The 288,358-nt window shown below is 41.7% G+C and overlaps 1 protein-coding gene across 1 annotated transcript; it reads right to left on the minus strand.

Annotated features, from left to right (window-relative positions):
• Positions 1-35,837: 35,837 nt before the first annotated feature.
• On the minus strand, positions 35,838-172,198 carry LOC109407380 (uncharacterized). Its single transcript, XM_062844906.1, has 23 exons — positions 171,917-172,198; positions 162,546-162,613; positions 161,147-162,334; positions 160,874-161,086; positions 160,616-160,814; positions 160,101-160,549; positions 118,362-118,379; positions 96,383-96,536; positions 80,286-80,409; positions 78,949-80,215; positions 78,684-78,886; positions 75,456-76,242; positions 75,164-75,397; positions 64,448-64,563; positions 64,155-64,382; positions 49,945-50,649; positions 49,519-49,877; positions 49,074-49,411; positions 48,569-49,007; positions 47,379-47,830; positions 47,178-47,236; positions 36,428-36,528; positions 35,838-36,365 (listed from the first exon to the last, which is right to left on the minus strand). The coding sequence occupies exons 1-23, from the start codon at positions 172,054-172,056 to the stop codon at positions 35,966-35,968; spliced, it is 8,241 nt and encodes a 2,746-aa protein (XP_062700890.1). The 5' UTR covers positions 172,057-172,198; the 3' UTR covers positions 35,838-35,965.
• Positions 172,199-288,358: the final 116,160 nt, after the last annotated feature.

The raw sequence follows: 288,358 nt of genomic DNA on the forward strand, positions 1-288,358 counted from the left end.
TCCATTAATTGTAACACTGTAATTGAAAAATCTTGAAAAAGAAAAATACTGCTTCTCCCTAAAAATTGCAAGCAAAAATAAAATAAACCTATGAACCTATGATGATGAGCAAGTATTTGTAGTGGAAGGATTTTCTTTCGTGCGTACTATTAGCAGCTTAGTGAATCGAATTTAATCAAATCTTATTCTCCCGCTTATGCTTCCTTTGTCGCGTACTATCTTTACGGTTTTTTTTTCGTGTTGTTCTATTATGAAATGTTGTTTTGTTTTTTTTTTACCTCTTGTGGACTCTGGTTCTTTATGGCTTAGTTTAATTGACCTATTTTTACTACTAAATAATGAAACGAAAACAAATCAGTTGCGGATGTGTTCCAATCAAAATTTATAGAATTTTTTTTTCTGACTGAACCTTGAAGGTTCCACCGACCAGTTGGGATTGGGTTTTATATTAACAATCATTTTTAGAATAAACAAATTGAAACAATTCGGAACCGGATTGCGCGCGTGGTTATTGTTTGTGTTTGAGATCGAGAACGAGATCTTTTTTGATTTGCCTTATTATGTTTATTTAGTTGATAATACAAATTATAAAAAATATATAAGAAAGTTAGATGTAGCGTGAATATATTATACACACACAGTGATTGTGTTTTTTTCTTTGGTAGATGTAAGATGAGTGATGTTCCGATGCCAACTGCATTCGTTCGAGCACATGTTTGGAACCAATTGATGATTAACGAAAATGGGTGGGACATCTTTCAAAGACAAACCTAGCAAATGTATTCAAAGAATAAAAAAATAATTAAACACTATGTTTGAAGAATCAGGACACTAATTAACTCGTAATAATAGACACAAAAAGCTGTTGTGACATAAAATGAAAATGTCATGCTCCTTCAAACAATGATACAATTTAGCATAATGGAATGGTATGAAGTGAATAATCAATAAATAAGAAGAATAAAAATCGGTTGGCTAAAGAACAAATCAACGTCGTGTAAAACTAAGAAAAGTACATCTTAAACCGGAAACAATAAAGTACTATTGCAATCTACGGCAAATCCATTGAGTTGATATTTTGTGATGACAAACTCTGTGAAACGCTGCTGAACCATGATCATGCTTATTTGCCCACTATGTGAATCATGTGATTATGTAGGACCTTCCTAGGACCTGAACAATTCATTCCAGAGAACTTGTCAAAATTAAGAACTCCTAATGGTACCTCTGCAATGGAGGAGGCTGTGCAGCAGCTTGGCAAAATCATCGACTTAGCGTCCACGAAGTCCAACATAAACAAGGACCTTAAAAGTGACACTGTTGCGACTTCGGAAGTCGATGGACGATGCCATGCAAGATCACGAGAGACTCGTGAACACTGCAGCAGAGGCAGACGGAGGGCTTTGCTTTTGCAGGAAGCTCAAAAGTTGTGGCGGTTGCGACTGCTTTTGATAAGCACTCGCAGAAGCGGATGAGGCAGCCGTCAGGTGAGGAGTTGTCTGGCAGTGTCCGCAAGGCTAGGCAGATATTAACCCCAAAGGTTGGCAGTAATATCGGCCAGTCGGACTCCAGCCAGGAGTCCCGAAAAGCTGGGAAGGGAGAGCCTGAAAAGGCTGGCCCGTCCCGGATGGAATGGAACAGGGGGTTGCGATCGTTGTTCAGCCCTCAACAACCAAGGGGAGGACCTCCCTTGGACGACAGTTGAGCGAAAGAGGAAGAAGAAAAAACCGCTTGATGAGCAGGACCGTAGGGACACCAAAACCAGGAGACGTAGGAGAGTAGATGCCAAGCACTAGGAAAGTGACACGCTCGTCATCCAAACAGTACTCCGTCGACTTGAAGGTGGACTTCATCCAGGCATTTCTCCAGGGACCCCTCCAGGAATTCCACCAAGAATACCTCCAAGAATTTCTCCAGGAATTGATCCATGAATTCCTCTATAAATTTCTTCGGAAATTTCTACAGTAATTCCTCCAGGAGCTTCTCTTTGAAATCTTCCAGGAATTTCTTCAATAATTTTTTTAGTAATTCCTCCAGGAATTATTTCACAGATTCCTCCTGAAATTTACCAGAAATTGTTTCAGGGGTTCCTCTGAAAATTCTTTATGAGATGCCTCCAGGAATTGCTCCGATGATTTCCCCAGTAATTCATCCAGATATTCCTCCAACAATTCCTCTTGGAATACCTCCAGAAATTCCTCTGGGAATTCTTCTAGGAATATATTTTATTTTTTTCTTCAGGCCGATTTCTCTAGGAAATCCTCCCAGAATTCCTCTGGAGTTTTCTCCAGAATTTCATTCAGGGATTCCTTCAGGAATTCTTCCAGGGATAGTTCCTCAAAAGTACTTCAAAAATTGCTTTAGGGATTTCTTCAGGAAACACATACTATGCCAAATACATGTCTATTATAGATCTATGTTTGTCATTAAGACATCCAGTGGTATTCAGAGTTTTTCTTATTTCCATATACATATAAAGTCCTGAAAATTTTCTAGGTGGAGCCTGGCCCCCATGTCCCCCATCTAGCTACGCTAATGAGGTGCGGTCTTCAGACGACACGGAACTAGGCATGGCCTTTTATATGGAAATATAGTATATAGTTTGTATCCTATATTCAAGTTTCGTAGCGAAAACCGATGGCTAAAATAGCTATTTCGGAGATTTCATGATAATTGAGACCGAAAAAGTAAAGACAGACGGTCCAAGTACAGAAGCGGTAAACGCTCGGATATTCAGCAAGGCCACACTGAGGGGGACACAGGTTCGATTCTCGGTTGGCCCAGAAACTTTTCGTAATAGAAATCTTCCTGACTTCCTAGTGCATAGAGTAGTATCTTCGTGGTTGTCACACGAGGTCTCCTTTGAAGAGATCGGAGACGGTAAGAGGCTTCTGTGCACGTAGAACCGGCGTAAAAATCTCCAGTCATCATTGGCTTTACGTCCTCGAATACTAATATTAGCAAGGACCTCGAGAAGACCCTTATTAGACTTCGTAAGTCGATCGTGGCAACTGCGTCAGTGGCAGAGCCCGTGATGACAAAGGTTCAGAAGTCTTACCCAGACAGAGGCTTTCACTTTCGTGGGTAACCAAAAAAGCATTCACAGCATTCGCAGAAGCGTGTGAGGCAGCAGGCAGGTGAAGAACAGAGGCGCCCGCAAGTCTAGGCGGTTGTTAACCCCTAAAGTTGACAGTAATGCCGGTAAGGTGGACCCCAGCCAGGAGCCCCGGAAATCTAGGAAGGGTGGGACTGAAAAGGCTGGCCCGTCTCAGATCTATGGACCCATGCCTGGACCATTTGGAGTGGAAGAAGAGAAAAAATAAGGCAAAAGAAGGGCAGGAGCCAAGGGTCACGAAACCTAAAAAAACGTAGTAGGGTAGCTGCCTAGCGCGAGAAGGATGACGCGCTCGTTATAAAAAAAAAAAGACACTACACCGTCTTCAACCAGAGGTTGTACAGACTGAACAAGCACTAACATATGACAACGGACAACATACATAACACCCAGTGGCACAGTGGAGAATTTTTCGTTTGACGAAAAGTTTTCCCCGACTGGAGCGGGAATCGAACCCACACTCCGAGGCTTACGAAACGTCTAGATGACTGACGCCTCTAGCCGCACGGCCACGAAGCCCACAAATACAGTTATCAATACAGAAGAGTCTAAGTACTCGTTGTCTTGAAGGCGATGAAGAGTCACGCCAATCTAGTGGGTCTGGGAGCCAATGTGCGCAGTAACAGACGTACTTGTACAGCAGAAATGGCTCTCGATCTCAAGCGCGACGAAGAGCGTTAGAGCCTTCAAATGTTTGGTGTAAGAGGTTCTTGGTAAGGGTGTCGAGGTGAGGGCTCTTACAGCGGAGGTGATTCTGGAGGTAAAGAACCTAGATGATTATGCCAGTATCCCAGCTAACACACGATATGATGTTAGATAGGATGCAAAAGTGGAGGCGATATGCGTACACTTTACACACGGTTAAATGGAAGCATGTACGCATATGGCCTCCACTCTAGCATTCCAGAAGGAATGTCATAAGGAATTCCAGAATGGATTCCAAAACGAATTCCAGAAGGAATTCCAAAAGGAATTCCAGAAAGAATTCACAAGGAATTCCAGAAAGAATTCACAAGGAATTCCAGAAGAATTTCCAAGAGGAATTTCAAGAAGGAATTCCAAGAGGAATTCCAGAAGGAATTCCAAGAGGAATTCCAGAAGGAATTCCAAGTGCAATTCCAGAAGGAATTCCAAGAGGAATTCCAGAAGGAATTCCAAGAGGAATTCCAGAAGGAATTCCAAGAGGAATTCCAGAAGGAATTCCAAGAGGAATTCCAGAAGGAATTCCAAGAGGAATTCCAGAAGGAATTCCAAGAGGAATTCCAGAAGGAATTCCAAGAGGAATTCCAGAAGGAAATCCAAGAGGAATTCCAGAAGGAATTCCAAGAGGAATTCCAAGAAGAATTCCCGAAGGAATTCCAGGAGGAATTCTCGATGGAATTCCAGGAGGAATTCCAGGAGGAATTCCCGAAGGAATTCCAGGAGGAATTCCCGAAGGAATTCCAGGAGGAATTCCCGAAGGAATTCCAGGAGGAATTCCCGAAGGAATTCCAGGAGGAATTCCCGAAGGAATTCCAGGAGGAATTCCCGAAGGAATTCCCGAAGGAATTCCAGGAGGAATTCCCGAAGGAATTCCAGGAGGAATTCCCGAAGGAATTCCAGGAGGAATTCCCGAAGGAATTCCCGAAGGAATTCCAGGAGGAATTCCCGAAGGAATTCCAGGAGGAATTCCCGAAGGAATTCCAGGAGGAATTCCCGAAGGAATTCCAGGAGGAATTCCCGAAGGAATTCCAGGAGGAATTCCCGAAGGAATTCCAGGAGGAATTCCCGAAGGAATTCCAGGAGGAATTCCCGAAGGAATTCCAGGAGGAATTCCCGAAGGAATTCCAGGAGGAATTCCCGAAGGAATTCCAGGAGGAATTCCCGAAGGAATTCCAGGAGGAATTCCCGAAGGAATTCCAGGAGGAATTCCCGAAGGAATTCCAGGAGGAATTCCCGAAGGAATTCCAGGAGGAATTCCCGAAGGAATTCCAGGAGGAATTCCCGAAGGAATTCCAGGAGGAATTCCCGAAGGAGTTCCAGGAGGAATTCCCGAAGGAATTCCAGGAGGAATTCCCGAAGGAATTCCAGGAGGAATTCCCGAAGGAATTCCCGAAGGAATTCCAGGAGGAATTCCCGAAGGAATTCCAGGAGGAATTCCCGAAGGAATTCCAGGAGGAATTCCCGAAGGAATTCCAGGAGGAATTCCCGAAGGAATTCCAGGAGGAATTCCCGAAGGAATTCCAGGAGGAATTCCCGAAGGAATTCCAGGAGGAATTCCCGAAGGAATTTCAGGAGGAATTCCAGGAGGAATTCCCAAAGGAATTCCAGGAGGAATTCCCAAAGGAATTCCAGGAGGAATTCCCAAGGTATTCCAAGAGGAATTCCCGAAGAATTCCAAGAGGAATTCCCAAGGAATTCCAAAAAAATTCCCATGGAATTCCAAGATTAATTCCCAAGGAACTCCAAGAGGAATTCCAAGAGGAATTCCCAAGGAATTCCAGGAGGAATTCCCGAAGGAATTCTCGAAGGAATTCCAGGATGAATTTCCGAAGGAATTCCAGGAGGATTTCCCGAAGGAATTCCAGGAGAAATTCCCGAAGGAATTCCAGGAGAAATTCCCGAAGGAATTCCAGGAGAAATTCCCGAAGGAATTCCAGAAGAAATTCCCGAAAGAATTCCAGAAGAAATTCCCGAAGGAATTCCAAGAGGAATTCCCAAGGAATTCTAAGAGGAATTTCCAAGAAATTCCAAGAGGAATTCCTAAGGAATTCCAAGAGGAATTCCTAAGGAATTCCAAGAGGAATTCCCAAGGAATTCCAAGAGAAATTCCCAAGGAATTCCAAGAGGAATTCCCAAGGAATTCCAAAAGGAATTCCCAGAGAATTGCAAGAGGAATTCCCAAGGAATTCCAAGAGGAATTCTAAAAGGAATTCCCAAGGGATTCCAAGAGGAATTCACAATGGATTCCAAGAGGAATTCCCAAGGGATTCCAAGAGGAATTCCCACGGAATTCCAAGAGGAATTCCCACGGAATTCCAAGAGGAATTCCCACGGAATTCCAAGAGCAATTTCCAAGGAATGCCAAGAGGAATTTCCAAGGAATTCCAAAAGGAATTTCCAAGGAATTCCATGAGGAATTCAGAGAGAAATTTCTGAAGGATTTCCAAGAGGCATTTCCGAAGGAATTTCCCAAAGCATTCCAAGAGGAATTCCCTAGGAATTCCAAAAAGAATTCCAAGAGGAATTCCCAAAGGATTCTAAGAGGAATTCCCAAGGAATTCCAAGAGGAATTCCCAAGGAATTCCAAAAGGAATTCCCAAAGAATTCCAAGAGGAATTCCCAAGGAAGTCCAAGAGGAATTCCCAAGGAATTCCAAGAGGAATTCCCAAGGAATTCCAAGAGGAATTCCCAAGGAATTCCAAGAGGAATTCCAAGAGCAATTCCCAAGGAATTGCAAGAGCAATTCCCAAGGAATTCCAAGAGGAATTCCCAAGAAATTCCAAGAGGAATTCCCAAGGAATTCCAAGAGGAATTTTCAAGGAATTCAAAGAGGAATTCCCAAGGAATTCCAAGAGGAATTCCCAAAGAATTCCAAGAGGAATTCCCAAGGAATTCCAAGAGGAATTCCCAAGGAATTCCAAGAGGAATTCTCAAGGAAGTCCAAGAGGAATTCCAAGAGGAATTCCCAAGGAATTCCAAGAGGAATTCCCAAGAAATTCCAAGAGGAATTCCCAAGGAATTCCAAGAGGAATTCCCAAGGAATTCCAAGAGGAATTCCCAAGGAATTCCAAGAGGAATTCCCAAGGAATTCCAAGAGGAATTCCCAAGGAATTCCAAGAGGAATTCCCAAGGAATTCCAAGAGGAATTCCCAAGGAATTCCAAGAGGAATTCCCAAGGAATTCCAAGAGGAATTCCCAAGGAATTCCAAGAGGAATTCCCAAGGAATTCCAAGAGGAATTCCCAAGGAATTCCAAGAGGAATTCCCAAGGAATTCCAAGAGGAATTCCCAAGGAATACCAAGAGGAATTCCCAAGGAATTCCAAGAGGAATTCCCAAGGAATTCCAAGAGGAATTCCCAAGGAATTCCAAGAGGAATTCCCAAGGAATTCCAAGAGGAATTCCCAAGGAATTCCAAGAGGAATTCCCAAGGAATTCCAAGAGGAATTCCCAAGGAATTCCAAGAGGAATTCCCAAGGAATTCCAAGAGGAATTCCCAAGGAATTCCAAGAGGAATTCCCAAGGAATTCCAAGAGGAATTCCCAAGGAATTCCAAGAGGAATTCCCAAGGAATTCCAAGAGGAATTCCCAAGGAATTCCAAGAGGAATTCCCAAGGAATTCCAAGAGGAATTCCCAAGGAATTCCAAGAGGAATTCCCAAGGAATTCCAAGAGGAATTCCCAAGGAATTCCAAGAGGAATTCCCAAGGAATTCCAAGAGGAATTCCCAAGGAATTCCAAGAGGAATTCCCAAGGAATTCCAAGAGGAATTCCCAAGGAATTCCAAGAGGAATTCCCAAGGAATTCCAAGAGAAATTCCCAAGGAATTCCAAGAGGAATTCCCAAGGAATTCCAAGAGGAATTCCCAAGGAATTCCAAGAGGAATTCCCAAGGAATTCCAAGAGGAATTCCCAAGGAATTCCAAGAGGAATTTCCATGGAATTCCAAGAGGAATTCCCAAGGAATTCCAAGAGGAATTCCCAAGGAATTCCAAGAGGAATTCCCAAGGAATTCCAAGAGGAATTCCCAAGGAATTCCAAGAGGAATTCCCAAGGAATTCCAAGAGGAATTCCCAAGGAATTCCAAGAGGAATTCCCAAGGAATTCCAAGAGGAATTCCCAAGGAATTCCAAGAGGAATTCCCAAGGAATTCCAAGAGGAATTCCCAAGGAATTCCAAGAGGAATTCCCAAGGAATTCCAAGAGGAATTCCCAAGGAATTCCAAGAGGAATTCCCAAGGAATTCCAAGAGGAATTCCCAAGGAATTCCAAGAGGAATTCCCAAGGAATTCCAAGAGGAATTCCCAAGGAATTCCAAGAGGAATTCCCAAGGAATTCCAAGAGGAATTCTCAAGGAATTCCAAGAGGAATTCCCAAGGAGTTCCAAGAGGAATTCCCAAGGAATTCCAAGAGGAATTCCCAAGGAATTCCAAGAGGAATTCCCAAGGAATTCCAAGAGGAATTCCCAAGGAATTCCAAGAGGAATTCCCAAGGAATTCCAAGAGGAATTCCCAAGGAATTCCAAGAGGAATTCCCAAGGAATTCCAAGAGGAATTCCCAAGGAATTCCAAGAGGAATTCCCAAGGAATTCCAAGAGGAATTCCCAAGGAATTCCAAGAGGAATTCCCAAGGAATTCCAAGAGGAATTCCCAAGGAATTCCAAGAGGAATTCCCAAGGAATTCCAAGAGGAATTCCCAAGGAATTCCAAGAGGAATTCCCAAGGAATTCCAAGAGGAATTCCCAAGGAATTCCAAGAGGAATTCCCAAGGAATTCCAAGAGGAATTCCCAAGGAATTCCAAGAGGAATTCCCAAGGAATTCCAAGAGGAATTCCCAAGGAATTCCAAGAGGAATTCCCAAGGAATTCCAAGAGGAATTCCCAAGGAATTCCAAGAGGAATTCCCAAGGAATTCCAAGAGGAATTCCCAAGGAATTCCAAGAGGAATTCCCAAGGAATTCCAAGAGGAATTCCCAAGGAATTCCAAGAGGAATTCCCAAGGAATTCCAAGAGGAATTCCCAAGGAATTCCAAGAGGAATTCCCAAGGAATTCCAAGAGGAATTCCCAAGGAATTCCAAGAGGCATTTCCAAGGAATTCCAAGAGGAATTCCCAAGGAATTCCAAGAGAAATTCCCAAGGAATTCCAGGAGGAATTCCCGAAGGAATTCCCAAGGAATTTCAAGAGTTATTCTCAAGGTATTCCAAGAGGAATTCCCAAGTTATTCCAGGAGGAATTCCCGAAGGAATTCCAGGAGGAATTCTCGAAGGAATTCCATGAGGAATTCCCGAAGGAATTCCAGGAGGAATTCCCGAAGGAATTCCAGGAAGAATTCCCGAAGGAATTCCAGGAGGAATTCCCGAAGGAATTCCAGGAGGAATTCCCGAAGGAATTCCAGGAGGAATTCCCGAAGGAATTCCAGGAGGAATTCCCGAAGGAATTCCAGGAGGAATTCCCGAAGGAATTCCAGGAGGAATTCCCGAAGGAATTCCAGGAGGAATTCCCGAAGGAATTCCAGGAGGAATTCCCGAAGGAATTCCAGGAGGAATTCCCGAAGGAATTCCAGGAGGAATTCCCGAAGGAATTCCAGGAGGAATTCCCGAAGGAATTCCGGGAGGAATTCCCGAAGGAATTCCGGGAGGAATTCCCGAAGGAATTCCAGGAGGAATTCCCGAAGGAATTCCAGGAGGAATTCCCGAAGGAATTTCAGGAGGAATTCCAGGAGGAATTCCCAAAGGAATTCCAGGAGGAATTCCCAAAGGAATTCCAGGAGGAATTCCCAAGGTATTCCAAGAGGAATTCCCGAAGAATTCCAAGAGGAATTCCCAAGGAATTCCAAAAAAATTCCCATGGAATTCCAAGATTAATTCCCAAGGAATTCCAAGAAAATTCCCAAGAAATTCCAAGATTAATTCCCAAGGAACTCCAAGAGGAATTCCAAGAGGAATTCCCAAGGAATTCCAGGAGGAATTCCCGAAGGAATTCTCAAAGGAATTCCAGGATGAATTTCCGAAGGAATTCCAGGAGGATTTCCCGAAGGAATTCCAGGAGAAATTCCCGAAGGAATTCCAGGAGAAATTCCCGAAGGAATTCCAGGAAAAATTCCCGAAGGAATTCCAGGAGAAATTCCCGAAGGAATTCCAGAAGAAATTTCCGAAGGAATTCCAGAAGAAATTCCCGAAGGAATTCCAAGAGGAATTCCCAAGGAATTCTAAGAGGAATTTCCAAGAAATTCCAAGAGGAATTCCTAAGGAATTCCAAGAGGAATTCCTAAGGAATTCCAAGAGGAATTCCCAAGGAATTCCAAGAGAAATTCCCAAGGAATTCCAAGAGGAATTCCCAAGGAATTCCAAAAGGAATTCCCAGAGAATTGCAAGAGGAATTCCCAAAGAATTCCAAGAGGAATTCTAAAAGGAATTCCCAAGGGATTCCAAGAGGAATTCACAATGGATTCCAAGAGGAATTCCCAAGGGATTCCAAGAGGAATTCCCACGGAATTCCAAGAGGAATTCCCACGGAATTCCAAGAGCAATTTCCAAGGAATTCCAAGAGGAATTCCCAAGGAATTCCAGGAGGAATTCCCAAGGGATTCCAAGAGGAATTCCCAAGGAATTCCAAGAGGAATTTCCAAGGAATTCCAAAAGGAATTTCCAAGGAATTCCATGAGGAATTCAGAGAGAAATTTCTGAAGGATTTCCAAGAGGCATTTCCGAAGGAATTTCCCAAAGCATTCCAAGAGGAATTCCCTAGGAATTCCAAGAAGAATTCCAAGAGGAATTCCCAAAGGATTCTAAGAGGAATTCCCAAGGAATTCCAAGAGGAATTCCCAAGGAATTCCAAGAGGAATTCCCAAAGAATTCCAAGAGGAATTCCCAAAGAATTCCAAGAGGAATTCCCAAGGAAGTCCAAGAGGAATTCCCAAGGAATTCCAAGAGGAATTCCCAAGGAATTCCAAGAGGAATTCCCAAGGAATTCCAAGAGGAATTCCAAGAGCAATTCCCAAGGAATTGCAAGAGCAATTCCCAAGGAATTCCAAGAGGAATTCCCAAGAAATTCCAAGAGGAATTCCCAAGGAATTCCAAGAGGAATTTTCAAGGAATTCAAAGAGGAATTCCCAAGGAATTCCAAGAGGAATTCCCAAAGAATTCCAAGAAGAATTCCCAAGGAATTCCAAGAGGAATTCCCAAGAAATTCCAAGAGGAATTCCCAAAGAATTCCAAGAGGAATTCTCAAGAAATTCCAAGAGGAATTCCCAAGGAATTCCATCAGGAATTCCCAAGGAATTCCAAGAGGAATTCTCAAGGAAGTCCAAGAGGAATTCCAAGAGGAATTCCCAAGAAATTCCAAGAGGAATTCCCAAGAAATTCCAAGAGGAATTCCCAAGGAATTCCAAGAGGAATTCCCAAGGAATTCCAAGAGGAATTCCCAAGGAATTCCAAGAGGAATTCCCAAGGAATTCCAAGAGGAATTCCCAAGGAATTCCAAGAGGAATTCCCAAGGAATTCCAAGAGGAATTCCCAAGGAATTCCAAGAGGAATTCCCAAGGAATTCCAAGAGGAATTCCCAAGGAATTCCAAGAGGAATTCCCAAGGAATTCCAAGAGGAATTCCCAAGGAATTCCAAGAGGAATTCCCAAGGAATTCCAAGAGGAATTCCCAAGGAATTCCAAGAGGAATTCCCAAGGAATTCCAAGAGGAATTCCCAAGGAATTCCAAGAGGAATTCCCAAGGAATTCCAAGAGGAATTCCCAAGGAATTCCAAGAGGAATTCCCAAGGAATTCCAAGAGGAATTCCCAAGGAATTCCAAGAGGAATTCCCAAGGAATTACAAGAGGAATTCCCAAGGAATTCCAAGAGGAATTCCCAAGGAATTCCAAGAGGAATTCCCAAGGAATTCCAAGAGGAATTCCCAAGGAATTCCAAGAGGAATTCCCAAGGAATTCCAAGAGGAATTCTCAAGAAATTCCAACAGGAGTTCCCAAGAAATTCCAACAGGAGTTCCCAAGGAATTCCAAGAGGAATTCCCAAGGAATTCCAAGAGGAATTCCCAAGGAATTCCAAGAGGAATTCCCAAGGAATTCCAAGAGGAATTCCCAAGGAATTCCAAGAGGAATTCCCAAGGAATTCCAAGAGGAATTCCCAAGGAATTCCAAGAGGAATTCCCAAGGAATTCCAAGAGGAATTCCCAAGGAATTCCAAGAGGAATTCCCAAGGAATTCCAAGAGGAATTCCCAAGGAATTCCAAGAGGAATTCCCAAGGAATTCCAAGAGGAATTCCCAAGGAATTCCAAGAGGAATTCCCAAGGAATTCCAAGAGGAATTCCCAAGGAATTCCAAGAGGAATTCCCAAGGAGTTCCAAGAGGAATTCCCAAGGAATTCCAAGAGGAATTCTCAAGGAATTCCAAGAGGAATTCCCAAGGAGTTCCAAGAGGAATTCCCAAGGAATTCCAAGAGGAATTCCCAAGGAATTCCAAGAGGAATTCCCAAGGAATTCCAAGAGGAATTCCCAAGGAATTCCAAGAGGAATTCCCAAGGAATTCCAAGAGGAATTCCCAAGGAATTCCAAGAGGAATTCCCAAGGAATTCCAAGAGGAATTCCCAAGGAATTCCAAGAGGAATTCCCAAGGAATTCCAAGAGGAATTCCCAAGGAATTCCAAAAGGAATTCCCAAGGAATTCCAAGAGGAATTCCCAAGGAATTCCAAGAGGAATTCCCAAGGAATTCCAAGAGGAATTCCCAAGGAATTCCAAGAGGAATTCCCAAGGAATTCCAAGAGGAATTCCCAAGGAATTCCAAGAGGAATTCCCAAGGAATTCCAAGAGGAATTCCCAAGGAATTCCAAGAGGAATTCCCAAGGAATTCCAAGAGGAATTCCCAAGGAATTCCAAGAGGAATTCCCAAGGAATTCCAAGAGGAATTCCCAAGGAATTCCAAGAGGAATTCCCAAGGAATTCCAAGAGGAATTCCCAAGGAATTCCAAGAGGAATTCCCAAGGAATTCCAAGAGGAATTCCCAAGGAATTCCAAGAGGAATTCCCAAGGAATTCCAAGAGGAATTCCCAAGGAATTCCAAGAGGAATTCCCAAGGAATTCCAAGAGGAATTCCCAAGGAATTCCAAGAGGAATTCCCAAGGAATTCCAAGAGGAATTCCCAAGGAATTCCAAGAGGAATTCCCAAGGAATTCCAAAAGGAATTCCCAAGGAATTCCAAGATGAATTCCCAAGGAATTCCAAGAGGAATTCCCAAGGAATTCCAAGAGGCATTTCCAAGGAATTCCAAGAGGAATTCCCAAGGAATTCCAAGAGGAATTCCCAAGGAATTCCAGGAGGAATTCCCGAAGGAATTCCCAAGGAATTTCAAGAGTTATTCTCAAGGTATTCCAAGAGGAATTCCCAAGTTATTCCAAGAGGAATTCCCAAGGTATTCCAAGAGGAATTCTCAAGGAATTCCAGGAGGAATTCCCGAAGGAATTCCAGGAGGAATTCTCGAAGGAATTCCAGGAGGAATTCCCGAAGGAATTCCAGGAGGAATTCCCGAAGGAATTCCAGGAGGAATTCCCGAAGGAATTCCAGGAGGAATTCCCGAAGGAATTCCAGGAGGAATTCCCGAAGGAATTCCAGGAGGAATTCCCGAAGGAATTCCAGGAGGAATTCCCGAAGGAATTCCAGGAGGAATTCCCGAAGGAATTCCAGGAGGAAATCCCGAAGGAATTCCAGGAGGAATTCCCGAAGGAATTCCAGGAGGAATTCCCGAAGGAATTCCAGGAGGAATTCCCGAAGGAATTCCTGGAGGAATTCCCGAAGGAATTCCAGGAGGAATTCCCGAAGGAATTCCAGGAGGAATTCCCGAAGGAATTCCAGGAGGAATTCCCGAAGGAATTCCAGGAGGAATTCCCGAAGGAATTCCAGGAGGAATTCTCGAAGGAATTCCAGGAGGAATTCCCGAAGGAATTCCAGGAGGAATTCCCGAAGGAATTCCATGAGGAATTCCCGAATGAATTCCAGTGGGAATTCCCGAAGGAATTCCAAGTGGAATTCCCGAAGGAAATCCAGGAGGAATTCCCGAAGGAATTCCAGGAGGAATTCCCGAAGGAATTCCAGGAGGAATTCCCGAAGGAATTCCAGGAGGAATTCCCGAAGGAATTCCAGGAGGAATTCCCGAAGGAATTCCAGGAGGAATTCCCGAAGGAATTCCAGGAGGAATTCTCGAAGGAATTCCAGGAGGAATTCCCGAAGGAATTCCAGGAGGAATTCCCGAAGGAATTCCAGGAGGAATTCCCGAAGGAATTCCAGGAGGAATTCCCGAAGGAATTCCAGGAGGAATTCCCAAAGAAATTCCAGGAGGAATTCCCGAAGGAATTCCAGGAGGAATTCCCGAAGGAATTCCAGGAGGAATTCCCGAAGGAATTCCAGGAGGAATTCCCGAAGGAATTCCAGGAGGAATTCCCGAAGGAATTCCAGGAGGAATTCCCGAAGGAATTCCAGGAGGAATTCCCGAAGGAATTCCAGGAGGAATTCCCGAAGGAATTCCAGGAGGAATTCCCGAAGGAATTCCAGGAGGAATTCCCAAAGAAATTCCAGGAGGAATTCTCGAAGGAATTCCAGGAGGAATTCTCGAAGGAATTCCAGGAGGAATTCCCGAAGGAATTCCAGAAGGAATTCCCGAAGGAATTCCAGAAGGAATTCCCGAAGGAATTCCAGAAGGAATTCCCGAAGGAATTCTAGGAAGAATTCCAGAAGGAATTCCAGGAGGAATTCCAGAAGGAATTCCAGGAGGAATTCCCGAAGGAATTCCAGGAGGAATTCCCGAAGGAATTCCAGGAGGAATTCCCGAAGGAATTCCAGGAGGAATTCCCGAAGGAATTTCAGGAGGAATTCCCGAAGGAATTCCAGGAGGAATTCCCGAAGGAATTCCAGGAGGAATTCCCGAAGGAATTCCAGGAGGAATTCCCGAAGGAATTCCAGGAGGAATTCCCGAAGGAATTCCAGGAGGAATTCCCGAAGGAATTCCAGGAGGAATTCCCGAAGGAATTCCAGGAGGAATTCCCGAAGGAATTCCAGGAGGAATTCCCGAAGGAATTCCAGGAGGAATTCCCGAAGGAATTCCAGGAGGAATTCCCGAAGGAATTCCAGGAGGAATTCCCGAAGGAATTCCAGGAGGAATTCCCGAAGGAATTCCAGGAGGAATTCCCGAAGGAATTCCAGGAGGAATTCCCGAAGGAATTCCAGGAGGAATTCCCGAAGGAATTCCAGGAGGAATTCCCGAAGGAATTCCAGGAGGAATTCCCGAAGGAATTCCAGGAGGAATTCCCGAAGGAATTCCAGGAGGAATTCCCGAAGGAATCCCAGGAGGAATTCCAGGAGGAATTCCCGAAGGAATTCCAGGAGGAATTCCCGAAGAAATTCCAGGAGGAATTCCCGAAGGAATTCCAGGAGGAATTCCCGAAGGAATTCCAGGAGGAATTCCCGAAGGAATTCCAGGAGGAATTCCCGAAGGAATTCCAGGAGGAATTCCCGAAGGAATTCCAGGAGGAATTCCCGAAGGAATTCCAGGAGGAATTCCCGAAGGAATTCCAGGAGGAATTCCCGAAGGAATTCCAGGAGGAATTCCCGAAGGAATTCCAGGAGGAATTCCCGAAGGAATTCCAGGAGGAATTCCCGAAGGAATTACAGGAGGAATTCCCGAAGGAATTCCAGGAGGAATTCCCGAAGGAATTCCAGGAGGAATTCCCGAAGGAATTCCAGGAGGAATTCCCGAAGGAATTCCAGGAGGAATTCCCGAAGGAGTTCCAGGAGGAATTCCCGAAGGAGTTCCAGGAGGAATTCCCGAAGGAGTTCCAGGAGGAATTCCCGAAGGAATTCCAGGAGGAATTCCCGAAGGAATTCCAGGAGGAATTCCCGAAGGAATTCCAGGAGGAATTCCCGAAGGAATTCCAGGAGGAATTCCCAAAGGAATTCCAGGAGGAATTCCCGAAGGAATTCCAGGAGGAATTCCCGAAGGAATTCCAGGAGGAATTCCCGAAGGAATTCCAGGAGGAATTCCCGAAGGAATTCCAGGAGGAATTCCCGAAGGAATTCCCGAAGGAATTCCAGGAGGAATTCCCGAAGGAATTCCAGGAGGAATTCCCGAAGAAATTTCAGGAGGAATTCTCGAAGGAATTCCAGGAGGAATTCCCGAAGAAATTCCAGACGGAATTCCCGAAGGAATTCCAGACGGAATTCCCGAAGGAATTCCAGACGGAATTCCCGAAGGAATTCCAGGAGGAATTCCCGAAGGAATTGCAGGAGAAATTCCCGAAGGAATTGCAGGAGAAATTCCCGAAGGAATTGCAGGAGGAATTCCCGAAGGAATTGCAGGAGGAATTCCCGAAGGAATTGCAGGAGGAATTCCCGAAGGAATTGCAGGAGGAATTCTCGAAGGAATTGCAGGAGGAATTCCCGAAGGAATTGCAGGAGGAATTCCCGAAGGAATTCCAGGAGGAATTTCCGAAGGAATTCCAGGAGTAATTCCCGAAGGAATTCCAGGAGTAATTCCCGAAGGAATTCCAGGAGGAATTCCCGAAGGAATTCCAGGAGGAATTCCAAGGAATTCCAATAGGAATTCCCAATGAATTTCAAGAGGTATTCCCAAGGAATTCCAAGAGGAATTCCCAAGTAATTCCAAGAGGAATTCCCAAGTAATTCCGAAAGGAATTCCCAAGGAATAACAGAAGGAATTCCCAAGGAATTCCAAGAGGAATTTCCAAGGAATTCCCGAGGATTTCCAAGAGGAATTCCCAAGGAATTCCAAGAGGGATTCCCAAGGAATTCCAAGAGAAATTCCCAAGGAATTCCAAGAGGAATTCCCAAGGAATTCCAAGAGGAATTCCCAAGGAATTCCAAGAGGAATTCCCAAGGAATTCCAAGAGGAATTCCCAAAGCATTCCAAGGGGAATTCCCAAGGAATTCCAAGAGGAATTCCCAAGGAATTCCAAAAGAAATTCCCAAGGAATTTCCAAGGAATTCCAAGAGGAATTCCCAAGGAATTCAAAGAGGAATTCCCAAGGGATTCCAAGAGGAATTCCCAAGAAATTCCATGAAGAATTCCCAAGGAATTCCAAGAGGAATTCCCAAGGAATTCCAAGAGGAATTCCAGAAGGAATTCCAGAAAGAATTCCAGGAGATATTCCCGAAGGAAATTTCAGGAGGAATGCCTAAAGAAAATTTCAGGAGGAATTCTCGAAGGAAATTTTAGGAGAAATTCATGAAGGATGTTTCAGGAGTAATTCCAGGAGGAATTTCTAAAGGAATTCCAGGAGGAATTTCTGAAGGAATCCTCAAAGGATTAGCAGGAGGAATCTCTGAAGGATTCCCAGGAGGAATTTCAGGAGGAACCCTAGAAAGAATTCCAGAAGGGATTCTAGAAGAATTTCCAGGAGGAATCTTCGAAGAAATTCCAGGCAAAATTCCCAAAGGATTTCCCAAGGGAATTACCGACGAGTTTCCAAAAGGAATCCCCGGAAGATTTCCAAGAGGAACCCTCGAAAGAACTCCAGGAGGAATTCCCGAAGGATTTCCTGCAGGAATTTATGTGGGAGTAACAGGAGTAATGCTATTTAGGAAGGAACAGCTCTCCAAACAGAGGTTGAAGCAAAAAAGACATGAAAACTTCCAATCTTCCGCGTAAAAAAAATCGTATAAAAAAAGTTTTCAAAACTTTTTTTATCGGATCATCCTAAAATTTTGACAGGGTATCAAGGATGATAAGAAAGATCTCTGGTAGAAATTTGAGCCCCGTCGGAAGTAAATAGCGACCAGGAGAGAAGAATCTTTCCAAAAGCACATCGCCTAATTTCGAGAAAATCGTGTAAAAAAATCGTGTAAAATAAAACCGCGTAAAAAAAGATCGTGTAAAAAAAGAATTTAGTGTACCTGATTATATTCATAAAAAAACCTTTGAAAGAACTCCTAGAAGAATCCTTGATGGAACCCCTGTAGGAATCCCTGAAGGAAATTCTGGAGAAATCCTTGATGTAACTCCAGGAGGCATTCCAGAACCTTTCTGGAAAAATCTCCGAAATACTTCCAAGTGCAACTCCTGGAAGAATCTCTAAAGGATCTTCTGTAGCTATCCCTGAAAAATTTGAAAATCTCCTGGAGTTATCTTAGAAGGAACTCCATGGGCTAATCCCTGAAGGAGCTTCTGTAAGAATCCCAGTTACTCCTGGAGGCAGCCTTGAATTCTCATGGAAAAATCTGTGAAGGTTATCCTGGAGAAATCCCTGAAGGAACTCCTGGAAAGATCTTTGAAAAACCCCTGCAGGAATACATAGTTGAATTTTTAGATGAATCCCTGAAGGTACTTCTCTCGGAATACCTGAGGGAGCTTCTGAAGAATCTCTGATGAAACTCTTGATGAAATTGCATAAAGAATCCCAGAAGGAATTTCAAACAAAATTCTGAAAAAAATCCTGGAGGAATCCACGAAGGAACTCCTCTTGAAATTTTTAAGGTTATCCCTGAAGGCATTCTAGGAGAAATCCCTGAATGAATTCTAGGAGGGATTCCACGAGAGTTCTCAGAAGAATCTTCTGGAGGCATCCCTGAATGCTCCTGAAAGAATATCTGAAGGATCTTCTGGAGAGATCCCCGAAGGATCCTAGACTGATTCCTAAAGAAACACCAGGAGAAATCCCTGATTGGAATTCTAGAGGAAGCACTGATTGTACTACTTTGAGGACCTTTTGCATGAATCCCTGAAAGAACTTCATGGATTAGAAGAAACTACTGTTGAATGCTTGAACATCAGAAAACATTTCGGGATAAACACATAAACAAATCTCTGAAGGACCTCCCATACCTCCTGTAGGAACTTCTGGAGGAATCCTTGATGGATCTCCTGCAGTCATCCCTGAATCATCTTGAAATCTGAAGGAGCTTCTGGAGCAATCCTCGAGGAAATGCCAGTCGAAATAGCTGAGAGTTCTTCTGAAGGAATTCCTGATGAATATCCTAGAAACCAATATCCTTGAATCCTTGTGGGATAGCCTCTTGAGAAACTAGTGGAACTATCTCTGAAAGAACTCCTGAAGAGATATCTAAAGAAACTGCTAGAGAAATCCCTGAATGGAATTTTGAGAGAAATCTTAAAAGGATCTCCGAAGAAACTCATCCTGAAATATTAAAAAAAAAAAACTTGATGAAACCCCCTCAAGTATACAGAAAGCATCTACTGGATGATAGCAGATTAATAATATAATCAGAGAATCAGATTATACAAAGAATAGGAAAGAAACTGTTAAGAATATCCAAAAGAAAGTTTGGAAAAAAAATCTTGATGAAATATTTATAGTTTTTTTTAAATACTTTTTCAGAAATTCATGATTCAATCTTCAAAGAAGTCCCCTGAAGTCTTAACCAGAACATTTCTTCTTCTTCTTCTTCTTCTTCTTCTTCTTCTTCTTCTTCTTCTTCTTCTGCTTCTTCTTCTTCTTAATGGCTCTACGTCATTATTGACCTGCCTCGCTTCAACTAAGTGTTCTTTGAGCACTTCCGCAGTTATTAATTGAAAGGCATTCTTTGCCTGCCATTGCATGGATTTGTATATTGTGAGGCAAGTACAATAATACACTATGCCCAGGGCAGTCGAGAAAAGATCCGGACCGGAACGGGAATCGAACCCGCCGTCTCCAGATTGGAGATCCATAGCCTTAACCACTAGACTAACAGGAGACGCCAGTTAACTGACAGGCTATATGTTCACTCAAAAAACGAATTTTCGATAGAAGGCTCGAAGGGTCAAATCACATATACCTGGGATCGATGAATTGAGATGATGTGGGGCTGTTCATAAACCACGTAGACCAAAATTTGGCAATCGCAGACACACCCCCCCCCCCTCCCCCCTCGTAGACTTTGTCCATACAAAAATTTTGAAATTTGTATGAAGCGTAGACTTTGGCCAGACCCCACCTCCCCCAAAAATGTCTACGTGGTTTATGAACGGCCCCTGTCTGTGTGTATGTATGTGTGTGTGAGTGTGTCTGTGTATGTATGTCTATGTACAAAAAAGTTCACTCACTTTTAAGGCGCTTCCCATTGGCCGATTTCAGATTATAGCTCGAACCGAACCGGAATTTTACCGCATTGTTTGCTACTAAAAATGGTTCGGATCGGTCAAGGCGTTCCGGAGTTATGGCCATTGCAGTGATCCGGACCAGCACCGGTAGAAATAGCCGCATATAAAACTGAACCAAGCTCCATCATGCGACACATCAAACTGTGGGCGATTTAGTATGGTTGAAAAAAAAATGTTCGGAAATCAACACTGGAGAACAAAAATTCTACGATATCGGTCCAAAATTCAAGATGGCGGTCCAAAATCCAAGATGGCGGCTTCAAAATCAAGATGGCGGCTGTATAATGGAGTTTTAAGCCCTAAAACCATGCAATATGGGTATATCTTACATGGGATATGTCTGGAGTCTGAAGATGGCGACCTGAATATCCAAGATGGTGGCTCCAAATTAAGGATGGCGGCTATTGAATGAAGATGTATGCCCAAAACCATGCAATATGAGTATATTTGGCAGGAGAAAGATGTTAGCAGTCCAAAAATGGCAACCAAGATGGCGGTTTAAAATCCAAGATGGCGGCTCCAAATTTGAGATGACGGCTGTTTAATCATGTTTTAGGCCCTAAAACCATGAAATTTGAGAATACCTGGTATAAACAAGATGTCCGGAGTCCAAAAATGGCGACCATAATTTCCAAGATGGCGATCAAAAATCCAAGATAGCAGTTTAAAATCCTAGACTGCGGTTGTTTAAAGCAGTTTTAGACCGTAAATCCATGCAATATGGGTATATTTGGAATGGGGAAGATGTTTGGAGTCCAAAAATGGTGACCGCAATAGCCAAAATGGTGGCCCAAACGCCATGGCGACTCCAAATTCAACATGGTGGCTGTTTAATGGAGTTTTGGGCTCTAAAACCATGCAATATGGGTATATCTGGTATGGTGAAGAAGACTGGAATCCAAAAATGGCGACCAGAATATCCAAGATGGCAGACTTAAATCCAAAATTGCGGCTCAAAATTCAATATAGCAGCTTTTTTAAGAGTTGTTTGGGCCTCAAACTCTCAAAGCTAGATAAACGGTATGATATCTGGTGCCATGAAATAGATTTTTCAACGTATGAAAGTGCGATATTTCAATATGTCACTTGAGCTTTGTTGAAATGTGTTTTCGAAGGCGCGAGAAAGGTGCCATCACCGCTAGGCGGATTAAATAGGGGGTTTTTAGATAAACTATGGGATTTCACCCTGTTCAACAGCTTTCGATGTTGCATAAAACTTCTCCAGTGAGATTAAATTATCTGAAAGCTTTGCGTGCAAGTAATTGAGGGATCCGCTGAAAGCACATTATTTTCTCTGTGATAATCGTGCGAAAGCTTTCGCATGCATCAGGCTGCGTAGTGTTACCAAGGAATGTTCGAATCAATGAACGACATCGCTCGGGATGCTCACTTTGTCATAGAAGTTTCAGTTTTATTTAGCTACCGATCTTAGCCAAGGTCCTAAGAGTGTCTGTATATTTTTTAGTTTTTTTTTGTTTTTGGTTTTTGCTGTAATTTATCTAACTTTTACAACTGCGATTCGGTGTGTTTGTGTGTGATTACTGTCATCTAAAGTGTGTTTTTTACGTTCCATTCTTCTTGTGTATATTTTCACGGTGACGTTTTATTTTTTGCTTGAATTGTCCGATCTATTTCTGTGTGGTGATCACTAACATTTACTATTTTTCTCATTTTCTTTTTTGTTTGCTTTGGAATGAAAGTGCACATATCGGTATAGTTTTGTTTGTCTGTTTTTGTTTTTTTTTTGCAATTTTATGCTTGCTTTTTGCTTTGAACAGTTTCTATTATCCGGTTTTTGCTCCATTTGCGTAATGTTTTGCGTTAAAAGTGTTGTGTGTTTATTCTAGTATTGCAACAATTCTTCGATCGATGAACCAACAATGAAACGGTCAACATATAAGATTCGTGCGTGTTTTGTTTTTCTTGACGTTATGATTCGGTTGTTATGTGTGTGATTGAGATGATTTGAGTGCATCTTGTAGCATCAAGAATTGCTTTCGAGAGCTTCGTGAAAATGGAAACTAGAATGTTTGGGGAAATCGTAGATGATTTCCTCGGGGGAAAAGTACAATGGCTCGAAAAAGTCTGGCAACACTGTAGATTGCTATTCAAGTAAATATATATGCGTTATATACGTTTGTTTACTTCAACATTTGTATTTTAAAACACGTGATTCAAATTGGAATTAACGATGGCTTCGACGTTTGAATTATCTGATTTTGCTTGCCACGAGCAATAAAAATAAACAACACACACAAACTCTGTTCTCTTTTTGAGGGTTTTTTGAAATATATATTCAATCTTAAAAATATACTTACGGTTAAGTTATGAGATACACTTAAATGATTTAACTTTAGCTTTTCCTTCATTTGCATCAGCAATTAGTTTTATAATTCCATCATAAGTATTAAATTAACATTTTTGTTTTATTTTTATAAAAAGTTAGTTATCACAGAAGTCGTGTATTTTCATAAATGTTTTTTTTGTCGGTTTGTTCAGTTTCCTCCATGATCGAGAGAAGATACTCGTTTTTGTTTTGCTTTTAGTTTGGTGATTAGTACATCGTTTTGGTCCAATGTTAATCAACACATTTTGTTCGTTTTTGTAATCTGAATTTTAAACTTGACGGAGGAATTTGATGGTAGGTAACGATTGATAACAGACAAACATGTGTGTGTGTGAGCTCATCAGAAAATCCGAATGAATCATTTGAACTGGATCGTTCGAAACATTAGGAATTTCTTAGATCATTACATCCATTTGTCTGCAACCAACCTCCAAAGCAGTAAGCGAGCTTGATAAAACTGTTTAACATGGGCAATCAACGGTATGTATATATTTCAACAACTATTCAGCTTATATTTTCCGGTTCAAACGAGAAGAGAAAGACTCAGGTCAGGATGGAATTAGACAGTGACATTGTGCATACTCATAATGGTTTGGCACGGAAAAATAGTAAGGCCGCGAGCACTAAACGGTGTTTGCATTTGGAATGCGCGAATTAATATAAGTTTTACCTAACGAACGACAATAGATAGAAAGACCCGTATGAGTTTTTAAGGTATTAGTTTTTGCTCCAGATCGAGCGATAGCGATTAACTTCCGGATTGTTTTGGGTATTTGGATTGGAAAAGCCTGGCAGAACAATCGCATGGTTTAACGTATTGGGGGGAAAAAGCAAGCTCTTTTTGATTTCGTGTGGAATCGACATTGAGATCGTGCTTAGAATTAACAAAGAGTGAATTTATTTTTGACTGCGGTGGTGGATCGTTTGGTGGTTGGATTCTTAAATGCTTTTTCTTTGCAAGGTTGTTTTCTAAATCGCTACGATTTCTTTTGCCTCTTTGTAATGCAGGTATGATTTTTACTGTGAAGATTTTTTTTCTGATGCTGGCAGCACTGGTTGATGTTTGTGTCAAAATATTTGAAGGATTTTTAATCATATGCTCAGGAGCTTTCTCTGGAAATTCATTCGAAAATCCAAGAACTATTGTTTTTTCCAAAGATTCTTTTACTGTGGTTTTTGCCTTTCTCGTACACCAAAGTGTACTGAAAGGCTACATATATGTTCACTCAAAATCAAATTTTCGATAGAAGGCTCAGAAAGTCGAGTCACATATACCAATCAACTCAGTTCGACGAATGGAGATGATGTCTGTATGTGTGTATGTTTGTGTGTATGTATGTATGTCTGTGCGCAAAAAAAGTTCACTCACTTTTAAGGCACTTTCCATTGGCCGATTTTTCGGATTATGGCTCGAATCGAACCGGAATTTTGCCACGTTGTTTACTATTGAAAATGGTGCGGATCGGTCATGGCGTTCGGAAGTTCTGGCCATTTTAGTGATTTAGACCAGCACCGGTGCACCGGTCATATATAAAACTGGACCAAATTCTATCATGCGACACATCAAATTGAGCCAAAACTTTAGCATGGTTGCCGATTTTCATGCGGGAATCATCAATGGAAACCTAAAATCACTATGTCGGCCAAAAAATTCAAGATGGCGACCTAAAATCCAAGATGGCGTCCCACATTTAAAAGAGGCGGCGACTGCATTAAGGAGCTTAAGGCTCTGAAACCATGCAATATGGGTTTATTTGGTATAGAGAAGATGATGATGATGAACCTGGGCTTGTTAGTGTAGAAGATGTCTGGAGTCCAGAAATGGTGATCAGAATATCCAAGACGGTGGCCCAAAAATCCAAGATGGCGACTCACAATTCAAGATGACAGCTGTTTTAAGGAGTTTAAGGATCTAAAACCATGCAATATCGGTATAATTGGTATGGGTAAGATGTCCGGAGTTCGAAAATGGGAACCAGAATATTCAAGATGACGGTCAAAAATCCAAGATGGAGTTTAGGCTCCTAAGCCATGGAATATGGGTATATTTGGTATACAGATGTCGGGAGTCCAAAACTTGCGACTAGAATATAAAAGATGGTGGCCAAAAATCCAAGATGGTGACTCAAAGTTCAAGATGGCGATTGTTTTAAGGAGTTTTAGGCTCTTAAACCATACAATATGAGTATATTTGGTATAAAGAAGATGTCCGGAGTCCAAAAATTGCGTCCTTAACCATATGCAAGATTGCAGCCCAAAATCCAAGATGGTGGCCCAGTGTTCAATATGACAGCTGTTCAAGGGTGTATTAGGTTCTAAAACCATGCTAAATGCATTCTAAGGTTCTAAAACAATTCTTAAACTCGTGTCGAGAATCCTTTGGAGGTTTCTTCGTTTCATTCAGGGATATTTCACAGGATGCCTTCTGTGATTCTTATAGAGTTATTTAAGGGATTTGTTCCGAGATATGTTACCTGAGGAATATCCTTCCATGATACCTTCAGGAATTCCTCACCGGTTTTTTTCAGTAGCTTTTCTCGAGATAGCTTCAGGAGTTCCTCCCGGGATTCCCTTCAGGATTATTACAAGGGTTCATTGTAATTTCTTCAGGGATTTCCCTGGAATTACTCCCGGAATTCCTTAAGGCGTTCTTCCCGGGAAATGTTCAGAAAATAATACCGGGATTTCATATGAGATTCCTACTGCAATTTCGTCATGAGATTACTTAATAATTAAGAAATTCCTCCCATTATTCCTTCGAGCATCTCTCCAGGGATTCCTCCAGTGATTTCTCCAAAACAACATCAGAGATTCTTCTTGGGATTTTTTGAGAAATTCTTCGCGGAATTTGGCATGCATTCCTTCCGAGATAATTTCAAGGATTCCTTACGAGATTTCTTCGGAAATTCACTTCAGGATTGATATATCAATTCCTCCTAGTATTCCATGATGAATTTATTCCGGAAGTTCCGAAATTCCGGAAGATAATGATTCCTCAGGGGTTGCCTCCCAGTGTTCCTTCAGAAATTCCTCACAAGATTCGTATGGAAGATCTTGTTGGGGTTTCTTCACAAATTCCTTCCAGGAATTCATGCCCTAGTTTATTTCAGGGATTTCTCTTTGGAATTGTTTTGTAATTGATCAGAGTTTGTTTCCAGATTAACCTCGGAATTCCCCAAGCAATTCCTTCCGGGAATGTTTCCATGATTCCTTCAGTGATTTCTCACGGCATTCCTTGAGGGATTCTTAACCAGATTAGTCCGTGAAACTCATGTTGGTGTTCCTTCACAAATTCTTTTCAAGATTGCTATGATATATTCAGGAACTCCTCAGAGATTATTTTACGGGATGCTGTCAGAATCTCATCTAGGAATTTCTACAGAAACTCCTCCCAGGACTCCTTCAGGGGTTCCTTTGGGATTCCTCTCGTGATTCTTTCAGAAATTTTTCGTGAGCTTCCTCGAGAGATTTCCTCCCATGACTTTTCAGGGATTCCTCCCAAAATTCTATCAGGGATTCCGCTGGGGATTCCTCAAGAGCTTTTTTCGGAAACTCAAATCGGGATTCATCCAGAAATGCATTCCAGGGTTCCTTCAGAAACTCCTCTCGGAACTCCATCACGGATTTCACTGTGATTCCTCCTGGGATTTCTTTAGGGTTTCTTCACACGCACCCTTCGGAAGTAAATGACGGGCTTCACAAATTCCTCCCGGGTTTCATTCAGTGATTTCTTCCGGGATTCCTTGAGGAATTCTTAACCAGATTCGTTGGAAACTCGTGTTGGAGTTCCTTTACAAATTCTTCTCAAGATTCCTAGGATATGCTCAGGAAAAACTCAGGGATTCTTTCCGGGATGCTGTCAGAATCTCACCTTGGAATTTCTCCAGAAACTCCTCTCAGAACTCCTTCAGGGGTTTCTTTGGGATTCCACTCGGAATTGTTTTAGAAATTTCTCACGAGCTTCCTTCGGAAATTCAGTACAGAATTTCTCCCGGGATTTTTTCCGGGATTTCACCTAGGATATGCTCAGGATTCTTTCCGGGATGTCTTGAAGAACTCCTCCAGGAATTTCTTCAGGATTTCCTCCCATGATTCTTACAGGGATTCCTCCCAGTATTCCATCAGAGATTCCGCTGGGATTCCTTCCAAGTTTCCATCAGGGACTCTTCACGGATTTTCGTCGGAAACTTCTCTCGGAACTCCATCACGGATTTCACTGTGATTCTTCCCGGGATTTCTTTAGGGTTTCTTCACAAGCATCCTTCGGAAGCTAGTGTCGGGATTCCTTCACAACTTCCTCCTGGGTTCCATTCAGTGATTTCTTCCAAGATTCTTTGAGGAATTCTTAACCAGATTCTTCTGTGAAACTCATGTTGGTGTTCCTTCACAAATTCCTCCCAAGATTCCTAAGATATACTCAGGAAAAACTCAGGGATTCTTTCCGAGATGCTGTCAGAATCTCACCTTGGAATTTCTCCAGAAACGCCTCCCAGGACTCCTTCAGGGGTTCCATTGGGAGTCCTCTCAGAATTGTTTTAGAAATTTCTCACGAATTTCTTCACAAATTTCTCCCGGGATTTCTCCCGGGATTTCACCTGAGCCCGGAATATGTTCAGGATTCTTTCCGGGATGCCTTGAAGAACTCCTCCAAGGATTTCTTCAGGATTTCCTCCCATGATTCTTACAGGGATTGCTCCCAGAATTGCATCAGCTATTCCGCTGGGATTCCTTCCCAGTTTCCATCAGGGACTCTTCACGGGATTTCTTCAGAAACTTCTCTCGGAATTCTATCACGGACTTCACTGTGATTCCTCCCGGGATTTCTTTAGGGTTTCTTCACAAGCATCCTTCGGAAATAAGTGACGGGATTGCTTCATAAGTTCCTCCCGACATTCCTTCCAAGATTTCTCCCGGGATTGCACATATGCTTTCCTTTCAGGAATGTCAGGGATTGGGGGTTCTGCCGGAAAATGTGCAAGAATTCCTGAGGGATTCTTTCGGGATGCCTTCTGGGATTTCTTTAAGAATATGTTTAATTATTCTTCTCGAGGATTACTTCCGGAATTCCATCAGGGATTCCACTGGGATTCTTCCTGGAAATTTTTTAATCAAAACATCGTTCGCAAGAACTTCCCAGTAGAACTGCAAAAGAAATGCCCAGAAAACTTCCAGAGAAATCTCTGGTGGAGGAACACAGAAACACAGGAACTCCTAGTGTAATTTCTCGGAGAACCTCCTAGAGGAAATTGTTGAAGAAAGTTCAGTCAGAGTACCAGTGGAACTTTCAGAGGAATGCCCAGTAGAGCTCCCAGATAAATTCCCGGGGGAGCTCTTCGCGGAATCACCGGAGGAATTCTCAGTGGAATTCCCTCAGGGACTCAAAAAGGAATTCTCGGAATTCCTGGAGGGATGTGAGTCGGAACTCTCGGAAAAAAACCATGGCAAACCCTCTAGGCGAACTTTCAAAGTAACTCTTGAAGTTATTTCCGGAACTCCTAAAAAACTTCCCGGAGCAAATCCTTGACGAATTTCCAGAGTAACTCCCGGAAAAAAATCCAAAGGAACTCCTGGAGGGATTTCCGAAGGAATTCCCAGAGTAATTTTAGTATATAATACTATAGAAATTCCCGAAGGAAGTTGTAGAAAAATTCTCAGAAAAAAATCTTAGAAAAATTTCCACAGGAGGAAACTTTCGGAAACACTCCTGTAAAAATATCCTAAGCAAACGCTTGAAAAAATCCGGATGGACAATACCTGTAAGAATTTCCGGAGGAACTCCTGGAGGTATTCCCGGTTTAGTTTATGGAGCAATTCCCGGAAAAACTCCTGCAGCATTTCCCGAAGGAACTCCTGGAGGATCTTCTGGTGGCATTTCCTAAGGATCTCCTGGAGGATCTCCCGGGGAGACTGCTGAGGCATTTCTCGGGGTAGTTCCCAGAGGAGCTTCTGGGGGGATTCCTAAAAAAAACTCTTGGAGCTTCTTGAGAAATTTATGGTGTAACTCATTGCGGATTTTTTGGTGAACTCCTAGAACAATTTTTGGAAGAACTCCTAGAGCAATTCCCGAAGGATCTTCTGACAAACTCCCTATGGAGGTCCTGCAGCGATTCGTGGAGGAAATCATGGAGCATGCCCGGAGGAACTCCTGGAGCAATTCCCGGTTGGAATCCTGGAGCAATTCCTGCTAAAACTCCCGGAGGAATTTTCCTAGGATCTTCTGGTGGAATTCCCGGAGAAACTCTTGGAGCATTTCCCGAAGGATCTTCTGTAGGATATTTCTATGGAACTCCTGAAGGATTACCCGAGGAAACTGCTGGAGCGATTCCCGAAAGAATTCCCGGAGCATATCCTGGAGGAACCCCTAGAGAGCGATTCCGGAAGGAACTTGAGCGCAACAATTTTCAGAAGTACCTCTAGAGCAACTTATGATGGACCTCCTGACAGAGTGCCCGGAAAACTACTGGAACAATTTGCGGAAGAACTCCTGGAGCAATTCCCGGAGGAACTCCTGGACAAATTCTCCATGGAAGTCCTGGAGCATGCCCAGAGGTACTCCTGGAGAGTTTCACGGAGGAATTCCTGGAACAATTCTCGATGGAACTCCTGGAGGAATTTCACGAGCATTTCCTGGAGGAATTCCCCAAGGAACTCCTGTAGGAATTTTCTAACGGTCTTCTGGTTGAATACTTGGTGACCTCCTGGAACAATTTCCGGAAGAACTCCTGGAGCAATTCTCGAAAGAACTCCTTGACAAATTCTCTATGGAATTCTTGGAGCGATTCGTGGAGCAATTGATGGAGCATGACCAGAGGAACTCCTGGAGGAATTTTCTAATTCCATTTTTTGGAGCAGAACTTTTGGAGCAGTTCCCAGTAAGAACTCCTAGAGGATTTCCTGGAGAAATTCACATTGGAACTCTTGAAGCAATTCCTAGTGGAACGCCAGAAGGAATTCCCTGAGGAACAGCTATAGGTTTTGCCGGAGGAGTTTTTCGGGCAATTCCCGGAGGAACTCCTGAAGGATATCCCGAGAGAACTCCGGTGGAACTTCTGAAGGATTTCCTCAAAGTATTCCCAGAAGAACATTTTGAGCAATTTCCCGGAATTCCCGGAAGAACTCCTGGAGCAATTCCTGGTGAGCTCCTGGAACAATTGCCGGAAGAGCTTCTGGAGCAATCCCCGGAGGAACTCCTGGACAAATTCCCTACGGAAGTCCTGGAGCATGCCCGGAGGAACTCCTGGAGAATTTCACGGAGGAACTCCTGGAGAATTTCACGGAGGAACTCCTGAAGCAATTCTCGGTGGAACTTCTGGTGGAATTTCCGGAGAAACCCCTGAAGGAATACCCAAAGGAACTCCTGTAAGAATTATTCAAGGATCTTCTGGTGGAATTCCCGGAGGAACTCCTGGAGCAATTCCCGGTGAACTCCTGGAACAATTTCCGAAAGTGCTTCTGGAGCAATTCCCGGAGGAACTGCTGGACAAATTCCCTACGGAAGTCCTGGAGCATGCCCGGAGGAACACCTGGATAATTTCACGGAGGAACTCCTGGAGCAATTCTCGGTGGAACTCCTGGAGGAATTCCCCTAGGAACCCCTGGAGGAATTTTTCAAGGATCTTCTGGTGGAATTCTCGGTGGAACTCCTGGAGCAATTCCCAGAGGAACTCCTAGAGCAATTTCCAGAAGAACTTCTGGAGCAATTCCCGAAGGAACTCCAGTACAAATTCCCTATGGAAAGCCTGGAGCATGCCCGGAGGAACTCCTGGATAATTTCACGGTGGAACTCCTGGAGCAATTCTCGGTGGAACTTCTTGTGGAATTCCTGGAGAAACCCCTGGAGGAATTGCCCAAGGAACTCCTGTAGGAATTATTCAAGGATCTTCTGGTGGAATTCCCGGAGGAACTCCTGGAGCAATTCCTGGTGAACCCCTGGAACAATTTCCGGAAGAACTTCTGGAGCAATTCCCGGAGGAACTCCAGGACAAATTCCCTACGGAAGTGCTGGAGCATGCCCGGAGGAACTCCTGGATAATTTCACGGAGGAACTCCTGGAGCAATTCTCGGTGGAACTCCTGGTGGAATTCCCGAGGAACCCCTGGAGGAATTCTCCGAGGAACTACTGTAGGAATTCTTCAAGGACCTTCTAGTAGAATTCCTGGAGAACTCCTGGACAAATTTTCTATGGAAGTCCTGGAGCATGCCCGGAGGATCTGCTGGAGGAATTCCACGAGGAATCCCTGGAGGAATTCCACGAGGAATCCCTGGAGGAATTCCCCGAGGAACTCCTGTAGGAATTTTCCAAGGATCTTCTGATGGAATTCCAGGAGGAACTCCTGGAGCAATTTCCGGTGAACTCCTGGAACTATTTCCAGAAGAACTTCTGGAGCAATTCCCGGAGGAACTCCTGGAACAATTTCCGGAAGATTTTCTAGAGCAATTCCCGGAGAAAATCTTGGACAAATATTCTACGGAAGTGCTGGAGCATGCCCGGAGAAATTCCTGCATAATTTCACGGAAGAACTCCTGGAACAATTCTCGGTGGAACTCCTGGAGGAATTCCCCGGGGAAACCCTGGAGGAATTCCCCGAGGAACTCCTGTAGGAATTTTTCAAGGATCTTCTGGTGGAATTCCTGGAGGAACTCCTGGAGCAATTTCCGGTGAACTCCTGGAACAATTTCCAAAAGAACTTCTGGAGCAATTCCCGGACGAACTCCTGGACAAATTCCCTACGGAAGTCGTCCCCAGTAGCACACATGTTGTATATTAGTTGGTATGACTCCTATACGACCAAATCTCGTCATATAGGAGTCACATAAACTCGAGTAGAACAAATGTGCTACTAGGGGTGGAGCATGCCCGGAAGAACTTCTGGATAATTTCACGGAGGAACTCCTGGAGCAATTCTCGGTGGAGCTCCTGGAGGAATTCCCCGAGGAACCCCTGGAGGAATTCCCCAAGGAACCTCTGGAGGAATACCCCGAGGAACTCTTGTAGAAATTTTTCGAAGATCTTCTGGTGGAATTGCCGGAGGAACTGCTGGAGCAATTCCTCGTGAGCTCCTGGAACAATATCCGGAAGAACTCCTGGAGGAATTCCCGGAGAAACCCCTGGAGGAATTTCCTAAGGAATTGCTGTTGGAATTGATCAAGGATCTTCTGGTGGAATTCCCGGAGGAACTCCTGGAGCGATTCCCGGTGGACTCCTGGAACAATTTCCGGAAGAACTTCTGGAGCAATGCCCGGAGGAACTCCTGGACAAATTCCCTACGGAAGTCGTGGAGCATGCCCGGAGGGACTCCTAGAGAATTTCACGGAGGAACTCCTGGAACAATTCTCGGTGGAACTCCTGGTGGAATTCCCGGAGAAACCCCTGGAGGAATTCCCCGAGGAACTCCTGTAGGAATTATTCAAGAAAATTCTGGTGGAATTCCCGGAGGAGCTCCTGGAGCAATTCCCGGTGAACTCCTGGAACAATTTCCGGAAGAACTTCTTGAGCAATTCCCGGAGAAACTGCTGGACAAATTCCCTACGGAAGTCGTGGAACATGCCCGGAGGAACTCTTGGAGAATCTCACGGAGGAACTCCTGGAGCAATTCTCGGTGGAACTCCTGGAGGAATTCCTCAAGGAACCCCTGGAGGAATTCCCTGAGGAGCTCCTGTAGGATTTTTTTAAGGAACTTCTGGTGGAATTCCCGGAGGAACTCCTGGAGCAATTTCCGGTGAACTCCTGGAACGATTTCCAGAAGAACTTCTGTAACAATTCCTGGAAGAACTCCTGGACAAATTCCCTACGGAAGTCCTGGAGCATGCCCGGAGGAGCTCCTGGAGAATTTCACGGAGGAACTCCTGGAGCAACTCTCGGTGGAACTCCTGGTGGAATTCCCGGAGAAATCCCTGGAGGAATTCCCCGAGGAACTCCTGTAGGAATTTTACAAGGATCTTCTGGTGGAATTCCCGGAGGAACTCCTGGAGCAATTCCCGGTGAACTCCTGGAACAATTTCCAGAAGAACTTCTGGAGCAATACCCGGAGGAACTCCTGCACAAATTCCCTACGGAAGTCCTGGAGCATGCCCGAAGGAACTCCTGGATAATTTCACGGAAGAACTCCTGGGGCAATTCTCGGTGGAACTCCTGGAAGAAGTCCCCAAGGAACCCCTCGAGGAATACCCCGATGAACCCCTGTAGAAATCTTTCGAGGATCTTCTGGTGGAATTCCCGCAGGAAATCCTAGAGCAATTGCTGATGAGCTCCTGGAACAATTTCCGGAAGAACTTCTGGAGCAATACCAGGAGGAACTCCTGGACAAATGCCCTACGGAAGTCCTGGAACATGCCCGGAGGAACCCCTGGAGGAATTCACCAAGAAACTCCTGTAGGATTTTTTCAAGGATCTTCTGGTGGAATTCTCGGAGGAACTTTTGGAGCAATTCCCGGTGAACTCCTCGATCAATTTCTGGAAGAACTTCTGGAGCAATACCCGGAGGAACTCCTGGACAAATGCCCTACGGAAGTCCTGGAACATGCCCGGAGGAACCCCTGGAGGAATTCACCAAGAAACTTCTGTAGGATTTTTTCAAGGATCTTCTGTTGGAATTCTCGGAGGAACTTCTGGAGCAATTCCCGGTGAACTCTTCGAACAATTTCTGGAAGAACTTCTGGAGCATGCCCGGAGGAACTCCTGGAGAATTTCACGGAGGAACTCCTGGAGCAATTCTCGGTGGAACTCCTGGAGGAATTCCCCGAGGAACCCCTGCGGGAATTCCTCGAGGAACTCCTGTAGGAATTATTCAAGGAACTTCTGGTAGAATTCCCGGAGGAACTCCTGGAAAAATTTACATGGGAACGCTGAAGCCATTCTCGAACGCCTGGAGGAATACCCCGAGGAAATTCTGAAGCATATCCCGAAGGAACTCCCGGTGGAACGTCTATAAGATTTGTTGTAAGAATTCCCCGAAGAACATCTTGAGCAATTCTCCGAAGGACACCTGGAGGACACCTGGAGGAATTTCCTGAGAAACTCCCTGAATATTTCCCGCAGGAATTTCTGAAGCCATTCCTGGACAAAGGTTCCAGAGAAACACCTGGAGTAATTCCCGGAAGAACTCTTGAAGCAATTCTTGGAGAAATTTTTGGTGGAACTTCAGGAGGATCCTCTGATGGAATTCCTGGAGGGACTCCATCCAGAGTTTTTTCAGGTATTTCCTAATAAATGACCCTTTAAAGGGCAATACCATGGACTTCTTCAATTCAATGCAATTTATGCAAAGAGATAGGTAGGCAGGAGGACAGAACTTATGCCATCTTTGGACAGGTCCACCATAACCTTAAACGTTGTATAGAACTGCTAAATACACACTGGTTAGTGGTTAGGTATATTGATTTGACCATTAACTGACTTAGAACACCCATCAACCAGTACTGCAGCTCTTTACACATATATGTACCTTGCCAATAAACATTCTGTGTTGGTCAGATTGCAGATGAAGATGAGCAATTCTATCCGAATTCTAATCGATGAATAACCTACATTTCAAAACTGTGCTTTCTACAACGCAACTGATCAAAGCTCGTCTACAACAGCAATGTCTACTACATACTCGCTTTGCAAGGGCTTCCTCATGATGAGTATTTCCGGTGACTAGATTCGCTGATTTTTCAATTTGAGATTAATGCCCTTTTCGTGTTCTTAAAAAAAATCAGTCTCAATTCGGGTGATCTAGCAAATTTACAACGGTTTTTTGTTTTCTAGCGCTTGTTTTTACATGCGTTTGCTTCTTGCTTTTTTGTTCAACGTTTTTTTTTTTGGTCAAATTTCTCTTGTTTTCTGAACACTACTGCTTTCAGTTCTTTGCTGAATTGTACTTGCATTTCGCTTACTATTTACAACTTGTTCTAATTTTGTTTTGTTCGTTTCGTGTATTCGGAAAAGAATCCTTTTAACGATCCGTTAGATTTGTTCTGTTTAGGTGCAGCGCAGGGCTGGGATGATCCATTTGGACTGCGAAAACTGAACACATTCAAATGCAGCGAACGATTTCGCTTTCCGGAATGCTTTATCGTCTTTGATGTCGTCGTGAAATTGGACCGTACGAACGTCAGTGTTTTTTTTTGTGGTAGTGTGTAAAGAGAGTTACAAAAACATAGATGCGCTCAGCGATTGTTAGGGATGAGTTAATGCTTCACTTATGGATTGTTAGGATTTTTTGTTAAGATTTTTTTTAGAAAAAGTTGTCCTAAGTATTGCTGTAGAATTTGCTTGCTTTTAGGTTTTTCTTCTTTCTACTTGATTCCAGTATTGATTCGCGATGACTATTTTCTTCCACGTCAATCACGATTTATGAAGAAGGCTAGGCTTTTGCTTCTGTGTTTTAAAACAATGGTCTGTGGGTGCCAGATGGGAACTGTATTTACAATTTGCACATTTAAAACACATTTTATTAACTATGATCACCAATTAACACATACAATTTTGTGCAATACGTTTCGTAGAGTATTCTTCAAATCGGATGGGATGCTGTCAAGTGAATCGTTTTATTTACCGTAGTCGTTAAATATGTTGTAAACTTTTGTAATCGTCGAAATGGCAATGGCGAGAAGGAGAAGAAGCACATAGCACGGGCGATAATGCTGCAGCAAGGAACCCGGCAGAACGTGGAACGTTACAAACAGAATCGGAAACAGCAGACCCACATTTTTGGGGGGAAAAGCGCCGCCTGGAAGAAGCGGAGTGCGAAGAAATGGAACTGCTGTGCCGCTCCCATGAAACACCTGAATGACGTGGAAATCGTAAGCACGGGTGACCACGACAATGGAGGGAACGACTACGCCAATGCCGCAGAGGACGGAAATGAGCCAATTCCCACGCTGAGGGAAGTTAAGGATGCAATTCACCAGCTCAAAACCAACAAAGCAGCTGGAAAAGATGGGTTCCCAGCTGAACTCATCAAGTGGGCCCACAAAAGTTACCCACCTGTTTGACCGGTAGCCAGGATCTAGGAAACCGAACAGCTACCGGAGAAGTCGAAGGAAGGGGTAATCTGCCCCACACACAAGGCGACCATTTGAAATGTGAGAACCAGAGCGATCACCATTTTGAATGCTGCTTAAATGCTATCCCAGATCATCTTCCAACGTCTGTTACCTAAAACGAATGAGTTCGTGGGAAGTTATGGAGGCGGCTTTATCGACGGCCGCCCGACAACGGACCAGATCTTCACCGTACGGGAAATCCTCCAGAAATGCTGTGAATACCAGGTCCCAACGCATCACCTGTTCATTGACTTCAAAGCGTTATACGACAGTATCGACCGCACAGAGCTATGGAGAATCATGGACGTAAACAGTTTTCCTGGAAAGCTGATTGGGCTATTCAAAGCAATCAGCTAATCAAATCAGCTTACTTTTGTAAATCTTCCTAGTTATTGGAAGCAGGAGTCCTTAAAACCATGATCATAAAATGACACACTTGACTGCATTTATGCTTCAGTAGCGATTAGGGGCTGTCCATAAACCACGTGGCCGAACCCCCCCTCATGACCACGTGGTTTATGGACAGCCCCTTACAAAGTTTTGCCCATCGCTGGAAGAAGGATGACACCGCAGAACGCTCAACATAAACTCACCATCACGATATTTACATAAAGTTGCACGCACACGTGCCCACATTCTCACATACTCGCACTCACTCACCCACTTAATCGCTATTTACATCGCCACCGTCGATCATCTTCCGATCGCGCTCCTGCCACGTTTGGTCATTATAACCACCACCAGCCCCACCACGGCTCCCAGCCACCCGCTTTTGGCGTGACATTTTGAAGTTCTGCCGCGACTTGATCCCCACGGCACTGGAAGGCATCAACAGTTGGCCTGTCTGCGGCGGTTGCGGGTGCTGCTGCGCCTCGACGACAATCCGGCCTCCACCGATCATTGTCCCGGTCATCGTGGATGGGGCGCCGTTGTTGTCCTGTTTCTTCAGCAGGGGGGACGTGACCCGGGGTGAGTCCCGAGGCGACGAACCACCGCCGTCCTCGTCCGAAACGATTATTAGGCGGTCCTTTTGCCGGATCGATCGCTCCAGGCGACGGAGGAAGCTGCAAGAACAAGGATCGTAATTCAGTGTTGCCAGTTTTGGGATTCTGGGTTGAGAGCTTACCGAATCTGGTTGCCAATGGCGCGGAGGCGTCCGATCTTGCTCTGCGGTCGAGCACTGATGTCCTCCACCGTTACCTTGGGCAGTATTTGGCTAGACACATCCTGGATTGCGGGGGAACGATGTAGAGGAAAAGGGTTAATGACATGGTTGATCAACAGTAACAGGAGCCTATTTCAGTAGGTTGACATTCAAGAACTCTATTGGAGACGATAGCATGTAACTCTAAGTAACACTAGGGTTTTTGGTCAATCACAGGTTCGTATTTACACTAGCAGCATCAGCAGCAGCGATCATTTTCAATGTTAGCAGCAGCAGCAGCGGCGATATCGATAGCGGATGGACAGTGGGACTGATGGGGATCGGTGATTTTGGGAATCTTCAAGTGAGTGATGGTCAATGAGTCGTGAAATCTAATGTATGAATATGTGAAAATTGGCTATATGTTTTATTAATTCAATAACTAATCCACTATGTCGATTGTTGATTCAACCCAAGTGGTTAATGTGCTAGTAGCTACGGTGACCTGACAGTGTCAAGATTTGATTTCCGAACGATCCAGGATCTTTGTAGGGTATCACGTGATACACCAAAACCTCCATAAGTAACTGGTGCATGACTGGATTTCAAGACCTTAGAAAATGTGGAGTTTTAAACTTTCAGGACGCGCACCGTTGTAAACAGTGCAACACTACCCAAAAAAAAAACCCCGCTTGTCCATAGTGCGAGCGCAGTGCAGTTTAAGGATCAAACTGACGCACGCCCTGAAAGGTTAAAGGGACCTATACAGGATTTAGGATGGTTTAAAGAAGTTCTAGGTAAGAGAATTCTGTAGAATGTTAGCACGTTGAAATGTTAAGATTATAAGATTCGTCCCTACGTTTCGTTTGTATCAAGGACTGATAAGCCGAATTCCCAGCCTAGAGCATTGATCCAACAGTCGAACTCTCGCACATTCCTCTCATAATATGGCAAACCTATACGGTAGCAGGTTTCAACAAGTTCATCGAATTTCAGGGAATGTTTAAGGGTTTTAATGGAGTAACAAAGTGGTTCATGGAACTAGGATTTCAGCGAGTTTCAAAGGATTTCAGAGCGTTGCAGAAAGGCTACAGCGAAGTTTACAGGGGCTTCTATCTGTTCCAGAAGGGACTTTTTTGCACATTTATCTGCATGCGATAAGGGTTTCAGGGGGTCTAAAGGGCTTAAGGGACGTTCCAGGGGGTCACAAAAGCGATTCGACGGGCTTTTGAAGATTTCAGTGGGTACCAAGAGCTGTTAGGGGAGCTTCAAAGAGTCCTTAAGGGTATCATGAAAGTTCCAGGGGCATTTCAGGTAGCCCAGAGGGTTTCAGTGAGTATCAGGGGGTACTTTAATGATTCAGGCGCACTTCAGGGATCTCAGACGGTTCCAGGGTGTCACACGGCGCTTCACAGAGCTCCAGGTGGTGCTTCAGAGCTATGGCGCTTCATCCTATTGAAACGTTTCTGAAATCCCCGAAATCCCTTTGAAATGCCAATGAACGGCCAAACACTCCTAAAACGTCTTGAAGCCTCTTATGAATTGCCTTAAAACGCCCCTGCCCCTGAAACCTGCATAATCTCATTTCAACGACCATAAAATCCCCGTAGTCCATTTGAAATGCCCTTGTAACCCTTAAGAATGCACATACAAAAGTCTAAAAGGTACCTGAAAGGAATCAGAAAATCCCTTGCAGCGTTTTCGAAACGTATCAAAACGTCCCTGAAAGCTCCATTAGCCCAAACACCCTTTAGATCCCCGAAATCAATTCCCCTGAAGCCCCTTAGAACGCTATTGAAAGGCTCCAGTAACCCTCTGAAATACATCTGAAACCCTCTTGAAGCGCACCTGAAATGCCCCTAAAATTTCTCAGAATGCCCTCGAAACGTCCCTGAAATCCCCTTAAAACTATTGAAACGCAAACGAAACCTGTCGGAATATCTTACAAGACCCCTTACTTCCCTGAAACAATACCCTGGAATTCCATTGAAGCTTGGATTCCCATTATTTGGGTTCTTTGGGAACTTCCAGGCCGATCTCAAAAGGCTAGAAGACCTGTTCATGCGAATAAAGTTTTCTCATTAAAGCCCTGACTTTATTTCCTTTTTTTATGTCCTTTTAATTAATGCAACCCTCAATTAGGCTATCAATGAATTGTCAGCCTAAAATTCTGTGGATTAAAGGGTATTTGAGGTGAGTTCAGGTTGGAGGACATGAATATATTTTTGTATCCAGAAATCTGCTTGGCTATAGGGCATTGAATCTTCAAACTTAACTAGTGATCATTCGAAGCACTTCGAACAAAATTCATGCTCACCCAGCGTCACGCAATTTTGAACGGTCAAGTGATGAGTTAAATGATTGTTCGGGTCTACAAGATCTCCATTGAGTGTGGGTCGTCGAACCTAGAGGCATAACTGTTATAGGCTACGGGATGTTTTACGAATAACGTTTATACTCACTATGGCTTACACATACATTTGTCATCAATTTCTTCCTAAAACCCCTCTGAAACGCCCCGAAGTTCCATGAAGCTGCTATCAGCTATCAGCCCTTGAAACTCCCGGGAACCCATTGAAGTGCCTTGTAACCCTTCTAACCCCCTTCTGAAATCCCCTTGAAACTTCCATACACTCCTACCAAATTCCCACCCTGAAGTCTTCTGAAAGCTCATGATCCACATTAAAACCTCTCTTAAACACTCCTGGGACCTAAAGCTGCGGAAACTCCCGAAATATCTGGGAAACAATCCGCTGAAGTGCCTGAACATATATGAAATCTCCAAAGATCCTTGTAAGCATCTCCCAAATTAACCTTTGACCCCCTAAATCCCTCGGGTACCTAATGAAACCCCTTTAAGGCTCCCGTGAGACTCCTGAAACTTTTCTCAAACCTCTGGGAATTCTCCCGAAGTCATCTCGAATAACATTCCGCAAGGCTTTGTCATCTCAGTCTCGCTATTTCTCATTGTGATGAACTCAGAAACTTAACATCAAGTTGAACATTCCTCGAACCCTGCGTGGACGCTACTCAGAAACATCTCGTGGCACTTTGACTTTGGTAGCTTACCCTCCGTCCGGATCCGAATTGTGGAGCAGAGGTAGCACCACTGCGGCGCTATATATTCTAGAACCTCAGTACAATGAGATGTTAAGAATCTGCTCAGGCGCTTTTAAGACTTCCAGCGTACCTCGGGTCAGTGGCACGACCTTACATCGACCAACCTCCCCCTTCGTTAACCGCCAGGCCTTGCCGGGATGGGGATATCCTTAAGATCGTCTGACGCATGAGGGAGGCATACGGGACTGGTATTTACCCTGAAATGGTTCAGACTATCTTCAGAGGATTGCAGCTTCGTATGCAGATGTGCCACACTTTTTTTTATCGATGGCTCATCAGTACAAGAGGAAGTAGATCATGGAGTGTCTAGGGAGGTCATAAACCGGACTCTGTGGTATCTTCTCAGTTGAGTCCTATGCATTATTGCAAGCATGTAAAAATTTGCACTATAAATAGTAGAATTTGAAAATGTCATAACATTTTTTCCGTGACATTTCACAACCCTGATTCCCAGATTCCGCGAGTTGTCTGTTCATCGTAGAGCATAGGAAAGGTTGACACCTGTGGCTGATTGAGGATAAGAGTACACTAACATAACCTTTGTCTGGAGTGTCCAGGAGGTACTTTCGATTCCTTTTTGTGACGCAACCCGGTGGATTAGACTCTCAGGAATCTCCTTACTTACCTTACCGGTCAGACTAAGGCCTGAGTGTCCGCTGCTAGATTACCAAATGATCAGCAAAACAATATCGAACTTCAGCGGAAAATTACCGAAAGTTCGGTAAACTGTACTGAATCATCGGTAATGTTGACCGAACGTTCAGTAAAAATAAACTGAACTTCGGTAATCCAAACTTTTACCGAAAATAGAACAGCCGAACAAGTAAGTAACTCTGAAATAGGTGTATACGTAGGAGTCGTCTCAGGAATATCCTTGAAGCAACATGAAACCCTTTCTGAAAACCCTTGAAATATTTCTGAAACTCCTCTGACAGGCCTTATCAAACCCTGAGACTCCCAGAAACTTTTCGTAAGCTCCCGGGAACCTCATTGAAGCTTACCTTCGATCCTCTACTGACCCTTGAAGCCTCCTAAACTCCAAGGAAGCCCCCGAAAACCTCCTAAAACCCACTGAGCCCATCGGAAATGCATTGTTAATTCCCTGGCGGAGGATGTCTTTCAAATTTTTATTCAAGATTTTGGAAATATACGACTGGTATTTTGAATAGCTCTAGAGTTATTCGGCTTTCAGTCATGGGAAAAGCATTGATAACTTTACATCGTTGCCAACGTTTCGATCTCCGGGTTGAAACTTCTTTAGGGCTCGATACTTATAAATTGATTTCAAGGTGCCAAGAAATAAATGATCGAGGATGTGAAAAAGATGCTTGATTGCTAACGGAGCTTGAGGGGCACCTGGGCAGTTCTCACCGCAATTTATGCCTTGCCCATAGGCGCCAACTTAGGGGGGGCAAGCATCGTTTTGCCCCCCCAATATTTGACGATTTTTCGATTTTCCCATGCAAAAAATCAGAAAAAACAGGCTTTGCCCCCCCAATAATTTGGCCAAGTTGGCGCGTCTGGCCTTGCCGTATCCAAGGTCTGGTGTGGTGAACCTTTTTCCCGTGCTACACTTGGGATTCCAATATGAGCTTAATACAAATGGTTAGTAGCGGTATTGACGAGGTTGTTAGTTAGGTCTCCAGAAGACAGAAGGAGGTAGTCCAGCTAACACGCCGAATGATTATAGGTGGAGCATGGTTGATGAGGACCGTATATAAAAATAGTGATGGGCTTTCTGTCATAAAGGTCGTCCTGGAAGTCAAGTATCAGCATTCAGCAATGACCTCAAGCATGGTTTGCCGAGACTTCGTAAAGTGGATGATAATGGTAAAGCAGATCCATTATAAACTCATGGCAACTGCGGCAGCAGAAGAGCCCGTGAAGATAAAAGTGTTGATTTCTGCCTAGGCTGAGGCATTCACATTCACGAGGAACCTGAAAACTATGCTGCTAGACGTGGTCGCTCCATAACTAGCAATCGCAGAAGCGTGCGGAAATCTGGGAAAAGTGGGCCTGGAATGGCCGGCACTTTCCGGGTTGAATAGAGTTGGGGGTTGCGACCTTGCGTGAGTCTTCATTCTCCACAGATTAGGGCGGATCATAGGGCAGGGCGGCCTCTGAAACCTAGTGAACAGGCAGAAGAATTTGATTGATTTGTCTTTATTAGAGAGACTTTCAGCCCTTGGCTGGTTCGTCTCTTTCCTGAGAAACAGGCAGAAGAAGAAGAGGAAGAAAACGCTAAGTCAAGAAGAAGGACCAAGCGAAGCGAACGAGTCTACTACGAGTACTTAGAGGTCTGGAAGGTGATGAGAAAGCGAACCAAACTCACGAATCTTTTTTTTCTGTATTAACGAGATTTTTAGCCCTAGGCTAGTTCATCTCGGTACCCACATTTTACTTCCCTTCCGAAGGAACAACCCACATTTTATGAGTATGTCGGGAGTGGGATTCGATCCCAGGTCCTCGGCGCGATAGTCGAGTGTTCTTACCACCACACCAGATCCGCTCCACAATCACGGATCTTGGACCCGACGTACTCGTACCTGTGGAATGGTTTACGAGCTCAAGCGAGACAAAATCCGTAAGGGAGCTGCCTTCAAGTGTCTGGCGAAAGAGGTCCCTGGAGAGAGTGTCAAGGTGAGGGCTCTCATCACTGAAGTGACTCTAAAGGTCCAAGAACCTGGGTGAGATCATGGATTCAGATGAAGCAACAGGGACAGTAGTCCCGGGGCTTTACGAAACGGTCTCTTCTATGAGTAAGCCATGTAGTTGCCGACTAAGAATAGAACTGCAGATGACCTGCTCCGGTGGTAAGAGTTCAAACGGGGTAACCCCAAGTCAAGGTGTCAAGTGACCCGTACCGAGGATCTAGTGTTCAAGGGAGTGACAAAGTGGGATACCTGGGCACCCCCATAGTAATTTGTCCCTTACCGCGTTAAAGAAGGTCTCTAACAAAATGAAAGTAGTGTTAGTGGCAAGGTTAACTCCATCGCGAGAAGTGAACTAGCTAGATCTCCTCTAAGGAGAGCAGATGGAGGTGTAGGCAGCTGCATACGTATTGCCAGCGCAGCGTGGGAAACCCTAATTTCCTCCCCGGCTAGTGTGTCGGATGAGCTGATGGATGGGACGTGGTTGATGAGGGTCATCAACAAAATTAGAGATGGGCTCTCTACGATGGAGATGGATGCGCAGCAGTTAGACTCCGTCATTGAATTCTAGCAGCAAGGGACTCAATCAGGGCTCTGATGCGACATCGAAAATCAATGACAGTGGCCAAACAAGACTATGAGAAACTGAAGTTGAAGTTGAAGGTTTCGATTTCTACCCAAATGAAGACCTTCGCATTCGCGGGTTGCCCAAAAAGTGCGGCGGAATCGACTGCTTCTGACAAGCGCTCGCAGAAACGAGTGAGACACCGTCAGGTGAGGAGCTACATACCAGGCGGCTCCCACAAAGCTAGGTGTATGTTTACACTGAAAGTCGGCAGTAATGGGCCAGACTTCCCGGAAAACTGGAAATGGGGGGCCTGAAAAGGCTGGCCCGCCCTGGAACGAAGGGAACAAGGGGGTTGCGATCATTGATAGGCCCTCAGCAATAAAAAGTTAGGGCAGGTCGGGGGGAAGGACGCCCCTCGTCATCAATATTGATGAGTCTGAGTACTCGGAAATCTTGAAGGCTATGACGAGCAACGTCATATTCGTGTATCTGGGAGCCGACGTATGTAGTATTAGATGTACTCGTACAGGCTAAATGATCCCCGAGCTCAAGAGCGACGAGGAGCGCAAGGACGTCGCCTACATAAATCTGGCCAAAGAGGCCCTTGGTGAGGGTGTCGAGCTGAGGGCTCGAAGGTGAAAAACTCAAAAGAGATATCTGACGTGCAAGAGCTCGTCACGGCACTACGGCAACAGTGCGAGGTGGAGGTGGCCACTGCAGCTACGAAAGGCTACGGAAGGGCCCGGCAGGGACACAAATAGCCTTGCTACAGTTACCTGTGGCTGGCAGTAACAAGTCCATTCAATTAGGGATCCTTAAGCTTCCACCAAAGGCTTGCTTCAGGTGTCTGGAAGCAGGACACCAGTCATAGGACTGAAAAAGCCCTGACAGGAGAAAGCTGTGTAACAGTAAACACCCAACGGAAGACCCAAGGTGATCGGCCTTCAGAAGAGTCACAGCTGACAAGTCACAGGTCACCTAAACCATTGTGACGCAGTCCAGCAACTGCTGTATCAAGCAGTTGCCGAGCGGAGGATGGATACAATATCATTATGGTAGCGGTCCCATGCCGAGTACCCGTAGGATATACAAATAGAGTCGCAGATGGGTCCAGAGCGACGACTGCATGAATCACTCCCTGTGTTGGTGTCAACATCTTACGAGGGCTTCGTGATCTTCAAAGTGAACGGGATCTTTTTCTGTAGCTGTTATGCACCTCCAAAATGGTTGATCAAACAGTTCACACAGATTCTGGACTGTATGACGGCTGAGTTGACAGAATGAAGGCCGGTGGTAATAGGAGGGATTTGAATACCTGGGCCGTTGAATGGAAAAGCCGTAACACGTATTGGCAGAATCAGATCCTGCTAGAGGCACTGGACATGCTCGATGTCACACACGAGGTGTAATGGCTCCTACAGAACAGTCTCCAGATATGCTAAAGAAGATCGCCGAGGGGGATTTCCACGCGTCATGACCCGGTTATTTGGCCTTCTGGGAAGGGTCTTTAAAGAGGAACTTGTAAGGATTGCATAATACTTCAGTGTAGGTAAGCTCCCTGGTTCGGACAAAGATCCGAACCTGGCCTAAAAGTAGCCATTGCAGAGGTTCCCGGGATGTTTGGATCGGTAACGCAGGAATGTCTGGAAGAGGGAGTATTTCCAGAGGTTCGGAAGCGGAAGCGGCAGAGCCTAGAACAATAGCCAAATTCTTAGAAGATAAAAAAGAGAGGCCCGGTGAGCACGAAGCAGAAACTTGTAAGGCCTTGAGCAATTTTGGACGATATATCCAGGTTCATCATTTTGCAACTCATGTTTTCTCTGTCATGGAGTCCTAAAGTTTCTGATTTACTGTACTGTTATTTTTTGATTTTCGGATTGCAATGGTTTCGGCTTTTCAAAAAGACTGGACTCGAAAAAAATGAGACACAAAGAATAATGTATAACTTTTGATTGCGTGCAAAAAAGTATCAAAATAGCTGATTTTTGGACCAGGAATAGTGCATTATGTGTAGCTAATACCATAAAAATTTCATCAAATCGGTTAAGTGTTGGCGGAGATATCGTCGAAACAAGAGACTTACCATTTGAGAATCTTTGGCCAAAAAAACACTTTTAAAAATATTACATTTTTTACCTAAAACAGTAGAGCCAAAAATACTGAACCGATTTCAATAAAAAAAATTCTGTACAAAAATGTATGTAGATGTATTGTGTCAAAATTTCATTCAATTTGATTTGACCTTTAAAAAGCTATAGCCATATACACAGCACTATGCCACAATAAGCAGATGTTTTTTTTTTTTTTTTGTTTTTGTTTTTATTAATGTGTATTTTAACATGAAGCTAATTCTACACTTCGCCAAATAAGCAGATGTGGTTTTTGGTATAGTGACATTCAAACTGCTCTAACTTTTAAAATGTTCAATCAAAATGGCTGAAATTTTCACTGAGAACAGATTAACACAACGATTTTACACTGTCAAAGTTTCAAAAAAAAATCGGGACAGTGTTGCCAATACTACAGTCAAAATAATGCACACTGATTTTAAAATGCTAAAAAGTGCTCAAAATTTGAAAACCCCGTTTTTTGTTTGAATTGTTAAAAAAAAGTACTGAACCGATTATAATGAAATTTTCACCACTTATTATGACTTACTTGAAGAACTTACAGTCAAATTTTCAGACGTTTTGATGGGCTAACAGCTAAGTTATAGCCTAAACAATTTTTTAAATGGAAGCCCACAATATTGCTAAAATCACATTTTATTGTATCGACAATATTTGCGCCAATACTGAACCGATTTTGATGAAATTTTTAGAGCATAAACTACACATAACATGCTATTCCTGGATGAAAAATCAGCTATTTTTGTGAACGCAATCAAAAGTTATACATTATTTTGAGTGTCTCATTTTTTTCGAGTTCAGTCTTTACTCTGCAGTACAGGAACGCTTTGAGTAACTGGTGGAAAGTACTGAACAAATATCTCTTTTGCCCACGAATGCAAAGGCACCTATTTCCAACCAGTATACTTAACCCTAAAAGGGATACCTTCATGGCCTCAGTTTCGTCACCTCGCTGAGTGTGTTTCATCAAAGACGAGCTCTGAAAGGCGCCTGGGGTCCAATGGACCCCAGGTATCCCTTTTAGGGTTAAATTAGTGATCGTGACATGGCTTAGCTAGATTAATGATCAAAATAGTCACCCCTTTATGAGAATGAATATGACAACGATAGATTCGATGCAGATGATTTCCAAAGCCAATCTACTTACTACCGGTTGATGGATGAATGTAGGAGTGAATGTCATCTAGTTGTCATCTAGGTAGTTACTCAACTCAGTGAACAAAGCACATAAACACACATGTAAGGATGAACTCACACCCACAGCAGATGGCAGCACAAACGTATGTGCAAACAGCTCACTCTAGTAGAGAACAATAGAACTCGGTGGCCCTTCAAAGTGGGGAACCAATACAGGCATCGGCATTGTTTGAAACTGTTCACTACTACTACAAATGTCTACCAAACTGTTTCTACCAAAAAACTAAAACGCAAAAAACAGACGACTATCACTGTGGGATGCTAAACCAACAAAAAACTATCAGCAACTAAGTTGAGGGTGGTCTCTAACTCTCTCTCTTTTTGTTCTATTACTCGTCGCCATAATTTCGATATTCCAAATCGGTTTCTCTCTCTCGTTTTATACAAGTGTGCGGATTTTTTTTCTATAAGTGTTGGTAATAGAGTGAAACGAAGTTTTTGATCCAATCCAATATCAAGAGAGGCGGACAAACTTGTAGGTATGTGTGTTCGCGTTGGTGGAACTGTGTAGGTAGGTAGGTAATCGACGGGACACGGGACTGGACAAAAGCGAGCGAGTTCGACAGACTGTGGGTGGGTGTTTGAAACAGAACAGAAAACTCAAGTGGGAAAGAGAACAAAACCTTTTCGTAATAGTATTCATCATCTTCGTCGTCGTCGTAGTCGTAGTCGTCTTCATTATCGTCGTCATCGACGAAATCGTCGTCTTCGTTTTGCCCGATTCGGCTGTAGGTGTAGCTGTCGAAGGACGTGGACTGTTTGCTGGATTGTGACTGCTGAGCTGGCGTCGCTGAGTACGAGCGCAGTTTGTCCAGCTTGTAGTTTAACAAGCGTCGGAACAGATCGGAATCGGCAAGGTTGGCGAAGCGGGACGGTTTCTGGGACTCGTCCGGCGCTGGGTCGGATGATGTTGGTGGAAGGAGAGTGGAAGGCTGAACAGAGGGAATAGGATGGAGAATGATCGGTTGATTAGTAGAGCGAGGAGGAGTTGAAGAAGAAGGCGGGCTGTTGCTGTTGATGTTGCCAGTGTTGCCAGTTGATGATGGGAGAGTTGTTTGAGAACGTACCTCGCCGGTGTCATCTCCGGAGTCGCACAGATGGGTTTCCCTCGTGAAGGACGTGAATGCTGAATCGTAGAAGGCACGTTGGTTGTGGAAAGATACGGTTAAGTACATTTAGTGATGTTGAGAGCGTGCGGGTGGATAAAGAGGGAAAGATAAAATGGCGATGAAGCAAGGAGGCTAGATAAAGGTAAAGAAGCGCTTTACCTTTGCTGGATCTTTGTGCGTATTCGCGAGTGGAGGTCAACGATTCGGTTGACGATGAGCTGCTCGCTATGGGGTGTCGATACAGTGGACGCCTCTTGGGGCTTTTACGAGTTGGGGTATTGTTGCAAGAGAACTTCGATCCGATTGCGTTGTGGGAGTTTATCGACATATTATGGCCGCCCGTGCCATTGTTGTCCTTGTCCTTGGAGGTTCCGCTCGGGATCTCAAGCAGTATAGAGGTCGATTTAGATGGAGAGAGCGTCGCTCCGGAGCGTGAGCTTCGGCGTTCTCTCCTTCGACCGACGGTACTCTTCCGGTGGTGAATCGTTGAGCTGCCTTTACCGTCGGACGAGGGGAAGTCGTACAGTCCGTCCGAATCGGTAAACGGCAGCTGTTGATCTTTTTTGCCGTAGAAATGTGTTGAGAATCGCTCCATACTAACGGTTCTATCGCTGCAAGAGGGAATTGATATTGATGGGTGGAGAAATTGCAGACTGCGGTGTCTTCTAGGGATCAGGCAGGTGCTACTTAGGCGCACACCGTCTAATGGTTGTTTGCAGATATTGAAACAGCTGTATGTTTGAGGGAGTCTTCGCTAGTTGTGTTCTGCGTGTATGAGTGTAAGGCAAGATGGCTGAACTTCTCATTCGTATTGAGGGGTTTCGGCAGTTAAGAAGAATAAATGCTCCGCATGGGACTGGAATTTGGATGTCCGTGTCGAAAGTTTGAGGGAACAGGATCTGCGAGGTTTTGCACGGTCACCTTGCCAATCATGATAGAGGTTTTGAAGTATGGTGCTAAGGTCTAGAAAAAAAAATCCAATGGCATTCCTCAAATATGAAATCAAGAGTCTATTCGTGAGCGGGGAGTGCGTGTTTGAAATATCTGTGGGGTTTCTTGAATTTTGCCTGAGGCGTGCTTATAGGGAAGTGTTTAGAGATAAATGTACACCTGGAATGGGAGACAAAATATACATATTTACCGCTAAAGAGGCTCGTTTACAGTGCGTTCAATCTCTGGGGGGGGTTCTACCAATTAACACGAGAAGTTCAACCTTCGAGCACCCACCGTTCCTAGGACGAGGATCACGATTCGACATTGTACCAAGGGACGACGTCTGGTCGTGTTCTCGTGTGACTGAATACTGTCTCTCTTTCTCTCTCTTTCTCACTACACAGGCTCACAGTTACCTCAGGGGGCTCTCGGAGCGCGACGAAACTGGCGACAGCTTGTCAAACCCACTCTCCGACTGTATTACGATCGACGGCAGTTGCAGTTGCGACATGGAGGCCACTTCCGTTTGGTTCAGAATGTTCCGTCCATTCTCGATCAGCTCCTTGCCGATGTAGAGCTCCAGCTCTTTGGCACTTTTGATTTCTCCGTCTTCGATCTTCTCGTCCAAATGGTCTGTTCCAATGCCTTCATCGTTCGACTCGAGCAGCGGATCATCGGACAATGTTTCCGAGTCGGACCTCAGTCGGAAGGATTCGTGGCGGTCGGAACTACCGCCGGTTGCCGTTCCCCCGGCTCCTCCCGTAGCCTCGTTGTGTTTCTTTAGTATCGATGTGTGACGTCGCATGTTGGCACCCATCATGGAGCTCAACCCTGGGAAGCCCGTTCCTCCGGAACCTTGAGCAGCAATTGCGAAACACCTGGTTAGTTTCATCGCTGTGGAAACAAAAGATCGAGCCTCACCTGTACCGGGGTCTTCCATCTCGCTAGGACAGAGAGGATTGCTAGATCCGCACCTACTGGGACCGGGACTAGCCATACTAGAATAGCCGGACGAACTAAGGTTACTTTCGGACGGCGCACGATCACCACGGGTACACATCGAAAACGGACTGAGATAGCACATTCCTACGGAACTACCGGACACGCCTAGGGTGTTGGTACCGTTTGGTTTACCTGTGGCGGCCGGCGACATGCAGTCGGCATCCGACTCGAGCTCGCTCATGTTGGACGTGATTGTGATCATCGGCGGCTCGAAGGGCAGATCCAACGAGCCGGGTTTCTCCCACTGTTTCAGCAATCTGCAAGAGGTAGCACGGCAACTGGTTAGGCTAACAGACACACGACACACTACGCACAACATCAAGCACATCTAGGGTAATAGATACATTGAGAAAGCACACCGAACCTTTTCTGCTGCTGCTTGTTGGGGAAGTGGAAGCTAGTTTCTCCTATGCTGGCCCTCTGAGGAGGCGGCGAACCGGGGAACATCACCACCGCGGAGCGTTCCTTCGTAGGACTGGGCTGCTGGATGACCAGCTCCGGTATAACTAGATCACGAGGTCGCACAGCTCGTTCCCTTTCCGGAGTGGGGGGTTGGACATCAATCGAAATGGAGATCTTCGGAGGAGGTGGAGCCTTACGGCTGCGGCTGGAACCGTTCGAGCTGTTGGAGTCACTCTGGGAGGACAGATTGGTTGGGGTGGGTGAATCGGTGTCCGATTCGGGATGGTTGATTTCGATTGTGACTTGGTTGGGGTTTGTGTTCTGAAGTGGAGAGAAGAAAGTTAGACAACGGCAAGACCGAAACGAAAGGGACTGGGCGCAAACTTACGTTATATCCGGAATAGTCGCCACTGAACGTCACGGACATGGATTCCTCATGCATGTTTTGGGGAGATCGCATCCGCTGCGGTCGTGGCATGATCGGCGTCAACGCTGGCGACGGGATCGGCGTGGGCATTTCTCTGATTGGAGACAGGCACTTGTTATTGATACCGTTGCTGGGTATCTCCAGCAAAATGGTTGGCGGATGCAGCTGTGTAGTGGTGGTTGTGGCGGTCGAAGGCGTCGTTTTGTGAGCGCTAAGTGCATCGAGAACAGGTACTTCGATCGTACTCTGCCGGTAGAACACGGGCGAGTCGGGTGCCCCGCTAGAGAAGCTAACCGGCGTGTGGATGGACGAAGTTGACGAGTCGTCATCGCCGGCCACGTCATCCTGGGGGCTGGACGCCGTCGGAGTGGACGACGGCGATATCACGATCGACGACGGCAGGTTGATGCCGGCGCTCGATGTCGCAAAGTTTTTGAACATGGCCAGGATGGAGTCCGCGCTGGACACCTTGGGGCGGACCCGCCGGTGACCTCGCAAACCGAAATCATGCAAAGCTAGCTCGGAACTGGACAGCGAATCGCTTCCCTGGTTCGAGGAAGTGCTGTGCGGCGAACGAATTTCGTTTGTGCTTGGTGACGGTGGTACGGAATTTGCGCGTTGCGGTACTTCAGTCGGAAGACTTAAAGCGCTAGAATGTTTTGTTCCCTTTGTGATAAAAAAATATAGATAGGATTTTGGTTTTCGCTTTTTCTCTTTCCGTTTCCGCTTGTCAAGTTTTAATTGTTTTGGTTGTTGGTTTTATTGTTGAATTTGTGTTTTTTCCAGAGACTTTTGTTTGTTTTACAGAGACACAACCACACAGATACGCTTATAACTCAAACAGAAACGAAAAAGAATACGAAACGTACACCAATCTAGTCGGTAGAAGTGTTAAAAGAGCGTAAAATTTGCAGCAAGAGGCGAACTTATCAGAATTGCAGAACTTAAGAGTTTAACGGAACAATCGCATGGCAAGAACGGTTCACGTAAGTCAGAACATCATGAGTCGGTTGTTTGAACAGAAGGTAGCTTATCGAATGATTACATGATGTAGGTAGTTATGTTTTCTTGGATTCTCACTTTCATTTGGTGGAATTAAACGTACTTACTTGCACAACCATATTTATTCATCCTATAGTTTAGGAGTTTAACCGCTTAGACAGGTAAGCGTAAGTATATTGAGCGAGTAGTATTGGAGAGACAACTTTCGTGCCATCCCTATCAAGTGTACGACTTGCGTGCACACCCCTAAACGCGCATCAGCGGCGGCAACCCCACAGCAGCAGCAGCAGCAAGGCGTAACGCAAGAGGCGCCATTTTATCAAAACCAAAAGTGCTCTCGCTGTGCTAACATCGTTCATTTAGTATAGTTTCTTTATTTCGTTTACTTAATTAAATACTGCGCGAGTGAAAGTGAAGCTGGGAAACGGTTTCCATGTGCCGTCGCTCGCTGGCAATTTGCTTTTCGTGGGCAAGATTGCAGACCATGGACTCACTGTGTCGTTCGAAAAGTCCGGGTGCAAAGTGTTGAAGAGAAAGGAAGTTGTTCTGGTCGGTCAACGGAACGGTGGCCTGTACCATTTGAAGCGATTTCCGTCACACTTCTTCAAGAAAACTGTTGAATTCTTGGGGTTCGAGGTGTCGAAGAATGGAATCCTGCCAAACGCGGTGAAGACTCGTGCCGTTGAAGAGCTCCCGATGCCGGAAAGTGTGCTCAGATACAACAATTTCTGGGACTGGTGGGATTTTTCCGGAGATTCATCCCACAGTTCAGCATCGTAGCTACATATACATACATTTATTTGTTCAACATCATTAATATATAATCAACAATAGTACGCAACTATACTCAGTTTGTGGCTGCCGTTCTCCATCCTCAGTCGCGCCCAATGCTCGCCAAGTCACGCTCCACCTGGTCCGCCCATCGTGCTCTCTGCTATCCACGCCTTCTTGTGCCAACCGGATCAGTTGCAAACACCAGCTTCGCAGGGTTGTTGTCCGGCATTCTTGCAACATGCCCTGCCCACCGTATCCTTCCGGCTTTGGCCACCTTCTCCGCCACACACCGTTCTCCTGCACACCACCGAAGATCGTTCTTAGCACGCGTCGTTCGAAAACTCCGAGTGCTTGTAGGTCCTCCGCGAGCATGGTCCATGTCTCGTGCCCGTAGAGGACTACCGGCCTTATTAGCGTTTTGTACATGGTACATTTGGTGCGTGGGTGAATCTTTTTTGACCGCAGTTTCTTCTGGAGCCCGTAGTAGGCCCGACTTCCGCTGATGATGCGCCTCCGAATTTCACGGCTCACGTTGTTGTCAGCCGTCAGTAAGGATCCGAGGTAGACGAATTCCTCCACCACCTCGAAAGTATCCCCGTCTAACGTAACATTACTACCCAGACGGATCCGGTCGTGTTCGGTTCCGCCTACCAGCATGTACTTTGTTTTTGAGGCATTCACAACTAGTCCGACCTTTGCTGCTTCGCGTTTCAGGCGGGTGTACAGCTCTGCCACCGTTCCAAATATTCTAGCGATAATGTCCATGTCGTCCGCAAAGCACACAAATTGACCGGATTTTGTGAAAATCGTTCCCCGGCTGTTGAGCCCGGCTTGTCGCATCCCCAGACAACCAGTATTCGTATAAGATGTTGCATAAGAATATAAAGGGGAGGCCTTATGCGTACATGCCTCCATTTAGGCGCATTTAAAAGGTACGCATATCGCCTCCACTTTAACATCTTATTAAACATCTTATACGATCACTGGTTGACTGGGATCATACCTTCCAGAGCGATGTTGAAGAGTAGGCATGAGAGTCCATCACCTTGTCGCAATCCCCGGCGAGATTCGAATAAACTGGATAGTTCACCCGAAACCCTTACGCAGTTTTGCACACCGTCCATCGTTGCTTCAATCAGCCTAGTCAGCTTCCCCGGAAAGCCGTTTTCGTCCATGATTCTCCATAGCTCTGCGCGGCCGATACTGTCGTATGCCGCTTTGAAGTCGATGAACAGGTGATGCGTTGGGACCTGGTATTCACGGCATTTCTGGAGGATTTGCCGTACGGTAAAGATCTGGTCCGTTGTCGACCGGCCGTCGATGAAGCCAGCTTGATAACTTCCCACGAACTCATTCGTTTTAGGTGACAGACGACGGAAGATGATATGGGATAGCACTTTGTAGGCAGCATTCAAAATAGTGATCGCCCTGAAGTTCTCACATTCCAAATGGTCGCCTTTTCTTGTGAATGGGGCAGATTACCCCTTCCTTCCAGTCCTCCGGTAGCTGTTCGGTTTCCCAGATCCTGACTATCAGCCGATGCAGACAGGTAGCCAACTTTTCTGGGCCCATCTTGATGAGCTCTGCTGCGATACTATTCTTACCAGCTGCTTTGTTGGTTTTGAGCTGGTCAATGGCATCCTTAACTTCCCTCAGCGTGGGAGTTGGTTCATTTCCGTCCTCCACTGCCCAAGCAACACACATGTTATAATAGAGTTACGACAGCGCAAGTTTTGGTTGTATAGAAGTTTATTTTACGTAATTTTAACATTGCGTTTAAATAACGTAAAATAAACTTCTATACAACCAAAACTTGCGCTGCCGTAACTTTTATATAACATGTGTGTTGCTTGGGTGCACTGGCGTCGTTTCTTCCGTTGCCGCGGGCTCCCGTGCCTACGTTCTCCACGCCGTTCAGGTGCTGATCGAAGTGCTGCTTCCACCTTTCGATCACCTCACGTCCGTCCGTCAAGAGGCCTTCGTCTTTATCCCTGCATATTTCGGCTCGCGGCACGAAGCCGTTGCGGGATGCGTTGAGCTTCTGATAGAACTTCCATGTTTCTTGGGAACGGCACAGCAGTTCCATTTCTTCACACTCCGCTTCTTCCAGGCGGCGCTTTTTCTCCCGAAAGAGGCGGGTCTGCAGTTTCCGCTTCTGTTTGTAACGTTCCACGTGCTGTCGAGTCTCTTGCTGCAGCATTACCGCCCTCGCTGCGTTCTTCTCCTCCAAAACCGTTCTGCACTCTTCGTCGAACCATTCGTTCCGTCGATTCCGTTCCACGTACCCGATGGTGCTCTCGGCTGCGTCGTTGATGGTTGCTTCACTGTACTCCAGCAGTCCTCTAGAGGGGCCTCATCGAGCTCGCCCTCGTCTGGCAACGCGGCCTCGAGATTCTGCGTGTATGCTGAGGCGACATCCGGTTGCTTCAGTCGCTCTAGGTTGTACCGTGGCGGTCACCGGTGCCGTACATTGTTGATGACGGAGAGTTTTAGGCGCAGTTTGACCATCAGCAGATAGTGGTCGGAGTCGATGTTGGCGCCACGATAGGTCCTGACGTCGATAATGTCGGAGAAGTGCCGTCCGTCAATCAGAACGTGGTCGATATTAGATTCCGTCTGCTGTGGTGATCTCCAGGTGTAACGATAAGGGAGGCTGTGTTGGAAAAAGATGCTACGTATGGCCATATTTTTGGAGGCGGCGAAATCAATGAGTCGTAGGCCGTTTTCGTTCGTTTGCTGGTGGGTGCTGAACTTATCAATCGTCGGTCTGAATTCCTCCTCCTGGCCTACCTGAGCGTTTAAATCTCCTATGATGATCTTGACGTCGTGGCTTGGGCAGCGATCGTACTCGCGTTCGAGCTGCGCGTAAAATGCGTCCTTGTCATCATCAGTACTTCCGGAGTGTGGGCTGTGCACGTTTATTATGCTGAAGTTGAAGAATCGGACCTTGATCCTGAACCTGTACATTCTTTCGTCGATCGGCCACCAACCGATCACGCGCCTCTGCATATCACCCATCACGATGAAAGCTGTTCCCAGCTCGCGTGTGTTGCCGGCCGCAGCTCTGGTAGATGGTATGATTACCTCTAAACGTTCGCACCATGGATCCTTCCGGAGACTCGTTTTACGATTTGGCATGCTGTTCTCTTTCAAGATAGCGGCTCCGTTATGGTTCATTGCCGTGTGAGCCTTTAGTTTTAAGTTATTTTTATAATGTTATTTGAAAAGAAAAAGAGGTTTTGTGCTTCTTTGAGAAAGATTTCGTTTTTGAAATGCCGAAATCACTCAAAGGGGTTTTTCCCTCTTTCTAAATTTCAAGTTAAAATAAACAATAATAATAATAATAACCATGGATCCTGTCCAACACACCTCCTGCAGCGCTACGATGCCGAACCCGCGGTCCTTCAGTAGATCGGCGAGTATGCGGGTGCTCCCAATTTTTTTTTTCTTATCACCGATAGAGCAGTCACTACGTGCCGAAAATCCCGAGGAATGGCCACAAATAGTGTATTTAACTTGTCCGTATGCGATACAACTTCGAATGAAGTTGAGAGATCGGCAGTTCCACGTACCGAGTTTCCAATCGCAAGTCCTTTTTGTTCGCTGGAGTCGTTGCCGTTGGTCTCGGTTCGTATTATTCTGTTGCTGATTTTCCGCTATTTTACGGCTGGCTCGTAGGGCCTGACACCAACCCCTTACTTTCCGGAGGACCATAGTGCACAGTTGAGGTTAGAGTTCTTCCCTGGCTCTCGGACGTAGATCAGCCGCCCCTAACATGGGGATCAGACGCTGTTGTGAGCCGCTCCTCCTAGAGAACAGACGCTCAGGTTTGCCGAAGCATCGTAGCTGCGCCTCTCTTCTCTCTGCTGAAAAAAAAAAACTCGCTCCCTCGACCATCTGGTTTGTCTTGACCATATGCCCTTGATCGTGATAGTCTGCCATGAATGCTCGGTACTGCTCGTAGACGTTCGGGTTGTGTATCAATCGTCGCTCAACTTGTACAAATCTGCGCAGTGCCATCGTCTCGCTCTCGCCCAATTGATCGATGCTGTTCTTGAGTGGCAGTCCAACTTCGTATCGCCCATCTGGTAGTCTCCGACATGTCTCTTGGAAACTTCGTTCAGCAGCTAGTTCATCTTAGGTCAACTTTCGAGGCTCGGGAATGGCTTCCGTTCCCCAGAACCTGTTCATCTGTTCGCTCAACGCTTCGTTCGTCACGACTCCGCACATGTTCGAGGAAGATTGCTCTGCTCCCTGCTCGCTAACTGCACCACCAACTATCCATCCAAAAATGGTCTCTGGTGTAAACGTGTGATCATCTGTCAACGAAAACGATTGACCTGTGAATAGCTCATTGAACACTTGGATTCCTAGCAGCATATCGATTCGCCGCGATCGATTGAACGAAGGGTCTGCCAGTGCTACATCTGCTGGAATCTGATCGGAATCTATTTGGAACGACTTCATTAGCAGGTCGGTTGTGACCTTTTTCATGACCAAAAATTCCAAATTGAACGAGGCCTTGGTCAAGGTGGAGTGAATCGTTGCTCTAACCTTGTCTTTGATCAATTGAGGTGAGCCAGTGACACCAAGAATGTTGACATTCGCATTCGTTTTCGGTAGCTTCGAAACATTGACAAGTCGTGCTGTGATCAAATTATGCATCAAACCACAATCGAGTAAAAATCGACACTCAATTGAGTTCCCATGAGCACCTTCTACAAGCCCGACAGCTGTGTAGAGTACGTATTGGTGTGATCGTGTAGTCGACGGAGAGACAGGACTGATCGCCGAGTTGATCGACGAGGGGGTAGGAGCAGTTGAAGATCGTTGTATGGGGTGCGAATCTGTTCGCCAACCACCAACATCTCTTGCAGAAGATGATGAGTTCGAATCGGATTCATGCAGCAACGTGTGGTGTCGACGACCACATTTACGACACGAGCTACCCTTGCATTCGTGCACGTAGTGCTTATTGCTGAAGCAGTTCAAGCAAATACCTACAGTATCGGACAATAAAAACGCACCAAAGCCGTTTTCCCATACAAACTAGTCAACTTCAGATTACTATATCTCAGTTATTTCTCAACCGATTGTTTTCATTTTTCTGTGACGAACTACAAAACACTTCAATTTTTCAAAACTATTGAAAAAGTTCGAAGATAACTATTGATACAAAAGTTACAGATAGGTTGAATTTTGACAATAAAAATGCACCAAGTCAAAAAATGTTATAGCAAAAAAATCTAAAGGCAAATCATGTTGGTCTCTTCAGAAAATTTATTCGTCATCACACAAGAAGCAAATTTGCCGAAGACACCATGATGATATGACGTAACCATTTTTTGTTATAAAACTTTTTGTCTTGGTGCATTTTTATTGTCAAAATTCAACATATCTGTAACTTTTGTATCAATAGCTATCTCCGAACTTTTTCAATAGTTTTGGAAAATTGAAGTGTTTTGTAGTTCGTCACAGAAAAATGAAAACAATCGGTTGAGAAATAACTGAGATATGGTAATCTAAAGTTGACTAGTTTGTATGGGAAAACGGCTTTGGTGCATTTTTATTGTCCGATACTGTAGGTTCTTGATCTTGGCAAAGCGATCGTTTGGAGTTAGGTTCAGAAATTGGTCGCATCGATTCAAAAAGTGTGTACCTTTGCAAACGAAACAGGTGACGTTACCGAAGCTGGGTTTTTGGGTGTATGCATTTTCGGGAAAGGTTCTCACCACATGAGACCCAGAGCGTTCTGGTCGTAGACGCAAGGACTGATTGGGCGCAGTATCTTTTCCATCTTGTTCGATGTTCTCCAGACAGCGGCAGCGAGATTTTAGGAAGTCCAACAACTTATCCCAGGATGGCAGGGCGTTGTCGGTCAATTGCAGCTCAAAATCCTTCCGAGTGCGAGCATCAAGGCGAGTGCAGACCAAGTGGATCAGAAACTGCTCCGAAAGAGGTTCGAGTTTTAATTCGAGGTTGGCTAAGGCTCGAATGTTACGCGTGACGTCATTTAGCAAATTTCGCAAGGCTGAACCAGCATTGCGCAGAGAGAAGTCTTCCCATATGACATCCAACAACGCCTACGCTCTGAAAAGGTAATTCACCATAAAAGCAAATTAATCACCTATTCTGTATTCGTAGAGAAGTCCCGGTTCAGCGTTTTGCGAGTTGTTGGAAGAATCCGCCATGCTGCCATTCCCGCAGCGCAAAAGCATCCCATGGTCCTACCGTCTGGTCACCCGTTCACACTGGCCTTGATCAGAGCGTACCACGTCGAAATGCTCCACGCTCCTCAGCAAATGCTGCTAACAACGCTGCGACGACGATTTTGGGTCCTTCATGGGCGAAGCACTGTCCGACAAGTCATCCGAAAGTGCATCACGTGCTGAAGAGCGAAACCGATCTCCATGCAGCAACAAATGGGAGACCTACCGAAATCTCGTTTAGAGGGAGTGTACCCCTTCTTCAACACTGGAGTCGACTTTTGCGGGCCAATCTACATTCGTCAACATAATAAGCGATCAACAGTCACCTATAAGGCATATGTAGCGGTGTTTGTATGCTTCGCTACTCAAGCCATACACCTGGAGCTGGTAGGAGATTTGACCGCAGATGCCTTCATTGCGGCCCTACACCGTTTCGTCTCCCGAAGAGGTAAATGCGCTAAATTGTTTTCCGATAATGGCCTTAATTTCGTCGGTAGCAAGAACAAGCTGAGGGAAATGTACGACATGCTCCAGTCAACCAAGCTGGACGACTTTTGTGCCAAATCAGCAATCGAATGGCACCTGATCCCACCATCCGCCCCACATTTTGGAGGTTTGTGGGAGGCCGGCGTACGCTCTGCCAAATACCACTTGAAGCGCATCACTGGAACCGCCAACATGAACTTCGAGGAATACACCACCGTCCTCGCCCGCATAGAAGCCCTGCTGAATTCGCGGCCAATAACCGCACTATCTGAAGATCCCAGTGACATCAGCCCGCTAGCTCCTGGCCACTTCCTGGTGGGTCGTCCGTTGACCGACATTGCTGAACCCAACCTAACGGACCGCAAAGAGACTACGCTTTCCCGATGGCAACGACAGTCCCAAATGGTACAACATTTCTGGGCTTGATGGTCGAATGATTACATTACGACACTGCAGAACCGCAACAAATGGCACAAACCGTTCCCTGTGAAGCTTGGACAGTTGGTGATCATCCGAGAAGAAAACCAGCCACCGATGAACTGGAAACTGGGGAGGATCGAACAAGTGTTCCCTGGACTGGACGGACTGGTACGAGTGGCCGATGTACGATCTGGCGGCAAACTTGTCCGAAGGCCTATTGCGAAGCTGTGCCTACTGCCGGTGGACGACAACGTAGTGCAGCCTGACGACGACCTCCACGAAGACGAGAACGACAGCGAATAATGAGATTGAAAATTTCTAATTTCATTGGGGGCAGCATGTTGAGTGTAATAATTGTACAACTCAAATACATATCTAGTTAGGTAGAAATAGTGTTTTGTAGAGTCTCTCAATTTGTGCAATAGTTGTCCTTGTCTCTCCATGTATCTATGTATTGTATCAAATTACCGATATCACCCGAACCCGAAGACGATTAGGGCTAGCTAGGCGACAACCATTAAATAAACAGCTAATTGGTTTTTGACCACCGCACGATACGGTCGTTTTATTAAGTCCGTGTCTTTTTATACAGTGCCGTCCGAGTGTCCCGTTTTCCGTGGCCACAGTCCTCGTCGCGTGTGCAGCTATTTCGAAGAGTGAACATATACATTGAAGCGGCTCAAAGAGCATTATGCTCGGTAAAATCGACCCTTATAGATAATCGTATATTTTGTGGTAACATATATTCCTGTCATTTTTGTTATATAGGTATTCATAACTAAGATTCTGTTAGGAGTATATTTTTTTACGTAGGTAATAAAAATCGATTCTACATCTCTATGATCGGTAGTGTAGCATGTCCCTGTTCAAAAAAGTGAATTAGGTTTATGTTACACATGTTTTCTATCATACGGCAGAAAACCAAAATTCGACTTATTATAAACATACGAAACATACTATGTTTTGTCTAAACATGATTGAAAACAAGTCTTAAACAAGAAACTGCAAATGTTACTCTAATATGATATATAGAACATACTGAGCATGTATGGTAACAAACAAAGTGTACTTAAATAGAACATACCCAACATAATCGAAAACAACATGCAAGGTTTGTTTGAGAATACAAAATATATTCTTTAATCACGGTGTGTTGTGTAGAACAACTTTATAATAAAAAAATAAGTAAGTCTGAAATTTTGCCCAGTGATACTTTGGGCCATTCCCTTTAATTTGCTGGGTCGGTTGAAAACATCTATCGGGGGGTCTAGAACAAAAATTTTTTTTTAAGGTTTTTCATGCAAAAACAGTTAAAAGCGCATATTGTAAATTATTGCATCTCCTACAAATATTCACAACTTTTTTGTCTTTGAGGATAGAACCATAACATTTTCAGGCGTTTCGAAGTAGTATGCGTAGATGACTGTGTGAAAATTTCATTAAAATATGTTGAATGGTTTTCAAATAATAGCAAAACTATCAAACGCATTCTAAAACACTAAGCTTAGTAGCAAAAGTCCAACAAAATATAATAATAAATGAAACATTTTTAATTCTAAGAACCTTGAGTCATTATGATGGCGGTATGTACTGTGAAAACTTGTTTTTCAAATAATGAACAATTCCATAGTCAAATACATGAAAGGAAAACACACACATTGCCATTATGTAGCTTTTGACTAAAGTATTAATTATTTATCTCATGAACGCGGTTTTGCGTATACATGTTTATTTTTTCCATTTTTTTAAATGATTAAGGTCTTAACTAAGTATCAGATTGCAAGCGAAAGGCTTTAGGAGAGCGTGGCGCAATAATTTGGATTACAAAAAAAAACTGTTTGTATTTTTTTTTCGAAAGAAATAGATTTATGTTGAAAATATTCTACTAGTCAACGACGCCCTAACAATGATCACTCTTCCTCATGCTTGAAGGAAACCACAGAAAATATTTTTGAGACATCATATGCAAATCGATAAGATTATTTAAACCATTGTTATCAAATTGTTTTACCTTGGCTTTATGCTGAACAGCCTAATTTTCATGCCTAATTTAGAAACATTTTCAATAAGTACTCCGTTCTTTTAACTCTTCTTTCAGAACTTATTATCAGTTATTTGTTAATAAACGGTTGCATAAGTAATAAGCATCATATTGCTATTAAATTTAAAGACAAACCTAAGTTTAGGTCCAACAGCTATGTCAAATAGCGTGGAATAATCCGGAAACTATGTTTAGTACCGTAAAGTTGCCCTTGATCGATTATTGCCCAACTGAATTCTGTTTTGATTTCAGTTCTCGTTATTGTGTCCTGTCTTGGTTTAATGTGGACTCATACCCACAACTTCAATGTTATTATGAGGTCTTTAACAGAGTTAACTTGTTTTTATTCATTGACTAAGGTGAAATACTATTTAATTTTGAGCTTGTAAACATTAATTCCTAAATAATTTAGTTTCTATACTTTTTCTTCGAAACAGAGACGTTTCCCAATCCTCGAGTGCTTTTCTTGGCTTACCAAATAACATTCAAATATTTTCTTTAGGGAAGGCCGACATGCTCAGCAATCATGATAATTGTGTTTATTATAGGATCCGTAATAGAGGCATACTACTTGTACTTGTGAACATGTATAGGGGAGACTGAGGAGACTTGATCCCTGGGGAGACTTGTTCCCCCCGTATTTGCTCGGAATCAAAAACATTTTTCTTCTAGCATATTTTTTCCAAAACTATTCCTGGACAAACGACTATGTTTTGGCTACAAGTGATTTCGATTGTACATTGCATTATTTTTTAACGGCTGATGGTTTGTTTTCAGTTCTTCAGAAATCTTTTGGGCGATTCCGAAAAATCTCAATAACTTTGTGAAAATTAAACCAAATCGTATCAAAATTTCACAGCACATAGTTAAAATAGAATACTTTCAAATTTATTTATTCAAATAAGGCTGTTGTTAACATATTTTAATTAATTCAGCTTAGTATACACAACAGTGACAAGGGGAGACTTGATCCCTCGAGGATTACACACACATTATTCATGTGAAAAATAAAATTCTATTCGGAAGCCTCTATTTACTTGAAATTCTAGTCTATTCAACGATAAAATGTGTCAGATAATTATAACTTTAGTACAAACTAAGAAAAGGGGGATCAAGTCTCCCCATTTTGAAAATACGGCATATCCTTAAAAATTCAAGGAAATCTTACAATTTCAAACACTCCAAATTCATCGAAAATACAAGAAAACTCGAAAAGAAAATGAATAGGAAGACTCTGGAATTATTTTCCCTTTAAATAAACCATGTGCTCAAAGGGGGATCAAGTGTCACCCATTTTTGAAAAATACATCATAAGACATGCCTCCATAAAAACACAGTTTTGAAAACTTTAACAATAATTTAAAGGCCTTCTGTTGTGTATTAACTTGCAATAGATGTTTACCTGCCATTTTGTACGGAAATCGGATCTAGTTTTGGGGTTTTTTTTTATGTTTCAGGTAAATTAAGAAAAAGGGATCAAGTCTCCCCAGTCTCCCCTACGCAAAACCTCGTTCTTGAAATAAATAATTAATACTTTAGTAAAAAGCTACATAATGACAGTGTGAGTGTGTATTTTCCTTTCATGTATTTGACTATGTATCTGTTCATCATTTGAAAAACAAGTTTTCACAGTACTTCCATCATAATGACTCAAGGTGTTTAGAATAAAATATGTTTCATGTATTATTGTATAAAAAAATATAGATATTTTGTTGATCGTTTGCTACTAAGCTTAGTATTTTAGAATGCGTTTGATAGTTTTGCTATTACTTAAAAACCATTCAACATATTTCAATGAAATTTTCACACAGTCATCTACGCATACTACTTCGAAACGCCTGAAAATTGTATGGTTCTATCTTCAAAGACAAAAAAGTTGTGACTATTTGTAGGAGATGCAATAATTTACAATATGCGCTTTAACAGTTTTTGCATGAAAAACCTTCAAAAAAATTTTTTGTTCTAGACCCCCCGATAGATGTTTTCAACCGACCCAGCAAATTGAAGGGAATGGCCCAAAGTATCACTGGGCAAAATTTCAGACTTACTTATTTTTTTGTTTTAAAGTTGCTCTATAAACACACCGTGTTAATAAGACTTCTAGAAGATCACTGTGCATAAGTTTTAGGTATCATGAAAACGACATATCCATGACATAATATGTTTCGAGAAACTTCATAACAACTGCTGGAGGACAAAGTAAATATTTTGTTATTTCGGATTACTTGGGATGTTACAAGAATGCCGGACAACAACCCTGCAAAGCTGGTGTTTGCTACTGGCGTGGAGCGCAGAGAGCACGATGGGCGGACCAGGTGGAGCGTTATCTAACGAGCCGATGTTGGAGAGCTGCAGCTGCAAATCGAGTATTATGGCGGCAAATTGTTGATTCAGTGTTAGGTATCATGAATTTGATGTTGAACTTAATAAATGAAAATGAATCTCAGGATCCGAAGCAAATATAGACGTATCGTCTTCGGGGGAGTTTTCAGAAGGTCAAGATCAATCTAGTAGTGTATTCAAGTAAAACTTCAAACTTCTGTATTTCAAGATTTAGAGCAGAGTGTAACTGTTTTTGGAAACATTACCTTCTTAGAAAGCTGTGGATGATATTTTGTTCTTCTCACGTATTCTACAATTACAAATAGATGGGGAAATGTGTCTGCTTCCGATAGAGATGGTGGATTTCTCACAGTATTATCGTACTAGTATAGAGCTGCAACTATACCATGTTCAGTGGTTCATTTTCATTGTTCATTAAATACCAATACGCATTGGGTTGATGATCTACAGATTGTAAGATCCACTAACCCTTGCGTAGTTATAACTACGTAGTTATATACAGATGGAGTTGAACCGCTACAAAGGTTATCAGATTTTCAATTCAAGCTCTGTATATAAATGATTGCTTCGGTAAGCTACGTTCTGTTCAAAAAACCCGTCGATGTTTTTCTCTTGGTTCCACATAAATAAGTATAACGCACAAATAAAACACAATCTCTTCAAGAGTCCATCTGCCGAAGATAACGTAACGAAATTTACTGCAAAGCCAAGAAAACGTCAAAAACTCGAAACGGAGCGTCCGCAGAACGAATCAAACCCAAAAAAATGGTTCAATCATACTTCGAATAGTACACGGCCAAAAAATTCGATTACTGAGAGAGACGAATGGTAGGTATAGAAGGAAACTTCAACACAAAGCAAAAGCACAAACAAAATCGGCAACGCGGTCTACTTACATTGGCCAGGTCTTCGGACCCGCTGCTCATCTCGGCCGAAACCTTGCTGAGCAGCCGGGCAAAGGTGACCTTCTTCTCCAGCTTGGGGTCGGATATCTGGCGGACCATGGAGGACACCGAAAGTGAGTGCTCGGAGAAGGTCGTTTCTTTGAGGTCCGATTCCGACTCGGCGTGGTGCACCTTGAGGCGGTTTTCGGACAGCTGGATCAGTTCGCCCAGGCTGACTTGCTGCGGTTGGTGGGAGGGGGTCGTTAGAAGGGGCTTATTCGAGTTGAGTGATCTAGGGGCATTACCTTGGTGGCTGCGTTGGGTGCTGGCGATACCAGCTGCTGCAGTATCTGCTTCTTCTCGTTGACGTTCTTCTTGGTGGGCGTGGAGTTGTTTCGCTTCTTGCGGGGTGATGGCGTTCCTGAAAGTGGATCGTTTATTTGAGGATCGTTCCTTAACTCGTGTAACTGAATTTCGAAAAGGGTATGGGAACTAAATACTGAACTTATAAAGGCTCGTTGAAACTTTTAGAGAAGCTCACTAAAGCATGCCACTAGATGAAAGGTTTGGCAGTTGAACTACTGGATAGAACTAAGACATCGAAATATGCTTTCTAAGAGCTAATAGATGAGAGTGGCAGGTGTTTCGTCTTGCAGAAAATTCTACGACCTTTTTAGGTCAAGCTAAATCATATTTAAAATAAACCAATTGTGATTTATCGTTCAAACAAAAAAAAAACAATCAAAAACAACTATTGCTCGCTAAACGGCAAGTGGTGTCGTGTTTTGTTCAACGTGAAAACTGAGTGTGGGAGTTGATGTGAACGAACACGGAACTCAAATCAACGAACGAAAATGGTGAGACACATGTGCATTGTAATTGCCTACCAGCAGCCACGTTGGAATTTTGTAATTGTACAGACAAATTGTTTCGTTTTAGTTACTTAGTTGTCTCCTAAGCTCATGATGGGGTTAATACTGTTTCATTTATGTTATATTAAGGTGAGGAATGTTGCATGGCTGTATCACACTACTGCTGCAGGTGGGTTGGTTAAAGGTGAGATTCTGGACGGGGGAGGTGTATCTACCAGTTTGACAATAACGGCGGGATTATACACGAGGGATTGGTTTGAGACAGTTAATCGATTCTGGCTTAAATTTTGTAAAATGTGAAAATAAGTACTCTTGTACATTCAGAGTTTGGTAATGTTGTATCTTTCCTTAAAATCGCCCTTTTACGGAACGTAATAATTCGATTCGGATTAATACTCCCGAGAATTATTTTCAGAGGAGTTCCCTAAGAAAATTCAATATAAATCCCCGAGGAATTCCCAGAGGAATTTCCAGAGGAATTTCCAGAGGAATTTACAAAGAAATTTTCACAGGAATTTTCAGAGGAACTTCTAGAGAAATTCTCAGAGCAATTTCCAAAGCAATTCCTAGAGGGATTTCCAGAGAAACTCCTGAGTAATTTCCATGGGATTTCCCAGCAAAACTCCCAGGAAAATCTCCGAGAAATTACCAGATGAATTTTCAAAAAAAAAAAAAAATCCAGAGAAATTCCCAGAAGATTTTCCAGAGGAATTCTATTAGAAATTACTAAAGGAGTTCAAAAAAAAAAAAAATCCCAGGAGAATTCCAAACGTAATTCCCAGGAGAATTCCCAATAGAATTCCCAGAGAAGTTCAAAGAGAAAAATTAACAGAGAAATTTTCGAAGGAATTTGAAGAGGAACTTTCAACGGAATTACCAAAGCAATTTTCAGAGAAATTTCCGGACGGATTTGTCAGAGGAATTTCCAGAGTAATTACACAGCGTAACAAAAAATAACTTCTGGTCTGTCTCAAGAGCAAACTTATGTGTCTCTGGCAGGTTTTGGGCCGCTGAATCCGAATCCGGGCTCAGATTTGCTCCAACACGTCACAATGTTGAGCTATACCTCAATTTATAGGGCAAAATATGCGATTTTGGGCTTTTTTGACTGCATTGATGGCTTGCATGGAAATATTTATTTTAAGCAATCAAAAGGTTAATTATATATTACGATTGTTGATTATTGTCGGTGAAAACACACACTAAAACTCGATATCGAGTTTTAGTGTGTGTTTTCACCGAAAATAATCAACAATCGTAATATATAACATTCGACGGTGACATAAACTCCACATAATAAACAACAGGTTAATTGCTCAACTAACATCTAAATTAACGACTCATGCAAAATATTTCGTTTTACCAAATCGAATTTGATAGTTTTAAGCGATTAATGTTAGGTACGATATTTCCCATACAAGACACCCTCCAAAAGTTGCATGCAAGTTTTCATACTAACATAAATTGCATAAATCTTTCAAATTTTATTAGGTAAAACGAAATATTTTGCATAAGTCGTTAATGTAGATGGTAATTGACCAATTAACCTTTTGAATGCTTAAAAAAATATTTCCATGCTTAATGGCTTGCAGTCAAAAAAACCCAAAATCGCATATTTTGCCCTCTAAATTGAGGTACAGCTCAAAATTGTGACGTGTTAGAGCAAATCTGAGCCCGGACTCGGAATCAGCGGCCCAAAATCCTTCGGAGACACATAAGTTGGCTATTGAGATAAAAAAAATGTTGCGCTGTGTTATCAGAGGAAATCTCACAAGAATTTCCAGAGGAATTTCAAGGGAATTCTAAAGAGAAATTCACAGAGGTATTCCCAGAGGAATTTTCAGAGGAGTTTTCAGATAAATTTTTCACAAGCATTTTCACTGGAAATTCCAGAGGAATTTCAAGAAGAATTCCCAACGGAAATCCCAAAGAAATTATCAGATCGTCAGAGGAAATTCCTACAGGAATTTCCAGAGGAATTTTCACAGGAATTTATACAGGAATTTCTAGAGGAATTTCCAGCTGAAATTATAGAGGAATTTCTAGATAAATTCTCAAAGAAATTCTCAATGGAATTTAAAAAGAAATTCCCAACGAAATTCGCTGCAGAATCTCCAAAGGAATTTCCAGAGGGATTTTCCAGGGGAAATTACAGAGTGATTTTCACAGGAATTTCCTGAGGTTTTCCCAAAGTAATTCTAAGATAAATTCCCAGATTAATTTCCAGAGGCATTCCCAGAGATTTCCAGTGGAACACCAAAAGCAATTTCCAACTGAATTCCTAGAAGAATTAACAGAGTAATTTCCAGAGGAATTTCCGGAGGAATTTCCAGAGGAATTTCCACAGGAATTTCCAGAGGCATTTTCAGAGGATTTTTTAGAGGATTTTGAAGAGGAATTTCCAGAGGAATTTCCTGAGGAATTCTCAGAGGAATTCCCAAAGTTATTATTAGAGGAATTACCAGAGGACTTCCCAGGGGAATTCCTAGAGGAATTCCCAGAGGAAATGGCAGAGGAATTCCCAGAGGAATTCCAAGAGAAATTCCTAGAGGAATTCCCAGAGGAACTTCCAGAGGAATTCCAAGAGGAGTTTTCTGAGGAATTTCCGGAGGAATTTCAAGAGGAATTTTTACAGGATTTTCTAGAGGATTTTCCACAGGAATTCTCGGGAAATCCTGGGAGGAGTTCACAGAAAAATGTCCAGAGGAATTCCCAGTGGTATGTCCAGAGGAATTCCCAGAGAAATTTCTAAAAGAATTCCCAAAGGATTTCCCAGAGACATTCCCAGAGGAATTTCCTGAAAAATTCCCAAGAGAATTCCCAGAGATTCCCGGAGAAATTCCTAGAGGAATATATATAGGAATTTCCGGGGGAATTTCCAGCGGAATTTTTGACATATTTTTTCAGAAATTTCCAGAAGAATTTCCAGATGAATTTCCTGAGGAATTCCCAAAGTAATTCCCGGAGAAAAATCTAGACAAATTACAGGAGGAATTTTCAGAGCAATTATTAGAGGTAATTCTAGAGAAATTTTCAGCGGAATTCTTGGAATTCTTAGAAGAATTCCCAGATGGATTCCCAGAGTCATTCCCAGAGGAATTTCCAGGGGAATTCCCAAACGAATTCTCAGAGAAATTCTAAGGAGATTTCCCAAAGGAATTCCCAGAGGAGTTTCCAGAGGAATTCCCAGAAAAATTCCAAAAAGAATTTTCAGAGAAATTTCCTGAAGAATGCCCAGAGAAATTCTCATATGAATTTCCAAAGGAATTCCCAGAGATTCCCGAAGAAATTCCCAGAAGTATTTCCAGAAGAAATCCCACAGAAATTCCAAACGGAATTCTTAGCGGAATTATAATAGGAATTTCCAGAGGAATTTTCATAGGAATCCCCAGAGTAATACCTAGAGGTATTTCCAGATGAATTCCCACAATTTCCAGCGGAGCCCAGAAACATTTCCAGAGGAATTCCCAGGGGAATTCTCAGAGGCATTTGCAAAGAAAATTCCTAGAAAAATGCCTAGAGGAATTCACAGAGAAATTGTTAGAAGTATTCCTTAAGGAATTCCCAGATGAAATCCCAGATAAATTCCCAGAATAATTCCCAGAGTAAATCCCAAAGATATTTTGAGAGGATATTCCAAAGGAATTTCCAAAGGAATTCCAAGAGGAATTCCCAGAGGAATTCCCAGAGAAATTCCAAAAGAAATTCCCAGAGAAATTCCCAGAGGAATTCTCACAGGAATTCCCAGAGAAATCCCCAGAGTAATTCCCAGAGGAATTCCCAAAGGCATTTCCAGAGAAATTCTCAGATAAATTCCCAGAGAAATTCCCAGAGAAATTTCCAGAGAAATTCCAAGAGTAATTTCCAGAGGAATTCCCGAAGGAATTCCCAGAGGAATTTCCAAGGGAATTCCCAGAGAAATTCTCAGAGAAATTCCCAGAAAAATTCCTGGAGGAATTCCCAGAGAAATTCCCAGAAAAAGAAATTCCCAGAGAAATTCTCAGAAAAAGAAATTCCCAGAGGAATTCTCAGAGGAATTTCCAGGAATGCCCAGATGAAATTCCCCAGCAATTCCCAGAGGAATTCCCCCAGGAATTCCCAGATGAATTCCCAGAGAAATTTTTAGAGAAATTCCCAGAGTTATTCCCAGAGGAACTCTCAGAGGAATTCCCAGAGTTATTCGCAGAGAAATTCCCAGAGTAATTTCCACAGTAATTTCCAGATGAATTCTCTGAGTTATTCCCTGAGTAATTCTCAGAGAAATTTCCAGAGGAATTCTCAGAGGAATTTCCAGAATAAGTCCCAGAGGAATTCCCTGAGAAATTCCCCCAGGAATTCGCAGAAGAATTTCTCCAGGAATTTCCAGAGGAATTACCCCAGGAATTCCTAGAGGAATTTCCAAAGGAATTCCCAGAGATTCCCGGAGATTCCCAAAGAAATTCCCAGAGGTATTTCCAGAAGAAATCCCACATAAATTCCCAACGGAATTCTTAGCGGAATTATAATAGGAATTTACAGAGGAATTTTCACAGGAATCTCCAGAGTAATTCCTAGAGATATTTCCAGATGAATTCCCACAATTTCCAGTGGAGCCCAGAGAAATTTCCAGAGGAATTTCCAGGGGAATTCTCAGAAGCATTTCCAAAGAAAATTCCCAGAAAAATGCCTATAGGAATTCACAGAGAAATTGTTAGAGGTATTCCTAGAGGAATTCCCAGATGAATTCCCAGATAAATTCCCAGATAAATTGCCAGAAAAATCCCCGGAGGAATTCCCAGAAAATTCCCAGAATAATTCCCAGAGGAAATCCCAAAGGAAATTTCAGAGGAATTTCCAAAGGAATTCCCAAAGAAATTTCCAAAGGAATTCCCAAAGGAATTTCCAAAGGAATTCCCAGAGGAATTCTCAGAGAAATTCCCAGAGAAATCCCCAGGGAAATTCCAAAAGAAATTCCCAGAGAAAATCCCAGAGGAATTCTCACAGGAATTCCCAGAGTAGTTTCCAGAGGAATTCCAAGAGTAATTTTCAGAGGAATTTCTGGAGGAATTTCAAGAGGAATTTTTACATTGTTTTCTAGAGGATTTTTCACAGGAATTCCCGGGGAAATCCTGGGAGGAGTTCACAAAAAATGTCCAGAGGAATTCCCAGTGGTATTTCCGGAGGAATTCCCAGAGAAATTTCTAAAAGAATTCCCAAAGGAATTCCCAAAGGATTTCCCAGAGAAAATCCCAGAAATTCCTGAGAAATTTCCAAAAGAATTTCTAGAGATTCCCGGAGAAATTCCTAGAGGAAATTATAGATGAATTTCCGGAGGACTTTCCAGAGGAATTTTTGACATATTTTTTTTTCAGAAATTTTCAGAAGAATTTCCTGAGGGATTCCCAAAGAAATTCACTTAGATTCCCGGAGAAATTCCCAGAGAAAATTCTAGAGAAATTACAGGAGGAATTTCCAGAGCAATTATTACAGGTAATTCTAGAGAAATTCTCAGCGGAACTCTTGGATTAATTCTGGGAGAAATTCACAGAGGAATTCCCAGAGGAATTCCCAGAGGAATTTCCAGAGGAATTCCCAAAGGAATTCTCATAGGAATTCTAAGGAGATTTTCCAAAGAAATTCTTATAGGAATTTCCAAAGGAATTCCCAGAGCTTCCCGGAGATTCCCGGAGAAATTCCTAAAGGTATTTCCAGAAGAAATTCCACAGAAATTCCCAACGGAGTTCTTAGCGGAATTCTAATAGGAATTTCCAGAGGGATTTTCATAGGAATTCCCAGAGTAATTCCTAGAGATATTCCCAGATGAATTATCAGAATTTCCAGCGGATTCCAGAGAAATTCTCAGAGGGATTTCCAAAGAAAATTCCCAGAAAAATGCCTAGAGGAATTCTCAAAAGAATTCCCGGAGGAAATCACAGTGAAATTGTTGGAGCTATTCCTAGAGGAATTCCCAGATGAATTCCCAGAGAAATTGCCAGAGAAATCCCCAGAGGACTTCTCAGAAAATTCCCAGAGGAAATCCCCAGAGTGTTTCCCAGAGAAATTCCCTAAGGAATTTCCAGAGGAATTCTCAGATAAGTGCCCAGAGAAATTCCCAGAGGATTTCTCAGAGGAATTCCCAGAGGAAATCCCCAGAGTATTTCCCAGAGGAATTCCCTAAGGAATTTCCAGAGGAATTCACAGAGAAATTCCCAAAGGAAATCCCAGAAGAACTCCCAGAAGGATTATCAGAGGAATTACCAGAGGAACTCTCAGATGAATTCCAAGAGGAATTGCCAGAGGAATTCCCAGAGGAATTCCCGGAGGAATTCCTAGAGGAATTTCAGAGGAATTTCCGGAGGAATTTCAAGAGTAATTTTTACAGTATTTTCTAGAGGATTTCCCATAGGAGTACCCGGGGAAATCCTGGGAGGAATTCACAGAAGAATGTCTAGAGGAATTCCCAGTGGTATTTTCAGAGGAATTCCCAGAGAAATTTCTAAAAGAATAACCAAAGCAATTTCTACAGGAATTCTACAGGGAGGAATTCACAGAAGAATGTCTAGAGGAATTCCCAGTGGTATTTTCAGAGGAATTCCCGGAGAAATTTCTAAAAGAATTACCAAAGCAATTTCTACAGGATTTCCCAGAGAAAATCCCAGAAATTTCGCAGAAATTCCTGAGAAATTTCCAAAAGAATTTCCAGAGATTCCCGGAGAAATTTCTAGAGGAATTAATAGATGAATTTCCGGAGGAATTTCCAGAGGAATTTTCGACATATTTTTTTTCAAAAATTTCCCGAAGAATTTCCCGACGAATTCCCAAAGAAATTCCCATAGATTCCCGGAGAAATTCCCAGAGAAAATTCTAGAGAAATTACAGGAGGAATTTCCAGAGCAATTATTAGAGGTTATTCTAGAGAAATTCTCCGCGGAGCTCTTGGATTAGCTCTGGGAAAAATTCACAGAGGAATTCCCAGAGAAATTCCCAGAGGAATTCTCAGAGGAATTCTAAGGAGATTTTCCAAAGAAATTCTTATAGGAATTTCCAAAGGAATTCCCAGAGCTTCCCGGAGATTCCCGGAGAAATTCCTAGAGGTATTTCCAGAAGAAACCCCACAGAAATTCCCAACGGAGTTCTTAGCGGAATTCTAATAGGAATTTCCAGAGGGATTTTCATAGGAATTCCCAGAGTAATTCCTAGAGATATTCCCAGAGGAATTCCCAGAGAAATTCCAAAAGAAATTCCCAGAGTATTTCTCAGAGTAATTCCCAGAGTAATTCTCAGAGAAATTCCCAGTGGATTTTCAGATTAATTCCCAGAGAAATTTTCAGAGACATTCCCAGAGTAATTCCCAGAGGAATGACCATTGGAATTTTCAGAGGAATTCCCAGGAAAATTCCCAGACAAATTCCCAAAGGAATTCCCGGAGAAATTCCCAGAGGAATTCCCCGAGGAATTCTCAGAGGAATTCCCAGAGGAAATCCCCAGAGTATTTCCCAGAGGAATTCCCTAAGGAATTTCCAGAGGAATTCTCAGATAAATTCCCAGAAAAATTCCCAGAGAAATTCCCAGATGAATTCCCATAGAAATTTCCAGAGAAATTCCCAGAGGAATTCCCAGAGTAATTTCCAGAATAATTCCCAGAGTAATTTCCAGAGGAATTCCCACAGGAATTCTCAGAGAAATTCCCAGAAAAATTCCTAGAGGAATTCCCAAAGAAATTCCCAGAAAAAGAAATTCCCTGTGGAATTCTCAGAGGAATTTCCAGAATAATTCCCAGAGGAATTCTCAGAGTAATTCCCACAGTTATTTCCAAATAAATTCCCTGAGTAATTCCCAGAGTATTTCCCAGAATAATTCCCAGAGTAATTCTCAGAGAAATTCCCAGTGGATTTTTTAGATTAATTCCCAGAGAAATTTTCAGAGACATTCCCAGAGTAATTCCCAGAGGAATGACCATTGGAATTTTCAGAGGAATTCCCAGGAAAATTCCCAGACAAATTCCCAAAGGAATTTCCGGAGTAATTCCCAGAGGAATTCCCCGAGGAATTCTCAGAGGAATTCCCAGAGGAAATCCCCAGAGTATTTCCCAGAGGAATTCCCTAAGGAATTTCCAGAGGAATTCTCAGATAAATTCCCAGAAAAATTCCCAGAGAAATTCCCAGAGAAATTCCCAGAGAAATTCCCAGAGAAATTCCCAGAGTAATTTCCAGAATAATTCCCAGAGTAATTTCCAACGGAATTCCCACAGGAATTCTCAGAGAAATTCCCAGAAAAATTCCTAGAGGAATTCCCAAAGAAATTCCCAGAAAAAGAAATTCCCAAAGAAATTCCCAGATAAAGAAATTCCCTGTGGAATTCTCAGAGGAATTTCCAGAATAATTCCCAGAGGAATTCTCAGAGGAATTCCCCCAGGAATTTCCTGAGGAATTTCCCCAGGAATTCCCAGAGAATTTTTAAGAAAAATTCCCAGAGTAATTCCCAGAGGAGTTCTCAGAGGAATTCCCAGAGCTATTTCCAGAGCTATTCCCAGAGAAATTCCCAGAGTAATTCTCAGAGAAATTCCCAGTGGATTTTTCAGATTAATTCCCAGAGAAATTTTCAGAGACATTCCCAGAATAATTCCCAGAGGAATGACTATTGGAATTTTCAGAGGAATTCCCAGGAAAATTCCCAGACAAATTCCCAAAGGAATGCCCGGAGTAATTCCCAGAGGAATTCCCAGAGGAATTCTCAGAGGAATTCCCTGAGGAATTCCAAGAGGATTTTTTAAAGGAACTTTTACATGAATTTCTTAAGGAATTCCCAGAGAAATTCTCAGAGGAAATCCCAAAGCAGTTCCCAGAGGAAGTCCCAGAGGTGTTACCGAAGGATTTCCCACAAGAATGCCCAGAGGGATTCGCAGCGGAATTCCCATATGAATTTCCAACGGAATTCTCAGTGGAATTTCCCGAGGAATTCTCAGAGGAATTCCCAGAGAAATTCCCAGAGAAATTCCCAGAGAAATTCCCAAAGAAATGCCTGGAGGAATTCCCAGAGGCATTCCTGGAGAAACTCTTAGAGGAATTTACAGAGAATTTTCAAAGAAATTTCCAAAGAAATTTTCAAAAGAATTCCCAAAGGAGTTCTCGAAGGAATTTCCAAAGAAATTCCCAGAGAATGTTTCAAAAGAATTTCCAGGGGGATTTGAAGACGAATTCCAGAGAAACTCTCAGAGGAATAAAGAAAAGAGTTTCCGGAGGAATTTACAGTGGAATTTCCAGAGGAGTTGCCAAAGCAATTCCCAGAAGAATGCCCAGAGGAATTCACAGAGGAATTCCCAGAAAAATTCCAAGAGGAATATCTTAAGGATTTTCCGAAGGATCTTATTAGCTATCTTATTGGTATTTGAGTAGTCTCCAGACTAAGTACGACGTAGTATTAGGGATGTTAAGGGCATCAACGGTGCTAGAACTGGGCTTCGTCGATAGTGGTAGGAGTACGAGAACTTATTGCAGAGAAAACAGTAGTGTCATCAATCTATGGTCATAAGGTGCTTTGAAACTTCTACAATGGCTGTTTACAACATTTGCTTTTCTATTCTGGTGCCGGTGAAACATTTGGATAGGACATTCATATGGAACAAACAGCACACTGGTGTTGCTTCTCTCAGCGTTGTTGTGTCGGGAGAGGTTTAAGCCACATCTAAAACACACACTTAATACAGGATAGGTGGAATGCTTCGACGGAAGCAGGAAGAAATTCGGAAGCCAATATCCAGTAGTCGGATCACAACACTTTGTGCAGATATTCAATCGTTCTTCAGGTGGATAGGGTAGATATGAAGGAAGATTACTATCAACTACAAGTACGTGTTCAAAAGGGAAGAATGAAGGTTATCAGCGGAGAAATGGTAGATACAGCGCACTGAAGGATAGGAATGAAATGCGTTGAAAGCTGCAAAGACTTCAAGAAAAATGTTGTAGTTTTTGGCAGTCGTTTCAGATTTCAGTAAAACCAATTCAGAGGAGTGGGAAGAGGAAGGACTAGTAGAGATAGAGTAATACTGGTTAATGCTTGAGAGACTTGAGAGGTTAGTTTGAGGTTAAGTTGAACTGATTGCATGTCGAATCGGTTTTTGGTTTGATTTGCTTAGAAAGGTAAGATTAATCATATGTTTGTCTGTCTTACGTCGAGGAGGGGGCCGTAATAGATCATCTAATGAAAATGTTCTAGCGGTTGCCCCTCCAACTTGCTGAGGGCTGCTGAGGCTCAATATGGATGGTTTTCTAATACCCAAACGTCCGAAGATGGTCCGATGCGTCGCAGGGGTGGTGGCCGTTGACGATGGGACCGTTCCGACGGCCGTTGCCTGGAGCTGCTCCCGAAGGGCCGTATTCAGGTGATGTGGCGGGAAGTTCGTGGCTGTGGAATGAAGACGGATCATTAGTATTTCTAATAAACGCTTCAAATTGAATCCTACGTCTGTTTCGATGCGCCTCATCGGCCAGAAGCTTCTCGATCTTCTCCGGGAAGTGTCGCTTGGCGCACCAGACCAGTCCAATGACGGCCAGCACCACAAATACCGTGATCAGACCCAGCCAGAACGGTTCCTGTAGCATCCGTTCTGACAGCGGCTTGTACGGGATATGCATCATTCGTTTCTCGCAGCGGGGTCCTTCCCACCAGGCGTGACACCGGCAGAAGTACCCCCCGTTCTTCGGGTGACACTCGCCTCGGCCCTCGCAAGGGTTATCTTCGCAAGGTTTCGGCTTTTCATCGCACCGTTTGCCCATATAGCCGGGCTGGCAGTGGCACTTGAAGCTGGATTGTGTCAATTCGCATTTGCCGAAGTAGCACGGCTCTAGTTCGCACATCGTCAGCCCGCAGAAGCGACCCGTGAAGTGACCACGGCACTGGCAAACGCCACGATCGTCCTTCTGCATGAAGCATTTGCCACCGGATTGGCACGGGTTTGGCTTACAGCTTTCGACCCACTCGTCCTCGTTGGTGATCAGTTTCATCTTGTAGCCGATGTCGTTCTGAAGCCGGATGGTGGCGTTGAGCCGAATGCCCATACCCTGGACGTTCCGCTGACGGATGTGCAGGGTGTTCAGGTAGGACGTGATGTAGATCGGAGCCGGTTTGGCCAGGTTGTTCTCGATGAGTTTGTACTCGGCCGAATAGGCCTTGGAGGCGGATGCGTTCGGATGATTGAGTTCACACAGGTGCCACAGCGTTCCATTCTTGTCTGCGTAGTTGTCGAAGATCTGCAATAAACAAGAGACAATGAGAATTTAGATTGGATTTGGATTTGGATTGGATTTGGATTGGATTTGGATTGGATTTGGATTGGATTTGGATTGGATTTGGATTGGATTTGGATTGGATTTGGATTGGATTTGGGTTGGATTTGGATTGGATTTGGATTGGATTTGGATTGGATTTGGATTGGATTTGGATTGGATTTGGATTGGATTTGGATTGGATTTGGATTGGATTTGGATTGGATTTGGATTGGATTTGGATTGGATTTGGATTGGATTTGGATTGGATTTGGATTGGATTTGGATTGGATTTGGATTGGATTGGATTTGGATTGGATTTGGGTTGGATTTGGGTATGGATTTGGATTGGGATTGGATTGGATTTGGATTGGATATGGATTGGATTTGGATTGGATTTGGATTGGATTGGATTTGGATTGGATTTGGGTTGGATTTGGGTTTGGATTCTGATTGGGATTGGATTGGATTTGGATTGGATATGGATTGGATTTGGATTGGATATGGATTGGATTTGGATTGGATTTGGGTTGGATTTGGATTGGATTTGGATTGGATATGGATTGGATTTGGATTGGATTTGAATTGGATTTGGATTGGATTTGGATTGGATTTGGATTGGATTTGGATTGGATTTGGATTGGATTTGGATTGGATTTGGATTGGATTTGGATTGGATTTGGATTGGATTTGGATTGGATTTGGATTGGATTTGGATTGGATTTGGATTGGATTTGGATTGGATTTGGATTGGATTTGGATTGGATTTGGATTGGATTTGGATTGGATTGGATTTGGATTGGATTTGGATTGGATTTGGATTGGATTTGGATTGGATTTGGATTGGATTTGGATTGGATTTGGATTGGATTTGGATTGGATTTGGATTGGATTTGGATTGGATTTGGATTGGATTTGGATTGGATTTGGATTGGATTTGGATTGGATTTGGATTGGATTTGGATTGGATTTGGATTGGATTTGGATTGGATTTGGATTGGATTTGGATTGGATTTGGATTGGATTTGGATTGGATTTGGATTGGATTTGGATTGGATTTGGATTGGATTTGGATTGGATTTGGATTGGATTTGGATTGGATTTGGATTGGATTTGGATTGGATTTGGATTGGATTGGATTTGGATTGGATTTGGATTGGATTTGGATTGGATTTGGATTGGATTTGGATTGGATTTGGATTGGATTTGGATTGGATTTGGATTGGATTTGGATTGGATTTGGATTGGATTTGGATTGGATTTGGATTGGATTTGGATTGGATTTGGATTGGATTTGGATTGGATTTGGATTGGATTTGGATTGGATTTGGATTGGATTTGGATTGGATTTGAATTGGATTTGGATTGGATTTGGATTGGATTTGGATTGGATTTGGGTTGGATTTGGATTGGATTTGGATTGGATTTGGATTGGATTTGGATTGGATTTGGATTGGATTTGGATTGGATTTGGATTGGATTTGGATTGGATTTGGATTGGATTTGGATTGGATTTGGATTGGATTTGGATTGGATTTGGATTGGATTTGGATTGGATTTGGATTGGATTTGGATTGGATTTGGATTGGATTAGGATTGGATTTGGATTGGATTTGGATTGGATTTGGAATGGATTGGATTTGGATTGGATTTGGATTGGATTTGGATTGGATTTGGATTGGATTTGGATTGGATTTGGATTGGATTTGGATTGGATTTGGATTGGATTTGGATTGGATTTGGATTGGATTTGGATTGGATTTGGATTGGATTTGGATTGGATTTGGATTGGATTTGGATTGGATTTGGATTGGATTTGGATTTGGATTGGGTTTGGATTGGATTTGAATTGGATTTGAATTGGATTTGGATTGGATTTGGATTGGATTGGATTGAATTGGATCTTACATTGATTTTAAAATCGGTTTGACTGGGCTTAAACTTGCTCTGGATTGACCTTGGAGTGTTTAGGGAATAACTTTGTTAATGATATGGATTGCTTTCAGAGTGGCTTTGGATTGGCCCTAAATTGGTCATTGAATGGCTTTAAATAGTCTAGGTTTGCCTTTGTATAAGCTCTGACTTTGAGGTGGCTCCAAATCAATCTCAATTTGGTTTCAATTTTGCTGTGGCTTTGCAAGTGGGTAAGCTTTGAACTTATTCTTAAGTGGCTTTGGATTGGTTTTAAAAAGGCTTTAAATTGGTCTTGAATTGGCTGTAATATTACTTCGAAGAGGTTTTCGATGGATTTTTTGAAAAACAGTAGATTGATTTTATGAATGGTTTGGATTTTGATTTGGTTTTGGGTAGGTCATGGAGTGATTTTAAAATGGCCTTTGATTGGCCTAGTATTGGTATTAAAATGGCTGTGAATTGGCATTGCGATTCGCTGAAGTTCATGAAGATGTGAAAACAAGCAAACTTACCTCAATGAATCCACTTTTGTGGCATCCATGTTCGCTGAACCCCACTCCATGGAGTTCCAGCAGTATCACATCCCCCAGAGGTGCTATCAGGTGTTGGGTAAAGTCAATCTCGTACGGCATCGACTGCGGGTAGTTCAGGTAGAACATGTTACCGTTCGTCCTGTTTCCCAGATGGATGGACCTGTGCTCCGCCGCTGAACTCACTGGAAAGTCATTGAACAGTCACATTCATCGTTACAAAGACGTCAACCTAATCTCTACTTACTGGTCTTGAACGTCGCATGGAAGCCTTTCCCCCGAGGAAGCGTCCCTGTCTTCAGCCGCACCACCAGTCGTTCACCCTTGCTCAAGAACACCCCGTCGTTGATGTGACTCGCGTCCCGGAACGGCTCAAACGGTCCCTCCGAAATGTCCACGTACACGATGGCATCCACTGCGACGTCGAACGAGGTGAACTCCAGCCAGACCTTCTTCCCGTACGGAGCCTGAATGATGTACGTACAGTCCAGGTTGTTCAGCAAGAAGTGCGGATAGTTCGGACTGCTGATCGTCCCTTCCCTCGAGGTTATCGTTTGCACTGGACAGCCTGAAACGTCTACCGTGCTCCAGGTCGCCGTGTAACCTCCGCCGCCCACGGAGAAGTCCGAGTGAAACCGCAGAAACGCTTCATTCCGGCTCGAGATGAAGTTGAAGCGCGTCATGTTGGAGTCGTGCGTCCCACACCACCGCACGTACGGCAGGAACGACGGATCCGTTTCTTCGACGACCGGTTCCACTGCCGTATTGGACTCTAACGTGATACTCTGCGAGCTGTTCTTCACCGTTTTGTAGTTGTCCGAGCTGAGGAACCGCTTCTTACGGTCCTTGAGCTTCGAGTTAATCTTCTCCAGCAGTTTGATGTTGTCCTGCAGCTTCTGCTGGATGTCATCGTTTGCCAGAAGCGATCGCTTGCGGTAGAACTTCCGGTCCTTCGGTAGTGACGAGGTCTTCTGATCGTAGCTGTAGTCTCCGGTCAACAGCGGTCGAAAGGGCTGCTCGTTCTGGTAATCAGACGACAATAGGCTATCGTCGGTACGGCCATCCCAGAACATAGCCATCGGTTGCGGATTGGTCCCGGGGTTCAACGGCGCATTCGGCACAATTTGGAAGTTCTGAATACTCACGTAATCGTACAGACATTCTTCCTGGAATTCAATGTCCAGCTTCTGAAACTGGATGATAATTCGGGTACCCTCTGGAGCCACCAACCGAACCCAATAATCCGTGTGAGCTGGGTACGGACTGGGCGAATCCAGCCGCCCCTCCGTCCCACTAATAGTCTGATTCTTGACCATGTTCTCGTCGGCCGTGGGACGCGGCTTTTTGCACACGTAGCCACCCCTGGCCGTGCACTGCTGAGTGCTCCAGTGCAGACCGGACGAAATCATCGGCGTGGGCGATATCTTCCACTGGAGTCCCAAGCATGACGACGACGACGACGTGGAAGCTTGCGGTGGTTGTGTCGGCTCCGGCTTCTGACCGGGAAGCCAACCCTGGAAGGCAAATACGGGAGATTTATTGTTATTAGTCGATTCAATTGGAGAGGAGCAATCAATTGCAAACCTCAAACAGTAGCTTCGTTCCATCGGTCCATTCGAGCTCGCCGGCTTCGGTTAGTTCTCCACCTACCCAGTACAGCGCTCGGGGTGTGTAGTCCAGGCTGTTGCGGATGTTGAAGGTGATGAACCTGTTGAATGTGTGGTAGAGCAATCAGGAAGTAATTGAATCATTGGGTTTCAATTGATGATTGGGAAATGGGAATTAGGTACCGTAAACTGGGGTGTAGTTGATCAGTAGGGTGAACCTGATCACTCAGTTACCCGCGGATATCGACTTTCAAGGAAAACAACAATTCTATTTAAACCATTCGCAATCCAATGACGTAACATTAAAATGGAATGGTAACTTCCTTGAAAGTCGATATTCGTGGGTAATTGAGTGATCAGGTTCACCCCACTGATCAACTACACCCCAGTTTACGGTACTGTTAAATAATTTTCGTTACTGTAGAACGAGTTTTTTTTTATTGTTACAATCCTCATGAATTTTGGGTAACTTTAATTAGTAACGATTTCATCAAAAGTTCCAAGGGATTTTTTCTAGCAATTCTTCCATGGATTCCTTCTGAAACTTTAACAGGCATTTCTTTAGAATTATCTTCTGGCACTCCTTCAGCATTCCAAGAATTTCAGTATTCCTGCAAGGGATTTCTTGAAAAGATATTCGTAGATTTTTTCATCAAATAACCCTTAAAAAAATACTATAGATTTTTTTTGCAAAGGAAACTGCCCCTACGATACCATCAGAAATATCTCCTGGGATTCCATCAAAGATTCCTTCAGAGAATGGAGCAGTTTCTTGAAGAAATTCTTGAAAGATTTCTGGAAGGATTCCTTTACTAACATCCCTGAAGCAATTTCTGAAGTAAACGCTGGAAGAATTCCTGGAATAATCCTGAAGGAATTCTCTGAGCCATCTCTGATGGAATTCCTTATAGATTTTTATGAGAAACTTCCGAAAGAATTCTGGAAAGAAACTTCTGGAATTTCTGCATAAATTTATGGACAAATTTCTGGAGAAATTTAGGGACAAATTTCTGAAAAAAAACTCAAGGAATTTCTGGAGTTGTTTCCGAGGAAATCCTTGAAGAGATTTCTAACTGACACTTTTGAGAAGTTTCTCAAGTGAAACTTCACGAGCAATCCCTGAAAGAAATCCTGGAAATATCTCAAGAGATTTGTTGTTTAATTTCTCAAGATATGAGGGGAGATCCTCGGAGAAACATATAGAAAAACCACTTGAGAATTTTCTAGTGCAATTTCTGTAGAAATGCCAAGGAATAATTCGTTGAGGAATTTTAAAACAAATGCCGGAGGGAATCTCTTGGAGATTCTTCATGGTATCCAATGGAGTATATGGGGAAATACCTAGACGAACCTCTAGAGGAATTCTAGTAAGAATTTCTGAAAGTTTACCTAAATACCAGAAAAAACCTGGAAAAACCCATGATTTACCTCAAAGAAGAATCATCTAATTACTAGAATTCAGTAACAAATTTTGAAAACGACGTATAATCAATGGTGTAGCATTGATTATACGTCGTTTTCAAAATTTGTTACTGAATTATCTAATTTTTTGAAAAGCTGCTGAAGAAATCTCAAAGAAAATTCCTGGAGGAATTCTTCGACCGACTTACCAAGGCCTGTTCAAGTCCACCCCCATATTTTGAACAGCATCCTGAAAGACGTCGCTGGTCAAAATGTCAAATGTCAAAGTACATTGGAACGATTGGTTATTTCTTTTGGGGGTTCCTGCGGCTAATTTCTTTAAGATTGTTTTCATGAATTTCTTCGAAAAATATCTTCAAAAATTCCTTTGAGGATGCCTTTGGCAGACAAGCTTTTGAAAACTCCGCTGGTATGGTCTTTTCAAACTTACCTAGCAACTCCTTCATAAATTCCTGAAGCATTTTAGTTTTAATTTCTCCTACATATCCTTAGAGAATTGTTACTCAAACTTCTTTGAGAAATTTCACAAATTTTTTTGTGAATTCTTTTGAAAACATCAATAACAATTTCTTCGACTACTTTGTAGACATTTGCGATATTTTTTTGAGAATTCGTTCGACCATTTCCATTGAAAAAGTTTTTGAAATGCCTACAGGTATTGTGTTGGAATTTTTTTTTTTTGAGGATCTCACATTCAATTTCTATAAAAAAATATTCAGCTTCTCTTAAAAATGTTTTTTTTTTATTTTGGCAAGTTTTCGCCAATGAATTTCATCTCTTTGGGAATTCCGTAAGGCAATCTTTTGGTAATCTATTTTTTTTGAAATTCTTATCAAATTCTTTCAACAATTCAAGTTGAATTTTTTTAAATTTCTAAAAGAGTTGCTCTTTCCAATCATTCCTGAAAAAAGTTAAAAAAAAATTGTCGTAAGAATTCCTAAAGAATATGCAAACGGAATAGTGTAAAAATCCTTCAATAATTGCCTGCATAATTTTCAAAAAAAAAAATAGGCCACGAATTTTCAGAGGACTGCCTTTGAAAGTTACAAGGAGTTTTGGAAGGGTTTTCGAAAACAATGCCGTTAAAATTAATAGATAAATTGGCACATGAATTCTCAAATGATTACCGAAGCAATTCTTAAAGAAATAACAGAAGGAATGTGCCGCACACAAATGACCGAAAACACTCCAAAACATCGACCGAAATCAAAGATAGGCCTAATTCCTCTAGGAAATCCTTCAGTAATGCTTTTGAAAATTGCATTGAGTTTGAGATTTTTTGGGACATTATTTTAGAAACTTTGTGAACTGATTCGATAATTCGTTTAGTAGTTTATTTGGCAATGATTCAAGAATTTCGAACAGGATATTCTTCAATTTTTCCTCGGGAGCTTAACAAGATTTTTTAAACTGTTCCAACATTTTTTTTAGTTGTATTGATTCAGCAGATCTTCCGGAAACTCTTTGAGGAATTCCATCGGAAATGTGTCTGGTAAATTATTTAGAAAAGGCTGTGTGATTGAATCTTTTGGCTATTTCATTGAAAGTTCATTATATAATTTCTATGAGAGCCTTTGCAGCATGCTTTGAAACTTTCTTCAGGATGTTCTTGAACAATTCTCTTGAACTCTCTCAGGCATTTTTTTTTGGCGATTCAATGTGGGATTTTTTTTTTGTTGTCTCTATGAGAGTTTCTTCGGCAATTTCATGTAGAAAATTTCTTCTAGATCGCTTTGTAAATTTCTCAAAAAAAAAAACTTCAGCCATTCTTTTGGAAATTAACTAGGTTCCCTTTGGGAATTCCTCTTAAAATTGAGTTGCTTTGTAAATTTCTCGAAGACTTCTAAGTAAATTCCTCATTCAGTTTTTTTTTGTAAATTACTTTGGCGAATCTTAGAAAATAATACGGCAATTCGAAACTTATTCAATTATTTTGGAAACTGCGATGGTTTTCATATTTCTTTGAATTTTTTTTTCAACATTTCAAATTGAAATTTTTTGGATGTATAGAAAAAATTTTTGATTGATTTCCTAAAGAATGGCCAAAGGAATTCACAAACTAACTACAAAAGCAATTTTTAGAGGAACATCCAAACACAATTGCTGTAGGAATTAGGAATGATATTATTTAAGAAATCGCTGACATGATTTCCGTTTGAGTTTCCAAAGAAACTTCCAAGGGAATCGCCATACAATTTCGAATGGAACTATTGAAGAAATTCTCAAAAAAAATCTTGCCGAAGGAATTCAAAAAGAGTTTAGCATCCAACGGAATTAAAAAAAATCCTAAGAAAAAATACTAAGATGTTCCAAAGATTTTAGAGAAAAAAAATTTAAATGTATTTCCAGAGAAATTTACAAAGGAATTTATCGAACAAGTACACAAAGAAATTCTATCAAGAATACCGAAAGCCGGAAGCCGGCGCCCGTGGCGTAGTTGGTCACACGTTCGCTTCATATGCGGATGGTCATGGGTTTGATTCCCAGCCCCGGCACTTGCGATTTTTCGTCAGTTGCTTTTCCCCTAGAACAACTGACACTGACCCTCTTCTGAACCCCGTGGCTCAAACGGACCCGGATACCTGGACATCGGCGAACTGCTACTCATAATGGACCCCCAATCGGACTGGAAAGGAACAACGGCCATCCATCACCAACCTTGTGCTCATCATTCTACTAGGTATAAAGTAGAAAAGGTGAAAACAGCAGAAAAGCAACCAGTTCGATAAAGTAGAATAGAATCTAGGCGCTGTACAAAATGTAAGTGCAGCTGTCAATTGAAATTGCTCACGTAGTGCCCCAGTGGACAATAGAGCTGTAAATTAGGTTAAGAAAAAAAAAAAAAGAATACCGAAAGAATTCACAAAAGAATTACCAAAGGAATCGTTTACAGTCATAACCGAATTAATTGAAGCCTTACTTTATAAAGGATACTATGTAACAAATGTAAAAAATCGAGATTTTATTGTGAGTGCTTTGTTTCGTTTAGGACTTCTTGTAGTACCAACCATTGGGCATGATTTATGAAAAAAATACAATGAATTTTTACTTTTCAGAAATTCTTAGTGTAGGAGCTACCGTGGAAACAGCGAACTTCAAAAACGAGTTTCTCCGTTCATGGTTTTTCTTATAAACGGTGTTTGCTAAATCAGGGCTTGTTCGACAATTATTGTTAAATTTATTGACCAATTCTTTCAAGAATTCTTTTAGAAATACCGTCAGCATATTCATTCAGAGGTCCTTCAAAACATTTTTTTGTGAATTCTTGAGAAAATTTCTATGGGAATTTCTTTGACAAATTCCTTTGAAACTTTTTCCGAAATTTCTTCAGGAATTGCTTTGGCAATTCTCATAGATACTTTCTGCACTTTTCCTGTACTTTTTGGCAACTTCTATGGAAATTCTCTGGCAATTCAATTAGAAATTTCTCAGTAATTTTTTTTCGAAAATTTCTTTGGATTTTTCATGTGACAGTTCCTGCAAGATTTTTGTCCCATAGGTTTGTCATAACTTGAACAGAATAGGACAAAAATCGTGCACCACGAGTTTGGAGATTTCAAAGCCTTGCACTGTGATTTTCAAGCGGTAACTTCCAGATGGTAAACACTGCAAAGCTGAAAATGTATCATCAAAAAGTTTCGATTTCGAGTTAGTAATAATTTATTATTCACGAGTTGAAAAATACGCAACAAATTCAGCTTCCGTTTAAGCTACAACAAAAAAAAAATCGAGATAATGTCATCATCTTCCAGGGGTTCCTTCAGAGAGTCTTGCAGAGATTCATCCAAAAATTCCTCCAGGAATTTTTCTAAGGATTCCTTCCCCCAAGATTTTCTCCAGAAATTTCTCCAGAGTACCTCCTAGAAATCTTCCAGGGATTCTTTCAAAAATTCCTCCAAAAATTCCTGGAAGGATTCCTCTAAGAAAGGGATTCATTCAGGAATTCCTCCAGAGATTCCTCCACAAAATTTCTCCAGGGATTCTCCCAGGGATTCCTCCAGGAATTCCTCTATAGATTTCTCCCTCAGATATTCTCACAAACATTCTTCCAGGGATTCCTCCAGAGATTCCCCCAGGGATTCCTTCAGAAATTCTTCCAGACGTTCCTCCAGAGATTCCTGCAGGAAATTCTCCAGAGATTCCTCCAGACGTTTCTCTAAGGATTCCTTCAGGATTTCCTTCTCGATTTCTCCAAGAATTTAGTCCAGGGATTCCTTCAGAGATTCCTCCAATAATTTTTCCAAGCATTCCTACAGAAATTCCTTCAGGAATTCCTCCAAGAATCCCTTCAGGAATTTCTTCATAGTACCTCCCAGAAATCCTCCAAGGATTCTTTCAATAATTGCTCCAAAAATCCTCCAGGAATTCCTTCAGGAATTCCTCCGGGAACTCCTCCAGAAATTCCTCCAAGAATTCCTCAAAGAATTCCCCAAGGAATTCCTTTATTAATTCCTCCAATGATTCCTCCATTAATTCCTCCAGGTATTCCTGCAGGAATTCCTCCAATGATTCCTCCAGGAATTCGTTCAGAATTGTCTCTAGTGATTACTTCAGGAATTCCTGCAGAAATTAATTCAGGAATTCATAAAAGGATTCTTCCTTCGATTTTTCCAGGATTTCTTCCAGAAATTCTCCTGGATTTCTCCACATATTCCTCCAGGAATTCCTCCAGGGATCTACTCAGGAATTCATCTAAGTATTCCTTCAAAGATTCCTCCAGGGATTCCTCCGGGAATTCGTTCTAGGGATTCCTCCAAGGATACTTCCAGGAATTCTTCCAGGGGTTGCTCCAGGAGTTCCTCCAAAGATACCTCCAAGAATTCTCACAGACATTCTTCCAAGGTTTCCTACAGAAATTTCTTCAAGGATTCCCCCAGGAATTCCTTCAGGGATTACTCCAGGAATTATTTCAGGGATATCTCCTGAAATTCTTCCTGGAGGAATTACTTCAGGGATTCCTCCAGGAATTCTTCCAAAGGTACCCCCAGGAATTCTTACAGACATTCTTTCAGGGAATCTGAAGAGATTCATCCAGGGATTTACTCAGGAATTTATCTGAGGATTCCTTCAAGGATTTCTCCAGGGGTTCCTCCAGAAATTCCTCCAAAGATACCTCCAGGAATTTCTTCAGGGATTCCTCCAAGAATTCCTTCGGGGTTCCTCCAGGGACTATTCCAGGAATTCATCCGAGGATTCCATCAGGAATGCTCTAAGGGATTCCTCCAAGAACTCCTCCAGGAATTCCTCCGGATATTCCTCCTAGAAATCCTCCAGGGATTCCTCGGGAATTCCTCCAGAGAGTCCTTCAAAAATTCCTCAAAGGATTCCTCCAGGAATTCTCATAGGCATACTCCCAGGAAATTCTTCAGGGATTTCTCCAGGATTTCTTTCCGGTGATCCTCCAAGGATTCCTCCAGGAATTCCTTCGATATTCCTCCAGTAGTTCCTCCAGATATTATTACAAGTTTTATTTTTGTGATAAACGTGCTAGTTTAACTTGTTAATTTTGCCCCTTGTGCATTTCACATTTGTAGTGCTCTGACGTAATAGAGCGTCATAAGATCGCATCAGTCTCATATTGATGGCCTACATTTAGATCATTTCGAGCAAAAACCAACTACCAGATAACGGAATCGTTGCCTAACAGGGTCATCAAAACGTAAAGGTCTTGTATTGAAACTCGAATCAGGATGTGTCCTAGGATTAGAAATTCCTAGACAAAACTCAAGCTTTAAAAACAACTAATGCTGCGAACAAAAGGCAACCTGCCAGACATTGGCGTAGCTAGGGGGGGTTCCAGGGGTGCCTGGCACCCCCTAGAACAAATTTGGCACCCCCTAGAATCTTTTCTTGACAGACACCTAAAATTTACAACTTAACACAATAATTCTAATATTTATTAATGGCATATTTCAACAAAACTTAAGCACACTCAGAATTACTTAAATACTTGTTGTACGTTTTGGCGTTTAGGATATTCAGGCCAAACAATCCTATAGGTCCTAAGTGCATATGAGAGACTCTCTTTAAGTCACCTCTCTTTCGATTATAACATGCTTGTATTTATAAAATTTGATTTAGTTCTTGCATCGGAAGGTAGATTAAATAATCCTTTGCCGATCTTTACATCACAAATTGTCAAAATGTTCACAGTGACATCGTAATAATTTAAAGAGAATCGGAACAAAGAGAGCCTCTCTTTTGCAGATTGGACCTTTAGATATGTTTTTCGCCTATTGGTCAGAATCAACAGACTCTCTACGAATTTCTCCAGAAATACCTCTATCTATTTATACAGTGATTTGTCTAGGTTTTCTTATGGATTGTGGAAGATTGATCAATTGAGCCCAAATTTGTACCAATGATGCACATATAATAGGTTGACAAACAGTCAAAATTTGAGATTTTTCGATACACTCTATGAAAAATTATAGCATGTTGAACTTTATTGTGGGAGAAAAAAAAGTTGCCTATCCCAAACATTTTGGCTGTACATACTAGAAACACAGACAAACAGACGTAACACTTGCGAAATGTCCATCGACCACGCTTTTAACGATCATTTTAAATTTTCATAGTTGTGGCTTTCACAACCAGAGGCGCGCGCATCGTTTTTCTATGCGTTTGACGTTTCACACTAGCGCCTTCTATTGACGATATGGCACAACACAGTGGTTCGTGCAACTTTTCCACCAGGTGATGGTAGTGTGAGCTGGGCGATGGATTTTCATGAAAATCGTTCAAGGTGTTACGTCTGTTTGTCTGTGCTAGAAATTTCTGCAGAGATTGGTCCAGCATTTTCCCCTAGGATTTCTTAGGAAATTCTCGGAATTTTTCTAGGGATTCCTTTAAAAAAATCTATTGGGATTCCTTCAAGAATTTCTTGCGGGATTATTCAAGACAATCTTCTTGGGATCCTTTCAGAAGTTTCTCCGGTGATTCTTTCAGGAATTCCTTCAGAGATTTTATTCAGATATTCTTCCAGAAATTTCTCATGGAATTCCTCCCGGAGCTTATATTGGTATTCCTCCGGGAATTCAAGCAACTCCTGCTACGATTCTTGCAGCAATTTCTCTTTGAACTCCTTCAAAAATTCTCAATATGGTACCTTCAGGTATCCTACTAGGGAAGTTCCAGAAATTCTTCCGGAAAATCTCCCTTCAATTTTTCTAAAAATACCTTCGGTGATTCTTCCAGAGATTTCTTCAAGGATTAATCCAGGACTTCCTCCAGAGTTTCTTTCAGAAATTCCACAGAAGATTTCTCCAAGAACTTCTATTGCCCTTCCTCCATGAATTCCAGCTGGAGTTCTTAAAGCAATCCTCATTAGAACTCCTTCAGAAATACTTCTAGGGAATTCTCCTGGCATACTTACTTGATGCAATACTTTCGGGAAATCCTCCTGAGATTTCCAGGCATCCTCCAGGCATTTTTAGGGGAACTACTTTTAGGATACCCCCGGTATTCCTGATTCTAAGAATTCCTCCAGATATTCCAGCTGGGATTCCTCCTCAAGCTATTCCTGCGGTTATTCCAGCTATTCTTCCTCCAGAAATTCTAACTGTACAGTATGACCCATAAAAAAATGCGACAGTTTTCAAAGTCATCGTTCCCCTACCTCGAACTGATTAACCTCGCATGTATCTATTGGATAGTATAGTAGAGCCACCAATCTGATAATGGCAAAGGAACATAGACTGATTTCATGCACATACCTTTGGAAATATAACGTTGAACATATGGATGTCGAAATCGTCCACGCGCCAGAGGCCGTTTTTTAAGGATATAATTTTCTTTCAATTGCTTTCAATCACATTCAATCAAATTTTATTTTCAAAATAGTACTTTCATGGCTGGATAAGGTCTTCAGGAGTTCGTTGATTCGTCGGATAAGAACGAAAAAAATATTAACTTATAAAATAAGAGACATTTTCTGAAAATTGAATTATTTGACAAATGATAATTTTTAGAAAATATTATGTTTTAAGCATGAAATTGTTTTTAAGTACTTAGTATTTGTACCTATCATAAAGGTAGGTTTATATGCCTTCATCGACAAAAAAAATGTTTTGAAAAATATTCAAACAGTATTAATTTTTTTATTAATTTATCTTAAATACGGTTTTTAATATGTAGCACCTTTTTTAGTTTTTGTTTCCTAAACATTTGAAATTATTTTTAAAATATTTTTCAATCATGGGTGTATTAAAGAGTACATATTTCTTCATGGTTTCCATGTGTTGAAAAGTTTTTATCTTAGTTCATTATGCTCTGAAAATTAGAGGAAAACTTGATTTTATTTAGAAATTATTAACAATTATAAGGTATCCCATATACGTAACCAATGAATATTTTGACAACAAATTCAGAGATCCTGTATGACAATGACCTCCTTATTGTATCCTAATCCAAAAAAGTTTAATTCATTAGAATTATTTCATTAAAAATCATCAAATACCGCAAAAAATGGAATGTCGCATTTTTTATGGGTCATACTGTAGAACTTTAGAAATTATGCTACGGATTCTTCTAGAGCTTTCTCCTGGCTTTTTTGCCGGGATCTTTCATGGCAAACTTCCTGGAATTCTTGCAGAAATTTCTTTGATTGTTCTACCATGGATTTCTCCAAGCACTCATCCAGGAATTCCTTCAGAGATTTTATCCAAAGATTCCTCCAGAAATTTCTGCATAAACTCCTTCAAGGATGCCTCAAACAAGTTTTCCTGCGATTCTTCCTGCAATTCCTCCATAAATTCTTACTTGAATACGTCCAGAAATTCTTCTAGTGATTCCTATACGAATTTATCCTAGCATTGTGGCTGAAATTCTTCCGGAAAATCTTCCTAAGATTCCTTCAGAAATTCCTTCTGCGATTCAAGCAGGGCCTTCGTTATAAATTCTTTCAAAATACTTCTACCGGTTCTTGCAGGGACTTCTCTAGGTATTCCAAGGATTTCCCCTTGGAATCTCCCAGGCATTTCCTGTGTAGTTTCCTCCAGCAATTACTCCTTGGATTTATGATGTGATTTCTACAATGATACATCCCAGAATCCTGCAAATAATACCTCTTGAGATTTTTCCTGTGATTTCTTCAGAAGCTCTCCGGTGATTCCTCCAGGAATTTTTAACCAAGGATTCTCTCATAAGCTTCTCATGATCTTTCTCCAGGAATTTCAGCTGGATTTCTCAAGATTCTTGCTGATTCCTGCTGTGGTTCTTCCAGCAATTCCTCCTAGGACTCCTCCTGAAATACTTACTGAAATACCTCACGGAATTCTTCTGGGGATTCTTCTAAGAATTTCTCCAGGGATTCCTCCAAAAACTTGCTGGGATTATTCAAGGCAATCTTCATAGGAGCATTGCCTTCAGCGTTTCTTCCTGGAAATCTTGAAGGATGTTTTCCGGGGATTTCTCCAAATATTTGTCATTGGATTCCTCCAGGAACCCCTCTTGACTTTCATCCAGGAACTCCTCCTGGGATTCCATAAGCGATTTCTGCTGCCTCTAATGTGTCAGCAATGCCTCCTAGGTCTCCTCCAGAAATTCTCATTGTGATACCTGCAGGAATCCCTCTATAGATTTCTTCTGGTATTCTCGCTGGGATTCTTCTAGGCAATTTTCCTTGGATACTTTCAGAAATGCCTTTGATTCTTCCAGGGATTTTTCTTAAGACTCATCCAGGAGATCCTCTAGAGTTTTTAATCATGTATTGCTCTAGAAATTAATCATGATATCACTCCTGGAACTCCGCCTGGTCTTCTTCAAGGAATTCCAGCTGAAGAAATTCCAATATAAATCTCTAGAGGATTCCCTAAACGAATTTCGGGAATAGTTGGAATTTCCAGAGAAATTCCAGGAGGTATTACTAAAAAAATCTCTAGTGAAATCGTTTGGGGATGTACGGGCAAAACTTATAATTAGTTAGAAGGCACAGATTATAGCTAATTGACAAATTGAGAGATGGGTGGGATTCGAACCCACGACTCCGTGTTCGCTTTGCAAGTTCCTTCAGCATCACACACGAGACGCGACATGAGACAAGACATAACACTTATCGTTTCTACAATCACCAAAAAAAGGTTAAAATTGCCGATTTCGGGCGTGATCTAGCCCATCTACAGGACAATGTCCGACTGATTGCGTTGATTTTCGTACGTTGTTCGTACACGTCCAGAAACGAAGAGTTCATCTCGGGACCCATGCTTTACTTCCCTTCCGAAGGAAGAACTCATATTGTTTTGTGAGTTTGTCGGGAGTGGGATTCGATCCCAGGTCCACGGCGTGATAGTCAAGTGATCTAACCATCACACCAGGTCCACTCCACATTTTCGAAAGTTCTAAGGTAATTTTGATGGAAATTTTTCCAGTAATTTATTTTGGAATTTGTCGGGAAGTTTTCCGTGAATTTCATAGAATTTTCTTCAAGCAAGCCCAGTTTAGAATTTCTGATTTTTCAATTCAGCAATTTTCGGAAACAGTAGATATAACTAGAATTAAATCACAAAGAATTGCAAAAGTAACCACGATGAAATTGCCTAAGAAATTTGCAAAACAACTGGAAAAAATTACTAAAATAATTTCAGAAGAATAGCTATTGAAATTATAAAAATAACTAAAGAAATAAAATAAATTAAATTCCAATGAAACTACCACAGAAATTAAAAAAAGTGCTCAAAATCTCGTTAATACAGATAAAAAAAATCTTTCAAAGTAGTTGCAAAGGAATTCATTACCCGTGGAATTCCAAAAGAAAACATCAAGGCCTTTTTTTAATTGGCTAAATGCAATCTCAAAATAAATTGCCGAAATATATTCTTGAAAAATTTTCACAAACATTCACAAAAAAAAAAATAGTAGAAATCCTCAAAGAATTTTCCGAAATCATCAAAGGAGTTCCTGAATAAAATTTTGAAAGAATTCCAAAAGTAATTGAACCACCAAAGATTTTTTTTTAAATAAATTTTCGAAGGAAATCTTTAAGGAATTTGCCGAATCAATTTGCAAATGAATTACCGAAGAAGTTTCCACAGTAATAATCGAAATTACCAAAATTTCCAAGGAAATTGCTGATAAAATTCCCAAATAAATTTTCAATGCAAGTAATATCGGGATTGCCAAAGGTATTGCAAAACTCTCTGCTGCAGGAATTCCTTTAATAATTCAGAAGAAATCTAGAAGATATTTTCTGAAGAATTTTCATTACAATTATTGGAGCGATTTATAAAAGAATTTCTCAATAAATTTTCAAAGTTATTACCGATACAATTTTCAAAAGATGCGTGAAAGGTGTTTACCCGGGTAGAGGTAAAATACTGACGATCAAAACATGATATTGGTTTGATTGATATAAGAGATAAAAGATCTGAAAATAATATCTGAAAAATGTTCCTGGAACATCTGAACAATATCAAAATTTGATATTTCAAGATCATACGAATAGCTCGCTGCTATTGGTTAGATCTTACAAAATCTAAATATGATTTGATGATGATGTTCCAGGAGTAAATTTTTGATTTTATTTTTAGATCTTTTATCTCTTATGTCAATCAAACGCATATCACTTTTTGATCTCCATATCAAAATATGCTATTATTGAGCTCTTTTCCTCTACTCGGGTAGTGTCAATTTCTAAACATATTACCAAATAAATTCTTAAAGAAATTGCCGAAGGGGATCCAAAGATATTTCCGAAGAAATTTGCCAAATCCAAAGGAATTTCTGAGAGATTTGCAAAAGAAGTCTTAATTGAAATAAGGGGCGGTCCATAAACCACGTGGTCATGAGGGGGGGGGGGGGGGGCTTCGGCCAATGACCATTTTGTATGGACGAATAAATAATTTTGTATGGACTAATGACCACGGGGGCGGGGGTCTGGGGGTTTGAGAAGTCCCAAAAAAATGACCACGTGGTTTATGGACAGCCCCTAAATTGCAAAACAATTTCTAAAATACAAATTCCATGTATTATATGAATCAAGTTATCAGGTTTCCAAACCTCACATCAGCACAACGGTATGGATTTTCCAAAAAAAAAAAAAACAGTTCTTTAAAATATAGCGCGTTTAAATTTACGTTCTATTTATTTTTCCGCGACGCAATATATCATTGTACTAAGAAATTGAGGGTGGATCGGTACTTCCTTTTACAAAAAAAAAGCAAAATAACCTAGAAGCCACTGAAACTGGCACCCCCTAGGCACCCCCTGGGAAAAAATTCTAGATACGCCAATGCTGCCAGAGAAAATACGATTACAGGATTGACTGATGGACCAACAATATTTATGAAACCTCGTCATCCTGTGTTCGGAAATTGTTATCCATTAGGGAACATGGCAAAAATATATGTTTTGTGTTATTTTTGTCTATTTGTGATGTCCTGGTTTATTACGAATTTGTAATGTTCCACTATTAGATGTTTTATTTAAATATGCATTTGCATTTGTTGTCCATTATTTTTTCGTAATAATTTTCCTCTAAGAAATCCTCCTGGGATTTCCTCCAGAGAGTCCTTCAAAAATTCCTTAATGGATTCCTCCAGGAATTCCTCCAGGAATTCTTGCAGGAATTTCTTCAGGGATTTCTCCAGGAATTCTTTCCGATGTTCCTCCAAGGATTCGTCCAGGAATTCCTTCGATATTCCTCCAGGAGTTCCTCCAGGAGCTCCTCCAGAAATTTCTCCATGGAATTCTACAGGAATTTCTTCACGAATTCCTCCAAGAATTCCTCCAGGAAGTCCTCCAAGAATTCCTCCAGGAATTCTTCCATAGATTCCTCCAGAGATTCCTCCAAGAAATCCTGCAGGGAATCTTTCAGGAATTTCGCTAAGAATGTCTTCAGGAAATTATCAAAGAAATCCTCCAGGGATTCCTGCAGGGATTCCTCCAGAGACTCCTTCAGAGATTCCTCCAGAGATTCAACCAGGAATACCTCCAGGGATTCCTCCAGAAATTCTTTCAAGGATTCCTCCAGAAATTTCCTCAGGAACTGCTGGAGGATTTTATGGAGCAATTCCTGGAGGAATCCCTGGAGCAATAGCTGTAGGAACTCTAGATGAATCTGGAAGAATCTGAAAGAATACCTAAAGAAATTCCTGGAGGAATTCCTCGAGCAATCCCTGAAAGAATCCGATGAAGAATCCCTGGAGGAATTCTTGAAAGAGTTCCTGGAGGAATCCTTGAAGAAATTTTCTGGATTTTGGGCTTTTTTTATTGCAAGCCATTAAGCATGATTTTTTTTTTATAGCAATCAAAAAGTTAGTTGGCCAATTAACATGTACTGAATTTGATGGCTTTAAGCGATTTATGTAAGGTTAAGGTACGATATTTCCCATACAAGTCACCCTCAAAAAGTTACATGAAAGTTTACTTACTAACATAAAATGCTTAAATCTATCAAATTAGATTTGGTAAAACGAAACGAGTCGTTATATTCTATTTTAATTGACCAATTTACCCTTTGATTGCTTAACCCTTATGTGGCCAGCAAAGTACCCGGGTACCTTTTTCGATTTCAGTTCTCGATATTTTTATGATTATTGAGAGTAGGATCTTGAAACTCTGCCAGATCGTAGACCGAATTTTCCTAGTGAGGAGGGTCGGGGGAGGGGCCGCTGATTTTTTTTTATTACGTGGAATACCGGCAGGGTACCCGGGTACCCACGAAACTGAAATGATCATATTTCCATCAATTTTTCACCGATTTCAATTTTTTTTGGCTCATTTAACTCAGAAACTCATTATCTATCTATAAAATATGTGATTGCGCCGATCTGATGACTGTAGTTTTTGGAAAATCCGGATTTTCGGGAGCATGTTCTTATACCATATTAAATCCCACATTGTTGAGCCTAGGATACCGTATAGTGGCCATTGCCAGCCATGGCTTCACAGAAAGCCTGATCCAAAATCGCAGCTATATAGTCAACACGTTTTATGATCGCAGGCTGGTCAGATTCTAAATGGTGAAGCAATTTTAGGATGATTTATACCGATATTGCCATTATCCTACCGAAAATTCCAAGCATTGTTTTGTATAAAAACATAAGCCCGGAAATCCGGATTTCGCGGCACCCACGGTGATCGGACCGGTCTAACCAAATACTATATCGATAGATAATGAGTTTGTGAGCTGAATGAGCAAAAAAAAAAAAATAAAATCGGTGGAAGATTGACGGAGATATGATCATTTCAGTTTCGTGGGTACCCGGGTACCCTGCCGGCATTCTACGGGTGTTTTTTTGCTGGCCACACTACGGTTAAGAAAACAATTTCATGCTTAATGGCTTGCAATAAAGAAAACCTAAAATCGCATATTTTGCCTTATAAATTGAGGTATAGCTAGAAATTGTGACGTGCTAGAGCAAATCTCAACCCGAGCTCTAGAGGAAAAAAAAATTGCACTGTGTTATAATATCACCAGAAAACCTTAATAATTGCAATCATGAAAAATCGGAATTTACCCATTTTCATTTGTAAACAAAAGATTTTTCGTGTGTTTGCCTGCCTGGCTTCTAGAACGGTGTTTTATGCAATCAAATCTTGGCACAATTCACCTACAGTAATAATCGAATTATATCCAGGAATGCTTTTATGAGTCGGGCCATTTTACCCCATCTGTACATTTTGGACCGGGTTCCCCTTACCCTTAAAACTTACCTCTGCTCATCGGTGGTCGAAATCGACGCCAGCTGGGCTCCGTTCAGCCGACAAATCTGCTGGGCCGTCGCCCAGTCCGCTTCCGGAAAGGAGATGAACGAATAGCACGACACATTGTAGGCCTTGAAGCGCTCGTCATAGCACTCGGATATCACTGGATGGTGATGGTGATGATGATGATGGTGCGCCGCCACGGGTTCAGGTATGAAACGAGAAAATCTCAACCGATTACTGGGAATGCGATAATGTGTTTGCGGCTGGGGCGGCGGCAATTTGGGAATGTTCAATTTATTTAGATACAGAATAGGTAAAGAGAGCGTTTGAAGCGTGTTGGCAATCATACATACAGGAGGGTTCACGCAATCCAGGCGAGCCGACATCGATATTACATACCGGATGCAACACATTTAATTATGCACAAATCTACAAACATCGAAAGCAAACTACTATTAATATAGCAAATGAAGTGGAATCATTGATTCCGTTTGAAGTTGATGGGCAGAATGAATATTTTCCATGTAACTATCCCGGTTCGGTGTGATTTATTACTCGAAAATAATGTTTCATGATGACCTATTCACCGCAGCTTAAATTATTCTATTATTACAGGTAATCATTTTATGTTGGTCACGTCACATAATCCAAACTGTGAGCAGCGCTCAGAAGGTTCGGAAACATCAACGTTGCAGATAGGTAGATAATGAATCAATACGTTGAGTTAGACCCCTGGAGGCTGCTAGGTTTTGTTTTGCACAGGTGCCACCGTACTATCTACGTTGGCTGTACATTGTGTATCCCGATCATCAAGGGACCTATCTAGGGGACGACGGGATAAGACTAGACTAGACGGATACGCTGTGATCTAATACTTCAGCCGTCCTAAGAAATCTTCCTCAATTTCTTATGATGTTTCGCAAATAATTATCTGCATTTTTCTTCTTCAATTTTTTTGTAAATATTCTCACCGTTGTGAACTCCTCCAGAGGATTTTTCCAAGGGGCTGTCCATAAACCACGTGGTCATTTTTTTGGGACTTTTCAACCCCCCCCCCCCCCCCCGCGTGGTCATTAGTCCATACAAAATTTTTTATTTGTCCATACAAAATGGTCATTGGCCGAACCCCCCCCCCCCCTAACGACCACGTGGTTTATGGACAGCCCCCATACAAGAAAAGCAGCTGTGAAAATTAAAGACCATGAACATGTATAATGGGATTCACTCGTACCCGATAAGAGGTCTTGGACATAACAGAAATATAATGTATGATTGCTCTGACATTCATGCACTCAACAGAAACACGGGTTTGATGGACAAATGGAGATACTGAATTATGAAAATAAAACCACGTGCTCCGATGGGAACTGAAACCACGACTCCCAATTCGCTAGATGGGCGCTTCTTTCCTCCAAGCTACGGAGCCACTTGACCATCTCCGAAATGAACTCGATTCCACTGAATGTACAAGGTTTATTGTTCTTCACAACTCAAGAAATTGATATTACATGATAAGCTGTATCGGCAAACAAATAATAAATATCAAGGTGGCACCATTGTTACTAGAACCGAAAAGATGTCCTTAACATTTTTGCATTGTTAAAAATTACATTCTCATCGGGCATATCCTAAACTGTTAGCATGACTGTCAGATTTTTTTTTCGACTTCAAGGTCGTTCCAAGTCCAGGGTTATTCCAGATAGGGAGTTTTAAGGGGTTAGAGAGGCCTTCCAGGTGGGTTCCAGGGGGTTTCAAAGGTTTGTTCCAGATGATTTCAGAAGCGTTCGCGGAATGTGCAAGGAGTTTCAGGTGCTTACCAGGGGATATCAGAGACGTTTCAGAGGTTTTCAGGAAATTCAAGGACAAGATTCCAAAGGTTTTCAAGGAGTTTCAGGACTGTTCCTGGGGGTTTCAGGGGCATTCAATGGAATTTAAAGGAGCGTTCCATCAGAAAGTGTTTCGGGGGCGTTACAGGGGGTTTCAAGGAGTTCTTCTACGGCAGTTCAACGATGTTCTCAGAGGAACAAGGAGCGTGTCAGAGAGTTTCAGAAGATTTCAGGGTCAACCCAGGGGTTTTCAGGCGTTCTAAGCGTTTCGCGGCTGTTCCAGTGTTTTTCAGGGGCGTTCCGGGGGTTTTCAAAGGATTTCAGGGTATTCCAGGCCTTTTTAGGGGTGTTCCAGAGATTTTCAAAGAGTTTCACTGGCGTTCTAGGAGATTTAAGGGGTGTTCGAGGGATTTCAGGGATGTTTCAGAGCGTTTCAGGGGGTATTCAAAGCCGTTTCAGCAGCGTCGGTATTAGTTCCAGGTAGATTTAGTAGCGTTCCAGGCTTTTCAGGGATGTTTCTAGGAGTATCAAGGGTGCTTTAGAGGGTTTTATGGGCATTTCATGTTTTTTTTAAGTTTCAGGAGATTTTAGGGGTTTTATTAAATTTTAGGTTGTTCCAAGGGTCAAGGGTCTTCCTTAAAGATTTCAAGCTTCTTCAGTAGAGTTACAGGGGCGTTTTAGCGGGTTCTTGGAGGTCTCAAGGGCATTCCATAAATGTTCTAGAGGTCGCAGAGGGTTGCAGAGTCATTCTAGGGGACTTCAACGGATATCAGGAGCATCATCCAATATACAAAAATCCCTTCGGCACCCGCTTGAAACTTTTTGAAAAGCCTTTATAAGCCTCTGATACATACCTAAAACCCCCCTAAAAGCTTTGGAAACCCCTTCCGAAACCCTTCTGAAACTTCCATGAACCTAAAAATCTAAAATCTGACATCGGGTCTGGGTCCATTAGGGCAGGGGGACCTATTTTGGACACTTGCTGCAATAACTCAGCCTTTTTTTACCGATTGACTTGATTTTTGGAACACGATCAGATACGTTCAGTATCTAGCTATGATCAAAAATGCAAGTCAATCGGATTTAAATTGACTGAGTTATTGCACCAATTGCCCAAAATAGATCCCCCTGCCCAAATGGTCCCAGACCCTATTTGTTAAGATAAATTAAACATTGGACTACCAGTTCGCGAGAACAGGTCTTGCTCCGAGGCGTTTGAGGTAGGACTAAGGGGTTTCTAGAAAGTTCCCAGAAAGGCCAAAAAAGATGGATCCAAGGGGCTTCAGGGGCGTTTCAGGGGGTTGTTTCAAGGGATTTGAGGAGTCTTTCAAGGGGGTTCTGTCTGGATTTGTTGACGTTATAATGGGAATACGAGGAATTCAGGGACATTCAATAGTATAAAGGGAGTTTCAGGGACGTTTCAAGGGGCTTCAAGGGCAATTAAGGGGGTTATAGGAGCCTTTGAAGGTCGTTGAAAGAGGTTTGAAGAGCGCTTCAAGGTATTCCAAAGTCATTTCAGAGAGTTTTAGGTCGTTTCAGGAACATTTTAAGGGCGTTCCTAGAGGCTTTAGGGGCGTTAGATAGCATTTCAGAGGCATTTCAAGGGGTTTCCAGGTGCGTCTCAGGGGCTTATGGAGCCCATTAAAGACGTCCAAAGGGGTTTCAGAGGCATTTCAAATTGATTATGATGATTTCAAGGACGTTTAAATGGGATTGAGGGGGTTCCAGGGGCGTTTCGAGGCTTTTCAGGTCAGAGTCGTATCAGGGGGTTTCAAGAACACCTTTAAATATTTCAGGGGCGTTTCAAAAGATATTATGATGGGGTATCTTAAATTCCTCTGAAACTTTCTGCAATGCCTCCAAAATCCCCCTTAACCCCTCGGTCCCTCCGTAATCAGTCTAAATCCCGCCAAAAATGCTCTGAAACATTCATAAATGTCTCTAGATTCCTCCTAAAATCCACTCAGATCCTATGACCCTCCGAAACCCCGACCACTTCTCCGGATGTTCCGGAAACCTGGTGCCCCTAGGGATGTGGCCACTTTCTGACCGGTTCTGAAACCTAGCTTACGACATATAAAACTGTATGATTCTACAAATCAAGAGTATTGGGCCATGTTTGTAGAGATTTTGGATGTACTGGTCACTTCACCGGATGTTCCGGAAACCTGGTGCCCCCAGAGATGTGGCCACTTACTGACCGGCTCTGAAACATAGCTTGCGACACATCAAACTTTATGATTTTGCAAAATAATGGAGTTTGAATTGTCCCAAGCTAGGTATCAGAGCCGGTCAGAAACTGGCCGCTTCCCTGGGGGTACCAGGTTTCTGGAACATCCGGAGAAGTGGCCAGTGTATCCGAAATTTCTGGAAACATGGTACAATACGCTTGTTTTGCAAAATCATGAAGTTTGATATGTCGCAAGCTAGGATTCAGAACTGGTCAGAAAGTGGCCATTTCCCTGGAGGTACCAGGTTTCCGGAACATCCGGAGAAGTGGCCAGTATATCCGAAAATTCTGGAAACATGGTCCAATACTCTTGTTTTGCAAAATCATGAAGTTTGATATGCCGCTAGCTAGTTTTCGAAGGCAAAAAATAGGTTGCACCTCTATTTGATAAGGAGGTTACCCCAGTACCCCCGGCCATAAATCCGGAACAACGGAAAAATCCGGTTACATACTGTCAAAATTTCATTATCTTTCGTTGAGAAACGGCTGAGAATCAGATTTTTGAAGTTTTGAAATTGGGTGTAAAATGAGGCTCAGGCAACACATAGGTGTTAAACCCCCTCGGACCCCATGTAACGCACCTGAGACGCTCTGAAACCCCCGAAAACTCCTGCGTAACGCTCTGATTCCAACCAAAAAAGCTCTGAAACTTCCTGAAATGCCTCCGAATCCTCCTTAAACCCCCTCGAACCTCAGCGCCTCTGAAACCAGTTTAAAATGCTGTAAGACTTCCTGAAATGCCTCCAAAACCCACTTAGGACCCTTTCGGACCCCATGTAACGCACGTGATACAATCGGAAACCCCCGAACGTAACGCATTCAAAACCCGACGAAAATGTTCAGAAACTCTTTGTAATTGTTTAGACCTTTGTTTAGACCCTCGATACCTCCCATGAGATCTCCAGGGGCTCCGCTGAAACCCCTTGGGACCCCCTGAAACGCTTTCGTGGTTATCAACCACGTGAAATCTTCTGTAGCACTCACAGTATGAAAAAAAGTACATAGGGTATTGTACCATTTGGGCAGGTGTACCTATTTTGGGCACTTGCCGCTATAACTAAGGCAATTCCAAACCGATTGATTTGAATTTTTGTACAGAGTTAGATACTGTACGTACCTAACAACGTACACAAAATTTCAAATCAATCGGTTTGAAATTGACCTAGTTATAGCGGCAAGTGCCCAAAACAGGGAAAACCTGCCCAAATGGTACAAGAATCTTATATCAATCATCACAAAGTAATAATTTCTAGATCCCTGACCGTTTTGCACAAATCTCCTCTATCCACAGTAGTAGTACCACCACCAGCACTTCAAGGATGTGCGCAAAGAGAGGCTAATAAATTCAAATCCGGATAATTAATTCCATGCCTTTTCTCTCCTGTAGGTAGTAGGTCGATCAGTCGGTCGCTCGGTATGGTGTCGGATAGAGTATGGTAGATACTTTGCGGTTGGAGTAAGTTATACCTCTACGGCAGTGACGATGCCGCACCACCTCTACTTCTGCCGGGGAATTTGAAGATGGGATGAGCGGATTGTTTTAACCGTTTGGCTTCCGACAAATCGGTGGCCATTTGTTCTGTTGGATTTTGGCAAATTGTCAGACAAATGGTTTCCCATTACCTATGAGGGGGGGGTGATGATGTTTCGTCTTTCTAAAGTCATGTTGGTTTTGGGGGTGGAGACGTTCGTTGATTTTTTTGGGGCTCATGCATATATGTTCGATTCCCTTTCGAATAGAAATTTGCTTAAATTCCTAGAAGTGAATATTTAGAGAATCTTGAAGTTTGTATCACCAAAATGGTAAAATCTAAGTTTAATACTAGGGATATACATCTAAAAATACCCAAGCTCAATGAGAAAGACTTGACAACTTCCACAGCTTACCTACTTTCGCACTGTATTTGCGGAAAATATTCCACACTCCCACCAACATTTAATGGCACTCTATTGTTCTAGTCGAAGCGGTAGTTTATTTATAATTCAGGATTGGCAAACACACCTGTTCCGACGTGGTCATTCCCAGCGAAGCAACAGTACGTTTAATTGCCGTCTTTTGTCTAGTATTAACGAAGTTTTCAAAAGTTGTTCTCTATGACTGCATGTGCGCCTTGTTGAATGGTTGGAAACATAAACGCTTTTTGCCTTTCTCGTGCACCAAGGTGTACCGAAAGGCTATATGTTCACTGCAAAAACGAAAATTGGATAGAGCCCCCGGAGAGGTCAAGTTTTATATACCAATCGACTCATAAAACTTAGTTGAAAAATGTATTCACTGACAATTACCTGTTTTTGCAGTTTAGGCCGAGTGTTGAGTTAACCAATTCTCAAATTATTCTTCGAGACATTTTGTTGATGATATCTTGTAAGTCTTTTTAACCACTGTAGGCATTACAGTGCAGTGGCTGTAATAAAACCCGTACACCACATTAATCCAATCGGATCCAGAAAGATAACGTTACCTTCCCGTCAGGCATTGATCTGAAAAGACCCAGCTGACCAAACGCCATTTCCAATTAAACGCTCATCAATCTTGCACCCATAAAAGCCCGACCAGGATGCCACAAACCCGTGACCCATTAGTTGTAACGGAGTCCCATGTTTAGTACCGATTTGGCACCGCATGTAAATTCGACCGGAACACGCTTCGCCTGAATGCACTGACTGTTGGAATCTAGGTCGGACCCCACTCGCCAACATTCCATTGCTTTGGTTTTGGTAGTAACATTCAACCATCATCAGTTAGTAGTGATTGCAAATGTATGGTGTGGTGCCCATAAGGAGTGATCCCGAAAATGCTGACCCCTTTCGTTCCAGTCTGGCAATCCTTTTGTTTAATGCACCGTCCAAATGGGTGAACCGACACTGATTGCGTGTCTTTATGCTATATTCGATTTGTCTGTGCAAACTCAACAAATGCGATAGCAGAGTGGCGGCAGCAGCAGTGCAACAAGAACTGCAACTGCCTTCAACAGCTTCGGGCCATGTAGGACTATGCCATCAAACAGGATGCCTCTCTCGTTCTACAATAATCGGACGTTGAAAATTCTACGTACAACGACGGGTAGTGTAGGTACGGTGTGCAGTACACATGGCAGCACATGGTACGTTGGCATTCAATTTCCAATTAGTCAAATTTCATTCCAGAGTGAATGGGAATTTAGAAAATCAATACCCAGAGTTGATTTTTCGGTGAGGAATAATTTCACCATCCGAAGAGGTGGACTGTCAGCTGGATCAGAAAGGTCACATGATGAAGCAAAGCTAAGGAATGATTAGAAGCTCTGTTTCTTCTGCTGCAAACGTGTGCTTGTTTGATTGGTTGTAATTGCAACTTGGACAGACAGTGATTCAACTGACTTTAATTATGCTTAGATGATCAAAGACGATTCATCCATGGGATAGAAGCTAACAACTGACTAAGTTAATCAACAGATTGTCAATGGGAGTTTTCTGATTGTTTGTAATCTGTTTTCTCCTTCCTCTCTACAATTACAACTCATTCATATTCACATGTTCATAGCCATCGGTAGAGCAGAAACGGGTTAAAAAATCCATTTCCCTTCCTTACAGCTTTCACAGCATAGCGTCAATCTATCGGATAACGCCTACTGTGCCGCATGATCTATAGAGTAAAACACTTCTACCTTACCCCCTGGCATCTACACACCAATGTGTGAACCCTCTGCCAACCTTATACCACCAAAACTCTGACTCCGCATGAATTTGTGCAGACGTAGAGATATATTTGGTCTGCTGTGGATACAAACGATTGCAATTATCACTTTCCCTTCCCCACATTGACCTGCAACTTGGCGTGGCAGACGTCATTGTCGCCTAAAATAGAAGCACCAACACTCACACACTAAAGTTGCCTGCTATTTCTGGATTTCTTCAGTAGTAGGGTATTGGTTCCCTTATTAAGCATGTGGCTCCCATTTTCATCCCACGAAAAACAAAGGATTGAAGCGCTGTTTGTTTTGTTTCTTATTTTTGTATTTTTTGTTAGAAGTGAGCACCCTTGAAAACAAAAAGAACGGAGTCAATCGGTGCCGTAATCGCTTGTTTTCGAATAGGATGAAAATGGGAGCATGAGATTACTGATGGCACACACACCCTATTTCGTTTAAGTTGTAGGCATCTTTCCATTGGACTTCGAGTTGAGTTGCATTCCTCCATCCAAAACTTTTCCACAATTTTCTCAATGGCAGAGTCTGGGACAGTAGCATTGACCACTCACGTGATCATATTGAATTTCATTTCAAGGAAGTAATTCACTCCACCGCAATCCGTCATCTTGAATTCCTGAGTCAGCTTCTTCTCTAAATCTTCGATTATGCGTTATTGGGGTCCAACCATAAGGAGGTCATCAACATGCAAACAAATAGTTTCTTCTTTGGTTCTTCCTATTAGAACATAGATACAATTATCGTGTTTCGATCTCTGGAATCCGAGTTGCACCATGATTGCTTAAGGCCATAAAGTGATTTCTGCAACCGACATACGTAACCAGATTTAGTCTTCACTCCCTTCGGAATTGTCATGAAGATCGATTCTTGCAACTCGCCATGCAGAAAGGCGGTTTTCACGTAGAATTTCTTTTGAATTCCGACCGCTAGCACCATTCTGATGGTAGTCAGCTTCACCACTGACTGGTGCATAGGTATCTTGAAAATCCACTCCAGGTTTCTGAAGATAGCCCGTGACAACCCAAGTAACACACTTGTCACAGAACAGTCACGGCGGCGTTGGTTTTTGTTGTACAGAAGTCACTGTGACTTACTTTTAACAAATAAACACTTACTTGCTAGAAGTAAGACACAGTGACTTCTGTGCAAAAAAAAACTTGCGCCGCCGTCACTCATTTATGACAAGTGTGTTACTTGGGAACGAGTCTCGCTTTATGCCTGATCGTATTACCATTCTCGTCATGCTTCGTACAGAATACCCATTTGGATGGCAGCGATCTTGCTCCAGCAGGACATCGAACCAGTTTCCACACTTCCTTGTCGTCCATGGATTTGAGCTTGTCATTTATAGCAGCAATCTAACAGTCACGATCAATGATTTCATCATAGAAATTTGGAGGATCTGGGCGAGAGGACGTTTTACCATCAGATGTCGCTCTTAAACCGGTGAAATAGTTCAAAAAGTTATCTGGGAGCCTGCGCTCCCGTTCGCTGCGCCTCGTGTTGGACTCTACACAGTCTTCACGTCTTAGTTGCGAAGGGAGCTCACCAGGATTTGCTTCACTTGGCCCCTCTTCTGCAAATTCATTTCTTCATCATCGAATGGATTCTCTGCCTCTTCGTATTCATCATCCGTTACTTCGACATAGGCTTGGAAACCGGCATCCACTACGTCTACAGCAATTCAATACGTCGAGCATTCCTTGATGATCAGTCCCACAAACGGTACCCGTTGGGAGCATAACCTATCATGACCAATGCACGACTCGAATCATCCAGCTTCTTTCTCAGTTGACTCGGTACCCAGGCATAGGCCAAGATTCGCAGCTTCCCTATATCTGGTTTAGCTTTCATCCAACGCACAGTGGGAAAAATCGACCCAAAAAACGGATCTTTTAACGCCGCTGGTTTCGGTACGTGAAGTTGACCATTTCTGACGTAAAAAAATACGAGAAATCGATTGGTGCTAAATTCATTCACCGCACGGCACGGGAAGTGGTCCATTTTGCCCCATTTTTCCCTTTTTTCATACAAGAATAAAGTCAAAATGTACTTTCAAACAACAAGCACGACTGTCGATCGTTGAAAATAGCTGCTGGTATAATAAGAGATTCATGGCAATCAAAAAATACATTAAAGATCCTTTCAAATGCTTATTTTGACCCATATGCCCCCACAGCTGCTGGAAATACACACTTTTACCTAATTATGAACGGATTTTTAATGTTACTGATTTGAAGTTGATTTTTTTTGGCATAAACAAAAAGCGCTAAATCTATTATCACCAGAATCATCTTCGGGAGTTGTCCAATTTGCCCCATTTTGCCCTATTTTCATATAAAAAGGAGATTTGAAACGTATTTATAAGAAACATATACTTCTAAGAACCGTTAAAATTAGTTTTTGGGGTAATTGGCAGCTAACAGTAATCATACTCGTATATAAAAAATCTTTCCCTATTTTACCATACATGCCCCAAAAACTGCTGGATGATAACATTTTTTGTATTGTTTTGTAACATCACTCTACATCATGGTTGCAACATGAAGCCATTTTTGATACATACAAATACGGTTTATCGATTAGCTTTAGAATCACAGCAGGGTAAAAACAGCTGTCCGTTTTACCCCAATTAGCCCTGATTTTTTGTCGTCTCATGAATAAATTGATTTCTTGTGTTTGCTTATGTCCGAATTAATCGACTTCTGGTACTGAAACCAATGTAATCAAAAGGACAATTATAATATATGACTTTTTTTCCAGTTCTTGCTTTTGGTGGGGAACTGGTGGGCATAATAAGCATTAATCTTAATCTTAATATGTGGCAAATATGCTCAGAATTGATAAAATGTAGCATCTTTAATATATACATATTGGTACTTTAAGACGGCCTATTTAATCAGTTTTGTTTATATTTGGGACATTTTATAAAATACTTATTATACCCTAATTCCCCATGAGAAGCTTAAATTATAGAAAGAGTCGAATATATGACTGTATTTTCGATTACATCGGTTTCAGCACCAATGAAAATAAGGGATATTATTTTATTGATTTAATTGATTTATTTATTAGCTTATAATTCATTACATAAAAAGCAGGGCAAATTGGGGTAAAATGGACATATGTTTGTACCATTCCAAGAATGATTCTAGTATTAATCGATAAACCTCATTCGTATATATCAAGAATGATCTTATTTATGTTTTGCAATCAGTGACATTGCAAAACCATACACAATATGTTATTACCCAGCAGGTTTTGGGGCATGTAGGGTAAAATAGGGAAAAGATCTTTCATATACGCGCATAATTACTGTTAGCTGCCAATTGAACCTCAAACTAACTAAACGTTCCTTAGCAGTATCTGTTTCTAATCTAATCTAATCTAATCTAATACAAACGCAGCCAGTACGAGAAAGCATCCTGGAAAGTAATCGGGTTAGATCACGCCCAATTACCTTTCTTGTCAATATTGAAGCTTGCAGCATATCAAAGATATGATACAAGCGTCAAAGCGGCCAGGCCTACTGCGTTGCATTAACCGCAGAGATGATTCTTCGAAATACCTCGAGTTTTTGAACAGTTGTTCCTTCGTCGAAGCATTTCTCGAATCTACAGGGGAGGAAGGATGCGTGGACATACCGTACCAAACGCTCCAGATAAATGTGGTTAAACGTGGTTGAAATATTGTATGTAAATATAATAAAATGGAATGTCATATAATGAATATTGGAAAGGTCTCACCCATTTATTGAGTAGCTTTTGTTGTTCAATGTAGATCCTCCGGTTTTGTATAATCAGCTTCCTCGCATAGTGTCATTTTGGACTTCCAACAGCTGATATCTCGGTAAAATATTTACTGATTCTCGGTAAAAATTTTACCGAGATTTCGGTAAACCATTACCGAATCTCGGTGAACTTTGCCGAGATCTCGGTAAAAAGTTGGATTACCGAGATCTCGGCAAAGTTTTAACGACATCTCTGTAAAACTTTTACCGAGATTCAGTGAAAATTATTACCGGATTCTCAGCTGTTGGATTCTCGGCAATCCGTTTGCTGAGGTCGGCAATTTAATTTAAGTGTGTAGTAATCACCAAATCAGAATTGTGGCAACATTCCCAAATTCACACAATGGCATCACCAAAATCTTGTGAAAAGCGCAGCTTTTATCGCTGTTATTACTGATTGTAGCCCGAAACGCGAAAATGGAGACGAATGCCGGCACCCCGATAGAAAAACTGAATTTATAAAATCGTGGATCGTGCACCGATGGCGCCCTCTTTGCTAACACTTTTCATATGTGAAAAACTCCCGGATGGCGTAGCGCCACCAACGCGGCGCAAAAACGAACGAGGCTTTTAAAAATGTAGCCGAACGTGACACAGCATGCAACCATCTGCAAGCTTGCAAGTGAGGTGCTAATCACTCAGAACTCTAAAACGCCTGAAATTAATAAACCGATCGCAAGTCTTATATAACACTTGAAACAGTCACTTGCTACTAGGCCAACGAGCATTAAATTTTATCTTTGATGTACCACTATCAACAGAAATGCACCAAGAATCACGCCGATCAAACCGAAAAAGTTGCCGGATGGCGTAGCACCGCCAGCCGATTCACAATTCCGCCGAACGCGTAACCGAGAAAAACCATGACAGATTTTTTTGCAACACCGTTCCTTAGCAGTATCTGTTTCTTATAAATACATTTTAAATCTCCTTCTATGAAAATAGGACAACTTCCGAAGATGATTCTGGTGATAATAGATTTATCGCTTTTAGTTTATGCCAAAAAATCAACTTTAAATCAGTAACATCAAAAATCCATTCATAATTAAGTAAAAGAGTGAATTTCTGGCAGTTGTTGGGGCATATGGGGCAAAATAAGCATTTGCAAGGATCTTTATTGTAATTTTATGATTGCTATGAACCTCTAATTATACCAGCAGCTATTTTCAACGATCTACAGTCGTGCTTGTTGTTTGAAAGTACATTTTGATTCTTTTCTTGTATGAAAAAGGGCAAAATGGGGCCTAATGGACCACTTCCCGTGCCGTGCGGTGAATTAATTTAGCACCAATCGATTTCTCGTATTTTTTTACGTTAGAAATGGTCAACTTTACGTACCGAAACCAGCGGCGTTAAAAGATCCGTTTTTTTGGGTCGATTTTTCCCACTGTGCAACGTTCGGCTGGTGTAGCCTTCTCCGGAATAGCAGCTTTCGGACTTCTGTTGATCGATCAGGTACGTACCAGTTAGTGCAGCTTCACATCACATGTTCTTAGGCATTCTTGAATCAATCAGCATGCTTCGATTTTTTTTCCACCGGTGTGCGATTAAATCTCTCCGCTACTCCATTTTGCTGACGCGAATAAACGATTGTTGGATGAATTTGAATGTCCTTTGTCTTGAAGAACTTCCGCTGGTCATTCGAGCAGTACTCTCTTCCTTGGTTCACGGTCAGCTTACTAATTTTCAAGTTTTACTGAAACGACATTCAATGCTTCATATTCCTTGAAACATTCAAATACTTGCGACTTTCTCTTGATGTTGTAGACTATGGCGAAATGACTGTAGTCATCAATAAAGTACACGAAATACCGAGAGCTATCGCAGCCTCGAGGGCCTTTAAGTCCACAGTCGTCCGAATGCACACGTTCCAGCGGACTGGTCGCTCGTTCATGACTGTTGTCAAACGGATCTCTACATTGCTTGCATTTAACACACCTCTTGTCTCAAAAACCTACGTCCTTCAGCTTCTCCGGGATATCATTGACCATTGCGTGCTTAACTAAATTGTTCTACGTTTGCTGACTTGCATGCCCAAGACGGCGGTGACAAATGGAGCTTTACTCCACCGCAGATAGATTAACCGTTGGGGTAACAGGGTCTGCAATCAACTCGAGCTTATAAAGGTTACCTGTTAGATTCGCTTCTGCAATGATTCCACCGTCGTGTTTCAAAATCGCTTTGTCTTATCCATTGTGCCGGATTCGGATAGCCTCTTCCACGCAGGTCCGGCTGGTAGACCACATTTTTCATCTCGATCTGAACTCCGGCTTTCGTGACCCCTCGAATTTCTCCTTTGTATTCTCCGACCAACGATACGCCATCCTCGGCAATATCCACTATGAACGGTTTCGCCATTTTCCTCAGCAACTAAAGATATTTCTTGCGATTAACCAAATGGTCACTACATCCCGAGTCCACGCAGAATACCAGCTTCTTGGACTTCTTCACGGGTCCCGATTGGTTCACTTGCTCAATAAGCTTCACCCTGGTCTTTCTTCAGCTTCTGTCGACAATCACGCTGCATATGCCCGACCAGTGAACTTCTTCGGCTTCTTAGTTCTTCCGCCAACGAAAGCTGCGCCCTTATCATCAAATTGATCTTCACAACGATCGGACCGCTTCATCTTCTCGACTAGCAAACGCTGTTTTACTTTCTCGAGAGTTGGTTCGTCCCCGTTGATATTCTCCTACGCTGTAAAAAGAGGGTCAAACACTGTCCGGTAGGGTGAGGAACAGTTGCGCCACCAAATCGGTCTCCTCCAACTTCGCACCCGCCGTTTTCAACTGCCACACCAGTTCATCAAACATCTGGAAATGACTTCTTATCGACGATCATTCACGCATCCGGAGCTTCTCCAATTGCGTCCGCAATACCGTCAGACTTGCTACAGACTTTTTGGCTACGGTATTATAAAAATTATAAAAGGAATTATTAAAAAAAAAACAAAATAAAATCTCCAAGCATTCATCCAAGATAAAGCTCACTAGCGTTGATTTCACCTTCTGGTACATTTGAAGAAATATCTTCCGTTCTGGGTCCGCCGCACACCCTTAAATGAAACAACACAGCGCACGAGTAACTTTCACGCAGCGAGCAAAAAGACAAAAGGATTTTCACGCAGATTTGTGTAACACCGGATCAGCACATTTTTTGTGTTGATCCGGTGTTACACAAATCTGCGTGAAAATTCTTTTGTCTTTTCGGTCGCTGCGTGAAAGTTACTCGTTGCGCTGTGTACATCAAGTTCTGCGTGCAGGCTTTAAATACTTCCACGGCCTCCAGGTGTAACTTGACTTTTTACTGCCAGTTCGCAAAGTTGTCCCTTTTGCGCAGTGGAAGCGTGCTGGTCCCATAACCTGAATAGGTTTGGTCTTAGGAAAACAACACGCGAGAAAGAACACATTGTTTTATTGCAAAGCTACAGGTAACGAATGAACTTCATTGTTTAAAGTGACGTTAATAAAAAAGGCCACGTCTACACTTCGGGAGAGCTTGTTTGGGTATGATCAATGAGATGCTAACAATCGCTTATTTACGCGCCTGATCAAAGGCATCTTCGATTACGCTAATGATGAAGAATTTCCAGAATTCTAGGGAATGATTTTTCGTAGCATATTGAGTTCCAGAAATGTGGACACATTTTCAAAAATTCTGGCAATTATTTAAGGCGAATTACAAGTTTTGACAAGTTACGGTCCAAAACTCCGGAAGGTTTTTATTCAGAAATTAGGATGATGAGTTTCTCCCAAAATTCATAGATTTCTTAAGGAAGTTTCAGGAAAAAATTTGAAGGAAACGCAAAAGATCTTGAGAGAATTTAAAAAGTTTTGCACAAATATTTAGAAAAAAAAAATGCTAAAAATGCGTCTGGGATTTCCGCCAATTTTTTTAGCCTTTACACTGGGTATTCTATTAAAAGGTAGAAGGAAGTAAAGCAACTTATCATGGACATCCGATAAAATTTCTTCTGAGATTTCTGTTGGAATGACATTGCTCCACGAGGTTTCGCTAGAAGCTGATTTCAGAATATTGTCAAACATTCCTCTGAAAAGTCGTTAGAAACTCCACCAGCAGTCATGTCAGAACTTTTCATGTTAATGTTTTCTTTTCTTATTTTTTTATTCGTAAATTTGACCTCATGTTCGTTCTTCACACTTTATGCTTAAGTTCATAGCATAGCATGTAAAAAAATAGTTCAATCTTATATTTTTCAATCCCTCAAATAGCCCCAATTAATTGATTAACTTTATTCTTCATTTTTTCAGTTAAATTAGATGAGTTCTTGGGGTCTCCAGTTAGCCTAGTGGTTAAGGATATGGATCGCCAGTCCGGAGACGGTGGGTTCGATTCCCGTTCCGGTCAAGAAAATTGTCTCGACTCCCTGGGCATAATGTATCATTGTACTTGCCTCACAATATACAAATTCATGCAACGGTAGGCAAAGACAGCCCTCCAATTAATAACTGTGGAAATGCTCTAAGAACACTAAGTTGAAAAAAGGCAGGCCAAGTTCCAATGCGAACGTCGAGCCCTAAATAAGAAAGAGATGGGTTCTTATACCCTCCTTTATGTTGTTTGATTAACCTGCATCTAGCCATACATTTTTTATCGGAAAAGCACAAACATGGCCATAGCTTTTGTTTTGCTTTCGATGGATTTTGATGAAACTTTTACAACTTTCCGAAAAACTCGCAGTGTCTAGGGATACCAAAATTGGTTAAAACATTGCACAATGTATACCTCAAGATCTCGATGAAATAGAACCTTGGTTGGAGATTCGGCCGCTAGGCACCAGTGTCAACATTATGTATTTCAGAATTCTGATGAGTTAGAAGGATTCCGTCTTCGGCAAAGTTGTTCAGAAAGCTAAGAACTACCTGAAAATGAAGTATATGGTTCGTGATTTATGCACTAGATGACACTAATAGTCAAACAAGTTTAAACACTTATATCTCGAAACTTTAATGAGCTGGAAGTATGCCGTTTTCAGCAATGTTGTTCTGCAGGTTAAGAACTATCGGGTAACGGCGACTTTAGTACGAGATTCATCCGTTAGGTGGCGCTAGTGTCGTAAATATTGAAACAGGAAACCTAATAAATTAGAGTGATGTAGGCTTCGGTAAAAATATCCAGCAAGCTAAGAACTATCCGAAAATTGAGTTTTTGATTGGGATTTATTTACGCCAGATGGCGCATGAAAAAATCAAACACGTATATCTCGAAACTCCAATGAGCTAGAAGAATGTTGTTCCCAGCAAATTTTTTCAGCGGGCTAATAACTATCTGACAATGTAAACTTTTGAACCGCTAGGCAATGCCAGTGTCATAATGTCCATATCTTCAAATCCTGGTGCAATGACGCTGTTTCCGATGAAATTTTTTAGTAAGCCAAGAACCCTATACGTCAATTGGATCTTCGGTTCGGATGGTTGATTTTGCCAACAATCCAAGTATAAGATTCCTCGAGAAGTTTTGATAGGGGCTCAGCCAGATGTTCCTCCAGGAATCCCACAGAACCAAAGATTTATCCAAGAATTCCTGTAGGGATTTCTCAAGATATTCTTTCGGTGATTTTTCCAAGAATTTTACCAGAGGTTTACCCTGGAGTGCCTGCAAGGTTTTTGTCAGGTATTTCTTCAGAAAACCAACAAGACATTTAACTCATCCATAGATTTTCGTAGGAGTTTCTCAATAATTTTCTGCTGGAATTCCTGTAGATATTCCTCCGTGGAATTTATACAGAGACTCATTTAGGGATATATACAGGGATTTTATCAGAAAGTCGCTGTTTTCAATATCATGTATGCGACACACTGTATTGGATGTTTGCGGTAATGAAAGTCTCTTAAATAAAGACAAATCAATCAATCAATGTTTGCGGCTTAGAGAACTTTGATAAGTAAAACTGAAAGATGGCGGATGCGAAGCCGTTTCGCCAAACGTTACTCAGTTTCCTTTGTCGTTGCAGCTGGTGATCACTTCAGCAGACGGAATCGCAAACCGACCACGTTCTGATTGACGGACGGTGGTGATGGCCAAAATGCACCCAAAATTTTCCGTCATCAACAATGTACGGTACCGGTGACCGCCACGGTACAACCTAGAGCGACTGAAGCAACCGGATGTCGTTTCAGCATACGCGCAGAATCTCGCGGCAGTGTTGCCAAACGAGGGCGAGCTCGATGCGACCTCTCTAGAGGACCGGTGGAGAACAGTAAAAGCAGCCATCAACGACGCAGTGGAGAGCACCATCGGGTACGTGGATAGGAATCAACGGAACGAATGGTTCGACGAAGAGTGCAGAATGGTTTTGGAGGAGAAGAATGCAGCGAGGGCGGTAATGCTGCAGCAAGGAACTCGACAGAACGTGGAACGTTATAAACAGAAGTGGAAATAGCAGACCCGCCTCTTTCGGGAGAAAAAGCGCCGCCTGGAAGAAGCGGAGTGTGAAGAAATGGAACTGATGTGCCGTTTTTTTTTTTTTATAAAATAATGTTTATTTAGTTCTTCATCATAAATAACATATTTGAATGTAAAAAATCTTAATTATCTAGATTCAGAATGAATTCTACCTCATTTACATCGATTCTATTATTAACAGATTCATTAACAAAGTTGATGTAATTAATAAAGATTTTCAAGATTCGCAATCTATTAGTTTCTCTAATGTTGACCAGAATTGGCCGAAAAAGATCGTCGAACGTTGGTCTTTGCCATCCACCAAGAATCGTCGTAACTGTTCGTTGCACCAGCGACCATGCCGGAGCCACTCGAGGGCATTCACAAAATTTGTGCTGCAATGTCTCTATGCTTCTCAAGCAGTGCTGGCAGTTTGGATCATTGTTGCGTCCAATGATGTTCATTAGCCGTCTATGTTCGGTCTTCTCGTTGATCAACAAGTACAGGTCACTACGCTGCTTCGCTGTCAGCTTTTTTGTCGAAATATTTCTCCAGATCCTTTTCCAATTGCGACCCGGTTTCATTTCGTTCTACTCTCGGCGGTTCAGTTTGCATCAAGTAGAAGATATGGATTTGCGCACTAGTAGGATTTTGTTTGATGTTGTCAGGAAGCAATGGAATTTGTTGGGACAGCAGTTTTTAAACATGGGAATTCGGCAGGAACAGGGGTGTTTTGAGCAAGTATGGAGTGGTAATAGGGTAGGGAGTCCATTTCACTTAAGTGGCGGTTGACGAGGAGGGCGCGGCATTTGATTGATGGGAGATGCAATTTTAGTCCCCCATTCTCTCTACTGCGTACTAATTGCTGCATAGGAATACGTGCTGGCAGCCCTCTAAACAGGAACGTCCCCATCGTGGCTGCTAGTTTGGCCGTGTGTACACATTGTGGTGGAATAATTGATGAGAGATACCACACTTTCGCCGTGATGAAGGTGTTCAGCAGCACCACTTTCTGCTGCAGGGTAAGGGATCGCATGCTATGCATCCAAATAATTTGTGCAATCCTGGATACTAAGCTGTCCCAGTTTAGCTTCACCATCAGCCGCACTGAATTGGTGAATATTACGCTCAGCACCTTAACTTTGTCCGTTGTTTGCACATCTGGTACCATCAGGGGCTCCCCGTCGATAAAACCGACATCAACCGCCACCGTTTTTTGCCGGTTCAGTTTTGCGCCTGACAGGAGCTCATAAGAGGCGAACAGGCTAAATATACGACGGATTGTATTTGCTGACGTTGCTATGATCGTGATGTCGTCAGCGTACGCAACGCAGAGATCGCCACCACAAGTACGTTCCAGCCGAGTGAGGAGTGGATGAAGATATACCACGAAGAGCAGCATCGACATCGGGTCACCCTGTCGCACCGACCGTTCTATCCGGAAAGGTTGTGATAATCGCCCATTAATTAATAGCCGGGACGACAGAACGTGGAACGTTACAAACAGAAGCGGAAACAGCAGACCCGCCTCTTTCGGGAGAAAAAGCGCCGCCTGGAAGAAGCGGAGTGTGAAGAAATGGAACTGCTGTGCCGTTCCCAAAAAACACAGAAGTTCTACCAGAAGCACAACGCATCCCGCAACGACTTCGTGCCGTGAGCCATGCAGGGATAAAGACGGAGGCCTCTTGACGGACGGACGTGAGGTGATCGAAAGGTGGAAGCAGCACTTCGATCAGCACCTGAACGGCGTGGAGAACGTAGGCACGGGAGCCCACGGCAACGGAAGAAACGACGACGCCAGTGCAGCGGAGGACGGAAATGAACCAACTCCCACGCTGAGGGAAGTTAAGGATGCCATACACCAGCTCAAAACCAATAAAGCAGCTGGTAAAGATGGTATCGCAGCTGAACTCATCAAGATGGGCCCAGAAAAGTTGGCCACCTGTCTGCATCGGCTGATAGTCAGGATCTGGGAAACCGAACAGCTACTGGAGGAGTGGAAGGAAGGGGTAATCTGCCCCATTCACAAGAAAGGCGACCATTTGGAATGTGAGAACTTCAGGGCGATCACTATTTTGAATGCTGCCTACAAAGTGCTATCCCAGATCATCTTCCGTCGTCTGTCACCTAAAACAAATGAGTTCGTGGGAAGTTATCAAGCCGGCTTCATCGATGGCCGGTCGACAACGGACCAGATCTTTACCGTACGGCAAATCCTCCAGAAATGCCGTGAATACCAGGTCCCAACGCATCACCTGTTCATCGACTTCAAAGCGGCATACGACAGTATCGACTGCGCAGAGCTATGGAGAATCATGGACGAAAACGGCTTTCCTGGGAAGCTGTCTAGACTGATTAAAGCAACGATGGACGGTGTGCAAAACTGTGTAAGGATTTCGGGTGAACTATGCAGTTGATTCGGATCTCGCCGGGGACTGCGACAAGGTAACGGACTCTCATGCCTACTCTTCAACATCGCTCTAGAAGGTGTGATGCGACGAGCCGGGCTCAACAGCCGGCGATTTTCACAAAATCCGGTCAATTTGTGTGCTTTGCGGACGACATGGACATTATCACCAGAACATTTGGATCGGTGGCAGTAGTTGTAGCAAAGGTCGGACTGTTGGTGAATGCGTCCAAAATGAAGTACATGCTGTCAGACGGAACCGAACATGACCGGGTTCGTCTAGCTAGGTAGTAACGTGACGATATAGACGGGGATACCTTCGAGGTGGTGGAGGAATTCGTCTACCTCGGATCCTTATTGACGGCTGACAACAATGTCAGCCGTGAAATACGATGGCGCATTATCAGTGGAAGTCGTGCCTAGTACGGGCTCCAGAAGAAGCTGTGGTCGAAAAAGATTCACCCACGCACTAAGTGCAACATGTGCAAAACGCTGATCGGTGGTCCTCTACGGACACAAGACATGGACCATGCTCGGGGAGGACCTGCAAGCACTCGGAGTTTTCGAGCGACGCCAGCTAAGGAAGATCTTCGACTGTGTGTGGCGGAGAAGGATGAACCATTGCACTTTACGGTGAACCTAGCTTCCAGAAAGTGGCCAAAGTCGGAAGGGGATACGGTGGACAGGATAACAATGCCGGATAAAAAGCCTGCAAAGTTGGTGTTCGCTACTGATCTGGTTGGTACAAGAAGGCGTGGAGCGCAGAGAGCACGATGGGCAGACCAGATGGAGTTTGACTTGGGGATCATTGGGCGTGACCGAGCGGAGCCATAACTATTGTTAGTTATTTATTAAATGATGTTTAGTAATTAAACGTATATAGATGCTCAAGACAAGGTCGGTTGTCTGGTGGCCTGTGGCTTTGAAGAAATATAGCCACCCAAAAAAAATCCTCATACACCTCAAATAAACTTTGAAGATAATTCTATTCTTTGTGTGCTCTCCTCCTGGATTTTTTAAAGGTTGTAAGTGTAAAATGCACACCGAGACTCACAATTCTACGATTCTAAAAAAAAAGCTGTTTGAGCGAAGACGCCGTTTGTGTCACCTCTGTTTGCACAATCTTCGAAGATGCCGATTTTCAATTCCGTCCAACTATAAATAACAATTCCCAAGCTGAATCGAGCCGTCGTCGCGTCGTTTGGAAGAATTGTACTACAATCTCCCTCCTTTCCTAGTATTGAACCTTTGTATTGCGATACCAGGATTTGCGCTGCTACTATATATTTACAATCGCGAGAATGGAAATGATATCACAACAACTCGAACGATGATAAAGGCGTCCTACAGGGTTGAATATGTCGCAAACGATACAAAATGTGATTTAACAACAAGTGTTTCAGCGCTTGAATGGATCTTCATTTATTCAATCAACATTCGAACTTCAAATGAATTTAACCGACAGCATCAATCGTTAAAATGATGAATCATGAAAGTGCGAATTTCAACTGTTAGAAGCTCAAGGCAATGATAATAATTACTGAAAAGGCTGAGATTCTGCATACGCGTTGGCTGGCGATCTACTTTGCGAATTCACTGATATGCAAGGCGCACTACCGGAAAACTGTTCGATGACTTACCACGTGGCCATTGCCTTCCTGGGTGAGAGTGGTGCACAAATATTCGCTTTAATGACTGATTCTATAGATTTTGAATGATATGAGCAAGGAAGTGGGACTTGAGGCGTTCGTTGCAATTTGTTTCTTTCAGTTGATTTATTGTTGAAATTGTTGAAAATCAAAATTCCGGTTACGATACAGAGACCATCCAAACACAACCAAACAACAACACTAACTATATATGGAATTGGTATTCAAATTCATTTCGATGGTGACAGTTGATGATACTCCAAATAATTGGTTGCTTTCATTGGCTTTCGCTGTTGACATTGATGAGTGTATTAAAAAAAATGAAATCCATTTTCCATACCTACAGCCATATAGGGAAAAACACCTAGCCACACACAACACACACGACAGCCCACACAGACGTCAATTTGTCACACATTTCACGGCAAGCAAACACAAGGCAACCCCTCGTCAAAAACAAAATATGAAAACCGTAATCAAATCGAATATTCTGTCAAACAATGCGAAGCGGTCGCACATAGGTGTATTATATGCGGGTATCATCGAATTGGGATCAATTTCCATTTGGCATACGCTACTACAGTCAGTGTGAAACAAACAACAGTGATCCACATCAATGTGAAAAATGTATTCCAATGAATGTCAAACGGGTTATTGATCCCTTTCGTAAGCACATTATTTAAGCACAAGCTCTTGAACCGTGCTGTTATGTTTGGAGATGAAAAGGGTTTGAATAGCACGTTCGGTGAAATTATTCCCTCATGGAGAATCTGTTGCTGATTCAATGAACTTCAATAGCAGCGCACAATACACTAGTGTAGACGAAGCTCTTCATAATGACATTTTCAGAAGGTCTAAAGAAACCGTTCCTTGAGTTTTTCAGTTTTGTAAAAGGATGAGGTTGGAAATTCTTCAAACGATAACAAGTTCGTGCTATGTCTCATCCCAAAATAATAACAGTGGTTTGGGACTCTATAAGTAATATTTTCGAAAAACATTGGAACGGGACTTCACAGTTTATGACCGAAGTTTGTATGGAGAATTTGGGGTGTTCAATATGCGACTCAGAACGTGCCGTGCAAATAGGGGAACTTGCATTTTCGACAGTTTTGTTCTCTTCGTCATGGATGGTTTTTTGAAGCATGTTGATCTCAAAGTTGGCCTCAATGCCTTCCCAACTAAGTTGAGTTATATGCCCAAATTTCAGGCAATTTGGCCCACAAAAACCCCCATGACGAAGAGAACAAACCTGCCGATAATACCCTTTTTCACTCTATTTATATTTGTTTCGTTATTTTCTAACGCCTAAATAAGTGCACGGCACGTTCTAATTAGCATTGGGTAAATCTGGCTTAGACATCGATTTTTGTGAATCGATTCGAATCGGGTCAGCACGGTCGATTCGCCGATTCAATCAAATGATTCGTTTGCTGCATATAGTTCAAGTTCATGGTATGGTCTGGGATCATTTGGGCAGTAGCACCTATTTTGGGCACTTGTTGCTATAAACTAGTCACAGTATCTAGCAATGTACAAAAAAATCAAGTCAATCGGTTTGACATTGACTGAGTTACTGGAGTGTAGTACTGAGATAAATTCTCTCGGAATGCTGAGAAAAATTCTCTCAGAATCTTTGTAGAGACTCCTCTAGAATTCTGAAAGCAGTTCCTCTAGAATTATGAGAGAGATTTCATCTAGAATAGACAGCAAGACTCTTCGGGTATCTTGGAAGGATTTCTCTCAGAATCTTGTGATAGATTATCTCAGAATCCTAAAAGAAGCATTCCCTTGGAATTCTCCCAAAATGTTCTAGAATTTTAAGTGGGATTACCCCAGAACACTAAGATGAATACTCAAAGAATCCTGAGAGGAATTCCAAGAGCGGTTTTTCCACATTCTAGAAATAAATTCATCAGAGAATACACTGAGAGAGATTCTCGCAAAAAAAAAAAACATTTTTTTTTTTTAATTCTAAGAAGCACCCCCCAAGAAACTTAGAAGAAATGACACAGAATCCTGAAAAGGATAGCTTAGAACCCTAAGAAGGATTACTCCAGAGTCCTGAGAAAGGTTCCCTCAAAATACTTGGCGGGATTGCCAAAGAAACCTAACTTATACTCTCGCAGAATTCTGGGTGGTATGATTACCCTAGAATCTTGAGGAGACTTCCTCCAGAATCCTTCTAAGTATTCTCCCAAAATTCCCCCAAAATTCTGGGTCCTTTAGAAAGCTGAGAATAATTCTGCCAGATTCCCGAAATGTATTCCCCAGAATTCCTGGGAGGGATCATAGGAATGGTTCTTCCAGATTCTTTATAAAAATATATCTAGAATCCTAAGAGGGATTTTTCCAAAAATCTTGGATTCTCCCTGGAAGGGATTACAAAAACTTCTAGAATGGTCTTCCCCAGAATTCTGAGAAGGATTCTCTGGAATTCTGAGAGGTATTCCCACACAAAAACAAAAAAAATACCCAGGATTCCTGAAAGACATTCCCCCAGAATTCTTGAGAGGACTCCCTTAAACTCCTGCAAGGGATTGTTGTAGAACTCTGAGAGTGATTTCTCTAGAATACTTCAAATAATTACACCAAAATTTCAAGAGAATCTTCCCATAATCGAAAGACAGAAAACAGAATTCTACTGAGATTCTCGTAGAATGCTGAGAAGGATTTCTTCCGAACTTTAAGAGAAATCACAAAATCTATGCCAGGGATTCTCCAAAATCCAAATTTCTCTGGAAAATCCGCCCACAATCTCATGAGAAATTCTTCAAGAATTATGAATTCTGATAAAAGTGCTCTAAAATCTTCAAAAATATTTCTAGAATTATGACAAATTCCCCAGAATCTTGAGCGAAATTGTCCCAGAATCCTGACAGGGATTACCGTGGAAAGTAGAATTTTCAGAGAATCTTGGGAAGAGCACCCGCAGAATGATTAGTGGTATTCCCCCCGGAATCTTACGAACTTACGGAGAATCCTGTGTGGGATTCCACCAGAATCCTGAGAAATATTTTCCAAGAAGTTTGAGAGGAGTTCCTGAGAATGCTGAGAAAGATTTCCTCAGAATTCTGAGTGGGATCCTGAGGGTCTTCCAGAATCCTTAGAGGAATCAACCCAGATCATCCAGACATTTCTAAGAATCCTGAAAAGGACTTCATCCTTCGGTAGGGAATACCCCAAAATCCTGATATTAATTTGTCTTAGAATCCAGAGATTCTCTAGAATTCTGATAGTTATTTCCCATATAAATATAATACTGCTGAGAAAAAATCCTACATAGTTTTAAAAGTGACTCTTCCAAAATTCTGTGAGAGATTCCTTCAAAATGCTGAAAATTCTCACACCAGCACCCTTAGAGACCTTATCCTAGAAAAGAAAGAAAGATTTCCAATAGGAATTCTCCCTGAACTGTATTAAGAATTTCCCTAGAATCCTGGAAGAGATTACTCCAGTTTTCTAAGATGGATTCTCTCAGAATCTTTAGAGGAATTCTTCCAGAATCCTGAGGGATTTTCTCAGATTCCCGAGATGGATTCTCCTTGAACCCTGTGATGGATTGCCTCAGAATCCCGAGAGAAGTTTTTCCTCGGGATTCTCCCAGAATTCTAAGACGGATATCCCCAGAACTCCCAGGCGTATTCTTCCTAGAATCCTGAGAGAAATTTTCCTGCAGTATTGATAGACATCTCATTAGAATCCTGAAAGAGATTGCCCCAGAACCTTGAGAGGGATCCTAAGAGGGGATCTTCCACATTCCACATCTAGAATCCTGAGAGGGATTTAAATAAAAAAAGTTCGGTAGTTCGGCGGAAATTCTTTTAATAATATCAACAGGACTGGAGATCCCTCAGAAATTTTCGCAAGAGATTTTCAAGAAACTGAAGGAAACCGCTTAAAAAGACCAAAACCCCTTAAAGAATTTCAATAATGATTCACAGAGATAACCGGAAGCCTTGATGATCGCAAAGATGCATTTTACGCGCAGCTTGAACGTGAGTATGATCACTGCCCCAGCCCCAACGTCGAGATCTTCATAAGATACCTAAATACTCAGGAAAGCCAGGAGGAGGAATTCAAACCAAAGATTGGAAAGTTTAGCGCTCACCAGCTAACGAACGAAAACGGCCTATGACTAATCGATTTCGTCGCGTCCCATGCTGCAGCATGGAACCCGACAGAATGTTGAGCTATACATACATAAGCGGAAGCAGGAGACCCGCCTCTTCTGGGAGAAAAGGCGCCACCTGGAAGAAGCGGTGTGCGAGGAAATTGAATTTCGGTTAAACATAAGTTCTACCAGAAACTTAACAATCAGGTGGAAGCCTAAGGTCACCAGCTTTGGCACCGGAAGGTGACCGAGCACCGAGGCATACGGAGTGCTCAACCGGAGTAAGCCTAAGCGTGGCGGGGGGTCAGCAGTGGGCTCTGCTGGACCTCTTCAAAAATTCCACACATCCGGAAGCAACTCTGTACAAGCGACATGACACCGCTTTCAAAGTGACACAGCTCAGTTTGAAGTGCCTCGGGTACATCGAGAAGTTCCTGAATACGGAATACTGAACATGCTCTGCAAAATTGTAACTGAGGTGGTATACGCTTAGGTAACTATGCACAAGTGAGCTGTTAGCGACGACATTCTATCCTCTTAATAAGGTCGGGTGCCACTGACATGAAACGGCGGATGGACTTATGTCGGCCGTGTCTTCCGTCCCATAAAACTGTGGCGTGGCTGTAACGTACGTTCTTCACCTGTGCCCAGATTAGGCAACTAATTGGGTGAAAGTAGGTTCAGTCCACATAAGGTCCTTGGCCAACCCTCGGGTGACCTCCCTGCTTGCATAGATAACCACCAGGACCATTGGAAACTACTTCATTTGCAGTGAGGGATAGCGGCTCTAAGGGGGACCCAACAGAAATGACTACCAAATCCACGAATAACAACAACAATGTAATCGAGAGTGAAGAGGCAGAGGGAACGGCGTTGAACCTGTTGGCACGAGGAGGACTGGCGAGATCGCCACTACGAGGGGCTGGTGTACCCACCAGCGAGCAGATAGCAGGAGGTCCAACAGGAGGAGCACGAGGCGGTGCAGCATCGGCCGAGAAAGCGCAGATGACCGGCGTGGACCTCACACAAGCGCTGAACCACAACAGGAGCGTACTACCGAAGATGTTGGTAGTTGCCGAACAGATGGATACGAGCGGGCAAACTACCATCAGCTAGGACCTGAAGCAGGGCCTGCTGAAGCTCCGTAAATCGCTGGCTCTGACCAAGAAGGAATACGATCGCCTGATCGAAAAGCGGAGTGCGGCTGATGCGAGCAGAGAGGAGCGGTCCACCCAAATGCACAGCTTCTTTTTTTCTAGCAACACGACGATGCAGCATGAAATCATGCAGCTTGCCGGAGCCGTAGCGGATAGGTCAAACCGCCCTACCACTCGAGTTGCATGGTCGAAACCTGTCGAGGAGACGCGGCCTAAGAAGCGTCCGGCAGTGGCGGGCGGAAAGCCAAAGATGAAGAGAGTAGAGGTGTACAAGGCTACTGCAGTCGGCATGATCAAAGTAGGCTGGTCAGTTTGCTCGCTCAGCATGTACGCGCTGCCAAAGGCGTCTTTCAAGTGCTTCGAGCAACTACACAAGTCGTGGGCGTGTAAATGCCCCAACAGGAGCAAACTGTGCAGGAAGTGCGGAGTGGAAGGCCACATCGTCAAGAAGGCACCAAAATGTCTGATTTGCACGGCGAACAAGGGCCATATGATGGGCGGACCTAAATGTCCAGACAGACTCGTGGAGGTCGAACAAAACGACGATGATGCAGGTTATACAGCTTAACCTGAACCACTGTGAGGTCGCACAATAGTTGCTGTGACAATCTGTCGTGAAGTCAAGTACAGACACTGCCGTACTAGTGGATCCATTCTTCATCCCTCATGGTAACGGGAACTGGGTAGCAGATAAGGCCAAGCTAGCGGCGATCTGTACAACCGGAGATAATTTCCACGTCGCATGAGGGCTTCTCACTAGCGCGAAGATCAACGGGATGTACTATTGCAGTTGTTGGGCCCCCTCCCATATGGTCGATAGACCATTTCTCCTCTATGTTGGGTTTGCTATGAAGCGCACTAGTGGGATTGAGTCCCGTGGTCATCGGTGGGGACTTAAACGCCTGGGCGACTGAGAGGGGTAGCCGCTTGACTAACGCGAGAGGCTGGGCTCTACTCGAAGCTATGGCCAGCCTGAACGTGGATGTCGCAAACGTTGGTGATAGAAAAACCTACAGTCACATCATTGATGTGACCTTATGGAGCCCGTGTCTGAACCCTAGCTCGAACTGGTCACCATCTGGCGAATCGATACAGGGTGGAACACGGAGGAAGACGGCCACATCCGAAAGTCATAGACCGTCATCGGGGATGGCTAGCCTCGAGGTACGATTAGCTGGCATTTGTGGAGCAATTACTCATGGAGGATAACATGAAGATCTGTCTAGCAACGATCTAGTCGGAACCTTAGGCCGTGTATGCGATGCCAAAACGAAGGGTGCTTTAGCAGAATGCTGCAGTAGATCGTGGAAGCTTTCTTCCCGCGTCACTATATAAGACCCATGGGCCATAGACGCCATCTAAACCGGAAAAAGCGAGGTTATCCCGGTGGCAAACTTTAAATTTGATCGTATCAACCCGGAACAAAGCTTTTTCAATCTATATTAGCGTTCAAAACAACTGTGCAAAATATGGGAGCGATTGATTGCGTCCCCGTATTCCGCATTGCGATTGATATTTGTATGGAATTTAGTATGGGAAAACGTGCTTTTTTGCAATTTTCTCATAAATTTAAATTTTTCGTCTAAAACGATATAATTAATGACGATAAAGTATAGCCTACCCGACCAGAAGCTCCTAACAAGATAATAACAAAATTATAACAGCCGTTGTTAGAAATAACAGAATTTGATACAATTTTGTTGTAAGGATTTTTATATGTGTATAATCATAACATAATTGTAACAGAATTTGTTATTATTTTAAAAACAAAACTATAACAAAACTTGTTTTATTCATTCAAACTGATACATAACAGCATTTGTTACATTATGCATATTAACATAATTGTCTATAACATAATTTCGTAACACATTTATCATAATATTTGCTATTTTTTTTTTAAACAAAATAATTTCAAAATTTGTTAGATTTTTTGTATTTACGAGAAAAAGTTTGATCATCTTTGTTATATTGATCACTTGAGCCAAAAGACTTGAAACAATGCTTATAACATAGATAGCATTCATTTATAATGCAACGCTAAAATCGTCATGTTTTAACATCCCCTCCTCTTCCGTTACGCTTTTTTGCATTAAAGCCCTAAAATTCGTGTATTGACCGAAATGCTAAATTGTACTTCCCCCTCTTCCTTAAGCGATACCTAATTTGTGTATGGCGTCATATTTGTTTTTAAAAATGTAACAGAACTTGTTATCATTTAGTTATAATCTGTTAGAAGCTGTAATAAAAAAATCTGTTGGAATATCAACATGGTTTGTCGAATGTAAACAATATTATCAATACAAACTGTAAACTGGATATATAATTAGCTTGCAAATCAAATACTGCACAGTAATCTGTTTTCCAAGTTTTTGGGATTCTTTCATTGCACTTCAATCTAAATCCGGACTAGTTCACACAGTTTTTTTGAGCTATGAAACATTATTTAAAAAGTTTTCCTAATACAGGTCGGACTCGATTATCCGGAGTCGGGTTGTGGCGCTTCTCAAAATAATATCACGGAAACGGAATGCTGTAAGATGGTGAAATTTGGACTGATTACTGACCAAAGTTGGTTTGATAACAGGTCAAAATTTCAGCTTTATAAAGCATTCCGTGTGATTCCGTTCTTCAGATATATGTTTGAGGAGCATCAGAATCTGACTCCGGATAATCGAGTCCGACCTGTATGTAGTAACTTTGGGCGGATTTTAGAAAAAAAACCTCTTGTAAATGAAAAAAACTGTTTCAATACCAGAATATGCTTCTACAAAAAAAAATCTAATCGAAATGCCTTTAATAATAATCTTTCTTAAAGTAACCGTTTCCAAAATATTCGGAATTAAACTTCATGAGTGTCTCAATCTGTAAGAAAATGTGCCCTTTAAGTTATTCGTGATGCTCCATCAACAACACTATGTTAATTCCAACACATTTGTCTGTCCCAACAACTTTCTCTTTAACAATCACTTGGTTGGACGAACAGTTTGAAAGTTATGGGAAGATTGTGAACTTGATTTTGTAGAAACAAATGATGTTTCCAACGTTTCATAGAATGATAGTAATTGGTTGTTTTTATCGATAAACTAAGAAAGAACGAAGAAATATAACTTTGGAATAAGTAAATTTTCAGTTCAAAAATCAACCATCAATTTTATTATTTTAAAGTCAAGTTATTTTTGAGCGTGAGCAAGTTTCAGGCATAATTTGGCCTACAAAACCTTTAAGACGAAGACAACAAAGCTGCCGATAATACCCAAAGTCATCTCATCTAAAACGATGGATATTGCATTACATGGAACTATGTTTCATATGCCTTCTATTACTTTTGAGTTGTATTTTACACAAATGACGAATCTTTGCACGCGAAAACATAAGATCGATTACAAAAAATACCAAAACAGTACTGCTGCTCTAATTTCGTCAAAATAGTCTACCAAGTAATGAATGATATTGAACGTGGAGAAAGCAAAAGTGGAACTAAATAATTATCATTAGAAAATGCCAACAATTCTACTAATTCTGATCAATTTGATTGTGGAATTTGTTTATTCTACCTTTTGGCTTCGACCTAAGGGAGCATCCATTAAGTACGTCACGCTACAATTGTAAATGGATGACCTCTTATGTGATAGATTCCATTTCATTGCCTTGAATAAAATAAAATGTTGAACATAACTAAATTATATCTGCAGTTGTTATCATATCTGCATATGATAAGTCTATTATATGTCAACAAGCTCAATGTGACGTCATACCACACCGCTCGTGTACGTCTGACAAACAAAGTTTGGAATGACGAAACTGTCAATACGTAGAACCAGTAAAGCTTCTATCACCACTTTAAGTGCTGTAATGGCCTCATTGGCAGAGGCGCCAGATTTCTATCGATGGTAGGTGTCTTGGTTCAAATCCCGTTCGGATCCGAGAATTTTATATGTATTGAAAACTGTTTTTTTTGTAGACATACGTAATGCCTGAAGTTCATAGGCACAATATGTGTTGAAAAATGGACAAATTGAGTGGAAAAATTGCGAAAAAATCCACGTAGTTCTGGTGGGATTTGAACCCACGTCTCCCCAAGTTCGCTAGACAGGGCGCGTTAACCAACTCCGCCACAGAACAAGGTAACAATTCTGTGAAGTAGAAAGCCAACCTGAACCCAAAGCCCACCTCACCCCACGTTCTTTCCTCGCAATTCACCATCTCCTTCGGTCCTTAGATGTCCACTTCCAACACTCTCTGAGCGTGCCTACGAACAACAGTGAGAGCAAGTTATTTTTAGTGTCGAGACTTTTGCCTATCCACAGCACATGCTCATCCACAACTTGCGAATGAGACCGTCAGTGTGTGTCGGGCGTTCGACTCGGTCGCATGTCCCTCGCACGACCGCTATTGCGATAGAGAGACCGCCGCTCTATTTCAACACGAAAGTTGTTGTTTTTCGGATAACCAACCGAAATGGTATGTTAGACATTTTGTGTTTTTTGTGTTACTTACGTTTTCTAAAAATAGAATAACACACTTAAAAATATTTACCCAAAAAATAAGTATAAAATTTAGTTTTTACCCTAAAAGGTGTCGAAGGAATTATAACACAATTTGTTATAATTTTGTTAAATTCTATCATATTTCACGGAACATGTTTTGTAATATTTTGGTTATGATCATAACAAAGGTTATTACAGTCGAACCTCCATGAGTCGATGTTCCTTGACTCGATATCGACTCATGGAGGTAAATTTTTCAATACTGAAAAATAATTTCTGGGTTACTATGATGGTCCCTCTAAAAAGCTTCCCAAAGGATTTTTGTTCCATTTCTCGATAGTTCCTTGAGTCGATGGTCCCTTCAATATCGACTCATGGAGGTTTTACTGTACATTTTTGTTCTTTTCAGTGGGCATTTTGATAGAATTTTTGTTATTTTAACTACTAACGGTACATGTTTTATAACAACCTTTGTTATAAAAATTTACTGTAACAAAATAACACAGCTTGTTATAATTTTGTAATGTTCATCTAGTCGGGTAGGATATGCCGAAAAACTTTGCCGAACATCGCAAAGTGATCCGACGCTTGTGAAAAAAGTTATTCGCCTGGTAACTTAGACCAAAAATTGAGATTTTATCATTGATGTTATTCCTTTACATGTTAAATGTTAAGCACCACCGGGAAATCTGTACGTTATATTTTTTTTCACAAGTGTCGGATCACTTTACGGTCTTCGGCAAAGTATTTTGGCATATCCTAGGCTATACTTTAACGTCATTAGTTAGATCGTTTTAGACGAAAAAGTTAAATTCATGAGAAAAATGCAAAAAAGCACGTTTTCCCATACTAAATTCCATACAAATTTCAATCGCAATGCAGAATACGGGGACACAACCAATCGCTCCCAAATTTTGCACAGTTGTTTTTGACGCTAAAATGAATCGAAAAAGCTTTGTTCCAGAAAATCGACTTTGTTGACCCAGTCTAATACAGACATCCCTGTCTACTGAACACCATCGGGAAACTGATGGAAGGAAGTCCTGGATAGCCTACTTGACTGGAGAGCTACTTTCAGAACAGGATGCTAATCTACGACACCGAGGAAGTGGAGAGGAGGTACTACATCACCGCGGCAGTACGTCAGGTCTCCATTCTGGGCCCGGAACTATGAAACTCGGCGTTTGATGACGTATTGAGGCTTACACTTCCACCGGCCGTAAAGCTGCTCGGCCTTGCCGATGATATTACCCTCGTGATACATAACAAGTCCATACAGGAAGTGGAACTAACAGCAGGGCGTAGTGGAAGGCTGGTTGAGGTCGAGACAGCTGGAACTCGCGCATCACAAAACGTTCTTCTGTTGCGTACAGGGACGTCAAAGCGTTTCAACAAAAACGTGTTTTCAAGTCGATCTGAGCATTTGTTAAACTAAATGGTTCAAAAACTTACAATCCAATTGAATCAATTTATGTTTGTCATTGTTCACCATGAATTCGTATCTGTCAGCAATATCCTTTGAATCAATTCGCATTAGTAAATTTGCTTGTTTGCCTGGATTGTTCTTCCGTCCAAATTTATGCGTTCCAAGCGATTCGTCTCCCCAGCCTTAGATTGTCAACGCTTTGTCGTGGAATGTCTGAACCGTTGCGCCCCATCAAAGGGGAAATAATAACCACCATGCTGCGATGCAAACACGGTGCCCATTTGTGTTATTTTCCAGACAATTCCAATTTATCATTGTGTCAGCGAGCCGCGTGAAAATGCCCCCACGTGTGGTATGGTTTTGTGTGTGTGTCTTTCTGCAATCCAGCAGTCAGTTGTCGTCGAGTTGGTGGTTTCTTTCACCCAAAAGGTAAGGCGGGAACTTCGTCCGTATGAATTATTTGAAAACTTGCCGACATCCCACAGTCCCAGCACGCCGGTTAAGATTCAAATGATGGCAATATATCATTTCGTCACTCGGACTTCCTGGTGGCGCGGTGGTTTGAATTGCTGTGGCTTTGAGGACAACATATTTGTCATACCATTGTCTCGTAGCGCTTAGAAAACTGTTGAGCTTGATGTTGCACATTCATACCATGATCAAAAAGTCCTCGAATTGCTATTAGTACTAGAAACAGTTTATAAATTGTAGGCAAATACCATGAATAATTCAAATTACTATTGCAATTATTCTCGCAATTATAATATTAGTTACATGAAACAGCTTTTTCACTACCTGTCACCACGTAGACTTGAAAGAGCAATTACAGATTTTCAATTCTCTCTTCTGTTCCTGTGCCAGTATACCCAGTATAACACAAAACCAGACCGGAAATGGTACACCCGTGCTGACCCTTTTCCGACATTTAATTTTACGTTTCCAATTTAAAACTAATGCAACTTTAATTACTTCGGCAAACACTCTTCGTTTATCGATCGTTTGTCCGGTCGTTTACTTTTATAGTGATGCATCGTCGCCGTCGTCGTCGGTCTTGAAACTGAACGCCTTGCATTTAAGGAATAAGGTCATTCAGATATCACAATATATAAAAGTAGCGACGGACTTCCAAATGAGCATCATATTAAATTCAATGATAGATGTGACTGATGATCACTCGCCTCATCTCCTTCAAGAATCCTGTTGAAAAACTTTAAAACTGTCAGAACAAGTCGATGAAAAGTTTTCAACTTCCAAACGACGTTTCACCACGGCCAGCACTTCTAAACTGCAGCTATAACTGTAACAGTGGTGCACCGAGAGATGAACTTCGGACCCACTCGTCGTTGTTTATTTCCATGTACAGAGATATAGGTAGGTACCGATTGCGCTGACCTGCCTTTGGTTTTACTGTTGGTTTTACGATTTCGGAAAACACGTCAACTTGTGCAAACGAACATTTCCCAATGGAAAAGTTGGTCTTTTTGCGCTGGAAACCACCACACCAGGGCTAAAGTGCAGCACTGACAGCCGCCGTAAAACGGGACTCATTAAAGTGGAACGTTCGATTTAGATGTCTTTACTAGAGGACTAGAGTAGACCTAATCAATTTGAAATGTTCATATTGAATGTAGTTATGCAGCTATTGAGCTATTGTACAGTGCATGGTTGCCTTGATATAAATTAGAGCCTCAATCCATTTAGATTAGAATTTCTTTGCATCAATCTACTTACACTTTTTGAAAATTTCGCCTTTCAGTCCAACAAATTGCACTGATTGGGGTCTCAAGTTAGCCTAGTGGTTAAGGCAATGGATCGCCAATCCAGAGATGACAGGTTCGATTCCCGTTCCAGTCAGGACAATTTTCTCGACTCTTGGGACATAGTGTATCATTGTACTTGCCTCACAATATACAAATTCATGCAATGAATGGCAGGCAAAGAAAGCTCTTCAATTAATAACTGTGGAAGTGCTCAAAGAACACTAAGTTGAAGCGAGGCAGGCCAAGTGCCAGTGGGGACATACAGCCATAAAAGAAAGAAGAAAGGAGAAAAAACTGCACTGATTAGTATTTTATCATCGCCGACGTTTCGGTCCGGCTACTGGATCATTCAGGGCCATCTTCAGGGCCGCCTTGAAGCACCTCTGAAGCTCTCCTGAAATCCCTCTGAAGCTCACATCAAAACCTTTGAAGCCTACTTAAACCCTCGGGAACACCACAGCAACTCCCTGAAATCAGTGTTGGGAATGGGAGTACTTATTTGCAAGGAGCAAGGCCGGATTTAAGGGGGGCCGGGGAGCCAGGGCTCACTTGCCACTATCTCGGTTCAGAAACCGTGCTATAAAAAAAACGATGTTTTAAGGGCATTTACATTGTAGTTTTATTTGAAAGTTTGCCAAGTAAAGTAAGAGTCGCACACGCATACCAATGTCGTGAAAGAGATGTAAAGGCGACTTACCACGGGTTGAGTGTAACTTATTCTCACTTCTTGCTCACAGATTTCTCACGTCTCACGACGCACAGGTCCGTACACCGTTTTTAATTGCATGCTTTTTAACTGGGATAGTAGCAAGTGAGTATAACTTTTTGCAAGTGAGTAATCCCAACACTGTTTGACACACATTGAAACATCACCAAAACCCGTCTAAAATTCTCTCAAATACCCTGCAGCGCATTTGAGCATTTTGCAGCGAAATAAACGCATCATAGCCCTTTAAAACTCCCGTGAAGCTTAACTGAAAGCCAGTGACATCTCGCCAAACGTTCGACCGCTAACATTCGGAAAATCTTGTAAGGCTCGTCACGCGCGCTCACTAGATTTATAGACGATTTATCAGATTAACTGTCATTCCATTTGAGAAGCTACAGACCAGAATCACTGGAAGCAGCATATGAAGTTACAGTAATTTTATATGGTGGCTCCAGAGAGGAAAAACCAATCGTAATCTCTACATAAATACGAACTATAAGGGATTGCTGTTGCCAAAGCAGATAAGTGGCGATTTGGCAATTTACGGACGATCGCGTATCAATACGATCCTTCACGCATGCTTAATATTCCATCATGGCTCCAGAGAGGAGAGATTGATCGTAATCTCAACATCAATACGAACTATAAGGTGCCGAAAATAGCAAAGCGAGAAAAGTGCTAATTGCGGTATGTCCAACCTGGTTGAAGAGATCAATAAACTAGTGAAGTACTTTCAGGAGATGGACCGAAAGCTCGATCGAACAACTTGATAACAGTGAAGACTTTAAAGGGTGGAAAAGGACTCAATTCAGTGCCGGTGAAGTCACTATTGATCAAAGACCGATTAATCGGAAGCATACAACAATATTACACATGGACGAAGTCAAGATCGAACAAAGTAGATTTCGAGGCCAATGTAGGCCTCAAGGAATTGACAAAATACACATCCAAAATCGAGAGCGACTCCACATAATCGAAAGGAGACGTAGAACGATCCGCTGGTGATGCGCTCACTGTATCACATTTCATAATATTGAGTTTATGAAATCACTTACTAAGCCCAACATGCCTCATGTTTATAATGGGCCACGTTATCAAATGCCAAATCCACCAAGAATTCCAACGACCTACAACCTCTAAGAAATCCTTACATGCATCAACGCGATTCAAGATATTTACCACAAAGACCACCATTCCAACCATTTATAAATAATCCGCAACTCCAGAATCAACCGTTTAGACATCCAAATAACGGTCAAACTTTTTCAAGTCAGCTTTTCAGAAGTTGATCACTCTACCAAGAGCGGACAGATCAACTACAGTAACAGACCACAAAATTCGTTTAGACATCCTTTGCAACAGCCTAGGTTAGACAATATCACAACGGAGAAGGAAGAAGAAGATTTTGAATATCCCGAAGATTTTTATCAACTTGAGGATCAAGAATATTATTTCAAAAACGAATACATCCCTGAAGAGTATCCAGAAGCAGAAAAAACGGAAGAACCAATCCCTGAAGGTAGATAGCGAAAAACAGATCAAAATGACTTTTTAGGATGACTTTTTCGTTGCCTTGCTTCGAAATGTACTATTAGTATATTTCACATGAGTAATTTAGAAATTTCTGGAGCGATTATAGGACTCCTCTCGAAATAGTGACTGAAATTCCTCAAGCTAAAATAAGCTGAGATTTCGTCAAAAATCACTGCTGTGGCTTCTCCAGAAAAAGTATAAAGATTTCCTGCTGTTATTCTTTCAGGGATTTCAAGGGATTGCTATGAATTCTTGCTAGAATTTATTCAAAAATTTCTAGTGGAATCCACCAGATCGTCGGGCTGAAGTTTCTTTGGCACTTTCTGTTGGGGAGTTTTATAGGAATAATCGTAGGACTCCCAAAAGCAAAGAGGAAATTTATCGAGAAATGCCAGTAAAAATTTCTGAGGAATTCTCCATAGGAATGTCTGAAGGAATCCTAGCAGGAATTTCCGCTGGTGTCCCAAGAGAAATTCATAAAGGAATACTTGAAGAAATCTCTGGAGAAATAAAAAGATGAATTTCCAGAGGAATCTTTGAAAGAATCACAAGAAGGATTTGTAAAGGAATCCTAGGATTCACTTCTGGAGCCTTCCAAGCAGGCATTTGTAGAGGAACTCCAAGAGGATTGTTCCAAGAATTTCTCCAAGATTTCCTCTTTGCATTTCTCCAAAAGTTCCTTCAGAAATTCTCCTTGGAATGCCCACTGGGATTCCTGCAGAAGATGGGTGATTTCTACAGGGTATTTTTCAGAAGATTCGGCCATACACTTTATACCCCAGACAGACATGTGATACGAGTGTGATACACGTACAACTGTACGCAGTGTCAAGAAAATTCTGAGAAGACTGACTTGAACGGAGAGAATTGTCAGTATGGCACTCATTTCAAGCGCAATTGTACAGTGATTCCTATATCACATGTGTGTCATAAGTATTACTTGAAATTGTCCCAAAAAGCCTGCTGGGTTTCCTTCAGGAACTCATCATGGGACTCCTCCAAAAATGTTCACAAGGATTTCGTAAGGAATCTCTTTTGGAATTTATCCAATAATTCTTTTGGGATGACCTCTAGAAATTTTTGCTGAGATTCCTTCAACTACTTGTGATAGGACTCATCCAGCAATCTCTACTGTAACTTCTTTATGTATTCCTGCATAAATTCACCCGAAGATTTTTTTACCAGTGATTCCTCAAGAACTCCTCTAAGGATTCTTTCAAGAATTCCTTTTTTAATTCTTATTGGAAATCCACTTCAGGTTCCTTTGAAAATTTCTGTTGATATTTCTACTGGAATGCTGCAACACAGAAAGAAATTCGGAAAACTTTACGTGATGTAAATATTCGAACGTTTAAATCTACATTTCAATTCATTCGATTTTACATAAAATAATTTCTTGCATATTCTTACAATCTGATGGAGAATTGTGTTGAAAACGATGAAGGTCATTTTGTTACAGCGAACTCGATGTAACCATTTTGAACTGTGTAGGATTTCTCCAGGAATTCGTGGTGGGAATTCTAAGAGCAATAACTGTAGAAATACTTTCTAGAAAAGCATGGAAAAATTCTGTTATGAATTACTTAAAGAATCTCAGCGATAATTTCGGTAGGATTTTCTAGAGAAATCCTAACAGATATTTTTTAAAAGGAACCAGCCATTTCTGAGGAATCCTTGGAGAAATTCATGCAGAAATCCCTGCAAAAAATTCCTAGAGGAATTTCAAGAAGATTTCTTAAATTATTTCTCAATGAACTTCTTTTGGAATTGCTCTAAGGTTGCTGCTCAGGACACGTAGAAGAAATACACACACTTAATTTAGAATGCCGAATCTCGGTTTACAAATGCCGAGATTTGCACAGCCGAGTAGTCAGCTAAATGTTTTGATGAGATCTCAGCTTGTAAATGCCGAGAATCAGTATAGCACGCCCTGTTGCTAAGCAACCTACCATCTTATTAGCTGAGTCTCGGTTAAAATTCAGAAACCGAGAATTGCACAGCCGAGCTCGTGAAAGAAATCTAAGTGTGCACCTTTTTGTAGCAGTAGTGTAGCGTACAGCTCAAAGCTGTAAATTATTTATTTATAGTAATATAATTTCATGTAGAATTGCGGAAAAACACTTACATCATTGATGTTCTTCACGCGGTTTCAATGACCTGACAAATATTCCCGAAGCTTTGTATAGTTGAGCCTAAATATCAATAAATGTATATAATTCACAGGTATTTTAATTTTGTCTATTCTAACATACAAATCCGAATTCTTTTTGTATACTTTTAGTTCAAATTCACTCAATTTAATTATTTAACAATAGCAAATACTTTTCGTTTACCACCAAATTTTAGCAAGTAATTCTCGACTTATCTTCTTTGTTGTTTTTTCTCTTCTAGATTACCAAAATGTCAAACTGAAATGTCAATCGCGTCATGACATTGCTCGGTCCGGTCACTCTTCGACAGGTCCACTAGAGTTGTGCCTTCTATGGTTCCTCCGAAAATTCCTTCTAGAATTCCTCCGGGATTTCTTTCTGCGAAGCCGTGAGAGAATTCTTTTGTTGTTTTTTTTTTCAGAAATTCTTGCTATGTCCTTCAGAGCTTTCTACAATGATTCTTCTAGAAGTTCCTCTCGGAATACATTCATTAAGTACTGTTGGGAATCCTTCAGGAATTCCTACCAGAATTTCTTTGGAAAATCTTGCTCATATTTCTCAAGCATTTTCAGCACGAATTACTCCTATTATTGCTCTTGAGAGTCCTCCAGGAATTCCTGAAGGATTCCCTACAGATATTGGATGGAAAACCCAGAAAAACATCCTGGAAGATTCCTACCAGTAACGCCTAGAGGACTCTGAGTAGCAGACCTTGAGAAATCCCAACAGTAGTTCCGAAAATAGTTTTGAGAGGATTCCCAGTAGAACTGAGTTCTTCAGAGTAAACTGAAGAACATAGTTATGCCTAAATACTTTGTTAAGTTAAACACAAAGGGGATTCACTTAACAGCGTAAATAGCTGGGTAAGCCATGATTAACTACTTATTGAAATATTTCATGAAATTGCGGATGAAACAATCAAAGATATATCGTCAAGGCGATAGTGATGTTTAAATCTATCGGCCTCATTGAAGCACAATACAGGGCATTTTCGTGCAGAGTACTGCACAACGGTATTTTGTCCGATCCCATCAGGGTCGTTGCTGGAGTGAGGCAAGGATGTTTACTATCACCGCTACTGTTCCTCATCGTAATCGACGAGATCCTGGTAGGTGCGATTGATCGTGAACCAAATCGTGGATTGCTGTGGCAGCCCATTACCATGGATCACCTAAATGACTTCGAATTGGCTGATGACGTTGCTTTCCTAGCTCAACGGCGCTCTGATATGCAGAGCAAGCTCGATGATCGACCATCAACGTCAACAAGACCAAATCGATTTGGGAAGGGGCTGCTTAAAGAGTTTCTTCCTAAATTAATTTAAAAAAGTCTTCTAAGGATCCTCCTGGGATTCTTCTAGAAATTGCGTCAGGGATTACTTCAAAAATTCTTCCAGGTATGTCTTTTTGAACTCTTCTAGGGTTTCCTGAAGGGTTTCCTTCAGGAGTTTCTCCAAGGATGCCATAGGAATTCAGCAATAGAATGTCTCCAAGATGTTTTTCAGAGGTTCCTGCAGGATTTATTCCAGTGGTTATTTTTTATATATATATCTGTATTAACGAGATTTTTAGCCCTGGGCTAGTTCATCTCGGGCTCTTCCAGTGGTTCCAGCAGAAGTTACTACTAGTGATGTCGCAAAATTTCAAATAATCGATTAGTCGGTAATCGATTATGTTTTGCCATGGCGATTACCGATTCGATTAATCGGCTATAATTAATCGATTATTCCTGGTAATCGATTATTTTTATTATAGTATTTTCTTAAGGACAAACGTCTTTAGATCCCGCTTGAACAGTGCATCAGAACTTCAGATGCACAAATCTCAAGAAGCAAGCTTCAATCAACAGTGCATTTGCTAATTCTGTTCTTGCTCACTTGTAATATGCTTAAAATAAGAAGATCAAGTGCGCTGGTTTTGTTCACGAAGAGATTTGTGCGTTCGAAATCGTGAGTAGGTGCCAAAGTCGGCCATTGTGGCGGCCATTTTGGGATTCTAACAAGTCTGTCCTTAAACATTTGCACGGTTTATCGCTTGTACAGCGATCCGCTATGTTTTGGCTGCATTAAAGCAACCAACATGGTGGGGTTTATAAAGCGATTTAGCAGTAGGTATAAACTTTCACGATCCATACACTATCAAAACATTATACATTTCTTATGTGAGATCGGTTCTTGAATATTGTAGTATTGTTTGGTCCCCATTTATGAAAACTGATGAAGAACGCATAGAATCGGTGCAAAAGAAATTCTTGCTATTTGCTCTACGTAAACTGAGATGGACAACTTTTCCACTGCCTTCTTATGAATCGCGTTGTATGATAATCAACAAACTTTAAGGAACAACGTGAATATGCTATGATAACATTTGTGAATGATATTGTTTCGCAACGTGTTGACTGCAGTAATCTGCTGTTCTGTTTGTATTTTAAAGCTTATTTTTTCACACACACTCACACTCAATTTCGACAGTTAAACAATGCGGTAATTTAAATTTTATTCCCATAAAATTTACTTAAACTAAGGTACTTTACAGTGTGCAAACCGATTTTGCAATTAAATTTGATTTTCCGTGACTTTTAGGGTACCGTAATCCGGGGTAATATTGATCAGAATTTTCAATCTTTTTTGAACAATTCTCTTGTTACAGCAAATGTTACATGTTTTATATTTTTAAAACAAGAACTGATACTCTGATTATGTGTTAAGCTACTCGAAAAAGTATTGTAAGACTTTTAAACATGTTTAAATAGGCTTTTCAATCTTATTTTTGATTTTGTTGATTTGGGGTAACATTGATCATGTCAGTGATCAATGTTCGTTTGTGTTGAAAATATCCTTACTTACTAAATTAGGGGTCGCGGATTTCGAATATGTTATCCAAATTCTTACAAGTTATGTACTTTATGAGTTATTTTGAGAAAAAAATCCTCCAAACCGCGTATAACGCCTAAAGGTAGGCAATGGCATAAGAAATTGATAGCCTACTTTTAATAAATCGCATATTCTATTGCAAAAGAGCATTTTCATAAAAGTTTCGTTCATTAAATCCAACTCTAGGATATCATATTGAAGTAATACAGTGATTTCTATCCTCATATTGTATCTAGTATTCATGCCATGCATGAATGTTTAACCTTCCTTAGTCCCTAAAAAAAAGTTACAAATAAGACCCTGGGGTCATTTTTGACCCCAAACTTTGGACAGCTCGCAAAAATCAGTGGCTTGACCGATTTTGGATCTCTTTGGCTCAAATGAAAGGGGCACAAGTCTAGTTTTCAAAACCACCGGAGAAATCCGGATTCGGTCACTGTGGCCACCGGGAACCTGCTTCAACTGAAAAATGCCGCTTTTGAGACCCTAACTTTGGCAAGCTATAACTTTGCAACCAAACAAGTAATCAGGACCGTCCAAGGGTCGTTGGAAAGGTATTCACGTGGACTTTGATTATAGACATTAATATTGACTAATTATTGAGAACCGGTTCCGGAAATCCGGAACATCCGAAATTTTAATTTTCATCATTGCTATGTGCTTGAAAATCCACAAATGTATTCCCTTTATGCATTTTATTGCATTACTGCTCTGCAGGCTTCACTGAAATGAGACACATATTGTTTAAGACCATTTTTGAAGGGTTCTGGGCAGGTCTGGTCAATGCGGAACGGGTTACAGGGACTCCGGAAGGTGGCCAATTAGGTAACGACAATGAACTTCGTATAGTTTTCGCTCCAAAACCCGGCGCCACATGGTGCAACCTTCGAATTTTCATATCTGTTGTTCTTGTGATACACAAAGAGATCGATAGTCATCTTCTTCTTCTTCTTCTTCTTGGCGTACCATCCCTACTGGAAAAAATCCTGCTTCTCAGCATAAGTGTTTTATGTGCACTTCTACTAGTATATACTGAAAGTTTTCTCTGCCAATCATTAGTTTACATATGTATATCGTGTGGCAGGCACGAAGATACTATATGCGCATGGGAGTAAGAGTAATTTCCCTTACGAAAAGTTCCTAGGCCAACCTTAAATCGAGCCCGTAACCCTCAGCATGGTCATGCTAAATGCCTTTGGGACCAGCTATGGCAATAGGGGCCCAAATGAATAGTCATATTGGTTCCACGTGGTCACCGGAGTGGCCACCGGAGCAATCCATATTATGTTACTCTCAGATTATTACAATAAATGTAGGCTTTTGACGGCTCAATTTTTATTATTTATCGTAACTGTAATGTTCTGGTATAGAAATGAACAAATGATGATTTCGATCTTTTTAGGCCACTAGAGCGACCACCGGAGTAACCCCAATTGTGTTACTTCAATTTTCTGCAACAAAAGTAGGCATTCAGAAGCTCACCATACTGTCGTGAGCGCTATTCAAAATTTTGACTTTCTTGTATATGTCTCGTAAAATAATAAAACTATAATATTTCTGCCAGATTATGATGCAAGATTTTGTCATTATCTACCGATGCGTGATAATGTTTGCACCATCGTACAAATAGGGTTCCCGTATCACCTTCAAACACACTGGACTGGTCTAGCCGCACATGTTAGAATATACGATATTCTCGGGATCATCTTCTAAAATGTGCTGTAGGTGGTTGAATTTAGATATGTCGAAGTGACATCTCAGCACTGACTATGATGTGAGTTAGAGCTTACGTGTATGTAAAGAAAACCAAGACATTGTGTGTGATACGGGATACGGGAACCTAATTTGTACGATGGTGCTAACATTATCACGCATTCGGTTGCATCTACGAAAGAAAAGTAAAATAATGACCGATAGATTGTTAGGTGAATAACTAAAAAGGAGTCAAAATTGTCATAGTCACTTACGTCATTCTGCAGAATAACGACAACATAGCATAACATTATCAGTTCCGGGTGTATGATAGTATTCGAGAGATTCCATAAAAACTGAAGATTCCAAAATAAAAATACCGGAAATTCATGAGGCAGTTCCAGCTAGAATTTTACCAGGACCATAGTTTAAAATTTTCATTTTCAATGAGTGAAATTCAACGTGAATTTTGAAGATTCTCAACTGATGGATCAAAATAAAATTCATTTTGGAGAATGAATTTTCTCACTTATTCATTCATTTTTCCGTCACTGACAATTTTCACTGAGAAATATAACTGGACCGTAACTCCTGATTATACTTCCAATCACCTCAAAACTTGTGTATAGTAGTTAATTAGAATAATAATTATCTTCTCTATTTGTCCATTAAGTCGGATTGTGCGTCTGTTAACAGAAATTGGACATTTTACGACGTGCGAAAAAATATTCGTGACAGAGAATTGAATGAAAAAAGAGAGGCATTCAGTTGACAATGAATGTGGCCAAACACGAATGAAAAAATGAGAATGTCAATCTTCACTTTCAATCTTCGATTTTTTTATACTCTGACCAGGACTTCCACTAGGAATTACTTTTGGTGTTGCAAATATGATCACGTTTCGTTACCAATAAATGTATTGATTTGTAATTTTTTGTTAGTGTTCTCACAACAACAATTATTGTAGATGCAGCAATCTTACTCTCAATGAGTGCACTCTCATTGGAAATGAACTCAAAAATTGTTATTGCAAATTATAAAATACAAAGATGAAGAAATGAGGAGGTTTCATACCTGTTGGAGGAAGGATTGTTGAAAATTGGTCTATTCCAGCGGCCTTTTTCATCTCCGGTGAAAATAAAAAAAAAACCCTTCGGGAGCTCCCACGATTATTGCTATAGGAGTTTAACTTGGCTTTCCGGCAGAATTTCCCTCACAGAGTTCAAATAAGAATCTCCCACGAAGCTCCACCTATTATTCGTCTAGAAGTGCCCGCAGGAGCTCCTGCAGGAATTCCTCTAGATCAATGGTGCTCAGCACTATACGCAATTCATCAATAAAATCGATAAGTACGAAAACCATTTCAATAACAAGCAAATTTGTATTCAAACTGAAGCTTAGTATCGAAGTTATTTTGTAATACAAGGTTACTAAACTTAGTTTTGTAACTTTTCGTAATTTGACGAACTTTGGCAAATATGAGTGCTATTTTTTTACTCAATCGAGGATATCTCGAAAGATTGAAAATATAACTAAGGATTTTCTCCATAACGTCTAGAGGTTGCCCCGGAAATTCTCTCGCCAGTAGTAATTTTTTGCACTAAGAACTGTTTCCGAAGTTACAACGGAAATGCCTCTACGAGTTTCTCAGGAAAATCTTCTAGGAGTTCCGTTACGCATTCTCTTAGGAGTTCCAAATAGACTTTCTCTAGGAGTTCCACTAATTGTTTTTTTTTCTACTTCCATTAATTATTTCTTTGGTAGATCCACTGGGAATTCCTCTAGGAGTTCCTGTCAGAGTTTCACTGGCAATTCTGCTCAAAGTATCAACGGAAGTACTTCCAGTTACAGAGGAAGATTCACTCGAAGATCCTCTGTGAATACTTGTGGGACCCCCTCCGCTAATATCCAGAATTAGTAGTAGTTGATCCACCTTGAATCCGTTCAGCAAATACAGCAAATATCCTTCAGTAAATTCACTGGAAATCCTCTAAGCCTTCGACCAGAAATTCTTTTAGGAGTTACAGCAAGAATCCCTCTAGGAAATCCACTAGGGATTCGTCAAGGAGTTCCAAAGGGAATTTCTCTAGGAGTTGCATCGATTATTTCTCGAAGTTCCATCGGGAAGTCTGGCAAGAGTTTTATCGGGAATTCTTCTGGTAGTTTTTCTCGAAGTTCCACCGAAAATCTCTTCAGAAATCGTTCTAAAAGTTCCAAAGAGAATTTCCCCAAGAATTCCTCAAAATAATTCTCTATGTGTTCCGCCACAAATTTCCACAAGGAGATAAACTTTTAATCCCTAGAGAAATTCTGTCAGGAATTCCTTTAAAAGTTTAATTCACAGGAGATACTTTCCTAACAGGAGTACCACCGAGAATACTTGTGGAAATTTCTTTTCAAAATACCTTTGGAAAATCCTCTAGGAACTCCACTAAGAATTTCTCTAAGTAATTACTTTAGAAGTTACACCATACATTCCTGCAGGAATTCCATCGAGAATTTCTCTTCAAGTTTCACTATATAGTGCTTTAAAATTTCCACAGAAAATTCAGCGGAAAGTCTACTAGGAGTTCCTTTGGAAATTAATCTAGGCAGCATCAATTTATTACGTAATACATAAATCTTAATTTTCGTACCCTCCCCACCCCTCCGTGACGCATTTTCTTGTGTGAAAATCCAGAGCTCCGCTCTAATTTTTCTCAGATTTTCACCGTATATTTGTTAAGAAGTTTAACCGGCAATTTTTCTGAGAGATCCATCTGCTTCCAAGAGTTTTGCTGTGAACAACTGTAGGAGCTTTGCATCACAGATGCTTCGTGAATTCTTCTAGCTCCTCCTGAAATTCCACTCTAATTTACAATAGTTACACCGGATATTCCTCTAGAATTTATAGTAGGTACACTCAGAGGAGTTTCACCGAAAAATTCTCTAGGAGTGCCACTAAATGCCCAATGTTTCTGGTTTAAAGTTTATATGGATGCTCTACATGGAATTCTTCAAAGACTTTTATTCGATTTTTTTTTTGGGATTTTCATCGGGAATCCCTCTAAGATTTCCTATCGAAAATCATCAAGGAGCTTTACCGGGAAATTCTGTAAAAAAAAAATACCAAACCAAACACTAACAAAAAACAGTTCCACCAGGAACCATACTAACAAACGTAGCCGCATAGCAGCTTATAGAACAAACGCCTTTGGACGAATGCTCTTCAAGCTCTTATACAGTAAAAATGTTAGTTGGGAATTCCTCAAGGACTTCCACAGGAATTGTCCTAAGAGTTCCACCCCTAATTCTTCTAGGGTTTCTACTAAGAATCTTTCTAGCAGAAAGTTCTTCAGTAGATCTCTGGAATTTCGTTCAGTAGTCTCTCAGGATATTTCTTAGGGTGGTCGTCCGAAAATTCCTTCAAGAGTTCCTTCGGAATTTTTGCCATAATTTTTCCATGTGTTTCGAAGGAGATTGACCCGACAATTCCTTCAATAGATTCTCCGGGAAACTCTTAGATAAATTATCCGCGGGAATTTTAGATGATTTATCGGCGAATCCATCAAAAAGAGATACCCGGTGTGACTCCTACAAAAATTCTCAGTGCATCTTCTGGAGAAATTCCTGGTGAAGCTTTTGGAGTAATTCTCAGTATAACTTCTTTTTCTAAAGCACGGAAAACTTCATTTCCTACAGTACGGAATCATTTATAATCAATTCTTTGATCACAAAAAAACCAATTGACAGATTGGTTTCTCACACTTTGCACCTCAAGTGTGAAAAACAATATGAGGTCAGCTGCTAAATGTCTACTTATGCTTTAGAACAGTTTCTCTGGTGACCATGGCCTGGAAAGATCGAGATCATCTTTGATCTTTGAACGAACTTTGGTCTGGCTTGCATAATAAGTTGGCCTACAAATTTATTGTTTTGGCTCCAACGTTTGCAACCCAATTTGTAATCTTCACAGTCAAAATCGCAAGACAAGATTGAGATCATCATTTGTTCCTTTTTATACCAGAACATTAAAAATTATAAATGTAAATGATTTAAATTTAGCTGTTGAAGCCTACATTTGTTGTAAAAATCTGAGAGCAATACAATATGGATTTCTCCGGTGACCATGTGGAACCAATATGACTATTCATTCGGGGCCCTTATAACCGTAGCTGGTCCCAATGGCATTTAGCATGACCATGCTGAGGGTGACGGGCTCGATTTACGGTTGACCTAGGAACTTTTCGTAAGGGAAATTACTCTTACTCCCATGCGCATATAGTATCTTCGTGCCTGCCACACGATATACATATGTAAACTAATGATTGGCAGAGAAAACTTTCAGTATATACTAGTAGAAGTGCACATGGTGAGAAGCAGGATATTTCCAGTAGGGCTGGTACGCCAAGAAGAAGAAGAAGAAGAAGATGATGACTATCGATCTCTTTGTGTATCACACGAACAACAGATATGAAAATCCACGAAGGTTGCACCATGTGGCGCCGGGTTTTGGAGCGAAAACTATACGAAGTTCATTGTCGTTACCTAATTGACCACCTTCCGGAGTCCCTGTAACCCGTTCCGCATTGACCAGACCTGCCCAAAACCCTTCAAAAATGGTCTTAAACAATATGTGTCTCATTTCAGTGAAGCCTGCAGAGAAGTAATGCAATAAAATGCATAAAGGGAACACATTTGTGGATTTTCAACCACATAGCAATGATGAAAATTAAAATTTCGGATGTTCCGGATTTCCGGAACCGGTTCTCAATAATTAGTCAATATTAATGTCTATAATCAAAGTCCACGTGAATACCTTTCCAACGACCCTTGGACGGTCCTGATTAATTGTTTGGTTGCAAAGTTATAGCTTGCCAAAGTTAGGGTCTCAAAAGCGGCATTTTTCAGTTGAAGCAGGTTCCCGGTGGCCACAGTGACCGAATCCGGATTTCTCCGGTGGTTTTGAAAACTAGACTTGTGCCCCTTTCATTTGAGCCAAAGAGATCCAAAATCGGTCAAGCCACTGATTTTTGCGAGCTGTCCAAAGTTTGGGGTCAAAAATGACCCCAGGGTCTTATTTGTAACTTTTTTTATGGGAGCGCCCCTAGGGGTCATTCAATGCTTTTGATTTTTGGGAAAGGTTTATTTCCACAAAAAAATAATTGTCAGAAAATTTCAGATTGCTAGGATTCGTTAAACAAAAGCTACAGAGAATTGAAATTTGAAAAAGGTCAAAAAAGACCCCAAGACCTTACTAAGGTTAACAATGTATCTCATTGCGTTACGAAACACAGCTATGAAAAAATCAATTTATTTCAATGTTTATGAAATTCAATTTTAAAGAATTACAAGTCATTTAATAGCTAAATGTCAGCAGATTACGATATATCTTTTAGGAATTCCTTCCGAATATCTTCAACAACAAGAGAGAGAGAGAGAGAGAGGATCTTCAACAATTACTTCCGAATTACTTCAATAATTGCCTTTAGTATTTCTTCCGGGATTCCTTCAGAAGTTGCTTCCGAGATTTTTTAGGCATTTTTTCAGAGATTCCTTCAGGAATTCCTTCCGAATTTCTTCAACAATTCCTTCCAGGATTCCTTTAGGAATTCCTTCCGGCATTCCTTCAGGATTTCCTTCCGAGATTCGTTCAGGAATTCCTCCCGGAATTCCTTCAGGGATTCCTTCCGGGATTTCTTCAGAAATTCCTTCCGCAAACCCGGAAGGATGGCTTGGGAAAATTGTGGAAATGGAATTTCTGAAGGAGTCCAGTGAGGAATTTCTGGAGGAAATCCTGGAGAAATTCTTGGAGCAATTCCTGGAGAAATTTCTGAAGAAAATTCTGGAGAAGCTGGAACTCTTGGAAAAATCCCAGAAGTAATTCCTGAAGGAATCCCAGAAGGAATTCCAGTATTTAACTCGGGAGGAACTCCTGAAAGAATACTAGAAGGGACTTCTGGATGAATTCCGAAACTCCTGGAGAAATTTCGGACCTTGATGATCCTTGGAAGGGACTCCTAAAGGCATCCCAAGAGGAACTCCTGGAGGAATCCTAAAAGAAAGTACTGGATAAATCCCGCAGGGAACTGCAGGATAATTGCCGGATGGGAGTCCTGAAGGAACCTCGAGCGAACTCCTGAAGAAATCCAAGAAGGAACTCCTGGTTGAATCCTGGGAAGAATTCCTGGAGGAATCTCGGAAGGAGCACCTGGAGGAATCTCAGAAGGAACTCCTGGAGGAACCTCGGAAGGAAATCATGGAGAAATCTCAAAAGGAACTCCTTGAGGAATCTCAGAAGAAACACCTGGAAGCATCTCGGAAGGAATTCCTGGAGGAATTAAGGACGAGGCTCCTGGATGAGTCCTGGAAGGAATTCCTGGAGGCATCTCGGAAGGATTTTTTGCAGGGATTCAGAAAGGAACTCTAGGAGAAATCCCAGAAGAAACTCTTGAAGGAATCACCGAACGAACTCCTGGAGATACCCCAGAAAGGAATCTTGGAGGAATCCCAGGAGGAACTCCTGGAGAAACATCCGAAGGGACTTCTGAAGGATCTCCTGGAGGAATCTCGGAAGGAAATCCTGAAGGAATGCAAGAAAGAACTCCTGGAACAATCCCGGGAGAAATTCCTGGAGATACCTTGAAGGAGACTTCTAGAGGACGCTCAGAAAGAACTCCTGGACTAATCCTGGACGAAACTCCTGGACGAATCCTGGAAGAAACTCCTGAAGGAATCCCAAAAGGAACTCCTGGAGGAATCCCGGAAGGATCTCCTGAATTTCGGAAGGAACTCCTGGATGAATCCCGGAAGGAACATTTACGGGATTCTCCGATAGAACTCCTGGAGGAACCCCGGAATCCTATAGAATGAACTACTGGATGAATCCCGGAAGGAATACTGGAGAATTGCCGGATGGAACTCCTGGAGGAACCTCAGAAGGGACTCCTGAAGGAACCCCAGAACAAAATCCTGAAGAAAACCCCGAAGGAATCCCGGAACGAATTCCTGGAACGAATTTCTGAAGGATTCCTGTTAAGAATTTCTCAAGGATTCCTGGGAGGAATTCCTGAAGGAATCCCGAGAGGAATTCCTGAAGGATTCCCGGAACGAATTCCCGAAAGAATCCTTGATGGAATTCCTGATGGATTCCAGGGAGAAATTATTGAAGGAATCTCTGGAAGAATTCTTGAAGGATTTTCGGAAGGAATCCCGGAACGAATTCCTGAAAGAATACTGGAAGGAATTCCAGAAGGATTCCTTGGAAGAATTCCTGGATGAATCCCGGGAAGAGTTCCAGAAGGAATCTCGAAAGGAATTCCTGAAGGAATTTCGGAAGGAATTTCTGAAGGAATGCCGGAAGGAATTCCTGAAGGAATCCCGGAAATTAATTCTGTATGAAATTGTTGAAAAAATTCGGAAGGAATTTCTGAAGCAATCCCGGATGGAATTCCTGAATGAATTTTGGAAGGAATCCCTGAAGAAATCGCGGAAAGGAATACTGGAAGGAATTGTTGAAGATATTCGGAATGAATTACTGCGAGGAATTCCTGAAGGAATCTTGGATGAAATTCCTGAAGCATTTCTGGGAAGAATTCCTGATGGAATCCCGCTAGAAATTCCTGAAGGAATCTTGAAAGAAATTGCTGAAGGATTCTTGGAAAGAATTCCTGAAAGAATCTCGAAAGGAATCCTGGAAGGAAATTTTGAAGGAATCCCTGAAGGAAATTTTGAAGGAATAGCTGAAGGAGTTTCTGAAGGAATCCCGGGAGGAATTCCTGAAGGAAGCACGTAAGGAATTCCTGAAAGAATCCCAGAAGGAAAACCAGAAGGAATCTCGGAAAGACTTCCTGAAGGAATCTTGGAAGGAATACCTGAAGGATTCCCGGAGGAATTCCTGAAGGATTCCTGGGAGGAATTCCTGAAGGATTCCTGGGAGGAATTCCTGAAGGATTCCTGGGAACAATTCCTGATGGAATCCCGGTAGGAATTCCTGAAGGAATCTTGAAAGGAATTGCTGAAGGATTCTCGGAAGGAATTAATGAAAGAATCCCGGAAAGGAATTGCTGAATGATTCTCGGAAAGAATTCCTGAAAGAATCTCGGAAGGAATCCTGGAAGAAAACTTTGAAGGAATCCCTGAAGGAAATTTTGAAGGAATAGCTGAAGGAGTTTCTGAAGGAATCCCAGGAGGAATTCCTGAAGGAATCACGGAAGGAATTCCTGAAGGAATCCCAGATGGAAAACTTGAAGGAATCTTGGAAGGTATCCCGGAAGGAATTCGTGAAGATATCTCGGAAGGAATTCCTGATGGTATCCCGGAAGGAATTCCTGAAGGAATATGGAATCATGGAAAGAATTCCTGAAGGAATCTCGGAAGGAATTTCTGAAGGAATGCCGGAAGGAATTCCTGAAGAAATCCCGGAAATGAATACTGAATGGAATTGTTGAAGAAATTCGGGAGATTTTCTGAAGCAATCCCGGATGGAATTCCTGAATGAATCTCGGAAGGAATTCCTGAAGGAATCTCGGAACGTATTTTCGAAGGATTTCCTGAAGGTATCTCGGAAGGAATTCCTGAAGGAATCCCGGAAAGTAATACTGGAAGGAATTGTTGAAGATATTCGGAACGAATTCCTGGGAGGAATTTCTGTAAGATTCTTGGGAAGAATTCCTGAAGAAATCACGGGAGGAATTCCTGAAGGAACCTTGGAAGGAATTCCTAAAGGAATCCCGGAACGAATTCCTGAAGGAATCCTGGAAGGAGTTTCTGAAGGATTCTTGGGAAGAAATCTTGATGGAGTCCTGGTAGGAATTCCTGAAGGAATCTCGAAAGGAATTGCTGAAGGATTCTCGGAAGGAATTCCTGAAAAAATCCCGGAAAGGAATACTGGAAGAAATTGTTGAAGAAATTCGGAAGAAAATCCTGAAAGAATCTGGGAAGGAATCCTGAAAGGAAATATTGAAGGAATCTCTGAAGGAAATTTTGAAGGAATCCCTGAAGGAGTTTCTGAAAGAATCCCGGGAGAAATTTCTGAAGGCATTACGGAAGGAATTCTTGGAAGGAATTCCAGAAGGAAAATCTGAAGGAATCTTGAAAAGAATTCCTGAAGGAATTCTTGAAGATCGGAAGGAATTCCTGAAGGTATCCCGGAAGAAATTCCTGGAGGATTTTTTTATGGAATCACGGAAAGAATTCCTGAAGGAATGCCGGAAAAAATTCCTGAAGTAATCCCGGAAATTAAAACTGGATGGGATTGTTTAAGAAATTCTAAAGGAATTCCTGAAAGAATCTCGGAAGGAATCCTGGAAGGAAATTTTGAAGGAACCCTTGAATGAGTTTCTGAAGGAATTCCTGAAGGAATCACGGAAGGAATTCTTGGAAGGAATCCCAGAAGGAAAATCTGAAGGAATCTCGAAAAGAACTCCTGAAGAAATCTCGGAAGGAATTCTTGAAGGTATCCCGGAGGGAATTCCTGAAGGAATTCTTTATGGAATCACGGAAAGAATTCCTGAAGGAATGCCGGGAAGAATTCCTGAAGCAATCCCGGAAATGAATACTGGATGGGATTGTTGAAGAAATTCGGAAGGAATTCCTGAAGGAATCGCGGAAGGGATTCCTGAAGGAATCACAGAAGGAATCTCGGAAAGAATATGAAGGAATCCCTGAAGGAGTTTCTTAAGGAATCCCGGGAGGAATTTCCGGAGGAACCGTGGTAGAAATTCCTGGAAGAATCCTGGGAGGAAAAATCCGGGAAAAATCCTGGGTAGAATTCCTGAAGGAATCTCGGGAGAACTTCCTGGAGGAATCTCGAGTTGAATTCTTTGAAGATTCCCAGGAGGAAATCCTGGAAGGACTTCATGGAATTTCGGAGGGAAAATTTAAAGGAATCCCAGAAGAATGTCTTGGAAAAATTTTGGAAAGAATCCTGGGAGGATTTCTTGGAAGAATCTCATGGAATACCGGAGGGATCACCTAGAGGAATCCCGGAAGGATGCCTTGGGAAAATCTTGGAAACAATAACTGGAGTTATCCTGGGTAGAATTCCTGTAGGAATGCGGAATTTATCGAGATATCCGGGAATGAGGTCCTGGGGGAATTTTGGAAGGCAGTCCTGGAAAAAGCGCGGAAGAGTCTACTGAAGAAATCAAGGAAAAAAACACATTAGATTCCCGTATGTATTTGCTGGAAAAATACCGAAAGGAAATCCTTGACGAATCCGGTAAGAAACTCTGCTAAATCAGGGAAGGATCCACTAGATGAAACTCGGAAAAATGTTTTTGTTCTTCACTGCAGAAACCCGGAATTTCTGAAGAAACCCCGGAAGGAGCCCAGGAACGAACTGCAGGAGGAATTCTTTAAATATTCCCTGAAGAATGATTTGGTAATATTATTTTCGAAGTTCTTTCTAGATGAGAACCCGTAGAAAACCTGAAAGATTTCTGATTGAGAATTTAACCATAAAATTAGATCTTCCTTCTGACGTAAACATAGCCCACTAATCATAAAATACGGTAAAAAGAAGAAATCAATGTTTTGGTACGTCTCTGTCGTTTCTGCCGTTCTGCATTTTTCCAGATTTTTGGAAAAAAGTTCGTTTTAGTACAATGCCGTTGACGCCGTTGCGCACTCATTGTGAGCAACTGCACGGAGCTCCATACATTGGAAATTTGCCGTTCCGTTCCGTTCCGTTTTGCCGTTGTCATTGTGTTTGAGGCTTAAGACGGACACGTTTGGAAAATAAGCTAATAAGCCATTAATTGTATTAAACGATGGTTATTGCCGTTTGTTTTCGGTAGATCAATCATAATAGAATCCAAATTTGGTTTTGAATCTCTTAACGAAACATTTTTTTACAAATTGAATTCAATTTTGTAAATTGGAACAGAACAGGAGCCTCCGTACCATGATAAACGCCTAACAGTATGCAATGCTCTGGTATTTAATTTCAAGCTGTTAAAATTTTGTGAAAATTCCAATATAATGAATTATTATACAAAAAATCAATATGATGTGCTTAACACGGCTTATCCAATCATTTTTGTACTCCTTAGATTTCAATTTGTGAATAATGTGTGGGTTTAGTGTGGTTCTCATGATGCTATCAAAATAAATCCAACACTGTCCGTCCTACCCACCCTCAATGCGGTCCTTCTTACCCCAACACAACCCAAAACATTCATTCCACCTTCGTTTTCTATAATTCATGAAATTTACCTGAATCTTGTTTTGTATAGAATCGGAAGAGTTTAAAACAACTGGAAAACACAAAATAAAATGCGAAAACTTGGCAATTCAATGTTAAAGCTTATTATACGGTACCGTAAAACGAGGTATCATCGATCAGCGGGGTAACTTTGATCGGCTTAGCCGATGAAATGATCCAACAGTCAATTTTTATTGAATCTGTTTTTGCTCACCAATGGTTTTCCGTAATTTGTTACTGTTTAGCTACCAAGTGATATGAAACTCATGGAAATCGACTCAATGAACATAGAAATAAATCGATTTTTTTCTCAATTGTGTCTCGTAACGCATTGAGATACATTCTGAAGCATTCATGTTCTGTCATGAAATCTAGATACATTTGAGGTTCGAAATCATTGTATTAACTAAACATGACATGTCAGAGTTAAATTTCATCAACAAAACTTGTATGAAAGTGCTTCTTTTCAATTTAATAGACGATTAGTCTTCCTAAGTAATTGCCTACCTTTAGGCGTTATTCTTGGTTTATAGGATTTTAATCCTAAAATAACTTAAAAAGTAGATAAGCTGTAAGAATTTGGACGACATATTCTAAATCAGGGACCTCGAATTTAGTTAATGAGGGTGTTTTCAACACAAACGAACATTGTTTACTGACATGATCAATGTTACCCCATATCAACAAAATAAAAAATTTGATTGAAAAGCTTGTTTAAAAATGTTTTAAAGTTTGAACATACTTTTAAAAGTAGTCTAACACAAACCAAGATTGCCAGTACTGCTTTTAAAAGTATAAAACATGTAACGTTTGCTTCTTCAAGAGAACTACTAAAGAAAGATCGTAAATTTTGATCAATGTTACCCCGATTTACGGTATTTATGAAAAATATATATTTTTACGGTACATTAACATATGATTATATACTACGCATAATAAGTTTCCTTTATTTAAGTTGTTTTCGAAATTTTTTATACAAATTTTTAACACAACAGTTCTATCTTTCTATCTATTTGAAATTACATGCGCATTGCTTACTTTAAAGCGTTTATCGGTGTATGGAGATTTCTGTCTCAATTTACAAAAATAATTCCAATTCATAAAAACACGCTTCATTAAGAGATTCAAGGCCAGATTTGGAATCGACTATGATCGATTTACCGAAAATAAGTGGCCATTTATTGAAAATATAGTCAGAACGTTGATGTAGAGCAGATTGTTTATGGGACATGTTTCTGCAATGGAATTACATACGTTTAGGCGTTTATTGGTGTAATCCTGTTCCAATTTACAGAATTGATTCCATTTCGTCAAGCTACGCTTTGTTAAGAGGTTCAAAACCAGATTTAGATTCTATTATGATTGCTTTACCAAGAACAAGTGGCAATGCATTGGAAAAGACAATCAAACCTTTGGCTCTGCTTGATCCAGACAACATTGAGATTTGTAAGAAAAACCTACAAATGTTATTTTAAAAAGCTGTGAGCATTCGAAAGCGCCTAAATATATGCAAGTTCTAATCAACATAACAATTTAACACCCCAAGTTTCCCATGCAAACGTTGGTCATAAACTGTGAAGCCCCGTTCCAATATTTTTCAAAAATCCCTTCACTATGGCACTTCTAGGGTCCCAAACCCCTGTTCTTTTTTTAACCCATAACACAAACTAGTGTTGAAAAAATGATCGATGGGAAGTCTGCTCGCTTGTATGATGACTGTTTCTCTGTATCACTTTTTTTTAATAATCGATGAAATAATCGAAACAAATAATCGATTATCGGAATAATCGAGTAAGGCGCTACTCGATTAAAATTTAATCGATTAATTGAACGATTAATCGATTAGTTGGGATAATCGATTAATTTGCGACATCACTAGTTACTACACGGATTAATGCAAAAATTCCTTCAAATCTTTCTCTTTACATTTTCTCAACAATTCCACCAGAATTTCTCCAGGGATACCTTTATAAACTTTCAGGAATTCATTAACGAACTTTTTTGAAATATTTCCTATAAATTTCTACAAAAAATCATGGAGCAGTATTTTCTAAAAAAACGCCTTGACATTCTTTCTGAAATACTTTCAGTTGATTATTGTTCACGATGTTTATTAAGAAATTTGTCAAGAATTTTCACTTAACACATTTCAAGGTTTTCTTTTCGGAACTGAGCCAAGGCTTGTTCAGATGTCAGGAATTCTTCCAGGAATTTGTTTAGAAAATTATCCTTCTTTTCTACAAGAATTCGATTAGAAATTTCTTCAGAAACCCACCTAGATATTTCCTCAGGAATATTTACTGAAAAGTTATTGTCCAGACCGAACAAGAAAATATAATACAAGTAATGTTTCAAGAGGGCAATTCTGAGATCCTCTGAAGCTTACTTACCTTACCGATCAGGTGGCCTCTGCTGTACATAGTAGCCGCCTCCATTCCACTCGGTCCATGGCTGTTTGTCTCCAGTTCCGCACTCTGCGTAGGGTCCGCAGATCGTCCTCCATTTGGTCGACAGGAATGGGAACACTCACTTGGAAAGTGTTACACTCACTTGCTATTTTCTCATCTCAGAAGCATGCTATCAAAAACAGTGCATGGAGCACTTTTACCTTGTGGTTTTATTTCAAACTTTCCCAAATAAAGTAAGGGTCGCACAAGCATACCAAAGTCGTGACAGAGCGTTGAAGGCAACTCTCCACGAGGTGAGTGTAATTTGCATTCACCTCGCGGAGACTCGTCTTCATAGCCCTCTCACGACTTTGGTATGCGTGTACGATCCTTGATGTGTTCGGCAAAGTTTTAGATAAAACCACAAGGTAAAAGTGCTCCATACACTGTTTTTTGATAGCACGTTTCTGAACTGAGAAAATACCAAGTGAATGTAACTCTTTCCAAGTGAGTGTTCCCATCCCTGTGGTCGACCCACCTAGCTCGCTGCGCTCCACGTCTTCTTCTACCGGTCGGATGATTCTCGAGAACCATTTTAGTCGGGTTGCTATCCGACATCCTGATGACGTGACCCGCCCACCGTAGCCTCCCGATTTTCGCGGTATGGATGAGCAGATCGTAGTTCATTCGGGCTGCAAAACGGTGAGTCGATAAGGAGAGCGTCCAACATAGCTCTGGTCCTTACAAGTTCCTACCCCATGCTTCCACGGGTCAAGCGATGACAAAGACCGCCAGTTAAGAGTTGTGTGCTTAGCCTGGGCACTGTTGTCCTTCTGACTTCAGCTAGATTGAGGAGGTACGACCCGAGCGTCTGTTCACCAAGAAGGTGCGGCTCAAACAGCGTCTGTTCTGGCATCCAGCGGCTGAGTAAGAAACGCTGCACCACGCCCAGCTAGATCCAAGGTGGTAGCCCCATCAGTGTGGTCGTCCTAGTGTTGGTTGGGACGTTAAACAGAACTGGCGTAGGCCCAATAAGCCACCCATAAAAATCCCCATTGCGAATAACATAGGAGAAAATACGACTCGATACAATCGGAAAAGCCTCTGAAGTTACCTAAAATCCTTTGAAACCTCCAGAAACGTCTTGAAACCCCTTGAAACGTTTTGAAACGCCTTTGAAACCCCCATGAAATCTGCGTGGAATACACCTTAGGATCTGAAACCCCCTCAAAACTGTCTGCAACCAGTGAAACGCATTGCAACGCCTTGAAACAACCTGAAACGCAATAAATCTTTCAAGAAACCTTCGTAAAAATTCACAAGAGAGCCCATGAAGCCCCCTAAAAGCCCCCATAAACCTCCTGAAACTTCCTGATCGCATTGAAACGCTTTGAATTGTTTTAAAACGATTTATAACGCCTCTGAAAACCCCATGAAATTCACCTGAAAACCTGTGAAACCACCTGAAACGCCTTGAAACGCTTTAAAATGCCTTGAAATCTCAATGAAGCTTGGGTGAAATTCAACTGAGAGATTCTGAAGCACCCTAAAATACCACTGAGTGCTTCAGAAACGCATTGAAACGCGTTGAAACGATTTGTAACGTCTTTGACACCACAATGAATTCTCCGTGAAATTCTCCCAAGCGCCTCTGAAGCCCCCTAAAACCACTCTAAAACCTTCTGAAACGCCCGGAAATACCTAGAAACACCTTGAAAAGCTTTGAAACTCCTCTTAAACTCATGAAACCTCTGTGACATTCTCCTGAGAGCCATTGAAGTCCCATAAACCCCCTACACCTTTTGAAACGCCCTAACGCATCGGAATGTCTTGAAACTCTTCGGAGTGCCTCTGAAACCCCAACGAAATTCCCGCAAAATTTACCGAGATCATCTGAAGCTCCCTAAGACCTCCCTGAAACCTCCTGAAATTTCCTGAAACACCTTAAAACGCCATGAAATGCTTTAAAACGCCCCTGAAACTGTCATGAAACTTCAACGAAATCTTCTCAAATGTTCTGAAATGTATTGAAACGCCTTGAAAAGCTATGACACGTCTCTGAAGGTTCCTTGAGAGGCACTGAAACGCTGCTCCCAGAAACCTCCGTGATACTCAACTGCGAGCCTTTTAAGCCCCCTAAATTCTCTCTGAAAGCACCTGAAACGCCTCTGAAACCCCCATGAAATCTATGTGAAACTCACCTGTAATTTGAAGACCTTGAGTAACCAGCTTTCATTGTCCATGACAGCACTGCATTAAAACGCTGCTTTGGTAATGTTTGCTTAACCTTCTCCGTGCATTAGCTGGATCGCACCTCATTGACATAGAGAACTTCTTGGAGTCTTGAATCAGCTATTAAACTGTGTGATGATATTGTTTTTGGTTTGGTTTTTATTTCTGTGTATTTTAACTAAAGCTAATTCTACACTTGTTTTTGGGTTTTGTAAAATAAATCTTTAAGATCCGCAAAACCTACACTCCAATTGATACCAATGTAGACTCATTAAATCTTCGATCTCAGTATTTGGAACTCCACTCATTTGCATATCTGAATTGGAAATAAGTTCTTAGGATCAAACAAACGTGTATTAAACCGCCATGAATGGTTGATCTCTTTAACCCCTTGGAGCCGGAGGGGTCATATATGACCCCAACATAGAATCGGCTGTACAAATTCACCCATTCGATAAAATAGAATAATGTCTTCGGCAAAATTGCTGCTATTTTAGTCCTCTATTAGGGAAAATTGTATTTGCTGCTTCATTGACAAACTAGAACATCATGAAAACCATGGAATTTGGAAAATTAAATAATTGACATACTAGTTGATCTAAAAGCCCACATCCAAGTGGGATACGCTTATATGTATTCATTTAACCTTTGTCAAAAATATCAAAAGGTATTTTATATTCTGGGATGTTCAAGGTGTTCCAAACTATCCTATAGTGAAGTCCTTCAAATCTACAAGAATAATGTGATTAGCATTGCATGACCAACTGGGGTCCGTGAAGCTCTTGACATCTACAGTGTCATATATAGACACTATAGGGATATTCCAGGTAAGCCAAACTACCTTGGAGTTCAGAACCTCAGGTCTACACTCGTAACAAGAGCCATATCTGTATTACTGAGTAATGTTGCATAACCAACCACAGATACTGGAGTAATCTGGAGTCTACTAGCTTATTACAATCCTTTGGGATATTCAGGATATTCAAACTGTTCTATAATAAAGCCCTTAATATCTACAAGAACAATTTTATGTATTTTCGCCATAAATAATAGTGTTGCATAATCTGCTGGGATCCGCGGAGCTCTTGAAATCTCAAATGTCATTTAGAGACACTACAGGGATATTCCAGGTCAGCCAAGCTACCTTGGAGTTCAGGACCTTAGCTCTGCACTCGTAACAACAGCCATATCTGCTATACTGCTATATTTTGTGGAGCCTCGTAGCCGTGCGGTTAGGGTTCCCAAGCTTATAACCGCACCATGCTATGGGGTGAGGGTTCGATTCCCGCTGCGGGCGTTGAAACTTTTCGTGAGAATAGTTTCTTCCCCGTTTCCACTGGTGCATGCTCCGTTGTCCGTTGTCTAATGTTAAGTTCAAAATAGTTTGTACAGCCGAAAGCTGAAGACGTCTTTTATACTGATAACGTTGCAGATTTATCCGTCGCTACTGGACCAATCTGAACTCTACTTGCTTTTTATAAACCTTTGGGACATTCAGGGCTGTCCAAACTGTTCTATAATGAAGTCCTTCAAACCTACAAGAAAAACTTCACGTGTTTTCACCATAAATAATAGCATAGCATAATTTGCTGAGATCCGTGAAGCTCTTGAAACCTCAAATGTCATTTTGAGACACTTTGGGAATGTTCCAGGTCAGCCAAACTATCGTAGAGTTCAGAACTCCGGTTCTACACTCGTAACATCAGCTATATCTGACATACGGAGTAACGGTTTATAATCAATCGCGGTGACTGGACCAACCTGAAGTCTACTATATATTATTATGAGCCTTTGGGACATTGAGTGTCGTCCAAACTGTCCTATAGTTAAGCTCTTGATAGTTACAGTAGTTATTCTCATAATAAACATTAAACTGTAATATGTGATCGCCCTGGCATATCATGAGTCATTTCAAGATAGTTTTGAGGTATTCCAGATTAACAACACTACTCCGCAGACCATAGCTTCAGGTCTACACTTGCGATAATAGCTTTTGCCACTACGTTAAGTTATAATCCACTGTACTTACCAAAGTATTTGGAGGAACAATAAGCGTTGTTATATATTTTTGGGATATTATGGGTTACCTTAATGTTAAGAAGCTTAGTTGATAAAAAAAAAACATTGTGACATGAGGCGATTTCGTTTTAGCTTTATATTATGAAAGAAGTTTCCGTTACACCCGTAGACTTTAGGATCTATAATAGGGTGGCCCACACTTACATGAAAATCAAAAATTTCGAAAAATACCAAGTCTTACCTCCTAAATCAGTTGTTTTGGACTCCCAGAAGCTACGTTCAAAATTTGAGTCAAATTGATTAAGCCTAAGGGGGCGCTCAAAACGCTTGGAGTTTGTATGGGAAAACTTGGCCAAATGTATGCAGAAATTTGAAGTTTTCGAATTTTGCCGCTAGGTGGCGCTGTAAGCGTTCAATAAATAAACCCTTTGGTATTATTGTAGGTGACTATATGCCAAACAACTTTGTCGAAGACCGCGAAGTGATCCGACGGCTGTGAAAAAAGTTATACCCTAGGCAAAGTGAGGCAAAGTATTGAGATTTCATTATTGATATTATTCCTTTACATGTATTGGAAAAACAACAATAAAGTTTATCCTCACTTTACCTATGGTATAACTTTTTTCACAGACGATGGGTCACTTTGCGGTCTTGGACAAAGTTGTTTGGCATATAGTCACCTACAATAATACCAAAGGGTTTACTTATTGAACGCTTACAGCGCCACCTAGCGGCAAAATTCAAAAACTTAAAATATCTGCATACATTTGGCCAAGTTTTCCCATACAAACTTCAAGCGTTTTGAGCGCCCCCTTAGGCTCAACCGATTTTGCTCAAATTTTGAACGTAGCTTCTGGGAGTCCAAAACAACTGATTTTGGAGGTAAGACTTGGCATTTTTCGAAATTTTTGTTTTTCATATAAGTGTGGGCCACCTTAATCTATACTCAAGAACAGTTTGGATGACCTAGGATATCCCGACTGATATTATACTGTCTATTGAGCTTTCAGAAGACTTACTGGACATGATAGATTACAAATCGTAGCTTTATATACTGAAAGAAGTTACCGTTACACCCGTAGACTTTAGGATCTAAACTCAAGAACAGTTTGGATGACCTAGGATACCCCGACTGATATGATACTGTCTATTGAACTTTGAAAAGACTCACTGGACATGGTAGATTACAAATCGTAGCCTTGTATAATGAAAGAAATTACCATTACACCCGTAGATTTTAGGATCTAAACTCAAGAACAGTTTGGATGACGTAGGATATCGCTACTGATCTTATACTGTCTATTGAACTTTCAGAAGTCTTATATACTGAAAGAAGTTACTGTTACACCCGTGGACTTTAGGATCTAAACTCAAAAATAGTTTGGATGACCTAAGATATCCAGAAAAAATATTCTACATGATATTTTATCCTTTTTATTCTGTTGAGCACGATAACACCAGAAAAACGTAGAAAAAGTTCCATAATAACGCTTGGAAAAAATCCGGCTTCAAAGGGTTAATCGTTCTAGTAAACCTCTGATTATTTGACGTTCTCAGAGTTATCATAATTTCTTGAAAAATTGAAATACCCATCAATGTCAATAGCGAAAGCAAGCAACTCATTTTTTTTCGGATATTCAGAAACTTCATAGAAACATAGATCCTGCAAAGCGCCTTACATTCAATCACAAGTGCGGTGGGTGTCGTTTCTCGCATTTTCAGTGTCACAAACCAACCACGCATTCACTCGCACAGAAAACACATCACAGGCAGAGCACGAAAAGAGTGTAGTTGTGCATCGGCATCAAGTGACCGAGAAGGAAGGTAGATCAACAGGAACAGAATCAGCAGTTTAGAAGACGCACGCAGTGTTTGGATATCTTAGACACTCAACAACAGACAGGGAAGTTTTCAGTACACCCAAGTAAAGGAAAACACAGTAATGAGGGAGTGAGTGAGTGAGTGAAAGGAAAGGTGTAAAGGTGCGATAGTGGAAACTCAACTCACCGTTTTCCATGGCAACTTTGGCCTTGTAGCCGCCGTAGTGGTTGGAGTAGTCGGACACGAACCGCAACGCCAGCAGCGGTCCCTTGGTCGTGTGCCGGAGCAGTTTGAGCTTGGAGCTCCAGTCGCCGCAGACTTTGCGCGGGACACGGCCGGTGTAGAGATCCGGCGGTGGAAGCCGTGGGTTGTAGCTGGGATCCTCCGGCTGGAGGATGAGGTTTGGGGTTTTGCTGGTGAAGGTCGACATCAGGCGATCGGCTAGGTCGAGCTTGGAGGGCAGAAAGCTTGATTTGCGGCGGCGTACGTAGTTGTAGCGACTTGTGCTGTGCCGCGGATTGCGCGTCTGGAAGAGCGGCGGTACTCCGCCGAAGGCAAAGCGGGAAGGTTGCTTGATGTAGGCGGCGGACATGTTGGCCGGTGGCTCCAGGATCTGGAGATAGTCGTAAGTGCACCTGGGGATGGAGAGAGTGAATAAATAAGTCAAAGTTTGAATTGAGAGGGATTCGTCGAAAACCTACAGTGGTTCATTTTCAAGAACTAGTTCCTCGAAGTCTACCACTATCCGATAGCCGGGAGGGGCAGTGATCATTGTCAGGCAGTTTACGTTGTCCGGATAAGGCCTCGGAAACCCCGGACTCCAGATGGTTGCCTTTGGGCGATCCATCGTCAGGGAGATCGTTTTGTTGCAATCGTCGTGCCAGGTCTTCTCTAGTGGCTCTGTTGGAAACATGGAAATGAGATGGGCTTGGAGGAGTCTTAATACGTGGAGTACAAACCTTCAACAGCTAGCCTCTCACAGAGAAAAAAGTTCCGCGTATCGCAGTCCCGATCGTTCCACATGTACGACTGTGCCAGAGGACTTACGCTCGATGAAATCCCCGGAGGCGTCTGGAACTGGCGTCGAATCTCCACACAGTCCTGTCCGCTCAAGCCGTCATCGTTCGGTTGTCGATTGTAGTTCTCCTGCTGGATCCAACCGGGAAACCAATCTGAAAAATAACGAAGCTAGTTAGTGAGAAGCTCCCATCCCCACCAGACAAGGATCTTACTGGAATACGTAAAGGGCAGATTGTCGCTCCACCGGAAGTCTCCTTCCAGCATCCTATCCGATGCCCCAATCCAGTAGGCATTTCCGTCCCGGTAGCCAGGACTTTTGAGCAAAAGCTGATCGACCAGTTTCTGGTCCGCGACCGATCGAATCGAGGCCAGATGACCTCCCTGGTGGTTGCACTCCCGTTCGGCCTCCATCCAGCTGAGCCTTTCGGCCTCAAACGGGGCGATACAGAACTGATTACTTGCGATCCATCCGAAGGCACATTGTGAAATGACATTCTCGATCGGATGCGAACTGTATTCGATGAGTAGCGATGGCACTGATTTCCTAATACTGCTACTACTACTACTGCTTTCGTTTGTCTCTGCTACGGCTTCCAAGGCCGCCAGCAGTGGGTTCTTGTTGACTTGAATCACTATGCTATTATCACTGGATAGCAACGTATACTCCGCTGCTCTACTGTAGCTATCTACGCATTGTACCCACCGATTTTGCGGCAGTTCAAAGACTTCAACACGAAGTCCTCCGAAGCACTGGGGCGTTAATCCTCCGCCCTGAATCGCACCCAAATCTACCTGCTCCCTAACCACCACACTAGAATTGACAGACTCCCCTGCACCATTAGTCACCAGTCGTAGCCGCACCCGGTTCCCGTACGGCAGATGTATCTTGAAGCGGCAGTCCAGACCTCGCAAAGGCCTCAGTAGCACCGAACTGTTCCTATCACTTAGCGTTACATTGTAACAGTAATCCACTAGTCTAAAGTTAAAACTAAACACCGCCCGATTGTGCACCGCCAGGCTGGTGTTGCGATGCCTCTGAAAGTAGAACGTCCGTTCGTGTTTGGGCAGTTCTTCGAGTTTCCCGCACAAAACTCCCGGCTGCATGTCAAAGCGGCGTTCGCCGTTAACCGCACCTTCACTACCACCACCACCAAACCATCCATCTGCACTACCGCCAGAGATGGAGTCACTAAATTTGAGATAGCCACCGTCGGTACGGCAGGGTATATTGAGCCTCGTTAGTTGTACCACCAGTCCCGGTGGCAATTGCTGTTGTTGCTGTTGCTGCTGCTGCAGGTCCTCCAATCGCGAGGGGAAGCCTATTCTACAGTCGTCGTACTCCGCAGGCAGCTTTCCGGAGTCAAGAGATCCCGAGGTTTCCTTAAGTAGTAAGTTACATTCTGTGCAGGAAAAGATTAAGATTAAGACGTTTTAAAGAATGATCGAAAGCTGGTTGAAAACTGGATGTAGTGTTTCGACGAACACTTTGGAACTGACAAGTGCTCAACTACTCCAATATATTTCAAGGAATCAAGTAACCTCAATTCAATGTTAGACCACGTCCAATGGTAATGTAATACCCATTCCCCACTTAATGCCATCGATACTCACCTTTTAAAAGCACCATTGTGTAAATCAGTTCGTTAACAATATGGCTGGTCATTGTACGATATAATATCCTGCAAAAGAAACACAGAGAAGAACCAGAAGAAGAAAACTAGGGTAAGCAACAATGAAAATATTTTTTCACACAAGTTTCCCTGTTCTATGAGGAAAACTAATTTCAAACAACAGCACTTTTGCGCTAGCCGATTCCGTCTCCGCCGGGACGGGACGGGCGAGTGAGAGTTTGTCTCATGTTTTCAAAACTCCATTTGGAACAAAGGGGATAACTTTTTTCTTCCCAGCCAACCAACGAACGAACGACGCCACGCTCCGATGCGATGCGATGCGATACGATGAGGGTTGTTGGAAGTGTCATTTCCCGTGCCGGTTTATCACACGGACTTCTGGATATCAATATGCCCGCCCGCCCTGCTTTCCCTACCTTCTGTCCTTTATAGTATTTGGAAAAGTTTTGTCTTCCTTACTTGAAATCTGAAAGTCAGTTGGGAGAATCAGTGAGAAATGCGTTAAAGCCATATTATTCAGAAATTGTTGACGTAAAGAAACAAATTCACATTGTTGCCCTTTCCTGACATTTACCAGATTTGCTGGTTAGTCAGAAACATACTGAATACTTGCAATTTGAAGGTACATAATGTTGTTAATTTGCAAATTGAGAGTTGTTATTGAGACAAAAAAAAAACGCGTTCTGGTGGGATTCGAACCCACGACTCTGTGCTTCCTTGACGGAAGCTTTAACCAATTAAACCACAGAACAGGTAATGATTCTGCAGAAATAGAAAGCCAAACTGAATTTGATCCCACACCATGAACACTCCTTTTTTCCTTTTTTTTTGGCGTGGGCTCGGAATCTGGTTTCTATTCCGCAGAATCATTATCTGATCTGTGGTTAAGTTGGTTGAAGCGCCGGTCTAGCGGACACGCAGTCATTGGTTCAAAACCCATCAGAATACGATTATTTTACAAATACATCTCTCAATGTATCAATCGGCTACATTCTGTGCCTTCTAATTATTATGAGTTTTAAGTACCCCCTCATAATGTTTTAACATTCTGAAAAAAGAATCTCACACAGCTCTGATTCTCACAAAGTTTTCTCCCCATACTTCCTCTATTAGATTCTCAAGAGTTCAGAATAAAGTGACGTGCTCCTGTTAACGATATAAAAGCGCGTAGTCCACAAGTCAACGCATGGAACCGACAAAAAGATAATGCCACGCACGGCGTCATAAGTAACTACAAGTGTTCGGTCACTCGAGGATTAACTTAGATATTTGACTAGCTATAGCTCCATTTCTCATGCGATTATTCTACAAAATCTCGCATGGATTACTGAATAAATATCTCTATGAATTTCTTCACACATCCTTCATCAATATCTTCAGAAATTCTCTGAGAGATTCCTACAAAAAATTCTCGAAGAATTAATTTAAAAAAATTGTCGATGGATAGGGAATAATTAAAAAAAGTTGCCAGAAATACCTTCGGAGATTTCTCTGAGAAATCCTTCTGGAACTCTTCCAGGGAAATGATTTAGAAAATTTATAGCTTCCTTTTGAATTTTTACCGAAGTTTTTCAAAAAATTTCCAAGCAAGCAATTCTAGAATTCCTTTATAAAACCTCCATAGGATTGTAATCTTCCAGGAATTTCATTTAGAAAGTCTTCCACAGATTCCTTCAATTTCCTTCAGAATTTGCTCCACTGTTTCCTCCAGAAAGTTCTCCAAGAATATCTCTAGAAGAGCTTCCATGGGTTTCCTCAGAAATTCGTCCATTAATTCTTGTTGAAATCCATAGTAGAATTATTTCAATGGGAGCGAATCTGGTGTGATAGTTAGAACACTTTACTATCACGCCGAGGACCTGGGATCGAATCCCACTCCCGACAAACTTGCAAAATGTGAGTTCTTCCTTCGGAAGGGATGTAAAGCGTGGGTCCCGAGATGAACTAGCCTAGGGCTAAAAATCTCGTTAATACAGGTTAAAAAAATATTTCAGGAAGTTATAACGGATTCTTTCAGAAATGCTTTCAGCGGTTTATTCGGAAAATCGTAAGTTTAGAATTTTCTCCAAGGATTTCATCAGAAAATTTTCCACATACTTCTTCAAAAATCCTTCCATAGTTTCCTTAAGAAATTACTCCAGGAACCGAGGTTTCCTTCAGAAACTCTTCCAACGGTTTCTTTAGATCCCTTCTTCCAGGGATTCAAGAACTTCTCCTAGAATTTTTTTGAGGTAGATTTTCATGAGTTCCTTCTGAAACTGTTTGAGAAATTCTTCGAGACAGCCATTCGAAAAATCCATCGGGTATTCTACAGGGATTCCTTCAGAAACTCTTTCATACATTTTTCCAGTCCAGTTTTTTTTTGTTGAAGAATTCTGGACATTCCCTTTTGAATTTCTGCATGAATGTGTCCAAGAATTCCAGAATTCAAATAGAGATTTTTTCAGGATTTCTTCCAGAAATTTATCCGACACTTCCTCTAAGGAAAACTTGAGGAAAGTCATGACGGATTATTCAAAGAATTTATTCTGTAAAAGTTTCTAGGATTTTCTACAGGAATTTCTTAAGATATATCTTAAAAGATTTTAAGGATCTTTAAATCTCGTTGTTTCTAAAGATGCTCAGAAATGTCTTTAGAAATACATCAAGAGGTTGCTCCAGGAATACTTTCGAAAGAACTTTATTAGAAGGTTTCTCCATACATTTTCTTTAAAACTCATGGATGTCAAGAAGTGTAAAATTAGCAATAGTTAAAATACACAGAAATAAAAATTAAAAAAATTGATGTCAAAGCATTTTCAACATTGACTCATTGAAAAGTTTCGCAAGGTTTCCAGGAAGTTCTCAAGATTTTCCTTCAGGAATGCCTACAATAATTACCCTTGGATTTTTTGGGATATTCCTCTAGCGAATATATCAGGAGTACTTCCTGATATTTCTACAAGGATTTTAATGAAGATTTCTTCAGAAGTTTGTTCACGAAGTTCTCCAGAGACATTTTCATAATTTCTTTCGGGTTGTTTCTGGGGGGATTTCAGCAAGGGGTTTGTTAAAAAGTTCTTGCATGCAGTTTATCAGAAATTCTTGATAATTTTCTGGAGGAATCGCTGGACAAAAAATCCTGAACCAATGTCTCAAGTTATCTCTGTAGGAATTTCTGAAAGAATATCTGGGGGAATACTATAAGATACTCCATAATATATCTCTTGCAGAAAAAAAATCTTGAGCATCTGGCAGAACTGTATAAGTACTTACTCGATACATTTCTGAAAAGATTCCTGGAGAAATCCGTAGAGGAACTTCAGAAGGAATCTCTTTAAAATGTCTTAAACTTCAAGACAAATGTACTTTCGAAGTTCTTGAAGAAATTCCTCTATACATTTCTGAGGGATACCTGGAAGTTCTTCTAAATGAATCCTTGGAAGAACTCCAGGAGATCCTAGAGATGTCTTTGGAAGAATTCTTAGAAGAATTTCTTATGTAATTTCTGATGGGATTAGATCCCAAGCAGAAACAAAGAAAACCCTCAGGGTCGAAACGTCGGATGAAATAGTATCACTCGCTCATCATTTGACCGGACCAAAAAGCCAACCATAGAGGGATAACCCTGCCAATCCGTCGGTCGTTTCCACATTATTATTTTTTTATATGTATCTTTGAAAGATAACTTGGCAGAACTAGAGGGTTCTGCAGGTATTTATAGAAAAAATCGTTGAATAATTCTCCAAAAATACCAAGGAATAGATTCTGGAGTTATTTCCGCTGGAATTGCTGAAAGAATCTTTGAGAGAAAATCCTGAGGGATCACCGGAACAAATTCTGATAGAGGTTTCTGCAAGGGATCTTAAGTCTGAATAAATAAAAGCTTCTCGAGAATAACTTAAGCATCTTCAAGAGTTTTGCAAAAAATCCTCCCATGGAATTCTTTTGGAATGCTGCCAAAGAATTTTTAGAAATAAACTTCCAAGGATTCACAGGAAATTTTCACAAAAAATTCTTAGAATTCTCGATGGAATTTTCTTGTAATTCTGCCAGACTAGGCTCTAATGATTTTTCCTAGAAATTCATTTTTTTTTCATGATGGAAGTAGTTCCTCCCGGAAATCTTCCATAAAAATAGTCAAAGAAATAATTCGGGATTCCTGCATCCGGGCATTCTTAACTTCTAGTAGAGCTAATGACAAGGATTACTCCAAGGATTTATTCAAGACCTGCTTCGGTTGCTTTTTTTAATGCTCCCTCCAAGCATTCCATGAGGGTTTTTTTTTCAAAAATTTCTCCAAAAATTTCTGCAGGAATTCTTCAAAAATTTTCCTCTAGGATTCCTCCAAGCATATCTCCAAAAATAAGTCCATGAATTCCCCCAAGAGATCATCCTGAAAATATCCCAGCGATTCTTTTAAATGATCCCTCCAAGAATTCTTTCAAAAGTCCGTACAGGCATTCTTCCGAAAATCTCCCCATAAGCTCATCCAAGGACTTCTTAGAATTTGTACCAAAAGTTTCTCCAGTAACTCCAGCAGAAAATCCTGGAAGAATTTCCGAAAAAGTGCTTGGAAGAGATAAAAAAAAATCTCAGAAATATTCTTGGATGGGATCCTCGTTAGGGTATCTGAAAAATAAATCTTGGAAAAATTTCTGGAGAAATTCGTGCAAGAATTCTTGAATTGCATTTCGAAAGAGTTTAAAATACTTTAAAAGGAAATACTTTGAAGGATTCCTGAATGAAATTCTGGAGAAATCTTTGACAGAATACTTGACAAAATCATTGGAAGAAGTATGTACTGGAAGTACCTTTTCGAGATGGTTTGAAAAATTCTTGAAGGAATCCATAAACAATCTCCTGGGCGAACCTTATTGAGATTTCCTTGAAAGAAATCCATGAGGAGTTTTTCAGAGGAATCATTGAAAGAATTACTTTACCAATTTTTGAAGAGCATTCATTTTTGGAGTATATCTTGGAAGAATATTCGAAGCAATCTTTGTAATATTGTTGTAGCAACCCTGATAATAATTCGTAAAGAAAATCTTGCAATACTCTTTGATAAATCATCGGATAATTTTTAAAGGGCTTTAAATATTTAAAAGATGTTGGAAGAAATCCTTGAAAAAATTTTCCGGGAGAATTGTTGGACAAATCATTGAAAAAATAGCTGAGCAGTTGATCGTCAAAATGTCTTGAGAAAACAATTAAAGAATTTCTACTACATATAACTATAAGAATGCCTGGATGAACCCTCATGATTCCTGGGGAAATCTTTGGAGTATCGCTTGGAAAAATTCTCGGAAAATTTTAATGAAGAATCCTGGAAAGCATCACAAAAGTACCCTTTGAAGAACAATCAGTTGAATCATAAGACGATTTTTTTGGAAGAGTTCCTGGAGAATTCCGTTGAAAAGGAATCGTAGAAGAATGAAAGGTGGTAGAGAAATCCCAGAAGAGCCCGTAGAGGAGCCCCTATAAGAAATTTTTGGAAAAAAAAAAATCAAGGCAGAAGTTTCTCAGGATTTCTAGGAAATATTTGTGGAGTAATCCTCAAAAAATCATTCCAAAAAAAATCTGGATAATATTTTAAAAAAATTCCTGAGGAAATGCTTAATAGAGTTCCTTGAGAAAGCCTTGAAAAAATTCTCAAGAAATTTTTAAAACAATAGTTGGAGAGATCCTTGAATGAATCGTCCAGTTACCACCGTCAGCACCAGGGATGCCTTATATACAAATTTTCGAGCATCCATACAGATTGTGTTCTATATGAAATACAGATTTTTATGACGGAGGGATTAAAGCTTTTTTGAATTAGAGATAATTTTTGAAATTGGTGATACAGTTTTTTCAATAAAATCTTTTGGCATCCCTGGTTAGCATCACTCTGGTGTTGTGTACAGCAAGCGAACAATCTAATGGAAGCATTTTTGGACAAATTTTAACTATTCTAGCGAGACTCCCTAGAAGAAAACTTTTTTGTGTCTTTTGAAGTATTTCTGTGGCGATTCCCCAGGAAGAACACCAAGAATAACTTTCGCAAGTATCCCTAGAATCAACTCCCAGAAAAATTCCCCGAGGGAACTCCTAGAGGAATTCCCAGAGGTAGTTCCAGGAAGAATCTCCAGTGGGAAGTTCAGGAGGAATTCCAAGAGGTAATGCCTAGTGGTGTCCTTCGACTTTGGTTCATTTCCTTTCGGACTAATGTCCATTAGTTTTATGGATGCCTAATAGCCTTCCATTACTGCAATCGTAAACTTAGAGCTGGGAAAATGCGGTTTTAAGGGATACCAGGAGGTCTTAGGGGCGTTTTAATGGGTTTTAGGAGACCAGAAGGTCTCAGGGTCGTTTCAGGGGGGTTACAGGAGAGTTCATGAGGTTTCAGTTCAGGGGGTTTCAGTGACGTTTCTGGTTGCCCCAATGAGGCTTCCAGGGAGTCTCAGGGGTGCTTAAGGGAGTATTAGAGGACCTGAAATACTTAGGGGCATTTCAGGGGGTCTCAGAGGATACCAAAAGATATCAGGGGCGTATCAGGTGGATTCCTAAGGGACTCAGATGCACTTCATGGGGTCTCAAGGGGTTCCAGGGGCGTTTCAGGAGGTATGTCTCAAGACTATTTCAGGAGGCCACCGGAGGTTTTAGTGAGGTTGCAGGGCTCTTCCAGGGTCCTCATGGCGTTCCAGGGGGTTTCAGGGTGATTGTAGGGAGTCTCATGGTTGTTTCAGAGGGAGGCCAGGGGGTCTTAGGGGCGTTTTACGGGGTCTCAGGGTATACCAGGATATCTCAGAAGCGTTTATCAGAGTCTGAGGGGAGTTTCATGCGGTCTCGGAGGCGCTTTAAGGGGTCTTAGGCGCGGATGAAATTAGTCTCATCGTGAAGCTCGTGAGTTAAAAACCAACAAACGGTTTACTCACGGTTCTGAGAGTAAGCCGTGTGTGATTTTATTCTCATCCACTTGCTTCATGAGTATTAGACTCAATTAAATCAAAAACGCTCATGAGTTTTTATTTGCGAAGAGCTAGTGGAGGCGCGGGAAGGGCATTTCAGTGCAAGTTTAATAGCAAATCATGTAATTATCCAACAGAAAGTTCTTATTTGTTGAGGGAGAACGTTTCCTAAAAGCTTGAATGATTGAATGAAAGTCGTCCTCACACAGCCACATGCAACTGTGTGTTGACAAGTGGCAAGTTCAAAGTTTGTTAAAGAATCTCTAAAAGCTCCCTTGAGTATAGGTCCTCGGTCATCGGATCTACAATCGTAAACAGTCTGGAACGTCTTGAATCTCTTCTGAAACTGCCTGAAACGATTAAGAAACGCTTGCCAGCGCCGCTGAAATCTCCCTGAAGCTCACTGAAGAGCTGTATCTAAACCCGCAAAAAAACCCTCCGAAGCTTTCTTAATATTTGTCGAAATTTCCCTAAAACCCCATCGGACCCCATGTAACGCACCTGAAACCCTTCAAAACCCCCGAAAACGCCTGCGTAACGCCTCTGAAATCCACCAAAAATCATCTGATACTTCCTGAAATTCCTTCGAATTCCCCCTAAAACCCTCTGAAACCCCGCATACCCCCTTCAAATCTCCAGGCAACCCGCCCTTCTCAAACTTCTTTTCTTTCTCTTCAAATCCATTAAGGTAAAAATTCTAGTCCTGACTCATTATCCAAATGGTGGTTTGTGTGTACTTCAAAATCGTTCATGAAAACGGTTACCAACAGTGGAGATAGTTTGGTGCCCATGACTATAGAACTTACCCCTGAACATAAAATAGTTCTGCTTCACACAAACCTCAGCTATTTGCAGGTAAGCGTCGATCTAGTTTTATACGCTACTCGACTTCTCTCCAGATGTCTTCGCAACATCTCCCACTGGTACGTTTGCGAATAGCGCACCTCCCCTCGCCGTATTTCGACATCTTTCAAATGCTCTACCAACTCTACATAGATACGGAAGCTCTTTCCGTGGGTTACCGAGAATTTTCGAGATTCATTTACTAATCAACCTGTCATATTCTCGGTGGGGGTATGTACTAACGTTTACTGAAATCGGTCACATCGCCGCTGGTAATCTGGATGTCTCAGTGGCATTTGAGGGGGTCCCAGTTGGGTTCCAAGGGGCTTTGGAGACGCTTCAAGGGGTCTTCAGGGATTTCATGAGAGCTCCAGAGGGTCTCCATGGCGTTTAATGGCCCCGCTTGAAACCTCCTTCTTTCGGGCTCTTTGGGAACTTCCTGGAAACGTCCTTGGCCTGAACTAAAATGCTTACGGCCGAGACCAGTTCTTGCGAACTAAATTTCCTCATAAAAGCCCTTACTTAATGTATGTTCATTTTTTTTTTTTATTTTGATTACCGTGTATTTCAACTAGAGCTAATTTTACACTTAATATATGTACATACAAACTACCCGCATTTTGTGCTCTTCTTAAATTTATGCACATATTAAATGTACGCAACCCAAGTCTATGGCATAAAAAGTGGTTCCTTTGTAGAGGATGGCTTCAATGTTTGGACTGTCGCATAAGGAAACCGTTTCGCTCACTAGATCAACGGTGGGTGGCAATGCCACGCTCAAGATCGAGGTAAAGCCAAGATTTCCCTCATAAAGAACGTTTCACCCCCTTTCACCCCTGCGAGAACTGTGCACTGGAAGTGAAAAGTTTTCCAGATTCGATCGAATTACACATAGTGCGGTCGATAACAAGTAAAGATAGACCGACTGGAAGTGAGTGAATATCGCCGTCGTCAGAGAGGCGTACACATATATACATATAACCTTCATGAATTAGTAGACTAGACTAGAGTGCTAGAGTAGTGTGCTGAACACTAGCTGACCGTCAACTTCCCTCGAAAGTCTATTAACTGTTGACTAGTTGGGATAAGTTCTAAAGTTGATTGACCCCAGGCTGGATGGTATGCTGGTCACACGCTTGTCTGTCCGCTCGTTCCAGAGCTAGGATACACAAGTAAATAGGAAAAGTTTTACCCGATTGGACGGGCTATGGGAGTATATTATATAACAGAATAGTTTCCCGGTCTGGAACTGTACGAGAAAGATTGTCCTTATGAAATGGGTAACTATAATCTAGTCGTTAAAGTGCGGTTTAAGGGTGGACAAGAAATCTGTTATGGCAGCAATTGTGTTATTGCACTGGTGAGAAGGCAAATATTGACGTTTGTTTAGGTGTGAGCTTGGTTATGAATATGTGTTTTACGTTTAGGCTTGAAAATGAAGATGTGACGGTTGGATATAGTAAAAGCTGTATACAATGCTGTAAAATTCAATCATGTAGTTCCCAGGTAAACGTACAACTACATAGGACTCATCCACAGTTTTGGAAAAAGAAAACAATTCTAAAATAACATCACTCACCTAAAATAGACAGTTCTGTTGCGTTGGCGTTTGTCCTCGTGACTACTATCTCTACTACTACTGCCACTGCTACTGATTTCAACAAGCCTGGCATCCACCACCGGTACGCTCCAATTCATCACCATCCGGTCCTCGAACATCAGATCCTGTTTCCACACGTGCCGGAGACAGTCCCGGGGAAGAAAGGAACCACCCAGCACATCCTCGTCGTCTTCACCATCGTCGTCACCCTCGTCGAAGTAAGCTTCGATGTTCGGTTGGATCGAGTTCCACCGGATGGGATCAAGACGCGGCCGACCGTTGGATCCCGGCTGCTTCCGATGCGGATGCTCGGCCGCCCAATCCGCTTCCAAATCATCGATCCAGGTGTTGGACAGTTCCGGTCGGAAGTCGTCCACAGGGGCAACCGCGCCTTGGACTCTTGGACCCCCAAAATTGGAAAGTTGATTGCTATCTAAGAACCGCCCCACCGGATGGTGGTGACGTACCGTGTGGGTCCCCGGGGAGGATGTGCCCTCCGTCAGCGATTCGATGTAAAAGTCACGGATGTCCGAGTGCTTCGGTCGGTGGACTTCCACTGGAAGGAAAAAGAGACAAAGGAGAAACGCAACAGTTAGTACCTGATTGTGTATTCAAAGCGTGCGACGGAAGTGCAAAATTTACTGCAAGCGAACGGTCGTAACGATTGGGAAGCGAAGACAGCTTCGGACCGTTACTGGCGTAAAACCGTTGTTGAATGACGGAGCAAGATTTCACATTGATGGTTCGAGAGATACCGCTGTGTAACAGAATTCCAAGTTCCTCGAAAATTTTGAAAATGTTGTATAATGTATGCAAATTGAAGTTGATTTTATTTTTTAAAGCGTCTTTTTCGTGTTCTTCGCTAGATCCTTGTCCTCTTTTTCAGTTCTTTTTCTACAGTAACTTCTTATTGTATCAATTATATTGTTTTCTTTTTGCTACATTACAACTTGATGTGCCTCGTCTACTTAACTTAATGTTATTCTTTTTTTTTAAGAATTTAACCACTTGTGACCACAATTTTCTTAAAACTCTCGTTTCTGTCCCAAGATGCGCACAATCGGGGTCAATGCAACACGTGTTCTTCGTCACGTCAGAGCGGATGAACGCGTGGAACATACAAGCCCTAGCATTCTGTGGCTGGGTGGGAATGGTGCTCGTGCTTGGTTTCGATAAAAGGCGTCCATCCTCCGTGATGGGGATTCAAATAAAACTGTTGCATCTCTTTCGTATCGACGCTGCCTGCGCGTGTGGATGGCCAATGGCCATCCATTCGCTTTGAAGCGGTCAGTCGGTCGGTAGTAGCGGTATTGATTTATAAAAGAAAAGAATGATGATGGTGCAATCGATCGGGGTTGTTGGGAAAAGAAATAAATTGCACCTGATGGAAAATTCATGGGAAGCTCTGAGGAAATGATGACGATGATGGAAATCGATTGACTGCATGCAAATGGCGTTTTGATGGTTTTACACGCTGTGAATCAAGCTTTTGAAGTGCATCCCGTCGGTACACTTTAATTTGCATCCAAGAAAGAATTCCTCCTGGTATCCGACGAATGATCTTTTCTTTTGGATGATTCCTGTTGGAATTCCACGGAGGATATTTCCTTAAATACTACGGAAAAATACTAATTGTGTCACAGATTACGTAATTAAGTGAAGCACTAAAAATGCATAATTAAAAAGAGCATCATCATACAGTGAAACACTACAAATGCGTAATTAACCCGTTTGACCCCGGGTAAATAACAAAAGTTCAAAAAAATCTCCAACATCCCATTTCTCAAAAGAATTTAACCAAATTTTGAACACAAACTTGCACAACACTATTGTTTCGAAAATATACGAATCAACATTTTCTTGGACTTCTGGACTGAGTGAGGCCGGTGGGTCACATGCACCTGTGAATTCTATACCAGGAAAAAAATGGTTAATTAGCCGCAATCAGTTGAAACTATTTTTAAATCCAGAAAAACAGTATTTTTAGGGGAAAATGGGACAAAATGGGCACCTCCAGTCAATGACATAGATCGAGGTATGCCCCATAGTATGCACCTGTCAATGTGCATTAAACAGTGTTTTTAGGGGAAACTGGGGCAAAATGGACACTTACATGCAATTCCGGTGAATGAAATCATTCGATTCCTTGGCTTTTTTCCATTCGGAGAAGTTGGGCTTCAAAGATCGCAATCATCCGCAATAATTAGGTGCCTTTTTGGGTAGGTTTTTCCCCACTGTGTGATGGTTGATGTTGCTACAGGTTCAAATTTGAGAATTTCCGATAGGTTCTTTAGAGTTCTTGAGATATTCAACATTCCTGAACCATCCAAGTCCACATTTGCGTTTGTTGTTTTCAAATGAAATTTAACACAAGATATTATTCCCTCATTGACTCCATAGGTCATCAGAGACATCTTTAGAACATGTGTTGCCCTTGTAGTACCGTTATTTTTTCCTGAATATCTCGATCGATTGTCCAAATCCGTCCTTACATGAACACTCAAAATAATCACCAAGGATTATTTTCAATTATCGCTCTTATTTGCACCAATACTTAAAAACCTGTATAATGTTTGTGACATCAACGAACTGCAGACATTTTGGACGATCTGATTGAAGTCACTACAGATAACCGTAGATGGACTACAATTAGAGCTATTTGCATGCGAAAAAAGAAACGATAAGCTCTATAAACCAATACTACATCGAGCACGAGTAAATAAATACCTCGACTATATTCCTGAGTACCCGGGATTGCCTGGTTGAAGTCAGGCCTTGAGTTCATTGAGCTGTAGATAAACTGTTATTACATGTTTTACCTGTGTGGAAACTCTGTGGACTACATAAACTCATATTCCATCATGTGTTAAGGAAAAGGTCTCTCACAACTATTCCTAGGAAAATTTGATTTTCCTAAGCGAAGTCATGTCTTGACTTCAGAGAACCGTAGATGGACAACAACGAGAGTTTTTTTTTATGCACGCGGGAAACAACGGTTGGCTCCATAAGCCAATATTACATCGAACTGGAGTAAGTAAAATCCTCAACTAGAATCCTGAGTACACAAGATATCTTGAATGAAGTCAGGCCTTATGTTCTATGAACTTTTGATGAAATGTGAACACATCATGGTTTATCTGTGTGGAATCCCTGTGATTTATATAAACTCATATTCCATTATGTGTCAATGAGTAGATCTCTTTAAACTATTCCTAGGAAAATTTGATAAACTAAGCGAATTCATGCCTTGATTTCTGAGAATCGTAGAAGGATAGCAGTTAGAGTAATGCATTGGCGTAGCTAGGGGGGTTCCAGGGGTGCCTGGCACCCCCTAGAATAAATTTGGCACCCCCTAGACTTTTTCCAGCAACCTAAAATTTAAAATTGCACAAAATAATTCCAACATGTATTAAAGGCACATATGAACATAACTTAAGCACTCCCGGAGTTAATCATATACCTGTTGTACGTTTTGGCGTTTTGGATATTGGTAAGAACAATCAACAAACTTCTCCATGGATTCCTCCAGAAATACCTCTATCTATTTATACAGTGATTTCTCTAAGCTTCCTTTATTCCTCCCGATATTTCTTCAAAAAACTTCCCTTTCGATTCTCCAGGCAGTCCTGAAATTTCTGCAGAGATTGATCCAGCAATTTCTCCTAGGATTTCTTTGGAAATTCATACTATGATACTTCTTGGAATTCTTCTAGGGATTCCTCTAAGAAAATCTCTTGGGATTCCTTCAGGAATTCCAAGTTGAATTTTTCAAGACAATCTTCCGGGGTACTTTTCAGAAGTTCCTCCTGTGATTCTTCCAAGAATTCCATCAGAGACTTTATTCAGATATTCATTCAAAAATTTCTCATAGAATTCCTCCAGGAGCTTCTATTGGACTTTCTCCGGAAGTTGTGGTTAGGATTCCTCAAGCAACTCCTGCTGTGATTCTTCCAGCAATTTCTCTTAGAACTCCACCAAAAGTTCTCACTGTGGTACCTTCAGGAAATCTACTAGGGCAGTTCTTCCGCAAAATTTCCCTGGGATTTAAAAAAAATCCCTTCGGTGATTCTTTCAGAAATTTCTTCAAGGATATATACAGGAATTCCCCCAGAGGTTCTTCCAGAAATTCCATAGGGGATTTCTCCAAGAACTTCTATTGGCTTTTCTTCATGAATTCCAGCTGGAATTCTTCAAGCAATTCCCATTAGAACTCCTTAAGAAATACTTCTAGGAAATTATTCCTGGCATACTTACTTACGGGAAATTTTCCTGAGATTCTTCCAAAATTTTCTCCTGCGATTCTATCAGAGATTCCTCCAGTATATTTCTACCGATTCTTTCAAGGAGAACTGTAGGTATTTCTTCAGGCATTTGTTAGATGAACTTCTCTTAGGATACCCCCGGCATTCCTGATTCTAGGATTTCTCTAGAAATAACTTCTATGATACCTCTTGGGGTTCTAGGAATTCCTACAGATATTACAGCTGGGATTCCTCAAGCAATTCCTGTGGTTCTTCCAGCTATTCTTCCTCCAGAAATTCTAACCTTGGTTCTTCAGAAATTATGCTATGGATTCTTCTAGAGCTTTCTCCTGTTTTTTTGCTGGGATCTTTTCATAGGCAATCTTCCTGGAATTCTTGCAGAAATTTCTTTGGTTGTTCTACCACGGATTTCTCCAAGGACTCATCCAGGAATCCCTTCAGAGATTTTATCCGAAGATTCCTCCTGAAATTCCTTATGGAATTCCTGCGGAAACTCCTTTTGGCCTTCCTCCAAGAATACCTCATACCTCAAACAACTTCTCCTGCGGTTCCTCCAGAAATTCTTATGATACGTCCAGAAACTTTTCTAGTGAATCCTTTACGAATTTATCCTTGCATTGTGGCTGGAATTTTTCCGGCAAATCTTCCTGAGATTCCTTCAGAAATTCCTCCTGCGATTATTTCAGGGCCTTCTCTATAGATTCTTCCAGAATATCTCTACCTACTTCTCTATGTATTCTTTGGATTCCCCCAAGCATTCCTGATGGGGGTTCTCTAGAAATTCCTGTATAGTTTCATCCAGCAATTTTGCCTAGGATTTCTGCTGAGATTTCTACAACGATACATCTCAAAATCATTCTAAGAACCTCCTGAGATTTTTTCTGTGATTTCTTCAAAAGCTCTCCTGTGATTCCTCCAGGATTTTATATCCAAATATTCTTTCATAAATTTCCCATGGGATTCCTTCAGAAACTTCTCTTGGTCTTCTTCCTCCAGGAATTTCAGCTGGATTTCTCAAGCTATTCCTGCTGTGGTTCTTCCAGAAATTCCTCGTAGGACTCCTCCAGAAATTCTTACTGTAATACCTCCCGGAATTCATGTAGGGATTCTTTCATGGAATTTCTCCAAATATTTATCATTGGATTCCTCCAGGAACTTGACTGTCATCCAGGAATTCTCCTCTACAAATTCTTATTGTGATACCTGCAGGAATCCCTCTATGGATTTCTCCTGGCATTCTTGCTGGGATTCTCTCAGGCAGTTTTCCTAAGATACTTCCAGAAATGCCTTTGATTCTTCCCGGGATTTTTGAAAAGACTCATCCAGGAATTGCTCAAGGAATTTTATTCATGGGTTTCTCTAGAAATAAATCATGGTTTTACTCCTGAAACTCCTCTTGGCCTTCTTCAAAGAGTTCCAGCTGAAATCCCAATAGACACCTCTAGAGGAATCCCTAAACGAATTTAGGGAAAAGCATAAATTTCCATTGAAAATCCTAGGAGGTATTACTGGTATTACTCCAAGTAATAATGGAATTGCCGATGACATTTTTAAAGAATGCGTGAAAGGTGTTAAGTAACAAATTCCAAACATATTACCAAATGAATTCTTAAAGAAATTGCCGAGGGGATCCAAAGATATTATCGAATAAACTTGGCAAATCCAAAGGAATTACTGAGAGATTTCCAAAAGAATTGAAATAAACTGCAAAACATTTTCCAAATAAATTGCCGGAAATATTCCCTGAACAATCACCGAAAGATTGTTTTGCCGAAAACACACATTTCTTGTATTATACGTACAAACCAGACTCGATATGATGTTGGTTTTACATAAGTCAAAATTAGCGGGTTAATTTCTAACGCGACGCAGTATATCATTATACTAAGAAATTGAGGGTGGATCGCTATTTCCTTTTACAAAAAAAAAAAGCAAAACAAACTGGCACCACCTAGGCACCCCCTAGGAAAACATCCTAGATACGCCAATGGAGTAATGTATTGGTATGAGAATCAAACATGTTAGCTTCTGAAACCGATATAATATAGAAGAGGAATAGTAAGCTTTTCGATTAGATACATGAGAACCCATGATGGTTTTGTTGAAGTCAGTCCTTGAACTCAAGGATTTGTTATTATAGATTTTTGTATGCATGAGACTCCTGTATACAGTGTTGCAAAAATTCATCTCATTCATTTGAACACTAACCAACAAATTTTTTCAGTCATTTTTCCTTCTATTCATGTTCAAAACGATTTCATTCAATCAGAGCACCTATCAAATGAGAAGCGAATCCTTGTCAATTGAATAAATTGTCACTCGAATGAGTAGCTGCGCACGAAACACGAAAAACCCTGCAAAATTCCGCCAGACTGGAAAAATGTCGAATGTCGGGTCAAAGTCGGATCAATCGAATGTTGGGCCACTGTTGGACCAACATCGAACAACTATTGGGCCCATGTTGGGTTTGGTGGCCATAACAATAATAGGTGAATGATAGGTTGATGTAGGGTTTGACGTCATCAATGCACTAGATAACAAAGTAGATTCCAATTCGTAAAAAAATACGCATCGGTAAGAGATCCAAGACCAATTTTGGTTCTACTATGATTGATATACTAAGAAAAGCGGCCATGACGATCAAATGTTTCATCAGAGATATTCAGTGCCCAATAGAGTGATTTTATATTGGAATAAATCAATAATCGCCCACAACTTGATTGGAATTGCAGAATAGCAGCTAGTGGCAGCCAAATTTGATTTCAATGTCTCCCAAGGATCTTTAAGAAAGACATAAAAGTAGTCCCAAAGCGAAACTTTGCGAAACTTTTTTTGTATGGAACGGTTTGTATGGGGAAAATTTGTTTATTTTTAGGTGGCATCATTTAATAGTTTTACAATCAACTTTTCTAAGTCTGATATGTCATTCTTGTCAAGCTTTAAGTAAATACTTTAAAAGTTCAACATTTTCTATTTAGGCCAAAGATATGCGAACATGAACAATTCATTCATTTTACCAAAATTTGCCAATAGTCTCATTCTGCTGCCAATATCTCGATAAGTATATGGATTAGCAAACTAATATTCTAGGGTTTTCAGGTCCAAGTGGTCTACTTGCAACTACCCAACCTAAATCTCAAATTGAATAAAGTCATTTTTCGATTTTTGGTCACCTGAATCCCCTTAGTGCAATGATGGTAATAGCTTTAAACCTGCAACACCACCAATTTTGCTTCAAAGCTGGAGCTCAATTGAATGATATGTGGCTTGACTGAGGCTGGAGCTAATGTCAATTGAATGATCAGAGCCTATTTAATTGATATTCCGATAGTAAATGAAAAAATGAGTGGTTTCCATTCTCAATTCCAGCTTTAAATGTTGGTTAATACTGAGACTTCGCAGCACTGCCTGTATACATGCCCAAAAACGAAAAAAATTGGAATATAAAAAAATCCTAAATGTAAATCTAAGTCATCGTCATTCTAAAAGTAGTCTTGGTAGACATTGTAAGCTTATAGTCTCTAAACTATATAGGCTTTTTTTTTTCTAAACCATAGGGGGATAATCTGCTCAACAGACACCCTAACAGAAGGTTAGGGTAGTGTAGGTCTGACAGGCCGTCTTCTACAACAAAAGTAAAATCCAGGACTACTCTCTCCTCGTACCCACTAAACCATTCCTATGGTCGCCAAACCCTACGTCTCTCCGGAACCACCAAGAAGGTATTGCTTCAGAGAGGGGCTAGTGCACATCGCACCCACAAGGTTAGCTGCGTAGCCTGCAGCAACGAACATCGATGACTCGCTTTGGAGAGTCCATCACGGTAGCATGCTGGCGCTTAGCCAGTTTCCCGAGTGGTCCTCGCCACTCCCTTTGCCCTCGGAAGGCGGGCAGGGTCAACCCCGCCCGCGCCCTACTGCTGAGCGGACATCAAGAACTGATGCCCACGTGCAACCCGATCTGACCTGCCCGTAAGGGAGGGTATCACTACCCTTCAGGCCCTATCAGATGCACCCGTAGGTTGCAGACAGCAGGATCTCACCTACCCCGACCCTTGCCGGGGACCCCTTTCCAACCGCGGGCTCGGATCCAACCCAGTAGACCGACGCCACGACAGCACCACTACCGGGACTTCCTCTCCGCGGCCACTTAATCGTTGTAAGGGTCGATCTCGACCGCAGGACACCGGTATGACCTACGAAGCCGACTCCGAACCCCTGGACCACTTCTTGTACTGCATCTGGACTAGCCATTCTCCGAGTCCACGCGCCACCTCCTCTGTAGCTCCCAGACGATGTGGGTAATAGCCGTTGAAACGGCGTTCCAGCAAAACTCATCCCTACACATCCTCTGGACCAAGTTGTCCGGAGTTGTGTCCTCCCCGCATGTGGCAAGCATGCGGTTACGCATTGTGCGAAAACGCGGGCACACGAACAAAACGTGTTCCGCCGTTTCCTCTAAACCATTGCACACTGGGCATTCGGGAGAATCCGCATGCCCGAAACGGTGTAGATACTGTCGGAAGCAACCATGGCCTGTAAGGACCTGTGTCAGGTGGAATGTGACTTCCCCATGGCGCCTATTAATCCAACTATCTACCCTCGGTATCAACCTATAGGTCCACCTTCCTTTGGTGGAACTGTCCCACGCGCGCTGCCATTTGACCATAGAAGCCATCCTGACAGTCCTGCGTATGCCTCTTGTGCCGCGCATTTCGAAGCACTCCATGTCCTCACTGATAAGAATGCTGATAGGCACCATACCAGTAATGACGCAGAGAGCGTCGTGTGACACGGTACGGTACGCGCTCGCAACCCTCAGGCACATAAGCCTGTAAGTACTTTCCAGCTTCCGTCGGTAGCATTTAGTACTTAGCGCGGTGCCCCACGCCGGGCCGCCATACCTAAGTATGGATGTAGCAACACTAGCCAGAAGCTTGCGCTTACTGGCGTACACCGCAGAGCTATTGGACATCATCCGGGACAGTGCCGCAATAGCTGTGGAGGCTCTTTTACAGGCATAATCGACGTGGCTACCGAAGGTAAGCTTATCGTCGATCATCACGCCCAAGTGTTTGACGGAGCGCTTTGACAGGATAGTACAGTCTCCTACACTGATCTCCGTCTGCTGCTCCGACTTCCGGTTGTTAACAACCGTCACCTCTGTCTTGTGGTGAGCCAGCTCCAGTTTCCTGGACCGCATCCACGCCTCCACAACCTTGATCGAGTGGTTGGTAGTCAACTTTACCTCCTCGATCGTTTCACCGTAGACTTCGAGCGTAATGTCGTCGGCAAATCCGACAATCACCACTCCCACTGGATACTCTAACCTCAACACCTCGTCGTACATGACATTCCATAACACCGGACCCAGGATGGAACCTTGCGGGACTCCTGAGGTTATGTGAAAGCACTTCCGACCCACCTCCGTGTCGTAGACTAGTACACGATTCTGAAAGTAACTTCCGAGAATCTTGTACAGGTACTCCGGTATCCCCAGACGCAAGAGCGCATCGGCAATAGCAGACCAGCTGGCGCTATTAAACGCATTCCTTACATCCAGAGTCACTACCGCGCAAAAGCGAATTCCCCTCCTCTTAGACTCGAGTGCTTTCTCGGCGGTTTTTGTAACCGACAAGATAGCGTCTACGGTGGACCTCCCCTTCCGGAAGCCGTACTGGTTACTCGAAAGACCATTTTCGCCCTCGGTGAACCGCAACATTCTATTGAGGATGATCTTTTCGAGCACCTTCCCCGCCGTGTCAATCAAGCATATTGGTCTATATGCCGACGGGTCTCCGGGTGGTTTCCCCGCCTTTGGCAATAGTACCAGGCTCTGCCTCTTCCAAGCTTCTGGGAAAACTCCCTCGTCCAGGCATTTCTGCATAGCAGACCTGAACATCTCGGGAGCCTCTGCAATAGCTACTTTTAAGGCCAGGTTCGGAACTCCGTCCGGACCTGGGGCCTTACCTACGCTAAGGGACTTAGCTATCCCCGCAAGTTCCACATCGGTGACCCTCTCCTCATCGCCAGCCCCAGTCCCCGGCTGTCCTACGAAAGGAGGCCAAGGACTAGGATCATGACGCGGAAAAAGTCCTCCAATGATCCCCTCCAACATCTCTGGAGATTGCTCTGTAGGAGCCATCACACCTCTCGTCTTAACCATAACGATCCTGTAGGCGTCACCCCACGGGTTCGTATTGGCACTCTGACAGAGACCCTCAAAGCAGGCCTTTTTGCTTGCTCTTATCTCGGTCTTAAGCGCGGCTTTTGCAGCGGCGAACACCACCCGCCGTTCGTTTCGCTCTTCCTCTGATCGTGCTCGCTGCATCCGCCGCCTAGCCCGTAGGCAGGCGCGGCGCAGGTCCGCAATCGCGTCGGTCCACCAGTAAGCCGGTGGCCTCCCATTTCTAGGGTGGACTCGCCTAGGCATGGTCGCATCACACGCACGTGAGAGCACCGCTACCAGCTCGTCGCCGTCTAAACCGATTAAGTTTCGCTCACGGCGGAGCGCCTCCCTAAATACCCCTTCGTCGAAGTATGATGTCTTCCACCTGCGAGGGCTTGGCCTTGGCCTAGCCGCCTCTTCTTCTATCCGCTGTCTGCTGTTATTGTAGCCATCATCTACTCTCCAGTTTAAACTACTTGTTAGGCCAGGACTACAAAAGGTCACGTCAATAATTGACTCCGCTCCGTTTCGACTAAAGGTACTCTTGGTACCGACATTAGCCAAGTCGACATCTAAGATGGCCAGTGTTTCTAGCAGGATCTGACCCCGCTGGTTCGTGAAACGGCTTCCCCATTCCACGGCCCAGGCATTAAAGTCGCCCGCTATTACCACCGGCCTTCGCCCTGTTAGCACGGTCGTTAAGCGGTCCAGCATTTGCGTGAACCGCTCGATCGGCCACCGCGGAGGCGCATAACAGCTACAGAAGAAGACCCCGTTTACTTTGGCGACCACGAAGCCCTCATAGGTAGTTGACACCAACTCCTGAACGGGGTATTTACCCGTTGTCCATATCGCCGCCATTTTTCTGGTCCCATCCGCGACCCAGTTGCCGTTGCCGGCGGGTACTCGGTATGGGTCCGATATGATGGCGATATCCGTCTCCCACTCAGAAACCGCCTGACAAAGCAGTTGCTGAGCCGCATCACAGTGGTTCAGGTTCAGCTGCGTTACCTGCACTGTGATTTGTTGTTCACTGCGGCTTTCTTGAAAGCCGGGCACCTTGGGCCACCCATCGGATGTCTGTTGTTCGAGGATTTCCCGGTACAGATCATGCAGATGGGCGGACTCGTGCAGCTTTGGGCCTTATGACCTTCAGCGCCGCATCGCCTGCACAGTTTGCGCCTGTCGGGGCCTTTGCAGTCCCACGACTTGTGTCCTGGTTCCAGACACCTGAAGCAAACCTCTGGTGGCTCGTGGAATGTCAGGTGACATACACACCAACCCACCTTTATGCTCCCTACTTTAACGGACTTTTTGACGTCCGCCACAGGTAGCTGAACAGGTAGCTTAACGGCTGCGGCGGCCACCTGCACATCGCACTGTTGCCGCAGTGCCGTGACGAGCTCTTCCACTTCGGTGATCTCATCGATGTCCTTGACCTTCAGAGTCGCCTCATGTGTCAGAGCCCTCACCTGCACACCCTCACCAAGGACCTCTTCTGCCAGCCTCTTATAGGCGGCGCCCTTGTGCTCCTTCTGGCGCTTCAGCTCCAGGATCATCTCGCCCGTACGAGTACGTCTAATACTGCGTACGTCGGCTCCAAGACCCTCAAGCTTGGCGTCGCTTCGCATCGTCTTCAAGACGTCCGAGTACTTAGACTGTTCCGTCTTGATGACGATAGCGTCGCCTTTCTCGCGCTTGGCACCTGCCCTCCTACGCCTTGGCTAGGCGTCCTGCGCTACTACCTGCGGATTCACCTTCTTCTTCCTCTTCCGCTCTACCTTCGTCCAAGGGGGGTCCTCCCCTTGGATCGCCCTACTCTGTGGCTGTTGAGGGCCCACTAGCGGTCGCAACCCCCTGTATAGGCTTAGTGTACCAGTTATGGCTATAGTACCTCAAATTCGCCATAGTTGATTTTCAACTTTTAACGATGCAAGTCATCAAGAAAAAATATGTGAACAATAGATCACGTTCATAAAAGATGATTGCACTCATTCAAATTTCACATTTTGCTCAAATTATGATAGAAATAAATCATTTTCCTTAAAATTTCGGCTTCCTTGCACCCTATTTCGCCATAGTGTACCAGTTATGGCAAATCCCACAAGGAATGCATGTAAATAGTGCGAAGTGGAACCGAAATTAAAAAGTATGTCCATAACTGGTACAGGGTTTCTATCATTGGCACACGCCGTATTAAATTGTAAAAGTGAGTTTGGCTCAGATTTTATATTTTTACTATAAAGTATGAATACAAATCTATCATTTGACATATGGATGACATTTGTCGGTCTTCTTCTTATTTTTGTAGATGTATTTATCCTTAGGTAGTGCGATAACTGGTACAGGCACCCTATAACTCATCACGTGAATATGAACAAATTGAATGTTTATGCATTTTTGCATGCAGCGCAGCATGTACAGTACAGTTCGTCAGCATGTACAAAACCTGAATCTCTCGTAAAGCAAAAAATGTCTTTGGGTTTGAAAATTTTAAAAAAGTTATGAACTAGGCTTCTGATACATTTCTAGTTGGTTTTCTGGCATTGATGGATGTAGGTTCTGGGACCATTTGGACAGGAGCATCTATTTTGGGCACTTGCTGTTAGAACTCACTCAATTTCAAACCAATTTACATGAGTTTTTGTACATGGCTAGATACTGTGCGTATCTTAGTCAGTTGATTAAAAACTGACTGAGTTACAGCAGCAAGTGCCTAAAATAGGTGTTCCTGCCCAAATGGTCCCAGTTTATCGGTAATATCATGTCCAGGAAAAGTCATGAGCTATACGGGAATACCACACCAGTGGCAGGAATTCTTATCAATATCTGCTGACGCAGAGACATATTTGATCTGCTGTGGATACAAACGATGGCAGTCATCACTTCCTTCCCCTTCCTTCCCCTTCCCCACGCAACCTGACGTGGCAGGCGCAATTGCAGCTACTGGAAAGTCCCTCTGAGGATTCCGCCTGATATCATACGGAGAATATCTTTAGGAATCCCTTTCAGAAAGCAGCTCACGTAATATTTCTCCAAATACTATTCGGAAAATTTCTCCTGGAATCCAGAAATCCACGACAGATTCCTCCTGATATTCAACTAGCTGTTGTTCGGCTCGCTATTTTATCTGCAGTTCAAGTACGATTGGAAAAACCTTGGAACTTGTGGATGCTATCGACTGGTGATTTTGCACTAGGGGGTTTTCGGTCTTGCTGTCTTCGGTGTAGTCAAAACAAATTATATTTTCTATGCCCGACGTTTCAACGGTCTATGCCGTCTTTCTCAAGGGTTCTATTGAATTGTCGCAAGCAGCTTACGCCTACTCGAGACTATTGCCGATCTATTTGACATTAGCTTTGATAGTGCCGTTATCGTCATGCTTGCCCTGTTGTCAAATTTCAGCTTATTGTCGATCATGACCTGTGCTGAAAAATTCATTTCGTCATATCTAAATTCAATCACCTACAGCTCATTTTAGAAGCTGAACCTGAGAATATGATATATGAAAACTTGTGCGGCTAGACCAGCTCTGCAAGAAAGTCATGGAAAATCCACATTTTTCCGAATATTTAAGGTAAATGTCACGAAATACCTTCGAAAAATGCCAATGATATTCACGGTGAATATCATTTCGCATTTTTTAAAGGTAGTCCGTGACATTTACCTTAAACATTCGTAATATAGCGGTTTTTCCGTGACTTTCTTGCAGAACTGGTCTAGCCGCACAAGTTTTTCTATTCTCAGGTTCACCATCTAAAATGAGCTGTAGGTGGTTGAATTTAGATATGACGAAATGAAATTTTCAGCCCTGCTCCAGTTGCTTCAGTGAACGCTTAGAGTTGATCGTATATCCGCCTGTGGTGACCACTGCCTGTTGTTCAGACTTGCGGATGTTTACCACCATCACCTCCGTTTTGTGGTGCGCGAGTGCCAAAAGTCTTGACCTCATCCAGTCCTCCACTATGCCAATTGCGTGCGTTGTTGTCAGTTCCACTTCCTCAATCGACTCGCCCGCCGTATACCACGAGGGTAATATCATCATATGAGGCGTTCTATAGTACCGGGCCCAGGAAGAACTCCTGAAATACCCCTTCGGTGATGTTGTAGTTCCTCTCGCCTTCCTCGGTGTCAAAGATTAGTATCCTTTTCTGAATGTAGCTCACCAGTATCCGGCATAGGCTTATCGGGACTCCTAGGTGGTGTATGGCACATTCAATGGCAGCCCCGCTGACGCTGTTTACCGCATTCTTTACGTCCAGCGTGACGATCGCGCAATAGCGGATTCCCGTTCGCTTCTTTTTGAGCGCTATCTCGGCCGTTTTGGATAGAGCCCCAATAGCGTCCACCGTCGATCGATCTTTCTGGGAGCCGAACTGGTTATCCGAGAGCCCAGAGTCATCTGTTTTCACTGTATCAGCCTCGACAGAATGATCCGTCCCAACAGTTTTCCGGCGGTGTTCAGAGGGCAGATAGGTCGGTATGCCGACGGGTCGCCAGGTGAATAGCCACCTGGGCAGTAGAACCAATCTTTGCCTTTTCATCCTCTCCGGAAATTCACCTCTGTCTAGGCACATCTGCTTAGCCATTCTGAACATGTCAGGGCTAGCCTCGATGGCCGTCTTGATGGCTACTGTCGGGATACCGTCCGGACCCGGAGCCTTGTTCAACTTACGCAACTTCGCTGTTGCGATGAGTTTGTCGTTCGTCACCGGGGCCCCTCGCTATGGCCGGTATGGACGGGGACCCATGGTCTTGTATGGTGCCGCGTTGAAAGCGTTTCCACGATCTTCTGCAGCATCTCAGGGCAGCGTTCTGGGGGTGCAGACGCGCCCTTCGTGTTGACCCTGACTACTCTGTAGGCATTACCCCATGCGGTCGTGTTGGCTGCCTGGTAGAGATTTTCGAAGCACGCCCGCTTACGTGCAGTGCCAGTTTAGCCACTCTGTAAGCCTCACTTCGTTCCATTCTACCCTCATCGGTGCGAGCTCTTTTGCATCCTCCTTCTAGCTCTTATGTGTGGAGTTCTGCGATTTCTGGACACCCACAGTATATCGGTTTGCGGCAATTTCTGGGTAGGGATCGCGTTAGCATTGCGGCGTCACATGCTTACGACTTAGGGTTCCTTGATCACCGCTGAATAGATCGTTGGTGTTACCCTCCATAAGCAATCGCTCCACAAATGTTGAACCAATTTAACTCTGTACCTACTGAAACTCGATAAAAATCTCCATCTTCTTCTGCACTCCCGGAAATTGATTCATCCACGTCCCAACCACTCCCAAGTAACGTATTGCACACACTGGCTCTGTCAGCACACTGCCATCAGCCAATATTTATTCCACTTGAGTTCGAAGCACAACCACTACCCACAGCAGCAACAAGTACCAACTCCAAGCACTCTACTGAAGGCAACACTTGAACTCGTGCAACATTAACAAGCTCATCGCCGCAACCCTCCGCCACCGTTGTACACTTTCGCCATCTTCGGATGAGTATAGATGGCAAGAAAAAAAAAGTCCACCCACCTACTCAGCGAAAAGTGACGAAACCGAAGGCAAAACGAAACAGTTTCGATCATTTTCTCAATTTTACCCAATGGAGCAAAAAAAGAAATAAAAAGACCCCGAGTGGACGGACATTATGCAGCATCTAGAAGAAGCTCGGATCAGATGCAAAGGTCCGGGTGGTGTTGCTACATCGGTCGTCCCTCATCACGCGTTGACCTTTTTTCCTGGGTTCAGTTCAGGAAAAAATGCTTGCCATTCCACAGCAGACGATGAGGTGACAAGCTAGAATGGGTTCAGGTATCGGGTTTGTGCTACGTTTGGTTATTTTCTTCCGCTTCCGAGAGAGCGAGCAGACTGCCGCAGCCTTATGATACACAGAACGCATGATGGAAATCCAGTGTAAATGAGTAACTAACGATTAATTATTTTTTTTATAGAATGTACATTTTTTGAATGTAAAGTAATGAAAAGCTTCAAAAAAATTGTTATCGCCAAAAACATTTTATTTAGAACATAGAACAAGCGACCAAAATTTACTTCTGAAGTCAATCTCTCACCCCCAAGTAACATTTAAAGTTAAGTTAAAATGATTAAAAGTGCTCGTGAAAACTTGAAATATTTGAAGGCAAAGTACGTTCAATTGACAAATTGAAAGGGAAACTTGTTAAAAAAATAATACCATTGTGTTAATGGGATTCGAACCCTCGACTCCGTATCACTAGTGCGGCGCTTTAACCAACTAAGCCACAAAGCAAGATAATGAGTTCCATCTTCAGGGTGGTGCTCCGGTTTCAAATTTGAGTTTCTATTCCACATAATCGTAACATGTTCTGTGGTTTAGTTGGTTCATGCGCTAGACTAGCGATAAGGAGTCGTCAGTTCGAATCCCACCAAAACAAGTGGTATTATTTATCAAAATGTATCTCTCAATTTGTGAATCTATGACAAAAGGTCGAAAAACATAAGGTCGAAGGACAAAAGGTCGAAGGACGAAAGGTCGAAGAACAAAAGGTCGGAGGACAAAAGGTCGAAGGACAGAAGGTCGAAGGACAAAAGGTCGAAGGACAAAAGGTCGAAGGACAAAAGGTCGAAGGACAAAAGGTCGAAGGACAAAAGGTCGAAAGACAAAAGGTCGAAGGACAAAAGGTCGAAGGACAAAAGGTCGAATAGACACTTTAGGCCTAGCATGTACGCACCAATGTCGAAGGGACAAAAGGTCGAATGGGACAAAAGGTCGAATGGACAAAAGGAGACTATGCAGAAGTTTTCCCTGTGACTTTTCCTAGTGGTTCTCCCAAGATTACTTCAAGTAATTCCTTCTAAGACATCTGCAGAGTTTCTCGCGGAGTTCTGCAGGTTATCCAGGAGTTTCTTTTGGTATATCTTGAAGAGGTTTGCCGAGATTGATTTAAAATAGTGTCTCCCGGAATTCTCCTGGACTTAATTTCAGGATTTTCTGAAGAAATCTTTTCGAGATTTCGGCTAAAGCTTTCTCTAAAATTTATTATAGAAAACTACTCGGACTCATCTTCAGAGACTCTCGTGGAATTTCTTTCAACAGTTCATACCGGAATTTCCCAAATATTATAAACGGGATCACTACCAGAAAGCTTTCAGAGACTTCCAGAGCGATTTCCTCTCTGGAATTTCAGTAAAACTATTCCTGGCATTTCCATAACAATTGGGATGGTTCTCAGAAATTTTTCAGAACAGATGACACAAAACTTTTCTCGGGATTTCTTCCGTACGGGTGTTCTCTCGGAGATTCTTTCGAGATTCCGTTTAAAAGCTTTCCCAAGATTTAGCACATTCTTCTTCCATAATATCTGTTCTTTCTAGAATTTCTCCCGAAGTTCCTCGTGGCTTACCACCAAGCATAATTCCGAATTTTCCCCTGGTATTTCATACAAAGAACTCCGGAGGTTTCCTGACAGAAAATTAGAGGTAAACCCCGGGAAAATTTCAGGACCCTCAAAGAAAAAACCTGGGAGAAACCTTGGAGTATAAATCTCACGATGCAGTAAAGTAACTACGAGAAAAAAAGTGAGAAATTTTAGAAGGAAAACATGGAGCAATCTCAAAAAATATTGGGAAATCGCAGGCAATACTCAGAGTGAATTCATGGAGAAACCAACGCAGAAATTTATGGTTGAACTGCAAATCATGAACTCCTGTGTTATTCGACTACGTATGATCTAAATACTATAGAAATCCCCTGTGCTGTGTCATGGTTAAATCAAAGCTGAATACTCAATTTTTCCAAATTGATACGCCCCCTTAGAAATGACGTATTGCCCCTAGGCATATTATTTGGATGATTTTTCCTAATTTGGACGATTACTCTTTAGCAAACAAAAATTCCAAATTCAAATTGCGCCTTAAAAAAAGTGAAAAAAATTAGAAGTTCCTGGAGGAATACCACTTAGAATTTCTAATAGAACACATGAAGGAATTTCTGAAAGAATCATGGAAGGAATTTCGGTAGAAATTCATGCGACTTTTAATATTTCTGATGAAATCCACAGCAAAATTCTTAAAGAAATGTCTACTGAAAGTTCAAAAATATTTTTTGAAAAACTCAAAGAGTCTCTGAAAATATTTTCGAAAATATTCCTGAAAAGATTTTGAATAGGAATCACAACTGGAAAGGGAGCATCCATAAATTACGTCACGCAAAAAATACCAATTTTCAACCACCCTCCCCCGTATGTCACACTTTTTGTATGAGACCTCTGAAAATTTTGTATGGGTTGTCACACTTTACCTAACCCCCTCTCCCCCTAAAAGCGTGACGTAATTTATGGACGTTCCCAAATTTGAAAAAAAAACAATTCTGAAAAAATGTCTAAACGTATTTCGTGAAGAGTTTCTAAAGAAATCTAAAGACTTTCTGGAGGAATATCTAAAGAAACTCTTAAAAAAATACGGTGGTAGGGGAAAAGCCCTAAACTTCATCCCCCAAAAAATTGGTTTCTATTTTCTCCACTTCATACATAAAAATATGATTTGGATGGAGGGACGGCTTGAGCAGTGGCGAAGCGTCCCTAACAGAACCTTTTGAGATATTTTAGAAAAAAATCCAGCAGAAATTGTTAGAACAAATCCTTGAGAAACTTTTGAGAAATTATATGCAAAAATACCCAGTGAAATTCCTGATGGAGACACTGTATGAATTTTGACATTAATCTCTGAAAGTGTCCGTAAAAGAATACTTGAACGAATTCCCGAAGGTATGCTTGGGAGAATTTCTGAAGAAACCGTCGGACGAATTTCCAAAAGAATACTCAGGATTTTCTAAGACTTTCTAAAGGAATCCTTGGAGCAATTTCTTAAGGAAAATTTCTTGAATGAATATCTGAAAGAAAACTTGCAAACTGCTGGAGGAATATTTGAATTCTGGCAAACTTTTAATCATACAATCCGTGCAGGATTTTTTTATTTTAAGAATCCCTAGAAAAATTTCTAAGCAAATTCCTAATTTGTTTAAAGAAGGAATTGAAGAACAAATTTTCAAAGGAATCCTTGTATTATTTTCTTTAGAAATTCGGGATTTTTTTTAACTACCGTCAAGGCACCATTCACCGTGGATCTTAGAAGATTCGGGGCAAATAAGGGCAATCATTTGACACCAGTCTTATAAACATTGTTGGTGCCGCTTTTAATTGCCTTCATTATAGGTTCAAATTAAAGCAATATCCACAGAAGTAGACAAATTTTCACAAAATTTGGTGATATAGTACAATTAGTAAAGGGTAGTAGGGTCGCCTAATTCCGTGGTAGGTCACCATTCACCGTGGTAGTAGGGACCCATTAACCGTGTATGAGAAATGTTATTCTTCTTTGCTTAAAAATGATCAAAACAACCCAGCCAAGGGAATTTTCTTCGTTTAAATTCATTTCAAGTACAGTCAGGTTTATTTTTACGCGGTTTTGATTTACGCGGCCGCGTAAATGAAAACTCCATACAAAAAAAAATTTCATCGTCTTATTTTTGCATGATTCGTCGAGAAATGGTGAGACTTTTTTTACGCGGTTTTTCGAAATTTGAACTGAGTTTTTTTTTACGCGGTACGTATCCCCCGCGTAAAAAAAAACCTGACTGTAATAACTTGCAAGATTTTATTAGAAAAACGAATGTTCAAATTTTCGATTTTTTTCTAGATATATGGGACAATATGGAGCACGGTGAATGGAGACCATTGATTTTTAGGGTACCCATTTATCGTTCCTTTTTGTTTCAATTAAAAAGTACGAGTAATCGTACTTTCTTGTTAAACTTACTTCGGTAATGCAAAATACATACCTGATATGTGAATTTAATTGCTTCTTGGTGGAATAAAAACGTTACTACATTTAGTTTACCGCTTAAGGCCGGACGGGACGGTGGTTAAATCGTCCGCCATTGCTCTGTTGTTAGTAAGAAGCAAACCTCAACTTCTACTTCATATTATTGACTAGAAATTTGATCGTTCATTTGCTCACTTGTAGTGCACAATCGACTAAAGTTTCAGCTACGTCAGTGCAGTGGAAATTGATATTTGCTTCTTCAAAATCGCGAGGCAAATTTTTAGAATGAGAGGGAAGATAGGAAAAATTGCACGTCGTCCCGTGCGGCCTTAAATCACCTTAGCGCAGTTTTCGTTTTTTCACTTTGAATGCAGTGAACGAGCAGAAACCCGCTTCATGTAAACACACTTTAGTGTCAAAATGATACTTTTAAATGTTTCTAATGAGCGTTATGGCATGGTAACAATACATTAGTGTTGTATTGGTGAAATTGAAGGGAAATTGTCATATCATTCAATCATAATATGGAAATGATGAAAAAATATTCGAAGGCACACGGTGAATGGCGCCTTGACGGTAATCCTTTGTTTTTTTCCCTATATGTTGCCAGGATTAATTTCTGAATAAAAATCAATTAAAAAAATTCGAAGAATTTCAGAAATTATATTTTTTGAAAGAATCCTTGTCTATTTTTCTGCATATAAGAAAGTTCATGAAAAAAATTCTAGAGGAGTTCTCGAAAAAAAAAATCTGGAGGAATCTCTTGAAATGTTGATACATTTGAAAGGGTCTGAGAAATTTGTGAAGAAATTCTTGGAAGAATTTCTGGAGCTATCTGTGATATCGTCAGTATGGTATCAAGGAGAAACCTCCATTTGCTTCTAGAATAAATCGTCTTCAAAATCCGTTTAAAAAATTATTCAGGGGATTCCAGAAGGCATAAGCTACTGTCGGTGACAATTTCGATGTGTTTATGGAAAGGAGGACAAAGTTTCAATCCTTCTTGATAAGGCGACCATTTAGCAACTTCCAATCCCACACCAATCGTTTACTGCGTCAAGTATTGGAAAAGTTGTTCATCATGTTCAACAAATCAATAAATATCAAGGGACCGATCAAAAGCATCGAACAAATTGCAAACGGGTGGTTAAAATTTATGCGACCGGGCGGCGGTTGTTGCGAACCGCAGTTGTAGAATCATTTTCGCACTTCGTCTCTTTTTCATGATATTTTTTATGAGTTATTGACCATTAACATTTTTTTTACGATATAACTTTATTTGCTTCCTTTAGGCTCGGGTTGACAGCAGCAGCGGCTGAATGAGGTTTCCTCTGCCGGTTTTGATCGGTTATGACTTTGTGGGAAAATGACCCGAGGAAGTACTCGGTCATCGACCGCCGCCCGTGGCGGCGGGATGGCTTGAAAATGGATTCCGCAGTTTTACGATTTGTTAAAATATCCGAGCTCGTAAAAATGGATGGCCGATTTGTACAGGACGGCATGGCCGTTTGCTTCGGAATGAGTTTTTCCCCTCCTGGAATGGAAAAACAACATTTCACATCAGAAACAGTCATTCAGCGTGAGCGGGAGGACTCAATGCCCAGTCGGTTATAGGCGCACGTTCCAGTGCCGAGGCATCCCCAGGAGATAGAACAGCTGACTGGAGGAGTGCGGGACAAATGACATTTGAAATGACAGCTTTCGTTCAACTATCCCTCCCGTGGGAATCCAACGCCATTGGATCGGCATCGTCATTTGTTGCTCCAGAAACAACGCACCGACGACTCCACACAGTGTTCATATCTATACTGAAATGTGTCTGTTTGTTTTCACATATCACGGGCGGTGATGCTTTGCATCATACAACCTGACAGTTGAAATGCAACTGTGGGTGAAACTATAGTCTCCTTATCAACGTCGATATCAACTTGTGGGATCTATTTTTAAATTGACAATTGCTCTGTTATTGTGGCATTAAAGAGCTTTCACAGTTGCATGGTGTCATACATAAAAAAGAAAAAAATGCTATCAAAAGAATTTTTCTATCAAAAGAAAATTCAAAAATAGGTAAAAATATTGGAAAAGAAAAATACACTAGAAAGAATAAAATAGAAAGTGAATATAAAGTAAAATAAAAATAGGAAATAAAACAGGGAATATAAAGATTGGTCTACGGAAATATAAGGAAAACACAAAGATAGTAAGATAAAAAGGTATGCAAGCTGAAAAGTAATATAACATCAAATACTTAAAAGATAGAAAAACGAGAACACGTGAAAACAAATAGATGGAAAAAGTGAGAAAGTTGACCATATCCTGTAAAGTTTATCTCCTCAAGCTTATTCCATTATTGCCTCAAAATTCAAGTCACACCTCTGGATCTCTCTCAATCGATGCAACGATGGAATACCATTTCCCATCGCCATCATCGGGTTGAAGTGCTGTCGATAATAAGCGCAAGTACCCATCTACTTTCGCCTTTTACCTCATCATCGTCATCTCATTTCCGGTTCGAGTGCAAAAAAAATGCATCTTAGTCGTCGTCGTCATCGTTCACCCGTTCACCCGTTCCTCATTGTTATTTCAAAGGATGATGGAGTTACGGTTCGGAAAAACCGTACCTACCTAGTTGCAGCAACAGCCTGCCTCTTTTTCGCATTGTGGGTGCAATTTTCCACACTCAGGCACGTTCCTGCTGATTACGGTTTTCTCCGGTCGGTAAGGAAGGAAAGAAGCTCGTAGACCAAGACGACGACGACGACGACGATGACGACGGTTATTGCATATTGACGAGCAAACCTAACGTAGGGTAAATATTTGACCCTTTCTTTCGATTCTGATGTTTCTCCTTGCTTCCCCGTAGGAGTTGTGTGGGTTGATTGTGGGAAAGTGTGTGCTTGGGTGTATCGTCTTCGATTGCGTCTATTGCTCAAGCCATCAGAGTAGGTCACCGTCAAGAATTCACCCGGAACAGACCTCTCCGGTGTCGGCGAGTCATTCTTCTGCTGGTGTCACGCTTTGGTCGGATGGACTGAAGTATTTTTGCGACATTTGGCAAGCAGATGTAAATTTTGAAATTCCATTTTTTTTTCGTGCCATTAAAAATCATATGAATAGGAAGGAAAGGGTGATGTAGAACCACAACATTCTTCCAATCGTTTTACTTCGAAAGCGACTAAATATGGGCTTTCAGTCCGCTATATTTAGTTCTGCCTTGCGATGGAGTTGAAGCAGATGTGGCACTTGGAAGACATCCGTATTGTTCCGATTGTACTCTCGGCAATCGGAATTGTCCCTAAATCTCTCCTAAGGTCCCTAGACGAGCTGGAATAGAGAAGGGACCTTAACAGCATCCTGAAAACGGTGATTCTTGGACCATACCTAACACGCCGCGATATAGGCATACCCCTATGAACGGAGTGCGAATTCCGAAAAAGCTACCGATCGATAGAATTTGTGATGAAAACAGAACAATACATTAGGCAGTCGGGTGCCTGAAACTTTTGCCAGTCTTGGTAAGGTGGTATGAAAACTACCAACCAAGCCGATCTGTTTAAAAGCACAGGTCGCACGGCAGAAGTTTCACGCATTCGATGTATTCGTTCAATACATGGCCTACTTGCCTAATTTCACCTTCTATAAAAATTTTCACACTTGTTCGCTACCTAGCGAATTCTATCATATCTATCATTTCATTATCCACTTTGATCTCTACTCCCTCATACTATGAGTAGAAAGAGACCGATATAGCCACAAAATCATCAAGTTATTAATAGAATACGGTCGATAAATCAGCATATGTTAACTTCGTGTTACGGCGAATTTTATTCGATCGTAGAGTTCTGCGGAGTCCAAAGTAAGCACGGTTTCCTGCCACAATGTGCCTCTGAATTTCTCTGCTGGTGTCGTTGTCGGCGGTCACCAGTGAGCCCAAGTAAACGAATTCTTCAACCGCCTCGATTTCATCACCGCCGATATAAATTCAGGGTGGTGGACGCGGTAATTCCTCTCTGGAGCCCTTTGCCATCATGTATTTGTCTTCGACACATCAATGAATAATCCGATTCGCATGGCTTCACTCTTTAGTCGGATGTACGTTTCCGCCATCGTCTCAAATTTGCGAGCTATAATATCAATATCATCAGCGAAACCAAGCAGCTGAACGGACTTCGTGAAAATCGTCCCACTCACTAGTGTTTATCCCCGCCCAAGTAACCACAAGCATTATATCATAACATTAATTCAATCGTATTATAGTTTAGCTAATGCAACATAACTTTTATTTTACATCTGTCAAGTAATGAAGCGTTTAATCTACATTATGAAAGCATTGAAGCATTACAATATTTTGACAGTTCTGTATAGTTCTATAGAGCCGTTGGTCAATGCTTCATTGCATTACCATGTTAAAAGCTTTATAGCAATCAATAATGCAAGCATTTATTACTTTATATATACCTTTACTAAAGCTTCCATCGTTGTAAACAGAAAAATATCGCTCAGTTCGAAAAAAGCACTGTAAAACACATTTAGAAACAGAACCAATCAAAACAAAAGAAAAACAAACAAAAATTTTAATGGATTGTTGCGGAGCACTTAGATTATCATGCTCAGATGTTGCTGTGTGAAAATGTATATTATGTATGGTTTTTTGGGTTTCTGGTTGGGACATGAAAACAATCAGATGCTGAGGGAACAAAAATTATGTGGGGTATCGGTTTCCTTATTTAACATAACGCTCCGATTTCATAAAAGGAAGAATTAAAGCGCTGTTTGTATTGTTTCTTATATATTGTATCTTAGGCAGAAGTGAGCACGTATAAAAAAAACAGAATCAACACAGACGAATTTATATTCGAGAGTAACATAACTGATGGCATTCAGACCCCGGCACATTTTTTAGAGTTGCTGGAAACACAACTCAATAAGGCACGAGCTAAGTATACGTTACCTTATGTTGCACATTTTTCCAGGTGCAAAATACATGGTATCGTAGCACACAGCGTTAGCGCGTCCGAGTTTCATCGTGGTCAGTTTCAGCAGTCTAGGTCCAAATCCCGAAATACAATAAAAAACATCAAAGTGAGAGTATCGGAAAATAAAAATAGATAGAAAAATGAAAAACATACTTTTTTTCTTTTTTGACATGATGCATTAAGTATGCATTCCATACGATTTGATTGCATTAGCTATAAGGTACAAGTGTTTTATATGCTTTAGCAATCACCACAGTAATGCTTGCTTTAAATCAACAATAGTAGCGCCACTTTCGATTTTAAACCTACTTTAATGGTGCCTATATGACAAAACAACTTTATATCGCATGTCATATAATACACTATAAAGCGAAAATAATGCTCTATATAAAGCGTCATGGTTACTTGGGCGCTCTCCTTATTACACCTTCCAACGCAATGTTGAACAGCAAGCACGAAAGACCATCACCTTGCCGCAACCCTCTGCGAGATTCGAAGGGACTCGAGAGTATTCCAGATACTCAGACTACGCACATCACTCGATCCATCGTCGCCTTGATCAACCGTATCAGTTTATCCGGGAATCCGTATTTGTGTATAATCTGCCATAGCTGTTCTCGATCGATTGTATCATACGCCGATTTGAAATCGATGAACAAGTGATGTGTGGGCACGTTGTATTCGCGGCATTTCTGCTACACCTGGCGAGTGACGAACATCTTTTCCATTGTAGCGCGTTCACCCATGAATCCAGCCTGATATTGCCCCACGAACTCGCTTGTAATCGGTGATAGACGGCGGCATAAAATTTGAGGGAGTATATTGTAGGTAGCGCTCAGTAGTGTTATCGCGCGATAGTTCCCGCAATCCAACTTGTCACCCTTTTTGTAGATGGGACACACGATACCTTCCATCCACTCGTCTGGTATACTTCTCTTTCCTAAATCTTGGTAATGACCCAGTGTATTGCTCTTACCAGTGCTTCTCCACCGTATTCTAGTAGCCCGCTTGGTAGTTGATCTGCTCCAGCAACTTTGTTGTTTTCAACCGCTCAAGCTCCTCCTCAAACTCTTGGACATTAGGGGCTGGAAGTCTTTATGGTCCTGCGCACGCACTCCTAGATCTGTTACCACCCCAGACAACCAGTAATCGTATAAGATGTTGCATAAGATGATAAAGTGGAGGCCATATACATGCATGCCTCCATTTAGGCGCATGTAAAATGTACGCATATCGCCTCCACTTTATCATCTTATGCAACATCTTATACGATGACTGGTTAACTGGGACGCCATCTTCGGTGCTTGCAACGTCGTCATTGAAATCTTCATCGTAATGCTGCCGCCACCTTTCGACCACCTCACGCTCGCTCGTGAGAATATTCCCGTGATTATCTCGGCACATCTCGTTCTTCCTGGTGGCGCTTCTTCCTCCTGAGGTAGACTGAGTTCTACGTGTTCCGCGCCTTCCTATAACGTGTCTCATCCGCACTCGAATGGTGTTGAATTCTTGTGATTGTTGAAATTTGTAGTTCAATATACTTAGGCGGTTCCTGGGACAACTGGCAGTACATCCTGTGAGTATTGCTTAACTCACCGGTAGAATCCGTTCCCAGCCATCTTAGTAAACTACGGTAGAATGATACGGGGCCTCGCAATGCAGGCGACGTTCTCTGCCAAAGCTCCACTCCTTAATGAGGTAGCATCACACTGTTCACCTAGTCATGATGCTTGCAGTCATCGATGCTTGTTAGAGGGAGGACACCCAAGGGTAATGTCACTAATCTTTGTTCATATCCCACATATCCAAAGCAGACTAATTAGGATATAAGCAAAACCGGCTAATGAGATCCACAGAGCCTAATCCGCCTTAGCATTCCGAATGCCAAAATAAATAAACAAAACAATAGGACACGATCAATGAAGCACTAGATTTGTAGTACTGAGCTGATTTTTTGTATGGTGAGATGGTGAATTCTCCATTTTGCAATGAAGGGGTACAAAAAGCAAGGGTGTACTGCAGTGAATCGCATATCAGTCCCATCTTTGCTGGTTTTCCTATGCAAATGGGACAGATATGCGATTCACGGCAGTGTAGTGATTGATATTTTTTAAGATCTCTTTTTTACAAAACGCATGTAACTGAGAATGCTACTCAATGTAAACAACGGGTGAGCAATAAATGAGTCTCATTTTCTACTCTTTTTGCCTTTCTCGTACACCAGAGTGTACTGAAAGGCTATAAGTTCACTCAAAAACTTATTTTCGATAAAAGGCTAGGAGAGTCGAGTCACATATACCAATCAACTTAGTTCGACGAACAGAGATGATGTCTGTATGTGTGTATGTATGTATGTCTGTGCGCAAAAAAAAGTTTATTCACTTTTAAGGCATTTCCCATTGGCCCATTTTTCGGATTATAGCTTCGAATCGGAAGTATACTGCATTGTTTGTTATTGAAAATGGTGCGGATCGGTAGAGGCGTTCCGGAGTTATGGCCATTTTAGTGTTCCGGCCCAGCACTGAGGTGAACTGATCATATATAAAACTGAACCAAATTCTATCATGCGACACATCAAATTGCGCCGAAATTTCTAAACTCTAGTATGATTTTATGTCATCAATGGAAACCACGATGTCGGTCAAAAATTCAAGATGGTGACCTAAATTCCAAGATGGCAGTCCACAACTAGAAGAGGCGACTGTTTTAAGGAGCTAAAGGCTCTAAAACCATGCAATATGGGTATATTTGGTATGGGGAAGATGTCCGAAGTCCGAAAATGGGAACCAGAATATCCAAGAAGGCGGCCCAAAATCCAATATGGTGATTGTTTGAGGGAGTTTAGGCTTCTAAGCCATGCAATATGGGTTTATTTGATATGGAGATGCCCGGAGTGGTAACAAGAATATATAAGACAGCCGCCAAGATGGCGGCTGTTTCATGAAGTTATAGGTTTTCGGTTATGGTTGGTACGGAGAAGACGTCCGAATTTAAAAATGGCGACCAGAATTTACAAGATGGTGGCCCACAACCCAAGATGGCAGCTCAAAGTCAAAGTTCAGAATGGCGGTTATTTTAAGGAATTTTAGGCTCTCAAGCCGATATGGGTATATTTATATTTGGTATAGAGAAAATGATCAAAATTCAAGATGGCAGCAGTTTAAGGAGTTTTAGGTTCTAAAATCATGCAATATGGGCATAGAGAAGATGTCCAAAGACCAAAAAGGGATACCAAAATATACAAGATGGTGGCCCAAAATTGAAAATGACGGCCCAAAGTTCAAGATGGTGGTTGATTTTATGAGTTTAAGGCTCTGAAACCATACAATATGGATATTTTCCGCATGGAGAAGATGTCCAGAGTTCAGAAATGGTGACCAGAATATTCAAGATGGCGGCCCTAAATTCAAGATGGCGGCCCAAAATTCAAGATGGCGACTGTTTTAAGGAGTTTTAGTTTCTAAAACCATTCGATATGAATATATTTGGCATAGAAAACATGTACGGAATCCAAAAATGGCGACCAGAATATACAAGATGGCGGCACAAAATTCAAGGTGATTGTTGTTTTAAGGAATTTCAGGCTATTAATCCATGCAGTATGGATATTTTTAGTACGGAGAAAATGTCCAGAGTTCAAAAATGGCGACCAGAATATCCAAGTTGACGACCCAAAACTCAAGCGGCCTAAAATTCAAAATGGCGACCAAAAATTCGAGATGGTTTAAAGAATTGTACGTTCCAAAACCATGCAATATGGGTACGCTTAGCGTGGGGACCAAACTATCCAAGAAGGCGGTCCAAAATTCAAGATGACAGTATTTTCAAGGAGTTTTTAGCTTTGAAATTATGCAGTATAGAGATAATTCGGTTTGATTTATAAGGAAAAAATGGCGATCATAATGTCCAAGATGGCGGCCCAATATTCAAAATGGCAACTGTTTCAAAGAGTTTTAGGCTCTAATATCTTGCAGTAGGTATGGGGAAAACGTATAGAGTCCAAAAATGATGACCATGGCATCCAACCATGGTATCCAAGATGGCGGCCAAAATATTGTGGCTGTTTTGAGGAATTTTAGGCTCTGAACCATGTAATATGGGTACAGAGTAATGTTCCGATTTTATCATTGTCTTTGCGCGACAGACCTTTTATGTCAAATGGATAAAAGTGCGATATTCATTAACATGTCATTTGAGTTTGATTAAGATGGTTTCCCGACAGCATGCCTTTCTCATCACCACAAGGTGGATTCATAAGGTTTTTTTATGATGAGGTTCGTGACATTATGAAGGCCAGCCAGAGAATAAAAAAATGACACAATAACTGTCGAGCAACTACAAGAAAAATTAAATATCATTGTAAATAAGGCTGATACAAATTTAATTTTGACTTTTTGTCTCCCCCCCCCCCTCTCTTCAAAAATTTTTGGCTGGATTTTTCATTTTGAGGGGGCAGATAAAAAAGTATTTATCAAAATATCGGGTCTCTTTAACACATCCGATGAGTTTTTAACATTTTTCAGATTAAATGCTTTATTATTTTTATCCCCCCCCCCCCCTCGACCAGCCAAAGAGTGGTGGGACATAAAGTGAAATAAATATTTGTAACGGCCTAAGACTAAACATGCACTGCGAATGGGAAACTTTCTATTTTATGAAGCGGTTCCTGGCGTTAGTTAGAGTTGCATCGTGTGGTTTGGATTCTGGCAGTCCGAAACTCATGAATAAACTTCTGGGTAAGTTTTATTTGTTTCCGGGATGTTGTCTATCCGGGAAATTAACTGAGGTAAAATGTTCTCTGTTTATGACTCGTTACATTTGTTTTAGGAAGTTGCGCTGCTTGGGTTGTGTCAAGAAACTTTCAACATCTTGAGATTATCATGCGGAGAAAGAAATGGGGAGAAGCCATCCAACCGGAGATCTAATTTCAGATACACCATGATCTATAGTCGTTTTTCTAGGCTGAATTAGGTCCAAAGGACCAAAAAGGACATCAAGATGCCTTCTCCCTCGCCGCGTGGCTCTAAGACCATTTCGAAAAGGTGTCACCTGGTTCCTGGAAAGCCGTGCTGTCAATTTGACAACTACCGCACCGGCCGGAGACTTGGTGACCGGTTGAACTCATCGCAAAACCGACAACGTGAACTGAACGAACATGAACAGTTACCAACTGGATTTCAACAACGACCGAGATTTCAATCTTGATTGCACTTGGTGCGCCAACCGATTCTGTCTTCAGTCGCTTGGGAAAATCTTGCTCCTTCTCTATTGCTAGGTACTTTTCGAATTTCGCTTGACTAGGATTATGTGTGTACTCCTGGTCCGCTTCCAGGAGGGGGTCTTATCGTCTCGTCAAGCCGGAAAACGGACAGACGACGGAAGGTGAAAGAAAGTGTCGGAAGACGCAAAGATTGTGACTTTTCTCACCATTATAGCACACCACATTCCACTCCACATAGAGAAGTGCGATGCCGATGCGATGGACCGTCGTCTTTAAGACGACGACGACGACGATGTGTTTCTTCGTAGCAAACCGACTTCAATGCTTTTCCACCCTCTTTCGTTCCACGGAAAAGCATAGACGACGACGATTTCGATGATGGTGACAACCGGAATCGCATCGCTTTTGTGCTGTGGGGTGACGAGGTGACGGTGATGGCGGTGATCTTTTTTTTTCTATAGCAAATGACAACAATGAATGAAAGGTGTAATGTTGACCTAGGGTAAGAAATCAAACTTTGAACTAGTCAAATTGTAATCTTAATTTGAACCATTTCAAAATTCATTAAAACGACGTACTTTTCAGGCAAATATTGTCCCGAAGAAGATTTTAAACAGCTTTCCGTAATATAACCTGATAACATGGACTTTAAAAGCATTGAAAAAAGCGTTTTTGTCATGGAAAACAGGCAATTGAAAAATCACTGTGATTTCACCCATTTCTCCCAAGAGAAAGCACATTTTCGGTGCACTCGTACAGCTCATGCATAGTATCACACGCAATATGTGAACACGTCAAATGAAAGCTTATTTATCGTAGAATCGACCAACCGAATAATATTCCGCATTATTTGTCATAAAATTATCAAATTTAAGTGATTCTTACTTGGAGAATGTTATCTTAAGTTGAACCATTTGTAATCTAAATTTGAACTAGTGAACGGGGGTGAGCTTCTAGTGTTGGCCTGTAGATTGCGCTAGTGGTTGCTTTGTTTACTCTTGGGGGATGAAAAAATCCAAATTTAGTTTCCAAATTCCTAAAGAATTTCGAACATAATGAGTTGAGATTCCACTGCCTAATGAAAAATAGGTATGAGAAGTAGCAGATTCATGTGATTTTTCATTGTTTAGTATGGAATTGGCTGTTTTGTGAGTTGCGCGAGCTGCTGCCGCCAGTAGTTCAAATTAAGATTAAAATTGGTTCAAATTATGATTACGATGGTTCAAATTAAGATTAAAATCATTGTTGATGAAAAATCAAATATTTCAATGAAATTCGGTGCAAATACAAACTTTTTACCATTTAACAGAAAGCTTATACCCGTGGCTTTCATGTACATACGATTTTGCCGTAGTAAATTATTTCCATGTGGGAGAAAAAATCACTTAAAATTTGCACTGCTTCAGAAAGCCGCAATTTGGTTCAAATTTTGATTACCTACCCTACTCTTCTCTGGCACCCGGCATCGAACGATTGGGCGTTGAAAGAAGGTTTGATGTTTCGATGAACACTTGAAGTGATTTCAATGGAATGTGCTCGGAGCATTAGGAAAAAGTGGTTAAATGTACGGGCAAGGAAAATCGATGCTTTTGACCGCTGTGTTTGTTTGTCTGGGTTAAAAATGCTTCTTAGCGGACGATGAATCTTTCAGAAGTATGAATTCTACAGCTTTTGCCGCTGCTTCAGTTGTCCACAGCACTTGGTGGTTAAACATTTCAGACAGTTTATCGATCTGCTTCGCACTCTTCCTCTTTCGGTGGAATGTCTAAATAGGTGTTTTTTTTATATTTTTTGGATATTGCTAGGAATGCAAAATGTTGTGGAGTTCAGGACTTTCAAGTTCTTCAGAATCAAGATTCACCATCTAATCTACGATAACTGCTTATCTTCGGTGTTACACATGGTGCCCTGCAATGCAACGAAAGGTTCTTTTCACGGTTTTCAGAACATCATGGCTTTCAAGATCTACAAATCTACAGCGGTGTTTCAGAAAAATTCGGGGAGCTCCAGGGTCGTACTTGAAACCCCCTGAAACACCTCTAAAAAAACAGTGAAACACCCTTAAAACCCGGCTGGATCGCTCCTGAAACTCCCTAAAACGCCTTTGATAAAGCTTGAGTAATTTAATATCTGGACGCACTGTTCAATTTGCTGCAGCGCCCCTGATGGTCGGATCCGAAAAAAAATTACAGCAGTTTGTTCTGGAATGTTGCCTCCTTCAGTGCTGAAAATTTTGTCACGATTGGTTTCGTTTCCTTAAAGTTATACGCAATGGAAGCCGCGCATCGAAAATTAATTTTGGACACACACTTCGAAAATCCGACGTGGTCAGGTTCAAAAATTGCGAAGAACGTGAAAATATACTATGGTCAGCATCCAGGACAAAAATTTAATAAAGCCACAGGTCGGGGTGATGTCCCCAGTAAGTTCAAGTTTGTTTTTGACATTAAGAAAGTTGATGATCTGGCAAGGTATTTGCAGCTGCGGCCAAAAAACAAAGGTTTTCGTGACAAACAGGACCATGGATTCCAAAGTGTACAAGCAGAAGTGCCTGGAAAAGCTTGTTCTTCCGTTCTGTATAACCCACAATGGACCTGTTAAGTTTTGGGCCAGATCTGGCAAGTTGCCACTACAGCAGAGAAGTGCTACACTGGTATCAAGACAACGGGGTAGATTTTATCAAAAATGAAATCAATCCACCAAATTGCCCTCAGGTCCGCCCAATCAAGAAATATTGGGCAGTTGTCAACCAGAAGTTGAAGAAGAGTGGAAAGATGGTTCGGGATGCAACACAGATGCAAAGATGGTGGAACAAAATGGCCACTCATGTGAACCAACAGATTGTCCAAGATATGATGAGTGGTATTCGGAGAAAAGTTCGAAATTTCATAAAAACCAAATCCGAATAATTTTAAGGCTATTTTTCCTAGAAAGTTCAATAAATATCTTTGATTGTAAGTACACAATATTGTTTATTTCAATAACATATCTCCGAGACAGATCCGATTTTTTGCGTCCAGATGTTAAATGACTCAAGCTTTACCTCCTGAAACCCCCTTACAACCCAAGTAACATTTTTAGTTTTTTTATAGCCTACAAGCTGTTGTTATAATCAAACCGATAAAATTTTTTTTAAAGCTTAGTAATCCCAACAGCTCTAATAAACTCGTGATAAAACCCTGTAAAGCCCAAAAGGGCCCACCCAACAGGAGGTTGCTATGACCAGTCCTTAAAACGTTTTATATGCTATTTGATTTTGTTGCATATTCTTGAAGTCAACTATACAACTTAGATAAGATATGTTGTATATGCCTTAAAAAGATTAACAAGCCCTATCAAAGTTCGAACAGCGTCTTGAATGAAGAATTAGAACCAATAATCTGAAACTAGAATCATCAAATGAATTGAAGTTAATTGCAAATTATAAATGTCGAAAAAAACAAAACTATGTCGGTCAGCCATGGTAATAATATTCAATTTCAAGTATTTACGGAGAAAACTCTGTTTCTATGACAGAGAAAACTCATGCCAAAAAAGTTTTTCGATATAATGCAATGAATTGCTGCTGAATAAGTAAAGCGCCATGCCAGTTTGCGGGTTTGTTGTGTTACAAAACAATTATTTCAACCCCGCTTGCAAAATTGTGCATTCAAATCACAATCCAAACATCAACATGGCGTGCTCTATTTGCAAGTAGGAATAGAAAACCGTGACAAAAAATATGGATGCCGTCAAGTTAAATCCTCTTGGTACTGATTGTAATTGTTTAGGACCTATAAGTGTGGAAGCAACATATTATAGAGTTGCTGTTCTCCAAGAATACGGAGCAAAGTCTAGCATACGCCCACTTATTCTTAACGCATATCATTTGAGTTCGTTGGAAGGGGAATGGCGTTCAGTCTTTGGAGGAATAACTCAAAAACGGATTTTTAAGCTTTCATCCGACGTTTCGGTCGCTATATTGCGCCTTCTTCTGGGAGTTATTCCTCCAAAGACTGAACGCCATTCCCCTTCCAACACAATCACCAACAGTCGAAATTCGAAGAAAGGTAATCATTTGAGTTCTTCAAACACTATTAGGTTTTAATGAAATGCGGGTTCAGACTGACTGCTCTTAAGAACTTGCCGTTTAGCCGATGCCCGTAAAACAATGTAAACAAACAGAAACTTTCATATTTTCGCAAGTTTTTCGGCAGCGTTTCGTGTGATTTTTAGGTTGCTGTTTAAACTGATTGAGTTTTAGTTATGTATATAGTGGTAATAATTCTCAATAATGAAAAACCAGGTGCTTTCTTCAGTGGTATCAAAAAATCATGCACAGCAAAAACATATGAAAGTTAAGCAGCACGTAAATTGAAGATTAACTGAAATTTGCGGCAGAAAAATGTAAATCACCAACACTGAACGTCAGCCGAGCAGCCCGCTGCTGGTCAGACGGTTTGTTTACAGATTTTAAAGCATATTCGCTTTAAATTTACATGCATCTGCTATAAATCATGCCAGCCACTCTCCGTCATCAGCTAAACGAACGGCTGCTCGCAGCTGTGGCGGTTTCCCCGTTGTCTCTCTCAGTACTCTCTGCAGCAGCCGGAGCATGTCGGGAATGCGTGCATTATGGTAGAAGCAGTTCAACTTTGACTGTCTGCTCTTCAGCAAGCTGAGATAGCCGAGAGAGCTCGAGCGTGCTTCTCACACCCCAAGGATCTGAGTTCAATTCTCGCTCGGACCTCAGTTTTTCTTTATATTTTCTAACAGATATCTGCCCTGTAATTTTAAGATCGCACAAGAATTTCCATCATATATGACGGGGTCCTTTTGTTACATTCGATCCGTCATAATTTTACAGGTTTTTTTTTTCGAACTGTGTGTGTAACTGGTTACGTTTTTGTGTGCATTTCTCATTAAATATATTTCCTGGAAGAAGATCCCATTGCGGTACCTGACACTCCTGAGCTTGCTTAAATGCTTCCACTTGTAATTCCAAGAAGGTTTATGATTGCTTTATGATAACTTAATGCAATCTTAAAAGCCTTAAGACCGATGTGATATGCCTTGCGTGCGGCGTTGAAAGAAGTTTTAGTACCAAGTTTTATTGCGTACTTAACAGTCTGCTTAGAACGAAATTTATGCTCGGCTGAAAGACAAGAAAATAAGTTTAATGGAATGGACTTATTGGTATCTACAAAGTGTTTTAAAGTTGTTCATGTCTTCAAAACGGCTTTGCAGTTTATAATGCTTCATTAAACATAAAAGGCTTTACCAAATCAATAACAAAACCTTCATAAAATACGTCTAAGAGCAGAAAGCATAGAAATTGTTACTTGGGGACGCCCCTAAGACCTTCTGGAACACCCATGGGGCCATCCTGAAACCCGATGAGACCCTCTGAAACACATCTGAAATATAGTGTAGATGCTAATTCTAATTAAGTTAAAATACACATTAATAAAAACCAAAAAAAAAAATCTGAAATACCCATTAAACACACGTGAAACGCCCTAGTACCACTCTTTGACGCCTCTGAAACCCGCTGGAAGCTACCCTGAGACTATCTGAACCCTCCCAAAACGCTCCTGAGATCTGGTATACCCTCGAAACACCCTGACACACCTTGAAACTTCCATGAGACGCCCTGGAACCCCTGTGAGACACCCCAAATATCTCTGGAACGCCCCTGTGACACGCTGGATTCCCACCGAAACGCTTCGAAAACCCCCTGATGCCCACTGCCCAAAGTCCTTTGAAAAGCTCCTAAGACCACCTTGAGACGCTTTTTCACTCTACGGGAAATATCATTGTCACCCGAAGCAACACACATGCCAAAAAAGAGACAGCGCAGGTTTTGGTTGCAAACGAGTCAATGTCAAGTTAGTCTAGCATTGGGTTACAATGTACAATAAGGTGGCCCACACTTATATGAAAAACAAAAATTTCCAAAAATACCAAGTCTTACCTCCTAAATCAGTTGTTTTGGATTCCCAGGAGCTACGTTCAAAATTTGAGCATAATCGATTGAGCCTAAGGGGGCGCTCAAAACGCTTGAAATTTGTATGGGGAAACTTGGCCAAATGTATGCAGAAATTTTAAGTTTTGGAATTTTGCCGCTAGGTGGCGCTGTAAGCGTTCAATAATCCAACCTCTTGGTATTATTGTAGGTGACTATATGCCAAACAACTTTGTCGAACACCGCAAAGTGATCCAACGTCTGTGAAAAAAGTTATACCCTAGGTAAAGTGAGGATAAACTTTATTGTTGTTTTTCCAATACATGTAAAGGAATAATATCAATAATGAAATCTCAATACTTTGCCTCACTTTGCCCAGGGTATAACTTTTTTCACAGCCGTCGGATCACTTTGCGGTCTTCGAAAAAGTTCTTTAACATATAGTCACCTACAATAATACAGAAGGGTTTGTTTATTGAACGCTTATAGCGCCACCTAGCGGCAAAATTCGGAAACTTTAAATTTCTGCATACATTTGGCCAAGTTTTCCCATACAAACTTCAAGCGTTTTGAGCGCCCCCTTAGGCTCAACCGATTTTGCTCAAATTTTGAACGTAGCTCCTGGGAGTCCAAAACAACTGATTTAGGAGGTAAGACTTGGTATTTTTGGAAAATTTTGTTTTTCATATAAGTGTGGGCCACCCTAATGTACAACTGTAACTCATGTGAATTGTGCAACCAAAAACCTGCGCAGCCGTGACTCTTCTGTGATATGTGCACTGCTTGTCACAAGTGTTTCATCATACACTTTAACAACTTCAGTTGCTTTCCATTAATCATTACTAAGCACTAACACTTCCGAAATTCCTCCAGGAGTACCTTCCTGGATTCCTTAAGGAGTTTCTTTCGAGATCAATCCACTAGTTCCTTCTGGAATTCCCCCACGAGTTTCTTTCTAGATTCCTCCAGAATTTCCTTATGGGATTACTCCAGGAGTCGCTTCCGCGATTCTTCCAGGAGTTCCTTCCGGGATTCATCAACGAGTTTCTTCTGGGTTTCTCCAGGATTTCCTTCCATGATTCACTCAGTTCCTTCTGGAATTGCTGCATAAGTTCCTTCCATAATTCCTCCAGAAGTTCCTTCCAAGTATTCTTCCAGGAGTTTCTTTTGGGGCTCTCTAAGCATTCCTTCCATGATATCTTCAGGAATTCTTCACATGATTCCTTCCGGAATACTTTCAGGAGTTCCTTCCGGGATTTCTCCAAGTGTACGTTCCGGGATTCTTCCAGGTATTCCTTCAAAAATACCTCCAGGAATTCCTTACGAGATAACTCCAGAAATTTCATTTGGGATTTTTCCAGGAGTTCCTTCCGAGATTTATCCAGAAATTTTTTCTGGGATTGCTCCAAAGCTTCCTCCATGGTTCAACTGAGAGTTCCTTCGGGGATTCTTTAAGGAGTCCCTTCCGAAATTCCTTAAGCAACTCTTCCCGGATTACCTCCAAGTGTTTCACCGGAATTCCTAAAGGAAATCCACCAGGGATTTCTCTTGGAATTCTTCTCAGAATCCCTCTACGAGCTCCATCAGGAATTTCTCAAGGAATTCCCCCAAGAATTTCTGCAGGAATTCCTTCAGGGATTCTGCTGCGAAACCTCCAAAAATACCTTCTGGGATTCCACCAGGAATTCCTTTCTGGATTCCTTCAGAAATTGTTTCCATGATTTTATCCGGAATTCCATTCGAGACTCCTCTATAATATTCTTCCGGGCTTTGTCTAGAAATTCCAGGAAAAAACAACCATTAGTAATATTTTGAATAATTCTAGAAGAAACTCTTGAAAGAATTTCGGAAGGAATTTAAATATGAATTTCGGAAGGACTTTTTAGAGAAATTTGGTTATGAATTCCTAAAGCAAAAGAAGGCTTTTGTTAAGAAAATCCTAGAAGAAACTCCTGGAGGAATCCCGGAAAGAAAACTTGGATGAATCCTATAAAAAAATACTGCATGAATCCTACAGATAGTACTATTAGAATAATCCCGGGAACAATTCCTGGAGGAATCATGGCAGGTATTCATGGAGGCATCACGGGAGGTATTCCTGGAGGAATTCCGGGAAGAATTGCTGGCGGAACCCCACGAGGACTTCCTAGAGAATTCCCGGGAGAACTCCTGGAGGGATCCCGGGAAGAATTTCTGAAGGAATCCCGGAAGGAGTCTAAGGAAGAATTCCTGGGGGAACTTTCGGAAGAATCCCGGGAGGGAGTGCTGGAGGAATCCCGGGAAATAATTTTGGAAGAATCCTGGGAGGAATAACTGGAGGAACCCCGGGAGGTAATTCTGGAGGAATCCCGGGAGAAATACCTTCAGTAATCCTGGGAGGAATTCCAGGAAGAATCCCGGGAGCATTCACTAGAGGAATTCTTGAAGGAACTTCTTGAGGAATCCCGACAAGAATTTCTGGAGGAATCCTGGGAGGAATTCCTAGGGAAATCTTGGGAGGGATTCCTGGAGAAATCCCGGGAGTAATTCCTTGAAAAATCCCAGGAGAAATCCCTAGAGGAATCCCTGGACGAAATCCTTGATGAATCCCGGGAGGAATTCCTGGAGGAATCTCAGGAGGAATTTCTGAAGGAATCCCGGGATGAGTTACTGGATGAATCCCGAGGTAAATTCCAGGAAGAATCCCGAGAGGAATAACTGGATAAATGCCTGGAGGAACTTCTTGAGGACTCCCGGGAAGATTTACTGTAGGAATTCCGGGAGGAATTCTTGGGGAAATCCCGGGAGGAATTCCAGGAAGAATCCCGAGAGCATTCACTAGAGGAATTCCTGAAGGAACTTCTTGAGGAATCCTGGAAAGAATTTCTGGAGGAATCCAAGGAGAAATTCCTAGGGAAATCTTGGTAGGGATTCCTAGAGAAATAGCGGGAATAATTCCTGGAAAAATCCAGGGAGAAATCCCTAGGGGAATTCGTGGAGGAACTTGTTGATGAATCACGGTAGGAGTTCCTGAAGAAATCTCAGGAGAAATTTTTAAAGGAATCCCGGGAGGAGTTCCTAGTTAAATCCCGAGATAAATGCTTGGAAGAATCCCGGGAGGAATCACTGGATAAATGCTTGAAGGAACTTCTTGAGGAATTCCGGAAAGATTTTCTGTAGGGATTCCGCGAGGAATTCTTGGAGAATTCCCGGGAGGGATTCTTGGAGAATTCCCGGGAGGAATTCCTAGAGAAATCCCGGTAGCAATTCCTGTAAGAATCCTGGGTGGAATCCCTAGATGAATTGCTGGAGGAACTTCTTGTGGAATCCTGGGAGGAATTCCTCAAGGAATCCCAGGAGGAATTTCTAAATCCCTAGAGAAATTCTTAGAGGAAGTTCTTGAGCAAATCTTTGAAAAATCCCGGAGGAATGTCGTGGAAGATTTCTGATTCAATATTTAACCAGAAACATTGATCTTCCAACCAACGTAAACATAGCGTACTAATAATAAAATACAGCAAACAGAAGAAGCCAAGGTTTTGGTTCGTTTCTTTAGATTCTTGCCGTTCTTTTGAAAAAAAAGTACGTTTTAGTGCAATGTCGTTGTCACCGTTGCGCACTCAATGTGAGCAACTGTTCACTAGACTGCACCGAGTTCCATCCCGGGAGCATTCACTAGAGGAATTCCTGAAGGAACTTCCCAAAAAAAATCTGGAGGAATCCCAGAAGGAATTCCTAGGGAAGTCTTGGGAGGAATTCCTGGAGAAATCCCGGGAATAGTTCCTGGAGAAAATGCCGGGAGAAATCCCTAGAGGAATTGCTGGAGGAACTTCTTGATGAATCCCGGGAGGAGTTCCTGGAGGAATCTCAGGAGGAATTTCTGAAGGAATCCCGGGAGGAGTTTCTGATTAAATCCCGAGATAAATTCTGTGGAATCTGGATAATACTGCGGAAGAATCACCCAACAGTAGGCCTTAGGCCCTTACCTACGTGCTACTCGGTCTGCTGCCGTCTGGAGAAAGTGGACGAAAAGGTGGTTGTCACTGTGACGATTTAATGAAAGGATGAACCACTTGTTCATCATTTAACACTTCGCTGGAAGACAAAACACTGTAAATTGCACACTCATAGATGATTACTCATTATGTATACGCACACCCCACAAATTCCTGAAAGAATCTCGGGAGGAATCACTGGATAAATGCCTGGAGGAACTTCTTGTGGAATCCCGGGAGGAATTCCTAAAGGAATCCCAAAAGGAATTTCTAAAGGAATCCCAGGCGGAATTGCTGGAGGAACCCCGGGAGAAATTCCTGGAAGAATCCTGGAAGGAATTCCTGGATGATTTTCTTGAGGAATCTCGGGAGGAATTCCTACAGGAACTTCTTGAGGAATCCTGGTAGGTCGCATGTGGAGCGGTCCTGGTTGGATGGTTAGAACACTTGACTATCACGCCGAGGACATGGGATCGAATCTTACTCCCGACCAACTTACAAAATGTGAGTTTTTCCTGCGGAAGGGAAGTAAGGCGTGGGTCCCGGGATAAACTAGCCTAGGGCTAAAAATCTCGTTAATACAGATAAAAAAAAGAATAGTCGCACCCCATCTTGAATAGTTTATCAAGACAGCACCTTTCCCAAACCATTCCTTACAATCTTCAGAGATTCCCACTCCATCACCGCCTTCAACTTGAAGGACACGATCCTGCTTATCGTCACCTTTGTTGGTGCTAGTTAACGAACCGTTACCGAACCCCACTCGAATTTATTCACGCCACATACTTTCCTCTAATGCCAGATTTTGCCACTAACAACGCTTCTCCACGTTCAGCCTAATTAGCGTCAACAAGAGCTTCTTCGCCAGGGACGAGATAAAGAGCCAAGGGAGGCGGGAGCCACATCTCAGATTACTAACTGACTGATGTCCAAGGAGGTGGTAAAAGTCCCATTAGAGCTTAAACGTTGGGAAACTCCATCCTGAAGCGGGGTTAAACGGGGAGAAGAGGGGATTGAAATTAACGACGCGTGCTTGCCATTTTACTGTCATTAACCCTTTTTTTTCCACCGGCAAGCAGCACACAGGGATGAAAAGAGAACCGGGCGCGTGCTTTCGCGTCTGATGAGCTTTTGGTCGGCCGGCCAAGTGGTGAAAAATAACACCCTCGCTTTCGCTATCGCCATTTATCCGAAACTGGGGGAAAGTCTGGAGGGCGACTTCATCTAGCTTTAAACGATGTTAGCCAACCTAGACATGATGACACGAGGTGGTGGGGGGCTTGTTGATGGGAAGTTTTGCGTCCCATCCTTACTTGAACGGCCCAAGCCGCGCTTAGGATAGGATGAGTTTATAATTATGCCCAAGGCGGAATTTGTCACCCGCTTTGTCACGTTCGTGGAATCTTGTTGGAGAGATTTTGACCGTGGGAAAAGATACTGCTGAACTCGATAGAAGTCAAGTGGGAAGACTGAGAGGCGCTATCTGTTGCGCTTGTGATGTAATCAACAAATTGTTTAGAGATTCTTTGGATATATTTGAAGACATTAACTGAACAGAGTTCGGACATTGAAGTTTCGTATACGTCTTCTTCTTGGCTGTACATTCGCATTGGAACTTGGCCTGCCTTAGTGTTCTTTGAGTATTTCCACAGTTATTAATTGAAGGGCTCTCTCAGCCTGCCATTGCATGATTTGTATACTGTGAGGCAAGTACAATGATACACTAATGCTCATTGCTCAAGGAATCGAGAAAATGTTGCCGACCCGAACGGGAATTGAACCCGCCGTCTTCGGATTGGCGATCCATAGCCTTAACCACAAAGCTAACTGGAGACCCTTACGGTTGTCACAGAGGGATTCAGATGGTCGTTCCAGAGGAACTCAGCGACGTTTTAGGGGGTCTTAGAGGGATACCAGTAGTGTTAGGTCCCAGGGGCGTTTCAGGGGGTCTCTGGGGCGTTTTTAGGGGTCCCAGGGGTTCACAAGAGATACCAGGAGGTACCATGGGCGTTTTAGGAGTTCAGATACTCCCTACTTGAAAATCTTGGGGACATTTCAGAGGTCTCAGGGGTCTCTGGAGCACTTCAGAGGTCTCAGGGGTTTCAGAGGAGTTCCAAAGGGTGTTTGGGGCACTTCAGGGAATCTCAGGGGCATTCCAGGGTGTCCCATTGGCGTGTATGGGCGTATCTGAAGCATTTCAAGGGGTCCAAGGAGGTTTCATGAGGGTGCCTGGATGTATCAGGAGCGTTTCATGGGATTACATTACATACCAGTAGTTTTCAGAGGTACTCACAGTGGTACCAGGGGATTTCAGGGAGATTTAATCCTCTAATACCCAACCCCGCCTTTAGACGGGGTAAAACTTGAGCATTTTCGTATTTTTTCTTGCCTGGGCAATCAAGACTGATATTTAGGACTGTTCTGTATATCTCAAAATGATTGTTGGTGTCTTATAAAGCGTATGAACATTTTTGAAAAATCATTGAAAAAATGATGTTTTGGTCATCTTTTAGCTGTTATTGTTTCTTTTGTATTCAATCGGAACTACGTAATTTTATTTTTTTCTTCAATCATTGTATTATAAAAGTAGTAAAAGAGTTAAAGGGAGTGGAATACAAACTAAAATAATTTACACTGTTGAAAATGCTTTGACATCCATGTGCACAACAGAACATGTGCTCGATGAACAAATTGAGATTTGAAATTATGAAAAGAAATCCACGTACTCCGGTGAGACTCGAACTCACGACTCCCAATTCGCTAGACGGGCGCTTCTATTCCTTCAAGCTACGGAGCTAAAATAATTTTCCCAAATAATACACGGAAAACAAAATTTTCCATGAAAATAAAAATAAAAATAAAAATAACAATTGTTAAATAAAATCTCAAAATGTTTTTGTTTTAAAAAATCGATATCAAATGGGCTTCCAGGACAAACATAAAAGGGTTTTATGACATTTGCCAGAAAGACACTTGCCAGAATCCGTTTGCTATAATGGACCGTTACCCAGAAAACCATTTGCCAGAAGGCCATTCCCCAGAAGTAACATTCCCCAGTAAAAGTTGTATTTATCAGAATAAATGTTAATTTTATGTTTGGCTAGATTCTAGGCCAGAATAACAGCCTTGACATTGGATCAAAAAAATTTTGTTCGAACAGTATATGATGCTTGTTGATTCCAGGAATAGTTATAGCAATGACTGAAAATAAGAATCATTCTAGTTTACAATCAGCAGCGACCTCACCTCATTTCGTATTGGCAAAAGCGTCATTTTTTTTCATTTTTATTTAATCTCTGTGTAAAATCTACAAAAAAAAACAAAACATCTTAGTTTAGGTTGTTCAATGAAGTTTTGTTTTAAGTACTGTTGAGGTTGAACTGTTAAAAAAAAAACTAATCACGACATTCCCCTTCTTTTAAGCGGGGGCTGTTTTTGAAAGAAATGTTAAGCGTAAAGACCAGTAGTTATCTTTGAGTTACTGATATTTTGGTGACACCTAAGAGATGAACCAGCCTCACGCTGAAAATCTCTCTAATACAGACACCTAAACCATTTTGGTGTTAGACTAAAAGCAAGAAGGTCATCAGGCTGAGTGGACATATGACAAAACGGTGATCAAGCAACATTTGTCACACAGGTTGTATTTCTAAGCTCCTTATATTGTTAACTCCATATGCGATTTTTACTTCTTATGAAAAAGGTTGTTCTTTTCATAACATTGTTGTTTGGCGGTTGAACTGCTAAATTTCCCATCAGATAATTTTCCTTCTTTTCATCAAACGTTGTTCTTTCTGGAATTGTTGTTTTGTGGCGATCAAACTACTAACTCTGTAGTAGATTCACCCTTATTTTGATAATAGGCTGTTCTTTCAAATTACGCTGTTAAAGATTTAGCAAGCGACAAAACTGTTAAATTTCCTTTCTTTAAAAATGGGCCATTCTTACGAGTGAAACTGTCATTGAATATTGAAGTGGCCAAACTGCTATTCCTCTCATAAGAGATGTATCCTTCTTTTAATCAAAGGTTGTTCTTTCGAGTTGCTGTGTTGTAGTACCATAATAGTCCGCGGTCATAAAGTCTCAGATCTTTTTGATGAAGCATGCCGTGGCATAACGTCCAAGCATTCAAATGCGTCACGTAGTCCTAGGAAAAGGCACAAATTTTTGAACTATATTTCGTATGAAAATGTGTCATAAGGACCGGAGCAGTATGGTCCCGGATGTTACGAATAGCCTTTGCGGTGGTCTTACAGCTAACTCCATAGATTGTTCTCCTTTTTATAATAGGCCAACTAGTTATTCATTCTTCTGAACTTTTTATTTTTCTTGAAATTGGCAGATTTTTCGAAGCCTATTAACCGATCGGTCAAACAGGGTCAATCTATTCAGTCCAACAGTAATTCGGCCTAATTTCCTGCTGCCTAATAACCCAGCATAGATATAACTATATCAAAACGCATATGATGGAAGAACTTAGTTACAGCATTTCCATCACAAATTTTACCTTCCTTTGAAATTTAGGCTGTTCTTCAGATTTAATTCAATCAGATTTTTTTTCCTTTTTAAATTAACAGATGTTCTTTCTATTACAGCGCCTATATATCAATTGGCATAATAATTCGTAACAATTTCATCAAAGATTTTATTTTTTATAAAATTAGGGCCGTTCTTTTGAAACTGTTAGAAAATTAGGTATTTTCTCCATCTTTTCGGAAAATACCTGATATTATTCTTAAAAATACCCGATATTATTTTTAAACATAACACATTTTACGGAAATAATTCATACACTTTCTGTCAATGGTTTTGGCAGAATAATAGCCGAGAAAAAAGAGAAAATATTTAATTCTTGGGAACTAAAACCAGAGCAGAGCCAGAGCAGAGCCAGAGCAGGGCCAGAGCAGAGCCAGAGTAGAGCCAGAGCAGAGCCAGAGCAGAGCCAGAGCAGAGTCAGAGCAGAGTCAGAGCAGAGCCAGAGCCAGAGCAGTGCCAGAGCAGAGCCAAAGCAGAGCCAGAACAGACCCAGAACAGAGCCAGAGCACAGCCGGAGCAGAGCCAGAGCAGAACTAGAGCAGAGCCAGAGCAGGGCCAGAGCAGAGCCAGAGCAGAGCCAGAGCAGAGCCAGAGCAAAGCCAGAGCAGAGCCAGAGCAGAGCCAGAGCAATGCCAGAGCAGAGCCATAGCAGAGCCAAAAAAGAGCCAGAGCAAAGCCAAAGCAAAGCCAGAGCAGAGCCAGAGCAGAGCAGAGCCAGAATTCTGGAAAATGGTTCATTGTGGCGAATGGCTTTCTGGGGAATGGTCTATTCAGACAAATCCCTACTAGAAAAATATATCAAGTTTATACAGGGTGCGGCAGGAAAAAATGCGAAAAGTTCAAGGCACTATTACACGCTAAATATGGAATATATATGACTATTTTTTCATGACAGTGTATCAGTCAATGTCTATATTCTAGCACTGGAAAATAAAAATGAACACATTTGATGTTTAACATGTGATAATGTAGGCCTAATTAGCGGATATCAATAAACTGCGCGCCCAATGGTCATTAAACAAAATGACTATAACAATAACAAAATTAGCTCAATTTCGATGAACAACCAGACCACACTGATCCAGAGCCATGTAGTTTCAGATACCAGATGAAATAAGTACATATATTTGATGATATTGTAGAGAAAATCAAAAATTTTGTTTTATCAGATGCAAAATTTAGCGACCTGTGCGATTTTCTGCGGTTTGAAAATTCTGGTTGTCTTCATCTTCAGGCGCCGCCCTGTAAAGGTTAGTGACCAAAATGGGAACTAGTTTCTATCATATTTTGATACAATTTTGTAAAATGATGTTCTGAATGTCAAAGAATCAGAACTAAATTATTTCACAATGAGTTTTTGAACAACATTCATAACATAATATGATACAATTGAGTTATAATATTTTTAAACAGCAATGATGTTAAACATGATTATATCACAATGAGTTATGCGTTTCATGGTTTGTTATAATTATGTTTTTTTTTGTTAGAATCTTCTAGTCGGGATGGTTTTCTTGCAAAAATCATTCTGGCATATTGATTGTAGCAAATTATTTTCTGGCAATTGTCATACAATCCATAAAAGTGTTGGAAGGTTCAAAAATAAAAATAAAAAAAATCAAACCAAAATTCACTACATCGAAAATTAAAAATAATTATTTTTCAATACACCCAAACCTTATTTTACGTCCACTATTGGCTTAGCGAAATAAAATTGTACTGCCAAAAGAATAATCATAATAGACATTTTTATATTTTTGTACACTTCTCCCTATCACGGAGATGTTTTGAAAAAATATAAAAATGTTGAGTTTACTTATTGTCATGGCGGTCCAAGGGGATTTTAAGGGGTACCTGGAAGTTTCAGGCGTGTTTCAGGGGGTTTCAAAAGGTACCATGAGGTCTCAGGGATGCTTGAGACGATTTCAAGGAGTTCCAGGGGGATTTCAAAAGTCTCATGACCGTTTCGGTGGGACTCAGGAGCGTTCCACGGGGCTCCAGGAGATATCTAGGAAGTTCGATTGGGTCGCAGAAGCACTTTAGGGATCTTAGAGGCATTTCCTAACAGGGGATCTAACAGGGTACCTGGAAGTCTTGTGGGCGTTTCAGGGGAGTCCCAGGGTTCTCGCTGAGAGCCCATGAAACTACCTAAACAGGCTCCCACCGATATTCCACAGAAATACCCTTAAAACTCCTTTGAATGCCCCTGAAATGTCATGGAATGCTATATGATTCCATTGAAACGCCCCTGGATTCCACGCAATCCATTCAAAATACATCTGAAAACCTCCCTCAAAACATTCTTGAAATCCCCCTCAAATGCACCTGGGTACCCCCTAATGTGCTCCTGAAATGCTTTCAAATACCCCTGAAATCTCTCAGAATGTCTTGGAAACGTTCCTAAAATTCCTAAAGATCCTTGAAGCACCCTGAAACGACCCTGGAAACTCCTTGAAGAACTCCGGCAATGATATCAACCGCCACTGAAACGTCTCGGAACACCCTTAAAACTTTCCTGGAACCTCCTGAAACTCTCGGATATGCCTTTACAATATCTTGAAACACCCCTAAAACCTTTGAAATACCTCTAAACGCCCTTAAAAGGCTCTTGAGACTCCCGAAACCTGTTGAAACGACCTTAAAAGGCTCCAGAGACCCCTCGAAAAAAAAAACGCCCCTAAAATACCTTGAAACGCCCCTAAAACCTACACAATCCCATTGAAACGCCCTTATAAGGCCAGCACCCTTTTTGAAATACTCCTGCAACCCCTCATAACGCCATTAAAAGACTTCAGAAACCTCCTCAAATGCTACTGAAAACCCCTAGAACCACCCTTGAAATGCTATCAAATGCTCCTGAAACTCTCTGAAATGGCTATATATACTGAAATATACTCAACCAGTTCGCGGCTCCCATCATCGATTTATAACCGTCAATCTAAACCTTAAATTGACTCAGCATCTGAGTCTAGAAAGATAAATCGTTCATTATCTCAGTTTTGTACCTTTCTCTTAGCTTTCCACCTCATCCCACGACCAACGGAAATGCTCTTGGGGGAGCATTTCTAACTTGGTAATAATTTCACCACAAGCAATATTCGTCTTGAAACTGTTCTAGAAACGCATGAGCATGAGCATGAGCATGAGATGACCGTACAATTCGTAGTTGCTACTCCGTTACTGACCAGAACAGTCAACATTGCACAGGGAACCAAATGGCCTGGGTGTAGCTTTCCATCCTCAATGTGCAATTTTGAAGGTTCAAAACTTTAAATTGTCAGTACCGGCGCCGGCCACGTCCTTACGGTCATCGGGGAAGGGAAGGAATGTTGGTGTGACATCCGTTGCTACTAGAGACCGTGTGTACCTCCGCATCCCCACGGTTATCACAGGAAGGAAGTTTGTTAGTGGGAAGGGAAGGGATAGAAAGTTACATAGATCTGGATTCACATTGGTAAGTGATGTGAGCTATGCAACCCTTGATATGATTTAGTCTTCCGCCAGCCGGCTGTCTAGAAACGGCAGTTAAACACATTTTTTCTTTTTCAAACCGACTTCGGCTTTGAGTGGTTTCGTGCTTTTCATCCTCCACATTGAGTCCTAATTGCGCTTATTCTCGATGGGTAAAGCCGGCGGTTTGCTCCTACTTCCGTTCAGTAGAATGTTACGCAAAAGAAGCGGCCAATAATCAGATGGCAGGCAGCGTGGGCGAACCGCCACCAGGACCAAGTCGAAACATCCCAACCGAAAAACGAAACGCCGACCTGAATCTCGCCGCTCCACCGTCCCAATTAGATTACCCCGCGAGACTAACTTTATGACCATATTTTCATATCCTCTAATTTCATTCAATTTAACGCAACCAACGCTGCGTGCAGAGATAACAAGCGGTTGAATGAGATTCGCTTGTCTTACCCGACCGTCGCGTCGGGACGAACCGTATCTACTACCGGAGCGGGATTGACGGTTCGTTGAACAATGCCGGAAGCGCGTACACGGATCAACCTCATTCCAGCAGTTGGGCCGGCGCCGCCATCATCGCCGCGCTCGGCATTTTGGGAAAGTGGTAGGTACCTACAACAACCAAGGTTGACCGAGATTTTCTGGTTGGCTTTTTGGCGGGAAATGATACGCGCCCACTGCAAAACAAGAAGAAACGCATCAACGTAATCCATCATCGGAGTCATCAATCTTTTTGACGCGGACGCGGCCTTAGTGGCACCAAGAGAGACTACTCGGTCTAGAATGGATGGCGGCGCGGCGGCAGCCGCCCCTAGATTGTGATCGTTTGTTGAACATCGGTTTAATCAGATTTTGTACGTTTGTTTTGTTCGAGCTCGGCGGGTTTCGGATGGGCTACCAAGTGGAAGTTGTTGGAATGATTATAATGGCTCGGCCATTGCGTTGGTAGCAGTAGAAGAAAATAACAGGAAACCCATTCTGAAGCGGCGCTTTGCTAATGGCTTGTTTGGCTCGGGTGCGTTCAAGGGCATGTCCTTGTCGGCTTCTGTGTTTGCTGTCTCAGCAGTTTAAGTGCTTTGAAGGTTGAAATTTGGGGCGAAAGAAATAAGGTCAAGTTTAAGTAATGGCTCTGTTGGGTTATGGTAAACCTGTATGCTTATTGATGTTTTTTTACCCTAGAAGGGCTTGCTTGAAAAACCGACTTTGGAGGTCCGCATGGCCGAGTCCCATATACCAATCAACTCAACTCGACGAATTGAGCAAAGGCTTGTGAGTTTTTTTTTTCGTTCCTTGGGGGGAAAATCTGCCCAACAGACGCCCGAACAGGAAGGTCCGAGTAGTGTGGGGATAAGTCCGTCTACTACAACAAAAATAAAAGCCAGGACTACTCTCTCCTCGGACCACTAAACACATTCCCATGGTCGCCAAGCCCTTCGTCTCTCCGGAACCACCAAGAAAGCATTGCTTCAGAGAGGGGATAGTGCACATCGCACCCTCAAGGTTAGCAGCGTAGCCTGCAGCAACGAACTTCGATGACTCGCTTTGGAGAGTCCACCAAAATAGCATGCTGGAACTTAGCCAGTTTCTCGAGTTGTGCCGAACTGCTTTGCCAGCACCACGAACTGATGCCTACGTGCAACCCGATCTGACCAGCTGAAAGCAAGGGTATCACTACCCTTCAGGCTCTATTGGCTGCACCAAAAGGATACTGTCAGAATGGTATCCACCTGCACGGGTCCTTAGCGGGGACCCCTTTCCAACCGCGGGCTCTGATCCAATCTACCAGCAACGCTACCAGAACTTCCTCTCCGAGGCCTCTTAATCGCTGTAAGGGTCGGTCTCGACCGCAGGGCACCGGTATGACCTACGAAGCCGCCTCCGAACCCTGCACCACCTACTGTATCACATCTGAACTAGCCATTCTCCGAGTCACCGCGCCACCTCCTCTGTAGCTCCAAAATGATGTGGGTGATAGCCGTTGAAACGGCATTCCAGCCAAACTCACCCCTACACATTATCTGGACAAAATTGTCCGGAGTAGTGTCCTCCCCGCATGCGATCACGTATTGCGCAAGAACGCGGGCACACGAACAAAACGAGTTCCGTCGTTTCCTCTAAACTAGCACAAACCGGACATTTAGGAGAGCCCACATTACCGAAACTGTGTAGATACTGTCGGAAGCAACCGTAACCTGAAAGGACCTGTGTCAGGTGGAATGGTACTTTCCCATGGCGCATGTTGATTCAACTATCTACCCTTGGGATCCTTTGCTGGAACTGTCCCACGCACACTTCCATTTGGCCATGGACGCCATCCTGGCAGTCCTGCGTATGCCTATTGTGCCACGCATCTCGTAGCACTCTATGTCCTTCATGATAAGGATGCCGATAGGCACCATACCAGTGATGACGCAAAGCACATCGTGTGACACGGTACGGTACGTGCTCGCAACCCTCAGGCACATCACCCTATAAGTACGTTCCAGCATACCACGGTATCCTTCTGTACTTAGCGCCGTACCCCACGACGGGCCGCCATACCTTACTATAAACGTAGCGACACTAGTCAGAAGCTTACGCTTACTGGCGTACACCGCAGAGCTATTGGACATCATCCAGGACAGTGCCACCCCAGACAACCAATTTGCACGTATAATGAAGTTTATGTTCATGTTATACGTACTTTTATGCGTTAAAGTTACATCGCATAAGATGCAGTAAAAGTGCCTTATGCGTGCAAAAGTGGAGGCGCTATACGTGCATTGACGGAAAAATAATAACGCTATATGAATTCAGGCGACATCTTATGCGATGCACGGTGTGCACTATTACGACGTAATATACCACCTTATGCGACTTAATAATATTAAAAAAAAAAAACAATTCTTGTCACCTCAGTATCGAACTAAGAACCTTTGGATTTTCGAGCCACACTTCACACTTAACACCAAACGCCACTTATGAAACACATTGATTAATTGTCATGACATTCTAACTCACCTCCGTGATTGTTGGAATGCACTTGGTTCCCCTGTGCTGTACGTGTCGACAGGCTATCTGGAGCTCATAATGACGAAGCATGATTTCCCGCACAGTTATCACTATCCCTTTCTAGTTCTTTGAAGCAGCAGATAAAATTGTAACTCAGCTTCCTCCTGAATATAAAGTACATGTATACGGAGACTTCAATCAGCGCGGTGCAGACTTTATTCCTGATGCAGAAAATGAGAGTATCCTTCTGCCAGTCGTTGGGGATAATGACACATTACAATTTATTTTTGAGAAAATTGCCAACTTGGGACTTAATCAAATAAATCACGTAAAAAATGGACAAAACTGTTTCTTGGATTTTTTACTTACAAATATACATGAAGATTTCTGTGTGACTGAATCTCTTGATCCTTTATGGAAAAATGAAATATTTCATACGGCAATTGAGTACTCTGTATTTGTACATAATAATTGTAACCCCTTTGACTGTGAATTCGAAAATGTATTGGATTTTAATAAAGCAAACTTTGACAACATTAAGGCTAAGTTAAATAGGGCTAACTGGCAATCCGTTTTGAGGAGTCAGACAAATATTGATTGCGCTGTGGAGGTCTTTTATAAAATTTTATCAGATATTTTTAAAGAAGAAGTTCCACTCATGAAAAAGCGACGCAATTACAACTCCAAAAATCCTGTTTGGTTTACCAAACAAATTCTAAATTTAAAGAATCGAAAGCAAAAGGCTCATAAAACCTACAGAAAATGCGAAAATCAAGATAATTTGGCGAAGTATTTGAATATCTGCAATCAACTAAATACAGCAATTTCTTCCGCTGTTTCAGATTATAACGAAAAAACCGAAAGTGAAATCAAATGCTGTCCAAAAAACTTTTTCAATTATGTAAAGTCTAAACTTAAGTCAACAAGCTTTCCCTTCAAAATGACATTAGACGAGAAAGATGGAGATAATTCAGAGGATATTTGCACTCTATTTGCATCATTCTTTCAAGAAACCTACACAAATCATACTGACAACGATCGTGACTTTGAATATTTTTCATATTTCCCTGATTTTCCAAATGATGTAGGTGTTAGTCACATTAACGTTAAAGATATTTTAGATAAATTAAATGATCTAGACACCACAAAAGGATCAGGTCCAGATGGAATTCCACCATCATTCTTAAAACCATTAGCAATAGAACTTACAACTCCATTATTTTGGTTATTCAACATGTCGCTGGAAGCTGGAAAATTCCCGCTGGAGTGAAAAAAATCTTTTTTGATACCAATCTATAAGTCTGGTAAAAAATCCGATGTTCGAAATTATCGTGGAATTGCAATCATTTCATGCATTCCAAAACTTTTCGAATGCATCATTAACAAAAATATTTTCTCTCAGATCAAAAATAGAATAACTATTGCCCAACATGGTTTCTTTAAAGGTCGCTCAACGGCTACAAATCTGCTGGAATTTGTCAATTACTCTTTAAATGCAATGGATAATGGTAATCGTGTTGAAGCACTTTACACTGATTTTAGCAAAGCATTCGATAGACTGGATATTCCTATGTTGATTTTCAAGCTCGCAAAAATGGGAATTTCGACTAGGCTCCTCGGCTGGATTGAGTCGTATTTGACTGATCGCCAACAGATAGTTCGATTCAATGATAAAAAATCAAAACCAATCAAGGTCACATCTGGTGTTCCCCAAGGTTCACACTTGGGACCCCTGCTTTTCATTTTATACGTTAACGATATTTCTTTTATACTACATAAACTGAAAATTCTCATATATGCTGACGACATGAAACTGTTCTTAGAAATTATAAATAAAGATGATGTCCATACATTTATAAATGAAATACAAATCTTCCACATATGGTGCTCTAAAAGTTTGCTGAAATTAAATGTTAAAAAATGCAATCATATAACTTACAGCAGAAAACGAGGTGTATCAGATGTTTCAATAAAGTTAGGTAACCAAAATGTTGAAAAATGTGATAAAGTAAGAGACTTAGGAATTATCTTAGACTCGAAATTAACGTTTGTCGAACATTATAATACAATTATTCACAGAGCAAGCAATATGCTCGCATTTATAAAACGTTTTGGCTATCACTTTCAAGATCCATATACTATAAAAACATTGTACATTGCTTACGTTAGGTCAACATTAGAGTATTGTAGTGTTGTTTGGTCTCCTTACATGAAAAAATATGAAGAACGTATAGAGTCGGTACAGAAGCAATTTCTTTTATATGCGCTGCGTAAGTTAGGATGGACAGTTTTTCCTCTCCCTTCGTACGAAGCTCGTTGTATGTTGATCAACATTCAGACGTTGAAAGAACGACGAGACTATGCTATGGTTTCATTTGTTATGGATATTGTTTCACAAAGAGCTGATTCACCTGAATTATTATCCAAATTGAATTTTTATGCTCCCAGCCGGCATTTGCGAGATAGGAACTTGTTCTCAGTGGAACGTCATCATGCAGATTATGCTAAATATGGACCGCTAAATCAAATGATGTCCACTTATAATCGACATTGTGAAACAATTGACGTGAACATGTCTCGAACGCAGTTAAAGAAATATTTCCATAACATTCGAAATGGTAGAAGTTAAGCAATATAGGGCAATTTTTCTATATGTTACCATTATTTGTGAAATGATTATAAAAAAGGAATAGATGGAAGAACAATAACATATTATTATAAAAAGATTTTCACTAAAATATTAATGTATATGTTAAGTTGACGATGTATTTTAAACGGTCTACGTTTGATTGACGACAAATAAATAAATAAATAAATAAATTCTTGCCAGCACTACCAATTGTTATCTATCAGGTCATCAAAACAAAAATGATGGCTTTGTAACTAGTTTTGTAATCATAATGATGACTGTTAACTTTCTTGTAGCTTTTTGGCACTCCAACTGCACCTCTTTCATTGTTAACACATATCACATCGCAATATACCGACGTTAACGATTCTAGCTTATGCGAGTTTGCATGCACATTTGAACGAGTTTATTTTTACTTTTATGCAATTTAGTTTGTACACCAATGCGAGTTTAACTGACATAATAAGAAAAGTACCAAGCGAAGTCGTATAATCATCGCAGTGCGCAATTATGCGAATTCAATTTACACTTTGCGAGTCCGCTCGAACTCCTTTGCGAATAAGTAAAGTTCGTCGCAATAAAACATCAGAATATCATCTACTACGATGTAGTTATACACCATAAAAGTTAATTTGCACCCTTATATGATTTTTCCAGATACATCGCAATAAGTTCAAAAAATAACATCATATGCGATGAAAATTGTTCCTCAGCCGTATATGTATGCGATAGCGAGTAAAAATAGAACTTTATACGATGTACAGCGTACATCCTTATGCGATTTCTGGTTGTCTGGGACTCTAGCTGTGGAGGCTTTTTTACAGGTATAATCAACGTGGCTATCGAAGTTAAGCTTAGCGTCGATTATCACAACCAAGTGTTTGACGGTGCGCTTCGAAGTGATAGTGCAATCACCTACACTGATCATCGCTTGCTGCTCCGACTTTCGATTGTTCACAACCACCTCCTCAGTTTTATGGTGAGCCAGTTCCAGTTTCCTGGATCTCAACCACTCCTCCACAACTGCGATCGAGTGGGCAGAAGTCATTTCCACTTGTTCGATCGATTTACCGTAGACCTTCAGCGCAATGTCGCCAGCGAAGCCGACGATCTCCACCCCCACCGGGAACTCTAACCTCAACACCTTGTCATACATGACATTCCATAATACCGGACTTAGGGTGGAACCTTGCGGGATTCCTTAGGTTATGTGAAAGCACTTCCGACCCACCTCTGCGTAGTAAACTAGTATTCGATTCTAGAAGTAACTTCCGAGAATCTTGTACAAGTACCCCAGACGAAGGAGCGCATCGGCAATAGCCGCCCAGCTGGCGCTATTGAACGCGTTCCTTACATCCAGAGTCACTCCTGCACAGTAGCGAATCCCCTTCTCTTAGACTGGAGCGCTATCTCAGCGGTTTTTGTATCCGACAGGATAGCGTCTACGGTCGACCTCCCCTTCCGGAAGCCGAACCGGCTGCTCGAGAGACCTCGGTGAACATCAACATTCTATTGAGGATGATCTTTACGAACACCTTCCCCGCCATGTAGATCAAGCATATTGGTCTATATGCCGACGGGTCTCCGGGTGGATCCTCGCCTTTGATAATAGTACTAGGCTTTGCCGATTCCAAACCTCTGGGAAAACTCCTTCGTCCAGGCATTTCTGCAAAGCAGTTCTGAACATCTCAGGAGCCTCTACAATAGCTACTTACAAGGCCAGGATTGAAACTTCGTTCTGACATGAGACCATACCTGCGCTAAGGGATTTTGCTATCCCCGCAAGTTCCATATCGGTGATCCTCTCTTCATCGCCAGCTCCAGCCCCCGACTGTCCTATGAAAGGAGGCCAAGGACTAGGATCATGACGCGGAAAAGCCCCTCGATGATCCCTGACAACATCTCTGGATATTGCTCTGTAGGAGCCATTAGGTAGGTATTCTGACAGAGACTCTCTAAGCAAACTTTTTGTTTGCCCTTATCTCGGTCTTCAGCGTGGTTTTTTTTGCAGCGACAAACACCACCCGCCATTTGTTTCGCTCCTCCTCACATTCTGCTCGCTGCATCCGTAGGCAGGCGTGGCGCAGATCCGCAATCTCTTGAGTCCACCAGTGAGCCGGTGGTCTTCCATTTCTAGGGTGGACCCGTCTTGACAAGGTCGCTTCGAACGCTACCGCTACCAGCGTAAATAAATTACCACCGGCCTTCGCCCTGTTAGCATGGTCGTCATAAAGTCCAGCATCTGCGTGAACTGCTCGATCGACCACCGCGGAGGTGCATAACAGCTACAAATGAAGACCGTGTTTACTTTGGCGACCGAGAAGCCCTCATAGGTAGTAGATACTAATTCCTGGACGGGGTATTTACCCGTCGTCCATAGCGCCGCCATTTTTCCGGATCCATCTGAGACCCAATTGCCGTTGCCAGCGGATACTCGGTATATGTCCACTATGATGACGATATCCGTACTCCGGGGCGTCATCCCGCTGACTCACCCTAACCTGTGATGAATGAGTACCAATCAATGGTCCTTCTATCTGGAAAGGGATGGCCATTTTAGGTACACCCTTCTCAGCTTTCTGGGACGCGTGGATGGGGTCCGACTTACCAGCATTACTGCCCTTCACTTTCGGAGTACACCACCTTCTAGCTTTGCAAGCGCCTCCGTGTAGTTCCTCACCTGATAGCTGCATTACACGCTGTGCATTTGCTTGTCATAAGCAATTCCATCCGGCGTTCTCTTACGGCTACCCGTGAATTCAAAGGCCTTTGTACTGGTAAATTTTAGCACCTTCAACGTTACGTGCTCTGCCACTGTCGCAGTTGCCATGAGTACATCATGGCCCTGAATGGCCGCCATCGCCATCGTTGCCTTACGGAGTCTCATCATGGCCTACTTGAGGTCCTTACTGATATTAGAACTCGAGGACGCAAAGTCATCAACCTCCCGTCCATGATCTCTCCCGGCAAGTTAGTCGGGGAGGAAATAGGGCTTCCTTTTCTCCGCTTCCCATAAAGAATACCTAGCCAACCCACTTATTTCGAAGGGGATAACGTCCCCATTACCGCTACTATTCATACCAACAGTTTTTTTTTATTACTATTAGTAAGGCTCATTTTTGAATCCCACGAGTTGCAAAGCAAAGAGGTTTGACACGCCAGAGTCCTGTGTTACCGTGGTAAGGTATAAAATACTGTGAGGGGTGCTCGGATGATCCACAGGATCCGTTGATGATCGAGCATTTTTATCACCCCCTCGATCACTAATTCCTTTGCACGAGTCCTATGACACCATGAATTAGGATTGCCCTGTTTGTTGGACTCTTACCACCGGAACAGGTGGTATTCTAAGCTGGTAGCTACACAGTAACGGGTAATCGGAATGGATCCACTATACTGATAATATACGCCACAGGCTCAGTATGTAACTGCTTGACAAGCCTCTGCAGGGCTACATCACAGTGGTTCAGCTGAGTTTCCTGCACAGTGATTTGATGAGACACTGACTGTGATTGGCCTTTCGTCATGTATTTGCTGTGTTCTGAATTCCTAAAACACTCAGGTGGTTTCGTGTAGCCTTCGTTTTCCCATGGTCTGCGCAACCTGCTCTTGCTTAAGCCCTTGCAAACCCAAGGCTTGTGTTCCGGTTCGGAGTTCCTGAATCAGCCTTCGGTGACTAGTGTATCCTCAATGAGCACACTGAATGGCTCACCTAGAGCTTCCCTATGGATGCGATGGCATCGGTGCCAGGTAGCAGAATCGAAGCCGCCTGTGTCCCTAACAGGTCTTTTCGCAACCTGATTGCTGCGGGCCACCTGTATCTCACAATGTTGCCGTAGTGCCGTGACAAGCTCTTCGCATCCGTGATATCCGTGATGAGGTTTTAAGATCTCTACTTCTTCGCCAAGGGATTCTTTTACCATACATTTGTAGCCAGGGCCCTTGTGGTCGGTGATAATTTCCCCGATACAAGTATATTTGGTAATGCGCACGTCAGCTCCTAAATCTATGAGCTTAGCATCGCTCCTCATCGCCTTCAGGACATCCAAGTACACTAAATTCTTTTTTTACACGATCTTTTTTCACGCGGTTTTATTTTACACGATTTTTTTTACACGATTTTCTCGAAATTACGCGATGTGCTTTTGGAAAGATTCATCTCTCCTGGTCGCTATTTACTTCCGACGGGGCTCAAACATCTACCAGAGATCTCTCTTATCATCCTTGATACCCTGTCAAAATTTTAGGATGATCCGATAAAAAAAGTTTTGAAAACTTTTTTTACACGATTTTTTTTACGCGGAACAAAAAATCGCGTAAAAACAGAATTTAGTGTACTTAAACTCGTTGGTCTTGATAATGAGAGCGTCATTCTTGTCTCGCTTGGCAACTGCTCTGCCTAACCGCTACTTCTGCTTTTCTTCCACCTGGCCTTTTGAAATCATCGTTAAGCTTATCTTATTGCGTCTCTATTGAGACTTATCAAGGTCGTTAGTTTGTTGCGTTCAGAACAGTGTGTATTTATTACCACCTTTTAATGGTTTCGGCTTGCAGTCACAGAAATAAGCGTTGGTTCTGTTATTTCATCGCCGACGTTTCGATCCTCGGGTTTGGATCTTCTTCAGGGCCTGTGGTTTATTGATGGTTTCATTCTTGGTAATTATACATTTTAACGTTTACTTACTCGAAGTTAACCAACTTGTGAAATGCCGTGTTTGCACGGAGGTATGTCGGGATTTTGGTGGAATGGCCTCACTAAGGTTAAAAAATGTTTTTGTAGAGGGTTGTTGTGGAGATAAAACTAATTAAAACCTACTTAACAATTTTGTACCCTTGTTAAATTAATGGGAAAATTAATTACTGGGGGTTTTTCTACACTGTCCGGAATTGCACTTTAAACGGATGTTTCACCGTCGAAGAAAGGGAGATTACTGTGGGTTGTGACGTATTGGGGGCTGTTGGGTGGTTGGGTTAATTAGTGTTGGTTGTGTGAGAATGTTGTTATCATTAATTTGTGAACTACGTAAACGATTTGACGACGCGATTCTCTCCTCTCTGCTCTGCCTGATGGTTTCGAGGAGGTTTGCATACGCACAGTTGAGATGGTCGGTGTCTGTCCGACGGTTGACGGTGTTGGGCGTAGTGGCGATGTGGCACATCTCCAACACTTGCAAAGCTTGTCGTTTGTAGGTGATGTCTATGATGGATGGATTGTTCACGTTGAAACGGTGTTGGTGGGTGATGCAGTGTTCCATTAGCGCTGTCCTCTCCTTTAGTTGTTGTATTGGTGGGTCCGTATAGCTGTTTCCATCTTGTAGCAATCTCTCCAGTTCGTTGATGTGTGATTGGTGTCCATACATGCGGGCTTGCAGCTTGTTTGTTGTCATCCCGATATAGTTTCGGTGGCAATCTCGACAGTCAATTTTGTAGATTACGTTGCTCTTACTCAGGTGTGGTACCGGATCCTTGGCTGTTCTATATAGATGTCCTACTGTGTTTTGGTTGCTGTACGAGATGCCCATAGCTGTGTTATTGCTCAGCAATATTTTCTTGAGAGAGGGTGCTAGATCATGGACGTATGGTATCGACCTGTACGATGTTGGTTTTTCCCTTCGGTTCGCGATCGGTGTTTGGTGCAGCATTCTGTTAATCAGTCCTCGGGGGTAATCATTCTTGCGCAGGTGGCTGTGTATCAGCTCGTCTTGCTCTTGTCTGGACCTGACCGTGCTTAGGGACCGGACTCGATCAATGAAATTGTTGACTACTGACAATTTTTGTTCAGAGGAATGGAACGAGAAGTAATTGAGAATCCGTCCTGATGCAATCGGTTTGGCATACCAGTCCGTTTTTACATTTCCGTCCTCCTGTCTGATGACGAGAAGGTCTAGGAACGGAAGCTTTCGGTTTTCTTCGGGTACCACAATGGGCAGCCCGCTTTCACCCATTCTGGCGGATATCGTGATGGATAACTTGATCTCCAGAGCTATCCATCTAGCCGGAGTTCCACCGGAATATATCCGAAAATACGTGGATGACCTCTTTCTGGTCGTACACAAAGATCAGGTTGAACAGGTACTAGCTTGCTTCAATGCTCAAAACGAGCACATCAAATTCACATCCGAAACCGAAAGCTTCCGTTCCTAGACCCATTGCGGTACCCGAAGAAAACCGAAAGCTTTCGTTCCTAGACCTTCTCGTCATCAGACAGGAGGACGGAAATGTAAAAACGGACTGGTATGCCAAACCGATTGCATCAGGACGGATTCTCAATTACTTCTCGTTCCATTCCTCTGAACAAAAATTGTCAGTAGTCAACAATTTCATTGATCGAGTCCGGTCCCTAAGCACGGTCAGGTCCAGACAAGAGCAAGACGAGCTGATACACAGCCACCTGCGCAAGAATGATTACCCCCGAGGACTGATTAACAGAATGCTGCACCAAACACCGATCGCGAACCGAAGGGAAAAACCAACATCGTACAGGTCGATACCATACGTCCATGATCTAGCACCCTCTCTCAAGAAAATATTGCTGAGCAATAACACAGCTATGGGCATCTCGTACAGCAACCAAAACACAGTAGGACATCTATATAGAACAGCCAAGGATCCGGTACCACACCTGAGTAAGAGCAACGTAATCTACAAAATTGACTGTCGAGATTGCCACCGAAACTATATCGGGATGACAACAAACAAGCTGCAAGCCCGCATGTATGGACACCAATCACACATCAACGAACTGGAGAGATTGCTACAAGATGGAAACAGCTATACGGACCCACCAATACAACAACTAAAGGAGAGGACAGCGCTAATGGAACACTGCATTACCCACCAACACCGTTTCAACGTGAACAATCCATCCATCATAGACATCACCTACAAACGACAAGCTTTGCAAGTGTTGGAGATGTGCCACATCGCCACTACGCCCAACACCGTCAACCGTCGGACAGACACCGACCATCTCAACTGTGCGTATGCAAACCTCCTCGAAACCATCAGGCGGAGCAGAGAGGAGAGAATCGCGTCGTCAAATCGTTTACGTAGTTCACAAATTAATGATAACAACATTCTCACACAACCAACACTAATTAACCCAACCACCCAACAGCCCCCAATACGTCACAACCCACAGTAATCTCCCTTTCTTCGACGGTGAAACATCCGTTTAAAGTGCAATTCCGGACAGTGTAGAAAAACCCCCAGTAATTAATTTTCCCATTAATTTAACAAGGGTACAAAATTGTTAAGTAGGTTTTAATTAGTTTTATCTCCACAACAACCCTCTACAAAAACATTTTTTAACCTTAGTGAGGCCATTCCACCAAAATCCCGACATACCTCCGTGCAAACACGGCATTTCACAAGTTGGTTAACTTCGAGTAAGTAAACGTTAAAATGTATAATTACCAAGAATGAAACCATCAATAAACCACAGGCCCTGAAGAAGATCCAAACCCGAGGATCGAAACGTCGGCGATGAAATAACAGAACCAACGCTTATTTCTGTGACTGCAAGCCGAAACCATTAAAAGTCCCACCAAATTTATTACCACCGTTTGTTTTGATGAACCTGCCCTGAAGTCAGGTGAGTTACACAGGGGTTTAATGGAGGCTCTTGGGTGCTTCATAGGCTCTCAGGTGAACCTCACGGGTGCTTCAGGTGGAGTTTATGAGGCGTTTCAATGTGTTCTGGGCCTTTTAGGTCGTATCAGGAGGCTCCAAAGCTAGGAAAGGTTATGATACCTGCAATTTCAAAAAACTGTAGGTAAGTTTCAGAAACATTTAACCCTTTGAAGTCTGATGGGTCATACATGACCTAACATAGAAACGGCTGTAAAAACTCACACATTCAATAAAACAGAACACTGTCTTCGACGAAGTTGCTGCAATTTGAGTCCTTTATTAAGGAATAATTGGAATATTTGTATGTATTTGAGACTTTATTGACAACCTAGAACATCCTGAACACCATGAAGTTTGTATAAACAAAATAACTGGCATAACAATTGTTCTAAAAGCTAAATTTGTACATGGGTTTCGTTCGTATGTATTCATTAAATTATTGACAAGAATATCAAAAGGTGTTTTATATTCTGTGATGTTCTAGGTGTTCCAAAGCGTCTTATTGTAATGTCTTTCAAATCTACCAAAATAATTTTATGTTATTTCGCCATAGATAATAACATTGTATAATCTACTGGGATTTGTGAAGCTCTTGAAATCTACTACATCATTTATAAACGCTATAGGGATATTCCAGGTCTGCCAAACTTCCTTGGAGTTCAGAACTTCAGGTTTACACTTTTAACAGTGGCCATATCTGCTATACCGAGTAACTTTGCATAATCAACCTTGGTTACTGGACCAATCTGAAGTATATTTGATATTATTATAAACCTTTGGAAAATTCAGCGTCGTCCAAACTGTCCTATAATAAAGTCCTTTAAATCTAAAAAAGTAATAATATGTCTTTTCACCATAAATGATAGCATTGAATAATCTGCTGGGATGCGTGAGATTCTTGAAATCTCAAATGTCATTTAGTCACTACAGGTATATTCCAGGTCAGCCATCATGATGTTCAAAACATCAGGTCTACATTCGTAACAGCAGCCATATTTGTTATACTGAGTAACGTTGCATAATCAATCGCGGTTACTGGACCATCATTAGAGCTACTATATATATTATTATGATCCTTTGGGACATTAAGGGTCGTCCAAACTGTCCTGAAGTTTTGCTCTTGACAGTAACAGTAGTTATTCTGACAATAAACTGCAACATTACACATCCAACTGTCACAGATCTAGGAGTACATGCGCAGGACGAAAAATTTCCAGCCCCTGACATCCAAGAGATTGAGGAGAAGGTTGGTCGGTTGAAAAACAACAAAGCCGCTGGAATAGACCAACTATCAAGCGAGCTTCTAAGATACGGTGGAAACGCACTGGTTAGAGCACTACACTGGGTCATTACCAAGATTTGGGAGGAGGAAGTATTGCTGGAGGAATGGATGGAAGACATCATGTGTACCATCTATAAAAGGGCGACAAGTTAGATTGCGGGAACTATTGCGCGATCACACTACTGAGCGCTGCCTACAAGGTACTCTCTTAATTTTTTTGCCGCCGTCTATAACCGATTGCGAGAGAGTTCGTGGGGCAATATCAGGCAGGACATGGGTAAACGCGCTACAACGGACCAGATGTTCGCCATCCGCCAGGTGTTGCAGAAATGCCGCGAATACAACGTGCCCACACATCACTTGTTCATCGATTTCAAATCGGCCTATGATACAATCGACGAGAACAGCTATGACATATTATGCACGAATACGGATTCCCGGATAAACTGATACAATTAATCAAAGCGACAATGGATCGAGTGATGTGCGTAGTTCGAGTATCAGGGACACTCTCGAGTCCCTTCGAATCTCGCAGAGGGTTACGGCAAGGTGATGGTCTTTCGTGCTGGCTGTTTAACAACGCCTTAGAAGGTGTAATAAGAAGAGCGGGGATAAACACTAATAGAAAGATATTCACAAAGTCCGTTCAGCTGTTTGGTTTCCCTGATGATATAGATATTATAGCTTGCAAATATGAGACGGAAACGTACATCGAACTAAAGAGTTAAGCCAGGCGAATCGGCCGAAAAAGACACCAACAGAGAAGTTCAGAGATGCATTGTGGCAGGAAATCGAGCTTACTTTGAACTCTGCAGAATTCTACGATCGAATAAAGTTCGCCGTCACACGAAGTTAACTATCTACAAAACGCTGATTAGACCGGTAGTCCTCTATGGGCACGAAGCAACTCTACGTGCAGAGGACCAATGCGTCCTTGGAGTTTTTGAGCGGAAGGTGCTGCGTACCATCTACGGCGAAGTACAGATGGAAGACGGAAATTGGAGAAGGCGAATGAAACACAAGCTGCATCAGCTGCTGAGAGATCCAACCATCGTCCACACCATGAAAATCGGGAGGCTACGGTGAGCGGGTCACATCATCAGGATGTCGGATAGCAACCCGACTAAAATGGTTCTCGAGAGTCATCCGACTGGTACAAGAAGACGTGGTGTGCAGCGAGCTAGGTCGGTCGATCAAGTGGAGGACGTTCTGCGGACCCTCCGCAGAGTACGGAACTGGAGACACACAGCCATGGACCGAGGAGACTGGAGACGACTCCTACGTACAACAGAGGACACTCAGGCTTTAGTATGACCGGTAAGGTAAGTTCAAAACATGTTCCGGGTGACCTATACTCATGAAAAATCTTGGAAACTTCTCAAATAGACTCATTGTTGACAACACATAGTCGCATGAGGCTATGCAAGTATTAATTTCATTAAAACACACAAGCTATGCGAACCTAAAATAGCCCCAGTCCAACTTAGTTTTTGTTTTGTTCCCATTTTCAAACTCCAGACATCATGGGATATTGTTGTTTTTGAAATTAGGCAAAACTTTAACGGATCTTCGAAAGTTTATTTTGCCGATTTCTTCTCAGTTGGAAACGGCCGGCTTTAATTTAATATATTGAGAGAACAATCGTGTTAATCAAAGCCGATTAAAAAGTCACAAACATGCGCGTCGAACCAACGCAATTCTCGACTGATCCATTTGGCTCGATAGCAAATCCCCATCTAGACCCAAAGTTGTTTCAATTCCAATAACCGGAACCGCAAATCCTCGGATTATTGTCACCACCGATCGGCGTTCATCAGCAGCATACACCTCTTTCTACGCATTTGTGATGGAGCTAGCTACCGCCGCTTCCGAATCGTGTTCCGACGATGTGGTTGGCCGGCCGGTAGGATAACATGCTCTAAGCCCACACCACCCGACTCTTCCGGAACGGTCTAATGGCAAAAGTTTGCCGGCAATTTTCGACCCCGGCCGGTCCGATCCGTCCACCGAACGAAAACGAATCGTCGTCGTCACGACGACGGACGACGGCTCCCGCAGTCCCAGTTGCTTTCTCGCTGTGCGGCAATTCTGCCAAATCGAATTTGAATGCAAATTCGATTTCCTTCTGCGAGATGCTGACGGTGCTGCTGCTGCCGCAGCCCAACCTCCGCCCCACCTAGCTTGGTGAGAAGTTTTCCACCGGGTTGTTCGAATGCGGGGTGGTGATTTTTCGATCGTCCCTACGGCGGCCACCGGGTGTTTATGCAACACCGGTAGCTGTGTCACGAGTCGACGGTAGCGGAGCTACGGAACTCCAAGATATCCGGCGCAGGCGGAAATCTTGTTTCGGCTTCAGAAATGAAACTCTGCCGGTAGCAGAAACCGCACAAATTACGGATCGTAGCGCGAGGATGACGCAGCAACGCGACGTGAAGGTGCAAGTTGATGGGTGATCCTACTCTTTGACTTCGGGTACGAGATGAGTGCTCGTTGGCGAGTAGCACAGCACCCAAAGCGTGTTTTGGTTGTCGTACCGCACCGTACCAGGTTGATTGTGTTAACGAAAGCGTTAATTCACCTCTCCCTTTGATGAGGACCGACTGGTGGCCTTCCGTCAGTTTGCAGGTCAAGTTTAGTGACGCTGGAATATCGTGGGAAAGGTAAATGTTTTTTCTTTCGTGAAAATACTTGATGATGTTTGTTTTCGTGAAGCCATGTTTCGGATTCAGTCCAAAGGTATTGAAATCTCGGGGGTATGATATGTACCGATACAGAAATAATACACAACACATAGTGATATGTGGATGACCTTATAAACATTAAAGGAGTATGTTAAAGTTCTCGAATCTATATTTAACTCTAAAAATGTGTCTCTGTCCAAGATTTTTGAAATATTAACGGTGTTGTGTTTTCTTTCCACGTTTAAAAAATAAAAACAAGAAGATTATTGAATGCCCGAAGAGTATCAGAAACTACCGCCCACCGAAGAACTTTTGCCTCTGGAGCCGGCCTTCTGATGCTCCGCTCTTCATCGCCAGGCACCGTAGGCATAAGGGTTAGGCGGCCGTTACGCGTGGGCATATAAGGAGACATGACGGGGCGAATTTTATTATAGTGCCTAGCGAGAGGCTCTCGGGAATCTGAATTTGTCTTGCGCCATTCGAAACCTCGAAGAAGACATATGAGAAACAGTAAGTAAAAGTCGAAGGAAGGCCAAAAGAATAAGTTTTGAGTGAGAGAATGGAAGAAGCAGACCTGAAGAAATATCCAGGTAAGAGAGTTCCAATAGTTTGTATCAGTAATGCGCCATCTATTTGTTTGTTATGGTGTAGTCTGTAGAGTTCTCTAAGTAGATCACAAGTCTTTGCGTAATCCTACCGCTCTCAGTCAACCGTAGTTTTCGAGCACCACACCCGAGACTGCAGCAGTAGACCAGAATCCGGGTGTACATGACCGCCCATAGCAGTGCTGTTATCTTGAATGAACACCACCATTCTGTCCGAACCCTCGCAAGATCGCATAGCCACGACCACGAATGCTCAGCAGTTTAGGCCAACGAACGGTCGGAGCGGAAGCTAGCAAGAAAGAAAAAGATAAGCCATGGTAGCGTTTTCGGCAAAAGGAAGTTACCCAAGTTACATTTCAGAACTGAATGGCTTTATTTAAGTTTTATGGGAGATTTATAACGGCCAATGATATCGACAGAAGTTACATTGATCACTGTTGCCTATGGTCTCTTAACTGGTAAATAAAAAAATGGTAAAAAATGATCATTTTAAGGTAGTTTTTCGTCAATAACTCTGAAACAAAAAGGGATATTGCAATTTTGAGCAATAAAATCACCGATTTTAGTGGAATAGTGTCAACACGAATATTGTTGTTTTTCGGATAACTAACCGAAATGGTATGTTAGACATATGTACGTAATATGCCTGAAGTTCATAGGCACAATATGTGTTGAAAAATGGACCCACGTCTCCCCAAGTTCGCTAGACAGGGCGCGTTAATTAACTCCGCCACAGAACAAGTAACAATTCTGTAAAGTCGAAAGCCAACCTGAATCCAACGCCCACCTCACCCCACGTTATTTCCTCGCAATAGAATAGTGTGTTTTTTTTTTCGTCGAAGAAATTTCATGATTTTTCTGACCCCATACAATTTTTGACAACTTTAGGCCCCGTGGGGGACCACTTAGCCTTAATACGGACTCCAAATTTTGACATGATGGTTTTTTAGCTAAAACGATCATTTTGCAATATTGAACATTTAACATGTCCAACTTTTGCAGCAATAGGGACAGCCTAATGTGCAAGTTGAGGATCAAAGGCCGATTCTTCAACTTCAGCATAATAAATCGAACCCGCCGTCTCTGGATTGGCTATCCATAGCCTTAACCACTAGGCTAACTGGAGACCCCAATTTGAAGTCATTTAAACTTTTGTGAAGACTTTCATTACTACCCTTCCTCGATGACCGTAAGGACGCGGCCGTTGTCGTTATTAACTCATTAAAGTTTGGGATTCTCAAAGGTGCACATTGAGAATAATAAGCTACTCCCAAGCTCCGTTTGTTGGTTCCTTGTGCAATTTCGATTGTTCTGGTCAATCAGGGAGTAGCAACAACGAATTGTGCGGCCATCTACTAAATGCATTTTAGGACACGGACAAGGAAAAGGACGCATTTTACGCGCAGCTCGAACGCGAGTAGGGCCACTGCCCAAGCCACGACGTCAAGATCAGCAAAGGAAATTTAAACGTCCCAAATGCCAGTCCAACTTCCATCATTTTTCACCTAATGTGAATGAGTTTGTGGAAAGTTATCAAGCCGGTTTCGTCGGAGACCGATCGACAACGAGCCAGATCTTCACCGTGTGTCAAATCCTCCAAAAATGTCAGCAATACTAGGTTCCAACGCACCAACTTCAAATCGGCGTATGACAGTGAAATGTTATCAAACGTCCCCAAAACCCATCAAAACGCCCTTGAAACCTTTCTGAAAGTCGCTGAAATCCCTCTGAAATGCCTTGAAACCTCCTTTTCGGGCTCTATGCGAACTTCCTGAAACCCCCTTCGGAAAATGGCCAGAAGCAAGACCTGTTCACGCAAACTAAGTACCCTCAACGAAATTTATACACAAAATCAAGCCTAACTTTACCAAACACCGTATGTAACATAAGATAAGATTTTCACATGAGGCGCTGAATTTCGTTGAGGATTACTTGCATCACTCACCTCTGGGGGTGATTTGTGAAAAAATGCTTAAATTTTTCACGTTTAAGAAATGCTCATTGTATGAGCTGCTATGGGAACAGCGAACTTCCCCTTCGATTTTCTTCGTTTGTGGATTTTGTTAGATACGTTGTTTGGTAAAGTTAGGCTTGAAATGCTCTCTTTTAAGTCCTTTATAATTAATACACTTTTTTGAATTCAGCACCCCCAGCAAGTGGCATTGAAAGGTTTCAGGGGGCTCCAGAAGGCCTCAGGCGCACTTCAGGGGTTCTCAGGGCGTTTCAGTGGTATCAGTGGAGGGCGGGGGGTTAACTGGGACCCCCTGAACCGCATCTGAGGGAAGTTTCAGTGTAATCAGTGGCGTTTCCTGGGATCTCAGGGTCGTTTCAGGACGCCTCAGTGAGTTTCAGAGGGATTCGAGAAGGTCGGGGCTCATGAGGTTTAGGAGGTCTTAGAAGCACTTCAAAAGGTCTAGTAGATCTCCTGGTATTCGGGGGTCACAGGAGTGTATCAGGGGTCTCAAGTGGTTTCAGGAGGTACCAGAATGTCTCAGGAGCAGAGATGCCAGATTATTTTCATCAAAAACCTGTATCGATACAGATTTTTCTGTATCGCCGTGTTTGAAGGTATAGCAGATACCGCAAGTCCTGGATTTCAATAGAAACTAACAAATAATGTACTACTTTTCGACGATTTTGAAATTTTACTGGTATTAATTTTTCTAAAACATGTGTGAAAATGCATAAATTTTCATAAATTCTTCGAAGTTTAGGCGCAATTTACAAAGAATTCATTGAAAAATACTTTAAATTTTATACTTTTTGCAGAAATCTGTATCATATTTCAGATATCAGTTTTTTCTGTACTCTGTATCTTGTCTGTATGGAAGGTCAAAAATCTGTATAATACAGAAAAATGTGTATATCTGGCATCTCTGCTCGGGAGAGTTCAAGGAGGTTTCAGGGACATTTCATGGGGATCATAGGGGCGTTCTAGGGGATCTAAGCAAGAAGTCTTCAGAGGGACTGAGGGGCACTTGAAGAGAGTTCCTGGAAAATCTCGGGGGCGTTTCAGAGGATTTCAGGTGGTTTTTGTAAATTTCCGCACTACAGTTTCGGCCGATTGCCGCAAAATTCCCTCCAGCCTGTTTGGGATGACACGTGCTTGCTGCCCGGTTGCTGCGATGCGAAAAGGGCGTGGTCTCTCCTGACCGACCGGCTCGAGTCTTCGTGTCGCTGACGACCGACGACGTGCGCGTCGCGACGTCGCGAAGTCGCGATGTCTGATGGAGCGCGAATATTGTTGTCGCGGGGTTCGATGATGCGCGAATGCTGACGATTCGTATCTCTGCGCATAGGGTGCTAAACTGGTATGCCACAGTTTTAATAAATCGTTTTAGTGAACTTCAGTAGGATTTTAGAGGGTAACTTGAAGTCTCAGGAGCGTTTCAGTAGGTCTCAGGGGGTCTCGAAGGCTTTTAACGAGTCCAAGAGGGCTTTAAGGGATACCTGAAGGTCTCAGGGGCGTTTAAGGGAGTTAATTGGGCGCATCAAAAGGTTTTTGGAGCTTGAAGCGTCCCTGAAAGACCTCGAAATTTCCCTGAAACCTTCAAGATCCCATTGAAATGCCTTTCCACGTAATCGTAATGAAATGCCCCTTAAACCCATTGGAACGTCTTTAAAAAGCTGCCGAAATTCCCTAGAATGCCCCTGAAAACTCCTTGATGCGCCCCTGCAATTCTATCAAACGACCATGAATGCTCCTAAAATGCTATAAAACGCCCCAGGAACCGGCTTTAGAATGCCTAATGAGATCCCCTGAATTGCCCTTAAAACGCCTTGAGGCGCCCAAAAATTCTCGTAATACTATTGAAACGCCTCTGAAAACCCTGTAATTCTATTGAAATGTCAATGAAACCTGTTGGAACGTTCCGTTATGAACCGATTTCAACCATTTTTTTAGTGTTTTCTATTTATGTGTCGTGTCCTTGAACAATATATATTTTTCGTGTGGTGTTTCCGGGTTTTCAATTCAAAATTGAGTTTTGTTTTTTTTTTTAATTTCCGGGGAGTTTAGCTTCTTATAGGTCATTCAGCCCGTACCCAAATTCGAGTAATATGTTGCTTACTCAATTTTGGCTTCCTGCCCTGAACTTAAAGATGGATTGTTTTGTTCTCCACTCTCTGATAAAATTAAAGAGAGCGGATATGAGAAGCTATAAGAATATAACTCTAAAGTAAGTCTTATAGTAATCTAATTTAGGTGCTTGGGCTCATTGGTACATCGAAGACACGTTTTGCTGAGGAATTGTTGGCCGCCATATTTCAAAAAGGATGTATTTTCCACACACTGCTTTAAATAATTTAATGAAATGGTACATTGCTACCCTTAAAAGTTTAGAAGGCACGTTATTTTTTACGCTAATAAATTATCGTTCGTAGGAATGACGTTTTTGTACATTGTTTATTACTTTTTAGGTTTCAGACAGTTAAAGGGACATAGGGGGATATGGGAGTGGTCTCAGAAAGCATAAGAGAGGGACTCTGTGGATCTCGACGGAGGTTAACGACGGAGTGATGTATCAAAAGGGTATGTAATGGAAGTTTCAGAGAGCTTCAGGAGGATTACAAAGGTGTTCAAGGGAGTTTCAAAAAGACGACAGGTAAAACTTCCTGAAACTACCCTGTTACCAGGGATGCCATATATCCCTTTCGTGAGGGACCATGAAAGAATGATTATCTCAAATTTTCCCTTATAAACTTAACGTCCTCTAGAATAAAACTTTCTTTACTTCGGCTACTTTATCCACCTATGCACTTTTTGGGGTCAAATTAGGACCAGTACAATTGTGCTGGTCCGTCCTCAAGCCGGTCGATGTTCTTTAAGTAATTGCTAAAAATTGCCTACTTTTAGGCGTTTTATGGTACAGAAGATTTATTGTAATTATTAAATCACTGCAAAGTGTTAGTTTGTAGAAATTTAGACGTATAATTTCAAATCTAGGAACACGAGATCAGCTTGACAGGGTATTCAAATCATAGAAGCGTATAAGATGAAGATAATAAGAACAGAAAATCCCCTGTTCCAATCGAATTCATGATTTCGATAATATGGAGTAATATTATTCACTCAAGTATTCTAAGTTCTTTAAAAAACTCGTACAAGCTGATATCGTGTTCCTTGAAATGAAATTATACGTCTAAGTTTTTACAAACTATCACTTTGTAGTGATTTAATAATTTAAATCAATCTTCTATACCATAAAACGCCTAAGAAAAGGCAATTTCCGATGGAACTTGGACCGCCTTGGGGACGGAACAGCACAATTGTGCTGCTCACACTTTGACCACCCAGAAATCTTGTGCTTTTCAACAAAGCACCACTTTTTCTTCGCCGTTTTGTAGAACTACTCTTTTTCTATCGATTTTTATCCCTGCATACCTGGATTAAACAAATATTTGTAAAAATACGACAGATAAAACTTTTTCAACTTCTAGGGTGATTGTTTACTTTTTGTTTAACTTATTGTGGCGTTTTTTATAAACAATGCCAACCAAAGCTGAGCCTCAGAAATACAAGTAAGAGTAATAACTCGATCATAAAAAATATTTACATCACATATTTTAAGGAAAAAACAATTGAAAAACATGTGTAAAACCAACGCCGAAAAACAGCACGATTGTGCTGGTTCGTCACGAAAGGGATATACAGATTTATCTGTATTATACAGATTTTTGGATAAATAAATTACGGGGACTGACTAGATCTATGGAAACTTGGTATTTTTTCGGCTTTCAGTCACAGAAAAAGCGTTGATTATTCTAAATCATTGCCTACGTTTCGATCCTTTGGTTGGGATCTTCATCAGGGCCTATTTATTGTGTAAAAAGGGGGGGGGGGGTGCTCCTAATTTTCATAGTTCGTTTTAGATTAGTTTAATTACTCACTCGATATGAATCAACTTGTGAAAAAAAAACAAGTTTCTGGATAAATCCATGAAGAAATTCCTGGACATTTCATGTGGGAATTTTCAACGAAACTCCTAGAAGGAATATGAAAGATTTTCTTAACCTTCTTCATGCACTAACTGAATGTTAGTGAGTATATCGGGAGTGGGATTCGATCCCAGGTCCTCGGCGTGATTGTCTAGTGTTATAACCACCACACTAGGTCCGCTCCACATAAGAATTCATTATTGAAAAATCTTTGAAAGAATTTCTTGAAAAATCCTTCCGGAAAACTTTCAATTTTTATTAAGCAATTCTCTAGAAGAATTTCTAAAGCAATTCCTGAGAAGTTTCAGAAGGAACCCATATAAACCTACCTCAAAACAACATTGGAATATCTGAAATGAACCTTGGAAAAATTCCTAAAGAATCCCTAAAAATATCACCGGAGGAGTTTCTGGAACAAACCTTAATAGATTTCAAAACCGAATTCCTGGAGTAATTTCTGATAGAATCCATGGATTAATTTTGGAAAAAAATCCACAAAATAAGAATCAGATTAAGAACCTTGAACAAATTAAAGGATGAATGTCGTAAGGAATGTTTGAAGGAATCTTCAGTGAAATTTATAAAATAGTCCCTGGAATCACTTCTGAAGAAGTCTTTGTAAGAGTTACTGAAGAAATCTGTGGAAGATTTTCTACAAAAGCCCATGGAAAAATTCATGGAAGAGCCTTTGTTGATCTTGAAGAATCGCTGAAAGCATTCCTGTAGGAATCCATGGATGATCTTCTGAAAGAATTCTTGTACGGATTGCTAAAAAAATTCTAAAGAAACTTTTCAAGACGACTATCTAGAGAAAATTCTGGAGGATCCTCTTACAAAAGCTCCGAAGGAATTTCTAAAGGAAATTCTGGGGCGATCCATGAAAGATGTTCTAAAGAATTTACAAAACAATCCGTGGCAGATTTTCTAATGAAATCCTTGAAGCAATATCGAAAGGAAGCCAGGGAAGGCTTAACAGAAAGGTTCCTAGATTTAGTTATTGGACAATCTCTAGAAAACTTTGAAAAAGGACGGGCTTGGTGGTCTAGTGGCTACCGCTTCTGATTCGTATGCAGAAGGTTCAATCGTTGGCCCGGCCCGCTCATCCTACTTTGCATCTTTCTATCTACTTTCTCTCGCTTTCTCTCTCTTCTCTACATATTCAACTCATGTATGTTAATCGCTAGAACCAGAAACGAATTGCAAAAATTCGTTTCCCTTCCTTCCAACTTCCACAGCACAGTATATATAACGCCTACAAGTTATGCAACTAAAGCGAACTGTGCCGCTTGTCCTTCATAGTAATCACCACACAATCTATCACCTTACGAACATCCCCAATCCATGGATCGCATCACCGATCCAACGGTGACTTCCAGATCTCCCATCCTTTCCGTAACCAATACCCCAATCCGTGCTGGTTGTGTGGATGCAGAGGTGCTCTCGGTCTTTAGTAACAACAACCAGCACACTCTAACATTCCTTTCCCTTCCCAACTGACTATAAGGACGTGGCCGGCGCCGTTATTGATCAAAAATGTATGAGCTGCTTAAATTTCACTTTGAAAATAAGTGGAGTGGCCTAGCCCTTACTCATATGGATCTCAGTGCAATTGGTACCAGCTCAGATCAATCACGGAGGACCAACAATTGACATGTACAGTCAGATTTGATAAAAATAAAAAAAAATCTCTAGAAAACTTTGGAAAAAATAGTAAAAAATAGAAGTGTTTTAGTTAAGGTATATGATAGTTTGGTTTGGGTTTGAGGAACTTTTTGCATTTAGCTTCGTATTAAACTTTTTGAATATAATTTCCGTTACTTCTTATTTTTATGTGACTTTAACCCTCTAATACCCAACCCCGCCTTTGAACGGGGTATAGTTTGAGCATTTTTGTAATTTTTGTTTCGAGGAAAATCAAAATTTTTATATTTTTGGCTGATATTTAGGACTGTTTTGTATATCTCAAAATGGTTTTTGGTGTGTTTTAAAGCGTATTTACCACTTTATTAAAAATCATTGAAAAATTGATGTTTGAGTCACTTTCTAGAAGTCATTGTTTATTTTGTATTGAATCGCTAATATTACCATATTTTACATTTTTCCCAAATCATTCTATCCTAGTTTTATAGTTTACGGGAATCGAATTCACTCTAAAATTGTTTTCCTTAAAATTACACGGAAAATAAAATTTTCTATGAAAAATATTTAAATTAAAAATATTTCAACAATAATCATAAAGTCTCAAAATGTTTTCATCTCAAAAAATCCGTACCCCAAATAGGCTTCCAGGAAAAATATAAAGCTGTGGTGAAGTTCAAAAAAAAAATAGAAAAATCAAAAACTGAAATTCACGAAATCGAGAATCAAAAAGAATCATCTTTCAAAACATGTATAAATCGATTTTAGATGACGAAAAATGATATTTAAATCAAAATCAAAAATTTGGGTTAGCATCTAAGTTAAAATACACAAAAATAAAAACTAAAAAAAAAAATTGGGTATTAGAGGGTTAAATATACTATTTTAGCCCCAGCAACAAGATAAATCGTCATTACTTTTTTTTCCCAATGAAGTTGGAATATTTTAACCTCATGAAACCCTTAATCACCCCAGCATGAAAAGTCTTCAATTCAGAATAGTGAGAAAGATTCTGTCTCATCGAAAATGAATTAGCTTCTAATGTGTATAGATTGGCAAGCAGATGATTTTCAGAGGGAAACTTTCCACCAGAGTTGAGGCCGAAGATCAAAGGAATTAAAGGTTGGCTGCTGGTCGTTGTTTTTCTCCTGAACCAGGATAAAGGTCGGTCGATAGGTTGTGACAACGTTTAAGCGAAGCTGGGTGTATTTGTCATTTACCTAATGGTTCAGGTGAATGGAGGGAGCATCAATGAAATTGGGTCTGATCCGGGAAATCTTATATAAGCAGATGATGGAAATAATTCGGTTGTAATACTGCTGGATTAAGGTGCAGTTATGGACGATATTTTTGCGCTATTACACAGATCCAATTTGTCCAGTCTCTTGCTTTAGCTTCTCCGAAATTGCGACACCGACAAAAGAGACAGCGTAAAAAAAGCGTCTTGTTCCCCGCAATTGGAGCCAGAAATAAATTGGTGAACTTTGTGCATCGAAATCAAAAAGAATGAGAAAAACTTTCCCGCAGGAGTCGTAAGTACGTACCGGAGGTGGTTGGCCGCTTAAATCACTTAACAGGAAAGAGGATTGCCGCGTGGGAAAATGTACGAATATTGACCCAATAAAAGTTTTTGATTAAATTTATTGCCCATCCGCATCACGATTGGGATAATTTATCGCCAAGGGCGTTCGAGATTTATGGGGATGGTTACGGGCGTTTTGAGGTCAATTTACCAGCAATTGGTGAGCTGCATAATTGAGAACAACTACAATGCTTTTATGTTTGTTATTCAATTGTATCCAGTGTGTAGATTTTTGAAGCACATCATGATAATGATTACCTGTTTTGATTTACTTTTTTTTGTATCAGCATGTCCTCGTTTGAGTTATTTGAATTTGTAACCAGCCTGAATTGTCCATACTATTTCTGGAGCTCCATCCAGCTTCGTTATACATACCTGGAAAAAATAAAGAGAAAAATATTGATGTTATTAAAAGGATCTGTAGCAAATGTTGCTTAATTAGCTACAAATCTGATTTAAATATGAATCCAGCTTTTTGAAGACATCATTATCTCATTGCTCCAAGTGCTTCCCTGCATCAAAGCTGCCGAAAATGTATCAAACTCATCAAAAGTGTTTACCTAGCACTAAAAACACTAAAAGCTCTCAATCTTGCAACGAACCCATAGGAATTTCCCCATAGCACGGAATTGACAAATGGTGATTGACATCTATTGGTTCCCCCTTGGTCATCACATCTCGCCGCGCATCCTTCTTGTGATGTTTCAGCCCACCAATAATTTAGAAGCAACATCATTCCATCCAGCCGGCGATAGGAGAAATCATTTCTTGGTATCTGACCGGAGCCTCCCCGTGCGGCGCAGCGCGAGTCTCCGATGGTTTAATTGAAGTTTCGCAATAATAAAAGCATCTTCGTCGCTATCGGGCTGTCGTCATCGGAGCCAAGTGCCCTGTCATCGTAAGCCCAGCAGCATGCTCTGCTCCGTTGGAGACGAGAGTCCTAGAGTGGAAGTTTTTTACGCAATGGATGTCAGCATGACGGCGGCGGCGATGATGGCTATCGACAGGACGATGAGAAGACCAATAATGGTAATGTTGGGGGAAAAAGCACTATCTTCCAGGAGATGGGCCCACCTACAGGATGGCAAGATGTTGCGAAGATGATGGAATCGCAATTTCTTAGACAAATCACTCATCAACGTTCAGTTCACTTTGGATGTTTCACTTCCACTCCGCTATTATTGCTGTTATTGCTCCTTTCGGTGGGGTCAAATTACACAGCATTGTAGTTCGTGTTCTTCAAGTCGTCACTTGTCAATCATAATGCGAACCTGTCGCAATAAAAATCATTATCATTTGGCGCATTTCGCATTTCCAGAGAGCTCCATGAGAGTTCTAGATGGCTTCAGGGACCTATTAACGGCGTTACAAGGGGTACCATGGTACCTGGTGGTCTCTGGGGAGCCCAGAAAGTTTCAGGGGTGTTTAAGGCGAAGATATGATGAATCCACATTTCAAATTTTCAACGTGGCCACGCCATATCTTCACTACAGGAGTCTTTCAGAGGGTCTCAGGAGCAGCGATGCCAGATGATTTTTTGTATCACTCGCTCAAAAATCTGTATCCCATACAAAATTTGGGTGGAAAATCTGTAACCTATACAAATGTAAAATCTGTATTTCATATAAACGTTTCATATAGATGTTCAAAAATCTGTATAATACAGATAAATCTGTATATATGGCATCCCTGCTCAGGAGGTTTCAGGGGGGCCTTGAGTGTGCATCAATTCGGTCTCAGGGAGTCTCAGGGGCATTTTAGAGGTCCCAGAGGGTTCAAGGGTGTCACAGTGGCGCTTCAGGGAGTCTCAGAGACGTTTCAGGGGTCCCAGGAAGTTTCGAGGAATAATATCAAACAGTCTTCTGGGGTTCCAGGGGTTTCCAGAAGTCTCAGGAGCACTTCAGGGGGCCACAGGGAGTTTCAGGAGGTCCATGGGGTTTCAGAGGGCCCTAGGGGTGCTCAGGGGTGTTTTGAGGGCTCCCCGGGATTAATGGGTGTAGGGGGAGCTACATACTGCCGAAACAATCATAGAGGTCCCGTAATCCATTCGAAATACACCTGAACGCCCTTAATATCCTGAACCCCTTCACTTGAACCCTTGAACCCCTTAAAACACCTCTTAAATGCCCTGAAACGCCAATTGAACCTCCATTGGAACGCTGGTGAAATTCCCGTAATATGTTTGAGGGGGTTAGAAGCAAAGGAGTGTAAGTGACAAAAACCCACTTTCGAGTAAATGAGGTTTAAAGTTTTTCAACAATTTTTCATCCCATACAAAATGTATGGAGTTTCAAAATCGACCGAATTTTCTACGATTTATTGTAATTTTTCTAATAATCGTAAAAATAACCTTAAAAAAGTTCCTTAAAGCTTGAAATCTGAAGAATTTTTCGATATTCTCAGCTCAAAATCGGCAAAATGGTCACTTACAACCCTTTGATTCAGGGCCCCTCATTTGGAATGCCTTCGAAACCCCTTGGATTTAAGGGTATTCTTCAAAACCCTTCTGAAACGACGCTGAATCTTCTTAATAGTCTCCTGGAATACATCAAAACGCCACTGAAACCTCCAAAATTCCATTGGAATGCCCATGAAATCCCCATAATCAATTTAGAAAGACTCTGAAACCTCTTAGAACGATTATAAAAGGCTACAGAAACCCCCTTGAAACACCCCTCAAACTGCACAGCATGCCCTTGAAACGTTCCTGAAACCCCCGAAATTTTCAGAAATGCATCCGAAATGCCTAGAAATAACCATGAAAGCTTTTTAAATGCCCTTTACAGGTTCATAAGCCTCACATGAATAGCCCTTAAGCCCCTTGAAATGTCCCTGAAATCCCCGTTATCCCTTTGAAATGCCATCGAAATATGTCGGAACGCCCTTATCAGGACCCTGAAATCCCCTGAAACTCTCATGTATCTATCCCCTGAATCACCTTTTTGGGCTCTCTGGGAACTTCCAGGAAACTCCCTACGCCCAGGAGCAAGACCGATGCTGGGTCATTAGGCCGAATAGTCATCAGGACGAATTGAAAGTTAGCCGTTGTTTTTACCTTTTCCAACAATTTTTGCCAAAAACTAGTTTAACAATGAAACTAGAAAGAATAGCCTATGTTTTAAAGAAGGAAAAATTTAAGAATTGAATATCAGCAGTTTCAGCGCCAAAAACTATTTTAGCAATGATACTAGAAAGAACAACCTATATTTAAAAGAAGGAAAAAATCATGGGTAAGAATGAGAGCGTTCATAAGTCTAGTACATAGAATTTTTGGGGGGAGGGAGGGGTCTGGCCAAAGTCCACGCTCCTCACAAAATTTGAAATTGTTGTATCGACGAGAGTCTACGAGAGAGAAGGGGGGAGTCTGAGAAGGCTGTATTTCCATCTACGTGGTTTATAAACAGACCCTATGCAGAGTTGTTTTATTTCTTGCTAAAACGTCATTCCTTTGAACTTAATGGTACTGCAGTGAAGTTCCGAGTGGCATCCTAAGCAGCTTTCAAGTTGCTTAGAAGGCTAAAAATGAGCCTGGATGGAATTTGTGTGCGAAGGTCCAGCAAGGCTCATCGTGTAAGCCTATGATGCAGCCAGCAGCCACTCGGGACTTTATATGAACTTCGTGTAACTTGAAAGTGTGTTTTGTCTTGGAAAGCGGAACTTTTGGCTACTTGGGTCCTCCCTAAATCGGAAGTCGAACGGTTCGCCATTGGAGAAGCTGAGTCAACTTTTGTACAAGTCTGTCCTGCAATGTAGCTACATACATCTGATGAAAAGTCAGCAGCTTCAACATATTAACATAGTAAAATTATGAAACTTGAAAGCAAACCGTAGAAGAAGGAAATACCTCTGATGAAAAAATCTGCAGCTGTAACATCCAAATTCAGAACGAGAGAACAACTAATGTTCAAAATCAGGGGGCATTTCTGGTGAAAATTCATCGATTGGTAAAGAAAAACGCAACAAAATTAATAAACGTGAAAGAATAGCCTATGTTTTAAAGAAGAAAAAACATATAATAAAATGAATTTCCTCCAGAAACTCCGCCTTGGATACAACCAGAAATTCATTTAAAATTCCTTCAGGGACTTCTCAAAAAAATCATCAAGGGATTCTTCTAAGGCTTCCGCTTGAAGTTCTTCATCGAACTCCTTCATATTTTTGTCTCGTAACAACTCCAAGAAATTCTCTAGAGATTCCTCCAGAATGAATTTCCCCAAAAAATCCTCCGGAAATTCTGCCAAGAATTCCATCAGTCATTCCTCAAAGAAACCCTCAAGAAATTTCCCCAGGGATTACTTCAGGAATTTATACAGAAATTCCTCTACGAACTCCTCCACTAACTATTACAGGAATTCTACTAGGAACTGTTCCGGGAAATACTCCTGGAATTTCTACATGAAATATTCTAGATATTTCTCCAGGAATTTCTCCAGGAATTGTTCCAGGAATTCCTCCGGAAATAACTGCATGAATTCCTTCAGGAATTGCTGTAGGTATTACTACAGCAATTCCTCCAAAAATTTCGACAGAAATTTCTACAGAAATTCTTCCAAAACTCATTCCAGGTAATCCTCCAGGAATTACTCTTGGAAATCCTACAGAAATTTCTCCAGGAATTGTTCATGGAAATACTTTAAGAAATCCACCCGGGAATATTTCAGGAACTGTTTTAGGAATTCCTCCAGAAATTATTTTATGAATTCTTACAGGAAATACTCTAAAAAATCCTCCAGGAATTGTTCTAAGAAATACCCTAGGAAATTCTTTGAAAATTACTACATGAATTCCTTCAAGATATCCTCCATAAATTTCTTCAAGAAATTCTTCACGAAATTTCTGAAGAAATTCTTAAAGAATTTCCTGGAAGTATTCTTGTAGGATTTCTTGGAGAAATTCCTGAAAACACTCGTCCACTCGATTCTTGGTGGAGTTCTTGAAAAAAGTCTTGTAGGTATTCCTGAAGAAATTCTTGGAGTAGAATTCTGGAAGGGATTGTTGGGGAAATTTTTGGTGGATGTGTTGGAGGAGTTCCTGGAGGAGTTCTTGGGGGATTCCCCGAAGGAATTCTTGGAGAAATTCCTGGGGTGATTCCTGTAGGTATTTCTTAAGGAATTTCTGGAATATTTCTTGGAAGAATTTCCTGAAGATATTCATTAAAATTTCCTGGAGGTAATCCTAGAGGAGTTTATAAAGGAATCCTTGCCAAAGGTCCTGGAGGGATTCTTGAAGGAGTTATTGACAGAAGTATTGGAGCAGGCATTGAAGAAATTCTTATTAGTCTTACAGTGGGAATACTTGAAAGAATTTCTGATAAAATAACCTGGAAATATTCATGGAGGAATTCTAAGCAAAAGACTAAGAGGAATATCTGGAGAAATTCTTGGAAAAAATCCTGGAGGAATTTTTAGAAAAATTTTCGGATGAAGAAATTCCTGGTGCGATTTTTGAAGGAGTTCCTAACAGAATTCTTGAAGTAATTCCAGGAAAAATTCTCGGAGGAATTCATGGAAAAAGTCTCGGAGCAGATCTTGCAGAAATCCCTAAAGCATTGCTTGGAGGAATCCCGAGAGTGGTCTAGAGAAATTCTTGGAGGTTCCCTAAAGAATCTTGGAGTAATTTCTGGAGGATTTTCTGGACAAGATCTTGAAGGAATTTCTTGAAAAAAAAAACCTGGACGTTTTTCTGGCGAAATTCCTGAAGGGATTCTTGTAGTAATTATTGGCCTAAGTCTTAAAGGGAACCCTGGTGAAATTATTGGGGAAATTGCTGAAGGAAATTTGGAGAAATTTGTGGAGGAATTATTGGAGGAATTCCAGGCAGATGTCTTAAAGGAATTTTAGGAGATATTCCTTTAGGATTTTTTGGTGAAATTCCTGGGTGTATTATTTGTGAAATTCCTGAAGATATTGTAAGAGGACTCTCTGAAAGAATTTCCGGAGTAATTTTATAATGGAATTTCTGGAGTAATTCCTGAAGGAGTTCCTGGGAAATTTCAGGAGGAAGTGTTGGCGTTATTGCTTAAGATTTTTCTTGAGAATGTTCTGAGGAAATCCCTGAAGGAACTCTGGGACGCTTTCTTTGAGTAGGAGTGTTTTTTGAACGTTTTCTGAAGAATCGTGGAGGTATTCATGAGGAATGTTCTGGAAGTATTCTTGAAAAAGAAACTCTTTGAAATTCGCTGGGGAAACTCCTGGAAGAATTCTTTTAAGATTTCCTGAAAAAGTTCCTGGATGATTTCCTAAAGTAATTTGTGTAGGAGTTCCTTGGAAAATTCATTGACGAATTCCTGGAGAAATTTCTGGAGGATTTCCTGCAGGTTTCTGGGATAATTCTTCAAGGAATTTCAGGAGAACTTCCTAGAGGGACTCTTGGAGGTATTCTTTGAGGAATGCTTGGAGAATTTCTGGGCTGAAGTCTTGGAAATCTTTCTGGAGCATTTATTGGAAGAATTTTTGGAGAAATGCTTGGAGGAATTCCAAGAGGGATTCTTGTAAGCCAAGAGTAGCAGACATTGAACGTCTTAATTCCAAAATAGTTTGGATGACCTAGATCACCAAGGAAATATAGCAAAATAATTATAAATTTTAATCGCTGACTCTTGTTATTATAATTGCGTAAATTATATTCAGCGAGCAGAAGCAGAAGTGATAATGTGCTAAGACATACCGATTTTACGATCCATTCTTCAAAATACTATGATGATCGTTTGTATCACAGTGGACGCATAAATAAAGACACATAAAGATTATCGTAATGTTACAACAGTAATATTCAAGAAAGGTTTACACCGATAAAGTAAAGAGATACAAGAATAGAGCTTGTAGAGCTTGAGGGTCTTAATTCCAGAATAGTTTGGGTGACCTAGATCACCAAATCAATGTTGCTAAGTTATCAGAATTGCACTCAGAGGCTCTAAAAGTAGTGTAGATTACATTCCGCGAGCATTTGCTTCAATAAAAATTTCTAAGGACTTACAGATAGTGCGACCCATACTTCAAAATACATTGGAGCCTATTTATATACCAGTAGACACCCAACTAGCAACACATAGAGATACGCGTAATATTATTTATTTATTTATTTATTTATTTATTAGCATTATTATTATGAGGTGCAACAGATCGTGAAAGAATTATGCCGAGTGAAGAGAAACAAGAGTAGAGCCTGTAGACCTTGGAGGCTCTAATTCTAAAATAGTTTGGGAAGCCTGGAATAACCCATGATTGTACCAAAAGCATTATAGTTTTGCACTGATGCTCCATCAGCAGTATAGACTACATTCCACGAATATTTTTTTTACAATTAAATCATGATACAGCATGTAGATATCGTAACCCAAACTTCAAAGTGTACTGGAGGCCATTTGTATTTCATGGAATGTCCAACTACCACAATATCAAGTTAGTCGTAGCATTTCGAGGTCTAATGGACATCAACGTGACTGAATGTCTTGAACAACGTGAACACAAATGATGGTAGATCCAGTACATCTTAAGAAAATGAATTCCAGAGTACTTTGGATGATCTAGATTACCCAATTCATGTACCATGAATTTTCGAGGGGTGCGTTGAGGCTTTTTGAGCAACGTAGACTATGTTCTGTGATCATTCATCGTGTATAAAATATGGTTTAGAATGTTGGATTTATGACACAAATTTCGGGGTACTATGGAGGCCTTAGAATAGCTCTGGGAGGAAAACTTCAACAGACTATGGAGCGTAGTGCTACATTATCTGTCAAGGATCAGCAAAACGATGAAATTTGAGCGAAAACATGTAGAATTTATAAAATATACAAGAAAGCCACGTATTTTCGGCTACGAGAAAAAGGAAGAGGGTGCAAAGGGGGGTGGTACCATGCATTTCTTAGCACAACTATTCCCCTTGACTATGAAAAAGACTCCAGGGTAAAGTGTTTGAAAACAAAGAATAATATAATATAATTAAACACGATTCACCCTGGTAGAATGTGCACGACGCCTCCATGATGCGAAAAACCTAACAAATCTCCTATCGACCAAATGTCCCAAAGCCCAGAAAAGAGCAATGGGAGGTTACTGGATGTTTCATGGAGCTATCAGGAGATCTCCATAAATAAATAATTAAATAAATAAATTTCAGGACGCTTTGAAGGGGTCTCAAGGAGTATCAGGCGGTCCCAGGAGGGTTGCAGATGGTTTCGGCGACAATTCGGTGGGCTTCTGGAGGGAATCTATGACATTTCGTCGAATGACATTTGGTCGAATGACGTTTGGTCGAATGACATTTGGTCGAAAGTACATTTGGTCGAACGGACGTTTGGTCGAATGGACATTTGGTCGAAACCCATATTATGGAGTAGGAAACATATGACATTTAGTCGAACGGACAATTCGTCGAATGGACATCTGGCCGAAAGGCACTAACTGATGAAAAGGGTTCTATAACATTTACCCGAAAACCATTTACCCGAAAGACATTTACCCGAATGACGTTTACCCGAACGTCATTTACCCGAATGCGACAAATACCCGAATGCGACAAATACCCGAATGCGACATTTACCCGAATGCGACATTTACCCGAATACGACATTTACCCGAATGCGACACTTACCCGAAAAATAAAAAAAATGTGTTATGGCCAGACTGAGTGATCATCATGCACTCTGGTATAGGACTAACTGGCTGTCACAATGCTATTTTAATCAAAGGATTTTTTTTGATATTCTGTTCTTTTACGGCTCCATCCAATTAGCCCGAACGCCAATCCGAATCAATCAGGAGGTCGCCCAAAAAAATGCAAAATTAGCTACTTATATACACGATCACAAATTGGCAGCCATACCGCAAGTATTATCCACTTCTTCTAAGATTTTCCTTCTTTTTAAAATAGGCTGTTCTTTCGAATTTACATTGTCCACCCGTAAACTGTTGATGAGTTGTCCGGCTGGTACTGGCTAAACTGGTAATTTCTCCATATAATGTATTCATTCTTTCCATAAGAGGCTACTTTTGCGAGTGGAGTTGAAATGTTATTTAGTTTGTTGCGGACGAACTACTAACTCCATAGGAGACTCGCGAATCCATCTTTCTATCTATATCCTTTAGGGAACTATTATACATATCTATCGGGGTGATGACCCATTCGGGGGAATGGCTTTTGGAATAATGTCCTATTCGAGGTTATGATGGCATTCGGGGTAAGGGGGTAGAGTTTCTTTAACAGACATAGTATCACTGTGTTGTTTGGTGGCCAAACTATTACCTATCCTTCGGAGATTTTCCCTTATTCTCTTCAAAGGCTGTTCTTTCGAGTTGCACTGCTGCATATTTTGTAGGCGTTCGAACTACTAGCTGCACAACAAACATTGTTGCTGTACAATAGAAGAATAAGTCAATCATAAGCTTAATTTTTGAAATTTTGCTTGAATAAGCTGTTATTCAGCTACCATTATTGTTAGTTGGGATGCATATAAGTTTTGTTCTTGTTTCGATTATATGATGTTTTTTTAAATTACACTCTTACATGATTGAGTGATGGATTCCAAGCCTACATCTAAGACTTTTTCCTTCTTTTAATAATGGGATATTCTGTTTGGTGAACAATCTGCAAACTTCATCATAATTGAATTTTATTGGCTTTTCTCGGTGAACTTAATACTACTCAAAGAAGGAGGGAGTAACGAAAGTAATGAAAGAAACGGTGGATAGAATCGCAAGTGTGCGACGAGAGAAATTGAATAGAAGTTGAAAATTAACAGAGGGCCATAATTGAACAACACAATCACAACGACGACCCCTTTGCCTAACGTTCTCGTGTTGAACGGCTAGGTACTAGTAGTTTGATGATGACTACTAGCCCTAGACAGCCTGTCTAGGGCTAGTAGTCATCATCAAACTACTAGTACCTAGCCGTTCAACACGAGAACGTTAGGCAAAGGGGTCGTCGTTGTGATTGTGTTGTTCAATTATGGCCCTCTGTTAATTTTCAACTTCTATTCAATTTCTCTCGTCGCACACTTGCGATTCTATCCACCGTTTCTTTCATTACTTTCGTTACTCCCTCCTTCTTTGAGTAGTATTAAGTTCACCGAGAAAAGCCAATAAAATTCAATTATGATAAAGTCATGCGGTGATTAAACCTAGAAAGTAATCTGCAAACTTTTCTGCCAAATATTATTTTCTAATGATATGTTGATTTTCCGAGGACTGTTTCTAATCGTTTCGAACTAATGACACCTTGGCCTACAAACAGAGATTTCCCCTTCTTTTAATCATAAACTGTTCTTTGCTTATCAAAAGAACAGCATATGAATCAAAGAAGGGTAAAGTAAAGTGGGGCAAAAGTTCGAGTGGGGCAAAAGTTTCTTTTGAAGTTTTTGAGCACAATTCAAATTATTTCTTTCGGGTGTCAAGGTTGTTCGAAGCCTTTTTGAAAAAGAGTCTTTCACTCCAAAAATTATGAAAATTGATCAATATTTCGAACAGTTATGACAAAATGTTTGTTTTTGATCAAAAAATTGTTACATGCCATGGTCCTTCCAACACATGAAATGGAATTGTAATGAAATCAAATTCGATATTTTGTTTTGGGGCGTAGCTAGGTATATTTTGAAGATGCTTTAGCATGTATAACTTTTTGCAAAAAAGATTTGGAAATCATATTTTACACATAGTGGGGCAAAAGTTCGAATTGTGGGGCAAAAGTTCGAGTCATGTGGCAACTTTAGGTAAAAACCTAAAATTGTGCAAAATGTAAATATTATCTCTAAGAATGCTGGAATTAGTGAGAAAATTCGATCAAAGTTGAAAAAAAATGTTGTTTTATCTGGATTTGGCGGAAAACTATTAATTTTTGGTGTATTAAATTTAACCCTGATTTGGGTAAAATTCAAATCGAACTTTAAAGTGTATTCCAGTTCCAACATCAAATATTAAGTGGTTTCGGATATTCCTATTACCAAAGTGTCAAAATAGTGTGCTACGGTTAGCGAATTTTCACAAACACTAGATTCGAACTTTTACCCCAGTGGTGGGGCAAAAGTTCGAATAAGAGACACACATACAAAAAGTGTTGTAACTCAAAATTGATAAGACATTTGGCGTAACTTTATTCAGCAAAATTTTAACTCATGGATGGTAGAATCACCACACGGTATTCATTTATTTTTATCTGCTTCGGGTTTTTGAAAAATGTTGAATTTTCAACTAGGGTCGAACTTTTGCCCCACCTTACTCTAAATATCTAGAGTGAACGCTAACAGCGTTAACATAACAAATGTAAGCTGTAGTTATGAGTTTTATTCAAGCATATGCCCAGTGAATTCCTATCGTGGATCATTTCAGGGAAAATTTGATAAAATGGGTTCTTGAGGAATATCAAAATGCTTTTCTGATCCACAATACAAAATAATACATGCACATTTTAAATAGTAGAAAATAAGTGAACTTTATTCACAAAATCATAATTTGTGCATAGTAATAAACTATTCGGATAAATGTCGCATTCGGGTAAGTATCGCATTCGGGTAAGTGTCGCATTCGGGTAAATGTCGCGTTCGGGTAAATGTCGCATTCGGGTATTTGGCATTCGGGTATATGTTACATTCGGGTAAATGGTTTTCGGGTAAATGTCTTTCGGGTAAATGGTTTTCGGGTAAATGTTATAGAATCGATGAAAAGACACTAGACCAGCCGATGACTAAAACCGCTAGATAAGAGTTATGTGCTTAGCAGGTAGGGCAGTCCGCGCACTGTTGTATTTCCGACTTCAGCTTGATTAGGTACGTTCCGAATACTCAATAGGGAGGTGCGTACCCAAGGTGGTAGCCCCTTGAGCGCCATGTAGGCAGAGCAGCCCCGGTATGGAAGCCTGTTTTAAACCGTCACCTACCAGAAAAAATGCAAAACTAGAGAAAACGGATTGATTTAACGGCAACAGACCAGGCAACGATTTACGGATAACGATTGGAAAATCAAATCTTGGAACGTGAGAACTTTAATTCAACCCACACGTCTTGCGCACCTGGCTCGTGAACTGCAGAATGCCGACGTTAATGGGGCTACAATTCGCAGATCAACGAAAAAAAAAAACTTTTGTTGAACCTGTCATTGGAAAAATATCATCTCGTTACCAACAATATTGCTCTGCGGCTTGTGGCATTCGCTGCTAGAGCAATGCAAATCAGCAGTACCTATTTACTTCGCACGTGAGAATGTCCGAAAATACACCTAGCGATACCCGAATGATGATACTTGCTTGCAGTGCATGATACTACCATAAGAGGATAACATGAAAAAAGTGACGCGTTCAAGTTTAAACTCGGCACGCTGCGATCAGACATATTTGAAAATTCTTCAGTTGGAAGTTGCAACGCATGATACCCTGGTATCCTCAAAACTGAAATGGTTATATATCTGCCATTTTTCAAAGATTTGAATAATCTTGGGATTCGATTCAGAAACTTATGTTTTATTGGGAGCTTATCCGAGTGAACCGGTCTGATTACCGTGGTTTTCGGAAAATCCGGATTTTCAGGAATATGTTCCGCATGTCAGCTACAATAACCATCAAAGATCATAAAGCAATAAACCAATCAGTCTTGTCATCAGTCCATTGGTGGGCTATTCCAGAAAAAAAAAATCTCAAAAAGTCATGGCTATCAATAACATTTTCTTACACCTCATCCCCTCTCAACCCCACAATGTATTGACGGATTTTCTGAAACTCCGGGTGACCGGACCAGTTTATTCGCATAACATATCGATAGATTAAGCACATATGAGTTCGGAGCTGAATCGGTATCTGAACGGGCGGTCTTGAGCTCTGACACGCAAGTTAAATTTCTACTGCGTTTCAATCAAAACATTGAAAGCATTTATATTAAATATTTTCGACTCGTGTTCAGTTCAAGTGCAACATTACATGAAAGAACAGCCTATGTTTAAAAGAAGGAAAAATATCAGATGAAAAATTATAAAATTAGGAAACTTGAAAAAAAAAACCCAGAAGGTGTAACCACTGATGAAAAAAAATCAGCAGTTGACATGACGCAATGAAATGAGTAAACTTGAAAGACTAGCCTATGTTTGAAAGAAGGAAAAATATCTAAAAAAAAGGCATCAGCTAATGAAGAACAGCTTGTGTTCAAAAGGAAATTTTTTTTATGAGACATTCAGCAGTTTGTACAGCGTACAGGAAAACGATGTTGGGGTCAATATGATCCAAACAGGCACGCTGAACGTGCATTACGCCATCGTGGTGCGAAAAACCGAACAACCTAGGAGGGTTAATAAACGTGAAAGAATAGCCTATGTTTCAAAGAAGGAAAAATACATGAGAAAAAGACAGCAGCCATAACATTTAAACATAGTACAAATACGAAACTTGAAAGAATAGCCTATGTTCAAAAGAAGGAAAAAATCATCAATAAAAAAAATCACAACCATAATGTCCACTGTCAGCACAAATAACAAATTTGAAAGAACAGCATATGTTGAAAAGAAGGAGAAACGCAGTGAAATTATGAAACTTGGAAGAAGAGCCAATATTAAAGATAAGGAGAAATCTTCCATGGAAAATCAACTACTTCACCAATGCCAACGAAAACTACATTGCAAAACAAGTTACCTTAATAATAAACACCCTTGAATGAAATATTTGCTGTTTAATGTTTGATATTATTAACATGATTAAATTGCTATACAACTTAACGTCTATTCTTTGTGGGGTTTTTCGTCACCGTTGAATTTTATGTTTCGAGATTTGTTGATTTTTTTCGGTGAAAACATATTTTTCGTCCAAACATACTTTCAACCAAATAAGTTCACTAACAAATAAATTCAGATACCCAAATCTGGAATATTTTTTTCCACTTAAATCTCTTTTCATCGGTTAGCGCCTTTCGACCAAATGTCCATTCGACGAATTGACCATTCGACTAAATGTCGTATGCTTCTTCTTCCACAAAATGGGTTTCGACCAAATGTCCATTCGACCAAATGTCCTTTCGACCAAACGTACTTTCGACCAAATGTCATTCGACCAAACGTCATTCGACCAAATGTCATTCGACCAAATGTCCTAAAGCCTTCTGGAGGTACCAGGAGGTCTCATGAGGTTTCAGAGACGTGTCAGAGGAACTCAGGGGGTCTCAGGCAGTACCAGAAAGTCTCAGGGGCCTTTCAGGGGATGCTAGCGGCCTGTCAGGGGGTCTCAGGGGCATTTCATAGGCGTTTCTAAGGTTCCAGGTGGATTCAGAGAATTTTTGAAGTGTTTCAAGGGATCTCGAGAGACGTCTGGTTGTACCTAGAGGACTCAGGGACATTTCAGAGGGTTCCATGAGGTTTCAGTGAGTACCAGGAGGTTTCAGGAGCACTTTAGGGAGTGCCAGGGGTGTTCTCTTGGGGCTTGCATGGAGGCCCAGAGGCATTTCAGTTAATTTCAGGGACGTTTCAGGCGCTTTCAGGGGTTACCAGAAGGTCTTTGGGACATTTCAGGGGCTTTCAGGGAGTACCAGGGCAGGAAGTATTAGAAGCTTTTAAGGAGTCTCTGTGAGTTTCTAGGAGGTCTCTGGGGCATTTAAGGAGACCTCAGGGGTGATTCAAGGGATTTCAGGTGGGTTCCAAGGGGTTTCAGGGGGTTTACGGAGCGCTTTTAGGTGTTTCAAACGACTTCAGTTTGGCTCCAGAGGGTATTAGGGGCTCTTCAGGGGGCTAAGGGAGTTCCAGGGATGTTGTAGGATCAGGAGCGTCTCATGGGGACTCAGGAGGTTTCAGGGGATTTAAGGGGTGTTTCAGGGGTTTTAAGGGAATTTCAGATACAGCCCTGGAACTCACTGGATGCTTCTGAAACACCCCTTATACCTTTTGAAACGCTTCTGGAAAGGTTTCATTCCCTCTAAAATAAAACTCAAAACGACCCTGAAGCCCCCTGAACAGTGTTGCAATACCAGCCCTTTAGTTTACAAAGGGGACCTGGCTATTTCAATATTTGTGTCACATTTCTGAAATGTTGCAAATATTAATACTGACAAGAAACTATCAGAAGTAATTTCTTTCAACACAATGCAAGTACATTATTCTGCAATGGTTTTAATGCCCCGCATCACTGCTTTGCTGAGAGGAGCTGATTCTTTCGGAACCACTTAACATGGACCTCAAATTTCCATAACAATTTGTCCACGTCAGTCATCACTTTTGGCACCAGTGCATCATTCACTCGGGAAAATTGTTTTATGTCACCTCAACGAGACGTCCACTTGCAAATCAACTTCCTTTACGTACTCACGAGACAGAGCATTACTGCCTGAGACTTTCAAACGAGACATATGAAAACGATGGAGAAAAAAATGCCGGACGGATTCCAGCCACGTCCCAAAATGCTTTCACCGACACTTGACTCCGGAATGGTAATGAAGCTGGGGCTTTTTTTTTTGTGGGAGCAATTTCCGTTGGAAAGGGCGCCTGTACACTCCAGATCAAAAGTTTGGGGTCATCCTACTGAAAAACACAGTATTTTATAGGCTCATATCTCTGCAAATTTGCGTTCCCAATTCCAGAAATCTGACTCTCATTAGCAAGATGTTAAGTCAAGAAACTCCAGACATGGCTAATCTTCGTGCTTTTAAAACAGCATGATTTTGAGGGGGTCATCCCAAACTTTTGAGCGAGTGTGTACCTACCGAAAGTGGAATGTGATGTCGGTCGTAATTTGTGCTTGATGCTTTACCAGGTACGGTTTTGAGTGTATAGTGTATGAATATTTACATACTTGATCAGTCAAGCATGGTTTAAGAGCAATCGTTAGAATCTGTGTTGTGGACATGCGTCTTAGGTATGGAAATTGTGAACAGTTCAATTTCCATATGTTGCTTTGACAAATGGGAATGATATCCTTTGTTAAAGAGGCGACAAAAATGCATGTTGTAGGTGAATTGGATCCAAATTCGGTCCGCAAACAGCAGAAGTTCTACGGAACAAAACAAGAGCGTATTTTATCATTTTTTATCGTTATAAAACTATTTTCAAAATAATGACATTTGTAGGAGTAAGCACCGCTCCGAGCTGTACAACCATGTGTTTACTCTTCCTGCGGTCAGATCAATTCCAGACTTTACATGATACCATCATGCCCTTTACTGGAAGCAAAGCAAGTCACTCAGCTTGTTCGACTGCAAATTATTGCACCCTTTGTGGTTCCTGTGGTTAAAGCCATCTAGTATGTAGATGTAGAGTAGATACTCCCAAGTAATTAGAATTTAAATCTGGAACCACTCCGGCACCCGAAGCAACCCAAACACGCCATAACAATCTCTCATCTGCCTCTGGGAATGACTCTTGGAATCCGTAGTGCTTTACAGCACTTACTCTCGGTGGCGTCGTCGCCGTCGCCATCGTCCTTCCAGACTCCATTCTATCGTAGAGCAACAGCTGCTGCTGTGCTGTGAACGGTACCAGAAAACCTTAATTGCAATTAGATAATTCATAACATGGTCGTCGCAAATGGATGGGTGAAGGGCGAAACTACCGAAGGAGTGGTTCAACACTCTCCATTCATAGGTACCTACGGTCCTTCACTATGCATGCATACGAACGACTATGTGGGAGTTGAACCACTTTTCTTACCACAAAATGCTTGTACGAAGCACACTGCTATTCAAATGAAGTTTCCTATAAGGTCCAATGAATGGGATACGCCTTAAAGTCAAGGCAAAACCGCACAAGGAGGCAATTGATGTCGTTTATGTCCGGAGAAAATGTTGAACCTACAGTTAGCTGCTGGTGCATTCCTTAAGAGGATGGACCAAAAAAAATCTACGAATTTATAAACTATAGTTTTTATCATTTGATTTTCCAACAGGAAAAGTGCTTATGCGAGGTCCCATGTCTTTAACCTTTTTCGTACTCTGGGAAGGCTATATGTTTACTCCAAAAATGTCTTTATGCAATTCAGTATCATAATTTACATTTTATATAACTCATTTTGATATCGTAATGGCCATTTTTTCCGAACTGACTCATTATGCAACTAAAATGAGTTGCATAATAAAAAATAGTTGTATAATGTTCATGATGCAACTCATTTGAGTTGCATTATGAACATTATGCAACTCAAATGGGTTGCATTATGAAAAAATCATTGCATAAAATTTTGTATGGAACTCGTTGCAAAACTCGATTTTTTCAGCACTCTTCTTATTTATCCAACTCGGCAAGCCTCGTTGGATAAATGTACGACTCGTGCTGAAAAAATCAACTTTTTGCAACTCGTTACATAAATAACTATTATGATAGAAGGCGCGGACGGTCGAGTCCCATTTTACCAATCGACTCAGTTCAACGAATTGAGATGATGTATGTATGTATGTATGTATGTATGTATGTCTGTGCGCAAAAAAAGTTCACTCACTTTTTTGACCTTCCTCTGGATCCATCCGGATCTACACTCCATGATGCGACGACCAACTTTTTCATTCACGTCTAAAGTTTCTTGACCCAACCGGGTCCAGTGCTCAACTTGGGCACACTGACCAACTCCGATCAAGAGTTGGATTTAACAACGCGTAATTTACGTATTTTTCTAACAATCGTGGCCGAATCTCTGTTTAAATCATGTGTTTTTATTGTTCATTTCAGTTAATGAATAATGATTTATCATAGCGTTTTTAATGCGCTGTGTAAATGTAAATGTAAAATAATCTTTCAACATGTATTTCAACCATTTATATTTGGATAGATTAATAATTCGCTGCTGGGATTTCTCGTTCACACCCGCATGATATTTTCGGTTAAACATTTGCGTTATACTAATATCATATAGGGTATGTGTGCCATCAGTAATCTCACGCTCCCATATGCATCTTATTCTAAAAGCGATTATGGCACCGATTGATTCCGTTCTTTATGTTTTCATGGGTGCTCAATTCTTACAAAAAAAAATACAAAAATGAGAAACAAAACAAACAGCGCTTCAATCCCTTGTTTTTCGTAGGATGAAAATGGGAGCCACATGCTTAATAAGGGGACTAATACCCTAAATACGAAATACTTCTCAAAAAAATGTGAAGTTTACAGAACACAATTGCCAAAGTACACGACTTGTTAAGCAACAACAGACGATATAAGCACCAATTGTTTTAATTCCTTTGGTTATCATGAACGCTCACTCCTAACAAATAAAAACAAATAAATATCATGAGGTCTGTCCCCGATAGAACTCAAATAGGAGCATTATGCTGAAGATGGGTTCCACATTTTTAAGACATAACCTCTACTTTGAATCGCCAATTAACAATGAAAACTGTTTTTGATTTTTACATAATTAACAATCGGTTTATGCACTCTTGGAATTAACAAACAAAATTCCTCAGTCCCCTACAATCGCACCTCATAATTTTTCATCACTGGCATCTTTGTAATTACCAACTTACCAAGCGCAATCCAAAATATCCGCTACTCTTCCACTCAACAATCACTGCAATCCTACTTAACACTGCACTTCCTTCTGCTAATCACTGTTTCGCGTTATGAATAGCCGGATCGCGCCGGAAAGTTCGCATTCAACATCGGAGCACAATTCAAATATCAAATTAACTCACACACTCTTCGGACATCTGACAACTATTCATTTCAATAGCACTTGACTTATATAAACTTATGTAAAGCACTATCGACTGTGCCATTGTCGGGTTTTGTCAGCTCAATATAAATTAATAAAATAATTTGTTTTTCATCCGAACTCATTTTTTTATTTATTTTTTTTTTTCATTTTTTTCAACTTCCCGTATCGAGGCACCAAACAATTCCCGATTACATCATTCTTCAAACTGATCTTGTCTTCACACGCTCCCGTTCATGCCCAGCCAAATGCTTTTTCTCTTTCGATTTTCACTTTCTCTCTCGCTTCCGCATATCGGGTACATTCCATCTAACCGCTAGCTGGCGTCATTCAGGTCGGCAAGCGAACACTCGCTCGTGTAGGTTTTTCGCTCTTCTTTTTCGGTTCATCTTTCGAGTCAGCCCACTTTCCGCGTCGTTCCAAATTAAGAGATGTCTATACTACACTCGCACAAATCAAGTGATAGGGTTCAGATCTTCATTAGGATACTTTGTGAAGATTTATTTTAATCAATATCAATTATTGCACATATTATTCCTACATCCTCCTTCTCCTCTACTCTTCACATACTACAATATCAAGCTATCCGCTTGTATCTTGAAATATTGATTTAGCAGTTTCGCAAAACACATTTCAAAAAGGTTGTTTTACAGATTAAAATCATAATGCTTTTACAATAAACATGTACAATATGGTTGTTAGCACTAATTAACTTTAGCATAAATTACATTAATAATATATTGTTTTTTTATACAATACTTTGTAGTCAACCCGTACGTTTGTAGTTGAAAATAACTCTGTCATATTGTCCTGAAAAGAAAAAAAAATATGAAACGCTGCAACAGGACGTAATACTTACCATAGATAATGATTGAATAGCTATTTAGGCGCACAAATATAATATGATAACAATGTATATAATCGACTCATAATCTCTGACTGACAAACGCTATCTTGGATTGAGGGTTTCAAGCTCAATTGTTCCAATCTAGCATCAAGCTCAGAAAGATTCTAACATTTCCTTCAAAACTTCTTCTATCAGATTTCCGATTCCAGCGACTCACAATCTCTGACCGTACATACAATATCTTGGATTGAGGGTTAGAAGCTCAATTGTTCCAATCTTGCGTCAAGCTCAGAAAATATTCTAACATTTCCTTAAAAACTTCTATCAGATTTCCAATTCCAGCGACTCACAATCTCTGATTTCACATACACTTTCAAGCTCAGGAAAAAAAATTGTTCACCATTTCCTTCAAACCTTCTTCTATCAGATTTCCGATTCCAGTGACTCACAATCTCTGACCTCACATACACTATCTTGGATTGAGGGTTTCAAGCTCAATTGCTCCAAACTAGCGTCAAGCTCAGAAAAGATTCTAACATTTCCTTCAAACCTTCTATCAGATTTCCGATCTCAGCGACTTACAATCTCTGTCCTCACATACACTATCTTGGATTGAGATGAAACCCTCAATTGTTCCAATCTAGCGTCAAGCTCAGGAAAAAAATGTTTACCATTTCCTTCAAACCTTCTTCTATCAGATTTCCAATTCCAGCGACTTACTATCTCTGACCTCACATAAATACACTATCTTGGATTGAGGGTTTCAAGTTCAATTGCTCCAAGCTTGCGTCAAGCTCAGAAAAGATTCTAACATTTCCTTCAAAACTTCTTCTATTAGATTTCCGATTCTAGCGACTCACAATCTCTGACCACTCAGCACTTCTCATTGGCCGATTTTCCGGATTTTTGCACGAATCGAACCGGAATTTCATCCCATTGTTTGCTATTGAAAACGGTCCGGATCAGTCAAGGCGCTCCGGAGTTATGACGATTTTAGTGATCCGGATCAGCTCCGGCGGTACTGGTCATGTATAAAACTGATAAAACCATGTCATGCGACACATCAAACTGCCGATTTTAGCAATACATAATTAGCATTGGTGTCGCACTTTGTGTCGAAATCAATACTGGAGACCAGAAATTCGACAATGTCGATCCAAAATACAAGATAGCGGCCTAATATTCAAGATGGCGATTAAGGCACAAAAATGTGTGCAATATGGGTATACTTGGTATGGAAAAGATGTTAGAAGTTAAAAAATGGTATCCAAGGTGGCGAAATAAAATTCAAGATGGCGGCTATTTAATGGAAGCGGCTTCTTAATGGGTATATTTTATATGTAGATTATATCTGAAGATCAACATTGGCAACCTTAATATCTAAGATAACGATCTAAAATCCAAGATGGCGATCCAAAATTCAAGATGATGGTCGTTTGGAGAAGTTGTAGGCTCTGAAATAATGCAATGTGGGTATATTTGGTATGGGTAAGATGTCCAAGATGGTAGTCTCAAATCCAAAACAGCGGTTGTTTAATGAAGTTTTAGGCTCTTTTACCATGCAATAGAGGGAAAATGTGTGGAATCCAAAAATTGCAACAATAATATTCAAAATGGCGGCTGTTTTATAGAAATTGAGAGTGAAACTCAAAAAACCAGATAAACGATATGATTTCTGGTGCCAGAAAATGGAATTTTGTTCAACAGATGAGTTTTTTTTGTTCTGATCTGGAAACTAAAACAAAAACAAGACGACATTCAGCAACAAAAACATAAGAAGTGATCGTCTAATATTTAAAACCGTTGTTCCGAACTGCGTAAATGGTTTCGCTTATTTCATTCAGCTGCCCAAGACCAACAATCTGAAATGATTGCGTCAAAACCACGAGGGAAAAATTGAACCCATATAAAAGATTAAGTTATATGCCGGGCATGATTAGAAGTGTCTCTAAACTCAATTTCAGGAAGAAACTGCACCGAAACAAAGGCAGTGCCAGTCGTGAATTAGCCGGGGCCCGTGGCGCAGTTGGTCACACGTTTGCTTCATAAGCAGATGGCCATGAGTTCGACCCCAGCCCAGGCACTTTTGTCAGTTGCTCTTTCCTCCTTTCCTCCATGGCTCAAATGGACCCGGATACTTGGACATCGGTGAACGGCAACTCATAATGGACCCCCAATCGGACTGGAAAAAGGAACAACCAACAGAAACACATCAACATCATCGTGCTCATCATTCTACCATGATGGGGTTGAAAATAAAAGCAGCGCAACGGTAACCAGTTCAATATAGTAGAATTAGAATAAAATACATTTAGGCGTTGTACAAAGTGTAAGTACAGCTTCCAATTGGAATCGCTCACACAGTACCCTAGTGGACAAAAAGAGCTATAAATTAGGTTAAGTGAAGAATAAAAAAAAAATCCAGAATTGCGAGGCCCAAGCGAAACAAAAAGTAGAGGGCATTCAATAATAAAAGCATCAGCAAATCGGCTGGCTGCAACGCCCGTCCGTATAGTGGTGGCTCTCCAGATGGAAGTCTACCTATCTTTCAAGAATTTCCTTAGAGATTTCCCCAGAAGTTCCTTCAGGAGATTTACTCAAGTGATTCAGGAAGTTCTTCAGTGATTTCTCTAGCAATATATTCAGGAATGCATTCAGGAGTTCCTTCAAATATCCCTCTGGAAGTTCAGATTTAAGTTTCATTTGGCGTTAATTCAAGGATTCTTCTAGAAGCGATTCCTCCCGATTGTTATTTCTTGAATTTCTTCATGAATTACATAAGGGATTCATTTCGAAATTTCTTCATGGTTTCCTCCGTGAATTTATTTATGGATTCCTTGTAAGGAATAAATGAAATACGTCCAGATCCGACTATTACGTCCTTTATTCTGGCATAATGTACTAACTAAATCTATCATATCCTACTACAGCTCGGCCATCTTGACGTTACATATCGTCCTCGATGTGATTCACCAGCCCCTTGTCAGTTTCCGTCAAACTTCAATACGGTAACATACTATCCGATGTTGTTATGCGCCGCTTTCTGTAGAATACGCTCTGTTTCTCCGTTGACCAGTTACAGCTTGAGTACAGCTAGCTCCTTCTGTTCCATAACTCCTTTCGCAGACTTTCCAGCTCGAGAGTACCCTACTAACACAAGTAGCTGTATAACAGCTTATGGAACAAACGCTCTTGGAAGAAAGCTCGCTTAAGCTCTTATACAACAAAAATGTTAGTTGGGTAATGCGCCGTATTTACGCTTCTTCCAACGTCTCTTCTCAAACTTCAACGTTTGCTTCAACGACCAGTTCTATTTTCGATTTCGCTTTCTTGTTGGAGAATGTTCCACAATCTTCTGCAGTGGCAAGCAACTCAAAATTTGGATCCAACGGCTTCGAATACGGGTAGTATATCCCCCAGCATTAAATGAAATACGTCCAGATCCGACTATTTCGTCCTTTATTCTGTCATAATGTACTAACTAAATCTATCATAGCCTACTACATCCTCTAAGATTATTATCGAAAATTTCTCCAGAAATTTCTTCAGAGATTCCTCTTAGAGGTCCTTCAGGGATTCCTCCAGCACTTCCTTCAGGGATTCCTCCAGCACTTCCTTCAGGGATTCGTTTAGGAATTTCTCTGGGAATTCCTTAAGAGACACTCTTTGAAGAATTTCTTTTCTTCAGGGATTTCTTCTGGAATCCCTTGAAGATATCTGGAATGGCTCAAAGGGTTTGTCCAAAAGCTCCTTCAGAGATTCCTCAAGAAAGTCTATCTGCGATTCCTTCGGGACATTATTCAAGGATTTCTCCTTCAATTCCTTGATGTGTTTCTTCTGATATTAATTAAGGGATTTCTCCTGGAACTTCTAAAAAGATTCATCCAGGAACACCTTCAGAGATTTCCCCAGGGACTCTTCCAGAGATTTCTCTGGGAACTCTTCAGGAATTCCTGCAGGATTATTTGTGAGACTTTTCTCTGAATTCCTTGTGGACTTTCTTACTGATTCTTACTGGATTCCTTCAGAAAAACCTTCAGCGATTCTTCAAGGATTTCTTTAAGAATTTCTTTTTGAACTCCTCCAGGAATCAGCTTCTCGGATTTTGCTGGAATTCTTTGAGAAATTTCTCTTGGAATTTGCTGGAAATTGCTGGAGTGATTTCTCTAAGAACTCCCTCGAGATTTTATTCTCGTCGGGGAATTCTCCAGGAACTCCTACATGGATTCTTGAGAGTTATTATTCAGAAAATTCTCCTGGAATTCTTTGAGGGATTTTCCATAGAGTTCCTTGGAGAAGAGAGATTCCTCCAGGAATTCGTTCAGGTATTTCCTTTGCAAATCCATTCTCGGAGTCGTTTTAAAGATTTCTCCTGGAACTCCTTCAATGACTTCTTCAGCAGCTTATTCAGGGAGTCTCCAGAAAAGTACACAGGGATTTCTAAAGGAAATTTTCATTCAAGGATTCCTCTAGATATTTCTTCAGTGATTCCTCCAAGAATACTTTCAGAGATTTTTCCTGGCATTCTATGTGGAATTTCTCCTGGAATTGCTTCAGGAATTCCTTCCAGGAACTCAATTCAATTCAATTCACTTTATTTATGAGATTTTCAGTCGTTGGCTGGTTCATCTCACTTCCAGGAACTCCTTCGAGGATTTCTTGTTTATTTTTCGACAAATATTATATCAATTCCGAAAGCGATAAATGCATACTCGCCGTCTGAGTAGACAGTACCCAATTCAGTAAAAAGATAATGGCAGATACTGGAAAAACTTGTAAAACTTGAAGGCACGAAATGTTGCTAATTGATAAAATGAGAGATGAAATTTGTGAAAAACAATCTGGTGGGATTCGGACCCACGACTCAGTATTCGCTAGACCGGCGCTTTAACCAACTAAGCCACAGAATCATTACTTATTCTGCAGAATAGAAAGCCAAACTGACTCCGAAGCCGCACCGTGAACACTCCTATTTCACAAACTCATTTCGGTTTAGTTGCCAATCCACAACACACTCCCGTTTGTGCCCACTAACTACAAGTGAGAGCGAATAATTTTTATGAAGCTGAGACTTATGCCGTTTTTCTTTTTGAACCTGGGGGTTGGAACTGGATTGGCGGAAAATGTGTAAACAAACAAACGTCAAACAAACTTCAGTACAAGCGAAACCGAAGTCGGGTTGGGGTTCAATCTGTGATCTCATTCAGTTCCAACCCAGGTTGGAACTGGATCAAAAAGAAAAACGGCATTACTCCCGCGTACCGCATACCTAGCTACCAGGCAGTTTGTTTTGCTGGTGTCAAATTAGTATGCGTCGAGAGCTCGACACGAACATGGTTTTCTGACGAAACTGATAAGACTGATTCGTACAACATTATATGGATCTGGAGTATAGAGCAGAGACTGCGAAGGGAACGAAATGAAAATCAACTAGCAAATATTACCGGTTTCGTCGAGTCTATATTTCAAAGATTAAATTAAGTTTATCTGTCGTTCAAGTCGTTTACTCGTAAGTGCATCAAGGTAATGTACGTGCTGACAGATAGATGAGTCCTGAAGAATGTTAACCATTCTGCATTGTCTCTACCCATTTTCAGATTGACAATTTGCAACCCGTAGGCTAACAATGCATTTCTTCAGAAGCTGAAAGGCTTATCTAAAAACAGATAGCCTCAGCGTCAGCAGAGATACGTCCGATGGCTCCCGGTACATAGTTGAGAGAATAATTGAATCAGGTTAATAATTTATGCGCTTCTCTAGTGAGTGCTGATAATTCCTTTCCCAGAGTAGAAGCATACTTCGTATAGAGGAATGCAACGATGTCACTGGAGACAGGCTGCTTGCAGCACAAGCGAGAGAACGAAGATTGATACGAATTCAAGTCACTGCCGCCACTATCGTCTCTCACGTTGATTTGCAAACCATTGTCTAATAAAGCATTCCTCCTGAAGCAGTGTTGTTTGTACATCAGCTTGAAGTTCTCATCCTATACGAGCTTCACTTCCCACCAGGGGTGGGGACGGGCGGAAGGATGGACGAATGGCGACGGAGAATAGCAGCAGCCAATCCAGTTAGTGTACTCGCTCTCGTTGTTGATATGATTTATTACAGTTTTGCGCTTCAAAGTGGGAACGCCTTTTTGTTGTTCCACCGGGCCCGAGCCTGGAGGATCGGAACTTTGTACAAACTTTTGCGAAACTGTTGCAGGCAGGTGGACGGGTGGTGGATTTTCCCACAGCCGACTGAATTTTAAACGATTTATCATTGTATCCCTAACATCTGAAATTTGTCCGGTTCGAATCGTATTGGGGAAGAGAACGTTAAACGGACCAAATTGTATGTTTCAGCTTTTTCTCATTTTTATCGATTTTCTGTCTCAAACCTTCCCAAAAACAACTACAATGTTTTGCAAACTCCATTTAATGTTTCGGCTATATAATGTTTTTAAATATGGCTTGGTAGAAATAAATCTCCCGATAGCTCCATCGGTGTATTTTGTACCAAAGCACCCTAAATAACATAGACGCCTCTAGAAGAGACCACCATCGCCGCCGTAGAGAGCTACCCTGAAGACATTTGCACAAAATATCAAAGGTCGGCACAAAAGGTTTTCCCCGTCTCGGCTGCTGCCAGAATTGAGAAAGGTAAGTTTCCTCGAAGATCAAACATCGCCGGAATATTTATGAATTGTGAAGTTGCTGTTTTTCACTGGAAGGACCAAATATGCTCGCTAAGGAGCAAACTGCTTTACGACGAATTCAGTACCCGCCTCCGACTTGGGACAAAACAGTCCCAGCTTGAGATGTTACATAAATATACAATAATGGGTTGATGGAGGTAGATTTTAACTGACGGCAAAAGACAAGTGAATATGCACACAAAAAGTGACAGGACTTGGGTTTGCTTTACTCTGTCTACTCTGTCTACTCTGTCTACTCTGTCTACTCTGTCTACTCTGTCTACTCTGTCTACTCTGTCTACTCTGTCTACTCTGTCTACTCTGTCTACTCTGTCTACTCTGTCTACTCTGTCTACTCTGTCTACTCTGTCTACTCTGTCTACTCTGTCTACTCTGTCTACTCTGTCTACTCTGTCTACTCTGTCTACTCTGTCTACTCTGTCTACTCTGTCTACTCTGTCTACTCTGTCTACTCTGTCTACTCTGTCTACTCTGTCTACTCTGTCTACTCTGTCTACTCTGTCTACTCTGTCTACTCTGTCTACTCTGTCTACTCTGTCTACTCTGTCTACTCTGTCTACTCTGTCTACTCTGTCTACTCTGTCTACTCTGTCTACTCTGTCTACTCTGTCTACTCTGTCTACTCTGTCTACTCTGTCTACTCTGTCTACTCTGTCTACTCTGTCTACTCTGTCTACTCTGTCTACTCTGTCTACTCTGTCTACTCTGTCTACTCTGTCTACTCTGTCTACTCTGTCTACTCTGTCTACTCTGTCTACTCTGTCTACTCTGTCTACTCTGTCTACTCTGTCTACTCTGTCTACTCTGTCTACTCTGTCTACTCTGTCTACTCTGTCTACTCTGTCTACTCTGTCTACTCTGTCTACTCTGTCTACTCTGTCTACTCTGTCTACTCTGTCTACTCTGTCTACTCTGTCTACTCTGTCTACTCTGTCTACTCTGTCTACTCTGTCTACTCTGTCTACTCTGTCTACTCTGTCTACTCTGTCTACTCTGTCTACTCTGTCTACTCTGTCTACTCTGTCTACTCTGTCTACTCTGTCTACTCTGTCTACTCTGTCTACTCTGTCTACTCTGTCTACTCTGTCTACTCTGTCTACTCTGTCTACTCTGTCTACTCTGTCTACTCTGTCTACTCTGTTGTCTACTCTGTTGTCTACTCTGTCTACTCTGTCTACTCTGTCTACTCTGTCTACTCTGTCTACTCTGTCTACTCTGTCTACTCTGTCTACTCTGTCTACTCTGTCTACTCTGTCTACTCTGTCTACTCTGTCTACTCTGTCTACTCTGTCTACTCTGTCTACTCTGTCTACTCTGTCTACTCTGTCTACTCTGTCTACTCTGTCTACTCTGTCTACTCTGTCTACTCTGTCTACTCTGTCTACTCTGTCTACTCTGTCTACTCTGTCTACTCTGTCTACTCTGTCTACTCTGTCTACTCTGTCTACTCTGTCTACCAAGGATGGAAATCTAGTGATCATGATCAGATTTCGAATGTGTCGCGGTCGAACGGCATCGCGCGATCATAGCAACAACGATAACATTTTGTCGTCAAGCATCATAAAAACTTCGGTTCGAGAAGAATGATTCGCTCTGCATGTGCGGGCGCGATACGATCGTTATCATGAAGTCGAAATGATAAATTAGTGATTTCATTCACTTTTTGAGCATTCTTGGTGATTTAACTTCCAGATATGCTTATGAATGTATTATTTCGAATCATGAATGGGGCTTACGGGTGCATAAGTGGCAAACAAAGTGATGAATAAAATTTATCATGACTTGTAACATGATCCGATAACGGGTCATCACGCGATAAAGCGTGCATCAGATGCTTTAATTGTTCTGTGATACGAGCACGGTGTGAGGCGTCGGCATCATGCTACTGCAAGAACAAGGCTATCTTGGATTATTCGTATCCTGTATCATTTATCGCTTGAAGTGATTTTCTGCCATCCTTGCTGTCTACTCTGTCTACTCTGTCTACTCTGTCTACTCTGTCTACTCTGTCTACTCTGTCTACTCTGTCTACTCTGTCTACTCTGTCTACTCTGTCTACTCTGTCTACTCTGTCTACTCTGTCTACTCTGTTGTCTACTCTGTCTACTCTGTCTACTCTGTCTACTCTGTCTACTCTGTCTACTCTGTTGTCTACTCTGTCTACTCTGTCTACTCTGTCTACTCTGTCTACTCTGTCTACTCTGTTGTCTACTCTGTCTACTCTGTCTACTCTGTCTACTCTGTCTACTCTGTCTACTCTGTCTACTCTGTCTACTCTGTCTACTCTGTCTACTCTGTCTACTCTGTCTACTCTGTCTACTCTGTCTACTCTGTCTACTCTGTCTACTCTGTCTACTCTGTTGTCTACTCTGTCTACTCTGTCTACTCTGTCTACTCTGTCTACTCTGTCTACTCTGTCTACTCTGTCTACTCTGTCTACTCTGTCTACTCTGTTGTCTACTCTGTCTACTCTGTCTACTCTGTCTACTCTGTCTACTCTGTCTACTCTGTCTACTCTGTCTACTCTGTCTACTCTGTCTACTCTGTCTACTCTGTCTACTCTGTCTACTCTGTCTACTCTGTCTACTCTGTCTACTCTGTCTACTCTGTCTACTCTGTCTACTCTGTCTACTCTGTCTACTCTGTCTACTCTGTCTACTCTGTCTACTCTGTCTACTCTGTCTACTCTGTCTACTCTGTCTACTCTGTCTACTCTGTCTACTCTGTCTACTCTGTCTACTCTGTCTACTCTGTCTACTCTGTCTACTCTGTCTACTCTGTCTACTCTGTCTACTCTGTCTACTCTGTCTACTCTGTCTACTCTGTCTACTCTGTCTACTCTGTCTACTCTGTCTACTCTGTCTACTCTGTCTACTCTGTCTACTCTGTCTACTCTGTCTACTCTGTCTACTCTGTCTACTCTGTCTACTCTGTCTACTCTGTCTACTCTGTCTACTCTGTCTACTCTGTCTACTCTGTCTACTCTGTCTACTCTGTCTACTCTGTCTACTCTGTCTACTCTGTCTACTCTGTCTACTCTGTCTACTCTGTCTACTCTGTCTACTCTGTCTACTCTGTCTACTCTGTCTACTCTGTCTACTCTGTCTACTCTGTCTACTCTGTCTACTCTGTCTACTCTGTCTACTCTGTCTACTCTGTCTACTCTGTCTACTCTGTCTACTCTGTCTACTCTGTCTACTCTGTCTACTCTGTCTACTCTGTCTACTCTGTCTACTCTGTCTACTCTGTCTACTCTGTCTACTCTGTCTACTCTGTCTACTCTGTCTACTCTGTCTACTCTGTCTACTCTGTCTACTCTGTCTACTCTGTCTACTCTGTCTACTCTGTCTACTCTGTCTACTCTGTCTACTCTGTCTACTCTGTCTACTCTGTCTACTCTGTCTACTCTGTCTACTCTGTCTACTCTGTCTACTCTGTCTACTCTGTCTACTCTGTCTACTCTGTCTACTCTGTCTACTCTGTCTACTCTGTCTACTCTGTCTACTCTGTCTACTCTGTCTACTCTGTCTACTCTGTCTACTCTGTCTACTCTGTCTACTCTGTCTACTCTGTCTACTCTGTCTACTCTGTCTACTCTGTCTACTCTGTCTACTCTGTCTACTCTGTCTACTCTGTCTACTCTGTCTACTCTGTCTACTCTGTCTACTCTGTCTACTCTGTCTACTCTGTCTACTCTGTCTACTCTGTCTACTCTGTCTACTCTGTCTACTCTGTCTACTCTGTCTACTCTGTCTACTCTGTCTACTCTGTCTACTCTGTCTACTCTGTCTACTCTGTCTACTCTGTCTACTCTGTCTACTCTGTCTACTCTGTCTACTCTGTCTACTCTGTCTACTCTGTCTACTCTGTCTACTCTGTCTACTCTGTCTACTCTGTCTACTCTGTCTACTCTGTCTACTCTGTCTACTCTGTCTACTCTGTCTACTCTGTCTACTCTGTCTACTCTGTCTACTCTGTCTACTCTGTCTACTCTGTCTACTCTGTCTACTCTGTCTACTCTGTCTACTCTGTCTACTCTGTCTACTCTGTCTACTCTGTCTACTCTGTCTACTCTGTCTACTCTGTCTACTCTGTCTACTCTGTCTACTCTGTCTACTCTGTCTACTCTGTCTACTCTGTCTACTCTGTCTACTCTGTCTACTCTGTCTACTCTGTCTACTCTGTCTACTCTGTCTACTCTGTCTACTCTGTCTACTCTGTCTACTCTGTCTACTCTGTCTACTCTGTTGTCTACTCTGTCTACTCTGTCTACTCTGTCTACTCTGTCTACTCTGTCTACTCTGTCTACTCTGTCTACTCTGTCTACTCTGTCTACTCTGTTGTCTACTCTGTCTACTCTGTCTACTCTGTCTACTCTGTCTACTCTGTCTACTCTGTCTACTCTGTCTACTCTGTCTACTCTGTCTACTCTGTCTACTCTGTCTACTCTGTTGTCTACTCTGTCTACTCTGTCTACTCTGTCTACTCTGTTGTCTACTCTGTCTACTCTGTCTACTCTGTCTACTCTGTTGTCTACTCTGTTGTCTACTCTGTTGTCTACTCTGTTGTCTACTCTGTTGTCTACTCTGTTGTCTACTCTGTTGTCTACTCTGTTGTCTACTCTGTTGTCTACTCTGTTGTCTACTCTGTTGTCTACTCTGTTGTCTACTCTGTTGTCTACTCTGTTGTCTACTCTGTTGTCTACTCTGTTGTCTACTCTGTTGTCTACTCTGTTGTCTACTCTGTTGTCTACTCTGTTGTCTACTCTGTTGTCTACTCTGTTGTCTACTCTGTTGTCTACTCTGTTGTCTACTCTGTTGTCTACTCTGTTGTCTACTCTGTTGTCTACTCTGTTGTCTACTCTGTTGTCTACTCTGTTGTCTACTCTGTTGTCTACTCTGTTGTCTACTCTGTTGTCTACTCTGTTGTCTACTCTGTTGTCTACTCTGTTGTCTACTCTGTTGTCTACTCTGTTGTCTACTCTGTTGTCTACTCTGTTGTCTACTCTGTTGTCTACTCTGTTGTCTACTCTGTTGTCTACTCTGTTGTCTACTCTGTTGTCTACTCTGTTGTCTACTCTGTTGTCTACTCTGTTGTCTACTCTGTTGTCTACTCTGTTGTCTACTCTGTTGTCTACTCTGTTGTCTACTCTGTTGTCTACTCTGTTGTCTACTCTGTTGTCTACTCTGTTGTCTACTCTGTTGTCTACTCTGTTGTCTACTCTGTTGTCTACTCTGTTGTCTACTCTGTTGTCTACTCTGTTGTCTACTCTGTTGTCTACTCTGTTGTCTACTCTGTTGTCTACTCTGTTGTCTACTCTGTTGTCTACTCTGTTGTCTACTCTGTTGTCTACTCTGTTGTCTACTCTGTTGTCTACTCTGTTGTCTACTCTGTTGTCTACTCTGTTGTCTACTCTGTTGTCTACTCTGTTGTCTACTCTGTTGTCTACTCTGTTGTCTACTCTGTTGTCTACTCTGTTGTCTACTCTGTTGTCTACTCTGTTGTCTACTCTGTTGTCTACTCTGTTGTCTACTCTGTTGTCTACTCTGTTGTCTACTCTGTTGTCTACTCTGTTGTCTACTCTGTTGTCTACTCTGTTGTCTACTCTGTTGTCTACTCTGTTGTCTACTCTGTTGTCTACTCTGTTGTCTACTCTGTTGTCTTCTCTGTTGTCTACTCTGTTGTCTACTCTGTCTACTCTGTCTACTCTGTCTACTCTGTCTACTCTGTCTACTCTGTTGTCTACTCTGTCTACTCTGTCTACTCTGTCTACTCTGTCTACTCTGTCTACTCTGTTGTCTACTCTGTCTACTCTGTCTACTCTGTCTACTCTGTCTACTCTGTCTACTCTGTTGTCTACTCTGTCTACTCTGTCTACTCTGTCTACTCTGTCTACTCTGTTGTCTACTCTGTCTACTCTGTCTACTCTGTCTACTCTGTCTACTCTGTCTACTCTGTCTACTCTGTCTACTCTGTCTACTCTGTCTACTCTGTCTACTCTGTCTACTCTGTCTACTCTGTCTACTCTGTCTACTCTGTCTACTCTGTCTACTCTGTCTACTCTGTCTACTCTGTCTACTCTGTCTACTCTGTCTACTCTGTCTACTCTGTCTACTCTGTCTACTCTGTCTACTCTGTCTACTCTGTCTACTCTGTCTACTCTGTCTACTCTGTCTACTCTGTCTACTCTGTCTACTCTGTCTACTCTGTCTACTCTGTCTACTCTGTCTACTCTGTCTACTCTGTCTACTCTGTCTACTCTGTCTACTCTGTCTACTCTGTCTACTCTGTCTACTCTGTCTACTCTGTCTACTCTGTCTACTCTGTCTACTCTGTCTACTCTGTCTACTCTGTCTACTCTGTCTACTCTGTCTACTCTGTCTACTCTGTCTACTCTGTCTACTCTGTCTACTCTGTCTACTCTGTCTACTCTGTCTACTCTGTCTACTCTGTCTACTCTGTCTACTCTGTCTACTCTGTCTACTCTGTCTACTCTGTCTACTCTGTCTACTCTGTCTACTCTGTCTACTCTGTCTACTCTGTCTACTCTGTCTACTCTGTCTACTCTGTCTACTCTGTCTACTCTGTCTACTCTGTCTACTCTGTCTACTCTGTCTACTCTGTCTACTCTGTCTACTCTGTCTACTCTGTCTACTCTGTCTACTCTGTCTACTCTGTCTACTCTGTCTACTCTGTCTACTCTGTCTACTCTGTCTACTCTGTCTACTCTGTCTACTCTGTCTACTCTGTCTACTCTGTCTACTCTGTCTACTCTGTCTACTCTGTCTACTCTGTCTACTCTGTCTACTCTGTCTACTCTGTCTACTCTGTCTACTCTGTCTACTCTGTCTACTCTGTCTACTCTGTCTACTCTGTCTACTCTGTCTACTCTGTCTACTCTGTCTACTCTGTCTACTCTGTCTACTCTGTCTACTCTGTCTACTCTGTCTACTCTGTCTACTCTGTCTACTCTGTCTACTCTGTCTACTCTGTCTACTCTGTCTACTCTGTCTACTCTGTCTACTCTGTCTACTCTGTCTACTCTGTCTACTCTGTCTACTCTGTCTACTCTGTCTACTCTGTCTACTCTGTCTACTCTGTCTACTCTGTCTACTCTGTCTACTCTGTCTACTCTGTCTACTCTGTCTACTCTGTCTACTCTGTCTACTCTGTCTACTCTGTCTACTCTGTCTACTCTGTCTACTCTGTCTACTCTGTCTACTCTGTCTACTCTGTCTACTCTGTCTACTCTGTCTACTCTGTCTACTCTGTCTACTCTGTCTACTCTGTCTACTCTGTCTACTCTGTCTACTCTGTCTACTCTGTCTACTCTGTCTACTCTGTCTACTCTGTCTACTCTGTCTACTCTGTCTACTCTGTCTACTCTGTCTACTCTGTCTACTCTGTCTACTCTGTCTACTCTGTCTACTCTGTCTACTCTGTCTACTCTGTCTACTCTGTCTACTCTGTCTACTCTGTCTACTCTGTCTACTCTGTCTACTCTGTCTACTCTGTCTACTCTGTCTACTCTGTCTACTCTGTCTACTCTGTCTACTCTGTCTACTCTGTCTACTCTGTCTACTCTGTCTACTCTGTCTACTCTGTCTACTCTGTCTACTCTGTCTACTCTGTCTACTCTGTCTACTCTGTCTACTCTGTCTACTCTGTCTACTCTGTCTACTCTGTCTACTCTGTCTACTCTGTCTACTCTGTCTACTCTGTCTACTCTGTCTACTCTGTCTACTCTGTCTACTCTGTCTACTCTGTCTACTTTGTCCTGTCTGTCATTTCTGTCTTCTCTAACTTTTCTGCTTTAGATTAGTGCTTCTGACTTGTGTATTAAAACTCAAAATGTGTTACCAAGATGTTATTTCCACAATGAAAAATCAAATGAAGGAATACGAGAAAAGTAGGTAGGGTAGCGAAACACTTGGGCAGCGGCCGGTGTTTTGGGCACTCTTCGCTATAACTCATTCAATTCCAAACCAATTGGCTTGAAATTTTGTATACAGCTAGATACTATACTTATCTCATCTCGTTCCAAAAAATGTGTCAATTGCTTCAGAATTGGCTGAGTTATAGCAGAAAAGTGCCCAAAATAGGATCCCTGCCGACATGGTTCCACTTCCCTATTGATTCAAATTGGATATGGTAGAAAAAAGGTTACCTTGCATTCGCGAATTGCATTTTTTTTTCAACCTCATCAGAATTCGCCACTTTTGTTAAAATTCCAGTAAACAACCCAATTTGAATGAGCACGTCGTCATCTGGATACGATCCCTCAGATGTGTGCTAAGCTGCTAACCAGTTGTTTTAATTAAGTTTCCACATTTCCCTTATTCTCCACTGTACCTTCATCTATGTATACTGACCTATCCTTTTATCTCAGTCAGTGTGTGGCTGGGGCAGTCAGTAGTTGGTAAGCCTGACGTCATCGTCGTCAGTTCAATGTACCACCCTGACTGGCAAAGCAATTTGCTACATACTTTTAGACATTTCCCCTGTTTTTCATACATGCCAGCTTGCTAGCTTGACTTTCACCTGTTGTACATGTCCATTCCATAAAAGGAACCGGCTCCTTTCATTGCCCGAATCTCTGCGAAAGCTGCTGTTCGTAGATTGGCTGGAAGGAAGCTCCCAGTGGAGGAGGGGAAGTGTAAGGCCCCAGGAGATTAACAAAAGTAGCAATCAGAAGCAGACGACATCCAACGGCAGTGGCATATCCACATCCAGCTCAACATGATAAGAACGTTGCGAAGTATGTGGCATTTGATGGTTGTTGGTCTGTCTGTCTGGCTGGCCGTCATCATCTCATCATCCGATCGGCCATCCTCGCTATGCCTTGATGTGATGAAATTAGTTGATGGTTTTCGGTGGAATTGTAAATTATTTTCGGAATCTTCCGGGGATCAAGATCAGAGATTTGAAATCATCATAAGGGTTTTTCGATCCTAATCCACTTTTTGTGCATGTTGTTTTTATGCACTTTCAATTTATGCACCTGTTGTTATGCCCTGCATAAAAAGAGGGAAAGCTACTCAGAGCCAATATGGTGCATATGAATATTTAATAATGACGGGAACTATTGCAACGGTATTGGCTATGGGGTGTTTATAGGGGAGAGCAAGGGAAAGTTACAGGATCGTTTCACGAGATCCCAAGGGGTTACAGCGGGGTACCAGGAGATCTCAGATGGGGTTTCGGGGATCTGAGGGAGTTTTCAAAAGCATTGTAGAGAGTTTCAGAGGATTTTCAACGAGTTTCTGGAGGTCTCACATGCGGTTCGAGTGGGTTTTAAGGGGGTTTCAGAGAATCTCAGGTTACATAGGATCCGCGGGGGCTTTAGTGGGATTCCGGAGACATTTCAGGAAGTTTCAGGGCATTTTTGGCGGAACTCAGAGGCCTTATGGAAGCGTTACGGAGGGTTTGGGGCTTCTTAAGTTCGTTAGGGATTTTATAGGCATTTCAGGAAGTTTCCGAGGATTTTTGGAGGAATTCAGAGGCGTTACGGAGGAGTTTTCGGAGGTTTCGGACTCTTTCAGGTGCGTTACATGGCGTTCAAGGGGCTTAAGGGGGATTCTATAGTTATTTCAGGAAGATTCAGGGCATATTAGATGGGATTCACAGGCGTTATGGAAGCATAACGGAGGAGTATTCGGAGGTTTCGAAGCCACTCAGGTGCATTACATGGGGTTCGAGGGGGTTTAGCGGGATTTTAGAAGTATTTCAGGAAGTTGCAGGGCATATTCAGCGGGATTCAGAAGGCGTTACGTAGGAGTTTTCAGGGGCTTCAGAGCCTCTCAGGTGAGTTGCATGCGGTTCGAGGGGGTTCAGGGGGATTTTGTAGGCATTTCAGGAAGTTTCAGAGCAGGTCCCGTAATGTGGGTAGATCACCTCAGAATAGTGCGTTGCGGCGTAAGATCTACCAAATCAAATTTTGATCTTGAAATTTTCCTGCCTAAAGTAATCAGGCAGTAGTTTACAAATATTCCAAGATCAAAGTTTGATGCACTTTTTTGATGTTTATGCAATATTTTTGTTTCAATTTTGCTGCTAATCAATATTTTATTTCAGCAGGATTCAGGTAAATTTATTGTATGATAAAAATGATATTATAAAATATGTAACTGTGGCGAGCGTATCACTAATATGTAGCTTATTCGGCGTCAATGTTAAGATTATGTAATATTTCAGATTCTCAACCGAAAAATCAAGTTATACAAATAAATGCCATTAAGATGACGAGAAAACCAAGACGTATTGGGCAGATAACTATTTCGGAGCAGTCTAATAACGGTGTACCTGAACGTTCACCAACCGCATCCTTTGGAGTACCCTTCCACTAACAACACCTAGAACAACACCCATATCCCCTTGACATCTAGGCCCGAGAGGTCGTATAACTTTCTACATCTTTCTTTAGGAGTCTAACCAACCATCCTTTCATATTCCTCATCAGTCGCAAGAACGAGGCCAGGACAACTCTAGACTGTTGGAGGTTTGCGTCAGTCTTGTTGAGAAGTCAGAGAGAAGTCTCCAATCTTTGTGTTTTGGTATCCGACGGGAAGGAGGCAATCCTCACAACTGTGGTCTATGGCTGTACTACCTACGAAATTTGTGCGACTTGATTAATGCTTATTTTTACTTTTTCAGTGGTAACCAGGTAAATGATTAAACCAAGACAATTTCTCGTACGCTTTTTCGCCAAGGAAAGCATCCCATTAAACCCTATTAAATTTCCATCTCCAGATATCTATGAAGTGGGCCAAGTTCTTGAACATATTCTGAGTAGATATCTAATTAACATTTTCTCCCCATCCCCGCTGATCGTAAGGACTTTGCCAGGTGTCGAGAGTTCGTTAAATGAATGGTTTGTCAAGTCCCAGGCACCTTTTCTGGCGCATTAAGCTTCTCTATCGACAGCCACCCCAGGATGTGTACGGTCGGCTATGCTATGCTATTTCAGGAAGTTTCAGAGCATTTTCGGTGCGATTCAGAGGCAACTGAGGAGTTTTTAGGGGTTTCGAACTGTCTCAGGTGCGTTACATGGTGTCCGAAGGGGTTTAGGGGACATTTCTGGAAGTTTCAGAGGATTTTTAGAGACCCCATTATTTTTTGAAACGCCCCTGAAATACCGTTTGATTAAAAGTGTTCTTGTTACCCCCTTATACGACCCTGACCTAAAATGTCTTAAAACGCCATTGAAACCTCCGTAATCCCATTGAAACGCCCTTGTAATCATCATATTCAATTTGAAATGCATCCGAAACCCCTTTGGATTACACGATAACAAAAATGTTTAAAAAAATTGAAAAAAAAACATGGATGTCTTTAATAGGGTCCAGAAACCCCTTGAAACGCACCTGAAAATCCCCTGAAACGCCCCTGAAATGCAATCAAATGCCCCTGAAACCTCGAGAAACGCCCATGAAATGTTCCTTAAACATTCGGAAAATCTCTTAAATGACTGTGAAATGACTCTGAAATACCTTCAAACCCCTTGCAACGCCCTTTGAAGGTTCCTCAGATCTCTTGAATTGCCCTAGATGCCTTTTGAATTGTCTCTGAAACTCCCATTACACTATCGAAATTACGGGGATTTCACGTAATCCCATTGAAACGCTATCTCAGAAATTTTTACTCCTGCAAGGATGCACTGAAGAATTCCTTCAGAAATTTTACCATTGCATCCAGTGATTTCATCATGGATCATTCCATCATGATTTTACCAGTGCTTTTTCAGAGGATTCCTTTAGGTATTTCTCTAAGGATTCCCAAAGGAGTTTCACCAGAGATCCTTCAGATTCCGTTTAGTATCCCTTCATCATGTGCAGAAAACCATATTTTTGTGTGTAGGACGGTATATTGCTTGGTATATTATAATTAATTTATCTGTTTTAACTCCCAGTGTCGTTTTATAATCCGGGAGAAAACAATTACCGATAGCAGTGCGCGTATCAATGCATTGCATAGCTTGTCTTGCATGCAAGTTGTTTCCCTCCAGTAGGTAAAGTGAGATTATTGAAACAATAACAAATATCAGAGCCGTAAGTGCTCCAAAATAATCAGTAACAGTGTGGTGCCTACTATGTGGCTTTAACGTGGGAAAAAAACTAAGGCCACAATCTACGACATTCAACGTATTACCGATGCGCGGCATCAAGTAAGGACAGTATTGCTCGTGTGCACTACAGCCGGGTGAGATGATCACACTCATTGCGTCGGTGGCGTGCTAACACCACATAAAATGCAAAGTTGAAAGGGGAGACTAGGATAAAAAGCTCCTGCCTCGGCAAGTAATAAATTGCAAAACTTTCATGGCCATGCCAGGCGCTGCCAGCATGGCCAACACTTTCAAACCTGGTTCGACAGGCATTCAATTGCAGTCGTGTTTCTCAGAAACGTTCTTCAAATAGAGATGTTGCAACTTGGAACAACAACTTGCCAAAATTACGAAAGAAAACCCGGAAACTATTTAACCGAGCTGAGAGAACACAACAGTGGGAACAATACAAAGAGTCCCTCACAATTTATAATAAAGAAATCCGAATATCAAAGAGGATAAATTGGAGGCATACATGGGGAAACATTGAAAGTACTCCAATTGCAGCTAGACTGCGAAAAATCCTCACTAAAGATCATTCAATTGGTCTTGAAACTCTAAAAAAAGACGACTGTTCTTTTACTACGAGTACCAATGAAATTTTGGAAACAATGATGAATACACATTTTCCGTGTTCTAAAGTTGTTTCTACTGAAGACCAGGATGCAACTGTATCGCAAACTGATGACAATGAAACCAGGAGATATATTCATGAAAATCATGATGCAACTGGGCTAGAAGCCCGAGCAAAGACGGATAACTAAGTGATATCACTTTGATAATAAGCTATGTTATCGGTGTTATTATATTGTTATTTTTGTTATCATCTTTTCCAATTAATGATAGTCAGATGATAACAAATTTAGTTATCAATAATTTTGATCTATCGCGATAACTTAAAAATACTAAATGATAACAAAATACCCAAGTAACCAGTAAGCATTTAAAATAGCATTCCTTCAGCATTATAGTAGCCTTTACGACAAGGCGTTTAATGCTAATTAGCCGTATATGCGCCTATAGTGCTACCTCACAGCAGGTTTTGGCAAAATAACGGGCTGTCTTAGTGCTATTCCTTCAGGAACGTCGTAACGAAATGTCAAAGAAGCGTAACGCCTCGTCGAGCAAAAAAAAAACAAAAATAGATTGACGTCTGCTTCTCGTTCTCTCAGCCTGCTTCCCCGCTTCATCGTCCTTTCATATTCCAGCCGGTGCTAGGTGATACTTTTTTGCTGATTTTTTGTAGTGATGTAGGTTTGAACTTACGATCCGGATATCTGCTTCGGATTCTGTTGCTCCTGATCCACGATGCTAAAGCTGTCCCGGTGGCGTGCGTTGATTTAATCGCCAATATAAAGAATAATTCGATAACATCTTCATTGTGGTAGAGCATTACAATCCCTTCTTTTAAATATCTGTGGAATATGGTTTCTTCCCTCTTTCAAACAATCCTGTGATCCACCAAAGCATCCACCTATTCGGCACATATTTTCCGACGAAATGATAAATAATTGGTGATTTTTTTGATGGACAAGTTCCCAATCCAACCCAGCTGCAGTAATGTTTTCTTTGGTGCTTTTGGATGAGTAGGAGAAAATGAAGAAACAAATGAGATGCATAAATTTGTAAACAGAAGCATAGGCTCTGTAAGAGAGAGACAAAATGTGTTGCCAAATGCGTAACATATCTCCCAACCTTTTTGCTCCTAGCATTTATAGAGCAGTTGAAAAGCATTCCACTTCAAGCAGTTGAAATGCTAATTATCAGCTGAAAGCTTTTGAGCAGCACAGCTTATGTTAACTCAAGGCAACAATACATTCGAACTGCTTATGTAGGGCAGCAAGCAGTTTTAATGCGTAATACGGACTGATACACGGCTTATTCAAATGCTTAGTGGTTACCTGGGTATGTTATCAGTTTCCAAACGCACATTTCAAAGCTTTCCCAAAACTAAGGGTCTGGTGGGCTTCGAATCTAAAAATAGATTCCGCTTTCCATCTTCAATGCGACTGCAGTACGAAAGCGTAGCCTTCAACCACTCTCCCTCTCACTGAGTCCCGTTGGTACAGGGGTATCGGCTGTGACCGGTAATCACTCGATCAGGGTTCGAGACCCACTGGACGCAATAGTTGAATACATGAATTATAATTACAAGAAACTTTTTTCAACTGCTGACTATGTCGGTAAAGTAGATTTTTACAATTTTGGTCGGTAAAATAGCTCTGAACGATAACTAATTGATAACAAAATCTGTTATCAATCAGCTGTATTTTTTCATGTTGATAACTAAATGTAATATTGAATAAAATACTGTATAACACAATTAGTTATCAACTTGAACTCAACGGTAACATAACTTCTTATCATTTTGGTATTTGTGGAGTAAATTTGTGTTATCATTTTTGTTATGTTGGCTCTTAATTCAACCTAAATGATAACAAACTCAATTATCAAACGAATGATAACCAGGTAACAGAACTTGTTATCATTTTGTTATCCGCCTTTGCTCGGGAGGTGTCAGGTGATGCAAGCATTCTATGGCCAATGAAATTGTTACAGAACAAAAGGTTGAATGGGCGATAGATTCCTTTGAACCCTTTAAAGCGCCTGGTAGGGATGGATTTTTTCCTGTACTACTGCAGAAGGGTAAAGAAATTTTAACACCTTTCTTAACCCTAAAAGGGATACCTTCATGGCCTTAGTTTCGTCACCTCGCTGAGTGTGTTCCATCAAAGACGAGCTCTGAAAGGCGCCTGGGGTCCAATGGACCCCAGGTATCCCTTTTAGGGTTAACTAAATTGTTCAGACTAAGCTTATCATTAAGTTATATCCTTACAGCTTGGCGAGAAGTGCG

This window comes from Aedes albopictus, chromosome 1 (genome assembly GCF_035046485.1).
Source record: "Aedes albopictus strain Foshan chromosome 1, AalbF5, whole genome shotgun sequence".
Lineage (NCBI taxonomy): Eukaryota > Metazoa > Arthropoda > Insecta > Diptera > Culicidae > Aedes > Aedes albopictus.

Excerpts from the sequence above, each read along its gene's own strand:
- LOC109407380 (XM_062844906.1), bottom strand. The coding sequence starts at position 172,056 with ATGTTCGAGGACCGGATGGTGATGAATTGGAGCGTACCGGTGGTGGAT. Across the intron at positions 78,887-78,948 it reads CCATGCGACGTTCAAGACCA|TGAGTTCAGCGGCGGAGCAC; the intron begins GTAAGTAGAGAT and ends ATGACTTTCCAG. Across the intron at positions 64,383-64,447 it reads CACCCAACGCAGCCACCAAG|CAAGTCAGCCTGGGCGAACT; the intron begins GTAATGCCCCTA and ends CACCAACCGCAG.